The sequence below is a fragment of the Lathamus discolor genome, chromosome 6 (assembly GCF_037157495.1).
Source record: "Lathamus discolor isolate bLatDis1 chromosome 6, bLatDis1.hap1, whole genome shotgun sequence".
NCBI classification, from domain to species: Eukaryota; Metazoa; Chordata; class Aves; order Psittaciformes; family Psittacidae; genus Lathamus; species Lathamus discolor.
In genome coordinates, this window is record NC_088889.1 from 3,205,298 (window position 1) to 3,485,701 (window position 280,404).

The 280,404-nt window shown below is 52.0% G+C and overlaps 12 protein-coding genes, 1 long non-coding RNA gene and 1 pseudogene across 19 annotated transcripts in view; 7 read left to right on the forward strand and 7 right to left on the reverse strand.

The window, feature by feature from the left end:
* The window catches only part of LOC136016825 (olfactory receptor 5AP2-like), a 6,130-nt gene extending 127 nt beyond the window's left edge, over window positions 1-6,003 (reverse strand). The window contains exon 1 of the mRNA XM_065684501.1: window positions 5,105-6,003. Coding sequence (XP_065540573.1) covers window positions 5,105-6,003 — 899 coding nt within the window. The remainder of the gene's footprint in view (window positions 1-5,104) is intronic.
* Window positions 248-1,465, forward strand: LOC136016537 (olfactory receptor 8U9-like). Its single transcript, XM_065683875.1, has 2 exons — window positions 248-370; window positions 629-1,465. The coding sequence occupies exons 1-2, from the start codon at window positions 248-250 to the stop codon at window positions 1,463-1,465; spliced, it is 960 nt and encodes a 319-aa protein (XP_065539947.1).
* A 3,081-nt stretch (window positions 6,004-9,084) lies between the features above and the next one.
* On the reverse strand, window positions 9,085-10,056 carry LOC136016826 (olfactory receptor 5AP2-like). Its single transcript, XM_065684502.1, has one exon. The coding sequence runs from the start codon at window positions 10,054-10,056 to the stop codon at window positions 9,085-9,087; it is 972 nt and encodes a 323-aa protein (XP_065540574.1).
* A 4,054-nt stretch (window positions 10,057-14,110) lies between these two features.
* LOC136016828 (olfactory receptor 5AP2-like) lies at window positions 14,111-15,565 on the reverse strand. Its single transcript, XM_065684504.1, has 3 exons — window positions 15,303-15,565; window positions 14,497-15,131; window positions 14,111-14,184 (listed from the first exon to the last, which is right to left on the reverse strand). The coding sequence occupies exons 1-3, from the start codon at window positions 15,563-15,565 to the stop codon at window positions 14,111-14,113; spliced, it is 972 nt and encodes a 323-aa protein (XP_065540576.1).
* A 6,441-nt stretch (window positions 15,566-22,006) lies between these two features.
* LOC136016474 (olfactory receptor 5AP2-like) lies at window positions 22,007-23,020 on the forward strand. Its single transcript, XM_065683712.1, has one exon. The coding sequence runs from the start codon at window positions 22,097-22,099 to the stop codon at window positions 23,018-23,020; it is 924 nt and encodes a 307-aa protein (XP_065539784.1). The 5' UTR covers window positions 22,007-22,096.
* Window positions 23,021-42,336: 19,316 nt separating this feature from the next.
* On the forward strand, window positions 42,337-43,447 carry LOC136016475 (olfactory receptor 5A1-like; annotated as a pseudogene).
* A 3,174-nt stretch (window positions 43,448-46,621) lies between these two features.
* On the forward strand, window positions 46,622-50,002 carry LOC136016476 (uncharacterized). Its single transcript, XR_010613604.1, has 3 exons — window positions 46,622-46,700; window positions 46,840-46,885; window positions 49,427-50,002. It is a non-coding gene; the product is annotated as an uncharacterized LOC136016476 (long non-coding RNA).
* Window positions 50,003-55,136: 5,134 nt separating this feature from the next.
* On the forward strand, window positions 55,137-56,087 carry LOC136016829 (olfactory receptor 8I2-like). Its single transcript, XM_065684505.1, has one exon. The coding sequence runs from the start codon at window positions 55,137-55,139 to the stop codon at window positions 56,085-56,087; it is 951 nt and encodes a 316-aa protein (XP_065540577.1).
* A 4,402-nt stretch (window positions 56,088-60,489) lies between these two features.
* Window positions 60,490-66,113, reverse strand: LOC136016538 (olfactory receptor-like protein COR8). Its single transcript, XM_065683876.1, has 2 exons — window positions 66,098-66,113; window positions 60,490-61,436 (listed from the first exon to the last, which is right to left on the reverse strand). Exon 2 carries the CDS (start codon window positions 61,363-61,365, stop codon window positions 60,490-60,492), a length of 876 nt encoding a protein of 291 aa, XP_065539948.1. The 5' UTR covers window positions 61,366-61,436; window positions 66,098-66,113.
* A 41-nt stretch (window positions 66,114-66,154) lies between these two features.
* FEN1 (flap structure-specific endonuclease 1) lies at window positions 66,155-69,548 on the reverse strand. The gene is made up of 2 exons (XM_065683711.1): window positions 69,466-69,548; window positions 66,155-68,203 (listed from the first exon to the last, which is right to left on the reverse strand). The coding sequence occupies exon 2, from the start codon at window positions 68,200-68,202 to the stop codon at window positions 67,054-67,056; it is 1,149 nt and encodes a 382-aa protein (XP_065539783.1). The 5' UTR covers window position 68,203; window positions 69,466-69,548; the 3' UTR covers window positions 66,155-67,053.
* Window positions 69,549-69,574: 26 nt separating this feature from the next.
* On the forward strand, window positions 69,575-71,174 carry TMEM258 (transmembrane protein 258). Its single transcript, XM_065683717.1, has 4 exons — window positions 69,575-69,663; window positions 70,410-70,519; window positions 70,629-70,802; window positions 71,022-71,174. Exons 1-3 carry the CDS (start codon window positions 69,661-69,663, stop codon window positions 70,753-70,755), a joined length of 240 nt encoding a protein of 79 aa, XP_065539789.1. The 5' UTR covers window positions 69,575-69,660; the 3' UTR covers window positions 70,756-70,802; window positions 71,022-71,174.
* Window positions 71,175-71,678: 504 nt separating this feature from the next.
* Window positions 71,679-132,050, reverse strand: MYRF (myelin regulatory factor). 3 transcript variants are annotated; one of them, XM_065683714.1, is made up of 26 exons: window positions 131,828-132,050; window positions 109,117-109,204; window positions 107,955-108,281; window positions 104,508-104,569; window positions 100,631-100,943; window positions 99,832-100,004; window positions 99,620-99,743; window positions 90,958-91,153; window positions 90,427-90,503; window positions 89,213-89,323; window positions 88,796-88,886; window positions 87,631-87,831; window positions 87,008-87,116; window positions 86,569-86,678; window positions 85,298-85,458; window positions 84,227-84,299; window positions 83,854-83,942; window positions 83,644-83,712; window positions 80,556-80,641; window positions 79,569-79,730; window positions 78,632-78,898; window positions 77,722-77,809; window positions 77,513-77,587; window positions 77,304-77,406; window positions 76,737-76,811; window positions 71,679-75,516 (listed from the first exon to the last, which is right to left on the reverse strand). In XM_065683714.1, the coding sequence occupies exons 1-26, from the start codon at window positions 131,871-131,873 to the stop codon at window positions 75,430-75,432; spliced, it is 3,363 nt and encodes a 1,120-aa protein (XP_065539786.1). In that variant the 5' UTR covers window positions 131,874-132,050; the 3' UTR covers window positions 71,679-75,429. The 3 variants fall into 3 exon arrangements, with proteins under 3 accessions (XP_065539786.1, XP_065539787.1, XP_065539788.1); XM_065683715.1 differs by lacking the exons at window positions 104,508-104,569; window positions 107,955-108,281; window positions 109,117-109,204; window positions 131,828-132,050 and adding an exon at window positions 104,108-104,334; XM_065683716.1 differs by lacking the exons at window positions 104,508-104,569; window positions 107,955-108,281; window positions 109,117-109,204; window positions 131,828-132,050 and adding an exon at window positions 102,515-102,711.
* Window positions 132,051-144,340: 12,290 nt separating this feature from the next.
* DAGLA (diacylglycerol lipase alpha) lies at window positions 144,341-221,932 on the reverse strand. Of its 5 annotated transcripts, none has more exons than XM_065685168.1 (22): window positions 221,828-221,932; window positions 195,467-195,606; window positions 189,021-189,174; window positions 185,961-186,099; window positions 185,281-185,492; window positions 182,802-182,903; window positions 182,080-182,218; window positions 177,624-177,711; window positions 172,972-173,106; window positions 172,251-172,328; window positions 170,696-170,820; window positions 169,350-169,506; window positions 168,962-169,045; window positions 168,775-168,852; window positions 163,637-163,717; window positions 161,386-161,528; window positions 159,703-159,771; window positions 158,629-158,701; window positions 156,718-156,914; window positions 156,109-156,238; window positions 155,443-155,624; window positions 144,341-153,290 (listed from the first exon to the last, which is right to left on the reverse strand). In XM_065685168.1, the coding sequence occupies exons 4-22, from the start codon at window positions 186,053-186,055 to the stop codon at window positions 152,363-152,365; spliced, it is 3,096 nt and encodes a 1,031-aa protein (XP_065541240.1). In that variant the 5' UTR covers window positions 186,056-186,099; window positions 189,021-189,174; window positions 195,467-195,606; window positions 221,828-221,932; the 3' UTR covers window positions 144,341-152,362. The 5 variants fall into 5 exon arrangements, with proteins under 5 accessions (XP_065541240.1, XP_065541241.1, XP_065541244.1 ...); XM_065685169.1 differs by lacking the exon at window positions 221,828-221,932 and adding an exon at window positions 208,022-208,107; XM_065685172.1 differs by lacking the exon at window positions 189,021-189,174.
* A 27,049-nt stretch (window positions 221,933-248,981) lies between these two features.
* On the forward strand, window positions 248,982-279,679 carry SYT7 (synaptotagmin 7). Its single transcript, XM_065684040.1, has 13 exons — window positions 248,982-249,057; window positions 260,662-260,765; window positions 263,923-264,002; window positions 266,086-266,217; window positions 266,771-266,986; window positions 270,121-270,513; window positions 272,514-272,639; window positions 275,107-275,242; window positions 275,690-275,960; window positions 276,342-276,511; window positions 277,192-277,306; window positions 277,398-277,597; window positions 278,798-279,679. Exons 1-13 carry the CDS (start codon window positions 249,027-249,029, stop codon window positions 278,900-278,902), a joined length of 2,079 nt encoding a protein of 692 aa, XP_065540112.1. The 5' UTR covers window positions 248,982-249,026; the 3' UTR covers window positions 278,903-279,679.
* The last annotated feature ends 725 nt before the right edge of the window (window positions 279,680-280,404 follow it).

Consider the following 280,404-nt stretch of genomic DNA (forward strand, 5'->3'; position numbering starts at 1 on the left):
AAGGTTTCTAAGCATAGAAAAACAAAACTGCCATTTGTTGCTTCAACACGCTCCCTGTTAAAAGTACCTCAACTAACAAAATATAATCTGTATATAATTTGGGTTGCAATATACATTAGAATATATGAATTCCATCAAAATATGACAGTTGCTTGATTGATTGCAGTTAGATATGGTCCAAAACTGAATCAATTTTTAATCACTGTGATGTTTCTCTTCCTTTTGCCTCAGCAGGGAACACCAGGTCATGGGGGGAAATCAAACACAGATTGAATTCATCCTCTTGGGAATTACAGACAGCCCACATGTGCAGACCCCTCTATTCATGTTGTTTCTGATGATTTACATTGTCACTTTGGTGGGGAACTTATAGAATCATAGAATAGTTAGGGTTGGAAAGGACCTCAAGATCATCCAGTTACAACCCCCCTGCCATGGCCAGGGACACCTCACACTAAACCATCCCACACAAGGCTTCATCCAACCAGGCCTTGAACACCGCCAGGGATGGAGCACTCACAACCTCCCTGGGCAACCCATTCCAGTGCCTCACCACCCTAAGAGGAAAGAATTTCCTCCTTATATACAATTTAAACTTCCCCTGTTTAAGTTTTAACCCGTTACCTTTGGCATTATCATCTTGGTTCGGGTGTCTCCCAGTCTCCGCACCCCCACGTACTTCTTCCTCACCCATTGTGCCTTCATTGACATCTGCTGTTCCACAGACATCTCCCCCAGGATGCTGGCAGACCTGTTATCAGAGGACAAAACCATTTCTTTCACTGGCTGCATGGTGCAATTCCTCACCTTTGTTTTCTTTGCTACTATTGAGTGTCACCTGCTGGCCATGATGGCCTACGACCGGCACGTTGCTATCTGCCAGCCCCTGCTTTATGTGATCATCATCTCCAGCCATGTCTGCCGGCAGCTGGTAGCAGCATCCTACCTATTCGCCTTCCTCAGTGCCATCATCTGCACATGGTGTGTGTTTGGAGGTTCCTTCTGTGATCCCAACCACATTGACCACTTCTTTTGTGATGAAGTTCCTGTGCTAAAGCTCGTGTGCTCTGACACCCACAGCAGTGAGATGGTCATCTTTACCTTCGTCACCATCAGCGTGGTGGGCACGAGCATGATCATTTTGCTCTCCTACATCTCTATCATCGGCACGGTGCTGAGGATGTGCTCAGCACAGAGCAGGGCCAGAGGCTTCCAAACCTGCATCTCCCATTTGATGTCTGTTTCCATGTACTTTGGGTCAGCATTCTTCATGTACCTGCAACCTCCATCTAGCCACAGGAGCCTGGATAAGGTGGCCTCCATCTTCTATGCTCTGCTCATCCCCATGCTCAATCCATTCATCTACAGCCTGAGGAACAAGGAAGTGAAAGGGGCTCTGCTGAAGTGTGGGAGAAGGCTTTTCAGCCACTGGCAACATAGAAGAGTTGTATCATCCCAGACATGAACATTTCATGTCAAGTGAGAAAGCCTATAAGACATTAAATAAAAGGGATTTTTCCACTAACCCTCATGATTTTATGTAGGTTCTACAACAGTTCCTGAACAAAAGTCAGTGTAAGTATTAAATAAGAAATGGACCCAGCCATCACATCTTCCCTAGAGGAAATCAAAAGGAGAAGGAACCTCAAACTTCAATTTACTTCACAGTCACCTGTCTGTAGTAAGAAATTACCTGAATTATCCCAGGCCTCTTTCACTCACAGAAAACACCAATCACCTTTATTCAGTCGTAACTTTTGTCACTGACAAAGATGTCTTTTTCTTGAAAGATTTTTGACCTTGTCCCTCAGCTCCAATAAAATTCCTCACTCTTACCTCCGAGTTCTTTATTAAAGCTGCTGGGGTGAGAGGGAAGAGGAAGTGCAGTTTTATATTTGCTTGCTCAAAAAGAGTCAAAGAAAAGGTTTCAGAAGATTCATTGCATTTGTTTGTGCCTTTCAAAGAGCAGAAGCTGGTGGGAATCAAGATCTCAAGATGCACCTTTGAATATGAGGGGGAATCCCTCCCCAGGCTGCAGCTTCACAAGAGATTTCACTTCAAAGAAGGGAATTTTAGACAATATAATTCGTAATACAGGACGACGAACTGAGCTGAGACCACCCAGTGGTAAGGACAATTTAGGCACATGAAGGGATACTCCCATTCATTCTAAGTGTTATTTTTCATTCATCTTATGTCCTGTTTACTTAAATGGTGAGATAAAGAGATATAAGCTGGAGATCACTACCCACATCCCATGTCCATACCCAGCTCACACTAAAGTACACTAGGAAAAACAGATGGTGTATTTCACTGACAAACGAAGCCTGTGGCTCGTTTCCATAGATGAAAAGCAATCTTGAGCACAGAACTGATGGTAAAGGAGCGTGACCAACAGGTCGAAGGAGGTGATCCTGCCCCTCTACACTGCTCTTGTGAGACCTCACCTGGACCATTGTGTGCAGTTCTGGTGTCCTCAGCATAAAAAGGACATGGAACTGCTGGAACAAGTCCAGAGGAGGCCACGAGGATGGTCAGGGGACTGGAGGGCCTCCCGTATGAAGACAGGCTGAGGAAGTTGGGGCTGTTCAGCCTGGAGAAGAGAAGGCTGCGTGGGGACCTCATAGGAGCCTTCCAGTATCTGATGGGGGCCTATAGGGATTCTGGGGAGGGATTCTTCATCAGGGACTGTAGTGACAGGACAAGGGGTAACAGGTTAAAACTTAAACAGGGGAAGTTTAAATTGGATATAAGGAGGAAATTCTTTCCTGTTAGGGTGGTGAGGCACTGGAATGGGTTGCCCAGGAAGGTTGTGAGTGCTCCGTCCCCAGAGGTGCTAAAGCCAGGTTGGACAGAGCCTTGGGTGACTTGGTTTAGTGTGAGGTGTCTCTGCCCATGGCGGAGGGGTTGGAACTGGATGCTCTTAAGGTGCTTTCCTACCCTAAACTATTTTATGTTTCTATGATTCTACGATTTTAAGAGAAAAAATTGCATTAAACTCACCTATGTTAGGCACTGCTCTGAGACCTTTACCCTCTCTGTTATCTATGGATAAAGCTAGATATGGTATCTAAAGATGAGATTGCTAACTATTTGTTAGGTTGATAAGGCTGTCATATGAATACTATCTTAAATGCTCATACAGGCCAGGTTTTGAATCATCTCCAGAGAATCCAATATTCTCCTCCAAAATATTCAGGCTGATCTAACAGCACCTGAAGCACAGGGCAAAGAGACCCCTGTCCAGCTCTTCCTGACAGAAACGTGCTTGCTTTTTGAGGTGTCAGAACCATTTATGGAGACAACCTCTGTCGTGTATTTGATGTGAAAAGTTTGTGTCTACAGACAGGGCTTTCTGCTTTTTGTAGAGCCTTTCTCTGCAAAGATTGAAGCAGAATCATGCAATGATGCTCAGTATGAAATGGATTTCCAAAACCTCAAGCCTGTTTCTTGTATTGCTGGAATTCACAATTCTGCCTCCCCTGCATGTTAAACTGAGGTTGCTATTGCCAGTTCACTGAGTTGGATCCACCACACATGACTATGGCAATGGAAAGCTCTCTTAGGAGCCTAACATCAAGTGTGGGTAAACCTTTGAGCATTTCAGTTGTCTCTGCTTTGGAAACTTTCTCAAACCCAAGAAGAAATCAGGACACCAGAGTGGGGTAATTCATCAAGCAGCAATGAGCCCTACCCGTGACACTGCTCATCTAAACTCCTGTTTCCACAAAACCTCAGATCGGATGATGTTTTGAGGTCCAGCCTGGGCTTTCTGTGGTTCTGTGATTCTATATGTTTAGTCTCGGCCAAAATATCCAACAAAATGGAAGAAAACAAGGTATGGTGAAGGTATTGAAAAGGTCTCTCTGATATCAAAGGTGTCTATTCTGCCTAGCTCTTTAGCATTTAATGATATAGATTCTGGCTCCTTCATTGAACGCAGGTGGAAGCCACATTGCCCCCACACCTATGACAGCATATGCTTTCATACTGTTGTTTTTCTGAGCACATAAAAATTCTGTTCACCATCCACATACTTTCCAAATATAAGTTAATTCTCACTCACAACAGGTAAGGGAAAGATACTTCCTCCCATCAGTGTGTTTTGGCTTCTCTGAGACCCAGACAGCTCTCAATTACCATCAATTCTGTGTTTAGGTTTGTCTTTCATCTATGGAAGTTTCCTACAATCTTAAATCTTATGTGAAATAAACAATTTGGTTTCCTGGCGTGCTTTAGCATGAGCTGGGGATGGACATGGGATGTGGGTGCTGATCTCCAGCTGGAATTCCATTTCTCTCACCATTTAGATAAATGTTATTTCAGATGAATGTAAAATGGCACTTAAAATGAGTAGGAGAAGATCTTGATGTGCCCGAATTGTCCCTAACACTGGGTGGTCTCAGCACAGTTCATCATCCTCTATTATGAATTTTATTGTCTACAATTTTTTCCTTGAAGTGAAATCTCTTGTGAAGGTGCAGCCTGGGGAGGGATTCCCCTTGACATTCAAAGGCTTATCTTGAGAGGTGGATTCCCACCAGCTTCTTCTCTTTGAAAGGCACGAACAAATGCAATGAATATTTTGAAACCTTTTCTCTGACTCTTTTTCAGCCAGCAAATGTAAAACTGCACTTCCTCTTCCCTCCCACCCCAGCAGCTTTAATAAAGAACTCACAGGTAAGAGTGGGGACTTTTACTGAAGCTGAGGGACAAGGTCAAGAATCTTGCAAGAAAAAGATGTCTTTGTCATTGAAAAAAGTGATAAATCAATAGAGCTGATTGTTTCCTGTGAGGAAAAGAGTGCTGGGATAAATGAGGGTAATTTCTTCCTCCAGGCTGGGGAATCTCAACTGAAATGAAGTTTGAGGTTCCTTCTCCTCTTGTTTTCCTTCCCAGGGAGATGTGATTTGGGGTGTGTATTTCTCATTCAATACTGTCATTGCCTTTAGTACAGGAATTGTGGAAAAGCCTACATCAAATCATCAGGATTAGGAGAAAATCCCATTGTTTTATTGCCCTATAGACTTCCTCACTTGAAGTTCATGTCCTGGATGATACAAATTTCTTATGTTGCCAGTGGTTGAAGAACCTGTTCCAGCACTTCAGCAGAGCCCCCTTCACCTCCTTATTCCTCAGGCTGTAGATGAATGGGTTGAGCATGGGGGTGACCACGGTGTAGAAGAGGGAGGCCACCTTATCCAGGCTCTTGTGGCTAGATGGAGGTTGTAAGTACATGAAGAATCCTGTCCCAAAGAATATGATAATGGCCATCAAATGGGAGGCGCAGGTGTGGAAGGCTCTGGCCCTGCTCTGTGCTGAGCACATCCTCAGCACGGTGCAGAGGATAGAGATGTAGGAGAGCAAAATGACCACGCTCGTGCCCACCACATTGATGGTGAGAAAGGCAAAGATGACCATCTCGCTGCTGTGGTTATCAGGGCAAACAAGGTTTAGCACAGGGACGACATCGCAGAAGAAGTGGTTGATGTGGCTGGGACCACAGAAGGAACATCCAAATGTGTACCATGTGCAGAGGATGGCACTGAGGAATGCAAATAGGTAGGATGATGCTACCAGCTGCCAGCAGACATGGTTGGAGATGATGGTCACATAAAGCATTGGATGGCAGATAGCAATGTGTCTATCGTAGGCCATCACGGCCAAGAGGTAACACTCGGCACTGCCAAAGAAAACAAAGGTGAGGAACTGCATCATGCAGCCAGTGAAAGAAATGGTTTTGTCCTCTGATAACAGGTCTGCCAGCATCCTGGGGGAGATGGCTGTGGAATAGCAGATGTCAATGAGGGCAAAATGGGTGAGGAAGAAGTACATGGGGGTGTGGAGGCTGGGAGACATCCTCACCAAGCTGATAATGCCAACGTTCCCCACCAAAGTGACAATGTAAATCAATAGAAACAAGACAAAAAGAGGAGTCTGTGCAAATGGGCTGTCTGCAATTCCCAACAGGACGAATTTAGTCTGTGTGTGGTTTCCTGCCATGATCTGCTGAGAAAAAAGGAATAGAAACATCTTACTAGTTATAAATAACGATTCACTTTTGGACCTTATTTCACACTAATTACTCAGCATTTTAACTGCCACTTTTTTTGTGGAATTAATATATTCTACTATATTTTCTCACACAAAATTATGTGGGGTTTTTTTTCAGTTGAGGTATGTAGAAGAGAACAGGGAGCACACTGAAGAAACAAAAGGCATTTATGTTTTTCTCTCTTGGACACTTAAAGCTATGGATTTATTCAATCACATGTTTTCAGGCTTGAGAAAAGAATCAGATCTTTATTCACTTCCAGTTTGGAGGCAATTTGTGTCAGAAGACGTCTTAGAAGAACCTGATAAGAGCGCACATAATCCTAGAGCAAATGAAAGTCCCAGTCCCAGTGAAATCCCCATCCCATGAATGACCTCCATACATTTTCTCTTGGCTTTTGGTAGTCATTCCAGTCACCAAATCACGTTTATCAAGCTATTTGAGATCATTCACAACAGATAACATTTGCAGGGTTAAATTCATGATTTGTATATTTCTGAGCTTACTTGAAAGCTAAGTTTATGTTCAAACGTGCTGATTCTAAAAGCTGATTTTTATAGAATATATTCTTCTAACAATAGGAAATGTTGCATTTCTTTACAACAAAATTAGATTCATCCTCATTTAACTCTTGAATAAATCAGTGCATCCTTCTTCAGCTGCTTATTTAAAAGAAAAGCAACCTGCATCAGACATTGCTACCTGTTCTTACATTGGTAAGGCTGTTTTCTGACACAGCTTTCCTAAAGGGGAAACGAGGACATGCAGAAGCAAGCCCACTGCCTAAGTGCAGCTGAGGCTCTCCTTTGTGCTGGTGTTACCTTCTGTGCCTTCCTTCTGCAACCGAGCGATGTGAGTCAAGGGTTTATTCCCAATGCAGCAGAGAACACCTACGTGTCGGCATCACCTCTGTGAAGCACCTGATGTGAAGAGAGGTGAGCTCCTGCCAGACTCCAAGAGCCCAGCCTGTGGTGCTGGAGCTGTAAATACAGTTGCATGTGCTCTCCTGGGAGGAAGCCTCCAGGGCTGCTCATGCTTTCCCAGAGGAAAACAAAGAGAAGAAACAGCAAAGGATATGAAATCACCTCTGAAAGTCATTGTGGTGTTTGGAAATCTGAGAGATATGGTGTGAGCGAGCCATTCCTGAGCACAGCTGCACAGCAGCAGTGATGAGCAGCCCATAGGATGTTCCTGACATACTTGTGAACTATGCAAAAAATTTAGTCTGACCTTGGCAACAGAATGAGAATGGGTTTAGAGACATATCTCATCTTGCAGAGGGTCCCCAAATGGGACATGAAGCACAAGTGACTCCATCTCTGGAGCTGCTGCTGTCCCTCTATACACACTTGAGAGCCCAGTTTTCCATCCCCAGTGGGGTTATCCACATTCAGTGCCTGGATGTCCAACACCTGAGCTGGTGACTCTGGGCTGTATTCAAGGATGAGAAATGGGCATTTCCAGGCAATTATGAGTTGTGCCAGGCTGAACTAATAGGCCTTTATCCCCCTGAACAGCCTCAGCTGGGGCTCCATCCGCGCCCTCTGCCCAATTGCCCCCCATCTCTATTTAAGCTCACTCCAGGGAGGTTGAGTTTTCTTGGAGGCACTGTGGTTTCCTGTTTAGCAGGAGTCGTGCACACTTATGAAATCCTTTGATGGTGACCTAGGCTTGCGGATGGATTTACCTAGCCATTGCTGAACATGATCCTGCCCAGGGGGTTTATTTCATCTGGATTGACATGTTTTGGTCTTGGACCTGCCTCCTCATCACCAGATTTCCTGATGCTCTGGAGTCTTGGCTGAACTTGGCCCAGGTCTCTGTTCCTGCCATATTTCTGTAGTTCAGGTACTGCGGGATGGTCCCTGCACACCATGATGTCCCCTTTGACTTTGTTTAAAGAAATGAATGATACAAACCCCTGTGGCAATTCCCAGGCTCCTGCAGAGAAGAACCCATCATCCTCTGCACCCAACAGTGCTCACAGCTCTGACTGTCTCCATCCAGACCATGTCCCTGCATGGGCAAAATAGGAGAGAGTGTTCTCAGTGAGGGAAATAGAGTAATGAATTGAACGTTATATACAAGTGTCATTCTCTGGTCTGTATTTCCTCCTCCTTTACCAAGTAAAATATTAGACTTTGATTGAGAGGAAATCTGGTATGGATTTGGTGTGGGCATTTTGTGTCTACAGCCAGGAGTTTCTGCATTGTGTAGACCCTTTCCTCTGCAACGATTGAAGCAGAATCATGCACTGACGCTCTCAGTATAAAATGTATTCTAAAACCTCAAGACTGTTTCTTACACTGCTGGAATTGACAATTGTGCCTCCCCTGTACTGCTCCCTGAGTTGGATCCACCACACACAAAACTATGGCAATCCAGGCCTCCTTAACACTGGGTTATCTCTGTACAGTTCATAATCCTGTATTACGAATTATATTATAGGCAATTTCTTCCTTAAAGTGAAATCCCTTGTGAAGCTGCAGCCTGGGGAGGGATTCCCCCTCATATTCAAAGGTCCAGCTTGAAACAGCTTCTGCTCTTTGAAAGGCACAAACAAATGCAATGAATCTTTTGAAACCTTTTCTCTGACTCTTTTTTTAGCAAGCAAATGTAAAACTGCACTTCCTCTTCCCTTCCACCCCAGCAGCTTTAATAAAGAGTTCGCAGGTAAGAGTGGGGAATTTTATTGGAGCTGAGGGACAAGGTCAAGAATCTTGCAAGAGAAAGACATGTTTATGAATGACAAAAGTTGTAAAGGAATAAGTGCGATTGGTGTTTCCTGTGCATAAAAGAGGCCTGGGATAACTGAGGGTAATTTCTTCCTACAGGCTGGGGACTGTGAGGTGGAATGAAGTATGAGGTTCCTTTCCTCTTGGTTTCCTTCCAAGGAAGATGTGATTTGGGGTGTGTATTTCTCATTCAATACTCTCATTGCCTCGTGCAGGAATTGTGGATGAACCTATATAAAATGATGAGGATTAGTGGAAAATCCCATTGTTTTAAGTGCCCCAAGGCTTTCTCACTTAAGATAAACCGCGTGTCCTAGGTGATACAACTCTTTTATGTTGCCATCTGCTGAGCAATCTCCTCCCACATTTGAGCAGAGCTGCCTTCACCTCCTTGTTCCTCAGGCTGTAGATGAATGGGTTGAGCATGGGGATGAGCAGAGCATAGAAGATGGAGGCCACCTTATCCAGGCTCTTGTGGCTAGATGGAGGTTGTAAGTACATGAAGAATGCTGTCCCATATAACAAGGCAACAGCCATGAAATGGGAGGTGCAGGTGTGAAAGGCTCTGGCCCTGCTCTGTGCTGAGCACATCCTCAGCACTGTGCAGAGGATAGATATATAGGAGAGTAAAATGACCATGCTCATGCCCACTACATTGATGGTGAGAAAGGCAAAGACGACCATCTCGCTCCTATATTTATTAGGGCAGAGGAGTTTAAGCACAGGTACGATGTCGCAGAAGAAGTGGTCAATGTGTTTGGGTCCACAGAAAGAACCTCCAAACATGCACCATGTGCAGATGGCAGCAGTGAGGAAGGCAAATAGGTAGGATGATGCTATCAGCTGCCAGCAGACATGGCTGGAGATGATGGTCACATAAAGCATTGGATGGCAGATAGCAATGTGTCTATCGTAGGCCATCACGGCCAAGAGGTGACACTCAGCACTGCCAAAGAAAACAAAGGTGAGGAACTGCATCATGCAGCCAGTGAAAGAAATGGTTTTGTCCTCTGATAACAGGTCTGCCAGCATCCTGGGGGAGATGGCTGTGGGATAGCAGATGTCAATGAGGGCAAAATGGGTGAGGAAGAAGTACATGGGGGTGTGGAGGCTGGGAGACATCCTCACCAAGCTGATAATGCCAACGTTCCCCACCAAAGTGACAATGTAAATCAATAGAAACAAGACAAAAAGAGGGGTCTGTGAACATGGGCTGTCTGTAATTCCCAACAGGATGAATTCAGTCTGGGTGTAATTTCCTCCCATGACCACGTGTTACCTGCTGAGGCAAAAGGAAGAAAGGCATCACACTGGTTAAAAATGGAGGTTCACTTTTGGACCATATATAACCTCATTCAATGACCATTGTAACTGCTACATTTTAGAATATTCTCCTGTGTTTTCTAACCCAAATTATATATACTTCATGTTTTTCAGTTGGCGTATTTAGAAATGCAAGAGCATTGAAGCAACAAATGGCATTTTCGCTTTTCTAAGATGTGACACTTCAAAATATGGATTTAATTTAATGCTTGTCTTTCGTTTGATTTAAAAGAACAGTCAAATCGTTATTAACTTTCAGTTTGGGGGCAATTTGTTTCAGAAGACAGCTATGAGAAAACTCATGGTGAGTCCATGCAAGCTTGGAGCAAGATAAAGTCCCAGTCCCAGGGAAACCCCAAGTTACAAGGGATATTTTCCCTTGGTTTTCGATCATCATTCCAATCCTCAAATCACAGTTATCAAACTATTTGAGATCATTTGCAAAGGAAAAAATAAACATTGGTAAAATCATGATTTATACCTTTGTGATCTCCAGCAGGCTGAAGCATCATAAACCCATGGGCATTAAGTTGCTTGTTTGAAAGCTGAGTTGATGTTAAGATGTGCTAATCCCAAAGGCTGATTTCTTAGCGACTTTATTCTGCTAACAGTTGAATCTGTTGCATTTCTTTATAACACAGTAAGATTCATCCTCATTTAACTCTTGAGTAAATCGGTGCATCTTGCTTTAGCTGCCTATGTAAAAGAAACACAATCTACATCAGTCATAGCTCCCCATTTCATAAAGAAAACCCACGTTGGTAAGGCTGTTTCTGACACAGCATTGCTAAAGAGGACACTAGAACATGCAGAAGCAAGCCCACTGCCTCAGTGCAGGTGAGGCTCTCCTTTGTCTTGATGTTACCTCCTGTTCCTTCCCTCTGCCACCGAGTGATGGGAGCCAAGGGTTTATCCCCAACGCAGCAGAGAACATCTACGTGTCGGCATCACCTCTGTGAAGCACCTGATGTGAAGAGAGGTGAGCTCCTGCCAGACTCCAAGAGCCCAGCTTGTGGTGCTGGGGCTGTAAATACAGCTGCATGTGCTCTCCTGGGAGGAAGCCTCCAGGGCTGATCATGCTTTCCCAGAGGAAAACAAAGAGAAGAAACAGCCAAGGGTGTGAAATCACCTCTGAAAGGCACTGTGGTGCTTTTGCATCTGAGAGACATGGAGTGGATGAGCCATGCCTGTGCACAGCTGCACAGCAGCAGTGATGAGCAGCTCATAAGATGCTTCTGACATACTTGTGAGGAAAGCAAAGGGTTTTGTCTGTTGTTGCCAACAGAATGAGAATGGGTTTAGAGCCATTTCAGATCTTGCAGAGGGTCCCCAAATGGGACATGAAGCACAAGTGACTCCATCTCTGGAGCTGCTGATGTCCATCTGTGGACACTTGAGAGAACAGTTTTCCATCCCCAGTGTGGTTATCCACATGATAAGTCCAGAGGAGGGCCACGAGGATGATCAGGGACTGGAGCACCTCCTGTATGAAGACAGGCTGAGGAAGCTGGGGCTGCTCAGCCTGGAGAAGAGGAGACTGTTCGAAGACCTCATAGCAGCCTTCCAGTACTTGAAGGGGGCCTATAAGAATTCTGGGGAGGGACTAGTCATTAGGGACTGTAGTGATAGGACAAGGGGTAACAGGTTAAAACTTAAACAGGGGAAGTTTAGATTGGATCTAAGGAGGAAATTCTTTCCTGTAAGGGTGGTGAGGCACTGGAATGGGTTGCCCAGGGAAGTTGTGAATGCTCCATCCCTGGCGGTGTTCAAGGACGGAGCCTTGGGTGACATGGTTTAGTTTGAGGTGTCCCTGCCCATGGCAGGGGGATTTGAACTTGATGGTCTTAAGGTCCTTTCCAACCCTGACTATTCTATGATGCTATGAAGTGCCTGGATGTCCAACACCTGAGCTGGTGACTGTGGGCTTCCACTGTATTCAAGGGTGAGAAATGGGCATTTTGAGGCCGTGATGAATTGTCCCAGGCTGAACTAATAGGCCTTTATCCCCCTGAGCAGCCTCAGCTGGGGTCTCCATTCCCACACCTGGAGCTGCTGGTATCCCTCTGTGGACAGATGTAGCGCCTGGATGTCCAAAGTTGAGCCTGGTGACTCTGGGCTTCCACTGTATTCCAGGGTGAGAAGTGGTCATTTTCAAACAGTGACAAATTGTCACAGGGTAAACTAATTGGCCTTTATCCACCTGAGCAGCCTCAACTGTGGCTCTATACCCACCCTCTGCATATTTGACCTCCACCTCTATATAAGCTCAGCCCAGGCAGCTTGAGTTTTATTAGAGGCACTGTGGTTTCCAGTTTAGCAGGTGTTGTGCACATCTATGGAATCTTTTCATGGTGACCTAGGCTTGCTGATGGATCTCCCTAGCCATTGCTGAACCTGATCCTGAGCAGGTTGTTTACTTCTTCTGGATTGACCTGTTTTGTTCTTGGACCTGCCTCCTCATCACCAACTTGCCTGATGCTCTGGAGTCTTGGCTGAACTTGGCCCGGGTCTTTGTTCTGCCCTGCTTTTCTTGCTCAGATACTGTGGGATGGTCCCTGCACACCAGGGTGTTCCCCTTTGCCTCTCTTCAAACAACCCTGTGGCAGTCCCCAGGCTCCTGCAGAGTAGAACCCATCACCCTCTGCACCCAACAGTGCTCACAGCTCTGACTGTCTCCATCCAGACCATGTCCCTGCATGGGCAAAATAGGAGAGAGTGTTCTCAGTGAGGGAAATAGAGTAATGAATTGAACGTTATATACAAGTGTCATTCTCTGGTCTGTATTTCCTCCTCCTTTACCAAGTAAAATATTAGACTTTGATCGAGAGGAAATCTGGTATGGATTTGGTGTGGGCATTTTGTGTCTACAGCCAGGAGTTTCTGCATTGTGTAGAACCTTTCTCTGCAAAGATTGAAGCAGAATCATGCACTGATGCCCTCAGTATAAAATGGATTTCCAAAACCTCAAGACTGTTTCTTGTATTGCTGGAATTCACAATTGTGTCTCTCCAGTATCAATATTTTGAGGCCAAACTCGGGCTTTTTGTGGCTCTAAGGTTCCATACCTATAGTCTAAGCAGAAATATCCAATGAAATAGATTGGAAGAAAACAAGGTTTGGTGAAGTTTTTAAAGCAAGTTCTCTGATATCAAAGGTCACTGTCCTGCAAACTCTATAGCATTTAATGATATAGGGTCTGGCTCCTTCATTGACTGCAGGTAGAAGCCACGTTCCCCCAGCACCTAAGACAATGTCTCCTTTCATACTGTTGATTTCAGAGCACATAAACAGTGTGATCATCGTAAACATACTTTCCAAATATAAGTTAATTCTCACTCACAACAGCTAAAGGAAAGATATTTTCCCCCATCAGTGTGTTTTGGCTTCTTTCAGACCCAGACAGCTCCCAGTTACCATCAATTCTTTGTTCAGGTTTGTCTTTCATCTATGGAAGCTTCCTACAAACTGAATTCTTATATGAAATAGACAATTTCATTTCCTGGTGTGCTTGAGCATGAGCTGGGCATGGGCATGGGCATGGCATGTGGGTGCTGATCTCCAGCTGGAATTCCCTTTCTCTCACCATTGAAGTAAACAGCACTGCAAATGAATGTGAAACTCCACCTAAAATGCATGGGAGAGCCCTTGATGTGCGCAAATTGTCCTTCACACTGGCAGGTATCAGCACAGTTCATCATCCTGTATTATGAATTACATTGACTACAATTTCTTCCTTTATCTGAAATCTCTTGTGAAGCTGCAGCCTGGGGAGGGATTCCCCATGATATTCAAAGGTGCAGCTTGAGATCTTGATTCCCACCAGCTTCTGCTCTTTGAAAGGCACAAACAAATGCAATGAATATTTTGAAACCTTTTCTCTGACTCTTCTTCAGCAAGCAAATGTAAAACTGCACTTCCTCTTCCCTCCCACCCCAGCAGCTTTAATAAAGAGCTTGCAGGTAAGAGTGAGGAATTTTATTGGAACTGAGGGACAAGGTCAAGAATCTTGCAAGAAAAACACATCTTTATCAGTGACAAAAGTTGTAAATGAATAAAGGTGATGCTTGTTTCCTGTGAGGAAAAGAGGCCTGGGATAATTGAGGGTAATTTCTTCCTCCAGGCTGGGGATTGCGAAGTTAAATGAACTTTGAGGATCAGTCTCCTCTTGTTTTCTTCCAAGAATGGTGTGATTTTGGGGTCTGTTTCTCATTCAATACTGTCATAGACTTTTATGCAGAAACTGTGGAAGAACTTCTATAAGGTCATGAGTATCAGTGGAAAAACTCAATATTTCAGTGCCCCATAGGCTTTCACACTGGACATGAACTGTTCATGTCCCGAATGACAGAACTCTTCTATGTTGCCAGCAGCTGAAGAACCTACTCGTGCACTTGATCAGAGCCCCCTTCACCTCCTTGTTCTTGAGGCTGTAGTTGAATGGGTTAAGCATGGGGGTGACCATTGTGTAGATGATGGAGGCCACTTTATCCAGGCTCCTGTGGCTAGATGGAGGTTGTAGGTACATGAAGAATGCTGTCCCGAAGAACAAGGCAACAGCCATCAAATGGGAGGTGCAGGTGTGGAAGGCTCTGGCCCTGCTCTGTGCTGAGCACATCCTCAGCACAGCGCGGATGATAGAGATGTAGGAGAGCAAAATGACCACGCTCGTGCCCACCACGTTGGTGGTGACGAAGGCAAAGATGACCATCTCACTGCTGTGGGTGTCAGAGCACACGAGCTTTAGAACAGGGACGTCACAGAAGAAGTGGTAAATGGAGTTGGGACCACAGAAGGAACCTCCAAACACGCACCATGTGTAGACGATGGCACTGAGGAAGGCGAATAGGTAGGATGATGCTACCAGCTGCCAGCAGACACGGCTGGAGATGGTGGTCACATAAAGCAGAGGGTGGCAGATAGCAACGTGTCGGTCGTAGGCCATCATGGCCAGCAGGTGACAATCGGCACTGCCAAAGAAAGCAAAGGTGAGGAACTGCATCATGCAGCCAGTGAAAGAATCATAGAATCATAGAATAGTTAGGGTTGGAAGGACCTCAAGATCATCTAGTTCCAACCCCCCTGTCATGGACAGGGACATCTCACACTAAACCATCCCACCCAAGGCTTCATCCAACTTGGCCTTGAACACCGCCAGGGATGGAGCACTCACAACCTCCCTGGGCAAAGAAATGGTTTTGTCCTCTGATAACAGGTCTGCCAGCATCCTGGGGGAGATGACTGTGGAATAGCAGATGTCAGGCAAATGGGTGAGGAAGAAGTACATGGGGGTGTGGAGGCTGGGAGACACCTGCACCACTGTGACAATGCCAAAGTTCCCCACCAAAGTGACAATGTAAATCAATAGAAATGAGTGAAAAAGAGGGGCCTGTGCGCATGGGCTTTCTATAATTCCCAACAGGATGAATTTAGCCTGCGTGTGATTTCGTCTCATAGAATCACAGAATCACAGAATCCCAAGGGTTGGAAGGGACCTAAAAAGATCATCTAGTCCAACCCCCCTGCAAGAGCAGGGTAACCTACAGTACATCACACAGGAACTTGTCCAGGCGGGCCTTGAATATCTCCAGTGTAGGAGACTCCATGACCAGGTGTTCCCTGCTGAGGCAAAAGGAAGAGAAACATCAAACTGATCAAAAATAAAGATTCATATTTGGACCATATCTAACTCCAATCAGTGACCATTTTAGCTGCCACATTTTAGAATTTTCCAGTGTATCTTCTAACCAAAATTATATCTATTTTATGTTTTTCAGGTAAGGTGTTTAGAAAAGAACAGGGAGTTTCTTGAAGGAAAAAAAGACATTTTTGTTTTTCTGTGGTGGAATAGTTACAACTGGAGTTATTCAAGCACGTGTGTTTTCAGGTTTGAGCAAAGATTCAGATCTATATTCACTTTCAGTCTGAAGGAAATTTGTATCAGAAGGCACCTCAGAGGAACCTCATAGGATAACACATAAACTTGGAGCAAGAGAATTTCTCAGTCCCAGTGAAAGCCCAGCTTACATGTGCATGACTTCCAGAAATTTTCATTTGGCTTTTGATTATCATTCCAGTCACCAAATCACATTTAACAAACTATTTGAGGTCATTTACATCAAATAACGTTGACATTGATAAATTCATGATTTATACCCTTCTGAGTTACAGTAGGCTATAGCATCCTAAACCTATGGGCATTCAGTTTCTTGCTTTAAAAAGGAATTTATGTTCTAATATGCTGATTCCAAAGGCTCATTTGTTAGTGCTTATATTCTGCTGACAATCTGGAATGTTGAATTTCTTTATAACAAAATAAGATTCATCCTCATTTACCTCTTGAATAGATCAGTGCATCTTGCTTTAGCTGCCTATGTAAAAGAAACACAACCTGCATCAGACATTGCTCCCTCTTCTCATAAGAAAACCCATGTTGGTAAGGCTGTTTTCTGACACATCTTTACTGAAAAGGGCACTAGAACACGAAGACAAAAGCCGACTGCCTCAATGCAGGTGAGGCTCTGCCTTTTGTTGTTACCTCCTGTGCCTTCCCTCTGTCACTGAGTGATGGGAGCCAAGGATTTATCCCCAGTGCAGCAGAGAACATCTACGTGCCAGCATCACGTCTGTGAAGCACCTTATGTGAAGAGAGGTGAGCTCCTGCCAGACTCCAAGAGCCCAGCCTGTGGTGCTGGGGCTGTAAATACAGTTGCATGTGCTCTCCTGGGAGGAAGCCTCCAGGGCTGCTCATGATTTACGAAAGGGAAAGAAAGAGAAGGAAAAGCAAAGGGCATGAAATCACCTCTGAAAGGCATTGTGGTGCTTGGGCATCTGGGAAAAATGGAGTGGACGAGCCATCCCTGAGCACAGCTACACAACAGCAGTTATGGGCAGCTTGTATCATGCTTCTGACATACTTGCGGACCATAGAATCATAGAATAGTTAGGGTTGGAAAGGACCTCAAGATCATCCAGTTCCAACCCCCCTGCCATGGGCAGGGACACCTCACACTAAACCATCCCACCCAAGGCTTCATCCAGCCTGGCCTTGAACACCGCCAGGAATGGAGCACTCACAACCTCCCTGGGCAACCCATTCCAGTGCCTCACCACTCTCACAGGAAAGAATTTCCTCCTTAGATCCAATCTAAACTTCCCCTGTTTAAGTTTGAACCCGTTACCCCTTGTCCTGTCACTACAGTCCCTGATGAAGAGTCCCTCCCCAGCATCCCTATAGGCCCCCTTCAGGAATGGGAAGGCTGCTATGAGGTCTCAACGCAGCCTTCACTTCTCCAGGCTGAACAGCCCCAACTTCCTCAGCCTGTCTTCACACGGGAGGTGCTCCTGCCCCTGATCATCCTCGTGGCCTCCTCTGGACTTGTTCCAGCAGTTCCATGTCCTTTTTATGTTGAGGACACCAGAACTGCACACAATGCTCCAGGTGAGGTCTCAGGAGAGCAGAGTAGAGGGGCAGGATCACCTCCTTCGGCCTGCTGGTCACGCTCCTTTGGATGCAGCTCTGAACATACTGACACAATGAAAATGGGTTTAGAGACATTCCAGATCCTGCACACAGTCCTCAAAAGGGACATGAAGCACAAGTGACTCCATCTCTGGAGCTGCTGATGTCCCTCTGTGGAGGGTGAACCCAGTTTTCCAGCCCCAGTGGGGATATCCACATGTAGCACCTGGATGTCCAGCAGCTGAGCTGGTGCTTTAGGGCTTCCATTGTAATCAAGGGTGAAAACCAGACATTTTGTGGCAGGGAGGAATTGGCCCAGGCTGAACTAATAGGCCTTTATCCCCCGTGAGCAGCCTCAGCTGGAGCTCCATCCCCACCCTCTTCCTATTTTTCCCCCATCTCTAGTTAAGCTCAGAACAGGTAGATTGAGCTTTACTAGAGGAGTTCTGGTTTCCAGTTTAGTAGGAGTTCAGCACACCTGTGGAATCTTTTGGTGATGATTTTGGCTTTCTCATTTATCTTTCTAGCATTTTTTTCACCTGATTCTTCACAAGGGATTGACTTGACCTGACTTGGCTTGGTCTTCAATCTGTCTCCTCATCACCAGCTTTCCTGATGCTCTGGAGGCTGGCTGAACTTGGCCCAGGTCTCTGTTCCTGCTCTGCTTCTCTTGCTCAGGTACTGTGGGATGCTCCCTGCACACCAGGGTGCTCTCCTTTGGCTCTGTTTATTGAGATTCAAGAGACAAACCCCTGTGCACTCTCCAGGCTCCTGCAGAGCAGAACCCATCACCCTCTGCACACATCAGCCCATCCAGTGCTCACTGCTCTGGCAGTCCCTCTCCATCCAGAACATGTTCCTACATGGGCAAATTAGGAGGTAGTTTTTAAGTGATGGAAGTAAAGTAATAAATTGATCCTTACATTCAAGCGTTGTTATCTTTCCCTTCTTCTTTACCAAGTACAACATTAGACCATCATTCTTCAGCAGATTGGCAACACTTTGTTTTAGAAGTAGCTTTGGCCCAATGTTTATCTGCTGGTTTTGTGACAGAGGACACCAGAACTTCACTGACAGCAAGGGCTTTGGTTATCCCAGCCTCTTCTTTAGGCTTCCAGGCTTGGTCTGGAACCATTTCTAGGTCTTACTTTCTCCCTACAACTGGTTTGTGCAACAAGACCACAGACAATCTGATTTATTTACGCTCTTTCATTGCCCTTAGTGTTGGTTTTTTTTTTCCCCTGTTATCTTCATCTTTTCCAATCTACACTTGACATTAGGACCAGGCTCCTTGCTAGCCCTGTCAAAAACAATTTCCAAAGCTGCCAGCATCTCCAGGCGATAGCTTAAAACCTGCATTATGACTTCCTTCAACCTGCAAACTCCACCACCTCACTGCACACCATGGGGCAGGATGAAGGATGCTGTGGCTCTGCAGGAAACAGGGGACATTCTCATGGGGATGTTGATGGCTTCTGCCAGTGGTGGTACCCTGGTGATGGAGGCACTGGACATGGGCTGATATCCCTCCCTGCTCTGCATAGAGGTGGCTCAAAACTGGGACTCAGCTTTCACTTCTTTGGGATCAGTGCTTAAATCCTTCCTATGGCCATCATAGCAGACAGGAGACCCTCTGCCCGCCATGTGCTGCAGGGTGACCACAGGGGCTGTGAGCAGTGCAAGGATTTGGGACCAGGACTCATGCAAAGAAAGGAGGGACCATAGCCATGCACACCTCCCTATGTCCATCACATCCATACACATCCATACACATATCCCATGCCCTGTGGAGCCAGCTCAGCCCCACCCATCTCCTGCTGTCAGCCGGGCTGTGGCTGCAGGGCTGGTATTGAGCAGGGAGATGAGGAGGTGCAAGAGGCAGAGCTGACAGCAGGAGCAGGATGGAGGGGGTTAATCCACAACATTGCACCGTGTCCTGCAGCTCCTGTGAATGGTTTTACTGCTGGAGGGAGAAGGAAAGGGGAGGATGTGGCTCTGGGAGGGGTTGGAACCCCAAATGATGCTCAGATTGTAGAGGTTGCTCCCAGTGTGCACTGCCAGGGGATCTGGCTGATCTCTGGTGGGAATCCGTGTGACATGCACTTTCCTTTCATGTTTGGCTGTAGAAGGAGGTTCCCCATAACCCCCAAGAAGGCTTGAACCTGCCAGAGGGGAGACTGAGATGAGCTCTTAGGCAGAAGCTCTTCCCTGGGAGGGTGCTGAGGCGCTGGCACAGGGTGCCCAGAGAAGCTGTGGCTGCCCCATCCCTGGCAGTGCTCAAGGCCAGGTTGGACACAGGGGCTTGGAGCAAGCTGCTCCAGTGGAAGGGGTCCCTGCCCGTGGCAGGGGTTGGAGCTGGAGGAGCTTTAAGGTCCCTTCCAACACAAACCTCTCTGGGATTCTGTGATGGGCTTGGGCGCATCCATCAGAGCCACCAGCGACAGGGGCAACCCTAAAGCGTCCCTTCAGAAGGGCCCTTTTCCCCTGTTGCTGCCCACTTCACTCCTTTAACACACTCCTCATCTCTTCCTTCACATCTCCTTCCTTCTACATTTGGGCACCTCTCCCTCAGGCTCTCCTTTGTCTCTTGTGCTTCCAGCACGATGGGTGGAAGAAGGTGAATGTCATCATCCAGGAGAGGACAAGGACTGGGGCTGCCTCGGTCCCCATGGGATTAAGAACCAAATTCCCCAGGAAGCCGTCTCCAGACAGAGGAAGGACAGGAGAGTGACCATGAGCAGCCAGCACAGATGTACCAAGGCCAAGTCATGCCTGACCAACCTGAGTGCCTTGGGTGATGTGAGCATTGATGTTTGCTTGGACAGGAAGTAGTGGCCAGCATTTACCTCACCAATAGCCAGGTCACCACGATCTTCTGTTGGCTCTTTGCAGCCAAACTTGTGAGCTATGCTTTGAGTACAAGGAATTGAAGGCAGGTGGAAAGCTGGTTCATTGCACATAGTGCCTGACATTGCTGATGGACCCTGGTACCAGCTCCCACTGGCAAGGTCCCCCCTCACCTCCCTGCCATGATAATGTCAACCATGGCCCCTGTGCAGCTGTAACTGCCTCAGAAATGCTTCAAAAGTGGATATGAAAGGTGGGGTTGTTCTGTGGTTTGCTCTAAGGGAGCCCAAACCCCTGTTGCTCGCTCAAGCTGAGGTCATCTCCTCTGGGTACACTTCTCCAATCCAAGCAGCACAGAGAAGAGATAATGACCTGCTGTGGGCTTTGTCACCTCCTGGGGCCCAAAGACATTCACAGTCCCACATCCCCACATCACATGAAATAGGAAGGGAGTTGCTGATGCTGGTTCATTCCCAGGCTACCTGCACAGCTCCAGGCACGTTCATCTTCATATCCATCTCTGAGAGCATCAGGAGGGCAGCAGAGACAGAGCTGAGAGGTAAGTGAGGGGCAGCATCTTTCAGCCCATCATTCTGCTGTGGTTCTCTCTTGCCAACAAGCAGCAGCTCCTGTCTCCATCTCCTGCCCTACTGCAGGGTCCTGGGCTTCTGGATGATGCTCTGGGCTTCCCAGGGAGCTGCTTGTGCTGTGTCCTCCCCACACTGCTGCTGAGAAGGCAGCTTTGGAGATTACCCTGGTGGGGAACACTCTCACAAAGCTTCCTCTCCTCTGAGCACAGAAGTTTCCTGGATGAGCACCAGAAGCTTTCCTGTACAGGACATTCAGGGTGCTCCCCATTGCTGAGATGAGGCAGATCCAAAAGATTACTTTTTTCCCCCAAAACATGTGACTGGGGAGCTCAGCGGTTTGTCCATTTCTATTGGAGACTAAAGGAACAGGTTGAAGAACCATGAAAAGGTTTTAGATCTGAAAGAGTGTGTCAGGAGGGAGGGGAAACCAATATTAACCATTGTGTAAGGTTGCATAGGATCATAGTATGGCTTGTGTTGGAAGGGAGCTTAAGTCTCACTCAGATCCAACCACCTGTGATGGACAGGGACACCTTCCACCAAAGCAGGTTGCCCTGTCCAACTTTCCATAGGTCAGGAATTCATTCCAGTTCAGAAGAAACCCAAGCAGAGAGGGAAGGAGTGGGTGGTTGGGAAATAGCCATGAGAGGATGAAGGATGATCTCTGCACTATGAAAGCACCACATTTCCCTGTGTTCCAGGTTGAGCTGGATGAACTCCAAGCCCCAGACTGAGCACTAACACAGGCGATGAAGTGCAGCACTAAGGTAAAGCTACTCGGGTGTGCAGCCTCCCCATTGGTTTCCACAGAGGTCATTGCTCAACATCTCAAGGAGAGCCAGAGCAGCAGGCACCACGTTGTGCCATGGTGTTTAACTGCTTGAGCACCCCTTTGTTCTGCCTGTGCTGGGACAGGACTTTCACCAAGCTCTTCCTCATTGGTCTGTGCCTGAACTCTCCCTTTACATCCTGCAGGGCTCTCTCTGAGCAGCTCCCACCACACAGAGGCTTTTCCACCTGGGACATCCCTGCCTGTTGGAGAAGAAACCTGCAGGCAGGAGCTCACACAGAAAGCACCATCCAGCCCATGGCACAAAGCAATTGCACCCAAGTGACCGAGTTCAGCCTGGCGGGCTTCACAGAGGACCCGGTGATTCAGGGCAACTTGTTCCTGCTCTTCCTGCTCACCTACCTTGTCACCATTGTGGGCAACCTGGGCATCATCATCTTAATCAGGGCCAGCCCCCACCTCCACTCCCCCATGTATTATTTCCTGGCCAACCTGGCCTTTGTAGACCTCTGTTCTTCCAACATCGTCACCCCCAAGATGTTGGTTGACTTGATGTCAGAGAAGAAGATCATTGCTTATGCTGGGTGCGTGGCTCAGGTCTTCCTCTTTGATCTCTTTGGGATAACAGAATGCTTCCTGCTGGCTTCGATGGCCTATGACCGTTACGTGGCCATTTGCCATCCCCTGCTCTACCCCCTTGTCATGGCCCCAAAGTGCTGTTTCCAGCTGGTGTCTGGCTCGTACCTCATGGGGCTGACCAATGGCGTGGGACAGACCATCAGCATGTCCACCCTGTCCTTCTGCAGCTCCAGCGCCATCGACCTCTTCTTCTGTGACATTTCCCCTCTCATCTCGCTCTCCACCTCCAACACCACCCTCAGCCGCATCATCCTGACCACTGCAGCATCTCTCTTTGGTGTGTCCTGCAGCCTGGTTGTCCTGCTCTCCTACGTGGCCATCATCCCCACCATCCTGAGCATCAATTCAACTGAGGGCAAGCACAAAGCCTTCTCCACCTGCACCTCCCACCTCACCACTGTCAGCATCTTCTATGGAGCATCATTTTTTATGTATTTATTCCCCAGCTCAGACAGTTCAAGAAGAGCAGATAAATGGGCTGTGGTGCTTTACACCGTGGTGACTCCCATGCTGAACCCCTTGATCTACAGCCTGAGGAATAAGGAGGTGAAGGAGGCATTGAGGAGACTCTTGAAAATATAATTATCTTGAATAATGCGAGCTTAGGGCCAGATAGAATGGAGATGTGGGGGAGATGCTCAGGTTTTTGTTAAGCATGGACAACATGTTGGTGGTCTTCTGCCCCCAGACTTACATGATTCACTGGTTGATGTGATTGAGAATGCAAATAATTTCACTCTCCAAACTTTGATAATTGTATTTAGGAGTTAATTTCACATAATTGGTTAATTAGTAGGTTATTTTACCTAATGAATAAACAGGCAAAGAACTACAAACATGCACTTCTCTTCATCTGAGGATGAGGGGGGACGTTATCACTCCCTACAACTGCCTGACAGGAGGATGGAGCCAGGAGGGGCTGGGCTTTGCTCCCTAGGAACAAGGGATGGGACAAGAGGAACCAGGCTCAAGCTGCCCCAGGGCAGGTTTAGATGGAGCTGAGGAACAATTCCTGCCCCAGAGGGTGCTCAGGCATTGGAACAGGCTGCCCAGGGCAGGGCTGCAGGCACCGTTCCTGCAAGTGCTCACACACCGTGGAGACGAGGCCTCAGTGCCATGGGTTAGGGGTGGCCTTGGAAGTGCTGGGTCAAGGGTTAGACTTGGTGAGCTTGAAGAGCTTTGTCTTTTTGCTCTCCATTTTGCATGGCAAATGAGAATAAACAGAGAGTGCATTCTACTGTTCCACTAAATCAAACTCCGTTTCTAGACAGTGTTGTTAAATAGATTAAGGGCCTTAAGAAAAGGACAAAAACACCTTTAGCAAGAGAAATAGAGATGACAGCAAATAAGTGTGATGCCATGCAGGATGTATTTTTAGGTTTTGATGTACAAACCTCATTCAATGATTTCCAGCACCATTCACCTCATTTCATTTCAGACAGCAAAGAAATTAAGTGAAATATGTTAATTGTGTGACCTCTCTTATGAATGAAGGTGCTTTGAAAGAGTTTTAAGACATGGTAGTGATGAATCGCAGCCAAAATGCAGATACTATCAAGGAACACACGTCCTCCGCTCCACACCTTTGCTTTCTATACACCTATTGAAAGCAATAGAAGCCATGATCTCCATGGCAGCCTGACCGCAGCCGATCACAGGAGCTGTGGTGCTGTTCTGCAGCCTTCAGACGTCGTCCATGGCAGCCCATGGCAGCCTGGAGCAATGGCATTGCCTGCCCTCAGTTCTCTCCTGCTGCCTTCCTGCGCAGAGAGGTGATGGGCAAACATTGCATACATAAAAAACCCCAAAATACTCCAATGTGTGCATTACCTGAGCCCAGAGAGCTGCAGCCTCTGCCAAGACCATGGTGAAACCTGGAGCCATGGCTGAGCCTGAGGGCTCTCCTAGAGACATGAAATAACCTGGGCTGGAGGGAGAAGCTCCATGATTGAATTGAATCAAGCCAGGATCAAAGTGATTGCTGACTTCTTAACAGCACACAACTAACAGGCACCCAGGGTCAATCAGCTGAACCCTGCTTTGTTCCCAAAGCCTCCTGATAATTCCCTGGTTATTATTTAAGCCAGCCAATGGTTGCTTTCCTGCTGAGCCTTGGGGACAAACAAGGACAGAGGTTTCACACCCTCCCTGGCCCCTATGTCAGTGTTTGACTGCTCTTACAGTGGGGTTTTCCCCCTCCCTCTGTTTCTAACTGGCATTTTCCCTGCTGCAAATTCCCAACAGCAAATCTCAGATTTACCCTCAGCTGCAATATGAAAGACACAGAGCACTTGTTGGTGGCATCAAGTCAGAAAGAATGTGACACCATTAATTCTTTCATGCATCCTTTTTCTGTCCCTGAAATCATGGAATCATGGAATCGTTGGGGATGAAGGGACCTTAAAGCTCCTCCAGCTCCAACCCCTGCCACGGGCAGGGACCCCTTCCACTGGAGCAGCTTGCTCCAAGCCCCTGTGTCCAACCTGGCCTTGAGCACTGCCAGGGATGGGGCAGCCACAGCTTCTCTGGGCACCCTGTGCCAGTGCCTCAGCACCCTCCCAGGGAAGAGCTTCTGCCTAAGAGCTCATCTCAGTCTCCCCTCGGGCAGGTTCAAGCCATTCCCCTTGGCCTGTCCCTACAGGCCCTTGTCCTAAGCCCCTCTCCAGGTTTCCTGGAGCCCCTCTTAAGGTATTGAAAGGCCACAATAAACTTTCTCTGGAGCCTTCCACAACAACAGTCAATGACTTTATGTCCAGCTGGTCTCTCCTTCACCATCACCAACTGTTTAAACAGGAACTTGAGCCCTTAATGTCTTGAAAAGTCTGTGGCTACAGCTCCATCGTTCTGCTCATTGTGGCTTCACTTTGGAGCTGCTGCTCTCAAAACCAAAAGCTTTTTGCTCCTTGCTGTGTGTGTTTAAGGAAACCAGTGGTTTGCTGTGTCTAAGGGCTGCCACTGCCTTCAGTGGGGTTATCATCTGACCATGAGAGCAAACACCAGGTGAGGTTCTAAGAAGCAGAAGCAGCAGCCAGCATTGCAATGCACCTTCCTGGTGGGTCATGATGAGCAGGCAATGAGGGGGCTGGCTTCTGGCATTCCTGCTGATGAGCTCCTAATGGCTTTAGCTCCTCACTTCCAGGTGGAGCTGCTTTCATTGTAGTTAAATCTGGTTTAAAGGCAGCTGAGCAAATGCTGGGTAGGAGCTACCTCCCCTTCTTTGGGTACTTTGTGACTGGGTTTAGAATCACCTCAAATGTCTTTAGGGAAGCATTTATCTCCTTACATTTGAATGCACCAGGTCACCTCTATGTGTTTACTGGGCCTATCAGCTCCCTTTATTGCTGAGGGAGATTTGGTGGGGTTCCTGCATCTCAATGCAAGGGGACACCTTCATTGCTCCAGCTGAAGAGATCTGAATGAAGTCTGCTGACTGCATTGGCCTGCGTCTCATCAGCTGTAATGAGACCTTGGCTCATAAATAGGTGAGGAGAGGCATTCAGGCTTGTTTTTTAATTTGAGCTGTATGTGAATGAGTGTGAATGAAGTCCTGTTAGGAGGTTTCTGGTATGTTTCCTTCAGCTGGTGAGTTAGAAAAGACCCAGAAGCAAGGGAAATGTGGTTTTTCTCCCTTTTGATTGGAAAGGATGTGAAGGTTTGGGCTTCAAACATGTAGGTCTTGCACTGTGGTGGGGACTCCTTTCCGCTGTGTGAAAGCTATATGTATGTGAATCACAGAATCACAGAAACCCAAGGGTTGGAAGGGACCTAAAAAGATCATCTAGTCCAACCCCCCTGCAAGAGCAGGGTAACCTACAGTACATCACACAGGAACTTGTCCAGGCGGGCCTTGAATATCTCCAGTGTAGGAGACTCCACAACCCCCCTGGGCAACCTGTTCCAGTGCTCTGTCACTCTTACAGTAAAGAAGTTCTTCCTGATGTTAACGTGGAACTTCCTATGTTCCAGTTTACACCCATTGCCCCTTGTCCTATCACTGGATATCACTGAAAAAAGCCTAGCTCCATCATCCTGACACCTACCCTTCACATATTTGTAAACATTGATGAGGTCACCCCTCAGTCTCCTCTTTTGCAAGCTAAAGAGACTTCTCTAGGCTATCTGGAAACCAAGCTACCTTAGTTTCCCTTAGTGCAGAAAGGAAAGGCAGAGTCTCAGTTTGGTCTTGTTCCTTTTATAGGTCTTGGCCAAGGTATCTCTCTCTTGCTTTTCAAAGAGAATTGGGAGATATTAGAATGCCTTCTTTTAGACACCATTGCTACCGTGGAGCAAAAAACCTTCCTGAGGTGCTGGTGGAAGAAGCAAGGAGATCTTCTTCAGACACTGTTGAGTTCATCTCTGTGTCTGCCTTTACCACTGCTCATGGCTTGGAAAGACATGGCGGTGGATTGAGATGAGCTCTTAGGCAGAAGCTGTTCCCTGGGAGGGTGCTGAGGCGCTGGCACAGGGTGCCCAGGGAAGCTGTGGCTGCCCCATCCCTGGCAGTGCTCAAGGCCAGGTTGGACACAGGGGCTTGGAGCAAGCTGCTCCAGTGGAAGGGGTCCCTGCCCGTGGCAGGAGTTGGAGCTGGATGAACTTTAAGCTCCCTCCCAATCCAAACCAGTTTGGGATTCTATTTTATGATTTTTGAACCCAAGAAAGAGCAATTTGCATTTCCTGTATCTTGAGAAATTGGCAAAGTGAGAAAGGGAAGCTTTGGTTATTAAGGACAGGCAGACCCTTGGGCAGGACTGGTCTCAGCTGGCTTTAGACACCAGCAATGTCTTAACTAGATGATCTTAAGGTCTCTTCCAACCCCAACTATTCTATGATTCTATAAAGCAGGCACTATGTAGAAAGGGATGCTTGTGTGTGTGATAAGATGTGGGTATTTGATGTGGGATGGGTGATACTTTGACCTGTTTAGATAAGCAGTGGTATTGAGAATGGTTGGTTTGGGTGTTGCTAGATGCAACGTGTTTGTTTGAGATGACTACGCTTGGTTATATAAATACTGCCCAAGGTGAAGAAGCAAATGAATGAGGATGAGGAGATGACCACTGTGTGTGTTAGCTGTTAGCAATGGGAAATAGCAGTTATCTTCTTCTCCCTGGCCAAGGTGGGTGTGGAGGACAACATCTGCATCTCTTGAACCCATTTAAAGGTGTTAAAGATTTATCATAACCCTGTCTGCATTCAGCTGCTCTTCAAGGAAAAATTCCCTGTCTTGGTTTTGTTTCCTCCTTTTGCAAGCAGGAAAGAGCTGTCCTGAGGTTGTTTAAATTTGGAGGCATATGATGCAAAATGGCTTTTCAAAGGCAAAATTTGGGTACAAAATGGGCAGATGGAATCACACAGACTGCAAAAAGGGGAAATGCTGAGTCCTGCCCATGGGGAAGAGTTACTCTGAGCACCAAGTCAGGCTGGGGGCAGCTTAGCAGATAGGGACACGGTGCTTGTGGTGTGCACTGAGTTGAAATGAGCCATCAATGTGTCCTTGGAGCAAAGGCACCCACTAGCATCCTGGGAAGAGCATTGGTGGTGAGTAAAAGGACTTTGTGTAATGAACATCTGACCGCAGGCTGTGGAATGGGGAGCTAAAAGCTGCTTTGGGAAGGGTGGAGGGAGAAGGTGAATTGTGCTGCAGAAATGGTCATCTTGCTTGAAAAGGGGCTGATGGAAAGAGGGAAGTGGGAGGGGAAGCAGGAGTAATGCCCATTTCTCAACAGCCGACACGCATGTCTTAAGGTCATGTCCTCATTTTAAGGTCAATGCGTATTTAAGAATAACATGAGCGTGTATATAGATTTATATACACACATGTTCTTTAAATATAAGAACAGAGGAAGAAATATATGCAAGTATAATTCAGATGTGAAGGGGCTGTTTGTTTCCTTGAAGCTACAAGTACATGGAATTGCAGCCAGGGTTTCTTGTCTCTCTTTAATTGACCCAAACATCACTACAGAGTCAGAAAATCACTCCAATGTGACCTCTTATCTATTTAATGCAACACTAACTCATGTGGCAAATTAAGGTATGATATTATTGTATTTACTTGTCCTTAAATAAGAACAACCCCCACAAACAGGAAAGAAATCATCCCAAACAAGGCTACTTCTCAAAAAGAATTTGGATGCTCATGAGAAGATGGCTGTCTTTTGCGGGACCAATTCTTTCCATAACAGGCCAGCCAAAGCTTTAGGATTTAAGCATTATTTTTTCCAAATAGGAACTATTGACTATTATTTGATCAAGGTATTGTTTTTCAGTATATTATTTAGGACCTTCAGTCATCATGGTTTTATCTCCAAGTAATTGGGTGCACTCATAGAGGAAACCCCAAATCCTGCATTACCCTCATGCACTGTGTGTTCCTGTGATCTGGGAGAAGTGATTTAACCTCTTGCCATGTTTCTTTGTCTCCTGCTGCCAAGAGAGTGGCTGGAGGAAACCACTGGAGTGTGGCCACGTTTGTCCTCTTGGGCTTCACCAGCCTGTAGAAGCTGCTCTTTGTGAATGTTTTGCTCATCTCCATCACCATGGTGGTGGGGAACCTTATCAAGACCAGCTCTCAGCTTCATGTGCCCATCTACTTATATCCTCATAGGAAATGTACTTATTTCCTCCATAGGATGTATCTGGGCATCTTGCTTTCCTGGATGGGCCTGCCCCATGGAAAGCTACCACCATGCTGACCTAGGAACAGGGTGGAATGTCATCCCCTGTGATAAGCAGTCACCCAACTTGGTTCAGGAGCAGCCTTTCCAGACCCTGTGTGAGCAGTGTTGGCTTTTCCTTGGATGCCATCTGGTGCTGACGACACAGATGCTCCATGCTTCTGGCCATGTGTTGTATCCAGACATGCCCAAATTGTTTCATGGCTCAAAGGCTCTCAGTGTTGTCCAGAACTCCCCCATCACCTCCTTTTCTTCTTATGTCTCTCCATCGAGGCAAAGCTTATTTTCCATCCCAGCTGCAGCTTCCTCATGATTTCTCATTCCATGGTTTGGGGGTTGGGTCACATCAGCCCAAGGAATCAGCCTATCTAATTGCAGATTTCCACATCTGAATCAGTCACTGAAGGTTCCTCTTATGGAGACAAGGATGCATTTGGGGGTTTTGATTCAGCTTGGATCTTTTTTAAAAATCCATACCAGGGGTTTCTTCTGGAAAAAGTGGATGGTTCTCTGCACTTGCAGTGAAGGGTGATGGGCAGACACAGCTACAGTGTGAGTTGTGTTCAGAGCAGACACAGCCTGAAGAGTCAGTTTAAGTCTAATGGGAAATATCAGCTCACCGTGCTGAAGGTTTGAGGACCTTCAGAAACAGCACTCAGAAGTGAGGGGTGAAAGCAGCTTTCCATAGAACCATGGAATGGTTTGGGTTGGAAAAGAGCTTAAAGCTCACCCAGTTGCAGGCCTCTGCCGCAGGCAAGGACACCTTCCCCTAAAGCAGCTTGCTCCAAGCCCCTGTGTCCAGCCTGTCCTCGATCAGTTCTACTGATCAATAATTCCTAATGCAGCAGAGCCTCAATGCTCAGCATCCATAAAGCACTTCCTGGACAGAATAGGAAAGCAAAATGGATGTAGGCAGCGTCCTGGCTGTGTGTTTGCTTTCATAAAGGTTCCTAATAGCAGATATGAACTTCCTGATGAGGGGTTTATATTCTGCAGAGATGGGTAGGAAATTATTCCTTGGAAAATACTAGTGTTGGTTTGCTCTTTGAAGAGCAATAAGAGAGAAACTTTTCTCCATAAACCTGTCTATGCCTAAAGGGGTTAAAAGGAAGCAGGAGAGGGGCTTTGGAGAAGGGCCTGTAGGGACAGGCCAAGGGGAATGGCTTGAACCTGCCCGAGGGGAGACTGAGATGAGCTCTCAGGCAGAAGCTCTTCCCTGGGAGGGTGCTGAGGCGCTGGCACAGGGTGCCCAGAGAAGCTGTGGCTGCCCCATCCCTGGCAGTGCTCAAGGCCAGGTTGGACACAGGGGCTTGGAGCAAGCTGCTCCAGTGGAAGGGGTCCCTGCCCGTGGCAGGGGTTGGAGCTGGAGGAGCTTTAAGCTCCCTTCAACCCAAACCAGGCTGGGATTCTATGATCCAGGCCCATGAAATTGTCCTTAATACACAAACATGCCAACACACTGACCCTCCAACTCACTGGCTTTGGGCATGAGCCATCTCTGTCAAGCAAGGCAGCTGTAGGAGTGAACTTTGTTCACAAAGAAGAAAGTTTCTTTCTTGTTATCCCCAGCTAATGAATCTCTGATGGCTTGTTATGAACAATGAGGTAAGTCACATCCAAGTCTTCTGAGAAGCTTTCGTGGTGATGAGGAAACTTCCTTGGTAAACCCCAGAAGGTCTTGTTAAAGCTGATGACTCCTGGAAGGGCGGTTGGTCCCCAAGGACCACTTCTTGCTTTGGCAAATTGAGCAGCATCACTTGTGATGGAAATAGCTGTGACTGCTTGCATTGTGAAGGGCTGGATCTCGGGCCTGCTGGAGGGCTTGCTGTGCCCATACAAGCTTGGTCATGCTCTCTCTTTAAAGACACATCCTTGTCTTCATGACATGTGCAGATAAAGTGGTTCTTGCTAATGGGGTGCTTTGTCCCTTCCAGCTTTTGACCCTCTAGTAAATGGAACTGGGGAAGCTCATTGCATCTCCCCTCACCTTTGGACGTCCTCAAGGACACCTCATACTTTAAATTTCTTGTCATTATTTGCCTTGGGATGGATTTGCTTGTGTCTCTTAGGCTCTGAGGCAAGTTGAAGTCCACTACATCCATCCTCCATGCTTCACTTGCTTTTATAAATTGTGGTTTTCCTACCATTATGAATTTGGGATTGGAGAATAAGCATGGGAATGGGATCACCTGACTCAACATCTAGAATTCATTGTTTAGTTATGAGGTAGTCAGGTCCCTTCTAGAATGGATGGGAATAAGAGGATGTTTTATCACATCCTAGGGCAGTTGGTGAGGATGGATGTGGTCCAGAGCAGGTCTGAACATGAGAAGGACTTGTACCATGCACCCTCTGCCCATGGTATATGCATCTCAGAACAGCTTTCTCTGGATTAAACTAATTCCAGTCAGGATCTGAAGGCCTCCTGGAGGTCAAACTGGATCAGCTGCCCCCCTCAAACCTAATTCCAGTTTGTGTTAGTCCAAAAGACAGGACAAGAGGAACCGGCCTCAAGCTGCACCAGGGCAGGTTTAGATGGAGCTGAGGAACAATTCCTGCCCCAGAGGGTGCTCAGGCATTGGAACAGGCTGCCCAGGGCAGGGCTGCAGGCACCGTTCCTGCAAGTGCTCACACACCGTGGAGACGAGGCCTCAGTGCCATGGGTTAGGGGTGGCCTTGGCAGTGCTGGGAACGGTTGGACTGGATGAGCTTAAAGGGCTTTACCAACCTGGTTGATTCTAGGAGCCTGAAAGGAGCCCAGTTCATGCAGCCTGAGCCCAGCCTATGATGGGGATGGGAACACAGGGAGGGGAGAAAGCTCTGTGTGTGTGTGTGTGTGTGTGTGTGTGTGTGTTCAGCCTTGAACTCTTGAAACTGCTCTCTTTATCTGAACAAATCCTAGAGATACAGAAACACACCCTCACTGAGCACAGATGGAGACACAAAACTGATTTAATGACTCAAGTTTTATATATATGTGAATTTGAAGGGGATGAAACTACTTCAGATCTCCTAATCCCTCCTCCCAACAGTCTTATAAGCTTTATTTTAGTTTTCCTTTCACTTGGACTATAACTTCATAAAGGAAAATAAAAAAGATACTTTAAGAACAAAGAAATCACTTTTTTGCATGTTTTCTTATAGGTGGTTGTAAAAACTACAAGTTAAGTTGCAGGGAAGGAGACAGATGCAGTGAAATGCCCCAGGTCAGGTTTGGTCGCACTCATATAGAAATGTGGTGCCATTTGCTCTGTCCTGAAGGGCCAAGGACATTGCCATGCAGTTGACATGTACATCATGCAGCCTTCAGAAGGGTTGGGTCATTCTGGAGTAACATCTGAAAGCTCAGAGGGAGACCCAGGGGCCTCTCCAGTGTGTTAATAGTCAATGTTCAGGCAACTGAACTCAGTCCAGATGCCTTTATGCTTCCTGACATGGGTTCATCCAATCTGACCCACTCTACCCATGCTCATGTGAATGTTTCATTGGGATAATGGTCTAGGACTATGGAATTATGCCTATGAGGTTCAGGACAGCATCATGAAGAAATGTCTGGGACAGCTCAGGAACAGACACATGTTACTTCATGACTTCTGGTTGCCCAAAGCAGTGGTAAGTGCTCCATCCCTGGCAGTGTTCAAGGCCAGGTTGGACAGGGCTTGAACCAGCCTTCTCTAGTGGAAGGTGTCCCTGCCCATACCAGGCAGTTGGGACTGGAAGAGCTTTAAGGTACCTTCCAACGCAGAACATTTTATGACACATGGAGCTCCAGCTGAGCTACTGCTTTGGGCATAAGTAATGAATGTTTAATGCAGATAAAGCACACTGTGGAGGTGATGTGCAGCAAGCCCACACACTGCTAACATCCCATTTTATAGCAAATATAAATTGCATATGGGGAGAGGTGGGAAGGAGAGGAGGTCTGTCCTTTGGCTCTTTTTCAGCACGCAAATGTAAAACTGCACTGCCTCTTCCCTCCCATCCCAGCAGCTTCAATAAAGAACTTGCAGGTAAGAGTGAGGAATTTTATTGGAGCTGAGGGATGAGGTCAAGAACCTTGCAATAAAAATAGGTATTTATCAGTGACAGAAGTTGTAACTGAGTAAAGCTGATCGGTGTTTTCTGTAAGGAAAAGAGGTCTGGGATAACTGAGGGAAACTTGTTCCTACAGGCTGGTGACAGTAAGGTAAAATGAAGTTCAAGTCTCCACTACCCTTGGTTTCCTTCAGAGGAAGGGCAATTTGATTTGGGGAGTCTATTTCTCATTCAATACTGTCACTGAATTTTGTTCAGGATCTGTAAAAGAAGCTACATCAAATCATGGTGATGATTGGGAAAATGGAATTGTTTCAGTGCCCCATAGGCTTTCTCATTTGAGGTGAATTGTTCATGTCCTCAATGACAGAACTGTTTTATGTTGCCAGTTGCTTAAGAACCTTCTCCCACACCTCACCAGAGCCCCCTTCACCTCCTTGTTCCTCAGGCTGTAGATGAATGGGTTGAGCAGGGGGGTGACCATTGTGTAGATGATGGAGGCCACCTTATCCAGGCTCCTGTGACTAGATGGAGGTTTTAGGTACATGAAGAATCCTGTCCCATATAACAAGGCAACAGACATTAAATGGGAGGTGCAGGTGTGGAAGGCTCTGGCCCTGCTCTGTGCTGAGCACATCCTCAACACAGTGCAGATGATAGAGATGTAGGAGAGCAAAATGACCACGCTCGTGCCCACAATATTGATGGTGAAGAAGGAAAAGAAGACCATCTTTTTGGTCTTTTGGTCTTTTCAAGATTGACTTGACCTGACTTGGCTTGGTCTTGAATCTGCCTCCTCATTACCAGCTTTCCTGATGCTCTGGAGCTGTGGTTGAACTAGGCCCAGGTCTCTGTTCCTGCCCTGCTTTTCTTGCTCAGGTACTGTGGGATGCTCCTTGCGCACTGTTGTGGTTTAAACCGATCCACACAGGTCGTCCACTCACTGCGCCCCCCGACCCTCCCTGCTCACGGAGGGATGGGGAGGAGAATCAAGAGAATGTAACTCCCATGGGTTGAGATAAGAACAGCCCAGTAACTAAGGTATAACACAAATCACTGCTGCTACCACCAATGGTAATATTGATAAGAGAAAATAACAAGAGAATATGTCACTAACAAACAGCTGCATGAAGGAGGAAGAGCCCAGAAACCTGCTGAGCGCAGGGAGTGCTTGTTTGAGGCTTCACATCTATTGATGCCAACATCTGCCGGCCTTCAGCAAACTGCTGCAGCCCCACATGTGCCAGAGGAACAGACAAGGTAGCACCAATTGCAGGCAGTGCAGGGGCATTAAGTGACATTTATCCTGCTCTGCTGTTAACACTGGTGTAGGTTTTTCCTGTGACTGAGTCCAGGAGAAATATTTGCCCTGCAAATATGACTGAACACCTGAAAAATAACCAGGTTCTGTCAGGTATTACTGCAAAGTGAGACACTGATTTCAAGCTAATATTCAGATGGGAGGATTTAAATAAATACATTTCAATTGAAGGCTACAGCGGCACATGAAAAATCAACAAGCGCTTACTGTGTATTAGCCTGATACCAAATCAAACTCATTTCCCCCAATCATAAAAGTTTATGCTACACCTGCACCAAAAAGAGCTGCAAAACCCCAGCTTTTTGCAATTTAGCACACAGAGAAATACAGCAGGTGCCTCAGGGTGATGGGAAGAGTACATGCTTTGCTCCAGTGTACAAAGCAGTCATGCAGGTATGTGTTAACATGTCTTAGAGGCCTTCTTCTTTAAATGTGTTTAGTATGTTCTAACTAAAGAGCTGCTGCTTTAGACCATCTACAAACTGCAGGTATCCACAGAAAGAAAAAAGCCGCAGCAACCTTATTTCACCAGTAGCAAAGTTAAGAAGCACCCAAGGAGGTCACCTGGGAAGACTATTATGAGAACAGTAAAGAGTTTCTTGGTCCTTTGGAAGAGTATTCCCCATTCCCACCCAGTAAGTATGTGCCATGATTTTCATTTCGTATAGAAAGAAGTTTGATCCTGTGCCTTTTCACTTTGCTGGATAATAAGCTTGGTTTAAATAACACACTTCTTTAAACAGATGGAACACTAAAATACTGAGTGGTTTGGTCACTGCTGACGTGGTAAAAAGGGGCATCTCGCCCAGAAGCTGCTGAATCCCAGACAGGCACTTCCAAAAGACATTCACAGAAGGGCACTGCACTCCTGGGACATCAGGTTCCCAGTTAAGTACTACCTTTTCTTTAAGGGCTCCCCAACCACAACCCTACATCTGCAGGTAGTCAGTAGCTGTGACCCAGCTCTAGAACCAGGTCATGCTTGAAGATTCTAGATGAACATAAGTTTTTAATCAAGGGCCCTGTAGATGCGAGAGCAACAGGCAAGAAGGAAACCCAAAGACGAGCCCTGACATGGGGAGGTGATCAATACTGAAGATGAAAAGCAGCAACCTCCATTCCATGCCAATCCATTCCCCCCCATCCCATGCCATTCCATTCCATACACCCACCCCGACCTGAATAACAATGGCACTGCTATTCCCCTGCAATGCCAGGGCTTTTCAGCTCCAAAACCACTTTCAAGGACACGAAACACAAAGCTTACAGTGCAAAAAAGGTTTTATTTTAGGATTCCGTTTGATTTTAGTTTGGTTTCATATCTTTTGCCGTACGTTATCTTCTTTTTGCCGAATTTTCCATGATGTCATGGGGTCTTGTTTTGGGTTGGTTTCAGAGCCGATGCTCACGAGCATCAAGCCCTTCAAGCACAGGCTGCTGTGCAGAAGCCAGAGCCCCTGGGGACATGGAACCGAGGGAAGAGCAGAAGTGGCTCCCTCTGCGAGCTTGAGCAGCGGGCAAGAAGCGAGCCCAAAGGGGAGCCCTGTCAAGGGGCTGTGCTCAGTGCTACAGAGGACAAGCAGCAACGTCCAGGGGCTACCCCGGGAGTCGTGAGAGCTTCCTCCCCCCGCATGGGGGCATGAGGGGCCACCTGCGTGGAGCAGGAGCAGCAGCCTTTGGGCCACAAGAGCCCAAAGGAGCCCTGTCAAGGGGCTGGCTCACCGCTGCAGAGGAAGGCAAAAAACCTGCGGGGACACTGGCAGGCCCTCCATGGGGGAAAAAAGGCCTTCCCCCCCCAGCTGCAGGACACCAGGGGCCACCTTCATGGTGCATGAGCAGCAGGCAGTACCGCAGCCAGAATGGAGCAGAGGAGCCCTGGCAAGTGGTCCTGCTCCATGCTCAGAGGAAGGCAAAAAACCCCCGGCACCAGTGCCAATGTGGCCCGGGGGAAAATTCCTTCCTGACCCCAGCACTGGCGATCGGCTGTCCCTGAGCATGGCAGCAGGACCTGCTCCTGGTCCACAGGCTGCTCGCGCCTCCCCGCAGATGCCCAAGCCGTATTCTCCCTCAATCTGGAGCCACCTCAGGGGCTGTTGAGAGTGGCCAAAGGCCCCCGGCCCCATCCAGCCTGGGGGCGAGAATCCATCCTTCCTACACGTGGCAGGGCATCAGTGGCTGCTCCAAAGCGCTGGCATCTCTGGAAGCACCTCTGCATCCCATTGCTTATGGCTGCTGCCCCCGGCTCCGTGGGGGATGAGAATGGGGAGCTCTGCGGTGCTCCTCAAAAAGCCATTCCCAGCATCTAGCCCTGCCTATCCAGCTGAAAAGGACTGCTATCCCTGCCGCCAGCTAAGAAGCTGGCCCTGCCAGGAGCTGGCCTTGCAGCGCACAACTCTGAAGCTCTTCTCTGCCCAGCCTCTAGCTCTGCCTGCATTTCAGGGCCGTCTGCCTGCGATATCTGTCACCCTGTTGATCGCTGGGCTTGATTCAGCTCATCTGGCGGGCTACGCACGTGTCCCCTTCCTCCCTTGCCACTCCACATGCGTCCCTCCCCAGACTGCACGCTCGGCAAGAGGACAACCTTCCCCGACACAGGCGCTCCCCTTCCTCACTCACGGCTATACAGTAGCTGCGCTCCCCTGCCTCACTCACGGCTATACAGTAGCTGCACTCCCCTTCCTCACTCACGGCTATACAGTAGCTGCACTCCCCTTCCTCACTCACGGCTATACAGTAGCTGCGCTCTCCTGCTAGAACCTCCAAACAAGGAACTGCAGCAGCTCCTCAAGGACTTCCTGTAGGAACTCCTCGGCTTCCCTGACCCAGTAGGGCACAGGAGGCCAGAGGACACAGGAGCCTGCTCCCTTTTATACTGTCCCGGGACATTGTGACTGCTGCGTTGCCAGGTGACGGCATGGAATGGAATGGAATGGAATGGAATGGAATGGAATGGAGCGGAATATGTCTGAGCTTGCGTTAAAAAAGCTGTGGGAGCTCTTCACAGCATTCCAGTCCTTAAAGGGTAGCTACAAGGAGGGCAGAGGCTCTCTCTTCAGCAGGTTCTAGTCCCCCTGGCAGGGGCAGGCACACCTCTCACTAGAGCAGCTTGCTCCAAGCCCCATCCAACCTGGCCATGAGCACAGCCAGGGATGGTGCAGCCACAACATCTCTGGGCAACCCGTGCCAGAGCCTCACAGGGAACAATGTCTGCCTAATGTCTAATCTAAATCTCTCCAGAGGCAGGCCCCAGAGGAGAAAAAGACATGTGTGGCATCATGGAAGTCTTCTGTGTTCATCCAGTTGAGCAGGGTTCCCACACGTCTCGCACTAGCCAGGCTGTTAGCCTCAGACTGAAGCAGGACATGCTCCTCAAGCAAATGGTTGCAGCTCTTTTGGAGGCGAGCAATAGCTGTTCAGATCCCCATGGATTTGCTTTTACTGCCTTGTCCTCATTTTGAGAAATGCCTGAGTTGTTTCCCTTGGGAAAACGTTCTGAGGCACAAGAGCCTAAGAAGAACGGGGGTGCATCGGAGAGAAAGTGCGTATGTCCACTCCTTGGTGTCCAAAGAGGCCAAGCGTCAATGTCTAAAGCAGAGCCTATGAGCAGAGCAGGGCTACTTCTGCCAGGGTACTGGGGGTACTGAAAGGCCTCAGTAGCTGGGAGCCATCTCTGCTGGGACCCCCACCCCGCTGCCTCCCGCCGAGGGCCCAGGAGCCGTGTCTCAGCTCAGCCTGGGGCCTTCAGTCCCTGCCTGAGCTGTGCTGTAGCTCAGCCTGCCCCTTTCTCCTGGATGGCCCTGGGACCTGCACTGCAGAGGCTGCAGTGCAACTGCTGCTCTCCTGGCTGGACCCCTTAGACCTCGGGCTCCACTTGTCAGGCAGACTTGGAGGCATCACACAGCGTAACCCATTCCATTCCAAACCTCGTCTAGTGCAGTACATTCCCTTCCATTCCTTTCCATTCTAGGACTCTCCATTCCATGCCAACCCATTCCCTCCCATCCCATCCCATGCCATTCCATTCCCTACACCCACCCCGACCTGAATAACAGTGGCACTGCTATTCCCCTGCAATGCCAGGGCTTTTCAGCTTCAAGGACACAAAGCTTACAGTGCAAAAAAGGTTTTATTTTAGGATTCCGTTTGATTTTAGTTTGGTTTCTTATCTTTTGCCTTACGTTATCTTCTTTTTACCGAATTTCCCATGATGTCATGGGGTTTTGTTTTGGGTTGGTTTCAGAGCCGATGCTCACGAGCATCAAGCCCTTCAAGCACAGGCTGCTGTGCAGAAGCCAGAGCCCCTGGGGACATGGAGCCGAGGGAAGAGCAGAAGTGGCTCCCTCTGCGAGCTTGAGCAGCGGGCAAGAAGCGAGCCCAAAGGGGAGCCCTGTCAAGGGGCTGTGCTCAGTGCTACAGAGGACAAGCAGCAACGTCCAGGGGCTACCCCGGGAGTCGTGAGAGCTTCCTCCCCCCGCATGGGGGCATGAGGGGCCACCTGCGTGGAGCATGTGAAATAGGAGCACTGGTATTGTTTCCTGAAGAAGGCAAACTGTTGTTTGGAAAGATGAAGTCACGTCAATATTTTTATGGGTATTATTCTTTTTATATGCATGAACATTATAATGCTAGCTGCTTTATTAAGGCTTTCATTGGTTCAATAGGAGAAAACATGGCTGTCCAGGTTCCCAGACTATAAATAAACAAGCCATTGAGTAGGAAGTGAGGTCCCTTGTCAATATGATATGTTTACGTCCAGGTTCATAAATATTTGCTGAACAGCATAAGGAATTCAATCTGAAGCAGCTTGCTCACATGTGTTCCTTCTGGCATTGTGATTATCATGTTTATTTACTACTGCTTTGTTTTGGTTTGTTTTTTTCATTGTAACTATAATATTCCCCTATGAATCAAAATGGTTAAATACTATTTTCTGTGCAGAAAAAAAATAAAGCATCAAGAAAAGATTTTCACAGCACTGCTAAGGACAGAAGTCATGAAAGTAAAAAATGTGAGTATTTTTCATCCCTGCAGAAAAATGTTGTGCTCCTCTTCTAACCAGAGACTGATACATGACAACTTAATTCAATCACTGTAACTTTAGACAAACAGTGTTGTCATCAAAAGGTGCTGACCTAGAATGCCCATTGCTTTTTGTTGTCTATTTTATCTGTGAGTGAAGTATCAACACCAGTCGTCTACAGGCTTGGTTCTTATCTGACCATTCTCACCCTGTTGTTGCTGTGTCTTCTAAGAACCAGTAAACCTTACTCCAAAACAACCGTCCTAAATAGCTTTATTGAGTACCACCCAGAAATTCCCACTTCTCAGTGTTGACTGCAGAGCCCAAGTTATTCTCTGCACCAGGACAAAAGGGTGTCATAGAATTATGGAATGGTTTGGGTTGGAAAAGACCTGAAAGCCCAACCCCCTGCCATGGGCAGGGGTGCCTCACACTAGGCCAAGTCACCCAAGACTCTGTCCAACCTGGTGCCTGTTGACTTCACCCTGATAATCCCCGTGTTAATCACCCAGATCCACATCTTGAGAAGCACAGAGCTGAAGGATGCTCTGGGGAAGACTCCTAGGAAGAGTTCTTGTTTCCTCCCACATTCACGCTAGTAAAAACATAGAATCAGCTCGTTGTAAAGAGCATTGGATGTTGTGCAGCTACAGAGATGGAAACAGTGAGCACGTAACATGGAGAGCTATGAAAGCTCTGAAATTGTCTTTCTGGGTGCAGGGAGTAACTGAGGGCATCTCTGGGGTATGCACAACCGTGCAGCAACACTTCACTGGGTGCAAAGGCCACACTGGGTATCTGCTTCAGGGACCTGCTCCTTAAGGAAACACAGAATGAAGCAGTGGATAAATATCCCCAACCACACACCACAGGCAATGCTGGGACAGGAGAGGACGAACCTGCTTGCTCTGCCCTGGGAGATGAGGTGGTGTGGGGCTCTCACACAGAGGTCTTCATCGTGCTTTTGTTCTTGTGGTCTCTAAACTTGTGATCCCATGCTGGACCCTCATGGTGGTGACATGCTCTAGCTCACGGCTCCATGGGACACATGGGATCTTGATGGACAAGACCATGAGTGAGAATTCCTGGGTTTAAAGGGTCAGCAAAGGGATACAGCACCACAGTAGCCAAGAAGGTAAATCTTCAAGGGGAGTCATCTTTCTTTTCTTTGTCTCCTCATCTCTCTGCCCATCCCTTGTGGTACCTGATGACAAACATTAGAATGAACATATGAGGCCAGACAAGAAAATCATCAGGACCATTGAGGAGCATCCAGCACAAGAGGCAATTGAGAGAGTCCTGCAAACCTGACTGGAGCATAGAGGAAGCTGCAAGGAAGCAGCAAGGCACAGCTCATCTTCTGGTCTTCCTATGGAAGAGTCTATCACTTCTATTGGCTATGGAAGAACTGAAGTAATTCATTTTTAGGCTGGCAATGTCAGGTGAGATGAATTCCAGCTTCTGTGCCTGTACTCAGCTGTGCAAACACACTAGCAATGAATAACTGCTGCTTTCAATAATGTGCCTAAACCCAGAGGATCTAACATACACACACTTGTAATTAAGGCTTTTAGGTGCACATCCAACCCTTCAGTGCTTGCACATGCAAAAAGGAAAGCTCAATGAGACAATGCTTTTACTGGTGGGACCGATGACAATGAATCTAATCAAACTGTGTTGGGATGTAGCAGATGGTGACTCTAACATGCATTTGTCTTCAGCCTCTATCTCCAGTTTCTCCATGTGAAATTCAAATTGAGGAGTCTTAATGTATGAGCAATTTAATGTGACACCAAGATTGAGATTTCCCATTCATAGAAGTCAGGGAACGCAAGGAAGTGTTCAAGGCCAAGTTGGATGGGGCTTGGAGCAACCTACTCTAATAGAAGGTGTCCCTGCCTTGGACATGGGGTTGGAACTGGATGAGCTTTAGGGTCCTTTCCAAACCGTTACATGCTTCTATGATAAAATAGCACAACCAAAATCAGCACAGCATCTCTTCTCAATACAAAATTTACTCTGCTTTTCTCTTTTGTGTGTGCAGCTGTGTTTCGGTACAGAGAACAATGGCAGCACCATGGAAGCCTTTCTCTTAGCCCATGATCAAGACCCCACACTGCAGCTATGAAACAGCCACTGTGATCCATGTCTCCAGAATGGTTTGGGATGAAGGGACCTTTAAAGCTCATTCAGTTTTAGCACCCTGCCACGGGCAGGGACCCCTTCCACTGGAGCACCTTGCTCCAAGCCCCTGTGTCCAACCTGGCCTTGAGCACTGCCAGGGATGGGGCAGCCACAGCTTCTCTGGGCACCCTATGCCAGCGCCTCAGCACCCTCACAGGGAAGAGCTTCTGCCTAAGAGCTCATCTCAGTCTCCCCTCGGGCAGGTTCAAGCCATTCCCCTTGGCCTGTCCCTACAGGCCCTTGCCCAAAGCCCCTCTCCATCTTTCTTGTAGCCCATTTAGACACTGGTCAGATATCATGGTGCTTTTGGTATGTTTAAGGAGCCTTGGAGAAGAAGAGAGGAGAAAACTCCCAAGGAAAGATTGACCCAGCCACTGACCCTGAAATAGTGATATTCACTTTAAAATGTGAAGAATATTTCTACAAAGAAATATTCTGCTGATGGAGAACGGAACTTCACTGAGGCTTCTGGTCCTGACACTCATCTAGTGGGGTAAGATTTTTATTCTCATCTTTAATCCTGTAAAGATTTAGTTGTTTTATTCTGAACCTCCATGTTATCAGGGACAGAAACCTGTAATTCACACTTTCATGAGGGTGAGCATCTTAACTTAGTGCCTAACTTACACAGAGTTGAGTGAGTTTGGTTTAATATAGCTCAATGGTCTCCGTCCGAGGTCACCCACAGCTCCACACATCCATGTACTTCTTCCTGGGCAGCCTCTCCATTGTTAATATCTGCTTCTCCTCTGTGGTAGCCCCCAGGACTTTGGTGAACTTTGTATTGGAGAAGAAGACCATTTCCTTTGCTGGCTGTATGAGTCAAGCTTTCTTCTACATTGTGTTTGTGACAACTGAGTGTTTCCTGCTGGCTGTCATGGCCTATGACCGGTACGTGGCCATCTGCAACCCCCTGCTCTACTTGTCTGTCATGACTCGGAGGTTATGTGTGGGGCTGGTGGCAGGGTGCTACATTGGGGGTGTCCCGAACTCCATCATTCAGATGACCTTCATCATCAGGCTGCCCTTCTGCAGCTCCAATATCATCAACCACTTCTTCTGTGATGTTCCTCCTCTCCTGGCTCTGTCCTGTGCCAGCACGTACATCAAGGAGATGATCCTCTTCTCCTTGGCTGGTGTCATTGAGCTCAGCACCATCTCTGCCATTCTGGTCTCCTACGTCTTCATCTTCTTTGCCATCCTGAGGATCCATTCTGCTGAGGGCAGGCAAAAAGCTTGCTCCACCTGCGTGTCCCACCTGATCGTGGTGACCATGTTGTACGAACAACCATCTTCATGTATTTACGCCCTAGCTCTAGTTACTCCCTGAACACTGACAAAGTGGTCTCCGTCTTCTACACGGTGGTGATCCCCATGCTCAACCCCCCCATCTACAGCTTGAGGAACAAAGAGATGAAGGATGCTCTGAGGAGAACAGCAGAAAGAATCACAGTCAGGCTTTGAAAACCCTGATCCAGGGATGTGGGTAACATGAGGATTTGTCCCAGAGGCTGTGGAGCCTCCACCCATGGACATGTTCAGAAGTTGCCTGAATGAGGCCATGAGCAACCTGATGTGACCATGAAGTCAGCAGGACATAGTTGTTGTTCAGAAAGGACATCTAGGAGGTCTCTGTTCCTATGACTCGCAAATTATACACATAAACACATAGATATGTGTGTATATATATAAAAACACAATATTAAATGCATCCTAAACTACATATTTATATATAACACAATATATTCTTGTGCTAAATGTGAACACCAACACACACGATACTGACTTTCTTTGCCTCAGTTTAGTTGGGGTCTCAGTGATTTATGGGCTGGGTGGGGGAGGCAGCTCCTACGAAAAGCTTTTCCCAGAAAGGATGGAATCCCATGATCTAAACAGATGAACTGATGTTTTAATGCAGTTATGGAGCAGTGGGATATTGTGCGTGAGCCAGGTGAGTGAAATGCAAATTCTTCAACAGGTCTGTGTTTGGAACCAGGCTGCTGAGTTAAATCACAGTCAAAATGGGCTTTGCCACCTCTTTTCAGGCAGCTGTAGAACTTCGGCCTTTCATTTTTCCTCCTCAAGTTCTGCCTTTCTCAAAGCCTTTAAGTGAAGCTCTAAGGAGTTTTCTAATTTATACCCTCAGCGGTTTGTTAAAAACAAAGGCAAGAATGTTATCAGTGGAGTTGGCCGCAGGAGAGTTGCACTTTGGTTTGAGGCAATGAGGATTAAAGAAACCCAAAGCAAACATGGAAACGCACAAGCAGCCTGAAACAACAGGAACATTGAAGGGAATGAAAAAAACCCAACCAAAAGTCTTTCTTTCCCATTCTAGAAGTAATTCCTGGCACAAATTGCAGCTCCCCCATATCCTGGTTGCTATAAAATCGCGATGCCACCAGGGGGAACAGTACCACAGGGTTTCCCCACGCACCCAAAACTTCCCTACTTCTTTAGCAGCTCATCACTCAAAGGTGAGAGATGTCCCTGATCCAATTGTGTTATCAAGCTCCTCCGGGAGGGGATTTGGAGACGATGGGCTGACAGGAAGGAGAAGGCTTGGCTAGGTCCTGGATGGGGATTTTCCACCTGTGGTCACTTGAGCTGTGGCATCGCCAGGGGGAAAAACACTCTTTAATACAGGGGAAAATAACCCAAACAGGGATGTGACCCTGGCCAGCACTAAGTCTTTATTCTTTATTTATACTTTATTCTTTATTTATACTTTATTCTTTATTTATACTTTATTCTTTATCATTTATCTTTTATTCTTTATTTATAGTTTATTCCTATTCTTTATTCTTACTCTTTACTAAAGTTACCATCCTGAAGCTGACTCTTACTGTTGCCAGCTGGACATGACAGTATCCACATATGCCTGCTCTTTAGATGCCCCTTTCCCCTTCAAAGCTGCATTTCATCTACTTCTGAACAAAATCCATTCCTTTTCCTATGTGACTTTTGTTCCTTCTTCGTACCATTGCTCTCTGTGGTCACCTCCAAGAGGTGCAAAATGGTCATAGGAGTCCCTCTAGGTATCAAAAGGCAGAAGATTTGAAATAAGTGACTAGGAAATCATGGATCAGGATTTCTTATACATCACCACCACCTACTGGACATTGCTGGGAATAGCCACTCCTTTTTATTTCAGATAAAACCACCTTTTTCTTACTCGCTGGGAAGCTTTGAGTAGCCAAGTGGCTTGTTCTTGCCCAGGAAGCTGAGAAATAATAGATAAATAAACTAAGGCCATCATGTTGCCTCTACTCTTGGCTGATCCTGTGTAGACAGTTTATTTTCTGACCCTGTTAAAGCAATGTCAGATGGTTTAACAGCTTCAAAGTCCCCTCACATTTAGAAATGATGCTTTAAACCCCACTTTTCCTAATGCAATTCTTGGCTGAGGCTTCAGGTTGTATGACATGTAGATTATTGTAGATTCATAGAGTGGTTTGGGTTGGAAAGGACCTTGGTTCCAACCCCCTGCCATGGTCAGGGACACTACACACTAGACCAGGTCACCCAAGACTCTGTCCAACCTGGCCTTGAACACTGCCAGGGATGGGGCAGCCACAGCTTCTCTGGGCACCCGGTGCCAGCGCCTCAGCACCCTCACAGGGAAGAGCTTCTGCTTTACATCCAACCTGAACTGCCCCTGTTTCAGTATGAACCCATCACTCCTTGTCCTATCACTTCAGTCCCTGATGAAGAGTCACTCTCCAGCATCCTTGTAGCCCCCTTCAGACACTGGGAGCTGCTCTGAGGTCTCCACGCAGCTTCTCTTCTCCAGGCTGAACAGCCCCCATGTTCTCAGCCTGGCTGCATACAGGAGGTGCTGCAGCCCCTGATCACCCTCGTGGCCTCCTCTGGACTTGATCCATGTCCTTCTGATGTTGAGGATAGCAAATTCACTCTGCCTTTTAAATGGTTTTCTCTTAAATAGTCTGGGCTATCCATACACACTTTGAAGTGCTAATTCATGGTGTTTTAAATGATTCCCTTCTCCATCAGTTGTTTCCTGTAGATCCACAGATCCCTCTCAGAAAGTATCCCCATTGCACATCTTTACTCCTGACAAAGCCATCCCAGATTTTATAATGAAAGCAGACGAAAACACATCAGATCTCAAAGCAGGTAAGGTCTCAACCTTTATCCCATGTAGGTGAAGGATTTAATTCCTTGTTGTTGATGTATGCAAATGACACCCATCACCACCTAAATAATCCCAGGCGAGCAGCTGGGATTATTTAGGCGCTCTCTGATGCTGAATTAAATGGGTGAGGATGCCTATACAGTAACCAAGTTCCTGGGTTACTGGTGGATCTATCCTGGTAACCGGCATGGGGTAGGAAACCCACCTTTTGTTACGGAACATTGAGTGCTAGGCAGGACAAAACAGGGTCATTCTCTACTAGGGCTTTTGGGGAGTGACGAGGTGACTTCTGTCCTTTCCTGGAAGGCCCTGCAGCCCCCTCTCATCTTTGGGAGCACAGTAACGGAAGCATTTCTGATTGAAAAGTAAATGCAGCTGCACCAAGATGAAAAGGAAGTTGTGCTTTTGTATTTTCATTCTAAGTAGCAGCATAAACTGAGATAAAGGAGAGCTGGGTTTCTCCTCCACTGAGGGAGGGACACTTCTAAGAGTCCTTCCCAAGAGGTAATCTGGTTTTTTAATACAGATACGACACACTACATACCAATATGTACTAAACCACCTTTGGGGATTTTTGAAGGCTGTATAAAACACTTAAAGGCAACAATTTTAGGCTGGTATTGTTCAAATAACACCTTCTGGTGCGGTTAATTTAAAACCTGTTGGGTGTTTCCTGGCCTGGCTCTTGGGAGCCCTTTGGGCTGACCCTTGCCTGGTCTGACAGCTCCCTGGCGGTTAATGTGTAATCCCCTGACTTGTTTTACCCCTGGCTCTGTGAATACCACAAAGGACAACGCTCTGGAAGGATGGGTAGATGCTGCGTGGGAGAAGACAGAGCAGCATTACCCTTCTAGCTGCAGCCTGGAGAAGCTGTGAGTATTAAAACCCATTTCAACTGGATCTGAGAGCAAAGAGGAGGAAATCCCCGATATGCAAACCCTGCTTTGTCCTGTGGCATCCACAGGATCCACAGGCCTTGTAGCAGACCTTACCTCCTCTGCTTTATTTCAGGGCAGCAGAAACCATCACCTTGAGGAATCAGAGGGATGCTGGTGGTGTGAGCATGGGGCTTTTTTGCTTCATATTTTAAACAATCCTTTTCTTCACTCATTTGATAGTTTGTGCTGTAAGACTCTCAGAAGAGCAGCTAGCCAAACAGTGTGTTGTAGCTCTATAGAGCTGGCATCTTCCACTTGTTCCTATACTGAGATCTTGAGGATAACATCCGCTGTGATGGCTTTGGACTGCCAGAGTGGAGATTGAGATGAGCTCTTAGGCAGAAGCTCTTCCCTGGGAGGGTGCTGAGGCACTGGCACAGGGTGCCCAGAGAAGCTGTGACTGCCCCATCCCTGGCAGTGTTCAAGGCCAGGTTGGACACAGGGGCTTGGAGCAAGCTGCTCCAGTGGAATGGGTCCCTGAATGATGGACATTGGAACTGGATGAGCTTTAAGGTCTCTTCCAACACAAATCACGCTGGGATTCTATGCTTCTGTGAGAGCAAGCTAACTGCTACATAACCGGGAGGTTGTGCTGCGAGGTTTTGCTCGGCTGTAGGGTCTCAACAGCAGCTGGATGTTCTCCTATCCATAATGTCAAGAGCTACATCTTGGATAACACTAGCAACAGTCTGCTTGGTGAGTCCTAGGGCAGCTTGTTGAAAGCTTGGCCACAAAGCGAGATCTTGCCAAATCGGAGTAGGAAAGCCACAAATGGAGGTCCTTTCCCCAGGAAGACAGGGACAAATATTCAGTTAACTCTTCAGCAGAGTGTGGACCCTCAGCCTGCATGGGTAATATCTAAACGAGGGCGGCAAGGTATGGGTTTTTAGTTTATCTCCATTCCAGTGAGTGTGCTCAAGCTGCAGGGAGATTTGATTGCTGGGGGGAAGCTCTGGTGTATAGCACAAGCTGCAGCCTTAGAAACATCCCAGGCTTCATATCTGCACCTTGGATCACTTCATACCAAGCAGTTGGTTTGTCAAGCAAGAAAAAGTGAGGGTGAGCCTTTGTTAATTGTGAGCTTCAGGTCACAGAATCACAGAATCACAGAATCCCAAGGGTTGGAAGGGACCTCAAAAGATCATCTAGTCCAACCCCCCTGCAAGAGCAGGGTAACCTACAGTACATCACACAGGAACTTGTCCAGGCGGGCCTTGAATATCTCCAGTGTAGGAGACTCCACAACCCCCCTGGGCAACCTGTTCCAGTGCTCTGTCACTCTTACAGTAAAGAAGTTCTTCCTGATGTTAACGTGGAACTTCCTATGCTCCAGTTTACACCCATTGCCCCTTGTCCTATCACTGGATATCACTGAAAAAAGCCTAGCTCCATCATCCTGACACCTACCCTTTACATATTTGTAAACATTGATGAGGTCACCCCTCAGTCTCCTCTTCTCCAAGCTAAAGAGACCCAGCTCCCTCAGCCTCTCCTCATAAGGGAGATGTTCCACTCCCTTAATCATCTTCGTGGCTCTGCGCTGGACTCCTTCAAGCAATTCCCTGTCCTTCTTGAACAGAGGGGCCCAGAACTGGACGCAATATTCCAGATGCGGCCTCACCAAGGCTGAGTAGAGGGGGAGGAGAACCTCTCTTGACCTACTAACCACTCCCTTTCTAATGCACCCTAAGATGCCATTTGCCTTCTTGGCCGCAAGAGCACATTGCTGGCTCATGGTCATCCTCCTATCCACCAGGACCCCCAGCTCCCTTTCCCCTTCGCTACTTTCCAGCAGGTCAACCCCCAACCTGTACTGGTCCATGGGGTTGTTCTTCCCCAGATGCAAGACTCTACACTTGCCCTTGTTAAATTTCATCAAGTTTCTCCCCGCCCAACTCTCCAGCCTGTCCAGGTCTCGCTGAATGGCAGCACAGTCCTCTGGTGTGTCAGCCACTCCTCCCAGTTTTGTGTCATCAGCAAACTTGCTGAGGGTGCACTCAGTTCCCTCATCCAGGTCATTGATGAAAATATTAAACAGCACCGGTCCCAGCACCGACCCCTGAGGAACTCCACTAGTCACAGACCTCCAGCTAGATTCTGCGCCATTGACCACAACTCTCTGCCTTCTTCCTTTCAACCAGTTCTCAATTCTCCTCTGGCAGGAGATGTGTGTGTCTGGGCAGGTGGATGCTGCCTCAGGGGGAGGATTGAGCCCCAGACCCAAAGAGTTTGATTTTCATTACTTGGGTCACATCTTCCAGCTCTGTGGTGATGTCTCGGGAGCTGCTTTGCCTCTGGCATCTCTATGTGAGCAGTGAAAAGCAGCTCTAAAGCCCCATTAATAACACTGGGAGACCACACGATTTGCTCACAGGACATCTGAAATGAGGAGTCTGGCTCTGGAGGTGGACCTTATCCCTTCAGCAAAGGGTCATCAAATAATGATGACTCTTAAGTACGGCTCTGCTTGTCAGATACCAGGCAGCGCGCACTCCTGCTTTGCTCTCTGGTGTAACTCTGTCAAACGATGATTAATGCTAGGCAGGAAAAATCAATGAGGATTTATTCTACCTGTCGTAAGCTGTGATTTTAGGAGCTGCTGATTTCTGCCAGGGATAATTTATCTTTGATCAAGCCTGAATGTATCTTTTGTCTCCAAGTTAGGCATCGTGTCTAAAGCAAAGTGAGGAGAGAAATCCTGGCTCTGCACCATCCTACCCTAAGGAAAGCCACATTTGCCCTCAAAGAGCTCCTCCTGGGACACAGAGAACACCCATTTATTTCTCATGTACTCACACTGGACTGGCAGCACCCAAAAGATAAGAAATAATTCCCTTTTCCCAGCAGTTACTCAGGAATTCAAGGACTTCCATGTGTCAATGGCTTGAGAGGAACTATGAGGAACCCTGCAGTTTATTCATTCTGGTGTTGCCCTCCCTCCTTGCCTTAAAATATCTACTTGCTTCCAAGTGTGTTGGTGGTGGTTGTGGTGTTCAGCCGAGACTGGCCTTGGGAACTTGGTGTTTTCCTCTCCCAAAGAGAATTTACCTTATGTTGACATATATATACGTATGTGTGTGTATATATGTATATATACACACTTTCTATTGACTTTAAGTGGTGTAACTGATTGATAGACAAAACCTGACATTCTTAACATTATTGAGGGATTTGGGCCTATTCAGCATTTCAATTTAAAGACATAAAGCAGGCAAACTGCTTACAGGGTCACTATGGTTGAAGATAATTATACGTCCCCCTCTGAGTTTATTCTCCTGGGCTTCACAAACAGGGAAGACCTGCGGGTGATGTGCTTTGTCTTGTTCCTTGCCATCTATGTGGTTACCTTCATAGGAAACCTGGGACTAATTGCATTAATCAGAATGGATTCCTGCCTACACACCCCCATGTACTTCTTCCTCAGCCACTTGTCTCTCCTGGATGTCTGACGAGGTGGTTTCCATGCTGTACTCTGTGGCTGTCCCCATGCTGAACCCGCTCATCTACAGCCTAAGAAACAAGGATATGAAGAACGCCATGAGGAAAGCAAAAAGTAGAGTCCTCTCCTCTTTGTTCATTCATGGTTCCCTGCCCTGGTGAGGAGAAGAAGCAGGCTGGATATTGTACCTTCAAGGATGGCTGGATATTGCAGCTTCAAGGATGGTAGGATATTTCACCTTCAAGGATGGTAGGATATTGCACCTTCAAGAAGGATGGTTCGATAAAAATAATCTTGGAGCACATTCTCCTGGACAGCATGCTAAGGCACATGAAAAACAACAAGGTGCTTGGTGACAGCCAGCATGGCTTCACTAAGGGGAAATCCTGCCTGACCAATTTGGTGGCCTTCTATGATGGGGCTACAGAATTGATGGATAAGGGTAAAGCAGTTGACGTCATTTACCTGGACTTGTGCAAAGCGTTTGACACTGTCCCACACCACATCCTTCTCTCTAAATTGGAGAGACATCAATTTGATGGATGGACCACTCGGTGGATAAAGAACTGGCTGGACAGCCTCACACAAAGAGTTGTGGTCAATGGCTCGATGTCCGGCTGCAGACCGGTAACAAGTGGTGTCCCTCAGGGATCGGTGTTGGGACCGGTCTTGTTTAACATCTTTGTCGCTGACATGGACAGTGGGATTGAGTGCACCCTCAGCAAGTTTGCTGATGACACCAAGCTGTGTGGTCCGGTTGATACGCTGGAGGGAAGGGATGCCATCCAGAGGGACCTTGACACGCTTGTGAGGTGGGCTGATGCCAACCTTATGAAGTTCAACCACGACAAGTGCAAGGTCCTACAACTGGGTCGGAGCAATCCCAGGCACAGCTACAGATTGGGCAGAGAAGAGATTCAGAGCGGCCCTGCGGAGAAGGACTTGGGGGTGCTGGTCGATGAGAAATTGAACATGAGCCGGCTTCAGTGTGCTCTTGCAGCCCAGAAAGCCAACCGTATCCTGGGCTGCATCAAAAGGAGCGTGACCAGCAGGTCGAAGGAGGTGAACCTGCCCCTCTGCTCTGTTCTTGTGAGACCTCACCTGGAGCATTGTGTGCAGTTCTGGTGTCCTCAACATAAAAAGGACATGGAACTGCTGGAACAAGTCCAGAGGAGGCCACGAGGATGATCAGGGACTGGAGCACCTCCCGTATGAAGACAGGCTGAGGAAGTTGGGGCTGTTCAGCCTGGAGAAGAGAAGGCTGAGTGGAGACCTCAGAGCAGCCTTCCAGTACCTGAAGGGGGCCTATAGGGATGCTGGGGAGGGACTCTTTGTCAGGGACTGTAGTGACAGGACAAGGGGTAATGGGTTAAAACTGAAATAGGGGAAGTTTAAATTGGATCTAAGGAGGAAATTCTTTCCTGTTAGTGTGGTGAGACACTGGAATGGGTTGCCCAGGGAGGCTGTGAGTGCTCCATCCCTGGCGGTGTTCAAGGCCAGGTTGGATGAAGCCTTGTGTTGGATGGTTTAGTGTGAGGTGTCCCTGTCCATGGCAGGGGGGTTGGAACTAGATGATCTTGAGGTCCTTTCCAACCCTAACTATTCTATGATTCTATGATTCTATATTGCACCTTGAAGAGGATGGTTGGATACGGCACCTTCAAGGATGGGTGGATATAGCACCTTCAAAAAGCTGGGACTGAATATACCTGGAAGCATGACACCTGGAACACATGGTTCTCCTTAAACCAAGGCTACATGCTGTGCTGGGATGGACAGGACTTTCTCTGGCTGCAGCCCAAGACCTGACAGTGACTGTGTATTGGAAAGAAAGTTGTTGTCCAAAGCGATTGTTACTTAAATATTACTTGAAATTAATATCTTTTCTTATTTAAATGCTATTAAACATAACAATAAACTATATTTCAGGCTTCAGAGAGCAAAAGGGAGAAGACAGGTGGTGGCTTTGCCCTGCGGGCATCAAACCAACTGGTATCCGAGCTCATGTTTTATATTAGCAAATATTTTCTGGTGTTATTTCTGGTTTTAAGGAAATATTAACTGATATTTGCAGGTATTTCAAGTCCAGACCACAAGCTGGGTCACGTGAAATGACACAGGGGAGACTGAGATGAGCTCTTCGGCAGAAGCTCTTCCCTGGGAGGGTGCTGAGGCGCTGGCACAGGGTGCCCAGAGAAGCTGTGGCTGCCCCATCCCTGGCAGTGCTCAAGGCCAGGTTGGACACAGGGGCTTGGAGCAAGCTGCTCCAGTGGAAGGGGTCCCTGCCCGTGGCAGGGGTTGGAGCTGGAGGAGCTTTAAGCTCCCTTCCAACACAAACCAGTCTGGGATTCTGTGAAATAAAGCTGTGACAGTGTGTTGGTCAACAAAGCCCTTGTGGGAAATGGGGACAAGTCATATCTGAGCCTCTGCTCTGCTGTGAATTTCAGTAGGGGTGCAAAGAGCCTGAGTGCTGGTGAGAGGGAGGATTTGGGGTCCTTCTCCAGCCTGAGCAGCCAAGGTGCTGCTGGCCTGCCTCCCTGATGAAGCTGATGGAGCAAGTGCAGTACCCAGCTGTCTGCATCTGGGACCTCAAGCTGCATTGTTTACCCTGCACAAGCGCACCCAGGTATTCTTAGTGGCTCTTTTGGTCTTCATGTAGTTCTTTTAAATAACTTTTGTGTTACACATTTCTCTTCTTTCCGATATTTGATTGAGGGTTATTTCTCCCACTGTTATATTGATTTTCCCACTTCACAAACTTTGGGTTTCACCCAGTACCCAATGGGGAAGAAAAACATTCCAAACCACTCAGAAATCTTTTTCTACTTTTGTCCAGTGCATCTCCTGAACAGTCAGTGGTGCCTTCCAGCAGAAAACAAGGTTTACATTGAAAATATCTAAACCCACCTGTATACTTCTACTTCTTCCTTCCCCACACCTTCATAGTTCAGTTTTCTCCCCTGTTTGCTCTATCATTTGGGTTTTCTAAATGTCTGGAGCAAGGTTATAATTTAATATTTCTCCCAAGGGTTTTATAATGTCTCCCCCTCTAGGAGAAGCATTCAGGACACGCCAGCACTCACGATTCTTCAGAGGAAGACTGGGAAATCTGACTTCATCCTGTTATATCCTCAAAGCAGCCATGTTTTGAGCCAATGTTGTTGACCAGACTGTTGTACAATCGCTAGTAAAGTATATGGAAATAAATGCATCTGATAGAAAGGACTCCCTAAGACCACCTCAAACCACCCACACAGAGGATGCTTTGTTGTGCTTGTTTTCAGCTCCCTTCAATGCAATATTAGATGATCTCTGTGGATGTAAAGGGCTTCCTCAGGGAAACACTGAAAGGAAGAGGTATGTGATAGATGGGGAAATACAGAGCAAACTGTCCTGGGCCTCTCTTCCTGGGTAGGTCTCTGCAGAAGAACTGGTCTTGGAGGTGTTGATGCAGCCAGAAAGACTTTGGGGAGAGAGGAACTGAGAGGTTGTTCTGCTGATCAAGTCAAACTAATTATCCGATGGAGGAGGGTCCTTTGGGAGAACAGTTTGCACAACACAAGCCTCTGAGGTAATGCCTCCTGTGAGATAAAACCCCTCCACCAGCCAGCCAGGAGCATCCTGCTCCCAAGCATCTCTCCTTCAACCCATCGCATGGGCTCCAGAAGGAGCTGCAGGCACTGCATCCACCACCACCGTCCTCTTTAACCAAGCAGGTACAAAAGGGTTTGATGGGTGATGGGTCCAGTTTGACCCTGGTCGTGCTGCCTCTCACGTGCTTGATGGCATGCTGAATTTCACTCTTCTTCACTGTGGCAATAGGGCAAGGGGTGATGGGTTTAGACTGGAACGGGATGTTCAGGTTGGAGATACGGAAGGAGTTCTTTCCTGTGATGGTGCTGAGGCGCTGGCACAGGGTGCCCAGAGAAGCTGTGGCTGCCCCATCCCTGGCAGTGCTCAAGGCCAGGTTGGACACAGGGGCTTGGAGCAAGCTGCTCCAGTGGAAGGGGTCCCTGCCCGTGGCAAGCAGGTGGGACTGGGTGAGATTTAATTTCCCTTCAAGCCAAACCGTTCTATGGTAGCCCATGGTGTGAATAAAAGTGCCCTAGTATGGGGTAGCTTTGCTTCAAAACCCCCCACATTCCTGACCCCATGCACAAGTGATTTAGGGTTATTTGAGTAGCTGTGTAGCCTTTCAAAGATAGGCATTCCATCAGATAACTCATATGCAGAGGTATTGAATGGCAGAGATGAGAATATCCAAGCTAAAGCCTTAAAATTTTGGTTTATATATCATATACTCAACACCTTTAGGTGGATATTTGGGTTGGTCATAGGATAATCTCTGCAATCACAGCAAAGCTCTGCTGGAGCCAAGACCACTGCTTTCCCTTAACCTTATGCAGCGTGAGGGTTCTTCAGAAGCAAATAAGCTTAGAACTTACAGCAAATTTCAAGTACATGGCTTTGTGTTCTGATGAAAAGGATGCACCACAACTAAGGAGGGTACAGAAGAGCATTGATTCATTCTGAAAAATACAAAAAAGAGAGAAAAAATCTAAAAAATTTCCCAGAAACCAGAGAAGAAAACATAAAATCTTTTTTGTTTTCCAAATTTGGGGATGTGTTTATATGATTTTATTGTCTTACTCTTGGGTGGACAGGATGTTTCTCTGTGTATCATTAGTGCAGTGTGTATCAATCATGGTAGAATTATTCTCTTCTAATTTCAGGCTGTGTAATGACTTCCTAGACCTCTTTGACTTCAGATTTGGGGCTACAGAGAGAAATGCACCACTAAAAAGACAATGTTTTCTATTGCATTTACTTTATGGTTTAAAATCCAACTAAACTTCCACATTATTTCTCTCTTAGGGGTGTGTTTCACTGATTCTTTCATTGCAATCCAAATCCATCAACTTGTTGAAATGATGGATGCAGGAAACCTCACTGTTCTCTCCAGCTTCATCCTCTTGGGTTTCTCTGATGCCCCAGAGCTACAAACCACCATCTTCACTATCTTCTTATCCCTGTATGTTTTAATGGTGCTGGGGAACCTGACGATGATCCTGCTGATCAACACTGACCCCCACCTCCGCATCCCCATGTACTTCTTCCTGAGCCACTTATCTTGCATGGATTTTTGCCTTTCCTCTGCTATCATCCCAAAAGCTCTGGAGACTTTCCTGCTGGGGAGAAGCCACATCTCCTTTTGGGGTTGCTTTGCCCAGATGTATATTTTCCTGGCTCTAGCTATCTGTGAGACCTTCCTCCTTGGGGTAATGGCTTACGACCGATACACGGCCGTGTGCAAACCCCTGCTCTACACCACTACCATGACCAGGGCACGTTACTATGGCATGGTGGTGCTGGTGTACACCATCGGGTTCCTCACCTCCCTAGTGCACATCACGCTGGCGGGGAGGTTGTCCTTCTGTCAGGCCAGGAGCATCAACCACTTCTTCTGTGAGCTGCCCACGCTCCTGCAGCTCTCCTGCTCAGATACAAGCACAAATGAGCTCTTGCTTTTTTACAACACTGTGTTTAATGCCATGGTCTCTCTCCTGATGATCCTGGTGTCCTACACCTACATCCTCCACACCGTCCTGCAGATCCCTTTGGCCACGAGGAGGCTGAAGGTCTTCTCTACCTGCACCTCCCACTTGGCTGCCATCATCATCTTCTATGCACCAGGGATCCTCACCTATGTCCAGCCTCATGAGGCATCCTCATGGGATCAGGCAAAGCTGGTGTCAGTGTGTTACTCCATCCTCACCCCAACCCTCAACCCCCTCATCTACAGCCTGAGGAACAAGGAGGTGAAGGGGGCTCTGAGGAGGCTGTGGGAGAGAAAGCTGGTGCCACATCTATCCAGGTTTTGAAAGCACATTTGGAACTATTTGTTACTGTTGAGGTAAGGAAGGAATAAGTGGAATATGTGATTATGGAACTGATCATTACTGGCCATTACTGGTCATTATTGCTCACTATTGGTCATTCTTACAGATAAGGAGATCACACAGCAAGTGCAGGGTATGGAGAACCAGCACAACGGATGGTTCTCTACAAACAGCGTCAGGTGGTTTTAAGCGTGGCCTGAGCCTTCAATAATTCATCCGAATAAGAATCATCTGTTCAACAGCAGGACTGAGACAGCACCATGGTGTTTTTTGTCTAAATTGTGCTAAATGAAAGTAGTGCCCAAAAAAGTAGGCTCAGCCTTGAAGTAATGCTCTGACCACTACCTCCATTGGCTGTTTGAATACCTGAGGGAAGGACCAAAGGATCGATACATCTCTGGCATCCCCAGCAGTTCTGATACAGTTCTGGTGTCTATAGAATCATAGAATCATAGAATAGTTAGGGTTGGAAAAGACCTTAAGATTATCCAGTCCCAACCCCCTGCCATGGGCAGGGAACCTCACACTAGACCATGGCACCCAAGGATCTGTCCAGCCTGGCCTTGAACACTGCCAGGAATGGAGCACTCACAACCTCCCTGGGCAACCCATTCCAGTGCCTTAGATCCAATCTAAACTTCCCCTGTTTAAGTTTGAACCCGTTACCCCTTGTCCTGTCACTACAGTCCCTGATGAAGAGTCCCTCCCCAGCATCCCTATAGGCCCCCTTCAGGTACTGGAAGGCTGCTCTGAGGTCTCCACTCAGCCTTCTCTTCTCCAGGCTGAACAGCCCCAACTTCCTCAGCCTGTCTTCATACGGGAGGTGCTCCAGTCCCTTGATCATCCTCGTGGCCTCCTCTGGACTTGTTCCAGCAGTTCCATGTCCTTTTTATGTTGAGGACACCAGAACTGCACACAATGCTCCAGGTGAGGTCTCACAAGAGCAGAGTAGAGGGGCAGGATCACCTCTTTCGACCTGCTGGTCACGCTCCTTTTGATGCAGCCCAGGATACGGTTGGTTTCTGGGCTGCGAGCACACACTGAAGCCAGCTCATGTTCAGTTTCGTATCAACTAACACCCCCAAGTCCTTCTCTGCAGGGAAGATCAGAAGGACATGGAGCTGTTGGAGCAAGTCCAGAGGAGGCCACATGGATACTCAAGGGCTGGAGCAGCTCCCGTATGGAGCCAGACTGAGAACACTGGGGCTGTTCAGCCTGGAGAAGAGAAGCTGCGTGGAGACCTCAGAGCAAATTCCAGTGTCTGAAGGGGGCTACAAGGGTGCTGGAAAGGGACTCTTCATCAGGGACTGTAGCGACAGGACAAGGGGTGATGGGTTCAAAGTAAAACAGGGGAAGTTCAGGTTAGACCTAATGCAGAAGCTCTTCCCTGTGAGGGTGCTGAAGCGCTGGCACAGGGTGCCCAGAGTAGCCGTAGCTGCCCCATCCCTGGCAGTGTTCAAGGCCAGGTTGAACACAGGGGCTTGGAGCAACCTGCTCCAGTGCAAGGTGTCCCTGCCCATGGCAGGGGTTGGAGCTGGAGAGCTTTTAGGTCGTTTCCAACATAAACCAGTCTGGGAGTCTATGATACCTGATATGCGCATCCAGTACATTTATCCCATGTAAGTGAGCTGGAGCAGAGCTAAGGACTTGTTATAGGCACACATAGGTTAGCACGTGGCCAGAAGTGTGTCCCAACTAAAATCTTCCTGGGATGTGTGGTCTTACATCTTTTCCTTTTTGGATGCTCAGTACCAGGTCTGTGCTTTGTGGATTTGACCATGTCACATCCCTTCTCTATGTCATCACATTATTGAGGTGGATGACGCTCTAAATGAAACAGTAAATGGAGGGATTTTAACATTAAATCGAAACACACCATTTCTGTTTAATGAACTGTACAATTGCTGGAAGAACACGTATTTGTATAATGACAAACTGAATAAATTTATGGTTTAAAATAAGCATCTTTGGAAACCTTGGTCTTCTGCAAGAAACTGTGATGAATAATGAATGAATGCAATGGCAGCCAGTCAAACTCTGATTTAAGTTGGTGTGAAGTGAAATGCTCACTTTGTAAGCTTTTAATCAAAGTTTCTGATGAAGTTTTCATGAAAAATAAAGACATCTGGACAGTTTCCTCAAGAAAAGAGAACACAACATGTGAAGCAACTTATTCAGGTAGAATAAGAAGAGAGGGACTCTTCATCAGAGCCTGTAGGGACAGGCCAGAGGGGAGACTGAGATGAGCTCTTAGGCAGAAACTCTTCCCTGGGAGGGTGCTGAGGCGCTGGCACAGGGTGCCCAGAGAAGCTGTGGCTGCCCCATCCCTGGCAGTGCTCAAGGCCAGGTTGGACACAGGGGCTTGGAGCACCCTGCTTTAGTGGAAGGGGTCCCTGCCCGTGGCAGGGGCTGGAGCTGGATGAGCTTTAAGCTCCCTTCCAACTCAAACCATTCCATGATTTCATGATTTTGCATAACTGAGGAGGGATGAGAATCATTAATATAATAAAGGAGCTCTTTGCTCCTTTCTGCTCCATTCTTTCATCCTCTGCGCACAGGAATACATCAGAGGAGGCTGGATGCAGAGCTGCCGCTGTGTTTAGGGCATTGGGTGATGGAAAACCCAGTTCCCCTCTCCCTGAGACATCAGGGAGTGCAGCGACAGTGATTGCCATGGTCAGCATCAGCTGGGTCCTTCACACACACCCTCTGCCATAGCCTCAGGCTCTATTTAAGCTCAGCCCTGGAGCTGGGACCACTTCCAGGGCTGTGCTGTAACTGTGCTTGCTCCTGGTCTGTAGCAATCATGATCTGAACTTGACTCTTGGTTTCCCCTGGGCTATCAGTGGAAGCTGCTGCTGTGTGCAGGCACAGGGGGACCATGCTCCGCTTTGTGGCCACTTTCAGCTCCCAGCTCACCTCCCCATTGGGAATAACTGAACCTGGCTACTCCCTTGAGCCACCTTGAGTCATGCAAACAGCACAAAATGAGAGGCAAGACCCTCTAGTGTCCAAGCTAGGGGTAATGAAAGCTGTGATGGAAGGTAAGAGTTATAAACATTTCCCCTTCCTTGTCTGTATCTGTCTCTTAGGGAAAATGACCCCTGCTCAACTGTGTGCTCCAGATAGATTTTGTTTTACTCTACATCAGGCATCCAAATGCAAACTGCTACATCTGAGTGGGGGGAAAAAGAGGTTAGAATTCTAGGTATACCATACAGTGGGCATGCTTAGTCATGATTTCCATGTCCAACTAACAGAAATGATGCTGGGAGTCTTTATCTTTTATTTTTAGCTCTTAAAAACACATCAGGACTGACTTGGGTGCAGCCATGTGCAAAGTAACAGGAAGTAACAGATGATCCCCCCCTCTCCTGTAATGCATCCAGGTCTCTATCTGCTACATAAAGAGCTTATTGCTAAAGGTCTCTAACAGGTTGCAGTTGGTTATTTCTGCTTTGTAGAGCATGAAGTTCTGCAGCGTTCCTCTGTGGTACCTTCTCAGTTAACAGGTTGTGTTGGGGAAGAGCTGGGTGGGAGGAAATATCACCTACAGCAGCCCCACGACAAGAAAACAGGGGAAGAAACATACTTCTCCCTAAAGTCATTACATTCAATCATACTAAAATCCTTGGCAATAGGGAAAAATCCTACTCTCAGCTGCTACTTCTCCTAAACCAGATGTAAGATGAAGCCCACAGCAAGGAGGTTAGAAATAGATGGCCTTTAAGGTCCCTCCAACCCACACCACGCTGTGAAACCTCTTCGGCTGAGCTGGATGTTTGCAGTGGTTGGAAGGAAGGTGCAGGAAGACAGACGCAGCTCTGCTGCGTCCAGGCTGGGATGTTCTGGTCACACAATGATTTAGCATCTTCCCAATGCTCAATCACAGCATGTACCATGCTCATTCTCTGGCAGCTCAGTGGCTCTGCTTCTCCTTTCTTTTCCTTACTTTGCACTGCACATCCTTCTGGAAGCAAATGGGATTTTACGTATTTCCTTGCATTAACCCAAAGTAAAGTGATGTTTTACAGATGCACTTCCTCAGAATCCTTCATCCCTCCTTGAACTTGCCTCTGGATGAATCACTGCTTGAATCAGTGTAATTTCTAAAGCTAAACTGAAGAGGGAAATTCCCCATGGGCTTTTTTTTTTGCCACCTCCTATGATATCACATCATTTTTTCCCCCCAGAAAAAACCCAGGAGATGACAAGAGAATATTTATCAAGGACCTATATTGAGGGGATGCTTAACATCATTGAGTCTCTGCAGAGTTTAAAGCATGGTTAGAATGTGCTGTACCTGCTCCTGTAAATACATTCAGTTCCTTCCTCCTCCAGACAGCTGACAGAAAATGAGTTAAAAAGGGAAAGAGTAGGAGTTCTATGAACCAATTGGGACCGGCTTGGTCAATGAGCAGCTCGCAATGAGGTTATTTGCTGTTGCTTTTCTAAGGGCATCTTTAACATCCTTGTTCCTCAAGCTGTAGATCAGAGGGTTGAGCATAGGGACAATGAGGGTGTAAAACACGGCGGTGACTTTCTCTGTCTCCAGCGAGTACTTGGAAGCTGATTGCATGTGGCTGAGCCCAGCAGGGACATAGAACAAGGTAACGGTCAGGAGGTGGGAGGCACAGGTAGAGAAGGCTTTGTGCCTTCCTTCAGCAGACCTAATCCTCAGGATGGACAAGAGGATGTATACATAGGAGGTGATGATGAGGATGAGCACAGACATGGAAATGCTCCCATTAAGAATGACAAGCAAAAGCTCATTGAGGTGGCTGTTGGAGCAGGAGAGCTTCAGCAAAGGGTTAGTGTCACATAAGTAATGGTTGATGGTGTTTGGACCACAGAAAGGCAACAGCAGCAAGCACCAAGTTTGGATTAGGGAGTTCAAAATCCCCCCCATGTATGATGCAGCCACCAGCTGAACACAGACCCCCTTGGGCATGGAAACTGTGTAGAGCAGTGGGTTGCAGATGGCTACATAGCGGTCATAAGCCATCACAGCCAGCAAGAACACCTCTGTGGTCACAAACATGAGGAAGAAGAAATGCTGCAGGAAGCAGGCAGGGCAAGAGATGGTTTTGTTTTCCACCAAGAAGCCAAGAAGCAGCTTTGGAGCAAAGACAGAGGAGTAGCAAAGATCGACAACAGAGAGATTGCAGAGGAAGAAGTACATGGGGGTGTGCAGCCAGGGGCTTGTCTTGATCAGTGCCATCAGCCCAAGGTTGCCCGTGACAGTGATGAGATAAATCATGAAGAAGATTACAAAGAGAGGGGTTTGCAGCTTGGGCTCGCTTGTCAGGCCGAGGAGGATGAAGTGGGTCACTGCGGTGTGGTTGCCTTCAGCCCTGTTACTGTATTGCATGGCAGCATCCCTGTGGGAAGGAGGAAAGATGGAGTGAAATAGGGAAGAGGAACGCCATGTGGCTTGCATGTACTGTGTTAGGCTGGACATTAAAACAATGGAGATTTGATAGTTGAGGCAACATCTAACTGTGGTCCTTGGTAACAGGAAAGAACTTCCTCCCTATATCCAATCTAAACTTCCCCTGTTTAAGTTTTAACCCATTACCCCTTGTCCTATCCCTACTAGTAGTTTTGGTCAGGTTCCAGCACAGAGGGAAATATTCTCCTCAGTGTGACAAATGAGTCTAACAGAGAGTCAGTGCACTTGACTTCTGTTATCTGCTCCAGCTCAGGTATTATTTCTATGGTTTTCCATGGTTTCAAGGTGAGGAAGGCATTGGCAGGCTGCTCCTCACAACTCCAAGACTAAGAAATAAACTGGACATCATGTTCTATATGGAATAGAAGGCTGTTAGCTCTATTTGAGGGAATTCATAGAATCACAGACTGGTTTGGGTTGGAAGGGACCTTAAAGCTCATCCAATTCCAACCCCAACACCTTCCACTGAAGCAGCTTGCTCCAAGCCCCTGTGTCCAACCTGGCCTTGAGCACTGCCAGGGATGGGGCAGCCACAGCTTCTCTGGGCACCCTGTGCCAGCGCCTCAGCACCCTCACAGGGAAGAGCTTCTGCCTAAGAGCTCATCTCAGTCTCCCCTCGGGCAGGTTCAAGCCATTCCCCTTGGCCTGTCCCTACAGGCCCTTGTCCAAAGCCCCTTTCCAGGTTCCCTGCAGCCCCTTTTCCAAAGCCCCTTTCCAGGTTCCCTGCAGCCCCTTTAGGCACTGGAGCTGCTCTCAGGTCTCCCCTTCAGGAGCCTTCTCTTGTCCAGGCTGCCCCAGCCCAGCTCTCTCAGCCTGGCTCCAGAGCAGAGCTGCTCCAGCCCTCGCAGCATCTCCGTGGCCTCCTTTGGCCTTTTTCCAACAGCTCCAGGTCCCTCTTGTGCTGCTGCCCCAGAGCTGGATCAGGACTGCAGGGGGGCGGGGGGGGGGGGGGGGGGGGGGTGTCTCCCCAGAGCAAGGTAGAGGGAGGAAAAGAGGTGAGGAGGCAAATGCCCAAATAAATGATCTTTGGATGGTCCCAGCACTTCAGGTTTAGGTTTAGTGCTTCCCACTGGGGTGGCTGCTCTCCACTTTCCTGGTGCAACCCCACATTGTTCCTTACATCTCTGTGAGAGTTTGCACTTTTTACGTATTTATGAGCTTCCAACATACCAGAAATAGCCAGAAATGTTGTATATAGATTTCTAGGTTCTATTTCTAGCTGCTTTTACCTTCCCTTAAATGAGCATCTTTTGAGAACACTCTTAACATCCTTATCCCCAGAAACCCAGAACAGACCACCCAACCCTACGGCTGAGACAAAGCATCAACCTTCTGCCATTGAGGAATAACCTTTCAGAAGGTTGCTTGAGGTTCTGCAGCGAGTTTTTAGTCTTCTAAGAGGAAAAACCTGGAAGGTTTTGTCATGGAATGTGCCCTGTGTGACATTCCCAGGTCTTTCTGTGCCACTGCATGGTGTGGTGCAGCTCTTGTCCTCTTCAATTTAGGGTTGGGGCAGAAAAGCAGCTTTTCTAAACGCTTTCCCTAAGGTTTTATCACCATCAGATGGTGACACACACTTAGGGTGTGAAGATAATGCCTAGAAACTCAGACCTATGGGAAATACACAGCTCAGGTATATTCTTGTTGAGCTTTTTGCCCCAAATCAGTAAACTTACAAGCTTGAAAGCTGTGGGGTTTAATCTAGATCTACATTTGAAGCCTATGATCCTGCTTGCCTGCCAGATCCTTATATACCGCATCCTTACCTAGCATCCTTATGCAGCTTTCTGGGATTTACACACACTGTGTGTGCATTGTCCTAAGGCAGAAGATCCATGATCCATTTTCCTTCATTCTTCAGGTGGCTCTAATGCTATAGGAGGGGGAAGTGGCAGCTCACGGATGAAGTGAACCCAGAGCAAGTAATGCAGCAGCTCCGTCAGCAAGAAGCTTTTTGCCCAGAGCGGGTGATGACACTGTCCCAGAGGGGGACGGCATCTGGGTTTATTTACTCCTTTGGTCCTGATGGATAAAATCCCTGAAGTAAAGCTTAGCTGAGCAAAGAGGGGATCATTAGAGACTCCCAGCAGAGCCTGGAAGAGGTTTGGACCTGGGTCCCGCACCCCAGCTAATGGTGCAAGGCTCATTAACCTCAGTGCTGATGGGGGGGGGGGCTCATCTCTGCTGAGGCAGAAGTGGGAACGAAGCCATAGGAGTGTGTTTAATGGGATGCCAGGGGTTGGAATTTATTGTGCTGTTTGAACTGTGCAAGTCTACAGCTTCACTTAAACCACAGTTTAAGGTAGCTGGAATTACCAAGTGCTGTAACCAAAGTCAAATGTGCATGTGAATCACTTTATCTCCCTGGATATGGCAATTGTTTTTATAGCTTGAACTTAAACCCCCTGATCTCTCCCACCGATCACTCTGTGCCTGGAGATCACCACTGCAACTGCACCCAGAGAGCCATGGAGGCAGAGGAGATGCACTTCCGACCCAAAGGTATGAAGCACAACATGTACTTCAGCACAAGCCAAGTGTACAAACACCAAACCTGGGTTCTGTGGTCATACCTACGATTCTACTTGAGGTTCATTGAGAGTTTTGTGTGCATCAATTGACACAATGGCAGCAAACTTTAATGTTCCTTTATGCCAACTAAAGGTACATGAAAGGGCAGTTCAACTTTGTTAGAAATGTTTTGTCATTTCTGCCTCGTTCCTCGAGCTATTTGTGGCATTGCGACAGTGATACATCACAATGTACTAGTGCTACTACTACAATGATACTCAGGCCTGCAAAAATGGGCAGGGTTGAAGACCGTTTGCAGCAGCTTCTTTTTCCTTCTGCTGACTTATTTTACTTCCCTGCTATAAGCATTTTCCCACCTCCTGCTTCCACCTATGGTTACTTCTTTAATCTTTCATCCCATCACCAAAACCCCATTTCACTGTTACCTTTCCACGTAGTCACAACAGAAGTGTTCAGAAATAAACCAGGAATACTGAATTAAAAACCTCCTGTTAGGGCAAAGTATGGATTGAAACACTTAAAGGAATACAGACCAGGAAGAAAACAATCCTAGTTTTTTGTCTTTAGTGCATCTTGAAATGATGTAATTAAGTAATGAAATCTGAGTAGATAAAATGCCTGAACCACTGTGACTACCAGGTAAGTATCAGTGAAGGATGACAGATCATGGCAACATCATAGGAAAATGTCTTTACATCAAGTTTCACTGATAGCTTAATACACGTAATAAACATGTTTCAAAAGACAAGTATCTTCATCATTTGAAACTCAGAGTTTATAACAGTGTTTAGCCTACTATATAACATATAATATTGCCTACTATGTATCATACCATATCAGTAGTACAGTCTACTATTGTTATAATAGTGTAGGGATAACTTACCCTGGTGACCAAGTGAATCAGGAGGCAAGGAACTGGGTGCACGGAGGGGGAAGGTGGGAAAAGGAGAGGAAGGGTAGGAGCAGGATGTGGTAGACACTAAAACACCCCAGAAAAGCCAGGCTTTCACCCTAAAACCTCCTGGGAAAAGTGCATCAAAGACTTAGTCCAGGCTCCACTTCTCCATTAGAAAAGCAAACCAAGACAAGCAGAAATTGCACACACGTTTTTCCAACTGAAGGAAAAAAGCTTGTGGTTGGAGGACAAGGATCCAGGGCTGAAAACACACTCACAGGCAGAAGCTTTGTTAAAAACATAAATACACAGAACAAATGATGAAACAACACCCCTCATGTTACTTTTAAGATCTGATCTTCCCCCCAGTGCCTTCCTGACCATAGATTCCACACGTAATATGCTGGGATAACACACCACACCAGTTACCTGCAATTGTGTGAAGCATTGAGGCTTCCTCTTGCCAAAATATCCCCATTTTAAGGTTTGGGATTAAGGTTATGCCAAGACCCTGTGAAAACTCACCAGATGAGAGAAGCAGATTTGTTATGTTTTGGGTGCTCTGCTACAGATGCCTCTTCTTAAGCAGGATCCAGCTCTAGAGCTCCATGTACAGTGCCTGTTGCTACACTTCATTTTACATCTAAGAAAAGCTCTGAGGTGGTTTAAAATCCATATTATTATAGCAGTGTTGATGGAATTCCCCTGTGAAACAACCTCATCTTATAGAACCACAGAACAGTTCAGACTGGAAAGGACCTTAAGACCATCTAGTTCCCATCCTCCTGCCATAAGCAGGGACACCTCACCCTAGACCATGTCACACTGTCCAGCCTGGCCTTGAACACTGCCAGGGATGGAGCATTTACGACTTCTTTCAGCAACCTGTAAAGAACTTATCTCCAACCTGAACTTCCCATTTCAGTTTGAACCCATCACCCCTTGTCCTACCACTACAATCCCTGAGCTTTTTACTTTACAACTTGGCAGCTGCCCCACAGACTTTTGACAGCTACACAGCATCCAAAAGCCTAAAAGTTGGGATTTCCTGTATTCAGGCCTGTACTTTACATTTGCTCTTCGTTTCCCTCTAAAAGCGGGATTTTATTTTACCTGTAGAACCTTCAGCAAGGATGTTAAAGCCACATCCCCAGAGAACAAGAAACATGGTGTTTGTGTATAGGTTTTATTCTGAAAACAAACCCCAAGGACAAGGAACTATGCAAAACAGAGAATAAAATAAAAAAAGACAAGAAAGCAGCACTATCTTTTTCTTAGCCCGGGACCGTCTCTGTGCTCACATCGTGGAAGGATGCCTCATAGAATCAGGGAATGAGCAGGTTTCTATTCTAGATTAATTGACATTTTTCTTTCTAAACATAAATCAGAACCTGGCAGCAGAATTCAGGCTGGGAGAGCTGCAGCCTCAGCTTGTCCTCAGTTTAGACACTAAGAGGGCAACAGAATGTTGCTGGAACTGGGATTCCAGTCTTATATTAAACAAAGAAGGGAACCTGTACCCAAACCTCATTAAAGAGAGAAGTTTACTCTGTTATTTCAGGTCTCCTTCCCAACCCCAGCCTGCCTTCAGTTCACACCTAAGGTTTCTTCTTCAGCCTCTGCTGCTTGCACCTACCTCCTTCTGATGCATTGTGTCACAAAACCTCCATCATTTGGACCCAGTCTGCTCTCTAAGTGTTTAACTCTTTATTTCTTAAATCATAAATAATGCTTATCACCAGCACCTCCCTTTATCTCTTACAGCCTGGGTATCACCTCCAGTCCTGGTGGCTTTATCGGAAATTCCAAAATGCTGAATGCTGTTACTTCAGCAACAATTCCTCCTCTCCAGCTCCCCCACTGTGGTTGTTTCAGCTCTCGTGCATTACTGCTGCTACAGTGTCTGATTCACTAACCTAGCCTTGTTAGGAAGTGCTTTGCCAGCATCCTTAGCTCTAACACACAGCACAGAGAAATTACAGTTTGCTATTAGCCTACAATTCCTGGTTGAACATAAAAACCAATCTCAGTCAGCTCCATATCCTGCAGAATGTGATGAGCCACTCTGGCTATTTCCCCTTTTTGGTCTTTGAGGCTGTGGCGTTGTTGGTCTTGGCTTTCTTCTTTGCTCCCCCCTTGGTCTCTGGCTCTTTGCGTTTGGCTGATGTGATGGAGCCTGTCACCTTGAAGAAGTCATCCAGCCTGCCCTGTGTGCTGCCCTGACGGCTCTTGCTCAGCCTCTTCACCCCGTTACGGATCCGCTCCTCATTGAACTGCTTCTCCCCACACATGAACTGGACGATCTGCTCCTCATCCGGCTCGGTCCACTTCAGCTCAATAGTGTCAGGGTTGACCACATCAGGCTCTAGGAAGAGCTTCTGAGCCTCTTTGTGCAACCAGTTCTCAGGCAGAGGGTACTTCTTGGTGTCTATCTGCTGAATGATCTTCTCAATGGTTTTATGCTCCTTGATGAGCTCAACAGCACGCTTGGGCCCGATGCCGCGGATGCTTGCACAGTAGTCACAGCCCAGGAGAATGCAGAGATCCACAAACTGCTCCCAGGTCAGCTGCATATCCTGCAGAATACGATTCAGGTGGAACTCCTGGATGGGCAACTTCTTTGTCTCGCTGGCAGTGAGATGCCTCATCAGCACAGGACTGCCAAAGGTCAGACAATCCATATCTTCTGTAGCAGCCGCATAGACCTTCCCAGCCTTCACCAAGGTAGCACAACTGGCTTCGGCCTCCCCTGGTGCCTCCACATAGGGGATTCCCATCAGGGTTAGCAACTTCTTGCACTCATCATTGTGCTGCTGGGTCACCTTGACCAACCTCTTGCTGTATTTCTCAATGTTGTTCTCCTCTCCAGCCTCCTGAGCCTCCTGAAGGTGTTTCTCAGCCTCAGCCCGGCGCTCGGTTCTCTTTGCCAGCTCCCCTGACTTCAGCTGAGGGGGTTTGCCATCAAAGACATAAACTGGCTTGATGCCATTCTCCACCATGCGGATGGTCCTGTAGAACATGCCCATCAGGTGGCTCGTGGTCTCACCTTCCTCGTTCTGAAGGACATCAGCTCCTTGCCGCACGGCAATCAGGAACTGGTAGATGCTCATGGAGGCATCTATAGCCACCTTCCGGCCAAAGTAAGACTTGATGTCATTCTCCCGGATGGCAGCAGGTGCCACATCCGCAATAAGCTTGGCCAGGCCATGGATTCCCATCCTAAGGAACAGAAAAGGAGATGCTGGGGTCAGCCTCTGCACACACATGGTGCTTGGGGTTAGGAGCTGGGCTAGGAGGTGGTGTATCACCCAATCAGGGAGGACCAAAGGGCTGTGATGCTTCCCCTGTGATACTGTAACCTCCAGCCTCAGTGTCATTCCCTACCCACCATTACACCCCACCTCAGCCTTCCCAGCATGCCATTAACCCCCTGCCTAAGCTCATTGTTACCCCACTTCCTATCTTAGCTTCTCCCAGTTCAGCCCCTCTATCACACCTCCCGCAGCCCCACCATTATAACAGTCTAGGCCCTATTACCCCCATTCCCAGCTCCCCAGTTCCCGACTCCACCATCATAGCATAGTTAGGGTAGGAAAAGACCTCAAGATCATCCAGTTCCAACCCCCTGCCATGGGCAGGGACACCTCACACTAAACTATCCCACCCAAGGCTTCATCCAGCCTGGCCTTGATCACCACCAGGGATGGAGCACTCACAACCTCCCTGGGCAACCCATTCCAGTGGCTCACCACCCTAACTTATATCCAATCTAAACTTCCCCTGTTTAAGTTTTAACCCATTACCCCTTGTCCTATCACTACAGTCCCTAGCAAAGAGTCCCTCCCCATCAACCCCTTACCTACCATTACTTCTCCTGGCTGCTGCTGTTAACCCCGTTCCCCCTCCTTCAGCACGCCCTTACCTGCCCCCCTTCCATTATCCGCCTCTTCCTGCCTTATCCTCTCCCAGCCCATCGGTCCCACACCCCACGTGTCACCCCGCTTTCCATGCGGCCTCCCCAGCCCCCAGGTACCCCTCGCCCCAGCTCCCACAGCCACCATTACCCCATTCCCTCCTCAGCCTGCCCCAGCCACCATTACATACACACACCCCACGAAGTTCCCTCCTCACCCTGCCCCAACCACCATCATCCCCTCCTCATTCTGCTCCAACCACCATCATCCCCTCCTCATTCTGCCCCAACCACCATCATCCCCTCCTCAGTCTGCCCCAGCCGCCATTAGCTCCCCTCGGGGCCCACCTCAGCCTGTCCCAGACATTATTATCCAACCCCCCCCTTGCCTTACCCTGTCCCGGCCGCCATTATCCCCTCCCCGTCCCCTCTTCAGCCCCCCTCAGGCACCATTACCCCCTCCCCGCTCCCTCCTCAGCCCGCCCCAGCACCATCGCCCGCCCCGTGTCCCCCTCAGCCCACCCCAGACTCCATTGTCCCCTCCACGCTCCCCCTCAGCCACCATTACCCCGCAGTTCTCTCCCGCCGCTACTCCCGCGCTCCGCCGCAGCGCCCGCTGGGAGCCGGCGGAGCCAATAGCGAGCGGCTCCCGCTGGCCCCGCCCCCTGTCCCGGCATGCCTCGCTCCCCCTTCCGCTTCCCCTGGGTAGCGGCGGGGCTGGCGGCGACGTGTTCGTAACGGAGCGGGGACCGGGCCGGAGACCATGGTGAGGGCCGGGGTCGCGTTGAAGGGCCGGGAGCCACCTTCGTTACCCCCGTTCCTAGAGCCGTTACCACTGTCCTTCTCCCGCAGCTTCTCCCAGCTCAGCCCCTCTCCCTGTCATGTCTCACTCCCGCTATTAGAACCATTTAGACCCCTTTAGGCCCATTCTCTGGTAGCCATTTGCCGTGGTTTTAAGCCCGGATGATAATTCACTCCCCTCCTTCTTCCCCCTGTGCTCCCGGAGGGATGGGGAGGAGAACGGAAGGAATGTAACTCCCACGGGTTGAGATAACAGCCCAGTAACTAAGGTATAACACAAACCGCTGCTGCTACCACCAATAATGATAAGGGGAATAACAAGGGGAGAGAATACAATTGCTCAGCACCCACCGATACCAGCCCGATCTGGGCCTTCTGGGTGACTCCCCCCAGTTTCCATACTGGGCATGACGTGCTGTGGGATGGAATATCCCTTTGGTTAGTTTGGGTCAGGGGTCCTGTCTCTGCTTCCTCCCGGTCTCTCATGCTCCTCCTCACTGGTAGAGCATGAGACTGAAAAGTCCTTGATTGGAGTAAGCATTACTGAGCAACAATGACAACATCAGTGTTATCAGCATTGCTCTCAGACTAAAGTCAAAAACCCAGCTACTAAGGAGCAAAATAACTGCTCCAGCTGAACCCAGCACACCATTTCCATCATTGCCCCCAGCCGGTTACTTCTCCCCGCTCACTTTTGCTTTGTCCCCGCAGGAGCTGGAGGCGATGAGCAGATACACCAGCCCGGTGAACCCCGCTGTGTTCCCGCACCTCACCGTGGTGCTGCTGGCCATTGGCATGTTCTTCACCGCCTGGTTCTTTGTGTATCCCTGGGCTGGGGGTGTGAGGAATGGGTTGGGGGGGGCTGTCAGGGAGTGGACAGGGGAGTCCTCTCACCCCACCTCTGTTATCACCTTAACCCCGGGCCTGCAGCTATGAGGTGACTTCTACCAAGTACACACGGGACATCTACAAGGAGCTGTTGATCTCGCTGGTGGCCTCGCTCTTCATGGGCTTTGGGGTTCTCTTCCTGCTGCTGTGGGTCGGTATCTACGTCTGAGGCACAGACAGCAGAGCACTGGGACCACCTTGTGAACCCCTGCAGCTGTAAGCTCCTGAGGGCTTGGGGGGTGGGGGGAGTGTCCGGAAACGTGGCTGATCTCTGTAAAAGCCACCTTTCCTGAAATAGAGCTGGGATGTGCAAAGGGCTGTGCCTCTTTGAAGCAGCAGCCCCTGGGCTGCGTGTTGCTGGGGCTCTGTGGCCTCAGAGCCTGGCCTAGGGGAGCATGGTCCCACCAACCTCCTTTATCTTCTCTTTGGTTCTAGGTGGGATGCCCTACAGAAGCTCCTTTTGTATTTCTTTTCTACTTCAACACCACATCCCATAGCAGACGTGGGCTGTGCTCCCTCAAGTGACTTCTACCAACCCGACAAACCAACCCTGAATAAAACTGGCTCTGTGATGCCTCTGCCTTTGCACTCATGGTTTGTCTTTTAAATGATTTTGTGGTTTTCCAAACCACTTTGATTCTGGCACAAGATCCGCTTACCTTGGGCTGGGATGGTTAGTTACGGATTTTCAAAGCTGTTGGTGCCCAGACATGTTTCAGTGCAGCGAGACTCCAGAAAATTAGTGTTTCCAGCTTCATCCTAAGCCTGTTTTAATAGCCTTCAACCTTCCCACCATCGTGTCCCCTCACCTTTTCACCTGATAGCCATACTCCTTGTCCTGAGGCAGTGGCTTTGTGGCCCCCACTCTTTGGCCACTCAGAAGAGTTTATTTATGGGCTATAACTATATTTTAATATGTAGTTTTCAATTTATAACCCAGTTTTCAAAGCATTTAGGTCTGGCAAATCCCACTGATGAATGACATGGGGGGGTTCCTTCATCTTGTGGGAAGCAGTTTTATAGCTACTGAACCAAAACCCAGTTATTTCCCAGCAAGGGAGGATGTGCCAAGAGCCATCCTTGGATACAAAGCAGTATTTATATATTTATTTATATGGGTATTTTTACCTCCAGCGTAAAACAAAGTCTAAATAAGCCAAACAACAACAACAAAAAAAGTGGGGAATCCAGAGATTCAGCACTCAAATTCAGCAAAATATAAATACAAATCAGAAAGAAAGGAGGGAAACCACCTTTGTTCCCCACAAATAAAAACTGAGCATGATAATACCTGCTAAAGAATGCAACTCTACAAACTTGCTGGCAATATACAGTGATTAAAGCTGTGACAGCAACTTTTAAAACCAAACAAATTAGTGCTTTACTTGTTTTCTTCCTTAATTCGTGCAGTGGTGGCGGAGTCTCTTATTTACAGGCTTTTAAGCTCCATCAGTAGGACAGAATGTTTGTGAATTTGCTTTTGAAACAAACTCTGAAACAGCCAAACTTTGGCAAGTGGCCTCATTTCCGCCTTGTTTTCCTTCCTGCTGAGGATGTCTGGAGGGATGAAGTGTTGCCAGCGGGAACAGGGGGGTTTTCCCTATGCTGGAGGGCTGGAGGCAGCAGCTCAGAGCTCCTTCCTCTTGTGCAGGGCAAGACCTGATTGTTAACTCTCTTGTTACTGATTGGGGATGGGGAACACATCTTCTGTTAGGGCACAGACACTTTGGGGGTGGAGTCTACATAGTTGTTTCCTTGGGCTTTGAAGCAATCCTGTGAACTTCAGTAATTACAAACCCCTTTGGAGCTCATTTCTGCTTTGCTCTGCAGCTGCTGCCACTTTGTGATACACTTGAAGACAAGATACTAGATACAAGGCACTGAACCCTGCATTCTGGATCCCTCTCCTGACACTATGGATTGCTTCTGCTGTGACACAGCTGTATGTAGGTAGGACCAGCCTCGGCACTTCAGGTGTTGCCTTAGTCTCAGTTTTGAAGCTATTTACCCCTGGTTTTGAGGCACTCAGTGGTTTATGTACATGTGGGGAACCTCTGTTCCCTTGTGCTATCCTGGCATCAGAAAAAAAGGCACTAGAGATGTTTCCATAGCCCTTAGGCACTTGGGTTGCTGGGAGCCCTCATGAACCCCATGGTTCAGTATCACAGGGGTACCTGAGAGACTCCATCTTCTCTTGGGCCACTGCTGGTAGCACTTATGTAGTGATTGATTCCTTCCCTTCAGGAGTGGCTTTGGAGCTGCACACATGGCTCTTCCTCGGCCAGGAACACCAGTAGGGGTGATTACAGGCAGTGCTTTCCACCCTGGCCCTCACAACACCCCCCCATCACCTCTTCAGGGACTGAATGAGCACATGGGCATCTAACTCAGCTTGACAATACAAGGGGAAACAGCAGGTCTGAAATGGTAGCCTCTAACATTGGCAGAATTCAAAGAGCACGTGGTGTCACCCACCACTAAGGACATGTCAGACTGGGCCACTGATTGCCAAGCGGAGAATAAAAGCTGCCAAGAAAGTAGCTTCCCAGTTTAAGGCCAAGCAGAAGAAGGGTGGATGGAGGGAAGGGTTCTGTGTGGCTTCTCCAGAGCTACACCATGGGGTGCCCTTCCTGCTCATTGGGAGAAACACAGAATCCTGCTGAGCATGGCACAGGGTGCCCAGAGAAGCTGTGGCTGCCCCATCCCTGGCAGTGCTCAAGGCCAGGTTGGATGGGGCTTGGAGCAAGCTGCTCCAGTGGAAGGTGTCCCTGCCCATGGCAGGGGGTTGGAACTGGATGAGCTTTAAGGTCCCTTCCAATACAAACCACTCTGGGATTCCCTGGAGCTGAGCTGCTTGTGCGTAGGTGCTCCCACCCTTGGGGTCTCTTGTGTTCCCACTGAGCTTCCCAAAATCAGGTAGTCCCTTAGCTCTGCTCCTGCTTGGCTGCCCAGCATTCCCTGCTCAACCACTGGATCCAGCCTGCTCAGTTTTCCATGGATTTTAGTAACTGGAGAGCATAACCAGTGTGCTTGGTGCCCGTGGGAATGCAGCCCTGAGCTGCAAATAAAGAGCCTATGGTGGCAGAGACACCTACTGCTGGAGATGTCGCATGGAATTGCAGGGCTATGGCTGCTTTCCTGGAACATGCTTGGAAAGAAGCTCCAAGATGTGTGACAGGAGATGAAAACTGCTCCTGGACTGGGAAGAGGAGGATGTGCAGAGTCTTTGCAGCTTGTTTCTCCAGAGCAGCAGAGTCATCCATGTACTCCTCAGTGCTGGTGAAGGGAAGGAGGGATTGCTGTGTCCATCTCCACTGAAGGCAACAAAATGCAGCAGCCAGAGCCTGATGGTGATTCCCAAAACCAGTTTGGTTCAAGTGATGTCCAGTGGCAGGGCTGCAAGGGGGAGGATATGCTCTTCTCTGAAGCCAGCTTAGAGTGAGCTTCAGGATGGGTGAGTGACGTTCCCCCCTCACTGCCTGTCCCCAGCAGTGGCTGAGTTTTCCTTTTGGGAAATAGCTCATCCTCCAGGAGCTCAGATGTCTCCTTAGCAAGAGGTGCTGGAGCAGGACAAGGGGAGGACACAGGCACTGGCTGGTTGGTCTGATGCATCCCAGCACTGCTGTAGCTTTAACATGGAGCTTTCCAGTGGCCTCCTTTGGTTTTCTATGCAGGACACACATAGCTCAACAGGAACAGAAGTAAAAGACCCATTTTTATACAGTTTAAACCCAAACTAATTCAGTAGTTTAGCAAGTTAAGAACTTGTAACAGTAAAATACCCAAAATACACTTGTCTGCTTTCAGCCAGCAGTGACAGTGAGGACACACAGTCACTGCCATTGCCCCTTTGGGGGTGACAGTCAGCCTCTTCAGTGCCTGGCAAGGAGCTGGTAGCCAGTGAAGCCACCTCACACATCCCCAGGGACTCACCCTTGCTCTGCATGGTGCTACCAGGCTTTGCCAGGGGTCTCCAATGCACATCACCTGGGTGGCTGGGTCGACCTGGCAGCTCCACACACAGCAAGAGGCCACACAACTGCTGCTAAATGACAATAAGAAGGGGTCCCACCACATTTAATGCAGGTGACTCAGGGTCATTGATGGGAAGTGTCCTCACGCATGGTTTGGCCTGGGCACAGCCTCAGCAGCAGCTTTAGTGGGGTTCATCCAGCCAGACCTGGGTAGGGTGAAAGAGTCCAGCAAGGAGGGGGACAGAAGGGGCTAAAGATGAAGCTGCACCTTCTCTCATTGTCCATAGAGAGTCCATTCCAAGTCCAGGGGTCAGGGGGCTATGGAGGGGTGGCCCTGGGCCAACCAGAAGGAACAGCAACTCCAGTGTATGACTTCCAGTAAGTCCAGGCACAGCCTGCCTTTCCAAGCCAAACTCCAGCTTTGTGCTCTTGGAAAGGGCTCCAGTGTTGAGCAATTCCAGTGTTGTGAAAAAGTGATGTGGTACATCAGGGCCAGCACAGGATGGAGCTCCCATCCATGGGCAGACCTGTCCAGTGTAATGCTTTCAAATCCAGTGTTGCAAGGGGAAGAAGTGATGGAGGACACAAGCATCCCAGTAAGGGATGGAGACACAGGTTTGGGATGGTGGAAGTCAGGGTGAGGTGAGCCCAGGAGATACCAAGGGGCTGGTTGTGTTTCTGCGGCTTAGGTCCCATGTTCTGCATGTGCTTCAGTGCCTGTGGCACCAGCCACAGCCAAACCAGCCCCTCTCAGGAGCTGGGGGTGATGTGGGGCCGGGGGCTAGCAGAGGAGGGCATACGGGAGTCTTCCCCAGTGTCACCAGTCCCCCTTCCTCTCTCCAAGCAGAGGGCACTGGTGCTGCCAGGACTCACTCACAGAGCCAGTAAAACTGAAGGTAATAGTCAGTGAAAAGGTGGCCCATCTGCTCAGGAGCTGTGCTGCAGTTGGCTTGGCCCTGTGAGAGAGCAAGAGAAAGAGCTGGTAAAGGTAGGATACATGATCCAAGGGGGAATTGTGCCTGAATTGTGTGGTAGGTAAAGAAAAGTCATCCCCCAACCACCCAGATAACTGTAGAAGGCAACAGCCATGATGGAGAGGGCTGTGGAAGTGCTAAACCTGATTGAAAGAGGGTAATCAGGTACTGGAATAGGCTTCCCAGTAAAGTGCTGGAGTCACCATCCCTGGAAGTGTTCCCAAACTGTGTAGACAAGGCCCTCAGTGCCATGGGTTAGTGGTGGCCGTGGCAGTGCTGGGGCAATAGAATCATAGAATAGTTTGGGTTGGAAAGGACCTCAAGATCATCCAGTTCCAACCCCCCTGCCATGGGCAGGGACACCTCACACTAAACCATCCCACACAAGGCTCTCTCTAAACCAGCCTTGAACACCGCCAGGGATGGAGCATTCACAACCTCCCTGGGCAACCCATTCCAGTGCCCCACCACCCTCACAGGAAAGAATTTCCTCCTTAGATCCAATCTAAACTTCCCCTGTTTAAGTTTTAACCCATTACCCCTTGTCCTGTCACTACAGTCCCTGATGAAGAGTCCCTCCCCAGCATCCCTATAGGCCCCCTTCAGGTACTGGAAGGCTGCTCTGAGGTCCCCACGCAGCCTTCTCTTCTCCAGGCTGAACAGCCCCAACCTCCTCAGCCTGTCTTCCCACGGGAGGTGCTCCAGTCCCTGATCATCCTCGTGGCCTCCTCTGGACTTGTTCCAGCAGTTCCATGTCCTTTTTATGTTGAGGACACCAGAACTGCACACAATGCTCCAGGTGAGGTCTCACAAGAGCAGAGCAGAGGGGCAGGATCACCTCCTTCGACCTGCTGGTCACGCTCCTGTTGATGCAGCCCAGGATACGGTTGGTTTCTGGGCTGCGAGCGCACACTGAAGCCGGCTCATGTTCATTTTCTCATCAACCAGCACCCCCAAGTCCTTCTCCGCAGGGCCGCTCTGAATCTCTTCTCTGCCCAACCTGTAGCTGTGCCTGGGATTGCTCCGACCCAGGTGTAGGACCTTGCACTTGGCATGGTTGGACCTGATGATTTTAAAGGTCTTTTCCAACCTGGTTGATTCTATGGTTCTAAGGCTCTCAGTGCAATGTAGCTGCTACACCCGCCATGGCCCCGTTGCGCTCCTCCTGCTCAGCCCTGGGCAAGGCAGCTCCTAGTACTCACAGGCTGTGCTACCCTGAAGTGGTAGGTGAACTCCCGGAAAGACATCATCACAAGAGGCCAACGGTGCGTGGTTTCCTGGGGAAGAAAGGAGCATAGGTGGGATGAGATTGGGGCTGAGCATCTGGGAATGCCCTCCTGGGCCAGACTAGCAAGGAAACACAACCTGTGCTGTCAAGTGCTGCCTCTGGAGGAGCAATGTCTCCAGGGCCAGCAGTTGAGCTGGACTCAGAGGGACAAGGAAGGTATGAAGGGTTTGCTGCAGCGCTGCACACCCAGACCTTGAAATCCCCCTGGAGGGATTTCATTAGGATGTGGTACACCCTGGACTCTTCGCACATTCCTGGGGCTCATGCAGAGGGGTTGGATGTGATGATTCCATGAGTGAGCACATGTATCAGGTATACACACACCTCTGGTTTAAGCCTGATGTTAACCAGTGCAGAGTCCAGCTTTATTTGAGCATGAATTCCCTCTTGTGCTGCCCTAGCCAGGCTGCTGGCATCCCTCTGCAGAGATCAGTGGTGTGCTGGGGTGACCTGTATGGATTTTGGGCTGCTCCCTCCCTACCTGTGTGTCTGTGGCATCGGTGGAGCTGTTCCTGCTGACAGCATCCTGGCAGGGTTCACTGGAGACAAGGCCACAAAGGGAGATGGACACAGCAGAGGAGGAGCTGAAATGACAAGACTTAGTAAGCCCCTGAAAGGAGCAGCCTCTGCCACCTCTCCCCCAACTTCAGGGGGACCAAAACACCAAAGAGATGAGCCCTGTGCACTCACTTCATCTCCAGGGTTAGGTTGGTGTTCACGGCTGTGAGCTGGCTGACGGGGATGCGGTAGGTGAAGTTTCCAGTCCTAGGGGCACAGAAAGCGCATTAGATCTCACCATGGTGGCTGTGGGGTGGCCAGGACAGGACTCAAAGTCTCTGTTGGGTGAAGCTTTAGAGGGGAGCTCCCAAAAGTGATGCCACCAGCCTGACCTCACTCACCTGCACGTGTCAGCAGCTGCACAGTGCTGGGACTCGATGGCCATGTTGATCTCTAGGATCCGGATGGAGAGCAGCATTGGGCTTGATCCTGTGGGATGGAGAACATGCTATTGAGGAACAGCAAAGGGATGGTGCTGGGGTACCCCAAGGGATGCCTGGCACCCAGACCACCTTATCACTGTGTAATCAGAGAGGGGGTCAGACTGCTGCAAGGCTGTGCTAACAGCACATCCAGCCATGGAGAGCCAGCAGAAGGGATGTTCCAGATTATACCAATGGCTGGTCATCAACACTCCTTTCTCTTTGCTGCCAGCATCACTGAATCTGCATGCTTCTTCCTCTAGATCTGATTTACCCATAGCACACCCAGATGGGGTTATGAATGGAGATGCTGCTATGGCAGCCTCAGAAGGGAGCTAACAACAGGATAACAGGGCCAGAAAGCATAGGGCAGCACAGGGGAGGAAGGGCTCCATCCAGGGCTGGAAGTTGAATCTGGCTGCACTGAGGGGCAAACAAGCTGCAAGATGGAGAAACACAGGGAGACCTGTGCAGGAGAATCATAGAATCATTTAGGTTGGAGAGGACCTTTAAGATCATCAAGTCCAACCATTAACCCAACTCAATAGTTTCCATTCCACAGCAGGCTAGATACCCTTTGTTTTGCTTATCAAGATGTATAAATGTTATGTATAAACATTAAATTAAACAAAATTAAATAAATACATACATTTCAATTCAATTTGTTAATTTAATTAAATAAATTTAAATAAAAAACATTAAAAACATTAAATAATGTATGTATCAAACATTAACATCTAAAAGATGAGACCCAGTTGCTTGAGGATACCCCAAGAGGGAGCCCAGGACCACGGTGTCAATGCAGGGGGAGATGACAGAATCCACCTACCACCCGTGCTGGGCTCCTCCGCACGGGGCCACTGGCTCAGCGGCTGCTTGATGCTGCGCTGCTGCCGGGGCTGCCCCAGCGAGAGGTTGGAGATGTCCTTGGCTTTGCTGTGGGTGAAGGGGGAAGAGGGGCTGGCATTGGGGCTGCCAAAGCTCTGAGACCTGTCTGGTGTCTTCGGCCACTTGGCATAGGAAGTCGCTTTCCCTGGGATGCCCCTGGATTTGCCTTTGATGTTTGTCACGGGCAGGAGGGAGGGTTGGCTTTGGTCTATAAAGGAAAGGGAGAGAAAAGGTGCGGTGAGAGGCAGTGGGAGGCTGGGAGACTCTTCCCGGTGAGATCCTTGCAGCAAAGGGAAGCTAGAGAGGGACAAAGCAGGGACACAGCCCTGGGCTCGGTAGGGCATGGTGCTTAAGGCAAGGTCTCCGGGGGTCTTTTGGCTCTGCGGTGACTGCCCAAGGCGCTGTTTCTCCTGCGACAGTGAGGATGATGGAGCAAATGAACCTGCAAAAGCCCTGCTTGGGCAGCCAAGAGGCATCACAGCCCTGGAATGCCAGACCCCTGCTTGAAGCCAACAGAGGAATGAGGTCAGATTCGAGGTATGGCTGCTCTGGCACGCTGGACTCCTGGTATAGCCTCTCATGGCTCGGTGCTGGCAAAGCATCAGCTCCAAAGACCTTCCAGCCCTCACTTACCCCGGCCACACAACCATGGATGTCTGAACCATGCCCCATGGGTTCAGGCTGGCAGTGCTGCTTTGCCCCATTGCTGCCTGCCAGGACTCAGTGGGTCCTGGCAGGTCCCAACCCAGGCAGGGCTGTGATGGGAACCAGGCACATCCTTTTCACACAAGGTGAGACAGGGCTGGGGCTGTGATGCAATGGGGAGGCAGACCTTGGTGTTGTCCCAGCTCCTCCTGGGTGCCTGGCTTGGTTCTTACCTGTTCGGTTGGTAGCATGAGTGGGGCTGGTCTCAGAGAGGGTAACAGAGGAGGCATTGGTGGGAGCAGCAGAGCAGCACATGGAGAAACAGGGTGGGCTGAAGCAGGCTGACACTCTGGGAGCCGGTGAGCCGAGGAGCAGGTCATGTGTGTCCTCTGTGGCTGCAGGGCAAACAGCAGGGACATGAGGATGAAGTCAAACGGAGAGGCAGCCAAAACAAACAGCATCAAGTGCCTCCAGCATCCCTTCCACAGAACCAGAGCCCCAGGACCCTGCAGCCCAGAACCCCACCTTGTGCTGGGCTGCACAACCAGAGCATGAGCAGCAGCTCAGGGAGGGGATCCTGCCCCTCTGCTGTGCTATTAGGACCCCCCCCACCCTCCTGCAGTCCTGATCCAGCTCTGGGGCAGCAGCACAAAAGGGACGTGGAGCTGATGGAGTGAGGGCAGAGGAGGCCATGGAGCAGCTCTGCTCTGGAGCCAGGCTGAGAGAGCTGGGCTGGGGCAGCCTGGACAAGAGAAGGCTCCTGAAGGGGAGACCTTAGAGCAGCTCCAGTGCCTAAAGGGGCTGCAGGGAACCTGGAGAGGGGCTTGGGACAAGGGCCTGTAGGGACAGGCCAAGGGGAATGGCTTGAACCTGCCCGAGGGGAGACTGAGATGAAGCTCTTAGGCAGAAGCTCTTCCCTGTGAGGGTGCTGAGGCGCTGGCACAGGGTGCCCAGAGAAGCTGTGGCTGCCCCATCCCTGGCAGTGCTCAAGGCCAGGTTGGACACAGGGGCTTGGAGCACCCTGCTCCAGTGGAAGGGGTCCCTGCCCGTGGCTGGGGTTTAATCTGGATGAGCTTTAAGGTCCCTTCTAACCCAAACCAGTCTGAGATTCTATGACCTCCCAGTGCCAGCAAGCCCCTGCATGGTGGACCAGCCACATCCATCACCCTGCACCACAACCCATCATCAGGTACCAGACCCTCTGCCCCGTTGTGACCTACCATGGTGTGTGGGGATCCTGCTGCCGGCTCCACCCGATGTAGCCGTGGATCTCACTGTCTGTGTTTTATCAAGGTTCTGGCTTGACCTGAAATGGGCAAAACGTGGTGAAGACATCGACCACAGGGACAACAGTGTCACCGTATGTGAAGAGAGAAGCAGCTGTAGCAGTGAGTGGGGTGATGGGACCAGGTACACGGAGCAAGAGCCGATGCGGAGAGCGCAAGGGTGAGGAGAAGCACAGACTGGAGCTATCTGGGAAAGGAGAGGCAGGAGAGAAGTATGCAAGCCATGAAGGCAGCAAGCAGAGCATGGAAAAGCCACAGCAGATTCAATGGCAATCCCATGACTGCCAAGGCCAAATCCCAGCTGGTTCAGAGGACAACAGTGATGCTCCTTTGAGGCTCACTGTGCAACCGGGTGTACTCAGCGGACTTGGTTTCCAGCAGTGTTCTCCTAGGTGGATTTATGTGCTCAGGTCTCAACACACTAGGCCATAACAGGCTCCAAGCTCTCACCATTCCTTAAGGGAATTGCCCCGTATCTCCTGCAGACAGACTGTTCCTCCCCTTGGTTGTTACAAACACACACAATCCCACCTACATTCACCCCAGGTAAATTCAGGTGTTCCACTGAAGCTACCAAGACCTGAGCTGAGGACACCACAGCCACCTCCTGGGAGTAAGGCAGATGTGAAAGGGGAGGAACCGCTGCCTCATGCTATACAAGGAGCCCAGAGCAACACCATTACATGGGCACGTCACACATGGAGATATGGCATAACCCAAGCTCTTGCCTTCACACGCTGTAGCTGTCCACTAAGCAGGAAATTTACCGAGCTCCTAACAAAGATACTCAAGATTTTACCTGTCCAGACCCTGCCCAGGAGCAGTTCAGTTCTACCTGTCCCACACTGTACCCACATCTTGCCTGTCCCTTTTGCATTGCTCAAGGCTTCTCAAAGACAAACGGAGCTTTCACTCATTAGAGACATCAAAACACCATATTGTCACTGCAGGACTTAGCTTATTACATGTATTTCTTTTCCTGGTGAAGGGAGATGCAGTGATGTTCTCCTGGAGGGAATATGGGCACAAGCCAAAGATGCATCACTCATCTTCATCCCCCGCCTCATCGACACTTCCCATGCTTGGCTTTATCTTGCATCCCAAAAGCAGATGCTTTTTTAACAGCTTCCTATGAAACACCCAGATACGGAGCTCTTAAAGAACAAGTAACTGTGCCTTCCACTGCTCTTCATACAGTGCTTTGCTCAAAGGAACCTGATGGACAGATAGGTCCTAAATTCCATTTAACCAAAGTGTTTTCCAGCAGATCCCATAAACCGAAGTGCTTTACAGGGTCTAATGAGTAATTCAGCACCTTTCCATCTATCAGCGCCTTTCCAAACACTCCTAGAGGTGATGGCTCATAAAAAGAAACCATTTAGGGTTTGTTTCTATCCTTTCACCCAGTGAAATGGGTTGTACTTGAGAGTGAACCTCCATAATAAAGCTACTCCCATATGAAGAGAAGGTCGGAACAGCTTTTGGGCTAATCCTGCCAAGTCTTCATCCTTCCTACATACTCCCTTTACCCCTTTCAAATGGCTCCTGCTCTACCTGTAGTATGTAATGTCTTTATTTAGCCTTTGATGAATTGGTTCTTCAATCTCCTACTCATTCCCTTCCTCACAGGATCCATAATCCTTCCTTTTGGACTTGCTGATGTATACTCATCTCCCTTCCTTTGCTTTCAATGTTTCTTGGTCTTCTGTGGTACAGACGGAAGAAAGAAGAGGAATTGAGGGATGCAGCAATTCAATAGGGGTTATAATGAAAGAGTAACATACCGTGGACACAGAGCGACCGGGACCACAGGACCCCTGTACCGAAAGAGGGCCAGGAGACAGGCAGTGGGCACAGCAAAGGAGCTACAGGACAGTGAGGGGAGATGGGAAAGGAAAGATGAGGAGGATACGGAACAGGACATGGATGATAATGGAAATGAAAAGACAACGGGAAAATGAAAGACAAAGTGGAAAGAAAATGGATGGGATGAGATGGAAACAGAACAGGAGGGAGAGGAACAGGATATGGAGGAGAAAGAGAGAAAAAGAGACTCATTATCTGCAAATGCGAGGTCCCAAAGGAGGGAAGTGAGATAAAACACTGCCCAGCACAGGCTACTTGTGCTTGCAGGGCTCTGGCTGTTCCCTTGATCCTCTCTCAACAGTAAGGACACTGTTTGCAGAGAAACAGCTCTGGGGCAGCAGCACAAGAGGGACTTGGAGCTGTTGGAGCGAGGCCAGAGGAGGCCATGGAGATGCTGCAAGGGCTGGAGCAGCTCTGCTCTGGAGCCAGGCTGAGAGAGCTGGGCTGGGGCAGCCTGGACAAGAGAAGGCTCCTGAAGTGGAGACCTCAGAGCAGCTCCAGTGCCTAAAGGGGCTGCAGGAAACCTGGAGAGGGGCTTGGGACAAGGGCCTGTAGGGACAGGCCAAGGGGAATGGCTTGAACCTGCCCGAGGGGAGACTGAGATGAGCTCTTAGGCAGAAGCTCTTCCCTGGGAGGGTGCTGAGGCGCTGGCACAGGGTGCCCAGAGAAGCTGTGGCTGCCCCATCCCTGGCAGTGCTCAAGGCCAGGCTGGACACAGGGGCTTGGAGCAAGCTGCTCCAGTGGAAGGGGTCCCTGGCCGTGGCAGGGGCTGGGACTGGATGAGCTTTAAGGTCCCTTCCAACACAAACCATTCTATGGTTCTGTGATACTATCAACACTCCTGCTTGGTTCAGCCCCACTGCAATAAGTGGGATGACGCTGGTTTAGTACAGCTGAAGAGGCACCCAATGAACATTCAGACCAGCCACAAGTAGATATAGGAACAACCAAACAGGGTATTTCCTTTCCTCTTCTCTGTTCCTCACTTCTCGCTCCAGATAATTTAACTGACACCAGCCTGGGATGTGTGGATGTGTGTGGTTGGCTTTACACACTGACTCACTGGAACTGTGCTCAGTAGCCCCACAGTGGCTAGGTTTTGTGCTTCAGACTCCCCTGGTCACCACATCCCTCCCACTGAGCCAGAAGAACCTACCCATCAATATCCACCAGGTCCTCTTCGCTGCGCAAGCTCAGCACGTAGAGCGTGGACATGGACACCACACTGGAAAGAAAGAGGACAAGCATGGGGCAAGGGACACATCACGGTGCTGATTTCCCTCCAATGGATTCCAGCCCATGGCAGAAGCCATAGGTCCACAGCCCCTTGCTGATGACCTGGAGATGGTGGAGAAGTGGATCTCACCTGAATGCCATGATGATGACCAGGGCGATGATGGTGCCCTGCAGGAAGCGCTGGCTGATGCATGCCTGCTCTGGGACAACTGATGGTGACTGCAAGAGACAGATCCCAAGATGAGCTCAGGACTCCTTATTGCTCTGGTCCTCACTCAGATCTCATCCTGACCATCCCAAGTTTTCTTCCTGTTCCTCTGCAAGCCCCAAACCACCTCAGTACAGAAGCTAAATAACATCTTCATAAGGCATGGACAAAACAAGGGGAGATCATGGAAATGGGAATATTTCATGGGACACAAGGTCTCTCCTTCTGCAGCATGTGTGAGGACACATGAGGACCATGCAGGTGACTGTTCTTAGAGAGGCCACCTTCTCCTTACCTTGCTGGCTACTTTGTGGGGCCTCTTTTTGTGGGGCACGCTTCCCGCACGGCTGAACTGGCTTCCAGTTTGGCTGCAAGGAGAAAGGAGGAACAGAGCTGAGCTGTGTGAGGACAGCACCCAGAGGTGAAAATGTGATTCTCATGTGTGGCATGAGTGGGGCAGGAGCACAAGAGGGACCTGGAGCTGTTGGACTGAGGGCAGAGGAGGCCATGGAGATGCTGCAAGGGCTGGAGCAGCTCTGCTCTGGAGCCAGGCTGAGAGAGCTGGGCTGGGGCAGCCTGGACAAGAGAAGGCTCCTGAAGGGGAGACCTGAGAGCAGCTCCAGTGCCTAAAGGGGCTGCAGGGAACCTGGAGAGGGGCTTGGGACAAGGGCCTGTAGGGACAGGCCAAGGGGAATGGCTTGAACCTGCCCGAGGGGAGACTGAGATGAGCTCTTAGGCAGAAGCTCTTCCCTGGGATGGTGCTGAGGCACTGGCACAGGGTGCCCAGAGAAGCTGTGGCTGCCCCATCCCTGGCAGTGTTCAAGGCCAGGTTGGACACAGGGGCTTGGAGCAAGCTGCTCCAGTGGAAGGGGTCCCTGCCCATGGCAGGGGTTGGAGCTGGAGGAGCTTTAAGGTCCCTTTCAACCCAAACCAGGCTGGGATTCTGTGATGATTCTATGACAGTCACAAGCCCTTGTCACTTCATCTGCTCAGCGGTGGGTGCTGTCCCATTGCCCAGAGCACCTGAATTCTGCCCCAAACCTGGATAAGCTCACCAGGGTCAATAGGATGGTTTTGGAAGCATGAGAAACTCTTTGCCCTGAGGAAGCCACTCACTTACTCTAAGGCAATGTGGAGACAATGCCACACCATGGTTTTGGGGCTGGTCTAAGAGCAGGTTGTTAGTATGTGTTTGCTGAACCTGTCGGATCAATCTCAACACCTTCATTCTACCCCAGGCCAACTGACAAACACCACCACTCCTCCCCATCTCCCCTGTCCCAAAGCAAGCTGTCACTCAGGGTTGCCTGGGCTCAAAAGGAGCCATCCCTCCTAGCTCCTGTGCCTAAGCTCAGGATGTCCATACCTGAATGCCCCAGAGCTCACGGTTGACTTCATGCTGTCCAAGCGCTTCAGCTTGGCCAGCTTGTGGCTCCACCTCTCCAGCTCATCGATGCGGGTCTCCAGGTTGTCTGTCAGCTTGCACAGCTCCTTCACAGCTCCCACGTTCTCCATGAAGATGCGCTCCTGCAGGCAACAGGTCACAGTGTGAGTGGCCTGGAACAGGAAGACACTCCCACTCCGATGGATCTGGCAGCCCTGGCTGCTCTGCCATGCCCTGTCCCAAGGGAAAGGCTACACAACACCATCATATCTAGATCTCTACAGCCCTTGGATGCAAGAAGTGGTAAATGCTCCATCCCTGGCAGTGTTCAAGGCCAGGCTGGATGGGGCTTGGAGCATCCTGCTCTAGTGGAAGGTGTCCCTGCCCGTGGCAGGGGGTTTGAACTGGATGATCTTCAGGTCCTTTCCAACCCAAACCATTCTACAACTCTGTATTCTCTTTGAACCCAACCAAAACAATGAATGTAAGTGCAGGATGCCTGAGAACTCTCCTACTGGTGCTAATTCAGAGTCCTTCTCACTCACAGAAAACATCCAAGGAGCCCTTGATCAAACCAAGTGAGCAACACTCCCCATCTACCCCTTCTCTGCCCCTCTCCAGCCTTCTTAGTCTGTCTCTTGCTCTACATCACAAGCTGTTGGAGTCATTCTGCAGCATTATCCAACATAGTTAGTCCACATCAATGGAGAGCCCAAATCAAGAAGCTTCTGGAGAGCATCCTTCCCCCTCACATGCGGACAGGACATAAAAGGTCAGGTTCACATCTGCTAGCTGGTGATATAACTGCAGGGATTTAGGCTTCCACCAAGGGAAAACAAGGCACTAAGGTCACTCCTGACCATTCCCACTCTGGACAGTGACGCAGGAGAGAGCTGGCAGCTTTGGGAAGCTGTCCCCTTGCTGCCCTTTGCAGCAAACAGGTTACAGAGAGGTCAGGCAGCCAGGTGCTCTGGGTTATCTTGACATAAGCACCTTATCTTATCTAGAAAGGAGAGATTATGACTAAGAGCCTCCCTACAGGAGCCTGCCAACAGGGAGATGCTCCCTTCCCGAGGGAGATGCTGCCAACTTTCACCAATATCAGGCTAATTCCTCCTTGTTGATGTCTGCTGTCCATCACCTTGAAAGACCAGCCAGGTCTCAAACTCATCTGGCTTAGAAGCACTTCCCAGCCATCAGTTTCCCTCTTCCATTTCCAGCCCCACAGGTTCAACAGCCTCCCTGTCACCAACCTTGTTCACCACCAAGAAGTTCTCAAGGGTCTTCCCATTGGAAAAGACCAGGTCCCCGGTGTCCTTCACAGCTTCAGGGAGGATCTCCTTCACCTCCTGAGCAATGACACCTGCATGGAAACAGCACAGTGGAGGGTCCAGGTGGGCTGGACAAGGTTCCTCTTGGCACAGCTCTTTCTCTGGCCTAAGCAGTCGCTATCATAGAAGCCCTATAAGCCACTGTGGGAAGTGACATCCTCTTTCCCACTCATTAAAGAGGGAATTCCATTAGATGACCAAAGATCAGGTGGTGAGAAGCCCCCTCTTACCTATCCCATGCTTGGGTAGAGCTGCAGGGAAACGCAGGGCTTGGCACCACGAACAAAATGTGGGTTATGGAACATGAAGTCCAGCACTAGACACACAAGCAGGTCACTGTGGTGTGACATAGGGCCCATACCTGTCTCAGAGGTGTTCTCAATGCCCACTGTGGCTGCAAACTCAGGCTTGTAGTTGTAATGCACCAGCCGCATCCGGGAGATCCTTTTCAGCTGCTCTGTGGTGTCCACCTGGATGAGACAGACACATGCAACTCCTAAATGGGATGTTGCTCCTTCAGTTCCCATCATTCTGGCTCCAAGCAGCAAAACCCACTGCAGCTCATGGTAATACCTCTGGGAGACAGCTCTGGACCTGCTCAGACCAGCATCAGGACAAAGAGCATCTGCACTGGGGTTCAAGGACTGTGTCAAAACCTAGTCAATAGGAGCTCAGGTAGCCCATAAGGACTATGTCAAAACCTGATCAACAGGAGCTCAGGTCGCCTATAAGGACTATGTCAAAACCTGATCAGCAGGAGCTCAGGTCGCCCATAAGGACTATGTCAAAACCTAGTCAACACGAGCTCAGGTAGCCCATAAGGACTATGTCAAAACCTAGTCAATAGGAACTCAGGTCGCCCACAAGGACCCATGCCAAATGTCCATAAGGACCATGTCAAATGAGCAGCTGAAACAGGCTCACAAGGACACTCACAACTTCTGTGGTCCCTCAGGTCCCTGATCTGCTCTACCGGGCTCTTACCTCCTGGATGTCCTCCTTCACTCGGGCATCTGAAGGGTGCATCAGCGAGCCCATGACCTTCACATTGCCATGGACCACGAGGGCTTCATCGGGGCGGTCCGTGTTGATGCCAACCCGGCCGTGGTGGAACACGGTGTCAGGGAGCTGTGCCCGCTGCCAGAGCACATCGCTGTCACTCTCAAACTGGCCAGGGTTGGAGGCCTGTGGAGAGACAGGGAAGTGGGGACTGAGAAGCAGCAGATCCAGGGGGAACGAAGCAGTGGTGCTGGGCAGAGGCACTCAGAGGTGGAGACAGAGTGAGGAGGTCAGGAGAGCCCCACAGACACATCCCTCCATGTATGTTGTGGGACCATATAGCAGCAGAGGCTGAGGGCAACAGATGGGATGAACATCTCTAGGTCACGAGATCCTGGCACGCGTGCCCTCTCCAGCCTGCAGCACACTGAATTACAGCCCTAGGAAGCCTTGAGATTGAGCTGAGGCAGTCCCAGCCTTGCAGGGACAGCAAGGAGCTGGACAGCCAGGACAGAGCCAGCAGAGGACAAGCAAGGCTGAGGAGGTCTGAGACAGAGCTTTGCAGCAGCACAAGGCAAAGTGGCAGGGACAGGGATCTGCTGCCACCCCTGGGAACAGATCCCAGCCTGCCCTGACAGCAGAGGCAGCCTCTGTCTAAGCTTGCAGAAACCAAGGCTATGCCTGCTCTGCTCCTCTCCCTAAAGGAATACCCCTGCTTTCTTGAGCTGTTATCTCAGCTATCAAGAGCTGTTCCAACAACCCCAACCAGATCCATGCAGGACAATAGGAGACCAAACGACATGGCTGCTGCTCCTAGGTCCCAGATCCTGGGGTTCTGCCCTGCTGCTGTGGTTCTGTGACCCACAAGGGATGGGCAGTCCAGGCTGTCTGCAATTCCCTGTGATGGGCAACAAGGAGGCTGCAAGTTCTTACATGTCCTGAGGCTACTCTGATGCAGGATGTGTGGAAAGGATGGAGCCAGAAGGCAGGCATGGACAGAGAGAAGGAAAGCTAAGAGTTTGGAGAAGGTGGGAAAGGGAAGGGTGGGGAAAGCACTGAAAAGCCAGAGGAAGGAAGGAGGATCACCCAGGACATCCAGCAATGGACTATCGGGTACCTGCAGAGGATGAGGGAGGAGAAAGAGACTTACCCTGACAATGATGCGTTCTGAAATGTGGGCAGCCAGCGTGTAGTTCTGGTTCTGTGCGTGTGCCTGCAAGGCTACCACGAGCATAAAGTACCTGCCAAGAGGAAAAACAGGTCAGGGTGCCATCCTGCACTGGGTACTGCTGAGCCTGCTCCCCCTCTGGAGGCTGAGGTGGGCTTGGAACATCCCCTCTCCATGTGCTGTGGGGCACAAGCACTGTCCCCAGTGCCTCACAGAGTAGAAGACCCTTCTTGTGGCCGTAGCAGACACCTCCTCTCCTGCACACAGACAAGGGGGGGTCAATCCAGGACCATCTCCCATGTCTCCCTCCATCCAGTCACATTGCAGAAGCCAAGGACTGGCACATCCATAAGCCTTGAGTGCTCAGAATGGCTTGGAGGAGGCATCCGTGCTCCTCACCTCTGGTCTGGATTGGGTTTGCCTTTCTTCCTCATGTTGTTGGCTGTGGTCTCGCTGAAGTGCAGCCGCCCCACGGTGACTTTGGTGACCTGCTCTGGAGGCAGGGTGACCCTGAGGAGGGAAAAGAAATAAAAAGGACATGGAACTGTTGGAACAAGTCCAGAGGAGGCCACGAGGATGATCAGGGGACTGGAGCACCTCCCGTATGAAGACAGGCTGAGGAAGTTGGGGCTGTTCAGCCTGGAGAAGAGAAGGCTGCGTGGGGACCTCAGAGCAGCTTCCAGTACCTGAAGGGGGCCTATAGGGATGCTGGGGAGGGACTCTTCATTAGGGACTGTAGTGACAGGACAAGGGGTAACGGGTTAAAACTTAAACAGGGGAAGTTTAGATTGGATATAAGGAGGAAATTCTTTCCTGTTAGGGTGGTGAGGCACTGGAATGGGTTTCCCAGGGAGGTTGTGAATGCTCCATCCCTGGCGGTGTTCAGGGCCAGGTTGGATGAAGCCTTGGGTGGGATGGTTTAGTGTGAGGTGTCCCTGCCTATGGCAGGGGGGCTGGAACTGGATGATCTTGAGGTCCTTTCCAACCCTAACTACTCTATGATTCTATGATGACACTGCTGGAGAGGAGGTGATTGGGGAAAGGCTGCGTGGGGACCTCAGAGCAGCTTCCAGTGTCTGAAGGGGGCTACAAGGATGCTGCAGAGGGACTCTTCATCAGGGACTGTAGTGACAGGACAAGGGGTGATGGGTTCAAACTGAACCAGGGGAAGTTTAGATTGGATATAAGGAGGAAGTTCTTTACTTGTAAGGGTGCTGAGGCACTGGAATGGGTTGCCCAGGGAAGTTGTGAATGCTCCATCTCTGGCAGTGTTCAAGGCCAGGTTGGACAGAGCCTTGGGTGAGATGGTTTAGTGTGAGATGTCCCTGCCCATGGCAGGGGGGTTGGAATTGGATGATCTTAATGTCCTTTCCAACCCTAACTATTCTATGATTCTACAGCCATCTCCTGGCCTGCTCTATCAAGGCATGGCTATGAACTGGGCATGTAAATGGTATGTAAAGAGAGGAAAATTTTGCTGTGGGAAGCACTGGAGCAAACTGGAGAGCATGACACTCACAGCGTGATCCTGAGACCTACAGCTCAGCCCCTTTCACCCTCTTTTGCTGTTGCTGAAGCCCCAGCATCACTTCTCCTACACAAACAATACTCACGTCACAGGGTTGAAGGGCCGTTTGCTGCGGTCAGACTGCGACTGCTCTATGTTGATCGACTGGTTCAAGGCCTCTAGCTGAAGACAAAGATTGGGGCATGTGACAAAGAGCAGAAAGTGAGACCTTCCCCATCCCACCTCCTTCAGCCCAGCACAGGGTAGCTGTCTGCCCAGCCCTCCTATCACTCAGTACAACTGACTTGCAACACCCAACTTGAAGGTAGTCATTGGCCAAGCACGGCTTGGACAATGGGGTGTCTGAGGGTGAAAGGATCTTCCCAAATTTCCTATATACCTCCAGAATCAAAGGTGAGTGAAAGGCAGCCCTGAAGACACCCAGGCATGGTGTGTCCATGGAGCTGAGCCCATCTTAGCACTCATTAATCAAGATCTGCCTTGTTCTGGCCATCAGCACTCTCCTACACACTCCTCTATGACTTAGCTCATGAAGATGAGGTGTTGCTTGATCACAGCTTGCTAAGAACCCCCTTCTCCCTGCTGGATTTGCTGCTGGCCCTTAGCTCCCGCTTGCCTTCACTCCGTGCAGCTTCAGGTAGAAGCACTCTAAGGGTTTCAGGCCCTCGGGGGTCTTCACATACTTCGGATCTCCAAGCATGCCGATGTAGACCGTGACCTGGAAGTGATTCTTCTTCTGGCACACAAAGGCATCGTCACCCACAGAGAAGTTGAACCCTTTGTCAGCATCTACACGGTACGTGAGCATCGGGCTGTGGAGAAGGCAACGAGAGTTAGAGCTGTGCACCCCACAGAGGGTAATGCTGGTGGGGGGAAGGATGAGCCACACACCCACAGCAGAGGCAAGGAGGGGTGCATGGGGCATGGTACATGGCCATGTTCTGGGGTATGGATGCGCATGGGAAGGGCTGGGCAGACAGCTCACCACTGTGTCCCACCAGACACGAACAGTCCCACCACCACAGGTGGGGAAGACCACATCACACATACAGCCACAAAGCAATCCTGAGGCACAGCAGGCACATGGGAGGGGAAGGAGGGTTGTGTTGGGGCAAAAGAGATGGCCTCTGATACCATCCCTCCTGTCTTGCACTGATGCTGCTCTTGGGGCTCATAGGCACAGGCAGACCCTGCCCAACATGAGCCCAACACTTAGCTTGAGCCCAACACTTAGCTTAAGCCCACGCAGCAACCCGCCCTACTGTGCAGGGGTGAGAGCTCAGAGGTCCATAGCTCCTTGAAGCTGCAGGATTTGCTTTAGGTGGGTCCTCAGCTGGAAGGGAATATGGTTCCTGTGCTGTGGCAGTGTGAGCCTGCAGCCAGAACCCCCCCCATGCGCTGGGCTGCACCCCCAGAGCGTGAGCAGCAGCTCAGGGAGGGGATTGTCCCCCTTTGCTGTGCTCTGGGGAGAACCCCCTGCAGTCCTGATCCAGCTCTGGGGTCAGGTAGGGACAGGCCACAGGGAATGGCTTGAACCTGCCAGAGGGGAGACTGAGATGAGCTCTTAGGCAGAAGCTCTTCCCTGGGAGGGTGCTGAGGCGCTGGCACAGGGTGCCCAGAGAAGCTGTGGCTGCCCCATCCCTGGCAGTGCTCAAGGCCAGGCTGGACACAGGGGCTTGGAGCAAGCTGCTCCAGTGGAAGGGGTCCCTGCCCGTGGCAGGGGTTGGAGCTGGATGGGCTTTAAGCTTCCTTCCAACCCAAACCAGGCTGGGATTCTACGACTAGTGTTTGACAAGGATGCTGGGGCACCACCCCTCCATATGCCGCACTATAGCACTAATACTATAAACATAGCACAATAGGAACCACTACATGTTACCATTGCCTTTCTGAGTGCTGCTCAGCCCTGGCTCAACCTCCACAGCCTGCCCAAGGCCTGGAGCAGACCCTTTAGTGCTGCTCACTGGGAGAAGCAGCTCAGGCTCACCTGAAGGGCTGTCCCACACCTCTGCTTGCTTCCCCCATCACATTCCCAGTGTTGCCTGCCCTAACCCCTGCCACCGCCTGCATGCTGGATTCCCAAACTCACACCCCCTTGCTCCGGCTGCTGCTCCAGCTCCGGCAGGTCCAGAGGAGGAGGAGGGAGAGGGGGCCCTGGCTACCCTACCAGCTGGAGAGGTTTAATCTACATCTCTTTAATGGGCTGGTTCCTATGGGAACAAGGGAAATACGTGGCCTCTGCAGCAAGTCCTTTTCTCCCACCATTCAAAAACCCACCCCTGGGCTGCTGGGCCCCTGGGGCACAGCTTGCCCTTGGTGGTAGGGCAGAAGATGCCTCTTCTCCCACCTCCCCATCAAGCAGCTCTAGCAGCACATCCCAAACCCACTGTAACTGAAGAGCTATGGATGAGGCAAAGGGGAGCTCAGCCTTGACATAGAATCATAGAATCATAGAATAGTTAGGGTTGGAAAGGACCTCAAGATCATTCAGTTCCAACCCCCCTGCCATGGGCAGGGACACCTTACACTAAACCATCCCACCCAAGGCTTCATCCAACCTGGCCTTGAACACCGCCAGGGATGGAGCACTCACAACCCCCCTGGGCAACCCATTCCAGTGCCTCACCACCCTCACAGGGAAGAATTTCCTCCTTATATCCAATCTAAACTTCCCCTGTTTAAGTTTTAACCTGTTACCCCTTGTCCTGTCACTACAGTCCCTGACGAAGAGTCCCTCCCCAGCATCCCTATAGGCCCCCTTCAGATACTGGAAGGCTGCTATGAGGTCTCCACGCAGCCTTCTCTTCTCCAGGCTGAACAGCCCCAACTTCCTCAGCCTGTCTTCATACGGGAGGTGCTCCAGTCCCCTGATCATCCTCGTGGGCTTAAAGCCTCTGGAATGCTCTTCCACAAAAGCAGACCTTTTGTGGCTTCCACCTTATTACAGACAGACACAGCCCAGAGCAATGGGAGGGGACCGGGAAGCAGGAGATTGGGAAAGGTCACTCTCGCTCCCCTGTTATCCCTTCCTTTCTTCTGGGAATAAAGGCATCCTCCCCCAGACATGCTTGAGGGGTTAATGTGCATGAAACCTGCAATAACGCTGGGATGACCACGAGCAACTACTCATTACTTGCACCCCAGGGACCCGAGGCTGTCGTGCCCTGTCCCAAACACAAACCAGACGGTGGGAGCAGAGCACTACCTTAGCCCAGAAGCACGAGAGGAATTCCCCTCTGTGCTCTCACCCTCCTCCTAACCTCGGCCCTCAATTCTCTGTCTGGCTCTTCCTGATGGCAAGCAGTGGCTGGGACTGGCCCAAGCACCCCCTGTGCTCCCTCCAAGGATGGTGGGGCCATTCCCAACTGCTTTCTCTGCCTCTGCCTGTGTCTTTCCAGCACCCTGAGTGTTCACCACTTGCCCCATTGTATTTTAACAGAGAAAGATGAGGAGAGGGAGGGTCTGACTGAAATTCCAAACCATCGATGCTTCCAAAACATGCTCTGGTTCACATCAAACTGATGGCTGCAAAACATGTGCCAACAGAGGGGAGAGTCAGGCTCCCCCTCCTCTGTCTTCTAGAAACGCCTAAATCCTCATCTCACAGGTTCCTTTCCTCTGAGTTTTCCTTATGGCTGGGGCTGGGGCATTCCCCAAAGTGGGATCCTGCACTGGGATAGATGGGAGGCAAGAAGCTGCTTTCCAGGTGTCAAAGAGCCCAGGGATCCCCCCAGCCTTCTGGCCATCACTATGCCAAGGAGCTGCTCCCAGCTCACCCCCACTGCAGGATGGGGTATCCCTTGGATCTCCTGTTCCAGTGGTTTTCCACTCTCACACTGTAAATCCCACCTGGAAGCAGCAAATCCACTCCCTCACCACCATGTGCTGCCTGTGGCACTGTCAGGACTCTGGTGACCCTTATAAAACCCATCCTCCCCTTCCTGTTAACCCAAAGGGATCTCAGTGACTATCACCCTGCCCTGGACCCACTCCTCGGGCAGCAGTGCCCCTCTCTGATGGGTGGCTGCAGTAAATGGGGTGATAGGAGAAGAAAGGGCAGGCGACCCCGAGGCAGGAGTGGTTCCTGGATATAGGGATGACACCAGCTGCTGACAAGGCAACATCCCAGGGGCAGCCAAAGCCATGCTGGCTTTTCCCAGGGAGAGTCAGAGGGCAAAGTGTCAGGAATCAAGGGCTGGGGTCAAATGGATTGTTTTAGCCAAAATGCCCCCACTGACAGAAGCAGATTAAGGCCAGGAGCAGAGGAGAGGAGGTTTTTCCTAATCCAAGTGAAGGTGAGAGGTTGCAAACTCCTCACAGCCATGGCTGGCATCACACTTAGTGGAGCAGGGCACAACCTCGTCCTCCACATTGAAGTGCAAAGGAAAAGACACTGCAAGGAGAGATGTCTCTAAAGGGATCTGTACTGGGATCCGTGAGCGAGAGCAGGATCCCAGAGGGATGCTCGCATGCCTCAACTGTTTACTCTCTGGAAGAAAAACCTCCCCCATTTCCCTCCTCCTTCCTTCCAGGTTCCCCAACACCTCAACCACTCCTACAATGTAATGGCTGGAGACTCCCCAACTCAAGGAGCACTCACTAATTCCATGCACTGATAGAATCGGTCTGGTTTATGTTGGAAGGGAGCTTAAAGCTCACCCAGTTCCAAGCCCTGCCACAGGCAGGGACCCCTTCCACTGGAGCAGCTTGCTCCAAGCCCCTGTGTCCAACCTGGCCTTGAGCACTGCCAGGGATGGGGCAGCCACAGCTTCTCTGGGCACCCTGTGCCAGCGCCTCAGCACCCTCACAGGGAAGAGCTTCTGCCTAAGAGCTCATCTCAGTCTCTGCTCTGGCAGGTTCAAGCCATTCCCCTTGGCCTGTCCCTCCAGGCCCTTGCCCAAAGCCCCTCTCCATGTTTCCTGCAGCCCCTTTAGGCACTGGAGCTGCTCTCAGGTCTCCCCAGAGCCTTCCCTTCTCCAGGCTCAGCACCCTCCATGGTCCCTTCAGCTACCTCAGGTACACTCACATCATGAGACCTCAGCAATCCATCACCACAGGACTAACCAAGGTGGCCAAGAGGGCCAACAGACCATGTCACTAACCCAAAACACATCCAGCAGGACTGGACCACATCACACCGGTGCCCATCCCCTTGGTGAGATCAGGATCTGCAGTGAGGTTTGGTGTTTATAAGGACACTACTTCCAAGCAAGGAGCGCAAGCTCGCGTTTAGCCTGAACATGGAGAGCACCAGTTTGCTTGATGGGAAGAGGACAGCACCAGTTCCCAGGCTGAGTGCAGAGCAGAGGAGCTCTGGGCTCAGCATGGAACGTTTCTGTTGAGGGCTGCTCTACCCTTCCCCAGCTGCCTTCCCTCAAACTAAACAAAGGTGGGGAGGGAGGAGGGAGCCTGCTGGCATTTATCAGAGCACGCTGTCAGGGAGATGAATTACCCCTGCTCCCAGGAGGGAATTACTCAGCTGCCTGCTTCCAGACCTCTTCGGCACCGCTGCTGGAAACCAGTGAACCCTTCTGATGGTTCGGCGAGCCTCAAACCACAAAACCAGTGCAAAAGACAAGGAGAACTAAATTATCCATAACATTCATCCACAGACTTGGGGCTCCTTCATCCAACACTCAGAATCCTCAGCCAAACATAAGCAAAAGGCTGAGACACAAGCCCAGCAAGCCAAGGCACAGATTTCCAGGCACCTCCAATTGAATCCATGTAGAATCATAGAATCATAGAATAGTTAGGGTTGGAAAGGACCTCAAGATCATCTAGTTCCAACCCCCCTGCCATGGGCAGGGACACCTCACACTAAACCATCCCACCCAAGGCTTCATCCAACCTGGCCTTGAACACCGCCAGGGATGGAGCATTCACAACCTCCCTGGGCAACCCATTCTAGTGCCTCACCACTCTCACAGGAAAGAATTTCCTCCTTATATCCAATCTAAACTTCCCCTGTTTCAGTTTGAGCCTGTTACCCCTTGTAACAACCCTTCTTTCCTTCCCTCCATTTCCTTAATCCAGCTTCATTCTAAGTCTGTGTTAAGCCTAAATCCAGGTAATTCATATGATTCCCTCTTCTCCTGGTAGAAGGCTGCTGCAGGGCTGCTCCATGGGGATTCCTAGGGGCAGGGAATCAGTTGTCATTCACACAACTGTACGCACATTCACTGCACAGGTCTCTTAGAAGGTAAGAAAAGCTACTTAGGAACTGCAGAATTAGTTCAGATCCCCCCATGCCGTCCCCATCTTGCTGAGCCATGGCAATAGGTGAGAAAACAGAGCTCCAAGGTACCCAGCCCAGAACAGCAGGAAAAGAGTAGTGGTTGATGGGCCACTTCTCTGCAGCTTTCTGCCAGGAAGATGACTGAACAGAGATGAAATTGTCCACTCATTCACAGGCACAAGATACAGATGTGATCTGATGTGACAGCTACACTCACTGCATAAGAGAGAGCTCTTCGATGGGCTCAAATGGTGCTGAGACAAGCTGGAAGGAGCTCTCACAGGGCAACTGATCATTGCAAACCCTAGAGGAGACTCTTCCAAGGAACAAACAACATGCAGTGATGGTTACCAGTGAACTCGATGATCTGAAGGGTCTTTTCCAACCTAAATGGTTCTATACACAAGGACCTAATTTTGTGTGAGCAAGAGGAGAACAGGATCCCGCAAGGGCTGGAGCAGCTCTGTTCTGGAGCCAGGCTGAGAGAGCTGGGCTGGGGCAGCCTGGACAAGAGAAGGCTCCTGAAGGGGAGACCTGAGAGCAGCTCCAGTGCCTAAAGGGGCTGCAGGAAACCTGGAGAGGGGCTTGGGACAAGGGCCTGCAGGGACAGGCCAAGGGGAATGGCTCGAACCTGCCCGAGGGGAGACTGAGATGAGCTCTTGGGCAGAAGCTCTTCCCTGTGAGGGTGCTGAGGCACTGGCACAGGGTGCCCAGAGAAGCTGTGGCTGCCCCATCCCTGGCAGTGCTCAAGGCCAGGTTGGACACAGGGGCTTGGAGCAAGCTGCTCCAGTGGAAGGTGTTGGGGTTGGAGCTGGATGGGCTTTAAGGTCCCTTCCAGCCCAAACCATTCCATGATATATTCTGGTGCAGCGCCCTACCAGGAGAACAAAGAGATCTTCCACGTAGAAGCAGATGTAGGTTCAGCTTGCAGAGGCTCTCTTAGAGCTACCTGGCCTCAAACCCATCACAAAGGAGCGAAAGTCCACTGAGGCAGTGTGTAAACTGAAAATTACCAATCAACCTTGACCTTAACCCTTAATTCTGGTCAAATCCAGCACCACAACAGAGTGCACGTGGGTTCCTCAAATCTACATGAAGTCAGGTAAAAGGAATTTACTCATTACACAAGGGGACAATGACCTAAATGCCACTGAAGTGGGTTTGCCCTGGCTAAATCCTAAAAGCAGGTATTAAGGAGGTGAGCCCAAGTGGTCCAAAGAACATGGGCTGGGTTTGCAGAAGTTAAATGCTGGGGTTTGCAGCACTTCAGCAGCTTCTCTGTTGCCAATGCAGTGTAGTTTGCTTTGTCAGTCTGCCTGTATGATGCTGGAGTCCATGGATAATCTCTGGAACAAGGAACATAACAGGGACTGGAACACTTGCAGATGGTCTGTGACAAACTGAAAGGGTTGTGACGTGGTTCAGATGAGAAACCATGTACCCAGCGCAGGTATATAGTGAGATGGAAGGAAAAGGGGACTCATTATGCCCAAGACAAAAGCAAGGCTGTGCAAAAGGTCTGCTCCAGGATGCACAGAGCTCTTTGGACACTGCTGACTGCACAAGGTGCTTCTGTAGTATTGAAAGCCCTACGGAGACTGAAAGTATGGCCCAAGTCAGAGAAGCACCTGGACACAAGGCAAAGGTAGTGAGGCTCAAGGCTAGAGGCATTATTGGCACAAAAAGAGAGTCTGGGAGAAGCAGGAACAGCAGCAATAGGCAAAGGTGGCTTTGGCAGGGAGGAAATCAGTGTCACAACTGCCCAGAAGCAGCTGATATTCCTCCTGAAGGTGGGAGATGCTTCCTTTATGGAAACAGGTTAGTAAAGCACAAGTAACCCCCCTCTGCAAATCAACCCTCTCCTGCTGTGGTGGGGAAAACAGCCACAAACACAGCGTCTGCCAATGACTGGGTGTCCCCAGTGAAGTAACCAACTCCAACAGCCCGTTCTCATAGGGAACAACCCCCGGCATTGCCCAGTCACCTCAGGTCTGTGTTACAGACTGGTGCAAGGACCGAGGCTGGGGATGCACAAGGGCTTACAGCAGCACACCCCTGCACATCCCAGGTCCTGCTCTGCCCCCATGACCTGGGTCCTGGCTCCCATCCTGATCCAGGCAAAGTGGGATAAGAGTCTTGGGTCATTCGGTGTCACAGACAACAGAGCACCCCCTCCTCCATGTCCCCCAAGAGGACCCCTTCCAGCCCCTGGCTGAGCATAAAGAGGAGGAGGGGAAACAGGGGGAGGTTCGTTTGCTCCCAGAGAGGTTCCTGGAAGCCAGCCTGCTGCTTGCCAGCTCTCTGTCACCTCCAAGGAATGCAGGGAGGATCCAGAGTGGTTTCCTCCTGAGCACTCCTCTTTCCCTGTGCAGCTGGTCCTTGCGCTGCCTCCACCCTTCACAACCTTCCAGCTCCCAGCCCCTCACTGCTCCCTGCTCCCCACCTACCTCTGCCACCCCTTTCCTCTCCACCCTCTCCCTTTGCCCCTCTGCCACCCCTCCTGGCTTCCCAGCTTTCCTCAACCCCCTCTCTCTTCCTTCCCTTCTCTCCTCTGCCCATCAACCATTCCCGCTCCTCCTCCTCAGGCTCCTCTCCATGCTGCCCTCAAGCTGTGCTGAAGTGGCTCTAGATTACCTCCAGCCATCCTTGCTATGCATTGTCTAGGAAATCCTAACACTTCAACTCCAGGTCCCTGGGCAGGAGGAAAAGGAGCTGCTGGTCCCAACCACGCTCAGAGCAAGGTTTGCATAGCCAATACAACCCTCCATGGAAGACCAAGGTCTGAGTAGCTGCTGAACTATCACCTCCAGCACCAACCCGTGTCTTAAATCCTCCATCAGCCCTGTGGAAGTACAGAGGAGTAACTTGCCCAATAGCAAAGGTACTGTGGGGAGAGCATCTCCACCACAACGCAGGCAAGCAGAGATCAGGAGGTGATAGGAGAGGACTATGGGGTGTCCAGGTTGATCTTTGTCCCATCTTGTGAGTATGATGCCCCCAGCTTCACTCCCTTGCCTCCTAAGGTGGACAAATTACTCACAGTTCCTTGTAGTTGGCGTCATACAGAGTTGCCCACTTGTTCTGTTGATGTGGCTGCCACTTTATAGACTGGTAGTTGGGATCCAAGTAGGAGCCGTTCAAGCTGTCGTTATCTTGGATCAGGCCTGGAATGAGGGGAAAACACTTATTCCTATCCCTCTGAGACAGCGTCCAGCTGGGAAGAGCACAAGGAAGCCCTTGGCACTCACATACCTGGTGAGAGCGCTCCTGGCTGGTGCCAGGGAGGTGTTTGGACTCTATCAGGGTTCAGTGGCACCGACCCCATCCCTGGCTCCTGCTTTATCAGCCCGTTGAGCATCTGGGCATTGAGGGTGTTGGGGGGAGACTCAGAGTGTTTCCTCTTCTTGGCAGGATGCACCGGGAGGCTGCAGGGACCATGGGAAAGCAAAGGCTGAGCAGAGAAGCAAGAGGTGGGCAGAAAACAGCCCCTGACCAGGCACAAGGCTGGGATCTCCCATAGAAACCTGCATGCAGGGAGCCCACAGGCTCGTTCATCTCTATCAGCATCTTCTACCATTGCCTAGGAAATCCAAACACTTAATTCAAACTCCAGGTCCTTGCTAAGCCTGGGCAGCAGGAAAGGGACCTGCTGGTCCAAACCATGCTCAGGACATGTATTTGCCTATACAACCCTCCATCACAGACCAAGGTCTGAGTCGCATCTCAACTACAACCAAAGCTGCTCTTACAGCCCTAGTCCCAAGCTCAGTGGCTCTGCCAACCCCCGAGCTCAGTGCCAGCCATGCACTGAACCACATCTTTGCTTTCCTCTTGTCCCCACCACCCACCTCCAAGCCATGCCCATGCCCCACACTTCAGGTCATCTCCACCTCAGTGGCACCCCATCTTGCTCCCATAGAACCAGGGCAAGCTCCTTAACTTGGAGTTAAACCCAGTCATTCTGCTCATGCATCTTCAAGCCTCCCTCATCCTCCCCGTTCCCCAAACCCCACCAATAGCTCTGCAAAGCCCCAGTGCCCCGAGTCCTTACTCTGCTCCGTGTTGCTGGAGAAGCTGGTGCAGCATCTGCGACTGCTGAGCATGGTGGAGGTCAGCAGGGGCCATCCCCTGCCCGATGCCATATGGTGGCAGCAGGGGCTCAGCCTTCATGTACATGTCCCGCTGCAGGCTGGGGTAGTGCGGGGTGTGCTGCTGCTGGTGCGGGTGAGGAGGAGGAGGAGGAGGACCTGGGAGATGGGGTGGTGGTGGTGGAGGAGGAGGAGGAGGAGGAGGATGCTCCAGGCGAGAAGGGGGAGTCATGTGGCACATGTTCTCGGGGGTCATGGTCCGGAGGAGGTGAGGATCTTGAAGAGAGAAAGAGTCAGAGGTGTTAGAGCAGCAGGTAGGGACGTGCACTGGGTCCTAAAGCCAGGTCCAGCACTGATGCAGCACTCCTCTGCCCCTGAACCATCCTAGTTATCTTCAGGGCCGGGTTGGATGGGGCTTGGAGCAACCTGCTCTAGTGGAAGGTGTCCCTGCCTGGAGCCTGGGGGAGGAATTGGGTGAGCTTTAAGGTCCCTTGAACCCAAACCATCCCGTGACGTTCATGAATCCGTATCTCACTGCTCTTCCAACCTAGTCTCAGCACGGCTGTCTCCTTACCTACCCCATCTGCCCTTCAGGGATTCCCTTCTCATGTCAGCAGCCTTGGCTGCCAACTGCAGGCACAGGCCGTGTCCAAGTGGTATCTACAGAGCAAGGACACAGCAGGGTCCTGGCCGGCTGATAAAGGGACATCACCGCTACGAAACCTGTTGTGCTATGCATCTTCTGAGGAGAGGGGAGACTGGAGGGGTCAGCACAAGGAAGCAGGCAGGGCCCAGTATCTTGAAGCCCAAAGGCCCAGAACTCAAAGTGCAATCAGGTCCTCAGGATGAAGGAGAGGGAAGATGCCCACAAACACTCCTGGTGTTTGTTAAACCCAGGTATCATATGGATGCAGTGGAAGCATGTCTTTAGGAATCCCCAGGGAGCTTTTGTGTTACCTTTGTATTTCCCTTCAAACAAAAAAGCCATCAACCATGATATTCCTGTAGCACCAAGGAACTACATGGACCATTGGACCACATTGCCCACAATGGGGGCAAATGATCCAAGAGTCAGGAACAGCATCTGAAGCCTGTGCCTGGAAATGCAGAGCTGCAGAGAAAGCACCTGAACTTGGCCTGATTTTACTGCTTCTGGGCATCGCAAAGATAACCCATTTCATGATGCCAGAGCTCCTTGTAGCTGTGGACCACAGCACCCTGCCAAGAAACCAGACCATCACCCACTGATAGAGCCTTGAGAAGCCAAAGGTGGGCTTCATCCCACTCAGCACTGCTCAGCTCAGAGCTTGGGGTCCCAGCTTGGTGTGTTGCCTAGTCTCTATAGTCATAGAATCATGGAACAGAATCCAAGTGGTTTGTGTTGGAAGGGAGCTTAAAGCTCACCCAGCTCCAACCCCAACCCCTTCCACTGGAGCAGCTTGCTCCAAGCCCCTGTGTCCAACCTGGCCTTGAGCACTGCCAGGGATGGGGCAGCCACAGCTTCTCAGCACCCTCACAGGGAAGATTTCAACACCACTCCCAAAGCTTGAGCTTGATAAGGAGTCCATGACAGCACGGGCCCTTTAAAACAGCACAAAGGACAGGTAAACTCAGATACCCTCCTGAGACCTCCCCAGAACCCAGTGTACCACATCTGTGCTGCAGAACACATTCAGGTTGGGTCAAAACCTGGTGGAAGCCCATCACCTAAGAGGAACTGGGACTAAAAGACCCAGGGAGTGACAAAAGTACAGCCCCAGGCTCTGACCAGGAGCTCTCTGCTCGGTTTTCTGCTGTGGGAAACACACAACCTGGTCCCCAGCCCCACAGAGCAAACTTTCACCCACCTTCTCTTCAGCAGGACAAAGCCCATCTGTTTCCACAGCCTTTACCTAAGGGCTGGAGGACCAGCACATCCAGGGACCTGCCATAGCTGTTACAAAGACATGGAGGGCGATAACATAGAAGATATCCACTGGGTCTTTGCCAGGCTGCATCCCTAAGGAGGTGCCACCAACCAGCCCTGAGCCAGACACTGGTCTGGATGGACTTTGTCCTCAGAGCAACCAGTGACTGGTTGACTAATGAGGCCAAAGCACTTGACCAGGAACCAGTATAAACTCCTCCTGTTGCAAGGGCTGGAGAAGTGACCTGTATTTATGTCACTGAGCCCTCCTACTGCTGGGACAGGGCTGCTTCCACCCGTTCTGCTCCCTGCCAAACTCTCTCAGAGCCCTTCTCCAGCACACATGGAATGGATTCCTCTGCCTTGTGGAGCTGTCCCAGGGACCAGCACTGGGGCTCCAAGGAGAAGGGGATGTCTCCATCCTGAGGAGGTTGAAGATGAGGACCAAGGCTGAGAGGTAACATTCCTGGGATAGAGTATTCCTCTGCTTTCCAGCTGGTGAGAAGTGATGGGGAACAACATCCCCCTTCCCCAGCTCCGCTCCTGCCATCCTGACACTCAACTTCCACCTTGGAGCAAAGACTAGCACCACTCAACAACACAGCCAGCCAGGCAGCTTTGGCACTGCTCATCCCAATGATGGATACAGATCCAACAGCCCCACAGCAACCCTTGGAGGCCCAGCCTGCATAGAAGGACAGTGGCATCAGGGCTGGGAGAGGAGCCTCGTGTCCTCCCCTGAGGAACACTGCAAGAAATGCATCTTTACAGCATCTTAAGTGAACGTTCTGACCCTGAGCATAGTCAGGAGAGTAAATTGGTGGCCCAGGTACAAGCTGCAGCTCCCAAAGGACAACCCATGCATGAGTGTCCGAGAACACGCATATCCTCACAGCAGACACTGCATCTTCACAGTGTCCATCTCCACACCACCGCAGCACATCGTCATTTCACATCAGCATTTCCACAGGCTCCCAACCAAGACAGGGATGCATTTACCAAATGCAGGACCCATGCTCTGTGCTTCCCAGCTCCAGGGAGAAAGCAGGTCTGGGAAACCAGCCCTTCCCTCCTGAGGAAGAAGCTGCTTTGTGGGTGCTCTCCGGAGCCTCCTCTCCTCCCCATCAGAGCCGCTCTCCCTGTGGAGAGCAACCCGGCCTCTTTGTTATATTTAAGGAAGGGCCAGGAGGAATTCCAGGGATTTTTTTTAGCAAGATAAACAGAACTCTTGACCTCTTCCATCAAAAACCAGGAGAGCAGGCGCTGTTCCTGCTGGGGAACGGGGAAGAGGGTGCTGCTGCCGAGGGGGAAGGGAGACCAAAGCAACCTTCCTTCCATCACAGAGTACTGAAGGTCACCACAGGAACCAAACAGCACTCGGTGGCTTCCCCAAGGAGAGCCTGGCAATGACCCTGCCTCTGACACCAGCTCCCTGTGCCCTTTGCATTGGGAGCAGAAGACATATTCCCCCCGCCCCGGCCCCGGATCAAGCTGGTCCCATTGGAGGGGAGGGAAAGGCTGCAAAGGAACTTACTGCTCAACGGCGGGTTCATTCCTGCCTCCTGGAGCCAGGCTCCATGTCAGGGACGCGCTCACATTCCTTCCCTTTGGCTCACCCGAGGTGCAGGGATAAGGTAGGACAAGGAGGTCTGTGGGCTCCACATCCCACCCTGCCCAGGACCAAGCTGTTCCCACCTTGCCTCCTGCTCTCCCGTTCCTTCCCTTGTTCCCTGGCAAAGCCCAGGAGCAGAACAATAGGGAAAGTGGAGGGATATTTACTAACTGATAATCTCCCCACGTACTGCAGCCGCCTGTTTTCTCCCGTCTGATAAAGGTTGCAGAGCCAACCACTTTCCCAGAACAAAGAGGGGGAGGATGTTGGGATTGGGGTTTGGATTTCCCCCCTCCCTTTACTCTCTCTTTGAAGCACTTACCATTCACCTGCTGAGGGGAGTAAGCTTCTGATCCAGAATCCGGGGGAGAGTCAGGCAAAGTGCTGCAGAGCAATGGGGAAAGAGAAGGGAAAGTCATTTGAAAGCAGCTTCCAGCACAACTGAGAGGGCCACTTCTACCAAAGCACCCTCCAGGCTCCGGGTGGAATTCCCAGCAGATTCCCATCACCCCAAGTGTGTCCCGGTGGCAGTCGCTGCCACCCCACAGTGACTCCCTGGCCCTCAGGAGCAGGGATAGACACATTGACCTGCCAATGAGACCTCCAGTAGAAGAAGCCAAACAGGAATCTATCCATTCCCAAGAGAAAGATGGGGGGGGGTGGGGGGGAAGGGGGCTGGGGGAGGAGCTGGGAGCTGGGATCTGATGCTGGGAAACCCATGGGATGGATTCTGCCTTGTGACCTGTACGAACCTGAGCACCACCACAGCTGCTGGCTTAACACTCCGGCTCTACTGCATTATCACCAGGAGCAGGATTGGGCTCTGATGCCCCAGTCCTCCTCCAGCACAAACCCATGGCTAGGGGGTTGAGGACCAGCCCCATTGTACAGAATCATAGAACAGGTTGGAAGGGACCTTCAGAGCTCATCTAGTCCAATCCCCCTGCAACAAGCAGGGACATCTTGAACTACATCAGGTTGCCCAGAAGCACATCCAGCCTGGCCTTGGATATCTCCAGGGATGGAGCATCCACCACTTCCCAAGGCAACCTGTTTGTGATGGCAGCACCGATGCACTGCAGGGAGCTGGTTAGCTCCTGCATCCTTCCTTATTCCACCTCAAGCCAGCACAGATTCCACGTACCTGGGCTCTTCAGCCACTTCCAAAGCAATTTTTCCTTGGAAATTCATTTGAATCAATGTCTCTTTTCCCTTTTCGCAACTCCTCCTCAACACACATCCACTGCAGCAGAAGCTTGGGCCTCACTCATCTTCAGGCCAGGGTAACATTTCCACCTCCCTGTCTCAGACGCTGCTTCTTCTCTAGCAACAGTTTGGAGATGAAGTGGATGGAAAGAGCTGAGGTCCTACTCCCAGCTAGACCAAGCCATGGTCATTGAAGCCGAACTGCAGCAGAGATGGGCAGGGAGATGGTGGCTCTGGTGGAGCCGTGATCCATGCTTTAGAGGAAGGACCTTAGCATTCACCATATGGTGGAGATCTCTGTCAGGGAACTCTCTTCTCAGCCCATTCACACCCTCTCCATCACCTCAGCAAAGCCCCAGCAGATTCCAGCAGCCCAGAACCTCAAGCCAAAGCTGCTCCATCTAAAACAAACACTGTTTTCCTCCCCATCTCCTGACTCTTCCTCATCACAACTGGATTTTCAATGGGGATCCTTTTACTGTCTTAAACATCATCTTTGTGGCTGCAGAATAACCCCAGACAAACCAGTGCTTTTTGGATGGAAGCTGGCCAAAAGCAAGGAGGTGCTTGGGGCTATGGGGAAGGAATGGGCAGAGCATCACACACACCTCAAACTCTGCTCCCACCAGGACCTTCCTGCACCAGAGGAGCCCAAGACACAGTAAATAGGCTCACGGTAAGTGATAGTTGGGGTTGGCCTCCAACCCCAGTAGTAGTTGGAGAGGGATGAGGCAGGGTAACCCCAAAAAACCCTCACCATAGTACCCTCATCCTCCACCTTCACTTACAGCACCTTCCCACCACTCCCCTCTTACACTTGGTCTGGAGCATCTATCTCCAGCCTTATCTCCAGGCTCCTTGCTGTGCTGGCCATGACTTCGGACTGTATTTCCTATGGATTTATCAGGATTTGTGCCCTGCAAAGCCAAGTTCTAGCCAATAACAAAAGGGTTTGGGACAATTCAGGGAGTTCTGGGGGCTGGAAAAGGTCTTGCAGAAGAAAGGTGGACACTGCAGGGTTCACACACGGAGGTAGTGTGGATGTGCTCAGTCCAAGGGAAGGGTTTGCTGGTATCCAACATGTGAGACATCATTCCTCCAGGAAAAGACTAATGTAACAGGGAAGAGTCATTCTGAGATGCTGAAGAAATGTTGCCATTAGAGCTGATCCAGTTCATCTACATCCAAACCAAGGTTTCCACCTCTAATAGCAAGCTATGGTCTCCACATAGTGAAGAATGCCAGATACACGCAGAAGAAAGAGACATGACATGGGCATGGTTTACCCTGAGCTGCCGCTGGGAACACAGCAAGGGAGAATTCCCCAGTTTGGGAATAAAATAAGAGCAGGTTTTGTTGAGCTTGTCTCTTTCTGGAAGATCCATCCGTGTTCATCCAAGGGGCCAAAGTCATCCCAACGGAGCTGCTGAATCCTTGGTGCGCCGGATGGAGGCTTCCAAACCTGGGAATCACCACGTTGTACTTGCTGGGAACACTAGAGGGCACAAGGCAGAGCGAGAAGAGCCAGGCAGGGGCTTGCAGGGATGAGCAGTCCTTGGTCCTTACATCCACCATCTCCACTGGAGAAGGCACAGAGATGGGCTGTGCGGAGAGCACATCGGGGCCACCCATCACCCGTGCTACAGAGGCAGCTTGGACCATGGCACAGCTCCTCATGGTATGACCAAGGCCTCCTGCTGATGAACATGCTGATGAACACTTGGATTTTCATCTGTCCAGCTTCAACCAGCTTCACACCCCTTTGCTGGAAGAGAACAGCATGGACCACGGGTCCCTTTATGTTTCCAAGCTTTATGCATGCCAGCTCCTATCCCAGACGCCACTGCAGGACCGTACCCTTTCACCACGCCATGCCTGCCTGACCTGTCTCTACTGACATGGTCTCCGTCTGGCCCCTTTGGCCACTCCAGATGATGCTGGGCCACGATGCCGGGCTTTCCCAGCCTCCCAGGGTCATTCCCTTCCTGCCTGTTCCACGCAAGGCCATTCCAGAGAGCAGGAAGCACATGTTTTCTCCCAGACTGATTGTCCAGCAATGCTAAATCCCAGTCATCCTCTTCCCCTCCACCAGGTCTGCGTTCAGAACTCATTGCAAAGGAGTACAAATCCAGCTCAGATGCCACCTTTTTCTTCTCTTGAGTGGAGTATCGACAATATCAGGCCATGAGAGGCACATCTCTCTTCCCATTTCAGTTCACATCTTCCCTATGGATGGTCATGACAACATCCTGGAGACTGAATTTTGTCTTGTCCCATGTCTCTTCCTTCTTAAAACCCCCACAACATTAAAACATTCTCCTATCACATGCTTGTAGATGTGCAGCACTGACATCACCACTGATGCTCTCTAACTCAATGCGTACAGACAAGATCCACCAAACAACCTTTCAGGACCTACCCTTGCCCTAAAACATCAACCTGTGAAGCCAGGACTGATGCTGTAGCAATGGGACCAACCACCACCAACCCTCCAGGCCCCACCAGCCTGGAGTAGCACTTGTCCCACCAATTGCCCTTGTTCTACCACCCCAACCCCACTTACCCAGGTGCGTAGGAAGCCTTGGGCTCTGATTTGATTGGAGGGACCACGTTGTTTAGGCAGTGGCCACCAAGGTAACCCTTGGGTACCACCATGCCATTGTTGTTATTGCAGTTGAGGTGAGCACCGTAGCCCGGTCCACAAGGGTTGGCCAGAAGAGGACCATGCCGCATTGGGATCTGGCTGCCCGGGGGTGGAAGGTGGAGGGAACCACTGGAAGTGGGGTTGGTCACATTGGCGATGGAGCTGGGAAGAGGCGCGTTGATGGTGGTTGAGCTGGAGGGCTGGGGGTGTGCATAGCTGGCTGAAGCAGGGATGTCAGGGAAGCAGCTGAGGGAGAGAAGGGGACAACCTCAGGAGGGGGACAGGTAGATGGCACTTGCTGCTCAGCCCACCCCTGCCCAGCCGTGCAGCAATGGGGATGGAGCTTCTCATGGTGCTGCGGGACACCTAAAAGCAGGCAGCGCTGTGGTGGCACCAGCAGGAGCGTACAGGGAGGCAGGTCAGTCACCTGGATTAGGGGGACTGATGCTACCCAGGGAGGTGTTAAAGGCCAGAGACAGTGGGAGACAGCAGGACCTGCTCACCGTGCTGCAGCTTACCCAGGGAAGGTGCTTTGTCACATGAGCCCCAAAGATCCTGCTCCCCCCTCTGCAGCCCAGGTCTCCTTGGTGGCCATCCAGATGCGTTCCCATCTTTTTGCCAATCATAGAATGGTTTGGGTTGGAAGGGACCTTAAAGCTCATCCAGTTCCAACCCCCTGCCACAGGCAGGGACACCTTCCACTAGAGCAGCTTGCTCCAAGCCCCATCCAACCTGGCCCTGATGTTGGCACGCATCCCTGCTCCACAGTCATGGAGCTCCACACTTCCCACTGAGCTCCTAGTTCTTGCTTTCCCATTGCTCAGACTAAGGAAAAGCCTTTTGTGATGCCCTCAAGGAAGGGAAGGAGAAGGAGCAGAAGAGACTGAGGACATTCAAAGGCAAGAAGCCAGGAAGAGACAAGAGGAAGTGGAAATAAGAGCAAAGAACAATAAAGGAGGATTCCAGGAGGGACAGAGCTGCTCAGTGATTCCTTGAATTGCAGGGCTGGACATTGCCCAACATCTCACACAGAAAACAACAGAGAACAGAGTTCCTGCTCTGGAACAAGTGAAGAACTTACATATCTGGTGAGTCCTCCTTGCTGATGTACTCTTCCAGGATGCTGGTGTCGATGTTCGATGGTTCCAGAGCTCCATTAATGTCGTGGCCTGCGAAGGGAGAGGAGGTGGAAGCATGAGCCATGAGAAGGACACAGAAGATCCTTGCTTCAGAAACAGCACCAGACCTTTGCAGAGTCAAGAAACTCATGTGAGAACATCAGTTGGAGGGCTGTCATCTGTCCTTACCCATCTGCATCCCAGTGTCAAACCAGACAGGGAATGGAGTGCTTGGGACAAGCCAAGGTGGTGACACTACCTGGGATGCTGGTCACAAGTGGGGCTTTTCTACAGCCATTTGCAAGCATTGCTCTGGCTGAGGGACACACAGGCTTCCCAGGACCAGGCTCAGGACAAGGGGGAGAAGGGAGATCTTGGGGTCAGGGCTCAGCTATGCAAGACACATGGCTCCACAGAGCACGAGAGCCAGGTCTTGCCCAACCACCACAACAGCTTTGTCAGCGAAGCCGCAAGACCCGCTGGCCTCACTGGGATTGATGGAAGGGTTCCCTGTAGCAGGCCACGAGAGAGCACAATCCCTGCAGAGGCTCTGGGGGTGCAGGGAAAGCTGGTTTCCATCCCTTTGGACCTTTGGGCTGGAATTTCTCCGCCGCTGCTGCCATAGCAGCTCTGGATGAGGTCCCGACTCCACAGGACCCTTCCTTTCCATCCTCTCCTCTCCTCCATGGGCAAGCAATGGCCTTCCCTCTCCTTTCTCCTGCAGGATTCCTCCTCCCTCCCCTGTTCTGGGCAAGCTGGGCTGGGGTTTGTTGACAGAAAGTGCTTTCTTTATCTGTGGCTCTCAAGTGGGAGGCTGCAGCCCTCTGGGGCCAGTGCCAAAACCACTGCCAAGAGAGTGGAAGAGAAGGTCCAGCTCCCCCCACCGCAGATAACAGAGACGGCCCCTTCCTCAAAGACCCCACAGCACCACGTTAAAGCACATCCCTTGAACAGGAGAAGACCCTGACCCCCACCTCCCCCCCATGGACCATGCATTGGGAAAGGTCAGGCGCTGAACCACAAAGCCCCGGCTGGGGGGTTTCATCCCAGTCCTGGCCAATGGCAGCTTTCCCCTCTGCAAATCCCTTTCATACCAAGACAAGCAAATGGGCAGAAATAAATCCAGCTAGGAATTCTGCCAACGGACAGGGTGTGTGTGTGGATGGAGGGATCTCTGCCTTAGAAACCCTGGCTAGAGGGGGGAAAACCTGGGTAGCTGTTTGCTTGTGAGGCACCTAACCCTTTGTGCACCACATGCCTCCACAGCAGAGCCCAGGGACATGGAGAAGGTGGGAATGCTCTCCAATGTAAGCTCTTGCTATGGAAGGATGTATAGTGGAAGGTGTCCCTGCCCACGGCACGGGGTTAGAACTGGATGATTGTAAGGTCCTTTCCAAACCAAACCATTCTATGACCCAGAGCAGGGATATGTGATGCTGCTGCTAGGGTAGCACTGTGGTGAGAAGAGGACAAGGGAGGCAAAGCCTATGAGGTCCCAAGCTGTGCCAGCACCACAGGCCAGCACAGGGGTACTCCTTTGTGACAGCCACATCCTCTCCTGAAGTTGCAGTGATGTGGTAGCAACTATTCCTGTTGTCCTGCTCCATAGAGTCATGGAATGGTTTGTGATGGAAGGGACCTTAAAGCTCATCCAACTCCAACCCCTTACATCCAATCGGGATCCCCCCTGTTCCAGTTTGAACCCATCACCCCTTGTCCTATCACCCCAGTCCCTGATGGGGAATCCCTCCCCAGCATCCTTGTAGCCCCCAAAAGCTATACAAAAACTTGTCTTCCACGTTCCAGGGTTGGGACCCAGGTTCAGAGAAGCAAAAGGCAGCACTTTACCAATTCTCCTGCCTTTCCACAAGCTACTGAACCTGTGCAAGAAAAGCCGGACCTCAGTTTCCTTCACACCTTCAAACTCCAGGAGCTCCTCAATGGTAGAAGAGGAGCCCAGGACCTATCCTGAAAGGAGACAGACAGTGCTGTGTTGGGCTCTCCTATTTCTTTGCTACCTTGTCTTAGAAGTCACCTTCAGGAGCCCTCAGGTGAGACCCAGACGAAGGGTGAGATAAGCACCATGACGTGAGCGGCGGGTCAGTTGTGCTGCTGCAGAGCTGAGATGTGATAACAACCATGGTGGGGTCCGGCTGCACATACGGGATAGGATAGGGGTTTCCCATTAGAAAGAACGGACATTCCATGTGCCAGATGGGGTGAAAGAGGGGTGTGAGGGCAGTGGGACCTGCTGCATGAGGAATGTCCCACCACCCATAGCTCCCATGCAAGCCGGGCTCTTACCTAAAGCCAGCTTTAGGTGATTAATTACAGGCTAATACTTCTCCATAGAGTCACGAGCTCCCAATGGCAGGAACGACACTCCCTCCCCCTCCAAAGCAGGGATTAGGAGGGAGCAGGAAGCCACCCTGGGGAGTTCAACACCCACAGTCAGACCCCACATCTCACCCCAGCGAGAGATGGAGGAGCCCAGTGCTGCCGGTCTTAGTCCTCTTACTGTGGGAAGAACAGCAGCGACCCACACACAGCATCTCATTTCCAGCCTTACCTATGCACCAGTGCCTGCTCCAAAGAGGACACAAAGACAATTGTCACCCCCAACCTCTTTGCTGTCCCTAAAGCTCAGCAGGAGGCATTCTGCCTTCCATCCCACAGCAGCAAGCTGCGAGAGATGCTGTGGGTACCCATAGAGCTGCCCAAATGTTCTTGTGCACAATGAACATTCCAAGGCAGGGACCGAGTAATCCAGCCCCTTCTCACACACTGACATCCCAGTACTGACATGGACCCTTCCAGGTGAACCTTCTACTTCCCAGCTCCGTCAGCCAATGCTGCTGCAAAGCATCTCCCAAACCTCCCATGTCCCTATGCCCCGTCCTCCTCTTGGCCACCTCGCTCTGCCTGCTCCACTTTCCAACCCCTCCATTGCAAAAGGATGGAGGGGATCCACAAACAGCCTGAAGAACACGCTCTTAACTCCACCGCAGCCTCCTGGCGAGCAGAGGCCCCCGTACGTGTGAGAATGTCAGGAATCCCAATGTTTGGACTGGTTTTCTCTGCCTTCCCCAAAGCTCCAAACACATCCAAACAGAGGTGCTTCCCCCTGGCTCCTCCCTGCTCTGCTGGCAGCCGGTGACATCCTCTTGGCTCCCTGTTTTCAGGTGCTTCAGCGCATCCTGCATCCCATCAGAGATGGGCTCTGGAAGAGTTAATGGTGTCTGGCCCCCGCGAGTTGTCATATTTACAGGTCTGAGAGATTAAACCCAGAATGTACGTCGAGTGATAGGCTGAGAAGTTTATGGTATTTCTATTTATAACAGGCCCTCCCCCCTCTATTCCTGCTCTGTTGCTTGTCTTCTAATCATTCCTAATCCTGCCTGGGTCACCTGGGGGTGGGAGGAAGGGAGAGGGCTAAGGAACTTCATCCTGGGATCTGCTAACACGAACCAGATGTGGGAACCTGGAGATGACAATGAGGGCAACTGGGGAGCATCAGCAAAGGGTGGGGGAACACCAGTGATGAGGTGGAAGAGAAGAGGATGTGTCAAGCCTGGAGCCTCCCCATAGCACTGAAGCCATATAAGAGAAGGGGTGGGGGGGGGTTACTTCTGGGTTTCAGGTACCTATTGAGGGTATTAAAGCATCATTCTCTGACCTGAGTGCTTGAAAGACAGCAAGAAGAGGACATCTCCATTGCCAGCAATGCCCAAAGTGCAGCAGAGCCAGGAGAGGGAGTAACCTGCAGGTGAGAGCAGCACCAGAGCTTTGCTTTGAAGTCCTTGACCTCCAGACGGGACAGGTCCATTATCTGCTGCAGGCAAACCTTCACCTGAAACCTGGTGCAAAGGGCAGGGAGCTCATTCATGTCTACAGCAGGATCAGAGGCATCAGTCACAGCAGAGAGGAGGGTTGTGGATGCGGTGCTGGTGGTACAGAGGGTGGCTGGAGCATGATGGAGAGCCTGTAGCTTTGGGAATGGTTCATGGAATGGTTTGTGTTGGAAGGGACCTGAAAGCTCCTCCAGCTCCAACCCCTCCCATGGGCAGGGACCCCTTCCACTGGAGCAGCTTGCTCCAAGCCCCTGTGTCCAACCTGGCCTTGAATACTGCCAGGGATGGGGCAGCCACAGCTTCCAGCAAAGCACATCTCTAAGCCCAAGGACCTCCCTACACAAAGCACATTAAGGCAGGATGCTCATGGGGAAACTGAGGCACAGAGCACCCTGGTGACAAAATCATCACTGTACAGGGAGGCAATAACAAAATACCCAGTGGATGTACAGTGGAGCAGGACCTGGCTGCTGTTTCCACATGGGAAGATGCGGCATTCCCTCTCCTGATGGCTCTCCAGCACTCCAGAGCGGGTGCTGGTCCCACAGCGAGGGGCAGAGCCCTGACACACAGGCCTGAGCACGTTCCTGTGGCCGTGAGTGAGGAGTTGTGCAACCATGGGGCTGGGCTGCCGCATCGGCACATTCCCGGGGCCTCCTGCTGCTCAGCACCCCCCTTTTCCTTCCTTCCCTGTTTATCCTTTGGTCCTGGCAGATTGGCTGCTGGCCTGGCCGCGAGCAGGAGGAATCTGTGCTGGGGCTGGTTAACCAAACACTGCCTAAGCTCAGGGTGCTGCAGGGCCAACGCTTGGCTTCAGACCTCCTTCCCCGTCAGCAGGACCCCATCTGCATGCAGGGTGATGCTTGAACATCCAGTGCGACATCCCTGCTCTGCTTAGGTGGGGATTGCATCCTTCCATTCCCATGCATGGAGTGGGATACAGTGAGGAATCCCAGCAATACCCTGCCTGGAGACCTGGGCTACACATGTGCCACCAGCAGCTGGGATACGCTGCTTGCGTAAGGGACAGTGGGATGATGTCCCCATCCCTCCATGCACCCAACCCTGGGCTGTCCAGAGGGTACGGAGGGATGGAAAGATTCCCTCTGGATGCAGCCCCTGCCTCCCCCTGGCTACCAGCCCAGCATTCCTCCTTAATTAATGCTCTTTATTACCTGACCGTAACAATAACCAGTCGCTTCCAGCAAAGGGGCTGCTGTAACCAGAGTGGGACATCACCCACTGCCCCAGCTCCCCCTGAGCGCTCTCAGGACCACCCCAGAGTGAAACCCTGATTGTCCAAGGCACCCAAAGGGGCCCCCAGGCCCCCTCTCTGAACCACAGCATGGTTCCTCCATGGGGTGAGAAAGGGCTCACTCCGTCTATCATCTTCCTTCATCCTCTTCAGGATAGCCTGCTGGTGGGGAAACTTCTGCATAGGGTCAATACATGCAACTTCAAGGACCTTGGCTTGATCTGATGCTGACGGAGCTATGCTGAGCTACACCAGCCGGTTACTCACTGCTAACTCCTATCCCTGAGTAGCTTCAGTTACGTTAGCACAACCTGCTCCCACTCACACACAAACACAGCACGTTTCCCATCACAAAAGGTAGGTCTGCCCCAGTCGATGCCGAGCTACAGCCCCCACCCTGTGTCCCACCCCTGTCCCATCACCAAGGACATCTCTGCCACTCCAAAGCAATGGAACAGCTTGTGCATCCTTCATTCCTGCTGGAGCAGAAACCCAAGGACCAAAGTCACACCAGAAACACAGCCAAGGTTGAGCCCTTGGCATCCATGGGACAAGATCCTGGGAGAACACCACACAGGGCTAAGGAAATTCATGAGGACCTGAGTTAAAACCATTCCAGGGTCTCCAGGGCCAGGAAAACCCTGGAACAACAACCTGGCTGAGCAGTGAGTGGCAAAACAGAGTCATGAACCACACCAGAACCAGGTACAACCAAACCATCCCCACCCCGCAGCCCAGTGCCCACACCGGGTACCACCATCCACAGCAGCATCTCCCTATCTCCTGCAAGGCTCCTTCCTGCTCTCATACAGGCCCACAACTCCTCAGCTTATGTGCACAGGAGAATATATGTAACCAAATGCCTTTGGATAACCTGGGAAGTGTCTTTAACCATGTAACACATCCTGGCTCCAGCCCACAGCCACCCTCACCACTGTACCTGTGTGCAGTGTTGCTGTCCTTCACATACTAGCAGCAGGGGATATGAATCAATATATATACCCTTTTTAGGTGTAAATATGGAGAAATAATGCCCTCTCTCTCCATCTCCCAGACCTCAGGGAGGATAAGGTGTGTGATGGAGACATCCCAAGACAGAAGAGGCATGAGGAGCAACAGGAAATCATCCCACTGTGCCACAGTGGGGCATGGACATAACCCCCAGGGAGCCCTGCAGGAGAAGGCAGGCAGCTCCATGCAGAAGAGGTGAGTGAGCATCATTCTCCCTCCCAAACCTTCCTGAGCTCTTCTTACTCCCTTCTCCTTCCTGTCCTCTCCTTCCTCCCTTCTCCTTCCTGTCCTATCCACCAGCCACCTCCCAGCATCTTCTCCCCTGTCCCATCTCTCCATCTCCCCTCATCCCTTCCCTCCCTGAGCCGTTATCCCTCCAGACCCTCCTGTGCCCCTTCTCCATCCAGCTCTCCACCCTTGTCCTGCCCTTTCCTCCGCCCTTGCCAGCTGTGAACCTTGGCATGGATAGAGCCATTGTCCTCGGGGCACTGGGGCCGAGGAGGAGGAGGGGAAGGTGTGAGAGGGGACACAGTGGAGCGTTTGTGCCTGTCCCCACAGCCGTCAATGCCCTGCTTGTCCATTCATGCACTAGGATGGCAGGAACAGCAGCACCCACACAAGCCTCGCCATTTGGCGGGGTCCAAGGTGCCTGCCCAGGGGGGCACATTGCCCTGTTTGTTTGGAGACCCACAGAGGCAGAAGACAACGCCTTTATCTGCCTCTCTGGAGGGTGCTGGAGGGGATAACGGCACCAGAGAAGGTCACTTCAGCTAGCATCTCCCATGCTGGAGGTATCACCAGCTCTGTGACCCTCGCACCTCCATTCCCCAGTGCGGGAGGAAGACTGAATCATGGAACGGTTTGTGTTGGAAGGAAGCTTAAAGCTCCTCCAGCTCCAACTCCTGCCACTGGCAGGGACCCCTTCCACTGGAGCAGCTTGCTCCAAGCCCCTGTGTCCAGCCTGGCCTTGAGCACTGCCAGGGATGAGGCAGCCACAGCTTCTCTGGGCACCTTGTGCCAGCGCCTCAGCACCCTCACAGGGAAGAGCTTCTGCCTTATCTCCAACCTGAACTTCCCTGTTTCAGTTTGAACCCATCACCCCTTGTCCTGTCACTCCTGTCCCCGATGAAGAGTCCCTCTCCAGCACCCTTGTAGCCCCCTTGAGATACAGGGATGCTGCTATGAAGAAAGGGGAAAGGCTTTTCAGCACAGCCTCACCTGATCACAGCACATCAGCCACCCCATTTCACCGGGCTTTAGTGGGCTGCACTTAAAGGACTAGACAGTAAATAAGGAGACCTAATCCTGCTCTTGTGTACTCCTCTCTGCAGGCCACTAACTGGACCTAGACTGAAGGTTTTGGGGGACAGCAGCCACCCTTTCTATTGGGGAACAATGAAGACTCAGAGAGGCACAGGGATGTGACAAGGCTCAAGGTAGATGCCTGACCAGTGGCACTGCTGTTCTGCTCCTGCCAAGGAAAGAGCCCAGGGACACAGTCCCCAAACACTGACCTCGCTGCGGGGCCACTGACACCATTGGATTGTGCTCCTGGAATGGCTCTTGGGATATCTGGGGATCCAGGAGCCGCTCCAGAGACCACTTTCATCCCGGTTCTGAAGACGTGGCCTCAATACACACATAGAGGGGAATCGGGACTCGGAGCTGAGCTGCCCCTCCTGGAACTCCTCAGCACAAAACAATCCTTAGGCAGGAAGATTGATAATCAAACAGCACCAGAACACAAGCCCAAGCAGCCAAGCATCGCCTGGAACACCACGTCCAGGTCGGGTGCTCCATTCCTCCCTTCTAACTGGGAGGTAACAGAGTCCCTCCTGTCCAGCCTGGATGGCCTCCAGAGGAGACTGAGTGGAAGAAAGCAGAGGGATTTATCGAGATGGGGCCTGTGCCAGCACTTGGGCAGGGCCAGCCCCACGTTTGTGCAACCAAAACTGAGCTTTTACAAGCAGAAGGGTCAGGTCACGGGGCTTTTCCTTCTCACACAGCTGGGATGTGCATCCGCACAGCGCTCACTCTCAGTGCTGCACTGCAATAGAGCTTGCTCCAGAATTAGCTCCTTAGAAGATCATAAAGGGAACCAAAAGCTCCTTACATCATTGGGTTTCCTCTACCATCGCTGCAGTAAGTCCTCACCTACCTCTAATGGCACAAACCTCCCAAGACCCAGGGCCACTTCCAAGGATCTAAGAGCAGAACACAACCAAGAAGTGGTCCAGCCAGGGACACGGGTACAGGGCAGTCACAGGATGGTTTGGGTTGGAAGGGACCTTAAAGCTCATCCAGCCCCAACCCCAACACTTTCCACTGGAGCAGCTTGCTCCAAGCCCCTGTGTCCAACCTGGCCTTGAGCACTGCCAGGGATGGGGCAGCCACAGCTTCTCTGGGCACCCTGTGCCAGCGCCTCAGCACCCTCCCAGGGAAGAGCTTCTGCCTAAGAGCTCAGCTCAGTCTCCCCTCTGGCAGGTTCAAGCCATTCCCCTTGGCCTGTCCCTACAGGCCCTTGTCCCAAGCCCCTCTCCAGGTTTCCTGCAGCCCCTTTAGGCACTGGAGCTGCTCTCAGGTCTCCCCTTCAGGAGCCTTCTCTTGTCCAGGCTGCCCCAGCCCAGCTCTCTCAGCCTGGCTCCAGAGCAGAGCTGCTCCAGCCCTTGCAGCAGCTCTGTGGCCTCCTCTGGCTCCCTCCAGCAGCTCCAGGTCCCTCTTGTGTTGTTGGCCCAGAGCTGGACCCTGGTCTCCATCTTAAGTCAACACCAACAATCGCATCACCAAATAACACCAACCACCGAATTTTACCCAGGGCGTCCCCCACCAAACCATCCTTTGGACAGATGCAATTGGGATTAGGCTTCAGCCTGACTCCTGGGGAAGGGACGCACTAATCCATTCCCACCCTTTAGAGTTCCTCACCTTGCTCTGCACCATGTATCTCCATACCCTTCACAACCAGACTATAGAGCCCTCTGCTGCAAATAAGCTCCTTTTCAACAAGGTGTTTATGGACCTGCTCCATCACCTTCATGCTCTGCTTTTCCCAAGCTAAGCAAAGCTTCTCCAGCCCCCACAAGTACTGATGCCATTAAAATAAGCATTAAAATAAATTATCCCACGGGATTACTGCCATCCTGGCTATTCCCATCCAGGTTTCAGACTGAAACTGAGCTTTGTTTCATAATGACAACCCAGCTGTTTGCATTGTCTAAGTGTGAGCCGCCTCCTGCCCTGGAACATAGCTCCTGCACCAGGGATTTAGCAAACACTCACCAGACAATACAAATCAGATACCAACCGTGCTGCTTGGATCCCATCCACGCCGTGAGCTCTCTGTGTGTTCTGGGTCTCACTTCAAAGCAGTGAGCACAAACCAAGGGGGAAGGAGCTTGGCACGATGCTCGAGGATGGTGGTGGGGAGGGAAGCACACGGAGGAGAGGATGAGGAGGTCACAGGGTGGTGGGAGGCACTGGCTGCACACATTCCTGCAGGGAGAGCAGCTCCTCCTGATGAGCAGAATGAGGTGTCTCCACGTGTATCACAACCAGAGGCAAATGGGACTCAAATAAGGGTGAGATGGGTCCAAAGGGAGATGAAGCTCATGGCAGCACTGCCTGAGCTGTGGGTGCAGAAGCACAAGGGATGCAGGAGGATGGTAACACCTTTATAAAAGACTGTGAAGAGAAAGCTCTTTAAGGGGAGACCTTAGAGCAGCTCCAGTGCCTAAAGGGGCTGCAGGAAACCTGGAGAGGGGCTTGGGACAAGGGCCTGTAGGGACAGGCCAAGGGGAATGACTTGAACCTGCCTGAGGGGAGACTGAGATGAGCTCTTAGGCAGAAGCTCTGCCCTGGGAGGGTGCTGAGGCGCTGGCACAGGGTGCCCAGAGAAGCTGTGGCTGCCCCATCCCTGGCAGTGCTCAAGGCCAGGTTGGACACAGGGGCTTGGAGCAAGCTGCTCCAGTGGAAGGGGTCCCTGCCTGTGGCAGGGGTTGGGACTGGGTGAGCTTTGAGGTCCCTTCCAACCCAAACCAGGCTGGGATTCTACGACTGAGCTCAAAAGAGATGCAGGAGGGTCAAGACCGAGAGCCCTCTCCTGGTCCCTGGCTGGGCAGAGCTCTGGTACCCATCCCTCCTGCACTCCCTTCATCACAGAGGACCACAGGCTGCAGCTGCTGCTGCTTCCCAACACTTCTCACCCAGCTTCTTCCACCAGCTCACACGCTGCTGCTGCTATTGTAAAGCACCTGCTGGGAGAGCAGCGTGTATGTCCTGGGGGAACAGCCCTGTCCTGCTGCCAGCCAGCACTGTGACAAAGAGCCGAGTGATGAGGGAAGAGTGGAAATCACCCCAATTGCATGAGTCATTAGATCAATAGATTAAAAGACCTCTTAGAGCCTTCTGTCCAGGCCAGCATAAGGTCATTCATTCCCAGCTCACTCCTTGGGGCTCTGCCTTGTGTCTGGACTTCCAGCACTTCCCTTTGGGAGATGATGCTGCAGCCCCACACTCCTCCGAGCCCAACGTGAATGCTGCCTTTCTTGTCTCCACTTACCACCAGTCCCTATGTGCTAAAGAGCAAACATTTCACAGCTGGGCCATTCACCATCTTCTAACCACAGGCAAACTCCTCCAGCCCTGGCTACCATCAGCCTGGCATTAACTGTCTCCTGTGACTGCTCTGGACGTAGCAATCCTTATACTCTTCCTTCCCATTGCTACCCCAGCATCCATCACAGCCGGGAGGATGTCTCTCTCCCTTTGGATATCTATGTATCTTCTTGCATCACTTTTCATCCTCTCAGTGCTTGGAGCATATTTAGGTTGATAAATCCACTCATTGAGGTGCCTCTGTCACAACTCACCCTGAGGTCTCTGCAGCACTGGTTGGTGTCAATTCAGACACCAACCAGGCAGCCCAAGTCCTGCAGCATTTACAGCCTTGAAGTCCTTCAATGCCAAATGCCATCCTGATTAGAAACCTCCCCTGCAGGGAGAACATGCGAGAGATCAAACACAGCGTCACCAATGGAGCTGACATACAGATGTCAATATAGAGACATCAAAGAGGGGTTACACAGGGACTGGTACCTGGAGTAAAGCCATGCAGGGGTTTTTATTCCTCTTCTCCACTGCTTGTCTGGAAGAGGGCATGGAAATACTGGAAAGACCATGGAAAAGGTCAAAATAACACTGCTTGGGGGGCACAAGAAGCTCTACAGAAGTCCCTGTCTGGCCTGTTTGTTACCCGGAGGCTGAGCAGGGTTTGAATCCTCATGTATATGAACTCACATTGGAATAAGCAGCCTGCTGAGAGGCAGTTTCAGCCTTGTGAAGGGGATATGGCAGCTGGAGTAGAAGATTCAACAGCACCAGCATGAGATAAGACATTGCTCCCATCAGGGAGCAACAGCTTTCCCATGGAGATGAACCATGCAGGTCATGGAGGTCCATCTGCTTCTTGTGTTTGCAAAGCACAGCTCCAGCAGGCCCATGGCCCTCCTGTCTGACAGCAATAAGTATGAATATTAATATTCATATTAATGAATATTAATTATTCAGCTCTATTAATTATTCTCTATTAATTATTATAGTCTGGTCACCAGCTTTTGGAAGCTATATAAAGATAGAACTCTCAGAGATGCTGCAAGAGCAGTTCCACCTCTTGGGTATCTTGAGGGCTCCTCTTAGCTGTAGAGCCCACTGTGCTCTGAGACAACACTGAGGCAGCAAACAGGCTCTCAACAGATACAAGAAGCTCAGGGAGATAAACCAATCGTTCTCGGCACAGAAAACCACAACCACAGTCCCACCATGCTTCAGGTTCCCCACATCACCAGTTATGGGCAGAGGTTTCAGAGGTAATTTAGGGATTAAAAGCTGGTTCGGGATTTTCAATAGCTCAGGAACACTTCGGACAATATATTCCTATTTCCTTGTCCCCACCAATCCTCCCAAGAGGGTTCTATTGGCAAAATTCATCCATAGCACATGTTACTGCAGCTCCATGAGTCATGAGCTGACCATAGACAGGGAGCAAGAAAGCCCTGACCAAGTCCCACTCCCACCAGACCAGCACAGCACATTGGGTTCATCCCTTGTCCCAAGTCTTCCAGCCAGTCCCCGGCTCTGAAGGGAGCTTCCCTGGACACACAAGTGATAAACCATTACTTAACCTCAGCAGAGAAGTGCTAACATCTGTTCCGGAGATAATCACCCTCCAAAGGCTGTAGGACAATGCCTCGCTACCTATGAGCAACAGTGGGAGCTATGAATGAAAGGTCACCAGAAAGGCTGTGGTGGTGACTCGGACCAGTTTTGGTTGGGAAAGCTGAGCCAAGAAGACGCACAAGAGCTGCAGCCACCCAAAGCTCCCCCCAGACAGCACAGTTCATATGCTGAGGGTGCTGAGGCGCTGGCACAGGGTGCCCAGGGAAGCTGTGGCTGCCCCATCCCTGGCAGTGCTCAAGGCCAGGTTGGACACAGGGGCTTGGAGCAAGCTGCTCCAGTGGAAGGGGTCCCTGCCCGTGGCAGGGGTTGGAGCTGGAGGAGCTTTAAGCTCCCGTCTAACCCAACCCATTCCATGATTCATTCATCGCTCAGTGAACTTTCTGAAGCTCTTCCACCCAAGCTGCATCTACAAATGGCAAAGAGGCTGCAACTGCCATCCTGCCAAAGCTGACCATCCTCCCATCCTCACATCCCGGGGCATTCTCCATGGGGCTGGAGCTGACCTCCTGGCAGGACAGCACTGCTGTCCAAGGTACCACCACACCACTGCATCCATCACCTCTTCCCATCAGCGCACACCTCACCAACACACATCCAATGGAATTGCTGAGCAGTCTCTTTCCCAGAGGGAAACTCCACACTTACTGAATGACCACAGCAGCCTCTATCAGTTAGTTGTCCAGTGTCTGCTCCTACAGCTCCAATCCCTGGGACATCTCTGCCAATGTGGGACAAAAGAAGTTCCCAACATTACTGGCCTCTTGTTTCCATGTAGTTGCTTGTGCAAGGATACAAGGAAGGAAAAGATGGATCTTGGCCTTCAGGAAAGAGCACACAGATCTGCTGCAAGAGACTGGTGGACCTCAGCTCTGCCTCTGCCAGGACCTTTTTCTTTATAGAGACCTGCATTGAGCCCAGCCAGTGAGTCAGCCCCATGACCTGTGCACTGCACTCCAGCTGGAAACCCACACTGTTCTATTTCATAGAATCCCAGACTGGTTTGAGCTGGAAGGGACCTTAAATCTCATCCAGTTCCAACCCCTCCCATGGGCAGGGACACCTTCCACTGGAGCAGCTTGCTCCAAGCTCCATCAATTTGCTTCTTTGGAAGTAAATGAATCGCTGACAATTCCTGATGCTCTGTACCAAGCCTCTTTGACTTCTCCAGTCCCTAGGAGAAGTCCTCAACCCTTAAGGGCTCTCAGGGCTAATCCAAAGGCAAAGACTGACCCGTTTCTCACAGTTCAGGACCTATTCATCCCTATCGGAGCCCCAGACCAGAGCTATGGGGTCTGGGTTGATTAGTTGGTTGGGTTTTGTGTTGGTTTGGTTTGGGCTTTTTAGAGATGAAACACAAACCTACAACATGATGAGAAGCCCCACAGTTGTTCCTGCAAGCACGGATGTTAACCTCAATCTCAGAGACAGATTCTCTGTGGCAGTAAAAATCTCACCAACCATACTGTTCTTCCGTACTTTCAGGCTGAGGTTGCATTGCTCAAAGCTGTTCTATGGCTCAGGTTAGAAGATCCAATAGTTCCTTCTAACCTGAAACTCAGTTCAGCATCCTTACTGCCACTCCCTGGGCCTTATGAGCAAGCAAGGGAAGAGGTGCAGGCAGGGGTGAGAACAGACCGGAGAGGTCACTTTGTCCCAGCTGGTCCTCAGCTGCCTCTGTAAGGTTCATCCCTCCACTCTTCCACCCTTCACCTGAACCATAAAGACTTCAGGGCAAGACCTCTACCAGTCCAAGATCAGTCCAAAGAGGTTTGGACCTCCTACTTGCTGCGATGCAACCAGTGATGAGGATGAGCACCTTAACTATGTGTTAACTATGTGAGACTGCCCAACCACCCACTGGGACAAAGCTTCTGGGTTTATTGAGTGCTCTCCAGTTTGGGAAACACCAAAAAAGGTTTAACATGGTTCTCCTGTACCAACAAAGGCCTAAAGCCAACAACCACCACCCTGAGCCATTCAAACACCAGGCTGAGCTAAGAAGAAACGGCTTGGGTTTAGTTCTGCCTAACCAGAGACCTCCGTAAGGCTCCTTCAGGCAGTGCCTATCCCCAGGGAGGAAAACACATTTCAAGCATGGAACGAGGACACATCACACCAACTTTCTGCATCCCATTCCCAATGTTGAGTCCTCATAGCTTACTCTCAGTGTGGTTTGGTTTCTAAAACTGCAGAGAGGAGGGTTTAAGCAATAAAGCCCAGTAAATCCCACTACTTCCCTCCACTGACGAGCCAATGGAAAGTGTTCCAACTTACACGTGATGTCTGGTATCAGCTTTACCGCGCATCACAGCTCACTGTCCTTGGTACCATTCTCATCTCCTCCAAAGCCAAACCTGGCCCCATGTCAGGATCACCACTGATTTGTGCCTTCACTGAGTCAAGAAAGTTGTGCTGAAAATCCATGGTAAGAATTCTGTAAGAATCTCTCCTGGTGATCATCCAGAGGAGGCCACGGAGCTGCTGCAGGGGCTGGAGCAGCTCTGCTCTGGAGCCAGGCTGAGAGAGCTGGGCTGGGGCAGCCTGGACAAGAGAAGGCTCCTGAAGGGGAGACCTGAGAGCAGCTCCAGTGCCTAAAGGGGCTGCAGGAAACCTGGAGAGGGGCTTGGGACAAGGGCCTGTAGGGACAGGCCAAGGGGAATGGCTTGAACCTGCCAGAGGGGAGACTGAGATGAGCTCTCAGGCAGAAACTCTTCCCTGGGAGGGTGCTGAGGCGCTGGCACAGCGTGCCCAGAGAAGCTGTGGCTGCCCCATCCCTGGCAGTGCTCAAGGCCAGGTTGGACACAGGGGCTTGGAGCAAGCTGCTCCAGTGGAAGGGGTCCCTGCCCGTGGCAGGGGTTGGAGCTGGAGGAGCTTTAAGGTCCCTTCAACCCAAACCACTCTTTGATGCTATAAAACCATAACTGGAGCCACCACACAGCCAAATGTGGTGTTCAATTCAACCCACCCTCAGCTTCTAATAGCACCCATTTCCCTTACACAGCAGCAAACCCTCTTTCGGACTCTGCACCTCCACTGCAGACCTAACACAGCCTCATCCCTCTCTGTTCATCCCCAGTTGTGCCTGGAAAGCACCAAGGAGTCCATGGCATGGGTTCTCCCTCCCACATGATGCTGCCCCATAGGAGGAGCATCCAGCAAGCACCAGCTCAGGCCCAAAGCCACAAGGCTGTAGCTGTTTGCGGCTCCAGTCCCAGCTGCTCCCCTGTCCTCTGGCAAGGCACATGCTGGTTAATGATTCCTCAGACACATTCAGCTTGGTGAGGTCCTTATCAGAGGGTGCAAAGTCCAAGTCCAACCTGCAGCACTACTGGAAGGAGGCGAAGGGGTTCCCAGCAAGCTCTGCCAGAGCAACGCCATCCCCAGGCAGGGAATTCCCCATGGAGAGAGGCACTGGAGGGATGCAAGCCACGGTCTGGGACCCCATCTGGGCAGCACAGAGGAAGGGCAGACACCTGAAGCACTGCTGTGGGAGAGGGGTTTGCTGGCCATAGGATGGTACCCTCCTAGCACAGCTCCCAGCTCCACATCACTTGGGTCTGGTCCCAGGAGGAGGAATCCATGAGGTCCCTAAACCAAAGTGGTCCAGGACAGCAGGGCCCCATCCCTTTGAAAGGCCTCTTCTGGTTCTCACTAAGTGACCATGCAGAGAACAAGAGTAGTAAGAAGAAGAAGAGAACAAGAGGGGTAAAGCAGGAAGCAGACCACAGAACTATGATAGGAAGTAGGAAGTCCATGGGGAGAACTTCCCTGCACAGCACCCATGTAGGGGCCTGGCACAGGGAAGCTGTGGCTGCCCCATCCCTGGCAGTGTTCAAGACCAGGTTGGACACAGGGGCTTGGAGCAAGCTGCTCCAGTGGAAGGTGTTGGGGTTGGAGCTGGATGAGCTTTAAGGTCCCTTCCAACACAAGCCAGTCTGGGATTCTTCAGGCAATGCTGGATCCTCCCAGGATCCGTTCTATTCCATGTTTATGCAGCCAGTGACATGCAGCTGGGATGACTTCGGCTCCAAAAGCCATTCCTGGTGAATGCTAGACAAGGGTGAGGGTGCGGAGGGGAATCCTGCCTGCCCAGCACCCCTGTAAGGCTCCTCCTTGCTCAGCATCTCCTTCCCATGCCCTGGCACGCAGCAGCCCTTGCGCAAGCCCTGCGCAGGGAGCAGCGGGGGTCACCCGGATCTCTGAGTCACCGCCATGCCCGTCTCCATCAGCCTGGTCACACCTCCAGCACCATTCCCTTCCCAGCCACCCCGACAGCCACCTCTTCCTGCTGCCTCCTCCCAGAGCCCGTCCTGCTCCGCATCCAGGACATCAACCTGTTGAAGATACATTAACCAGAACACGGGCAAAGTACCTCCATCGACCCGCGGAGCCTCTGTGGGTGTTGTGCTCACCGTTGCTCCCTCTGAATCACAACCTACCCCTTATCAGATGCCTTGAGGATCCACCCTCCTATGAGCAGCTCTCTGGCCTCACTCCATCTGGATGGGTCCTGTGCATTTCCCAGCCAGGAAAAAGGAGTTTGGTGGAGAACAGGGAGAAAGGGAAGACTTCAGAGAAGTGCCAGCACTGTCACACCATCATACTGGCAGCAGCAGATTGTTCTGCACTGGCATTGTCCTGAGCAGCGGATGAGGACCCGCACTTCGGATGAAGACTTTAGGACCCTCCTGCTGGTGGTCCTGTCGGGATGGAGGTGGCAGCTTCCCCCCATAGCCTCAGACCACTGGTGATGAGCTCAAAGTCACATCTTCCTCTCCTCCCTGCTCTCCTTATGCCCTAGGATGTAGTGGGCTCAGCAGCATCCTCACATTACCTGCTGTGTTTGACGGCCTGTGCTGCACCGAGGCACACACCGCATGGAGTGGGCAGGGGAAGCTTGAAATAGAAGGGGAAGAGAACGGGACCAGGACGCAGTCTCATTGGAAAAGAGAGATGGAGAAGGGAAAGCAAGGGTGGGAAGATCCGTGCTGTTACCTGCCCGGATCCAGCGCATCCTGAGCATGGTGAGAGCAGACGTCAGGATCCTGCTGTGTCCCTGCTCTCCCCCTCTGTCACCATGCTGCTTAGCTCAGCGTGTCCAGGTCCCAGCACTGCTGCCTGTGGGTTTCCCTATTCCCTTAGGGAATAGTGGGAGGGCCCGGGAGGAGGCTGCTGCTGCGCGCTGGGATTTGGCTCTGCAGGGGGATTACCAGGAGGGATGGTCATGTGTTTGTGCTGTACCAGGTTCCCCAGGACCATTCTGTCACGGGCTGGCTCCGTGCAAAGCACAGCACACAAAGCCTCTTACCTTGCCCACTGCGCCAGCAGGGCCATGGAGATGCTGTCACCCTGCAAAGCCACCTCCCCAGAGTGGGGTCTAGGTAGGGAGCACCCAGTGATGTGCAGCAGGGATAACGCTGGGCTTCTCACATCAACCCCATGGTTCTCCACAGGGTTTCCCTGCTGCTTTCCATCTGATCTTACTCAAACAGCTCCATGCAGGTGGTGCAGCAAAGCCTCTCTCCATCACAGCATCAGCACTTGGAAGATGCAGTTAGGGGATGTAAAGGGCTAAGGGGCAGCCAGGCACTGACCAGGCAGGGGCTTTGTTCAGCCTGGACAAGAGAAGGCTCCTGAAGGGGAGACCTGAGAGCAGCTCCAGTGCCTAAAGGGGCTGCAGGAAACCTGGAGAGGGGCTTGGGACAAGGGCCTGTAGGGACAGGCCAAGGGGAATGGCTTGAACCTGCCCGAGGGGAGACTGAGATGAGCTCTTAGGCAGAAGCTCTTCCCTGTGAGGGTGCTGAGGCGCTGGCACAGGGTGCCCAGAGAAGCTGTGGCTGCCCCATCCCTGGCAGTGCTCAAGGCCAGGTTGGACACAGGGGCTTGGAGCAAGCTGCTCCAGTGGAAGGTGTTGGGGCTGGAATTGGATGAGCTTTAAGCTCCCTTCCAGCACAAACCAGGCTGCGGTTCTAGGATTCTCCTTCCAATGTCTTCAGCCTCAAGAAACCACCGCCCCCTCCCTCCACACTCCAAAGCAGGGAAATCCTTCTCTGCTCATTCCCATCCACCTCCAAACCTCCCTGCAGACACACAGCACACAGGAACCCATCCCATACAACGCAGCACAGTGCGCAGGGTGCAGCCCTGGGTTTAGTTCTTTACTTCAGCCCCATCCTTTTATACTTCTTCATAAAGGAACATGGGGCAATGGCCCAGCCCTCTCCCTGCAGGGCTGCAAGGCAGCATTTCCCCCTCATACAGAAAGCACTGCACGATACACAATAAAACCCACCAAGAAAGTAACTCCTACCATTAACACACACAGTGCTACGGGCAAACCCAGGCTGCAACACAAACTGGCTGCCTTGCTGCTGATAAACGGCCTGATGCTTCCTCCCAGCTCCCGCGACCCCTCCAGCATCACACACAGACCCATGGGCACCCCATAAACGTGCTTCTGAATGCTCCAGCCACTTGTGCTCAGTGAAACCCTGCAAAGAGCTGCTTCGTTCCACAGGGTTCCCATTCCCCCACTGGAATCCAGCCCTTCCTATGCACCCAACTGCCCTTCCTCACCTACAATTCACCCCCAAACTCTTCACATTCGCCATTCCTTCTCCGTCTCTTGCCCTAACCCCGCTCAGCCATCTGCCAACCCCCCCTCCCTGCTCCCCCAGCGCTGCTCTGCACATCCTGCCCCATAGACATTCTTTACCAACCTCTTATCTCATAAATTAGCCATGAGAGCGAGCGGGATCCCAAATAGCTGAGCTCTGGCGTAACCGTTTCCCTGACGCGAGGGGCAGGCGGGGAGGAAGGTGAGGTTTCTAGCAGGGTGCCAGCCAAGGGTCAGACGCTTTCAACTCCCTTCTTTGCCTTTGATACAGAATACGAATGCTCTGGGTAAGCACTCCCAATGCTATGGAAGAGACCAAACTCCTTTCGCTTCGCTGCCAGAACCATCAGCATCCCACGCTCTCCGCCTCCGAGCTCTCCTTGGCAGGATGGTCCTGGGCATCATCAAGTACATTTAACAGCGATCCTAATGGAAACCAGACAGTGATGGTCTTCCCAATGCAGGCAAACCCACCTTAAGGATGCTCAGAGGCCGTGCTGCCAATCAGACCCACACTCACAGCATCTTCATTCCAGGAGGGCGTGAAGTGATGCTCAATCCATCTCTTTCCCAGCCCCTTCCCAAATCAGCCAGGTTGGAAAAGAGCTTTAAGCTCATCCAGTCCAACCATTCCCCAGCACTGCCAAGGCCACCACTAACCCATGGCCCTGAGGCCTCAGTGTGTGTGAACACTCGCAGGGCCGGTGCCTGCAGCCCTGCCCTGGGCAGCCTGTTCCAACGCCTGAGCACCCTCTGGGGCAGGAATTGTTCCTCAGCTCCATCTAAACCTGCCCTGGGGCAGCTTGAGGCCGGTTCCTCTTGTCCCATCCCTTGTTCCTTGGGAGCAGAGCCCAGCCCCTCCTGGCTCCATCCTCCTGTCAGGCGGTTGCAGAGAGCAGTAAGATCACATCAAAGCTTCGGCCTTTTCACATCATTTTGCAGCTCCATCCTTGCACATCCCAGATCCCGCTCTCTAGGAGCAGAAGGATACACTCCAGGGCAGTAAGGTCTGAGAGCTCTCATGATGAAACTGGACACAGGGAATTGGACCTGAGATCATGGGAACATTCACTGCCCCGGACAAGGCTTGTGCTGCAGATGGGACCTGCGGCTGGAGCCAGGCAAATGCCAGGCTTTGGAATGAGCACAGCCCCCAGCCCTCTTCCACACCTCATCCAGCACAGCCCCCACTCCCAAAAAGCCTGCCAGGAGAGCCCAGTTAATCCTCGCCTGACACTGAAATACCGAGTGCTACCCGAGCACTAAAGGATTGCTCTTATACACGGCGGGATTGCTCCCCGCAGGCTCGGATCCTGGGCAAAGGCAAGCAAAGGAAAGGAAATTCCCAAATTAACCGATTCTGCAGGAAGAGATCCCTTTAGTGTAAAACCTCTGCTTGGAGAGGACATGATCTGTGAGGAGGAAAACCGCTTCGCTATAGGAGAAAAGGTGGTTTGAAGATGTTCCCCATAGGAAGGGCATTGGACACCTAAAGAAGCGATGGGCAGCGAGGGCTTGGTTCTACTCATGGATTGATACCTGTAAATGAATAAACTCTGACAGAGCTTGTTCCCCATTAGATGACACATCCGGAAGCCATTAATCCTGCAGGACAGCGAGATTCCAGGGCAAATCCCGCTCCGTGCTGCACTTTAAGGCACTGACCTTCCCTTCCAAATCACAGCGGCTCAGTCTGGCCACGTGCTCCTTCCGAGTACCGCGATCAGAGCGTGCACAAAAGGGAAGAACCTGGCTCCTTCTTGTGCTGCACGAACTGAACTGAGCAGGAATCCCCCCTGCAAAGCCTTCTCCTCTTCCCCCGTCACCCTCAAACGCTGTGTTGTAATAGATGCTCCTTAATAACACCACCAAAGGGATCTACTGCCCAAACACAACCATCAGCCACAATGGGCTCCAGGAGAAAACTGGGCTTTAGGACGTTCTAAACTGGGAGTTATACAAGTGAGCAACCAGAAACATCTTTCCGGTTCCCTCGCTTGCAGGGATGAGGTGGTTTTAATTCAAAAGAGAGAAAAAGGCAGGCAGGCAGGCAGGCAGGCAGGCAGGCAGACAGAAAGAAAGAAAGAAAGAAAGAAAAAGAGGCAAAAAGATAAAGTGAGAAAGAAGGAAAGGGAAAGAAGGGGAAAGAGAGAAAGAATCCAGGATGGTTGAGGTTGGCAGGGACCTCTTGAGGTCATCTCCACATCTCCAGCAGGGTCACCCACAGCATGCAGAAAGCAAGAACAAGGCAGGAGAAGAAAGAACCCTTCCACCTGTCAAATGATGCTCTGGGGAGGGAGAGAGGAATTCCACTTCTACGAAGGAAAGGAAGAGACAGGCAGTGAGGAACTGGCGCTGAGCAAGGGCTGTGCAGGCGCTCGGGGGGTGCTCAGCGCCCAGTGGACAGGAGGTAGGAGATGGGTCCAAGTGGAACCCTAAAAGCAAAACAAAGGCTCTGAAGGCTGAAGACAGGCTGGGAACATGAGAAGAGCCCTTGCGGAAAGGCTTCCCATCCCTGGTGCTCCTCAGAACCCCAAACCATGGCTGGGAGAAGCCAGGATTCCCATCCCTGGTGCTCCTGGGAATCCCAAACCATGGCTGGGACAAACAGGGAATGCTTTTGCCCTTGAAGAAGAGGAGGTGCATTACTGATGCATCACATGGATGCCAGAAGTGAGGAAAGTGAGCAGTGAGCAGCATGAGCCTCTGCCTGCTCCCAAGAGCATCTCCTGCTTGTGGTGCATCTTCACCTTCCTCCCCAGGGCAAATCCTTCCCCCAGCCAAAGAAACAGAAGGAACACAAAGCACAGCACGAGGACGCCGGAGGGGATCCATCTCCAGAGCTGCCCCGTGCGCACAACCTGCTCTCCATGGACCGGGATCCCCCCCAGCAGACTCCATCAGCAGCAGGCCCTGTTGACACAACGCAGCCTCGCTAGGATGGGTGCGTTGTCCCCCACTCAACCGGTTGGGTACCAGGGGCTCAACCCAAGGTGCACAACGCACAGCAACCAAAACCTCTGCCTGGCAAACGTCCCACGGCAGAACAAGGGGCACACGGTGCGGGCACAGCACCAGGGAGGAGAAACAAAGACAACAGCACAAGGGAGACGCAACAACACAGTCAACAAGGAAGAGCGGAGCCAACAAAGCCAGACCGGGGAGACGAAAACACGGACCAAGGGAAGCGTAACAAAGGGAATCGAGGTCCCAAAGGCACACGGTGCAGCCCCACCAACCCCTCAGGTGCCAGGAGCAACCACGTTTCGCTCCTGCTTGAGAGAGGGCAAACTCTCTTTACAAGCACTTTTCCACCGTTGGTTTAGGTGCAAGCTGCTGTCGGTTTGCACTGATGGGAAAGAGACTGATCTGCAGAGATGCCCAAAGGGGTTTGGGCTGCGGTTGGACACTGATGGTGTGGGGTTTGCTGCTGGAGGCCCTATCTTCTCCATCGGAGTGAGCTCCCCAGGGAACACACAGTGGGGAACCTGCTTCCAGCACCCTGAAACCCAGCCCATGGCTCAGGGGACCTGAGCCTGAGCCAAGGGGAGAGAGCAGCAGGAGTCTGACCCCACGGTGATGCCCACACCCTATGGGGACCGGTGAGGGCCACTCCGACGTCCTCAACGAGGAGGTGGTGGGCACCTAACGCCCACCACACCGCACCCGGAGCGCCCCGTGCACCGGCACCGAGGCTCAGCCCTTACCTTCGAAGAAGCGCTGCAGAGCCTCAGTCTCGTCCACCACCTCCATGGCTGTGCCATGCACCGGGGCGGCAGCCTCAGTGTCCGCGCCCGCAGCGGGGCATCCCCCGGCTCCCTGCGCTCCGCCGCCGTCCTCAGCCCCCGCGGCGGGGTCCCGGTGCCGCTGCCGGCGCCGAGCGCGGCCGCCCGCAGCCCATCGGCCTCCGCCGCTGCCCGCCCAGCGCTGCCCCCAAACTTGGGCTGCCGCGGCCGCTCCTCCCCTCCGCTCCTCCTCCTCTTCCTCCTCCTTCTCTTCCTCCTCCCGCCGGCAGGGAGAGCCCGTCCGGAACCGGGGCTCCCCCCGAAACCGGGTCCCTGCGGCCCCTTAAAGTGCCTTTTCCCTCTATAAAAGCCTCAAACCCAAACCCGGGTCTCTTCCCCCCAAAAACTGCCTTTTCCCACCCAGTTCTCAAACCAGAAACCAGCTCCTTGTCCCCCCCAAAAGTGCCTTTTCCCACTAGAAAAGCTCCAAATCTCAAAGCCAAAATTGAGTCCTTGTGCCCCCCAAAATGTGCATTTTCCTATTATAAAATCCCCAGTTCTCAAGCCCGAAACCAGGTCCTTGTCCCCCACAAAATGTGCCTTTTCCTACTATAAAAGCCCCAGTTCTCAAGCCCGAAACCGGGTCCTTGTCCCCCCATAAAGTGTTTTCTCCCCACTATAGAAGCCTCAATTCTCATACCTGAAACCAGGCCCCCCAATGCCTTTTCCTACCCAGTTCTCAAGCCCAAAACCAGGTCCTTGTCCCCCGCAAAAATGCCTTTTCCCACTATAAAAGCTCCAAATCTCAAAGCCAAAACCGTGTCCTTGTCCCCCAAAAAGTGCCTTTTCTCATCCAGTTCTCAAGCCGAAAACCAGGTCCTTGTCCCCCCAAAAAATGCCTTTTCCCACTATAAAAGCCCCAGTTCTCAAAGCCAAAACTGGGTCCTTGTCCCCCCCAAAAAGTGCTTTTCCCCACTGTAAAATCTTCAGTTCTCAAACCTAAACCCGGGTCCTCTTCCCCCCAAAAATTGCCTTTCCCCACTATAAATGTCGTAGTTCTCAAAGCCAAAACCGGGTCTTTGTCCCCCCTAAAACGGGCCTTTTCCCACCCAGTTCTCAAGCCCGAAACCAGGTCCTTGTCCCCCACAAAATGTGCCTTTTCCTACTATAAAATCCCCAGTTCTCAAGCCCCAAACCGGGTCCTTGTCCCCCCATAAAGTGCTTTCTCCCCACTATAAAAGCCTCAGTTCTCAAACCTGAAACCAGGTCCTTGTCCCCCCAAAAGTGCCTTTTCCCACTCTAAAAGCCCCAGCGCTCAAACCCAACCACAAACCACCCCCGAACCCCCTCTATCCCCACACCCCAGCACTGGGGGAAGGGCCTCTTGTGTTTTCCTGCCCAGATGTGGCCACAATCACTCCCCATACCCCCCGAAATCAGCTAAATAACAGTGCAGTATCTAAATGAAGTTACAGTGATGTGACCACAGTTCACCAAACGCGGAGCCCCTGCCAGGCCAGCACTGTGGGGCCATTCTCTCCGGGGCAGATAAAGCACACAATGAGGTTTTGTCCGGCCCCACAACCCAATTCAGAAGGGCAGATTCTCTTAGATATATAAATATATTTTCCCAGCTCTCACAGCTGTGCAGTGACCAATTCTTCTCTAGGGAGGGGAGAGGGACCGAGGTTTGGGGACAGTAATAGGTCTATTATGTCGGGGATGGAGAGAAAGAGCTCAACAGCCCTTTTTTCTTCTCTTTCTCCCCATCGCTTTCCATTAAGACAATTGTTATTCTCTGGTGCCCCACGCCCCTTGTTCCTGGGCACACAAACCCACCTCCCCCAGCTCTGGGGACAAGCTGTGTGGGAAGGAAGTGGATTTGCTCTTGCTGGCCCCAAATCCAGTCAGTACCAAGTCAGGCTTTAGGCCTGGGATCAGATAGGACCCCGGAACTAAATGTTCCTGCTACAGTTCAAGCCCTGACCCTTGGTCCCCCATCCTCCCAACACCCCCATTATGCCTGCTTAGCAAGAGCATCCTGCGTGAAGATGCTGGGAACAGAGAACCCAGCCACCCACAGCCCCGGACACCCACATTACACCTGAGGATGCAACAGAAGATGCTCACAGGGGATCCTCCCCCCTTACTCCATTCTGGGAACACCCCCCTGCAGTCCTGATCCAGCTCTGGGGCAGCAGCACAAGAGGGACCTGGAGCTGATGGAGCGAGGGCAGAGGAGGCCATGGGGATGCTGCGAGGGCTGGAGCAGCTCTGCTCTGGAGCCAGGCTGAGAGAGCTGGGCTGGGGCAGCCTGGACAAGAGAAGGCTCCTGAAGGGGAGACCTGAGAGCAGCTCCAGTGCCTAAAGGGGCTGCAGGGAACCTGGAGAGGGGCTTGGGACAAGGGCCTGTAGGGACAGGCCAAGGGGAATGGCTTGAACCTGCCCGAGGGGAGACTGAGATGAGCTCTTAGGCAGAAGCTCTTCCCTGTGAGGGTGCTGAGGCACTGGCACAGGGTGCCCAGAGAAGCTGTGGCTGCCCCATCCCTGGCAGTGCTCAAGGCCAGGTTGGACACAGGGGCTTGGAGCAAGCTGCTCCGGTGGAAGGGGTCCCTGCCCATGGCAGGGGTTGGAGCTGGAGGAGCTTTAAGCTCCCTTCCAACCCGAAGCACTCTGAGTCTGTGTTTCCATGTAGGACTCGAGCTCCATGCTACTGGCACGCAGAAAAGGTCCCCCCCGCACTTGCTCCTGGCCAGGTCTTGCTTACACAACCTCCTCTGCCCTCCCCGCTGGGTCACTGCAGCGTTACCCACCCATAAGCGCTGCTGTTGTGACACCAGGCCTCCAAGTGCATCCCCTCCGCATCTCCCAAGAGGCAGCTGATAAATCACAGCGGCGGCAGGCAGGAGCTCAAGCACAATAAAACAACAAGGGAAGGCCAAGGCTATTCTGGGTCACTTCACTGTGCTCAGCAGAGGCAGCAAAAGGACCTGTGAACAGGCCAGGCTGGCAGAAGAACAAGTTCCTGCCTGTTATGGTCCCGAAATCTGGGGCCAAAGATGATAGAATCATAGAACCATAGAATGGTTCAGGTTGGAAAGGACCTCAAGTTCATACATTTCCAACCCCCCTGCCATGGGCAGGGACACCTCACACTAGACCAGGTCAAAGGATTTGAAAGGCAAATAACCCTGGGAGCGATTTGCTTCCGATGTGGAGCCGTCTGAACCGACCACATCACTCTCTGCTTGGGATCCCCAACATCCGAGGTGTGAATTCACCCTTCCCACATCACGGCATGGACCAGGCAGTCCTCCCGGTCACTCACCCCACTAAGCAGACATGAAAACCCCTTTGAGAGCCCCCCACTAGAATAAAACCCCAGCAAAGCAGAGAAACACCCTAAGAACAGAGCAGGACGAACACAACTCTCATCTCTGTTGTCCAAAGGGAGCACAGGATCAGGCAGGGCAATGGCCCAGAAATGATCTCTGGAATAACACAGTGCCTTTGGGCAACAGCATGAAGGTGTCTGTAGCCAAAACAGAGCTGTGGTATCCCAGGCTCAACACCCTTCCACCTGCATGGGACCATTAGCACAGTCCCATGTACTAAGTTACTGGATGAGTAAGATCCATCAGTGATGAATAAATCCCATTCCCACTTTGCATGGGGAAGGCAGAGGTCGGAGTGGCCACTCTCATCCCAACCAAAGCAAGCAGGGTGTGAAACACAAGCTGTGGCTCCTAACGATATCCGAAGGGGGCTACAAGGATGCTGAGAGTGACTCTTCATCAGGGACTGGGGTGATGGGACAAGGGGTGATGGGTTCAGGCTGAAACAGGGGAAGTTCAGGCTGGAGATAAGGAAAAAGTTCTGCACCCAACATTCACCCCTTCCCGAAAGGGGAAAGAGCTGGTCCCTTACTGCAATGAGCTCAGAAACCAGCACTTCAGAGCTACGCTGTGCAACCCCCAGAGATCCCACAGTAATACATACATTGTATTAGTGATACACAGAGAGATCTGAACCCAGAAAAGTTATCATATCACTTCGAACTCCTATTGCTGCACAGAAGGCAATGCATGGAAATCCAGCCCCCATCACCATGTGCTGTTTGCTTTCCTTTCTGCCATCCCTGCTGCTGTCCCTCCCTACCACTCCACGTCCTCCCCATTTCCCACATCTCTTCCCTTTGGATAGAATCATAGAATGGAATCATGGAATGGTTTGGAAGGGAGCTTAAAGCTCATCCAGCTCCAACCCCTGCCACGGGCAGGGACCCCTTCCACTGGAGCAGCTTGCTCCAAGCCCCTGTGTCCAACCTGGCCTTGAAGGCTGCCAGGGATGGGGCAGCCACAGCTTCTCTGGGCACCCTGTGCCAGCGCCTCAGCACCCTCACAGGGAAGAGCTTCTGCCTTATCTCCAACCTGCACTTCCCCTGCTTCAGTCTGAACGCATCACCCCTTGTCCCATCCCCGATGAAGAGCCCCTCTCAGCATCCTTATAGCCCCCTTCAGACACTGAAGCTGCTCTGAGCTCTCCACGCAGTCCCAGTGTTCTCAGCCTGGCTCCATACGGGAGCTGCTCCAGCCCCTGAGCATCCTTGTGGCCTCCTCTGGATACACACAAAGGTCCTCATTTCCTCTCTGCCAACTGCCCTCTCCCCATCCCCTGTGCGGGGCAGGAATGGGAGGCAGGGATGTTACTCAGGGGAGGTGGGGCTGTTGCTCCCTCCAGCGCTGCATTTCAAAGCCCAGCCTCAAACCACCACAGACAGAAGGCATTCAGCAGTTGTTGTCCCTCACCCCATCCCTCCCCGCACCCAGGCTGCTCAGGCGCAGCAGGAAGGCCTCTTACTTCTATCTTCCCTCCTCAGCACCAAGCATGGATGCAACCTTGATCCCTCTGCCATGGAACCATCTAATGTGAGGCTCATCTGAGCAGGGCACTTAGGTCAAGAGATGTCTGATGGCTCCTTCTTCACCATGAGGGTGCTGAGGCGCTGGCACAGGGTGCCCAGAGAAGCTGTGGCTGCCCCATCCCTGGCAGTGTTCAAGGCCAGGCTGGACACAGGGGCTTGGAGCAAGCTGCTCCAGTGGAAGGGGTCCCTGCCTGTGGCAGGGGACTGGAACCGGGTGAGCTTTAAGCTCCCTTCATCCCAGACCGTTCCATGACCCCATGGAAAAGCAGAGGAACCATAACACCAATCTACTGTCACTCTTGAAGGCTGCAGAAAGCAGGCACTATGGGGGTAAATCGTAGTTGCTGCCCACAACACAGAGCTTTGCTCTTCACAGATGCCAGTGTTGAAAGAGCCTCATTCCAGCAGGTCCCTCCCTCCACTCCCACCATTCCCTTCCATGAGCTGGCAAGTTTGGAGTCACCCCTGGGTGCTGGTCCCTCCGGTATGTGCCACACTGCAGTGAGGGGCTTTGGAATTCCCTTAGGGTTAATGCAAGGGGAAAACCTGGCAGCCACCCTGTGGCACCATCCTGGCTTCCTGACCTGGGGCAGTGTGTGATTGCCTAGGTGACAGGGGCAACGACCCAGCTGCTATAGGAGCTGCCAAGGCTTCCATACACATTACCTTGTACTCTACAAGGGTTACTGGGGTTTGGGGTGAGAAAGGGTCTGATGTGTAAAGACTTTATTTGGGGACGGGTCCATGCAGCGTTGTCCATGCTCTACACAGCGCTTGAGCCTGTACAGAACTTGTATTCCCCATGGAGAAACTCCTCTCCTTGACCTCACCTGACTTCCCTTAGGAAGAGCCATTGCTCTCATCTGGTGTGACAACGCTGCTTTGAGCCAGGCAGTGAACCCAGCAGGACCACAGGAAGATCAAAACCTTCACAAGAAGGCTATGGCTTCAATGAGTAACTCCGTCGGAATGCAGACAATGACAGGAGGCAGCAAGCTGGCAAGGAATCATGGAATGGTTTGGATGGGAAGGGACCTTAAAATGATCCAGGGCAAACCTTCCACTGGAGCAGCTTGCTCCAAGCCCCTGTGTCCAACCTGGCCTTGAGCACTGCCAGGGATGGGGCAGCCACAGCTTCTCTGGGCACCTTGTGCCAGCGCCTCAGCACCCTCACAGGGAAGAGCTTCTGCCTTATCTCCAACCTGAACTGCCCCTGTTCCACTTTGAACCCATCACCCCTTGTCCTATCACTCCAGTCCCTGATGAAGAGTCCCTCCCCAGCATCCTTGTACTCCCGTTCAGATACTGTTAGGAGACACAGCTTGTGTTTCACACCCTGCTTGCTTTGGTTGGGATGAGAGTGGCCACCCTGATCTCTGCCTTCCCCATGCAAAGTGGGAGTGTGATGTCTTAATCAGTGACAGATCCCACTCGTATAGTAACTTAGCACATGGGTGATGAACACACCACGCAGTGTGTACACTGATGAAGAGTCCTTCTCCAGCATCCTTGCAGCCCCCTTCAGACACTGGCAGCTGCTCTGAGGTCTCAACGCAGATTCTCTTCTCCAGGCTAAATGAAGGGTGATGGAAACCTTAGTGCTGCTCTGCTTCTTGTTCCTACGCTCTACCAAACCTCCTCTGTTGGAGCTCAGCACCTTCCTCCTGTTCCTGTAATTGGGCTTTGCCTGAGGACACAGAGGCAAACACAAAGAGGCTGCTAAGAGGTAACATTAGCGCAGTAAAACGAGTGTCATTTGCTCCAGGGTCATTGGCCTCATGGCCTCAGCATCACCAACACTGTCATCATGGATGTGCGAGCACACCTTGACTGCTCCACTGCTCTGCCAAGACAGCCTGAACATGGAGATGACTCCGCTCCCCGCACAGCCTCAGGAGGGCACCCAGAGGGGCTTTGTTCTCCCTCTCTTCCAAGGTGCCCCCTCCATTCCACCAGCACTTCCTTGTGCACACACTGGATCACAGAATCATAGAACCATAGAATGGTTTGGGTTGGAAAGGACCTCAAGATCATCCAGTTCCAACCCCCCTGCCATGGGCAGGGACACCTCACACTAAACCATCCCACATAAGGCTTCATCCAACCTGGCCTTGAACACTGCCAGGGATGGAGCACTCACAACCTCCCTGGGCAACCCATTCCAGTGCCTCACCACCCTCACAGGAAAGAATTTCCTCCTTAGATCCAATCTAAACTTCCCCTGTTTCAGTTTGAACCCATTACCCCTTGTCCTGTCACTACAGTCCCTGATGAAGAGTCCCTCCCCAGCATCCCTATAGCCCCCCTTCAGGTACTGGAAGGCTGCTCTGAGGTCCCCACGCAGCCTTCTCTTCTCCAGGCTGAACAGCCCCAACTTCCTCAGCCTGTCTTCATACGGGAGGTGCTCCAGTCCCCTGATCATCCTCGTGGCCTCCTCTGGACTTGTTCCAGCAGTTCCATGTCCTTTTCATGTTGAGGACACCAGAACTGCACACAATGCTCCAGGTGAGGTCTCACAAGAGCAGAGCAGAGGGGCAGGATCACCTCCTTCGCCCTGCTGGTCACGCTCCTTTTGATGCAGCCCAGGATACGCTTGGCTTTCTGGGCTGCGAGCGCTCACTGCAGCCGGCTCATGTTCAATTTCTCATCGACCAGCACCCCAAGTCCTTCTCTGCAGGGCCGCTCTGAATCTCTTCTCTGCCCAACCTGTAGCTGTGCCTGGGATTGCTCCGACCCAGGTGTAGGACCTTGCACTTGTCGTGGTTGAACTTCATGAGGTTGGCATCAGCCCATCTCACAAGCGTGTTGAGGTCCTTCTGGATGGCATCCCTTCCCTCCAGCGTATCAACTGAATGCTGTCAACTCTCCGTAATTCCCAACTCTTCCAACTCGTTCTCCCTTGAATTCCTTGTGTGACTGGATTGAGGGAGCCTAACCACAGCCCAGCTGAAGAGCCAGGGCTCATACAAGTCCAGCCACCTTATTTCTTCCCTTGATTTTGCCCTTAGACAAATATCCCCACCTTAAACACCCTTTCTCCTTACCCTCCATCCTCCTACGGCCTTACACAGGAACATCCTTCCCTCCAGTGCTCCATGGGGCAGCCAGCACAGCAACGTGTGAAACCATGGCAGGCTTCATTCTCCCCACCATGTCCCTGTGGGCCTCTCTTCCAAGCTGCCCCAAAGCTTTCACCTTTGTGCTACAGCATCTCCATGCCCCAAACACCGCTGTGATTGCTCCCTCATCACCAGGTGTGGTTGTTCTGGGAGCCACCAGGTGTGCAGCACTCAGGAGGCTCAGCATGGAAGCGGTGCAGGCTCCTAAACACGGCACTGTTTGCTTGGGCTGCCTCCAACTCGGGATTCAGGGAATTCTTGCCCCTCTCCCTTAGGCACTGGAGCTGCTCTAAGGTCTCCCCTTAAGGAGCCTTCTCTTGTCCGGGCTGACGCAGCCCAGCTCTCTCACACAACACATCCCACACCTGGATCTTCCAACCACACCACCCAATACAGAGAGATGAGGCAGGCAGAGCTTCATCAGCCCAAGACCTGTCCTCAACAGAGCCTCTCTCGGCTGTGAGTGTCCTTCATCATGAGACTATGGAGAGGGAGAAGAGCAGAGGATGCAATCCTGCCCTTCTCCAATGCCCTGTACACACCCCAGGGAGCTCCCACGCTGTGGAGACGGAAGCAGACTGTTGTGGGCTCAGGCCGTTATCTCCTCTTGGCAAGAGACCTGCACTGGTAAATCTCTCTCTGGTTATTCATTAACTCCAAGAGGTTCGTTCCCAAGATGGAGAGAATACCACCATTGACTGAGAAACTCAACAAAGGATGGCCCTTGGCAAGGGGCACCAATACTGGGGATCCTCTCCATCACTGGAGGGCAGAGGAGTCAGAAGCACAAAGGCTCAGACCAGCACCACTGCGATTCAGAACAACAGGGGCAGAGAGGGAGCACTGCCACAGAAAGATTGGTCCAAACCTTTTGGGGTTGGAAAAGTCATAGTAAATAGAATCATGGAACGGTTTGGGTTGGAAGGGAGCTTAAAGCTCATCCAGCTCCAACCCCTGCCACGGGCAGGGACCCCTTCCACTGGAGCAGCTTGCTCCAAGCCCCTGTGTCCAACCTGGCCTTGAGCACTGCCAGGGATGGGGCAGCCACAGCTTCTCTGGGCACCCTGTGCCAGCACCTCAGCACCCTCACAAGGAAGAGCTTCTGCCTAAGAGCTCATCTCAGTCTCCCCTCGGGCAGGTTCAAGCCATTCCCCTTGGCCTGTCCCTACAGGCCCTTGTCCCAAGCCCCTCTCCAGGTTCCCTGCAGCCCCTTTAGGCACTGGAGCTGCTCTAAGGTCTCCCCTTCAGGAGCCTTCTCTTGTCCAGGCTGACATAGCCCAGCTCTCTCAGCCTGGCTCCAGAGCAGAGCTGCTCCAGCCCTCGCAGCATCCCCATGGCCTCCTCTGTCCTCGCTCCAGCAGCTCCAGGTCCCTCTTGTGCTGCTGCCCCAGAGCTGGATCAGGGCTGCAGGGGGGTCTCCCCAGAGCGCAGCAGAGGGGCAGGATCCCCTCCCTGACCTGCTGCTCACACCCTGGGGATGCAGCCCAGCACATGGAGGGGTTCTAGGTTGCAAGGGCACAGATGAACCCTTCCAGCAGTGAGATCCCCCCCTCTCCAATGGCCATTCCCTCACATCTATTATCGTTATCCCCCAGGCCTGCAGTTCCCAGCTGAAGAGAAGCAGGCAGCAACACTTCAGTCCCAGGATGCTCAGCTGAGCACTGGGAACTCCACTGATGGAAGCACCCACAGCAGGCAGTGCTGCCAGCACGGGCACAGCACCCTCTGCTGAAGTGTCCTGTGTCTGCTATTGCATCTCCCCACAAGGACATCCCAGCTTCACTGAGCTCCTCTGCTGACTCTGAGAGGAACAGAAGCCCACAAAGCTGATACTGCCTTCAAGGAAGTTCTGTTAATGGAAGAGCAGCAGCGAAACTTGAGATTGCTGAACAGGGAGGGAAATCCAAGGGCTGTCAGAAGAGCCCATGGATCTCATGTGTGGTTTCACAATACACACAGTACTAATACATGGACTTGCCCTGCACAAGTTGCATCCTTATAGACACTCCAGCTCTGCCATGGTGATCAGTCATAAGCTCTGACCCACACTCTCCCTCTTCTTTGTCACTACATGCCACTCTTCCACCAGTTTTCCAAGTTCTTCCTTACACTGGGGCAGCCTGAGATCGCTCCTATCTCTTTGCACTAATCTGACCTTCTTAAACAAGTGAGCATCACCCTGTATTTGCAAGCAGCACCTCTGAATTCTCTAGTGCACTATTAACTGAAAGCACCAAGTTAACCTCCATCGAGGCACTAAGAGAGCCACCACCCAGCCGCAAATCCCAGCCTGGTTTGGGTTGGAAAGGACCTCAAAGCTCACCCAGTCCCAACCCTGGCCACGGGCAGGGACCCCTTCCACTGGAGCAGCTTGCTCCAAGCCCCTGTGTCCAACCTGGCCTTGAGCACTGCCAGGGATGGGGCAGCCACAGCTTCTCTGGGCACCCTGTGCCAGCGCCTCAGCACCCTCACAGGGAAGAGCTTCTGCCTAAGAGCTCAGCTCAGTCTCCCCTCGGGCAGGTTCAAGCCATTCCCCTTGGCCTGTCCCTACAGGCCCTTGTCCAAAGCCCCTCTCCAGGTTTCCTGCAGCCCCTTTAGGCACTGGAGCTGCTCTAAGGTCTCCCCTTCAGGAGCCTTCTCTTGTCCAGGCTGACCCAGCCCAGCACTCTCAGCCTGGCTCCAGAGCAGGGATTACATGCATACTGCTTTCATTTCCCTTCATCATAGCACTGTTTCCAAGAAGAATCACTTTAAGTAAGGTTTTGGGATGTACCTGACCAGAACATTGCCTCTTCTGAAAAGTACAAGCTAACCAAATACCCTCTCATAGCATGATTTTCAGATATGCCTCTGTACAATCACCTTCAGGTCACTGTTTCTCATCCTTCATCTCTTTTCTAACTGAAGTCCAACCTAACATCCCTGAAAAACAACCAAATATGAGCTGGTTTGTGCAATGCTCGCTTCTATTTACAATGAATGAACTATTAAATCACAGCTGTACTTACATATTTCCATTAGTTTCCACTCCTTTCCTTTGCTCCCTTGGGAATGTATCACTCCAGAGCTTAGAAATCACTGGAAACCTTGTTTTCTGGATGCTTTATGGTCAATGGGTTGATCCCACTTTCCTCAGTAAGCCAGAAATTCCTCCTATGGCCACCAACATACCAAACAGCTGGAGAGTTGTCTTGGAAATAGCAACTCCATCCCTAGCTATGTTCAATAGTGAAGGCTTTCAATAGTAAAACAGGGTTTAAAGCAACATCCTCCATGCCTGCTGGGTACACATTCTCCTTAGTAACTGTATTAAAGCAGTCACTCCTAAGCATGGATTACTTCATGTTTATACAAGGGTTGTATCCAGACTCTTATGCTTTGCTTTCCCCATGAGAGGAAGTGTTTAAAGAAGAGGCAATAGCCTTTTATGAGGCTGATGTAGTTATAGGTAGGGTAAAAAGCCACAAACCACAACCAAGAGGCAGCACTTACACATACCAGCCCTTTTTATAGGCATTTTTATGGGAACTCGGTAGTTCTGCCGCCTTTAAGCTCTTAATTCCTTGATAGTACTTCATCTCTTCAGGAGCAACCATAAAAACTACTCCATGCAGCCATTAATAGGATTAACTTTCTTCCAGGCATTCCTTTTCCTGCCCGTGTTGCTCATGGCTGGGCAGAAAGCTCTTGTTCCTCTCCCGACTCTCCTCTGACCCTGTAAAGCACAAGTACTGCTTCCCCTTCCCAGAATGAGTCACTACAGCCTTACTCTGCTGTAAATAGCACCTACAACTACTTGTAAAGCAGGATCTCGGTCCTGCTCTGCAGGGTGTGAAGCTCTTCCTCCCCAGTTTGAACTCACCTTCTTTGCCAAAGGATCCCAGCACCTCGCTGGTTTTCCACAGGGCAAACCCTCTTACACTCTTCTTGCTTCACTCCATCCTCTCCCTGCCACTTACTCGTATCCTTCCAAAGATCCCCTTGTAATCCAGTGCCTTTGTCTGCACTGATGTTGGTCTTTTTTGTATGGCCGTTGAACTCAATACTTGGTAACTCAATGCCTTGAGTTTCTTCCTTAACTCTCCACTGAAGAAGAAAGATGCTAGAAGAGTCTCCTGCAGTTCCACCCTTGGCTGCACAGGGCATAGAAGTGTCAAGCTCATCCCAAGGAAGAGATATATCCCCTATATCTCCATCAAAGGCCAAGATCCAGAACAAGCAGAGGTAGTAAGGTGACGATCAGCCCCAGCAGCACCTAAACTGTCCCCAAGAGCCTTCCAGAAGCTGTGGTGATGCACCAACACCATAGTCCTCATCCCTCTGCAACGAGGGAGCCCAGTGCAGCTCCTTCCACCTCTCAAACTCACACTCAATCCTTGAAGGCATAACCTCAAGCAAATCACAGCGAGCATTCTCCAGGTCAGACGTGGGAACAGTCACATACACCAGTCATGCTTCTACATCCATTTTATACACAGTGCCATATAATATACAGAAACTTTTATATACATATATCTTTATAGAATATGCTATATTAATCTGTCTCTTTCTTTACAGCAATATTAGTTTGGATCTTTCATACATAGGTACAAAAAGTCAGTCACATGAGAATGGCACGTGAGGACTGCTTTAGTTTCCTTGTAGTCTTCATGCTGGGGCAGCTCGGAGCAGGGATTCGGAGGGCAGCATTCCCAGGACAGGCAGTAACCTCTTGGATGAGCGTGGGGACACAGGACCCTGTGCTGTCTCCCCCCTTGATTGCATATGCAAGCGCTCTAAGCCCTGCAAGAGGCAGTCGGAGCAGCTCTGAGCTCCCTAGGACTGTTTCTCCCATTAATGCAAAAGGCTTTAGCTAGGAAGAGGCAATTGGGGTTAATTCACAGCTACCCTGAGTTGCCCCAGTGCATGACGTGAGAGGTGACAGAAGCAGGCAGAAGGGCTTTGCCAGAGGCACTGGTGTCCACTGACAGGGAGAGAAGTGGGAGGTGAGTTTCTGAGTGCCAGTGCTGCTCCTTTTGCATAAGGCCACCCAGGTGGGCTCTACCCAATGCAGCCAGCACTGAAATGCCCCAAAAAGAGGAGAAAATGAAGTTTCCACCAGTTCCTCTGGTCTTGCTGTCTCTGCTTGTTCACAGCTACAAGGGAGGACAGGCCAGACCAGTGGCTGTCCCAGCAGGACACTGCAGCAGAGCATGGAGCCAAAGGAAAAGGTTGTACAGGGCAGAGTGCTCCTCTCCTGCTGCCCCATGGACACAGGCAGGGAGCCCATCACAATAACCCCTGTGCTGACATGAGTAAGTTTATTTACTACAATAGGAGTTTGAGACTATTCACTGGCCATCACCTCTTCAGTCTGCTGTAGCATGCGTGGAAAGCTGGGAAGCCATAGCCTCCGTAGCCACTTTGCCACCAGACAGGGACCATCAGCAAGTGCTGTGATACAGGAGTTAAGACCCAAAAAGGTGTGTGGCACTAGGAAACACCCAATGGTGTGATCGCCTTGCACTAGCAGCATCCCCAAAGCAGTGCATCAAGAGGACAAGACTGCACAGGTACCACCAAGCCAGGCTGAGGGATGGATGCGCTGCTTTCGGTTGCTCCTGGCACTGCCATGTGCATCAGGTATCTCCAACTCTGAGCCATCAGAACTGCATAAAGCCCGGGATGGAAAGCAGGGAAGTGAAATCCCAATAAAACCCAAGGCTTGTTCCTGTGCTGTGTTCAATGAGCTTTGTAGAAGTATGTAAGTAAGTAGACAGATAGAGGTTCCCCTCATACAGGTTGGCTGGGCAGGTAGAGAACTTCAGCACATGAAAAACAGAGCACAGGATGATGTGGTGAGGTCCAAGGTGTCCAACACAGCAATGAAAGCAGCAAAAAAAGCCCAAATCTCTAAGAGATATAAATAAAACTGCAGTGGACAGAGCATGGTAAGTTCAGAACTAAGTCCCTTTCAGCATAAGTTCTGGCAAAACCAGAAGCAGATCTTGAAGAGCAGAAAGGATTCTACCCATGAATAGAAGTAAGAGGAAGCTTTACTCATGAACAGACCTGTAAAACACTGACTGAGGTCACACACACCAAAGGTAAGAAGTGGTAGGAAGTCTTCCCTTCCTTCCACGTGGAAAACACTCACTTTGCACAAGGTTCTAGATTGGAGGGGCTGACCCAATGGTGCTGTGGGCTTGAAGATAGAGCCTGCCTCAGATCAAGCTTTGCCATTGGCACCTGGATATGACCTAAGGCAGGAATGTGAGGCAGAAAGGGAGAACGTGGCAGCAAAGGCAACTCTGAACTAGTCCTTGGCCACGCTGCATTCCCTTTCACACATCAGGAGAAGAAACAAGATGCAGAAGAAAGGATGCTGGCAGATGTCCTATCCCAAGTCAAAGGAAAGCAAAGGCACAACAGGAAACTCAAGAAAACAAGCAAAGAAACCAATAATAGGAACAGAGACAGCAAAGTGCTTGCAGACAAATGATGCTTTTCAAGACAGCAAGTCCCTATGGCAAAGGGAGGAATTGCTCTCTCCTGGATTGCTATGAATTTCCATATCCTTAAGCAGATGAAGTTTAAGCTACCAACATCCTCCTGTGCAGAGGGTAACAGCTCTCAGGGAGGTGGTGGATGCAGCTACAGGACAGCAGAAGTGTGGCTGTTTGCATAAGTCCTGCCACACGTGGAATACGCTGCCCTCCACACAGCAGGAACCTCCTTCCTCAAGTGTTTCTCCACTCTAACAACACAGAGCTCACAGACTAACAGGGTTTATGTGAAACACTCACCCATCTTAGCAGTGAAGGCCCTGAGTCTCAGAGCTGGAATATAAACCCTGATCCAAGCAAACCCCAGGTCCCCAAGTTTGTCCCTGCCACATCTCACTCCAAGGGGCAGTGGCTCCTCCCTTGAAGGGACCAGAGCAGACACGGTCCTCAGCCAGGAGCTGGCAAGAGCGAAGAACATCACTGTATGCAATACACTATTTCACACATCTCTCACACTTCACCCTAACACCAGTATGAGCATCTCACTGTGGAGCAAGGAATTCCCAGCTCAAGTCCCACCACTCAGCTGCAATCTTTATGTCCCTTTCTGCCCTCAAGTGCCAGGGAAGTTTGCCTCCAGGAGAATGAACTCTGCCTGCGACACGGAGCATCGCCTCCTCCACACAGGAGCGCCATGAGAGGGAGCTTTGGCACCAGAGATGCAGCTCTTCCCTAAATCCCAGCTCAGCACTGCACAGGCTCCGAGGAGAATGTGCCAAAAGCCTGATTCGGCCAGTGCTTCTGAGCCAGATATTCCTTCACTCAGGGCATCAGCGCAGCCTGTGCTAAAGCACTGTAGGATTTCCAAACCTCCCTTTCCCCAGGCAGGCTGAAGAGGCATGAGGTTCACTGCAAGCATCTTCTCACTACAGCAGTCTGGTCTAGTGTGAGGTGTCCCTGTTCCATAGCAGGGGTTGGAACTGGAGGATTCTTTCCAACCCCAACCATTCTATGATTTCACAGCTAAGAAACAACCATCCATGTTCAATGTCTTGGTTGTTACACTGAGCTTTCACATTCAGTGTGTTGGATGTTCAAGCCATTTCCCTTTTATGTTACTTCTGGAACTCATTATTTCTGTTGCTACAGAACTCTAATGAGGGAGCACTTATCCAACAAGAACCACAGAGTGGTTTGTGTTGGAAAAGACCTTAAAGCTCATCCAGTCCCAACCCCTGCCATGGGCAGGGACACCTTCCACTGGAGCAGCTTGCTCCAAGCCCCTGTGTCCAACCTGGCTTTGAACACTGCCAGGGATGGGGCAGCCACAGCTTCTCTGGGCACCCTATGCCAGCGCCTCAGCACCCTCACAGGGCAGAAAAACCTACTCACCCAAAGCTATTCCAACTAGAAAGAGGATGTCAGAGATTGTCTATAAGTTTCCTAAAGTGCAGAGCAGCTCTGAGAGAGTCTGTTTGCAGCAGCACAATGAAATAACAGCACTCCACAAAAATCCTGCTTTAGTGGAGTGAATTCAAAGAGAAGGAATGATGAACACTGACAGCATGGAAGGATTGTCAGCAAAAGCCATCTCAGACTTCAGTTATCTGAGCAGAAAGGAACAAATGTGATGCTATAGATAGGAGGGAAGCTGAAGGAGCTTTTCAGCACACAGCAAAGCTGCTAGGTTGAGAGCTAAAGGTTATTTTAAGTGTCTGCCAGTATTTCTGCTACATTTAATAAGTTATAAACCACTTTACAAGCAAATGACTGACCTGTGCGGCTTAACATGCTCTGCAGAGGGTAGCTGCAACCACTACACCTAAGATAATGGTAATCAAATGCGACTCTACCCTTCCTACAAAGCCAGACTCCTCCAAAGGAAGAGAATATCCCAGCAATGGGCACACATGAGGACAAAGTGAACCCAGCCCTAAGCATTGCTCCAGCCCAGCCGATTCAAAGGGAAACACAGAAAGACTCCTGTCAACCATGGAAATCATAGAATCCAGACTGATTTGAGTTGGAAAGGACCTTAATGTTCATCCAGTTCTAACTCCATGCCATGGGCAGGGACACCTTCCACTAGAGCAGGTTGCTCCTAGCCCTGTCCAACCTGGCATTTGAACACAAGGATTGCCTCTGACCCTGCTAAATTGCGGGACTGAGCTCAACACACACTTATTCAAGGGCCTCCCATGTTGCCCTTGAACTCTTCAAGGCTTCAGGATTACATTTCACTACAGTCTGCTGAGAGCATCATGAAGAAGGATGCAGCAGCAAGTGCCAGGTACCCACTTGAATGTAATCTGCTACACCAGGAGATCATGGAGGGACAGAGAACCCTGCTGGACTCCAGCAAAGCTGTGTTGGTGAAGCAGGCTGCACTTACTTCACTTTAAGGTGCATAAAGTCCACTCTCTGCTCTCCAGGAATGCTGTGGCCTCAAATATACCACAAAGCTCTTGGAGGGCATTTTAAGGATGCACCATAGAGCTGATGAGCTGCTGCTGCTTAGCTGGGGTGTCAGGCATGATGAAGAGCACTTCCAGCACTGCTGGCTGGAACATCCCATTGAAATTTCATGGCAACACCTAAAGATTCAAAGGCACAAAGCTGAAGAGTAGGAACCAGAAGACAAGAGATTAAGAAACGTGAGGATACTTCATGTTTCCAAGGACATCAGAGAGGAGCAAGGACAGAGAAAGCAGCCAACCATGTGCAGTGCAAAGGAGGTAGCTACAGGCTTCATGCTTAGCTCTCCAGACACACTCTTCCAGGATGAAACAAGAGATCAGCCTGTCCAAATACTCTCTGAGGAAAGGACTGATAAGAATGAAGACACAGAAAGCCATTTAAAGCAGAAATAACGCCAAGAACATGGATTTACTTGTGATTGGGAACAGATCTGTTTGTCAAGAGAGAAAAAAGAAAGCCAGGAGTTACACATAATGTGATACAAGACCTTTAACTAAGGCCCTTTTGCACCTTTACTGCCTTAATCTATGGCAAGGCCAGGTCACAAGCATTAGGTGTTTCCAGGCTTTTCAGTAGGAGCCTAATAACCACAGAGCACAAAGCCAAATAATGCAGCATGCCAGCGTGTTTCCTGCTACAGCTGGTCAGGGCAAGGTAAACCCATTCCCTTGGGACACAGTTCCAATGGCACAGAGAAGGAAAGAGTCACACACAAGGACTATGTCTTCCAGGACGTAGTGGATGTATGCCCCAGCTCAGAAGTGACCTTCTAGTGCAATATTATAACCCATTAACCATCCTCAGGTCATCACTGAAACACCAGAGGGAGATAATCCACCTTCCTCACCTTGAGGCATCTCCCCACCATCCTTGGTAGGGCACCAGTAGTTCCACCTAGTCTCAGAGATACCCATCTCCTACCACCTCACTGCTAGGGCCAGAGATGATTCTTTCCTTAGCGTTTGTAAAGTGCTTTGCAGATATAAAGCTCTGCCTAAGTGCTAAGTGATTCCTACCCATCTTCTGCCAATGATTAAAGGCAGAGATTAACTCCTTTCCCCTACTCTTAGCAACATGGGTGAGCAGTCTCCATCAGGAGGAGAGCCAGCCTGCTAGCTTCAGCCTCCCGATGCTACAACATCCCCTTTCCCCCATCAAAACCACCCCAGTTTATTGTGTGTCTTCCTGGACACCACCTTTTTAGTGTGCCTTGGGTGTGGGCAGCAAGTCAGCCTTTACCCTGTGCTCTGCAAGAGTGGGTGATGTGATGGCACTTACACAACTGCTCTAGGGGAGCTCCTGAACAAGCTCTCAGCAAAGGGAACAACACTGCTCTTTCCTGAAGGATCTACAAGGAGGAAAAGTAACTTCTTTTTGCTTTCGAAAGCATTTTACTCTTAGAAATTACTTGAAATTCAAAGGGGTTTCTTACTTCTAATTCCAGACAGTAGAGAAAAGGTCACCTTTGGGACCTAAACCCCAGGGACAGTATTTTACTGCCCACTGAACAAAGCCCCTGTGCTTCTGAAGACCCTGTAATGTGTGATGGTCAGGAACGCAGTATCCCAGGCTAAACTGTGGGATTTGGACACAAAGTCCAGTTCATTTCCATGCACTTGAGGTTATAACCAGTGTGCACTGATGGAAATAAAGTGCTCCAGTCCTGACACGATGGCATTTGATGCCACTCGGTTTGTGTGGTGTCCAGGACAGAACAGCCCTGACCCACGTCTGGGGCTTCAAGAGACTACTCAGTGACCACAGCTAAAGGCTGTGAGATACCAGGATAGGGACAACAGGAGCCCAGAGGCTTTCCATGAGCCTGGGAAGCACAGTATCCTCCCAGAGTGGAAAGACCACAACTAAGGAGGGGGAAGGAGAGCAATGAACATCTCTGTGATTACAAGGAAGTTAAAAAGGGAATTTCTCTTCCAGTGAGGGAGGACAGAGCTCCAGTGAGATTGATTGATGACTGCAGAGCTTGAATATGAAGGTTTTGTGTCAATGAAAGGCCTTTTTACAGTCACAGTACATTTAAACTCTCTCAATAGGTAGTTTCTCTCCTGCTCCCATCATTGGCAAGTCCCTGCCTGGAAAGGTCTTGGAGGCTCCTCCAGGCCCTGAGGCTCTGCACAGCAGCGCTCAAGGGAGTTCTCCTGGTACCTTGGTCAAGCTTTGCAATGTGGCGGTGTGCAATGGAGGGCCAGCCAAGGAAGGGTGGGTGAGGGATGCACAATGCTTCCCCCCAGGCTCTGAGCCACTTGAAAAGCAGAGGACTTGCAATCATACCTGCCCATCCTCTATCCCCTTGGATCCCAGAGGCAACAGCACAGGAAAGGAGAGGATGAACACGCTTTTAGCTGAGGGAAAGCCTCCCTGTTTGCTTAATAAATACCTTCCAAGAAGCTTAGCAGCTCTGTAAACATACAAGAGATTTCAATACTCTTGTAATTTTTGTACTGAAAAAGAGTATTTTTGCAATACTCTTGTAATTTTCAATACTCTTGTAAAAGTCCATCTTTCCCCTGAACTCCCAATGACAGAGGCTGGCACTGATCTGTGATTATGGCATATGGGTGGTGCGAGGACCCAGCAGAGGCTCCCAGGCTCCACAAGGGCCTGGCACATAACACTGGGTGTTGAGAAGCCTGTTGTTGTTTGAAGTTGATCCATCCAAGCAGCTCCAAGATGAGGATCCTGTCAGGCCTGCAGGAATGTGGCCAGCTCAGAGTGGTCCAGGGAGCTGAGAAGTGATGGTGGTGACATCCAGAACTCTTTCTGGCAAAGGAGGGACATGCAGAGGGCTTTGGCTCTTCAGAACAGTGTCCTTCCCTCGCAGCAGCAGCCTGATGGTCACTGAACACAGGACTCAGGGGAGAGAAAGCACAGTGCCAGCCCTGTTCTTGCTGTGCCTGGCCAGGAGAGGGGAGACTGCATCTGGGGAGAATATAGCCCCAATGGCTTTAGAACAGGAGAGCGTCCTACAAAAGCAATGCCTACGGAAGTGGGATGGATTGGATCTTGGGCCAGATCCAACCTGGTAGTGCAATAGGGCCCAAAGTCTCAATCCATTCATTTCCAAACCCACTGACATGGTACCAAGGCGGGGATCTGGCCTGGCTCCCTCAATCTATTCAACCCTTGAGCTTCAGAGAATCCACCCCTTCAGCCCAGAGGAGTCCCTGAAGCAGGATATGTCACTCCCAAACTCAGCAGGTGCCCTGAGGCAAGGAATCTGCCTCAGAAATGCCATGAGACAGGCTGAGGTAGGGAACTTCCATCTACCTTTAGAGACTCAAACCCTGCAGCAGGCCCTGTGAGGCAATGCTGCTTCTCCCAGCCCATCCTCCAGACACCAACATGCCACCACTGTGTCACCCCCAGAAGGAACATTTCCAGCTGTCTCCTCTGATCTGAACTGCCCCATGACCACCTCCTCCTCCTCCAAGTACTATCCCAGCACTCAGCCTATGGGATCAGCTCTCAGAGCTGCACCCCTTTTACCCTGCAACTAGAGGGCTGAAATCATGAGGTCGTCCTGCTTGGCAGGGCTGGTTACATGCCCAGAGGGGGTGGAAGTCCGGATTTTCTCAGTGGCCAGGCACTCCTGGCTGCTCACACCTGTAGGAGTGATGTCCATGAGTTCTCCAGATGAACTAAGGGGGAAAGAGGGGGACACAGAGATGCCCGACGAAGGATCTGTTGAGCCTGCAAACAACCTCGGGGGCTTAGGGACTAAGTTGGGTTCATATTGTGCCCTCAACAGGATCTCTTGATCACTGACAGATTTGGGCATCTCTGCAAAGTCACTGGAGCTGTCTGACACCATCATGCAGTAGATGTCCTGGAAGGAGCTGCTTTTGCTATCCAAATTAAAGAGGCTGTCTATGAACTCAGCAAATTCCAACACTTGGGGACTGGGAACATCAGTGAGACGTCCATTCTGGAGGGACAACTCCTCACGAGGGGGTAAGGAAACACGGTCCCCCTCACTGCTGGCTCCCTCCTCACTGCAGCGTCGTTGTGGGGTAGTGCCACCACTGTTGAGCACGTTGTCAGGGGGCTGAGTCTCTTGGGAGTGCTTGGAGAGGCTGTCAGCAGCCAGCAGCTCTGTCCGGGAGCTGAGGGAAGGGTTTTCCTCAGGGATAACAGGGTCTATATAAAAGCAGTGTGTTTCATCTTTCTCCATGACAGCATGGAGGCTGGGAGAGCCCCGGATGCTCCGGAAACCAGAGGAGCGCCTGGAATCAAAGCTGTAGAGGGATTCATTGTCTGAGAGGCTCTCCATGGTGGCAAGAGGGGCTCGGCGGTCCTGCAGCTCCACAGACAGACGTTCCTTTGTGTCCAGGAGAAGCAGCTCCACGGGGTCTTTCTGCACAGGGGAAAGTGGCTTTGTCTCATAGAAGCCTTCCAAGCTGATCTCAGAATGGGATTTGCTCCTGCAATGAGAAACAGACAAGATGAGGTTGCATCACACCATAGAACCAACCACAAGTTGCCACAACAGCCACAGGAACCAAGCAGACAGGTCCTCGTACACCCTGGTTGCTCTAACCAGAGCCCTCCACAACTGCAAGAAACCCCCTTATGTCTCCATCCTCCCACCTGGAAGCGTTAGGTACAGTTTCTCCCTTCAGCACACTCGGGTTCTTGCCCTTCTCCCTTCTCTCCTGGTTAAATATGTTTCCTCTCAAGCACCATTTTCACTTAGGACCATGGTTCTGCTCCCAGTGAAACTTGCGGTGCTCCCAGCTGAAGTTTCCACACATGCAAACCCCTCTCTCTGTATTAAGAGAAGACTGGGGCACACGAGGTTGAATTAAGGCCTACAATTAACTTTTTACTCTTTCTTCACACTCTGGAACCATTCCAGTCTCATGCCTTCCCCTCCTGCTCCATGCTGGCAGTCCCTGCTTTGCTACCACCAATGCCAGGAGGCTGTTAGAGCATTGCCCATGCCCAATTCAGCTATCGTTTCAGGTGGCAGACTTTAAGACAGGTAAAAAAGCAATTTATTCAGCTTAAGCCAAGTGAAGATCTTTAGAAAGACACCAGTTACACTAAGACTTCAAAGGATCAGGCAGGGCTCCTCCAGAAAGACACCATGTCAAAGACACAGGGAAGGAGCTCCCCACACCAGGCACACACAAAGCTTGAGATACGCTGCAGCCAAAGCAACAGTCCTAAAGACTATTTCCTTAAGGAAATATCATAGAATTACAGCATAATTTGGGTTGGGAAGGACCTTAAAGCTCATCCAGTTCCAACCTGCTGCCATGGGCAGGGACACCTTCCACTAGAGCAGCTTGCTCCAAACTTCCTGGGAAAAGGAAGGAATACCTGGGAAAAGAGCCTGAGCTTGGCAGAGGACTGCTGCACCTGCCAGGAGGAGCTTTTAAGTTAGGCCAACATTTGATCCCTTTAGCTTCAATAGTCATCTAAGAACAGGTTTCCAGAACCCCAGAGAAGGGAGTGTGATGCAGTAAACCGGTTCTAACCTTGGATCAAGCACAGCCAGCCTACATTTCCACTCTGGCACCTCCCTGAAGCCTCTCTGCCCTCTCCCTCATCCCTTTCAGATCTCAGAATTTCCCTTCTGTTTTCACTCACCTCAAAGGGAAGCAGCTCTTTGGGTGTGCACAGAAACCACTGCTCCTCTCCCTGCTGCTTGACCTACTTCATTTTCTCAGGCTTATTGTAGCCTTCACAACACGGGCTGATCCCTTCTCCTACTGTTTCATCTCAGCTGCAGTTCTGCTTCTAAGCTCTCCTTCACTGTTTCTGGCCATTATCACTCTCTCTGAGACAAGAGCCTCACCATTTTCATATTAGTTGCTTTCTTTTGTTTCTTCTAAGCTTAAACTTCACTCATGTTATCTCAAGGATGCTCAGTACAGGCCATCTCACCCTGCCTCTGCCCACACACACACAGCTTCTTGTTGGGTCTCTACCTGTAATCTCCATAGAAGCGCTTCCCTTGCAAAGAACTAGTCTTCTCCCATCCACAATACTGTCTTTGTTTCCCCTCACAACCATCATTTGCTGTCTGTGACTATGAATGATCTTTCTTCCCTCATCTCCCTTGTTTTGTCTGCAAATTTGCAATTCTGTGATGGAAATTGTATTGCAACTTTGAAATAAGCCTTTGCCCACATTTTTACACTTATTTTTTTTGCTTCTTGCAAATTTGGGGTCCTTCAATGCCTCAAACATCATCTGAAAGTCTGCAAAGAGTCTCCCTGCCATTGGCTCCTAGAGGAAAGCTGTTCACACACACCACCAAGAACAAGCTCTTCCCCCTGTCACTCCATGACATACCCTCTAGATGTTCCTCCACCTCTAATTTGCCACGACAAGGATGGAGAAGGAGTTTCTTCCACTTCCTCGCACTACCAGGTTCTCCTCACCTCGCAGCACACAAAGGATTTCCTTCCCTCCCAACATGACATAGGACATAATGAAGCTAAGCAAAGTCCCCCAAAAGGCAGCCCTTGGATCCACCCTTCCCACAAGCATCAGTCACAACATCCCAAGAGAAAGAAGGCCCACAAAGAGCCAACAACCATTCCAAAAAAGCAAAGAGATCTTTACTTAGTACTGCTGTTCCTTCTGTCCGCTGTTATGGCTCCAGTTCCAATCTGCACTGAAGGGCCACTGGGCAAGGGCTGACTCTGGAAGATCAGTTCTGGGGTGAGATCCACTTCTGTAGGACTCACCATCACTTTGGCTGCAGAAAGTAAAGCTGTTTTTCCCTTGTTGTAATTCTCCAGGACCTATTCAAGGGAAGCAGAGGAACAGAAGGGAAGCAGAGGAACAGTTAGTGCTTTAGTGGAGACTGTTCTCAGCTCAGCGCTTTCAAACAGCTGGGTTTGCCTCTGTTTCTTACCAGTGCCTGCAAGGTAAAGGCCTATTTCTTCCCCTACAAGCACAGGGTAAGATCTTGAGACAAAGGGTTAGATCAATACATTCTGATATTCTTTATCCTGCCCAAATGCCCTGCTGGGAATTCAGTGCTGGGGAGGCACCTTCACATCAGCAGGGCAGAGGAGACGTGGCTAAACCTCCATGGCAGAGCTGCATGGCTGGGAACTGTAGAGCTTAGGGACAGAAACCCACTCTACAACCATCATACATCAGCTCAGTCACCCATCAGGCCCTTAGTGACATGGGTCAGTGGTGGCCTTGGCAGTGCTGGGGAACACTTGGACTTGATCTTTTCCAACCTGTTGATTCTATGATCCCAATTCTTTGCATTACCTTGTTGAGCCCTTCCATGACCACGTATGGGAGGTGTTCGTGCAACATCGCCGGAGAGATGATCACTTCATTGAATGCCTTATTGTCACCCCAGATGGCAAAGTAAGTGGGATCCTCTTGCTCACAGCAACTGGAAGAAGAGTTGGGATCCAAAGAGAGGGAAAAGCAGAGAGCAGCGGATGAAAGAACAGGCCAATATTTTGGCATGCAAAAGAAACAGCAGGTTGCAGAGACGAAAGCAACAGGAGGGGAAACAGAGGGAAAAGATGTTAAAGTACACATGGTACAGCCATTGTTCCAAACTGCACTAGCCAACAGTGACATGACCATCTTTAGTTGGATGGGGCTTGGAACAACCTGCTCCAGTGGAAGCTGCCCCTGCCCGTGACAGTGGGTCGGAATTGGATGAGCTTTAAGGTCCTTTCCAACCCAAACCATTCTATGATCTTTTTATTCTCACAGCACAATCACTGTCACTATAAGATGGGGGGGGGGGGGGGGGGTGCAAAAAATCACCTTCATAGATGGGCTCCTGTCTTGGGAAGTCTTTTCCTAAGGGCAAATTCCACCCCAACTGTGGGCTGGTTGTGCTGCTCTGCAGATACTCACCAGCACTGCTCTGCAGGGTGATTGTGCACCACGTGGATGATGCGGCCTGGCGGGTACAGGGGTGTGCTTGCAGACAGGGCAATAGTCAGGTCACTGGGGTGGGTCCAGAGGCGGTTACTCGTGACTGAGTTGTCTTCTGTCTCTTCAGGGAGCTCTGTCTTGGGGATGCACTTCGTGGCACCCACAATGATGCGCCACTGTCCAACAAGAGAAACAAGGGAGAGTGTTGAGGTGAGAAAAGCAACACAGAAAAGCAGAGTCATCTCAAGACACTACTGGGAGGTTTAAACTGAATACCTGATACCAGAAAAGCCAGGTCTTGCACCCAATTGCTTAAATAACAGACCTAGAGAGAGAGAGAATCATGCCTGGAAGAGCTGTTTCTTCCTTTCCCAATTTTAGAAATGGCAACATCTCAGCCTTTCAGTACCTAAAGGGGCAAGAAGAAACCTGGAGAGGGGCCTTGGACAAGGGCCTGTAGGGACAGGCCAAGGGGAATGGCTTGAACCTGCCAGAGGGGAGACTGAGATGAGCTCTTAGGCAGAAGCTCTTCCCTGTGAGGGTGCTGAGGTGCTGGCACAGGGTGCCCAGAGAAGCTGTGGCTGCCCCATCCCTGGCAGTGTTCAAGGCCAGGTTGGACACAGGGGCTTGGAGCAAGCTGCTCTAGGGGAAGGTGTCCCTGCCCATTGCAGGGGGCTGGAACTGGAGGAGCTTTAAGCTCCCTTCCATGATTCTGTAATTCCTTGTTTTTGATGGATGATTTTGCAGAGTTAAAGATCTAGAGCAGGCACCAACTTATCCCCCAACTGATAACTTGGTATCTTCCAGGCTAAACAAGGTAGATGGAATCTGAAGGTTTACTGTACAAACATAAGCAACAGATTATACAACACAGGCAAAACAATCTGTTTAGGCCTTTATGCACTAAAAGAAATCCTAAAATCCCCCAAAATTCACCATGACCCCCAAAGCCAAAACACAAACCCCACAGAACACTAACAAGAAAAATAAATGTACTCAGTTTTCTCCCTCTACAGGTCATTTCTAGAATATTTTACCCTTCGTAATCTTAATGCCTTATGGTTTTTTTCCACCTCATCCTAATGATAAAGAAGCCTGGGGAGGAACAACTTCCCACATATCCTATCTTCAAAACATGAACAGACCGCTTATCCTAGAACAGCACCAGCAGTGTCTACACACAGACAACTGTTGTACTCCCTAGCCTGTTACCATTTGTTACTGGCCAAGAACAGCTACAGTTGGAACACAGACTTCAAAACAGGCTTAGAGGAGAAAATATCCTGCTCAGTGTAGACCTGTGATGGTGAACTTGAGGTATCTGGAGCAATCATCATGCAGCCTGCAAATGAAGCACAGCCCTTTGCCCTGACCCTTCCAGCTGTCTTCAAGTTATCATCACTCCTCTGGTCATGCAAGCAGTGGTCACGGTGGGCTTTTGGAGAAGAGAAGGCTCAAGGGGACCTTATTGCTCCCTACAACTGCCTGACAGGAGGATGGAGCCAGGAGGGGGCTGGGCTCTGCTCCCAAGGAACAAGGGATGGGACAAGAGGGAACGGCCTCAAGCTGCACCAGGGCAGGTTTAGATGGAGCTGAGGAACAATTCCTGCCCCAGAGGGTGCTCAGATATTGGAACAGGCTGCCCAGGGCAGGGCTGCAGGCACTGGCCCTGCAAGTGTTCACACACTGGGTTAGTGGTGGCCTTGGCAGGGCTGGGGAACGGTTGGACTGGATGAGCTTAAATGTCTTTTCCAACCTGGTTGATTCAGTGATTCTATGACTTAAGGAGAGCTGGAGGGAAGGGGCAGCGTGCAGTATTGCTGTGTGACACTACGAGCTCACTATCACTGCCCAGAGACACTTCGGGTCTTTGCTGATCTTTACTCTCACCTTCGGTTTGTTACTTCTCTGAAGAACATCCAGAAGCTGCCGGCGAAATCCCTCCAGCTGAGAGAGTCCAATTCTGCAAAAGAGGAAGATGTGTCAGGGAGCAGGACTATAGGAACACACAGCACAGAACAACAAGAAACTGCTACAAAAGCTACTACAAGAATACAACACAGATCATTTCAGAGGAGGGTTGTGGCATCAGCCAGGACCAGTAACCACAGTTAAGAGGCTGCAGGAAACCATCATGACAATAAAGAAGTACAAAATGGAACAGAGTGAGATCAGTGAACACAGATATGAGAAAGGTCAATGAACAGATAAGGGAGATGATGCAATCACAGGAACAAGTGAGCAAGGACAAGTATAGGATGACACAGAGCAGGTAAATGAAGGTGCCACAGAGTTATGTGGCACCACTAGATTATAGGATGGAAAAGACTTTGTCATACAGGTTACCCAAAGGCATATTCAATACTGTGGAGTACTTTTCCTCCACTGAATTCTGTATGTGTACAGACAAATGTCACCATTTATCCAAGGTCACAGAACAAGGGCAGAAGCAAAAAGAAAACTCAGCTGGTCTGGCTCCTAATCCAATGCCCCATTCAGCAGAACATGTCCCAGGAGGAGAGGTGAGAGATGCCAAGACACAAGAAATGAGGGAGCTGATTCAGAGATGTGAAGTGATATGGAATAAGTATTCAGGGACAGACAGTACAAAATGAGATGACAGGACATTTAGTTCAGAGCGGAGTGTAAAGAAGTCCAAGATAACAAAGGCAAGATGGCATTGACATGTCAGATACTGCAATTAAGAGGCAGGATATTCACCCTTTTCTTTCACACAGGCAGCTGAGAGATGGCCAGGGATATGCCTATAAAAAAGCTGTGTGAAACACCAATATAGATGTCCAGGTGAAAGATGCAGCAATACAAGAAGACAAGGAAGGAGTAACAAGGACAGGTGAATGAGTAAAGTGGAGACAGATATGATTGAGGTGTTTGTGATAGGAAGGAGGTGACTTGCGTGTAGAACAGATACTCATCAAGACATTGAGACACTTCTCCACTTGCCTGGGCACTAGATCTTTGCCAAGCACGACTGCAGTCACAAACTCTTTTGAATACTCCATGGCATCCTCACTGGAAGAGAAACAGGACCAAGAAGCAAAGAGTGTTTCACTAGCAGCAAACTGCACTTCATCCCCAAATTTGGCACTGGTGTCAGATGAGTTACCAAACAGCCATAAACCCCAAACCCCAAGATGCTCAAGGTTTTGGGGACTTGCATCTTGGTAAAGAAAAGCTTGAATTATTCACATCTCATGTCCCAACTAACATTACTCCGCAAATGGCTCTGAATATACTTGGAAAAATACTTCAATTTGATGCTTCATAGTCATTTTCCAAGTTTGGGAATGGCCAGGACAGCAGAAAGTAAGAAGGTATCCCATCCTCCTGAGACTACTTTACAAAGATGCTGTAGAACTAAGGTGGCCACTTCCTGTAGCAACCTGAGAACTAAGATAAGAGGGAATTAAGGCTTCCATTCTATAAGCTGGTTCTGCAATCAGCCACCTTCTTAGAGATGTTCCAAACCAGTTTCCACAGGCAGAGGCTGCATCACTGACCTACAGGTGATCCTAGGCATGAACCACAGCACAGCAGAAGTGTGGCAGTTAAAGGCACCCCTGAACCAGTTGAAGTAACACAGCACAGCTTGACCTGAGGGATGTTAGGAGTGGAAACTGAGCAAAAAGCTATCAACCGTCAAGAAACATCCTACAGAGTAACTCCTCTGCAGCTGAAGACCAGGGATAACTATCACAGCAAGGCCAGTATCCAGATTCATTAGCAGGATGGCACAAACCCCTTTGCCTTCTCCTGGAACATGATGCAGTAACTATTACAAGAAGCTTCTGATAATCCATAGCTGCTTTTAAGAGCCCCCATGAGGTCTGCCACAACTAGAAAGACTTTATGTCACTTCACAGCAACCAAGTGCGATAGTTTGGCTTGGCTGCCACATAAATAACATGATCAGCAGGTCTGTCCCAGTCTACAGTGGGAGGAATTCACCACACTTCTCTTTAAAGATGTCCATGGCAGCTACCCTAGATCCCTCCTACAGCAAAGGGAGAGAAACAGGCACCCAAGAAACACATGAATCTGACCTATTCTAGGCACTCACTTTGGAATGGCAGAAATCACCCTCCAGAAGTGCCAAATTCTTTGTCAGCTGCAAAAGGAATCCAAACAACTACATCAACTGATGTAGAAATCAGGTATCTCTGTTATTGTACATCTACTCACAGCAGATGGGGAGAGGAGACACTGGCACTGTACAGAGAATAAGGAAAACTGAACAACCTGGTGTAGCAGAAGGTGTCCCTTCACACAGCAAAGGTTGGAACTGGATGAGCTTTAAGGTCCCTTCCAACACAAACCAGTCTGTGAGTCTATGAAAGTGCACCTTGCCCACTCAGTGAGCATTTTCCACTAGTCAGGGTGAAATCAGAGCTATAGCCACAGACAGCAAAGTCATAAATCAGGATATTTGGGAACCTGGCCATATGCAGTCACAACCTAAACTATATCACAGAGCTAAAGTTGAAAGAGCTTTCAGCCTTTCTATTTTCCTGCAAGCTTCTCAGAGCAGAGACTTGTCTTCTACTGCTCCTCAGAGCCTCACAAACAGGATCTGATCCAGCTACAACTACAGCCCCCCCACTCTCACCAGTCCATCCCAACACCTACCTCAGCAGCCCACCTGGGGGAGAATAGGCAAAGCACTTGAGTGATGGGTACTGCGGACGCAAGAGGAAGGACAGGATGGCAGCTGTGCCAGCCCCTAGGGAATGACCAACCACGATCAGGCCATAGTGTTTTGTTCCTCTCCCCTGGAAACAAAAGCCATAAAACAAGAAATTGAGCCCAGAGCAAAACGTAAGTTCACAGTCCCCAAATCTGTCCCTTTTCCCCTGCTCTAATTCTTTCCTATACATGAGTACCCCAGATCACCAGCTCCTCCATCAACAGGAACTAGTGCAGGTATGTTAGATGTGAAATGGAAGCAGAGCTCTGATTTACACTGCCTAGGCTAAGTCACAGTGGCACACTCCTGCCCTGCAGTGCTGCTGAAGGGATGCTAGATTTCATTCTCTTGTTATTCTCTCCTACATCTCTATATCAGGCAGTGTTTGACCTACTGGGTCTTCCCTAAAACACAAAAGGGAAGAAGAAAAGGGGAATGTACGCAAGTTATTTAGGATTTGATATGAGCCTTCTGATAATATCTGACTCCGTACACTGAGGTCTCCCAGGTTCTAGAAATTACTTGCTTTCAGGAATTCCAACACTGAACAGCAGTAATCCAAGTAGCAGTTTGATAGTAGTCTTCTAAGTCTAGATGCTCTCAACAGCAGGACACTGCTCAAGTAATAGAGATGGAAGTATTCCCTAATATTTTATACTGTTCTTGTTATAAAGCACCTGGGGATACACTGGGACTTCTTCCATTAAATTACAAAGCACAGACAGAACGTAAGACCAACCCACAAGAAGAATCTATCTTTGTGTCATTTTCCTTCTCAAGGCCACCTCCAAGCCACCACCCTGCCTGTTACAGTCAGTAAGGCAAATGCTGGGGAGATTTAAAAGACTTTATACACCTCACTTACACTTTATCCCTGAAGATCTGCTGCTGGTAACTGAAAATGCTGGTTTATTGCTAAGAAACAGTGCACTGGGGTAGATGAACCTTTGGTAGGACCTGGGATGGCATTAATGTTCTGGCCACAGCACTTTGTCAGGTATTGATCACAGTTCAGGTTCAGACACCTCTTAATTTTCCACACACAAGGTTGCTCCATATTAATCAAACTCCCTCCATCTTTGTGGGTCAGCTCCAGCTCATTCTGCTATATTTCCTCAGTTAGAGGCTGAACCCGACATACATAAAGCCAGTTTCAAACTGAACAGAATGTGATTGGGCCTGTTCAGCCTAGAGAAGGCTCCAGGGAGACCTCAGAGCAGCTCCAGTGCCTAAAGGGGCTGCAGGAAACCTGGAGAGGGGCTTGGGACAAGGGCCTGTAGAGACAGGCCAAGGGGAATGGCTTGAACCTGCCAGAGGGGAGACTGAGATGAGCTCTTAGGCAGAAGCTCTTCCCTGGGAGGGTGCTGAGGCACTGGCACAGGGTGCCCAGAGAAGCTGTGGCTGCCCCATCCCTGGCAGTGTTCAAGGCCAGGTTGGACACAGGGGCTTGGAGCAAGCTGCTCTAGGGGAAGGTGTCCCTGCCCATTGCAGGGGGTTGGAACTGGAGGAGCTTTAAGGTCCCTTCCAACCCAAACTAGTCTGGGATTCTACGATTCTGACTCAGGTTTAGGGGAACCATTGAGGCTTTTATCCCTCTCTTCATTCTTCCTTTAGCTACTGCTATTTTCCCCATGGGAACTGCTCAGGCCAAGCACTCTTTGGGCATGGGAAGAAGAAAGCTGTCTGACAGCAGGGAATCAGGCAGTTCAGAAGTTCCCTCCCAAAGAGGGACATGCTGTGCTATTACTGACATATAAGCTAAGGTATGCTGCTCCCTAACACCTCTCTTGGGTCCTCTGATAGATGTCTATCCCAAGAAATGTGCACACAGAGGCAGTCAGCGTGGCATCCCGTTGCTGCCTCCAAAGAGAATCTCCATAGAAATGAGATTTTAGTTCCTGTCGATTTGGTTTTAGTGTTCCCTGTCCTGCATTGCCACCAAATGGGATTTCCTACCTTAGCCTTGCCTGAGAAAAACAAAAACCATCATCAGGAGCTTTGTAGTGTTGGTGTTATCACAATAAAAAAGCCTTGGGGGAATAATGAATGAGTTCCCTGTGTGGCAATCCAGAGGGATGGAAAGATTTGGGAAATCAGAACAACATTCAGGGACACTGAGGTTTCCCTAAAACCAGTGTTTTAGGGAAATCACTTCTGTATAGCCCACGAGGATAAGGGAAAACTAATACTCACTAAGTCTCTTCCAAAAGCTTGAGAAAGCACCATCTCTTGTTCCAATTTCTTCTTGATGTACTCAGCAGATAGCACCATTCCCTGAGGAAACATGAAGGCAGAACAGGATGTAAATGGTCACATATCAGCTCCCAATCTGAACATTTAGCAGACACTACACTGCCCCAAAGGCTGGATCAGCTCCAGAGTGCCACACAGCATGTGTCAGGCTTGAGGAAGAAGACTGACTCCACTCCACAATGAGGAATAGACTTCATTAGGCAGATGTCCTCCCTCACTGATTACCAGAGCCACAAACTGCTTACAAGTAATGACAGCTCTTAAGCTAAGGTAATACTCAAAGGCTTAGCCCTGGGCTCACAATGCGAAGTCCAGGAAGAAAATGAAACAACCACAACAAAACAACGCACTGCTTAAACACAAGGTTGTGGCAGTGGGTTGGAACCGGAGGAACTTTGAGGTCCCTTCCAACCCAAGCCATTCCATGGTGCTATGATTTTATGATTATCATGTATTATTAAAGGTTTTTTATTCACTAGAATCTAAGCACTGCTGGAAGATGTGAAACGAGCCAACAGTCTGGGTCTAAACATTTATCCTCCCCGCTGATGGCTGCAGCTGAAGAGTGTTTCTCACTCTGTAATAATTACAGATGCAGCTGATCTGTTACAAACAAGCAAGTATCATTCAGTCCATTGCATAAATAGAACCACAGAATGGTTTGGGTTGGAAGGGACCTTTAAAGCTCACCCAGTTCCAGCCCCTGCCACAGGCAGGGACCCCTTCCACTGGAGCAGCTTGCTCCAAGCCCCTGTGTCCAGCCTGGCCTTGAACACTGCCAGGGATGGGGCAGCCACAGCTTCTCTGGGCACCCTGTGCCAGCGCCTCAGCACCCTCCCAGGGAAGAGCTTCTGCCTAAGAGCTCATCTCAGTTTCCCCTCTGGCAGGTTAAAGCCATTGCTTATAACCAGTTCTTGGTTATGCCTTTACTAGAGTTTAATTCAGTACTAGGCAAACCTGAAGTCCAAGGGCTGAAAACCAGTCCTGTAGTCCAGGGTGAACATGGGTTAACAAAAATGATCTGCTTGAATATGGTGATTACAGACTTCAAAGAATTCACATTGCCTGGGCTGGTCTAAACCCAGGAAGATCATCTCTATTTTGCATTACATCCCTACCTGAAAACAGCTGAAGCACAAAGTGAATGTTACTGAGCACTGATGAATCTCTGTGACATAGAATCATGGAATGGTTTGGGTTGGAAGGGACCTTAAGATCATCCAGTTCCAACCCCCTGCTTTGGGCATAAAGGAACTGATGCCCCTCTCAAAAAGCAAAGCAATGTGAAGCATTCAAAGCCTTCAGTATCAAATACATCATCAAACCCAATATGAGTCCTGAAGAGAAAGAGCAGACCATGGCAATTGTGCTGAGCCTGCAAATGGGACACCTGTAAGAGCACCAGCATCATCAAAAGCAGATGCCACCATATTCCATGCCTGTGTTCCCATCTCTGCAGCACTCAGAGGAGTCTCCGGTTCCTTCTCTAATGAGAAGTGAATGACAAAACTACTTACATAAAGTCCTAACATGAATTTAGGATGCTATTTTTGAACAGCATGACCTAAATCTATGGTGATATTAATAATGGGCTGTTAGGCTGATAGCGATAGGTTTGATAATGATATTCTAATATAGACAGTGATTTTAATAGTATGGAATGAGCCTTTCATCACTGCATTGTTAAACGTAGACTTGCCATTTAAATGGACCCCATTTCCTAAGTTTTCAAGGAATAAATCTATTAGGGTTAGTTATGGAAGCTCATATGTAAATAACCACAGTGGAGATGGAAGGAAACAGTAATAGTCTATTGTTTTGCAGTCTGAAGGCATGAAACTGTTCAGGGATATTTGAATTGGGGGTAAAAACCCATAAAAGGGGGTGTATTGGGTAGAACAAAGAGCTTGATGGGAAGTTCTTGCTATTACTGAGTGTTCTATGGAAGGGGGAAGAGCTGTCATCATGGCTGAACTTCCTTCTGGCAGTTTCTTGTCATCCCAGCTGGCTCAGCACCACAAATCAGCCTCCATAACATCATCATTTTAGTAGTTTTGTTCTATGTAAGCTCACCAGAGTTAAGTGTTCATTGATGTTCTCGCCTTATGATTACATTAAAATGAATTTTGTTATAAAATCAGTGGGTTTTATTTCAAATACTGTGAAGCTGGATTGGTTTTTGTGGTTCATTCCCCTTCAAATTCTAAAAATCCCTCTCTTTTCTGGCATGCTAAGCCCTAAATGTTAGTTACAGCTGTGAGTTTTGATGCAAAATAGCTCAGAGAGCTCTACAAGAAACCTGGAGAGGGGCTTTGGACAAGGGCCTGCAGGGACAGGCCAAGGGGAATGGCTTTAACCTGCCAGAGGGGAGACTGAGATTCAGGCCAGGTTGGACACAGGGCCTTGGAGCAAGCTGCTCTAGTGGAAGGTATCCCTGCCCGTGGCAGGGGGTTGGAGCTGGATGAGCTTTAAGCTCCCTTCCAACACAAACCAATCTGTTTCTATGCTGTATTAACTGTGGCATTCACAGCAACCCAAGCAGTGAAACACTTTGAGCTGTGGTAGCAGCACAACGGTAAGGTGGCTCATGTGAACTTCAAGAGGTTTAACTTGTGCGATGTCTGATCGGCACCATGTGAAGCCCAGCACCAGGAGGGCTCTGCAGGTGGAGATAAGAGGCCTGTTGGATGTGCAGGACAGAACCAGCAAGAACAAGAACAGACATCAAACAACTTACAGGAAGCTCCCGGACAGCCGAGTCCTTTGCTCCAAATTAAATGTGTTTGCAAAGCACTTCATTTATTTGTGTATTCAAGTTGACTTCTGGACATTAAAAATGCATTAGGATGGAGGATTTAAATTCTATTATCTCCATTAGTTTCCCCTCGGGAATGAGCAGTACATTATAGTATGAAGATTCATACTGATAATAATTTGAGATAAAGCTATAGCTCTGTATTAGCAACAGTCAAAACAAGAAATAACATAAAGGCCAAATAAAACCTCAATATAGAACCAAGGGAATGAGCTGATAATGTTTCATGTAAGTCACTGGCACCTGAACGTTTTCGCATGGAGATCAAAAGAAAACCAACTTCTGCAAGGATCCATTAAGACTTTTTCTGTAGATTAGAACAAATTCCCCCTCACCGCCCTTTGGTTTCCTTTCACCTTCCTTTGCATGAGCTGTTGATCACATTGATGTGCAAAGTCACTTTGAGCTAAATGAATTAGCACAAAGCAAAGCAACATCATCAGCAACAGCAGAGACAACACTCCAGCACTGTTAGATCAACAGTAAAGATTCCCATAGCTAAATAGCAGTTATGTGACAAAATACTACCTCTTTTCCCTACTTCCATAACATGCCCCGTGTAATTGCTAGGTTAATTTCCTCATTTTCTAATCCATTTTCTCCTGGATGCTTGTAGCCCAGAACCCTCCTGTGTGCTGGGCTGATCCCCAGAGCATGAGCAGCAGTCAAGGGAGGGGATTCTCCCCCTTTGCTGTGCTGTGGGGAGACACACCCCCCCCCAGTCCTGATCCAGAGGGACATGGAGCTGTTGGAGCGAGGCCAGAGGAGGCCACAGAGATGCTGCGAGGGCTGGAGCAGCTCTGCTCTGGAGCCAGGCTGAGAGAGCTGGGCTGGGGCAGCCTGAACAAGAGAAGGCTCCTGAAGGGGAGACCTCAGAGCAGCTCCAGTGCCTAAAGGGGCTGCAGGAAACCTGGAGAGGGGCTTGGGACAAGGGCCTGTAGGGACAGGCCAAGGGGAATGGCTTGAACCTGCCCGAGGGGAGATGGAGATGAGCTCTTAGGCAGAAGCTCTTCCCTGCGAGGGTGCTGAGGTGCTGGCACAGGGTGCCCAGAGAAGCTGTGGCTGCCCCATCCCTGGCAGTGCTCAAGGCCAGGTTGGACACAGGGGCTTGGAGCAAGCTGCTCCAGTGGAAGGTGTCCCTGCCCAAGGCAGGGGTTGGAACTGGGTGAGCTTTAAAGGTCCCTTACAACACAAACCAGGCTGGGATTCTAGGATTTTATGAAACAAAAAAGACACCCATTAGCCAAATGGAAGCACACAACACTCTTCAAGACTACCTACTCTGGGAGACTTGGAGCCTGCAGAGTCCAAACAAGACTTTCTTAGGTGAGCATTTCTTTATCAGACCCATACCCAACTGAGCATTTGAGTATGTAGTTCTTTATCAGCTACTACCCTCTACTTCCCAAAGCCGAGCATCAGAGCACACAGAAAAGGTTCATCTTTCAAGCAGAATATGGTGAAGGAAGCAGGAGCTCCCACCTCCCCACTCCCATGGAGTTACACCCTCAATGTCCTGCCCAAAGGGACCCCAAGCAGATGATCAGCAACGTCTCATCTCCTTGAGCAGCAGCAGCATTTCCAGCAACCTCCACATTCCCTCCAACACACACAACCTCCAGCTGGGATTTTTCCTTCCCAATCTGGCCCTGCACCTTGAGAGGCTGCCAAATCCCTGATAATCTTAAAACTCAGTGTGCACGTCACTATTTTGCTGGACTGGGGCAAAGATCAGCTCTAGAATCAATGGATTTAATCAGCCCAGACCTGATCACTAACACAGACCCATAGCATCAGTCTCATTACACAGGCGCAAGTCCTGCCAGTTCCCTTGGATGAGGTTCAGTGCCCATCTCATTGCCAGAGAATTCTAAACACATCCTCAGGGTTTGACTGCAAGTTCTGAAAAGGTCATTGGAAGAAGAAGTCCTCTCAATGAATCCAATAATTCTGTTCTAGATCTCCACAGATGCCTTTTTCTGCTTGGTTTTCACTAATTATATGGGAGGTTTTAATTACACACATAGTGGGTTTAACAGTTACAATTAAGGATTTTGTATTAACAGCTCCAAGCCATTTCCCTGCAATCATGTAACTCCCTTAGAAGTACCTCAAGCAATTCAGACCACTTGTTTTCTCAAGTCAAAACATGAGAAAAGTGGGGGTTTGGGGGCTGGGTTGGTTATTTGGGGGGGGGGGATTTTGTTTGTTTGGGGTTTTGGGGGGCTGTTTGTTTGGTTTGGGGTTTTCTTCTTTTACACACCTTGTGGCCCAGCCATGTCCCATGGTGACCCTCAACTGGAAGGCGCTCTGCATCCCCAGTTAGGTCTGTCAGGGCATCCTGGAAGAAAAGCCATTGTTGTCCTTCAGGTAACTCAAGCATGAGTCAGGAAGGCCTGAGACCCTCCTGAAAGTCTGCCAGGGGAGCAAAGGAGATGTGAGGCACTTACTTTTGGAGACAGAGTTCCTCGGATACTAATGACTACCTTCTTCTTATCATGGTCCACAGCCACATAGAAAGGTGTTTCATAAACCTGGAAAATATCCAGGACTAACAATCAGGTGAGACATTCCTGTTTAACTGTTCTCAGGGAAAAGGAGGCAATGGTGTGACAGATTATGCCTTATCTGTAAGCACTCCTTTCAGTGATGATTTTTGCCTTTAGCAAATATTTCTGTCCAAATGACAGAATTCCTTGATGGAGAGATAGGATGGGAAGCTCTAAGGTCAGAAAAAAAGGCTTCAAGTTTCCTCCTTTGTACCACTACACCTGGAATCCCATAAATCCTATTAGGAAGTGCCTTAGGAGCATGGCCCAAAGGGTTGCAGGTTCTTACCGCATCATGGCACGATGTGTAGACAATATCCACCGAGGTCATGTTCTCATCCAAGAAGTGGCGGCGGATGGCAATGGCGTTGCAGCCACAGCAATTGTCCTCCTCAATGGTGACACTAGGTGCATAGCGGGGACGTGAAGGACACAGACAGCAACATCTGCAGAAGAGCAATAGCTTTGAGGAAAAGAGGAATGTGGAAGAGATTGGCTTTAGAGCAGAATTCCTAGAGATAAGGGAAAGACAGACCCTGCAGTGATGCCCTCCCCTGGTAGGAGCTCTTGCACCAAGGAGTGCACAACTGATGCTGCAGCATCAAAAAGGGGCACTGAGAGCAGATGTAGTTTCCCTTCTGAGCACCAGAGAGAGCTGCAGTGCCACCGGTCCCCAAGGACTCGATGCATGGTGAGGCTGGGATCTCTCCTCAAGGGATACTATGCCTCACAGTGCAGTCCTACATTACTTCAACGCACCAAGCAGCTAGCATGTACTGAGCTCTAGATCTATTTATAACAAGGAGCAGGTCTAGAATCATACTGAGCTCAAGGTCTATTTATAACAAAAACAGAAAACAGGTCTAGAATCATCATCCCAGGCCAAAAACAGAAGCACAGATTTATTTCTCCTTCTTTCCCTTATGAAACACTTCCCAAATAAAAGGAAGGAGATTCCTCCTCATAGGTTCAGCATAGCAGTCACCTGCTTAAGTGCAAAAAGCTCAACCCCAAAGAGAAGCTGATGCCAGCATTATGGCAGCTGAAAGCAAACCTTTAAACCCAACATATCCTGCACTGAACTACAGCCTTGCTACCATGAGGTGAGCACCACAGAGCACGGCAGGAAGAAAACAATTAGTCACAGAGAACACAGCAAAAACTGGCCAAGTCTTGCCAAGGCTTTAATAGAGACCCAAATGTCAACTCCCTGCTTATCTAGGCTTGCTGATACATTTGATTTCAGAGCTCCCAGACAGCTGTTTTGACTCAATGTGAAAGCAGCCTTATGCCAGATGAGTTCTCTCCACTGGCTGTTCATACTGCACAGGACTGGCATGATCCTTAGTGCACCAGAGAGGACAGAGCATAGGACAGTCTCGTTTATTTAACAAGGTAAGCAGATAAGCAACTGTAAAGGAAGAGGTTAAGGGGAAAGACATTGGAGTATGAAGGGACAGAGTTAGAGATGGAAAGAAAAAGCATGAGAAGGGAAAGGAAGAAAAGAGACAAGGAAGAGGAAGAAATAGAGGGGTGATGGAGAATAAACTGATGAAGGAAAGGATATATCTAAATCTGGGGAAAACAGAAGGGAAAAGGGGAAAAGGCAGAGTGATAGACAGGATGGCCACTCACGAGCAGGATCTGGCCAGGCGACAGAGTCCACATGTGGGCTTCCTCATCAGGTATATGGGCCAGCCATAGGCAGCCAGGGCAAACAGCATGTAGTAACACACCTCTTTGTACCGCTGCATCTCTTGCTGAAAGAGACAAGAGACTTGCTAAAGGCCATATCCCCTTTTAGACAGTGAGTTCTCCTACTGCTTCCCTTCTTCCATCACAATTAGACACGTGCACGCTTCTTTCTGAGCACCAACCTGCTCTCTCAGCACCATCAGAGCAGCATTGTCAGCATTTGCAGCTGACTGCAGGAGAGCACAAACTGGTGGTGCTGGGTGAGATCCAACCCCTCCCAAGGACAGCTCAGTGCAGCCACTCCTGCCATCCTGCATGGAGGAGCCCCCACAGCTCTTTAACAAAAGTAGCAGTTAGTCCTAGAGAAATCTTCCTCTGTGTATCCAACACCTTGCTCAAAGGAAAGCCATCCCCTGGGGTTCTCATAGTTGAGGAGATAAACTAGTTTAATCAGAGGACTGGAGCAGAGGACTGGGCTTGGAGCAACCTGCTCTAGTGGAAGGTGTTCCTGCCCATGGTAGAGGGTTGGAACTGGATGAGCTTTAAGCTCCCTTCTAGCCCAAGCCAGGCTGGGATTCTGTGAAGTTTCAAGAAGTTGAGCTCTCTAAATATACTTCTTCCCCATAGTCACAGGCCATAGGATGCACAGAGAGGGCCATAAAGCCAGTTTGGGGGTTCATACCTCAGCAGGGTCCCCTATAAGCTCTGCTTCCACCTCTCCCCCCACTCTCCTATTCAGGAGAGGCAGGCTGAGCACAAGCAGGGTGTGAGTGTTGAACACAGCAGAGCCACAAGCAGGTTAATCACAGAAGCACTCAATCAGAGATGCTGGGATTGGATCTCTCTTGCAGCAATATCATCTAATCAAGGGGGTGAATACAGTTTGCCCCATGAAGGGCTGCAATAGCAGCGTGCCAGAAGAAAACCAAGCTTAATCCACACAGAACAGACAGCTGGCATTCCCATCCTGAGAGCTGCTGACAAGCAGCCCCAGGGAGGAAGGCTCCACCCTCACTCCAGGCAGCTCCCTGCCCTTTCCAAGATAGGGCCCCGCCTGGTGGTACTTCCATATGGAGCTCTGCACGATGCTCCTGGGGGCAGCACTCAACTCATACCTCTGGTGTTGGACAAACCTCACGCTGCCTTCCCCCATGTAAGTGAGAATCCTACCACCTCCCACCACACAGAGGGCAGAGAGAATGCTTTACAGGAGATGCTTTAAAAGCCGCCAAAGAGCAAGTGTTGTTATTACATTGGATGGGGCTTAGAGCATCCTGCTCCAGTGGAAGGTGTCCCTGCCTATGGCAGGGGGTTGAACTGGATGAGCTTTAAGGTCCCGTCCAACCCAAACCAGTCTGTTTCTGCTGTACTAATCTTTCATTTCTTTGATTATTCCAGAAAGGGCAGAAAGGAGTGAGAGAAGCCACTGAGAAAGAGAAAACAGGCAACACAGGGAAGCAGGATGGGTTTGCAAGTTGACAATGCAGCCACTTACCGCGTTTTTCAGATCCAGGTACTTTGTGTTCCTGGTCACTGGCATCCCAGACAGAAAAGCTAAAATGTCGTTGTTTGCCTGTAAGTCACAAACACACAAGAAAGATTCTTCCCTGTGACACCAAGACAAAGCTACACCTGAGAAACAGAGAGTACTGTGCATCCTGGAATAAGATGCTCTCAAGTATCCCAACCGGTCTCCTCTAACTAGGTCCAATTCTACTGTTCTTGCTCATTGCTGTCTGAACGCAACCTCTGAGAAAAGCTAGCCCCATTTTCTACTGGGTTGACAATCCATGAATCTCAATGCCAATAACGGCTTGGAATTTAGGAATTTTGCCCTTAAAAGTTCCTCCTGCAGCTTTTCCCAGATGCTGGAATCTTCTCCACATTACTGTGTAGAGGAGGAGTAATCATCCCATTCACTCCCAATCACCTACCACCTCCTTCAAGCCCTCTTGGGGTTAGACTATAGACTCAATCTTTATCATCTACCTAGAAAAGATGACGGATTTCCCAAGCTTGACTCAGCGTCAGCTGGGCCTTTTGGGAGCCTTGGGAAAAGCTGCTCAAGCAGTTAATACCTTTATTTTCCAGCTCAGTCACGGGCAATAGCCCATCACACACACCAGGAAGGAGGTGGGCAGAGTCACGCAGTCTCAGAGAGTGAGTCAAATGCAGCAGGTAAGTCAGAGGCCAAGAGGGATGCCCTCTCCACCCACCTCATCCAGCACAGCATTGCGCTTTGCCCGCTGCCGTTGGCGCAGAAGAACCAGGCCTGCAATGATGTCAGATGGGACGATGTCAAGGTCTCGGAAGAACTCAGCAAAAAGGTAGGCAATTTCTGAATAGGCATCCTGCAAAATCCAAGGAGAGAAGAGTTTAGGAGAAGAAGGAGGAGTTTGGGTATGAGGAGCTTCAAAACAGGCCACGGAATGAGAACCATTGCGGCAGCAATGGCCTCATTTCTATAGCTCACGCACCAAAACATCCACGAGATTCCTTTAGGGAACACCATATCTGGTCTGATCAGATGAGGATCCTGTTTATTTTTACATAGTCACACTGAGAGGCTTCAGCTGAGGCTGAGTTTGTACTACACTTGGTGCTGATGTGTGGGCAAGCAGAGCACCTCACCATCAAAACAGAGCAGGCAGAAAGGGAGAGAATCGGTCTCATCTCTACACTGTAAATTAAGACAGAGGAAGTATGAGGAGAACCAAGCAAATCCCAACCCAGCATCATCGCAGAGTCATCCTTGCTCCTCAAAAGCAATTTTATTTGAGTAAAGGCTCCTCAGGATGAAAACCCCACTGATTTTGTCCATATTTAACCCAGACCTCACCACTGCAAGCAGACAAAAGGTGACAACTTTTGAATCCTGCCACTCCGTAGCTGCTCATTGCTCACCATCATCCTCTTTGCTATGTGATTTCAAAGAGTTCATTGCAACAAGCGTTACCAATGGCAGCCCTTGGTGCTGGAGGAGCTGACCAAGTTATGAGGCTTTTCCAGGTTTATCTTGGGCTGCATCCAAGCAAAAGGGCCTGAAAGGGAAAACCTGGATAAAGATCTGAGTCATTAAATGCAGAGTTCCCAGAAGAGAAGGTGGCCAAAAAAGGAAGACACCACAAAAGGGACAGAAGTGGAAGTGACCTGAGAGGGTCAAGCAAAGGCTCTAAAGCAGAGTGACAAAGGTGCTATGAGGAAAAAAGTCTTATTTTCCCTTTTGCTCTGTACTACAAAGACAAAAGATGTTAAGTGAGAACGGCTTGGGAGCTGGAGATGGGCTGGACTGTGAGGCAATGTTGATGTGGCCATCTCTAAGACCAGCAGGCTCAAAGGCAAGGGTGATCCTGAGGCTGGATCCCTGAGCAAGTGCTGTACTACACCAATGGTACTGGTATTTTGACTCCTGCCATCAGTAACCTTTCCTACCAAGGTCTGTCACAGCCTTACCCTGAACTTTCAGCCTGTGTTTTCAGAGCATCCTTTACACAGCACCAGCTGCAGTCTTGTCTGTATAAAACCTGAGCTGTGCACTAACAGAAAGGCTGAATTTCAGGCCAGGATCTCTCTATGTCTCTTCTTTGACTGGGAAGAAAGTAAATCCCTTCTCTCCCAAGCAGTCCTGCAGGGAATGACCTATATTCTTTCATCTCTGATAAACTCCTGGAGTGCCAGATTACTTTCTTTCATTTTTCACTTTCGCCTACAAAAGCAAGTTAAATCACCATTAAGAACAGGGCTTCAGGTGCCAATTGTGCAGGTTTCCACACCAGCTGTGCCTTTTGAAGAGCAAATGGACTGGCAGTAACCTCTGTGACATTACAACTGCAGCAGCCTTCAAAAGTACTGACCCCATAAAGCTTAGAAGAGCTCTTATAAGCACATATGAAATGCAGCCTCAAAGTAAAACCACTTATTAACCCAAAGGGGCAGCAACACCCCCTCTACTCTGCTCTTATGAGACCCCACTTGGAGCCCTGTGTGAAGTTCTGCTGTCCTCAACGTAAGAAAGCCGTGGAGTTGTTGGAGCAAGTCCGGAAGAGGCCATGAGGATGCTCAAGGCTGGAGCAGCTCCCATATGGAGCCAGGCTGGGAACACTGGGGCTGTTCAGCCTGGAGGAGAGAAGCTGCGTGGAGATCTCAGAGCAGCTTCCAGTGTCTGAAGGCAGCTACAAGGATGCTGGAGAGGGACTCTTCATCAGGGACTGGAGTGACAGGACAAGAGGTGATGGGTTCAGACTGAACTAGGGGAAGTTCAGGTTGGAGATAAGGAAGAGAATGGTGAGGCGCTGGAACAGGTTTGCCCAGAGAAGCTGTGGCTGCCCCATCCCTGGCAGTGTTCAAGGCCAGGCTGATCACAGGGGCTTGGAGCAAGCTGCTCTAGTGGAAGGTGTCCCTGCCCATGGCAGGGGGTTGGAACTGGACAATCTTAAAGTCCTTTCCAAGCCAAGCCATTCCACGATTCTATGATTGCTTCCAAAAGATGAGATTTTGCTGGAGCATCTCATATTCTATTGTACGATTTATTGCAGCCCCAGCGATTTGCTCCAGGGCTGGAGACCTCACACTTCACTCCAGACCCACGTTCATGTCTCAACCACTATGTCCACTCCACAGAACTATTTTCCAGCCCAGAGGATGATGAAGATTCTGTGTTAGAACATTTTTTTCCATGAAGACTGGGAGAGACAGCAATGGATTAATTTCTCATCCATTACACATGCATTCATTCCACACGCTGTCATGCCAGGACACACAAAGTCAGAGCTTGTTTCTGTAAAGAAAAGAGCCTGGGAAATGCTCAAGCTGAATGCAAAATGGGAACTCAATAGCACAAAGAATTTGAAGATTGTGGTATCTGCTCACATCCTGAACTACAGAAAAACATCTGAAGTAGAAACAGTCACCGCAGAATGAGAAGCTTGTTTAAAACAGCTTGATACAGGGAAATATTTCATGTTCCTGAATAAAATAGAGTTGTTCAGAAACCAGGACATTCAGAGCTCTGGAGCCAGCCTGCAGCATCCATGGGACACACACCTCTGGGTGTGTGGTGGGTAAGGTGATCTGGTTGTGCTCCCAGGGGGAAATGGAAAGTGCCTGTGCCGTGGTAACACAGGAGGAGCAGCAAAGAACCCCCAAGGAAATGCTGCTGTTGTTGCTGCCCTGACACAAAAGCTCATTTTGTTTCAGTTTTCCAGATGGATTTTCCTCAGCAGCTCCAGCAGATGAGCTGTGAGCGCTTCCAGGCCTGGCCTCTGACTTTTCAGCAGGTTGGGAACATGGTGGCATTGCATCCAGTGCCGCTGGGAGAATCCATGTGCCAGGACACACTGCTGGATTTCTGCACGAGGGTTATGACAATTCCTGCAGCCATCCACACTTTGGGAATGCACCCTGTGGGTAACTCCACAGCACTTCCTCACACACTCTTTTAATCTAATTCATACTGGTTGCCATCTGTGATGAACAAATGTTCAGGTAGCCTTCACCTGACTCCGTTATTCTTATACAGCTCTTCATCTTATTCCATCTTCCTTTTTGAGGTTAAAATCCCAATCCCATTTGTCTTCCAAGTCCATATCCCCTCCAATATGCTCCTTTCTCTGCTGCACCTTTGAGGAGACCCAACTCTGGGCTATATTTAGTGAGGACATCGCTGATGTGGTCGGTCCCTTGGTGGTTTCCCTGTCATTTTCAATGCCCTTCTACTGATGCTAAATGTTCTTGTGATTTTTTGGCCACTGCTGTGCAGTGATGTCTTTGACAAAGTGTCCTTGATAACTCCTAGCTCTTCTCCTGAGAGGCTGGAACTAAGTCAGAGCCAGGGTACATATGCATTCATCACTTGGTCTTTCTTTACAACTATCTCTGATAACAACACCCTGGTTCTGTTTGGTCTTTCAGGAGTTCCCAAATACTCCTAATTCTGACCCATTTAAATAGTAGGAGTCTTAATCAGCAAAGTTTTCCATGTTCCTGCTGACATCTCCAGCAGGTCCTCAGGAATCCTGTTGAATACAACCCCAAGACATAAACCTGCTCCTACTGCTTCCAGGACTGTTAACTTCTGCAGAAGCAATAGCAAGTCCCTTACCCTTCCCTGCTGAATAAGAAGGGGAAATCCCAACTGTAGCACATGAAAACTTCAAAAAAACAATCTCCATGTGAATCTAGGGATTAAGTAGTGGGGTTTGGCTGTTAGGAAATCCAGAAGGAGTCTTCAGCTGCTTGACAGGTTTACATTTTCCTGTTTTCAGAGATGTCTCTCTCCTCCTCAAGTGTATGAGACTGATGCAAACACCAGGAGAAACTGCCTGGGCAAACTGAAACTGATCACAAAGTCAAATGTTGAGCCCAAACATAGTGAAAATAGGTATTTCTTCCACTGCTATCTTCACTTTCACATTATTACCCCAGTTCACTGCAACAGTGAGGTACAGATCAACTACAGGAGCAGAGTTTAGTACTGACATTGCTTTTCAGTGCTGGCTTTACCTTTAGAGTTCTCTAATACTCAAAACCAGAGGGTTAAGACTAGTCATTTTGATAGCTGCCCTACTCAGTGCTGTTACATCTGCGTTTGTTGTTACATCAGCTTCTACACGAAATACCAGGTCCCCCCTGCAGAAATGCAAGGGCTCCTTCAGGCTACTTGGGCTGTAAGGACAGAAAAGGAATCAGCATGCAGCAAAGCTCCAAGCCTGGTGATCCTGAGGGAATGCTTCTTGGAAGGGATTTCCAGTCCCTGCATGTACACAAGGCTCCCTGGACTCCTAGTACCTCCACATCTCACTGTAATGAGACACACCTCATGCAAGTAGGATGCTATCTCCTGCTCTGACAAGAGCTATTTGGTACCTACCGACTGAGAGTCTTTTGTCCTTGTGCAGCAAAGGAAAACCTTGAGCCTGCGTGTCCAGCTGCTGGCTTGTCCTTCTTCCAGGCGGTGTCTGTGAATGAAGGGTAGAGTATGAGCATGAGGACAGGCAGGAGAACATGTCTGCAAACACATAGTAAGATGCAAAGTCATCCAGTCTACACTATCACTGCTAAAACACATGCTAAACCATATTCTTCTATGAATCCTGGTCTAGCAGAGGCAAGGAGAGCAAGATTAACAACTCAGGTCCTTTTATAAGCTAAGGAAGTTGGGCTTGTTCAGCCTGGAGAAGAGAAGCTGCCCGGAGACCTCAGAGCAGCTTCCAGTATCCCAAGGAGGTTACAAAGATGCTGGAGAGGGACTCTTCATCAGGGACTTAAGTAATAGGACAAGGGGTGATGGGTTCAAACTGAAACAGCAGAAGTTCAAGTTAGAGATAAGGCAGAAGCTCTTCCCTGTGAGGATGCTGAGGCGCTGGCACAGGGTGCCCAGAGAAGCTGTGGCTGCCCCATCCCTGGCAGCCTTCAAGGCCAGGTTGGACACAGGGGCTTGGAGCAAGCTGCTCTGGTAGAAGGGGTCCCTGCCTGTGGCAGGGGATTGGAACTGGATGAGCTTAACGTCCTTTCCAACACAAAACAGTCTATGATGGGAAGGTCAAAAAATCGAACTGTCCTCTGTATTTATATATACGGTGTCCCACCTGAATTAGATGGGCATAATGAAGCTCCTGTTGTTCTATACATCTGCTGGAAGCAAGATGGTCACGAGCACCCAGTGCTGTGGATGGAAGGAGGATCCACTGGCAACTTGGCAGCTGCATCACCTGCCAGCACATCCCACCACTCAGGAGGAAAACTCTACCTCAGTGCAAGCGGGTGCGAATGGTACAAAAGACCCCAAGCACGTAGCATGAGAGGAGCTGGGCCATTTTTCTCCCCACTAAATTGCTTATTTGGGAAAAACGTATTTATAAAACATAATAGAGGCTCAGAACTGAAGAAATTTACACTCTTTATTCAAGTATAGTGCTTAGCTTTCAGCAGAAAGAAAAGTTAGCTCAAGGGTCTCTTTCCATTTAGACAAGGTTAAAACAGGCTGAATAAAGCAGGTTTAGCTCAACCCACATTTGGTTTCTGTGACATTTCAATCCCAGCTTCAAAACGAGCTAATTGGACAACCCTGTTTCAATGAAGCAGAGCTGAGTTGCCTCCACTGTTGTCAGCTTGTCCCAGTTACTACACTCTGCGGGGTGACAGTCCCTTCTTTTTGACTGGCATACCTGCTAACAGCCCTGAGCTTAGTGGTGTTGAAGTGGGTGTCTGTGCGAGTCTGTGCCAGAGTGCAATGCTACCAACAAAGGCCACAGCTCCCCTGAAGCGGGGTTTTTAATGTGGACACAGACTAAGCCAAAACAGGTCAGAGCAATCAAGAGAAAAGACCACTTCTGTTTTTCTGGCAGGCTCTTACATGAGCAAAAGCCCAAGCACAGGAAGTGGGTTGTACCTGGAAGAAAAAGATGCTGATAAAGGAGTATTTGCCAGCATAGGAGGAGCTGATCCCACAGGGCAATCCATCAACTCACAGCTGGGCATTTGAAAACAACTATGATACAACAACTATCATACAATCCCAGCCTGGTTTGTGCTGGAAGGAAGCTTAAAGCTCCTCCAGTTCCAACCCCTGCCTTGGGCAGGGACACCTTCCACTAGAGCAGCTTGCTCCAAGCCCCTGTGTCCAACCTGGCCTTAAGCACTGCCAGGGACGGGGCAGCCACAGCTTCTCTGGGCACCCTGTGCCAGCACCTCAGCACCCTCACAGGGAAGAGCTTCTGCCTAAGAGCTCATCTCAGTCTCCCCTCGGGCAGGTTCAAGCCATTTCCCTTGGCCTGTCCCTACAGGCCCTTGTCCAAAGACCTTCTCCAGGTTTCCTGCAGCTCCTTTAGGCACTGGAGCTGCTCTCAGGTCTCCCCTTCAGGAGCCTTCTCTTGTCCAGGCTGCCCCAGCCCAGCTCTCTCAGCCTGGCTCCAGAGCAGAGCTGCTCCAGCCCCTGGGAATCTTCAACTATCCACAACGTCCAAGGAAGACTCTAGAAGAGGAACTGGAATACGATCATCCCAAGGCAGAGCTGGCAGCACTCTGCTCCACCAAATGCCAAAGTACTTGGGCAGCAATGCAAAGAACTTCACAACTTCACCGCGGGGGCTGAACAAGCCAAGTGTGCTCTGAGCTATTTTCACTCCAACTTTTCCCAAATTCTTTCTTCCTAACACTGAACTTCCACATGTTTAGTGGGCTCTGAAGCAAGTAAAGCCTCAGCACAATCAGCTGAGCCTTTTGTTTTGTTGCTTTATTTTCTTAGCTCTGCAAGAACAGAAGTGCCCACACACATCACGATGCCACTGGTGAAGGAAAACCTCTGTGTAAGAGTCCAACACCTACATCAAATCACCACCAAAGGGAAGGCAGAAGTTAGACATCTCCCTAATGCAACAAATCACGCTTATTCATGAGTTAAGACAGAGGAAATACAGCTCAGGATAAACATAATGCAAAGGTCAAGTTCCTGCTGTACAGCAGAGGCACGTACTGCTGCAACCTAAGGGGTTTCAGTAGCAATTCCTGGCCCTCAACATCTTTTCTGGATCATGATCCACAAACAGGCAGAGAATTTCACAATGTGCTCTTTGGGAACAATTGCTTTAGTAGTAACATCTTCTGTTTGCCTTTCACATCAGAGCCCAGAGCCTTTTGCTTGTTCACATCTGTTCACACTCCCTTTGCAGAGTGGGAAGCTGCAAACAGCAGGCAGAAGCTGTCCAAAACTGGTACAGGCAAGGAGGGAAAACCTGGCCACGGCCCAAGGGACAAATACCTTCACTTATAGAACATAGAATCAGCCAGGTTGGAAAAGACCTTGAAGAACACCAAGTCCAACTGTTTCTCAGCCCTGCCAAGGTCACCACTAACCCATGGTGCTGAGGCCTCGTCTCCACGCTGTGTGAACACTTGCAGGGCCGGTGCCTGCAGCCCTGCCCTGGGCAGCCTGTTCCAATGCCTGAGCACCCTCTGGGGCAGGAATTGTTCCTCAACTCCATCTAAACCTGCCCTGGTGCAGCTTGAGGCCGGTTCCTCTTGTCCCATCCCTTGTTCCTTGGGAGCAGAGCCCAGCCCCTCCTGGATCCATCCTCCTGTCAGGCACTTGTAGGGAAGGCTCAGGGGGGACCTGATGGCTCTCTTCTCCATCTGAACCCCCCAGGTTCCTCAGCCGTTCCCCATCACACCTGGGCTCCAGGCCCTGCACCAGCTCCATTGCCCTTCTCTGGCCCTGCTCCAGCACCTCAATGTCCCTCTTGTAGTGAGGGCCAAAAAACCTTTGCCATCATTGGCATTCAGTTTCCCTTTGGAAAAATAACACCCTGAGCCACACAACTTTGAGGGATACTAGATCCATAGTATCATCAAAGCTTCTTATCCCAATCCCCCTGGGAATGTCCTGATCACACTGCAGCAGTCACACATTAGGCTAACAGGGAACTAACTCCAAATAACCAAGTCTAGTGTCACGTATTGGAGCGGTCAGGAAGAATGTCTTGCATTCCACAATGAAATCCAGGCTCCTTCAAACAAAACTTGCTTGCACAGTCCTTGGAAAAAGGCTTTTTCCCCCCTCAAAAAGACAACTTGAAGGATCCCATTTCAAGCCAGTGGAAAAGCACATATTCAAAATGCCCTCTTGGATATACATCCCTCATGAGAAATGCAAGATTTGCAGAGTATTGTTTCAAAGCCTCAGTTTCTAGTGTTCAAAACCCAGTGCCCTCGAGTTCTACAAAGCCACATTCCTTGCTGACAGTTGCATATGTCAAGAGTGCATAAGAAAACAAAGGCTATTTGTGTTGTCCCCCTTCTGAAAAATGCTTTGCTTGGTGAAATAAAGCTTTCCTATCCCCATCTGGGCAGCTCCAAGATGTAATCAATTCCTAATTAGAAGATCTGCCTGCCAACATAAAAGAAATTGCTTCTTGGCCACAAGGATAGACAAGAAACCTCAGGGCAAGGGGTTGTATTCTGAAGGCAACACTAAAGGATGAAAGGGGCTTTGGAAGAAGATGCTCTCTCAATCTAAGCAGTATCTAAGCACTGCCTCACTGTTACCAGGCAAAAGGCTGCTACAGGATGGACAAAAGAAGCTGTTGTGGTCAGCACTGGCTCAAGAGGCTCGTAAGGCTTCACAGATGCAGTGACTAACACACAATGCAGGCAGCTACCGCATCACTTAGCCTCCTTTGGATGCAGATGCCCACACACAGCACCTGACAGTCTGAGCTGCATTTTTCCCCTCACCAAAGGGAAGCAATGCCTGAAGCTGGATGCTTCCGTGAAGGAGGGATGTTAAGCATGGAGAAAAGCAGGTTATCCTTCCAGGAATGCTGCTTTACCTCAAGTTGTACGTCCTCAGGTTGCGCTGCCTCCGCTTCGTGGCACGTAGTTTGACAAAGGTCCGGCCTGTGGGGTCGAAGACGCACAGGACAGTGATGCAGACACTCAGGATGACAACCCAGTTGCACACCACCATTCCTGCAAGGAAAGAAGAGGAATCAGGTGCTCTGCCCCCAAGTCATGGCAGCAACACTTCCTGCTGTTCATCACACACATCAGACCCACCTCTCCATTGCTGCAGGGCAGAGAAAGTCACCCCAATGTTACCCCAGCTGCAGCAAGAGAAATCCTCCGGAAAAGCTTCCAAGTTTCCAGCTGGTCTAGGACATTGCCCATGTAAAAGACCATTAAGTACTCACTGAGTAGCTAGAGGGACTGCAACACTAGTATCACCCCTGCCAAGGGACTGCCTGAGACTGAAAAGGAGTTCCAGGAAAACAGCAAAGCCATTTGGAACTGAAGAAGGAGAACCAGGCCCTCCAGACTCCCCAGCCAGACCCTTCCATGGGAACATGGATTCTTGCCTCAGCACAGACAGCACAAACAACTGAATAGAACAACTGTTCGAGCACTAATGTCTCAGGAAAACAAGCACCACATTTACAGCCACAATCCACTTCCAACAGTCAATCCCCACATGCAGGAATGAATTAGCTCTCTGAGGCGAGAGGATGTCTGCTCATCCACAGGGATGCACCCAAACCACATTCCAAATACATACCCAAAGTGACACTCTTTGCTGTGATATCATTGCAGGAAGTGTAGTACTGCGTTAGCCAAACGATGCCCACGATAGCATACACAAACTCAATCAGCAGGATAGCTGCAACAAAAGGAACACAATAGAGAGTAGCAGCATCTCCCTAAGGATTAACCACTGCTTCTCTGCATCTTCTGAAAAGGAAACACAAAGAGGGGCTCTTTAGCAGGACGGCTGCACAGAATTAGTGACTGCAGGATTGGGCCCCACACTCTGGAAGGTGATATTCCAAAGATATGAACCAAAAGTGTAATATGGCCTTAAAACTACTCCTAAATGATACAAGGACCACATGAGTACAGAGTAATCACCATGTAGCAGCACCCAGGACTTAACCACCCTGGCCAGCTGGTCTGATTCAAAGATGGAAAATAAACAGTAGTGAGTATCCTGGATTAATTCTGCTTTCTACATTTCGTAAATGTTCCCAACACCTCTGCCCTTTGCAGTCTTTCCAGTAAGAGTTCCCAGGACACAGTCCTTAAGGAGTCATTTACTAGCTCCTCAGTTTTGCATGTTACCCTCTGAGCAACCTGGCCTAGTGGAAGTTGTCCCTGCCAATGCAGGGGGTTGGAACTGGATTAAGCTTTAAGGTGCTTTCCAATTCAAACCAGTCTATGAATAAACAAGGAACTGGGGATTCAGGATGGTTCCCCAGAACAAAAAAGTTGGGAAACACTACTCTGAAGTGCCCATCCCCACACTTTCTCTCCACATTACAAGCCCAAAGTACAGGTGAGCAATCAGATATGGACAGAGTAAATAGCTTGCTTAGTAATACCTAGCAAGGCTTTGGTGGAGCTGGGACTAAACCCACATTCCAGACTAGCTAACTAACCATCCACCCTCCTTATCTATGTGTTGGCTTGGTGTCTTTCCACAAGTGGCTTACTACAGGCTCTCACCAGCCTGGAAAACCCAGTTCAAAGAGACACAAGGACTTTACAACAGCAGTGGGCAAGGAACCAGGGCTGGACCTGGTTGCTGCTCAGCACAAACTATGTGCTTAATCTTAGCTAAGGCTTTGCCTACAACGGCTTGTCTGCCCTCCGAGATGACCTGCTGCAGGACAGGAGCATGCATGAGACTTTCCTGGGTTCATACTGGAGCTCTTTCCCAGATTCCTATGTAATAAACAGCACATGCTTCAACTGGGACAGTCACATGGACCTTGCCCACATGCTGGTCACACCCCCTAATCTATCATCAGAACTCATGAAGCCATTAAGAGTAAAAAGCCCCATGAAACAACCACAAACAAGACTCAAAACACAGTGTAAATGCTGATCCATGTAGAGTTTAAGGCAGACAAGGAAGAAAAGTGGGTGTTTCTTGGGCAGGAAAATGGCTTTTTGGATCTTTCTCTATCTCCCTTGCCCCATTTAGTTTGGTTTTAACACAGTGTAACTCAGTGTCAGGCTCCACGTGCTTCCCTAGGGAGACTGCAGTGTGTCTGGGAAAGCAAAGAGAAGGATTTGTTTGCTCTTTGTGTTAATGACTTGCACTTAGCACTCAAAAGGTGGAAATGTCTCCCAGAGCTTTCAAGCAAGGCTAGCCCTCTTTCCCTCTGCAGGGAAAGAATCCAGCAAAAACAGAGATGCAAACCCATGAGGTGTTTTGTTTGGAATGGGGTTGACTCTGCAGCTCCAAAAGGATTTTTTTCCTCTTAAAATCTTCACACAGCACAGAAAAAACCTGCTCAAGTTTCTGTACCTGGAAGACAACAGAGCAGAGGAGGGAAAACAAGCTAAAAGGGAAGCCTTGAGTAAGAGATCAAGGAACAATTTCTCTTTTCTGATCTACTTTTTGGTGGGTGAGAGAGACAGGAAACGTTTTTAGGAAGACAAATACGCACTCAGAGGATGCAACCAGTGAGCAGGTGGTAAACCTATTTATCTCACTGTGCCTGGAGGGGGAGAATCTAAGGCACTGGATGAAGATGCATCTCCTGTGAGTCAAGAGGTCCAGTATACGTCTCAAGGTAGGTGGGTGTAGATGTGTCTTGTATGACAGGCAAGGACATACGCATGCCTCGGGGTCAGACCCACCATGATTTACACAGACACATGCCTGCATCCTAGGAAAACATGTGGAAAAAAGATGGGGGAAGAGGTGTAGATGCATCTCACTGTGGCAGATCTGCCTTGTGAGACAGAAGGGGAGCACATTTCATTCGAGGGAAAGGATGTACCTGCATTGCAATGAGGATGGCAAGTTAAAAGGTTTGCTAGAAAGATTTGGGGCATTGCATGAGAGTCTTACAGCAATGACAGGGTGCAGTCTATGTGATGTATTCAGATGCATAGCACATACAAGTGGCCATCTGGATGTCTTTCAGAAGCTGTGTGTTTGTCAGGGTGTGGGGAGAGAAGTCTTCTGTGCTAGCAGATGGCAGTGTGGAGACTGAGTCATTAGGAGGCCTCAGGCCTCTGCCTCTTACCCAATCTGACATAGAGCACATACTGCATGGAGTCCCGGGGCTCTGTGTACAGGATACTGCCTCTCATGCTGAGCCAGATGATTGCCACCTCTGCGATCATGCAGCTGAGCAGGATGCCCAGGTAGCCTCTGCCGTGGTCCACCAGGTTGAGCGAGCAGGCCTCGTTGGGGTTGTACACCAGCCCAAAGAGCACCACAGAGAGGATCACAAACCTGCCAGTCACAAACCAGCTTGTTAGCAGCAGGAAGCTAAAGAAAGCTGCATGTAATAACGACACCAAGCTCCTGAGGCTCCTCAGTCACCCACAGCTACTCTAATTTGGTCTGGAAAACTCCTCCCCACAAGCCATCCAGAGTCCTGGATGACCTGTGTCAAGTCCCATTATCCCACTGGGATCTGCTACTCCAATTGTTTAACCTGAGCCCTTGGAAGAAACAGCCCCAAGCTCCAGTGGACAACCTTGGGTAGTGCAGGAAGATGAAAGGAGCTGGTCAGGCTCCCTCTTTGGAACTAGAGCTTAGAAGAGAACTTATCCAAAGAAGCTGGGAATATGTTGGTGTCTATGAGAAATGCCCCAAACAAGCCTTCCAGCCACATGGATAAGAACGGGAAGAATTACAGCTGCAAGGAATAGGAACAACAAAAAGAACTGATGGGAGACTTCTGCCCTTCTCACTTACCAGGTGGTGTGCAGGAGGAAGAGGAAGACTGCTGGCAAAACCAGGTCATCGCTGCCTACAGACCAGCGGCGGCGGAACACGACAATCCCTGGCATGGCTAGTGGGTCTGAGGGGGTTCAGCAGGCACAACACTCACCTCCTGGAAGAGAACAGAGACAAAACATGCTGCTGATCATCCTCAAGAGAACCCCACACCAGCAGAAGGATGGCACCTGAGCCCTGTTTTCCACCAAAGATGGCAGAGGTTCTTCCTTCCAGCACCAGGGGGCATGGCACGCTCGGGAAGGAGATGTACAGGAGAGCGGAGTTGAAGGAGTGGGAAGTATTAGGTGAAGCCGGTGTGTAACTCACTGAACATAATCACCGCTCCCCCAGTTCCAGTTCATAAGATTACCTGGAATCCTGTTAGGGTTGTGTGTTGGGCAGCAGTGGCTGTGGGGTGCTTTGAGCAGGTTATACTGGCCTCAGCTCTGAAGAAAGCCCTGTTCCATGTTCTTCCAGAGGCACCCCTGCTGCCAGGCTCTTCTGTTGTTGTCCAACACTTCTCTTCCTCCCTCAGCAAGCCAAAATACCCATTAGCAGTTAGCAGCAGTGTCTGGGGAAGCTATTGACCTGCTCTCAACAGCAAGCACTTAGAGCTGAGGGAGCAAGCTCCTAGGAGATCTCTCCCTCCATCATCAGAAGCACCCTGCCAGCTCCATGTCTTTGTGTTCACACTGATGGGCACTAACAATTAAAAGGTCAAAGACTGAGGAGCTGGCTGCTCTTCCCCACATTTTGTTTGTGCTCCTATTTTTAAAGCTTCATAAACCCTTTAAGAACAGCAACAGCAGTGGTGTAAGTCACGAGACTCCACAGGGCTCCCCAACCACCTCCTCCCAGCACAGCTCTCCCACACCATTCCAGCTCTGCTGTACACACTCCAGTCCGCTCCAGTCCAAGTCCACTGCATCAGACTGCCTCAGTCCTTTCCTATGTTGTACAACATGCTTCAACTGTGACCCCTGTTTGGTTTGGTCAACCTTTGGTTTCTACGACTGTGTCTATGCGGTCTGCCCACTGCCAGCAGTGATCTGCTGCCTGCAGTGGTCAGTCCTGTCCCTCTTTGCTGTGCCCTAACCTCTGTCACATGAATTAACTGTACCCTCCTGTGCTACCAGACCAGGGGACACCACACACTGGCCTGTGCCCCTCTGCTCCAAGACACCATCTCACCAGTATGAAGTTCTGCCAGGTTGGATGGGGCTTGGAGCAACCTGGTCTCATGGAAGGTGTCCCTGCCCATGGCAGAGGGTTGGAACTGGATGATCTTAAGGTCCCTTCCAACCCAAACCATTCTGTGATTCCACAGTTCTCCCAAGTGATGCGTCCCAGCTCAAAAATCACAGCACTTCCCATATTCTAACCCCACCAACCTCCCAGTCTTCATGTTCATGCGCTGCTGCTGGAGTGCTCCATTCCTGACCTGCAGTGACCACAGTGATCCAAACCTGCATCTCCAAAGTAATAAAAGCTCTTTGTACTGATCTGGCAACACACTATTGTGCTCAGAGGCAAAAATCAAAGCGTTCCCATTTGTTACTTACAATATACTCAGGATTTCCAATAGCATTTCGGAGGGAACATCATCTGCCACACCTCATGCACAGGACAAAACCCAATCAAACTTGTATGTGACATATCTCATTTAGTGCTCTAGGCAAAAGAGGGCAGGGAGGAGCAACACCATCACATTTAAACTCATCTGAACCTTCAAAGTAGCACAAGTGTTGGGTTTGTGACAGACCACTAAGTTACAGCACTCACTGCTGCAGTTAACAGTACTCAAACCTATTCCCTGGTCAGATGTGGTTACCCAATCACTTACCTACTGTGCAGCTCACCTCAAACCAGAGGAGGGACCACTCCTGAAACACCACCCACAGCCACTGGACTAAACCTACCCACCCATTTCAGCCACTAAGTATTGAAAACCTCCACAAACCTTCCACGCTATCCGGGAGATTCCATGGTTAACAGGCTGACACACTCCCAGTGCATGGAGGGAATGCTCTATTCCACAAACAAAGCAAATGTGAAATTCCATCACCAGTTGGATTCACACTTCCTCAGCACATTACAATCAGAGCACTCAGTACACTGCAGCTTCAAACTGCTCACTCCTCTGGCCATCTGGTGACTTCTTCTAGCCCTGCCCTGAATAACCCACCCACATGAAGCATTTATACCTGGAATATCAGTATCCCTGCCCGGGATTTAGGGATGCACTTTCCATCATGCTCATTCACTCTGCCTCTGGCCAGCACAGCACCTCCCAGCCAAGCTCAGACCTTGATTCCCATCATCCCTCAGCTTACGGCTGCATCCCACCAACGCATTTCCCACTTTCCCAACAACTCTTCCACCTCTCCATGCACAAGTGGCTGTGCTCTCCCTGCTTTTCCCTGCCAGCTGAAGAGGCAGGGAATGGGCAAAAGCAGCAACCATCCAACATGAATTCCTTTACCCACAGCAACAGATGGGGCTGGAGCAGAGCAGCCTGTCACTCACTGAGGCTGTCACTCCTGGCTCCATGCTCATCATGCTCCCAGTGCACTGCAGAAAGAATCACAGCTCCCAAAGCCCATCTATTGAAAACCCACCCCATGAGGGATGGGGCCAGTTTGGAAAGAAGGGAAATGACAGAAGGCCTGAGAATAAAGCCCACAAAGGATAAAAAAGCAAAGCTCTCAGTGTAAGGAATCCTGGCTTCAGCCCAGCACATCCCAGGAGTTGCTTCAGATGAAGATGCGATTTAGCAGAAGAACTAGGAGGAAAGTGCACAACAGCCCTGAGACCACTGACCCAAGTTTTGCAACAGCAAAATTCCCTTTGCACCACCCCTAAAATTGCTGGAAAGAGTGGGAAAAATTCCCAGGACCTTGAAGCCTGAATCTCAGTACAAGCAGCACTGAGCTCCCAATACCGGAATGAGGGGAAGCACATGCAGGCACCAGCTTTGTGCACAAGTCCAAAGCCCTTGACCCTCAGCTCAAAGATCTACGGAAGCAGGAATCTTACCCAGCTGCTGCACATTCTTCTCTCCCATGAGGGTATTGCAGGAATAGTGCATATCCACGGAGACAGGCATCACGAGTGAAGGAAGGAACAGCAAACTCTTCTTGCAGCCATTGAAAATCCCACTCGGCACAGGGAAGGGCGGCGTGGTGCCTGCCTGCTGACAGAGCTGGGCATCATCTTCAGAGCAACTCCCTCTTCCCAGGCAGGCAGCAACCTCAGCTCTTCCTCAGGGCTGCCAGGGGTCGTGACTCCCCCCTTCCACACCCCCGGCACCCTCTGGAAGGAAGTGACATCATCCCTATTCTGAGGAGCTTGTATGTGGATTGTGGGAAGGAGGACCGGGAGTGATGCTGTCAGAGCCACACGGAGATGGGAGAGAAGAAAAACCCTCCAGCAGCAGCAAGTGCAGCAGCACAAACCTCCTCCCTTCTTGCTGCTGGACCAGGAGCACTGCGGCAGCGGTTTGGGATCACGCTGGACTCTGAGCCATACATCCCATCGGCTGCAGTCCTGGAAGCAGGGCTGGGAAAGGCTCAGGACTGCTGCTCTCTGCTCTGGCATGGACTGAATGGGCAGGGGGAGGGGAACTGGATGGGACACAAAAGGGACACACAGAGGGGGCCACCCTGGTCATAGAAAGGAGAGACTGTTCCAAGAGGAGCAGCCTCTCCCAGGCCTTTCAGCCCCTAATTCCTTGTGACATGCGCTGGGGTATGACAGGATGTGGGGGAAGGGGAGAATTAGCTGTCTGGAAGGGGAAGGCTTAGAGAAAAGAGCAAAGGAGAAAAATGCTCCAGCGAGACAACATTCCAGCTAAACCAAGGAGATTTAGGCTAATCCAGCATCCCATCCCATCTGACATTAGCCCTGGGAGAAGGGATACAAGTAAATACAAGCTGGACACAGCCAGAGCTGGAGGAGAAGGGCTGTGCATGGATCTTGCACCACAGGAGACCACCCACACCATGCCAACAGCAAGGGAGAGCATCAGCTACCCCCCACCACCCAAAAACCCACGAGCAGCGTTAAGCTCACCCATCACCCAGGCACCTGAAGCACAGTCGCACCCACACAGCCCAACACACTAACCCCCTACAAACCCTCATCCCTCCTGGGGATCTACAAGGGCTTGAACACTCACTCAGCATCCTCCAAACACTCCTCCTGGCCCACGCAACCTCCTGGAGTTCAGAACATGCCTTGTTATTGCCCTTAAGCAAATGATGGGGGACCAAGAAGACACTGAAATTGGATGTGCCAGTACCAAGCTTCTTCCCACTTTGCCAGACCACTGGAGGCACCAGCAGGAGAAAGCTCTGCCAGAACTGATCCATCACCCACCTTTCCCCTCAGCCTCAGCTGGTGACCTGCTTCCAACTCCACATGCCCCAGGTATGGCAGAGCGATCCCAACTCATCTGCAGTTCCTATCTGGAAGCACACTTTGAGCCAGTCTCCCCAGATTCTGCCTTGAGGCCTACTGTATGATTTGGCCAAGAGAAACTCCCTTAAAGTAAGTGCTCAAAGCCCAGAGACCAGACCTTCATCTTCACTGCCTACAGGAAGCCCCATAGAGATGGGATGCCTAGGTCTTAGCACTGTAAATGGTTGTGGGAGTCACTGCAGGAGAAAGCCACAGGAATCCAGCAACACACTGCTGTGGTACTGGAGGAAATGCCACGATGTTCCAAGGGAACATCCCAGCTCCAACCTGCTGTCCCACTGAGAAGTCACAGCCTCAGAGCTCATCTGTTGGAGCTGATGAAGAAAAATTATGGAGATGGAGAAAAATCCATCTGGAAACAAGCTTGTGTCAGGGCAGCTCCAACAGCAGCATCTCCTTTAGGGATCTTCTCTGCTCCTCCTGTGCTACCACAGCAGAGGTACCTTTCCTTCTCCCTGAGGTCACTCAGCCCAGGTACACAGAGATGCTGGTCCTACAGGCACAGCACTGGTGCTGTAGACTGGCTCCAGAGCCCCAGTAGGAGAACAGAAAGCCCCAAGAGTCACCCAAGTAGCCCAGGCAGACCCTGTACAATGTCTGAACATCACCAGATCAACTCCATCCTGTTAGCTCCCCTGGAACTGCCTTCTGCTCCCTACCACACAGGATGGCACCTGCAAGTACTCATGCACAGCACAACCCTCCTCATCTCCATCAACAGAAACAGGTTCTGTGCCTTGCTGGTACATCTGCATTTCCACTTTATCATAGAATCATGGAATGGTTTGTGTTGGAAGGGACATTAAAGCTCATCCAACTCCAACCCCTGCCACGGGCAGGGACCCCTTCCACTGGAGCAGCTTGCTCCAAGCCCCTGTGTCCAACCTGGCCTTGAGCACTGCCAGGGATGGGGCAGCCACAGCTTCTCTGGGCACCCTGTGCCAGCGCCTCAGCACCCTCCCAGGGAAGAGCTTCTGCCTAAGAGCTCATCTCAGTCTCCGCTCTGGCAGGTTAAAGCCATTCCCCTTGGCCAGTCCCTGCTTGCTCTTATAGTAAGTCTCCCTCCGGCCAGTGTTGGGCCAACAGTCTGTTCTTGTCACTATCAGTATTCTTGTGACCATCACCATGTTCTTCAAGACTGTATTTCTGCCAGCGTGTACAATTTAAGCTGGTGGGACCCATGGGGAAGTTCTTGTCCCCTGGGTTTTGAAGGTCAGCTTCTACTCCCGAGATGTATTTTGGGTATGTGTGTCAATGGGCAGTATTATAACTCCAGATCTAATCATATAGCTCTGTGATGAGGACACTGTAGTGAGAAGATTGTGGGGCAGTGGCCTTATCCTGAGGGAGCTGCATCTGAAATGTGCCAAGTCACAAGAGGCTTTTTGAACCTTTTCTTTCTTGAACCTGATGCCTCGGTCCCCAGGCTCTGGCACTGACTCATTTTATCTCTTTCTCCTTGGAAAACGGGATAAATAAAGGAGAATCTTAAAAGCAGGTGTGAAACTGATATTTCAGCATTAAAGACCCCATTGATTTTTGCCATCATCCCCTCCCCATGCTGAGCCACCTTTGGCTTAGTTGTAAGTAGATGTTACACTAACACAGACAGTATTCTTTGAAGTACAGATCTGTTCCCTTAATCATAGTCATGCTAGAACTATCCTCACATCCTTCTGGCTGCTGCTGTACCACCTTCCCCCAGGGAAGGAGCTTTCCCTGCAATTCCTGCGGGCATTGCTTGCAGCAGATATCCTCTGCCTTGGAAGAGCTCATCTTTCTCTGGGGCTGTTTCATTTGGCCCCACCTTATGTTATGAGCCTCTGGTCCACATTGTGTTGAGTATTCTGGGGTCCTGCAAGAGGTGCTGGAGGAGAGCTGGGTTTGCATGTGGGCAGACACAGGGAAGCAAGTGCCTCCTCTCAGCTTCAGGACACTTTGCATGGATGTAATGACATCCTCCCTTCTCCCCGCGAGGAAGAACAATTCCCAGATTGTGAGCAACCAGGCTCAAGCAGAAAGAGCTCCATTTAAAGCTCTTAAAAATAGCTGGATGAGGACCGATGAAGTTGGATCCAAGTTCTAATTGAGGATTTCCGTCAAGGACAGTGCTTATAGAAAGGCTTATTTAATGGGAATAGCGAGGTTCTGTAAGCTGCAGAGACAATGACCCAACAGGGGTAGAAAGCCCATGTGGAACATTCTTGTGAGGGGAGGAAAGATGGGGGGCTCAGGTAAGGGGTGACTTGATGGGGCTAGAACCCCACCTGTTAGTGAAGTGCTATTTGCACTCCCATCCCTGGCAGTGTTCAAGGACGGATGGGGCTTCGAGCGACCTGCTCTAGTGGAAGGTGTCCCTGCCCGTGGCAGGGGGCTGCAACTGGATGAGCTTTAAGGTCCCTTCCAACCCATTCCATGATCTCCATTTCAGCTTATTCCTCCCTGTATTCTTCACACAGCCCCATTGCCTCAGGCAGCATAAACACATCGAGATGTTTTCTATGCATATGTGCTCCTTGCTTAAATCCGTCCCCTTTGTGCCTTACTCCAAACACCTTTTGCCTTGGCTAGAAATAGGTCCCATGAGTCCCACACTATCTTCAAACACAGACAACGTCTCCTACTTGTTCCCTTCTTTAACCTTTCAGCCTTACAACTTACACCCTTGAATTTCAAAAGCCTCTTATCAGGTTTTCCTTAAATGGTCCCTTTTCTCTCCTGAAACAGGAAAAAAACATTCAGCTCTCAAAAACCTTCCTACTAACACAGAAGATTTAGTATCACATTTGCTATTCACTCCAAACTGGTTATTTCCCTGCAGAACAATGCTGTGAACACCACAAAGGGCCCAACGCTGACATACTGCCTGCTCCTGAGCAATAGTATTGGTAATCCCAGGCAGTCTAAGGCATTAATTGAGATGTCAAAATCCACAAGTATTTTTACAATGAGATGCTCCCACTGAAATATTTAAATCAGGGGTTTAGGCTCTGCACACAAAGGGTTCAGGTTTTCAACCGTTTTTCTGCAATTCTAAGGATTAATACATTTCCCCTGTCTAAAAACCACATGAAAGCGATCATTTCAGAGGAAAACAACAAATACGCTGCAAGTTGGCAACATCCCTTTGCCTCTATTCAGTGGAGACACACACAAGCATAAAATATGCAAAGGGAAACAGCACAAGAGGGACATGGAGCTGTTGGAGCAAGGCCAGAGGAGGCCACAGAGATGCTGCGAGGGCTGGAGCAGCTCTGCTCTGGAGCCAGGCTGAGAGAGCTGGGCTGAGGCAGCCTGGACAAGAGAAGGCTCCTAAAGGGGAGACCTGAGAGCAGCTCCAGTGCCTAAAGGGGCTGCAGGAAACCTGGAGAGGGGCTTGGGACAAGGGCCTGTAGGGACAGGCCAAGGGGAATGGCTTGAACCTGCCAGAGGGGAGACTGAGATGAGCTCTTGGGCAGAAGCTCTTCCCTGTGAGGGTGCTGAGGTGCTGGCACAGGGTGCCCAGAGAAGTTGTGGCTGCCCCATCCCTGGCAGTGCTCAAGGCCAGGTTGGACACAGGGGCTTGGAGCAAGCTGTTCCAGTGGAAGGGGTCCCTGCCCGTGGCAGGGGTTGGAGCCGGATGAGCTTTAAGCTCCCTTCCAACACAAACCAATCTGTGATTCTGTAAGATTCTCACCTTCAGCCTGTGACAGCTCTTTGCAAAGCTGAAAGCCATTTCCTGAGTGATTACTTTCTGTTAGAGAGACACCAGAACAACCACTGTATCTGCTTGGCATGGACTTGTCCACAGTGATGAAATCTTTTCTTTCAGGAAAGAAAGCATCATCTTGCAAATCTCCTTGGTTTTAGTGTAAGAGTTAACTGAGAGCCAACCGCTACTATTCACAGCACTTGTTCACAACTTCACAGCCACCAGTGTAAAAACAGGAGAAGGGAGCCACTGAATTAAAAAGAAACTCCCTAGTATGGGATATACCTCCTCTAATCAGTTGGTATCAGTTCAGAGCTTCCTGGGTTTTTTCCAGCTGGAATACCCCACAGGCCAGGATTTTTCCATTGGCAAAAAGCAGCTTGTAAGGATAAGCACAGCCCTCTTAAGACCACTATCAATTGAGGACATCATGACCATGAACACTGTGAGACATTTCAAGTGCCCAAACTAAAGGAAGAATGATGTTGTGAGGGAGGTGAAGGAGACCCCTCGCCCTCCAGCTCCAAGCTTACTAGCATTTTACTCCATGACGTCAACAGGAGCACAACTGAACTCCAAGCTTCGTACTTGTCAGACTAGAGAAAATCCAAATCCTTCCTGAATAACTGGATGAGAAACAAGAGGAGTTGAGAGATGAACTTACCTTCAAATGAGCCCCTGGACTGCAAACCTGGGAGGGGAGCAGGAGCACCCCCCAAGTCTACTGACAGTTAAAACCACCCCCCAGTCATGGTATCAGCGCAGACATATCTGCAACCACCTACAGCTTGTGCTAGTGAAGCCCACAAGCTGAGCTTTGCTGAAGCCTCCAAGCTTGAGCAAAAAATACATGGCCAAGTTGCTAAGGGGAAAAAAGAATGGATTCAAAAGTGAAACTAATTCTGGATTTTAAATAGAACTTGCTGTTCTACTGGGTAATAAGATCTGCTAATGTTTAATAGGCAGTGACAAGGAAAGCTGGGTTTGAATGGGACAGGGGAAGGATGTAGAAAGAGAACATTTGGATGAGTTGAATTAAGATACAAAAAGCACCTTGCTTTAAAAATGCACCCTCAGTCTGGCATCAGCACAAACAACCCTGCTCAATCCACACTTACATATGCGGTACACTAGGTAATTCCTCCTGGATGCACCCCAGTGCTTTGGTTTTGTTGTAATATCCCATGGCAATATTTCAGATTAGTTAATTCCTAGTTGGAAAGCACACAACCATTCATTTGTCTTAAGTCAAAAGAACAAAAGGCTGGATTAAAGTCAGCCAGGGCAGAATGAAATGGTAAATGGTACTTACGAAAGGAGTATTGCAGCTGTAGCTGAGTGGTGCCAATCTGACAGCCTCATCTCTTTAGGCAAGCTATTTTTCACTATAATCCTGGCAAAGTCAAACCTGTCACTTTTTCTCCACCCTGGAATGCTTATCAGATCAGCCACCTTGAAAGGAAAAGAGGAAAACCATCAGGAGGAGCATATTGCAAGGTGAAAATCCATCTATTCACTACTGTATCCCTGCTATAGCTCATCTGGAAGGGACCTGCCTTTACCAAGAGAGAGGACAACCAGTCACAGTGAAAAGTAATCCCCTCTGCAACACCTCAGGCAGGCTCCCTGGCTTCTTCATTTACACTAGTGGGCAAACAGTTTTCCCAATAACTTGACTCACTGCTTCAGGAATTCCCTAGAGGATGAGTCACAGAGAGGGAAAGCCACCAGTCATTCTCCGGGAGCTAAAGGGACCACCGCTGCCAATACGAGAGGAGCGAAACAAGTGGGAGAACAGCAAGATCAGTGCCAAACTGGAGAAAATTGTGTGGTCAACACCATTCCTTGGCAGAACTTCCCTGCTTCCCTCCCCAAAAACCAGCAGCAGCACACCCGTGCAGGCAGTGCATAGGCAGCCCCAGGCTCCTGAGCAAAGGGAATCGATGCAGAGTGGTTTCCTCCACATGCAACTGTCAGGAGAGAAAGAGGAAATGTGGTAGACTTGCTCACATCCAAGGAGTGTTTGATACAGGAAGGAGTCTCTGGAACAGAAAAATGCCCTGGAATTAAAAGCAGCGCCTCTCCTCCCTCCCCTGCTTGGGGATATCACAGAATCACAGCCTGGTTTAGGTTGGAAAGGACCTTAAAGCTGATCCAGTTCCAACCCCTGCCACAGGCAGGAACACCTTCCACTACAGCAGGTTGCTCCAAGCCTCATCCAACCTGGCCTTGAACACTAAACCCTAATGTACTTTTTACTCACTAAACCCGGCTGCAAACTCCATGAAGCTTCCAGGCTTAACCACATTGGAAATGGGCTTCAAACAGTCTAAACCTTACCTGAAGATGATCTATCCTCATCTTACTGGTGCTGCCTGCTTATTTCAGGGCTTTCCCTCAATCATGGCCCTGATGATGGAGCCCTGGACCAACAGCTTTGTTTCTAATCAAACATCTGGCTCCCACCTCTTTCCTCTGGTCTCTGATTTCTCCATGTGCACTAAACCCATCTGTTGGTCTTTCTGAACAGCTTGTACCTCCCACTTGGGTTCAAAGTGCCACTTCTGCTTTGTATTCTTGACTTTAGGCAAGGCCATGCCTGTATCTTCTACTCCTAGAAACCTTAACTGAAAAGATTGGGTTGTTGAGGTCATACACCCCAAAGACATGCATGTTCCATCATGTCCTCAAGTCACCCAGCATGAGAGCTGAAAGTAAAAGCTCTCTCTGGGTTACTGCGAATGACTTAATTCAGTTCTCACTGTTCTACCATGTCATTTACCACTAAGGATTGCTTCCTAGAAGTTCAAATTATCCATTTCTGAACATTCTGCCCTCCCACAAACAGCCCCATAAATGCAGGCAACATATTTCCCAACTATCTTTCAACAGGTCACTCCAAAACCATGAAGTCATGGAGCCAGTCTCCCACAATCCCCAACCTGTTTTCTTCCGATGTGCACATGAAACTCCCAGTAGACAGACACCAAAACACTATTCCAGGGGCCCATATCATCCTGCAGTAGTATTTCAAGTGCTGGGCTGGGTCAGCCTGGACAAGAGAAGGCTCCTTAAGGGGAGACCTTAGAGCAGCTCCAGTGCCTAAAGGGGCTGCAGGAAACCTGGAAAGGGGCTTTGGGCATGGGCCTGTAGGGACAGGCCAAGGGGAATGGCTTGAACCTGCCTGAGGGGAGATTGAGATGAGCTCTTGGGCAGAAGCTCTTCTCTATGAGGGTGCTGAGGCACTGGCACAGGGTGCCCAGAGAAGCTGTGGCTGCCCCATCCCTGGCAGTGCTCAAGGCCAGGTTGGACACAGGGGCTTGGAGCAAGCTGCTCCAGTGGAAGGTGTCCCTGCCCATGGCAGGAGTTGGAGCTGGATGAGCTTTAAGCTCCCTTCAACCCAAACCATTCCATGGTTCTATGAATTCCCTGAAAATACCAAGTCTGTATTTCATCCTGAGTGCACATCTGCCTTCTCCCATTAACCCCCCCCCAAAACCTTCCCAGTTTCCTACTTTCCCTTAGCTTATCCCTCCTGAGAGTATCAGCCTTGCCCCTTATCAAGTGGAATCTCTCCTGTTCCTTGCCCACCACTCTGGATTTCTTGGTGCCTTCATGAAAGTCAAGTTAACAGCAGGATCTACTGCAACAGGAATACCAGTATTTAATGAAAGAGAACCTAAAGCAATATTTATGGCATCCTGTTTAGAAACCTAACTCTATATTGCCATCACTCACTCTACGTGCTATAACCCTGACTACACAGAAAGAATGTCAAAGAAAACCCCTGAATCCTTTTCTTCACAACAAGATCTGTATCTAATAACCTCCTAACATTCACAGGGCTACTGCTTCCAGAGGAGGGCTTCTCCAGGCTCCAATCCAGGCCACGTGTCCGTACCATGGAACAGATCCACTTTCACTTCAAAGTCTCCCCTGGGGCATGAACAAAGCAGAGATCAAACACCAAAGTAATGAGCTCTGGTTACTGGGTGTACATGTGTCGCTCAGCACACGTGAACACACACATGTTGTCACCAAGCCAAGTGTCACCGTAGCAGTAACTTAACTTACACCCCACACACCATAAACACTACTGAGACCTTGCAGCACTGTGGATTTTAGCTTGGAAGTTTCCTTAACTAGGATAATACCACATATGTTATCAAGGAGATCCTGCCCCTCTGCTCTGCTCTCATGAGGCCCCACTTGCAGCACTGGGTGCAGTTCTGGTGTCCTCAGCATCAGAAGGATGTGGAGCTGTTGGAGTAAGTCCAGAGGAGGCCATGAGGATGATCATGGGATGAAGCACCTCCTGTATGGAGCCAGGCTGAGAACAGTGGGGCTGTTCAGCCTGGAGAAGAGAAGCTGCGTGGAGACCTCAGAGCAGCTTCCAGTGCCTGAAGACGGCTACAAGGGTGCTGGAGAGGGACTCTGCATCAGGGACTGGAGTAATAGGACAAGGGGTGATGGGCTCAAGCTGAAACAAGGGAAGTTCAGGTTGGATATAAGGAAGAAGTTGTTCCCTGTGAGGATGGTGAGGTACTGGAACAGGTTGCCCAAAGAAGTGGGGAAAATGCCCCATCCCTGGCAGCGCTCAGGGCCAGGCTGGACAGAGCCTTGGGCAGTATGATCTAGTGTAAGGCATCCCTGCCATAGGCAGGGAATTGGAATTGGATATCTTAAGGTCCTTTCCAACCCAAGCCATTCCATGATTCTACGATAAACACTGCACAAGGCCTTACAGCATGTGACAGCAGAGCATTGTCACCACCTGTCACAGAGACACAGCTATTACCCCACTGGAACTGCAAATGACCCAATGGTCCCAAATCCATCCCTCTGACTACTCAAAAAGCAGCTTTTCCCATTTGAAAGGAAACAGCTTTTGAAGGTATGCGGCAGGAGAACAGCTTTGTATTGACTAACATGCTTTTCTCATCTTGGACAAACCCAAATTAGTACAGATTATAATCTGCAGTTGGAGTTTTCTATCCCTCCTAAACTCAAAGGGAACATTTCAACTCTGCAGTTTCAGATGGTGGCTTCTGGCTGCTGCAACTTCAGAAGCAGTGTGGTTCGGTCCCTCCCATCTCGTGGCTTCTACCTCAGCGCACGAGAACAGCCCTCAAAATAACACAAACGATCAGGGTAAGTATTCCCAGAAGACAAAAAAATCCTGCCTGATTCCTGCCTGGAGAACACAATCTTCTAAAGAAAGCTGCTTGCTCTGACCCTGCTCATGTAAAGCTTGGTAATTACAGTGAAAATGTGAACAAGCAAGAGCAGGAGGGAGGAGGGAGAGTGAGATTCCAGCTCTCTGGCTCACACAAATGACAGCTTGAGCAAACTTTTCCTGCCTCAGTGGTTGCTGCTATAAATAACCCCCCTCCAGGGCCGAGTGCTGCAGGAACCCAAATCTTCATCACCTCATTTACCTGAGGGTGCTTATTGACAGAGCTGAACATGAGCAGCTTATGCCCAGGCAGCCAAGAAGCCCCCAGCATCCCGGCCTGCACCAGCACCAGTGCAGCAGCAGGACCAGGGCAGGGACTGGGCCCCTGTGCTGGGCACTGGGGGGGCCGCACCTCAAATCCTGTGTTCAGCTCTGGGCCCCTCACTGCAAGAGAGACCTTGAGGGGCTGGAGCGGGGCCAGAGCAGGGAATGGAGCTGGTGCAGGGCCTGGAGCCCAGGCGTGATGGGGAACTCTTGAGGGACCTGGGGGGTTCAGATGGAGCAGAGAAGGCTCAGGGGGGACCTTATTGCCCCCTACAAGTGCCTGACAGGAGGATGGAGCCAGGAGGGGCTGGGCTCTGCTCCCAAGGAACAAGGGATTGGACAAGAGGAACCGGCCTCAAGCTGCCCCAGGGCAGGTTTAGATGGAGCTGAGGAACAATTCCTGCCCCAGAGGGTGCTCAGCATTGGAACAGGCTGCCCAGGGCAGGGCTGCAGTCACCGGCCCTGCAAGTGTTCACACACCGTGGAGACAAGGCCTCAGCACCATGGGTTAGTGGTGGCCCTGGCAGTGCTGGGGTGTGGTTGGACTTCTCCAACCCAGCTGATTCTATGGTTCACTGAGACCCTCTCTGTAGCCCATGCTGCTCCGTACACAGCTCTGCACACACCAGTGTGCTTCTCCTACTCATAGCTCCCTCATATCTCACCCCAGACCTGTTGTAACAGCACTGTCCTGCACTGACAACTTGTCTCCTCACCCAATCCCTTCCCTTTTACACGTTTTCTCTCTCCTCTACAACCCACTCCCCCATTATTCTGTCACTCTCTTCTTCCCTTTTCTTTTTCTCCACATTTTTTGTGCTTTGCAGCTCTCCATCTATTCCTCCACTTTTTGTTGCTAAGAGGCCCTGGAGTATCTTGAGAAAATCAAAGCTCCTCCTTCCAGCTGATGACAGCTGTTCTATAGCCCAAAAGGCTTGTCCATTAGTATCCCAGAGGAGATCACTAAGAAAGAGCACAGCAAGAAGTAGGAATCACCCAACTGCTTGGTGCGTGCAGCAAAAGCTCCCTCCTGGCTTAGGAAATTAAGTCCCAAATTCAGCCTCAGTGGAAATGAAATCCAGGCAGTTCCCCTGTGACTGATCACTTTGCTTTCCCTTGAGCCATGCTCACCAGCTGGTGCTTCTGATAAAGATGCTGTAACCCCACACATACAACACTGCTGCGAGAGGCACAAGCAAACAAACAGAACAGGTCCCATACCTCTGTGTACAGATCACAGGGACAAGCAGACCACATGCTTCTTCCTCTTCCCAGGAATTCTTGACTGGCTGGTGTTTCCCTATGACACAGCAAGAGGAGACTGAAATCCCAGGCTGATCTCACCAAGCTGAAGGAGCTGGACTCTTCCTGCATTTCAGATTTGGATGCATATGATAACAGGCTGGAATCCTATTTTCATTTTGCTTATGTAAGCAAGGATGAATCAAGCCCAGGTTTCTCCGCTCTTGTGTCAGATTTAAGCCCTATGTATATGTATCTTCCTATAACCCAGAGCTAAAAAGCCCTTCCCTTCAGACAGAGCCTCTATTAGCTGCACTCGTCAACACCAGCACACACATCCCTCCTCTGCAACACCCACACACAGCACCTTCTGCACACACAGACAGCAAATATTATGCATCTCTACTCTGCTGAAACCACCCTGCATCCTGCAAACAGCTCTGGAGCAACAGCACAAAAGGGACATGGAGCTGTTGGAGCGAGGCCAGAGGAGGCCACAGAGATGCTGCGAGGGCTGGAGCAGCTCTGCTCTGGAGCCAGGCTGAGAGAGCTGGGCTGGGGCAGCCTGGACAAGAGAAGGCTCCTGAAGGGGAGACCTTAGAGCAGCTCCAGTGCCTAAAGGGGCTCCTGGAAACCTGGACAGGGGCTTGGGACAAGGGCCTGTAGGGACAGGCCAAGGGGAATGGCTTGAACCTGCCCGAGGGGAGACCGAGATGAGCTCTGAGGCAGAAGCTCTTCCCTGTGGGGGTGCTGAGGCGCTCGCACAGGGTGCCCAGAGAAGCTGTGGCTGCCCCATCCCTGGCAGTGTTCAAGGCCAGGTTGGACACAGGGGCTTGAAGAGCAAGCTGCTCTAGTGGAAGGGGTCCCTGCTCATGGCAGGGGTTGGAACTGGGTAAGCTCTAAGGTCCCTTCAACCCAAACCAGTCTGGGATCCTATGATTACTACATACGCCTTCATACAACCACACATGTGTTATAGCTTGTAGCTGATTGTATTAAAACTCAATGCAAGCAAAGTGTTTCCAGCCTCTCTCAAGCGTTGTCTTGCTATTTTCATGAAGACACATGTATTCATCTCCCTGTTGCCACCATCCTCTTTATCCCCATATACTCCTCCCTTTCTCCCATTAGCTGCTGGCAGGAGCTACAAGAGCCTGTCACTGCAGGGACAGCATCTCCCTCCTGCTACCCATCCAGCTCTGCACCTGGAATGACTGGAGTAAAGATGGACAAAACTGAGGTGAAAGGAGGTGAGACAGAAGCAAACATTCCACGTGACTATGTAGAAATACCCTGGATAAAACATTCCTTGGCTTTAAGCAGCTGTAGAGACATGAACCAAAAAGCACAGCCTGCAACTGTCTGTTTCTCTGGCCAACAACTGGGTGTACTGTCAAAAATGAGGAGCAATTCTTCCAAGCTCATGGTGTGCAGGAAGCATGAGCTGGCCACACACAGGAGGCCACCAACTCCAGTGCTGCAGACTGCTAGGACTATGGCTGGAAGTACAAGAAAGCAGCAGGAGACTGTTCAGAACATAAATCACAACCATGGTTACTGGAAAGCAAGAAAAGAATCATGCAGAGGAAAGGGATCAGAAAGCACAAAAGAAGGAAGAAGGGTTGGGAAAGGAGCTAGGTATCCTCTCCCTGCCAAAGGGAAGTGGGCAAAACCTATGTACAAGGTAACACCACCTTGGTGCCAGTGAGCTGCAAAGGAGCAAGGAAAGAGAGTGGAATGGCCTAACTTGCTCCTGGAACTGTCACTGGAGTCTGAATGAACAAGGAAAAGGTCGTCTTTCCTGAGTATCATCAGCAGGGTCATCCTCAGAGCCATATACAGCCTTGATACCTGCTCCCAAGTCTCATACAAAAGCTCTAGGACAGACCTGGTTGCCAAACACCCAGGACAAAAGCCAGATTAGATCCCTTGTGAATTCCTTTCCATTGGCAAATTAAGACATCAAGAAGTTAGTAGTGTTTGTAAAAGAAAAGAAAGCACCTTCACTGCTCCATCAAGAAGATAAGAACAGAAGTTGACCCCAAATCTCATGCAGAGAACCTATTAACAGAGGCAGGCTCCTGCTCACCCAGTGGATGGGTCGCTGCTCCTTGGAAAAGAATGGATTTTAAACTGATCTCTGTAAGAGAAGTCGCTTTTTCTCTAGCCTAGCAGGAGCCAATTTCAAATGCTGAGTCTTCACACTTGAATTTACAATCTAAACAGGATTATAAAAAGAAGCTGTTTATTCACATATACTCCAGGACAAGAAATTGGCTCTGGGCAGACACACTTTTAAGACTATTAGAAGAGAAAGTACTTTTCCTTTTATGCTGTAGGCAATGCATCATTATATCCCTGTAATTAAATGTAGTGCCTTTGCAGCAATGTATTCTGCAGGATTTGACCTGCTGGAGACTATTTTCCCTTTCCTTTAATTAAATTACAATTAACCATGAGGCGTCCATTCCTTTCAGGCTTTCCAACTGGGCTTCAGAAGAAACAGTCCTTGGTAAGAATGGTATAATGACAGAATCATAGAATGGTTTAGGTTGGAAAGGACCTTAAGATCACCCATTCAACCCCCTGCAGGGGGCACCTTCCATTTGAGCAGCTTGCTCCAAGTCCAATCCAACCTGGCCTTGAACAGTGCCAGGGATGGGGCAGCCACAGCTTCTCTGGGCACCCTGTGCCAGCGCCTCAGCACCCTCACAGGGAAGAACTTCCTCATCTCCAACCTCAACTTCCCCTGTTTCACTTTGAACCCATCACCCCTCATCCTATCGCTCCAGTCCCTGATGCAGAGTCCCTCTCCAGCATCCTTGTAGGTCCCCTCCAGATACTGGAAGCTGCTCTGAGGTCTCCATGCAGTCTTCTCTTCTGCAGGCTGAATAGCCCCAACTTTCTTACCCTGTCTTCATATAGGAGATGCTCCAGCCCCTGATCATCTTGGAAGAGATCCCAAGCACAGGATCTGAGGGCTGGTAACCCATTGCACTGTTGTTGCAAATGAACTTTCACAGCCTGCAAAACACCTTCAGTTCGTCTTTTTCACTTCTAGTCCTTGATTCAGAGCCTCATCCTTGATTAGAGCTCAAAGGCCTCAGAGCAATATTATGTTGCAATTAATCCATCTGATTAAAGCATAATCAAGCACCCAAGTACGAGACATAAGCCCAGCCCAGGTCTGAGCTCTTCTGCATCCCAGTCCTGGGCTACTTCTTTCACCCCTGCTCCTCAATTTCTTCCCTCAGTCACCTGAATTCTGAACACAGGCACAAACACTGGAGTTGAGGTTTCCTGCACTCACCTACAGGCAAGATGGGAAGACGTTCCCAGCCCTTTGAAAAAGGAATTCTAGGAGTGATCCCTGCATTCTGGCAGAAAGGTTTAGATTAGACTGCAAGGACCTTGCAGACCACCCAGCACAGCATGCAGAACCAGCAAAGTTACCTTCAAATCATAGCCTGAGATCTGGGTGCACAACAGTTTGCAAGGCCAAAAGCTACAGAAGAGTTGTCAGATGGCTCCAAGTCCTTTCCAAACCATGACTAATCTCCTGGAGAAGGGGATTTCCTTGAGTACTCAATAACAGATCACCAGACAACTGCATTTAAATGCCAGGTAGCTTCGCACATACCTTCACGGCAATCCTGCCGACAGCATCTCTCACACTCCACCTTCTCCAGTGAGAAAAATCCATGCTTCTAACATTGGACAGTCAAATTTCGGTGACCTCAAGAATCCATGCTTAGCCAAGCACACGCCTCCTCCCTCCAGCCTTTCCCCATGCAGGTGCCCACCATTCAGTTCAGTTTTCTCTGTTCATTCATAGAATCCCAGACTGGTTTGGGTTGGAAAGGACCTTAAAATCACCCAGTTCCAATCCCCTGCCATGGGCAGGGACACCTTCCACCACAGCAGCTTGCTCCAAGCCCCTGTGTCCAACCTGGCCTTGAACACTGCCAGCGATGGGGCAGCCACAGCTTCTCTGGGCACCCTGTGCCAGCGCCTCAGCACCCTCACAGGGAAGAGCTTCTTCCTTATATCCAGCCTGAGCTTCCCCTGTTTCACTTTGAACCCATCACCCCTTCCCTGATGAAGAGTCCCTCTTCAGCACCCTTGTAGCCGTCTTCAGACACTGGAAGCTGCTCTGAGGTCTCCACGCAGCTTCTCTTCTCCAGGCTGAACAGCCCCAATGTTCTCAGCCTGGCTCCATACGAGAGCTGCTCCAGCCCCTGAGCATCCTCGTGGCCTCCTCTGTACTTGCTCTGACAGCTCTGTGTGCTGATGTTGAGGACATCAGAACTACTCTCAGTACTTGCAGCACTGGGGTGTTTGAAGAGCTGCACAACAGAAAGGTGCCTGATGAAAGTCCTGCAGCATTTGCACTGCCCAGGGAATTCATGATGAGAACCAGTCAGTGATTAGGTTGCTGCTGGAAGCAAGATAATGAAGAACTCTTATTTATTCCTATTAGTGTTGCTATTATTCACATGAACAACTCATCTTTCTGTGTATCTCCAGCTGCCCAGCAGCCAATACATCATGTGGCAGAAACCACACAGATAATTTATGATCTTCTTTCCACTGTAAAGAGGAGAACAGCAGAGCAGACAAACCCAGAAAGCAGAGTCTACTGCAGCATCCCACCTGAGTAATGACTTGCCCAGCACATGATGAATTCCAGCATTCCTTAAACTGGAAAATATTAATGTCCACAGGCTTCTTCCTTCCTCCTCTGCACTCCTCAGTCACACAAGAATGAATGTCCAGCAAACAGCATCCAACTTCAACTGAATGAATGATACCAAGAGGTCAAAGTGATCACTGTGGAGTAAAGAAATACTAATACTGGTGGAATGATACTATGAATAATTCACCAGCAGTTCAATGATCTCTCCTGGCACCACTGAAACATTAAAGGTGTTCCAGTTGACAGAGTCAAGTTCATCTGGCAAAGGGAAAAGTATCTACAGGACACAAGAACGACCCTACAAGTACATTTTGAATTGCAAAACCAGCAGCCTCCTTCCCTCTCTCCCTCCTCCTCCTCCTCTCTCTATGCAGTTCCAAGAAGTCAGGAAGCAGAAAAATACAGCAAAATGGAAAAACTATGTGTTTCCATCAGGGATAGGCTGGGCATGAAAGGAGAGAGGATCTGGTCTCTGAAATGCCTTAGGTTATGAGATAAAAAGCTCACCTACACACATAGGAGCACAGAGGCACTATATCAAGCAGAAGAACCCCATTAATCTAGATGGGCAAGCAGAGCCTCTGCTTTGGCTCCTCTCTGGGCTGTCACAGGGGAAAGTGTATCACAGAATAGTTTGTGTTGGAAGGGAGCTTAAAGCTCATCCAGCTTCAACCCCAACACCTTCCACTAGAGCAGGTTGATACAAGCCCCTGTGTCCAACCTGGCCTTGAGCACTGCCAGGGATGGGGCAGCCACGGCCTCTCTGGGCACCCTGTGCCAGTGCCTCAGCACCCTCATAGGGAAGAGCTTCTGCCCAAGAGCTCATCTCAGTCTCTCCTCGGGCAGGTTCAAGCCATTCCCCTTGGCCTGTCCCTACAGGCCCTTGTCCAAAGCCCTTCTCCAGCTTTCCTGCAGCCCCTTTAGGCACTGGAGCTGCTCTAAGGTCTCCCCTTCAAGGAGCCTTCTCTTGTCCAGGCTGCCCCAGCCCAGCTCTCTCAGCCTGGCTCCAGAGCCGAGATGCTCCAGCCCTTGCAGCATCTCCACAGCCTCCTCCTCTGGACTCACTGAACAGCTTCACATCCCTCTTGCGTTCGTGCTCCAGAGCTGGATCAAGACTGCAGGGGGGGTCTTCCCAAGAGCGCAGCAAAGGGAATCCCTTCCCTCAACCTGCTGCTCATTCTCCTTTTGATACATACATACATTATTGTATGAGTTGAGTAGATATGTGTGGGCCTAGAGGACTTAACATGCTCAGCCTCACTTTTGGCTGGATCTGGGCCACAGCTCTCAAGTGGCCTCACCTCTATTTGCCTACCAGGGCTGGCAACAAAATGTACAACTTTCTAACTGAGTCAGTTGGAAATGGTTTCTATAACAAAAGCATCACCAGGATTAGAGTCAAAGAATCCAGCAGCAAAGCATCAAGCAGACAACCAGGAGGGAAGGTGTTAACGACACTGAAGCAGAACAAGCAGAGCCTGGCACTTCAACACCCCTCAGCAGCTGACAGCAGTCAGGCATCCTGTTCCTCCTCCAGGCTGCCAACCAGGGCTGCAGTGACCTTTGTGATCTCCATCTCTGGAGGACACAGAACCACAGACCACAACACACAGCTAACAGGCAGTTTACCTTCAAGCACCTACCTACAGCTTTGCTACATACCCATTTTAGGGAAATCACATAAAATGTTGGGGTTTTTGCAGTAAAGAACAGCAGTTCAACCCCCCACCCCATTCCTAAGGTATGTTCCCCCCTTCTTTATGAGGAAGCTGAAATCATGTCCTTTAAATAGTTGCAGGTCTTCAGTAAGCGCCTCAGTGTACAGGCAAGGAAGGCAAGGAAGGCAAAGCTGTTCTTCAACTGAAGCACTTGCTTTCCTGCACACCTAATAATCTTAATTCAAATTGCACTCTACAATGTAGGTAACACATGAGTACTACAAAGAAACAGTATTATTCATCCTAAGCACAGTGAAGTTTAAGTAGCAGGTATCAGATTTAATGGCCAGCTAGGAATTAATTGAAAACCCACTGATTTGGGACATATAACTGACAGTTATCCCCCTTATAATACAGTAAGAGACTGTAACCTCCACGCAGGACACCCCAGATGTGCTGGGCCACAACCCAGGGCAGAAGCAGCCCTGGAAGCTCACAAAGGGATAAGCTCCACCATGCACAGCTGCTTCAGTCAGGACCCTAACACCAAAACAGTACTTACCACAGCACTGCCACAGCATCCCTGAAGTCAAACACCACACCAACTGCTCAGATGATTAGCAGATGCTGGTTTTACTCACTGGCTGCATTGGGTTGACCTTGCAACAGTCAAAGAACCAGGATGTGCAGCTAAAATATTATGTATATAGAAGAACATTAAAGAATATTAAAAGGAGCTTTTTCTAAGAGGTAAGTGCAACTTGTACTCACCAACAAGGTCCATTTTCAGCCCAACACTCCTTTGTTCCCTGAGCCTTAGCTACTGTGACAAGCTGCCAAAGCCACTAGCTTTCTTCTCTTCTCTTTAACAGAACAAAAGCTCTTGCTGGTGACCAGGAAGTGCACCCATCCAAGCACCACCCCTGGGCAGGTGCTTGCTTTCCATTGAATTTAGCTGGAAACAAGACACTCACTGTTAAAATCCTCAGCTTCTTCATTCATCAAGCTCCTTTTTGCCATTTCCTTTTTCAGTTTTCAGATGGAGCAACCTAACTTTGGGACTGAAATTCCTCTTGGATCATATCATGCTGCTGTTTTCCTTCCTATACCAGGAATCTTATACCATACAACCTTTCTGAACAGGGAGAACCTACTTAGTCTGTTAGCTGATCTTCCCAGGAAGAGCTTAAGCAGGGCTGGGCAAAGTCCCACCTTTGCTAGGAACTGCTTTAACAACAGGCTGCAGCTCAAGGTGGTAGAAACAAACCCGGATGTCACTGCCCTCAAAATCTTATCTGCTTTAAATGGGGTGGTAAAAGTGGATTCAGAAGTAGTTTAGTCTGGAGCATTCACTCAGACTGGGTTACTAACCCCGCTCCACAAGCACCACTGCTCAGTGGGACGGAGCTGTGTTTGCATTCTCATCCAGCATGACATGAAGCTGTTGGAGAGTGTCCAGGGGAGGCCACGAGGACGATCAGGGGACTGGAGCACCTCCCATATGGAGCCAGGCTGAGAACACTGGGGCTGTTGAGCCTGGAGAAGAGAAACTGCGTGAAGACCTCAGAGCAGCTCCCAGCGCCTGAAGGGGGATACAAGGATGCTGGAGAGGGACTCTGCAGCAGGGACTGTAGCAATAAGACAAGCAGTGAGGGGTTCAAACTGAAACAGGTTGGATATAAGGAGTTCTTTACTGTGATGGTGGTGAGGTGCTAGCAGAGGGTGCCCAAAGAAGTTGTATTTGCACTCCCCTCCCTGGCAATGTTCAAGGCCAGGCTGGACACAGGGGCTTGGAGCAAGCTGCTCTAGTGGAAGGTGTCCCTGCCCATGGCAGGGGCTGGAACTGGATGAGCTTTAAGCTCCCTTCCAACCCAAACCACTCCATGATTCTGTATATACAGTCTTTGCTGCCCCTCCCCACACAAACAGCTGAGTCAGCAAACCAGCAGCAGGGTGGACCTATGCATCTCATTGTCCAACTTGGAATTAAGCCTGTGACCAGGCTCAGTGAAGCAGCCTCAAAGATGCTGCACAAGTTTCTGCCTCCTCTTCAGCATCCTTGAAGATGCTGCACAAAACTCTTGTCTCCTCTTCAGCAGAAAAAGAACTTGCAGCCAGGAGCCAATCAAAGGAAAAATGAATATTAGTTTCCCACTCAAATCAGAAATTAAATCCTTTTCCCACCTTTCTTGACAAATTCCCTGAGAGTTGAGAATTCAAGGCCTTGCAGCTCCTATCTGTTCCCATAGGAACGTAAGAGCCACAACTGCTTCCAACCCCATTGCCTTTTCCAATAGCAGAAATCTCTGCTGAAGCCTTGGTAGCCTTGCTCCTGTGCAGGAGGAACACTCTGCATATTTGAAGAGAAGATAAAGATAACGCTTTCTCATCTCCCTACTCCTGCTCCCTACAAAGAGGCAGCAGCAGCCACACAGTCCCGAGGGCCACCAAGCTTTGGATAATCCTACTTTCCTCCCTTTTTCTCTCCCCTCATTGGCATCTGTCGCTTTTTCCTCTTCAAAAACCTCGAGTTTAAACAAAAACTCCATTATGAAACACAAACTCCTGGAGAACTCCTACACAGAGGCAACAGTGAGGTGCAAAGCTGTTGAGCAAACACCAACATGTTCAGCTAAAGTACAAGGAAACAAACGGACCTGCATTTCTGGAATCAGGATCTCCTGCTTCTCCAGGCTTGGACAACCAGGAGTTCTGGTATCCTACCCTTTGGCACTGGTACAGTGAGAGGTTTGTGCCTCCAGATGCAAAGGCAGAAGAACAACCTATAGTTCATAGTGTCAACGCAAAAGCTGCAAGCCCACTGGAATGATCAAAGTAGCCCAGAACAGTAAGAGAAAAGGGGGTTCACACACCTCAAGCCAAAGGACTTAGTCAAATATTCACATTAAATGAAGTGTGCTACTGCTGAAAGAACTGAAAGTTCAACTTACTCCTTCTTCAGAAGCCTTTAGCCCTCGTGGTCTAGACCAGTGGCTCAAGAGCTGTATGTTCACATGCTTGTCAAGAGGGAGTGGTCTGGCATAGCACCAGGTACCTTCCAGTCCAATGGTTTGCAAAACAAATCTATGTTAACACTGAGATTTGCATTTCATAAATCAGGTAATGTGAAGTGAAAAGGTTCTGATGGCTTTAACCGCACCCTTTCATGCTTTTGCACTCAAAAGGATTTCATTCCATGGCCATGATTATGCAGAGCAGTGACACCAAATGCCAAACACCTGCAGCTACAGCAACAGGAACCAGTACAATTCTTTCCTTCCAGCCCAGAACCCCAACCCATGGGCTGGGCTGCACCCACAGAGCATGAGCAGCAGGTCAGGGAGGGGATCCTGCCCCTCTGCTGTGCTCTGGGAGATGCCCCCTGCAGCCCTGATCCACCTCTGGGGCAACAGCACAAAAGGGACCTGGAGCTGCTGGAACAAGGCCAGAGGAGGCCACAGAGATGCTGCAAGGACTGGAGCAGCTCTGCTCTGGAGCCAGGCTGAGAGAGCTGGGCTGGGGCAGCCTGGACAAGAGAAGGCTCCTGAAGGGGAGACCTTAGAGCAGCTCCAGTGCCTAAAGGGGCTGCAGGGAACCTGGAGAGGGGCTTGGGACAAGGGCCTGTAGGGACAGGCCAAGGGGAATGGCTTGAACCTGCCCGAGGGGAGACTGAGATGAGCTCTTAGGCAGAAGCTCTTCGTTGTGAGGGTGCTGAGGCACTGGCACAGGGTGCCCAGAGAAGCTGTGGCTGCCCCATCCCTGGCAGTGTTCAAGGCCAGGTTGGACATAGGGGCTTGGAGCAAGGTGCTCCAGTGGAAGGTGTCCCTGTCTGTGGCAGGGGTTGGAGCTGGAGGAGCTTTAAGGTCTCTTCCAACTCACACCAGCCCGGGATTCTACGATTCCCTTCTAGTTTAACGTTATTACTTTCCAAAAACCATTCCTCCTCATCCAGTGCTGTGATCACAGGAACAAAAGGTCTTGTTTCTTACGAACACATTTCTGAGGGAAGCAAGACTAGAGCTTTGTTTCTTGCTGTCCTCTGTTCAATCAAAGGCATTTTACCACTTTCAAGTCTTTTTATAACAAATTAGAAGTTCACTAGAACAGAAAGATGAGCAGAGCAGTTGGTAAACCGGTTCTTCACAGGGTAAACACAACAGCACTGGGGACATGAAGGATACTGACTGGTCCATTGCACAAAATTGCAATGTTTAAAGAGAATCATCAACTCGGGTGGCTCAGAGAGGGACAATCCAGGATAATCAGTGCTGGAGAGACTTTCACATTCCCTTGAGCAACTCCATCCTCTTCCTCAGCCTCCCCAGGCTGCTCAAAGGGGGTAACAAAAACACCCTATATACCCAGTAGTAGCTGTCACATCAGCTTAAAAAGTAACCCAGCACTTCATATTAGCATGCATGCTCACTTGAGAGAGTGAACACCAGGCACTTCCTTCCACTCTCATGGCTCAAGAAGTATTTGTGAGAGTTTGGAGGCAGTAAAAGCAACCTCCACATAGATCTGCTTCAACCTCCCCAGCTTCTACAGCTCAGCCTCAAATGGCAGAACAGCAGCAAGACCTTACTGGCTTTTCAATTCACATTGTGCCACAAGAACAACTCCAGCAAAGGCTCATTTCCTTTTCTTGTGCTTGATACTGGACACTTCCTTCATCATGTCTCTGTTAACGCCTCCAGTCTTGAAAGCTCTTTCTATAGCCTCACCCAGCCACCCCCAGCTCCTCCATCAGCAGGCCCAGACACACACAGGAGGAAAACACGGATGTGTTCTGGGCAAAGAACAGCACAGAGCAGTGGGCTGAGTTCCTCTGCTCTTTACCACTCCCAGAAGAAAATCACTATTTCTGTGGTGATATCATCTCCATGAGGAGCTGGTGATGGCAACTCATCACAAAATAAGCATTAGATGCCTCAAAGAATGAATGCTGAGTTCAATGTATCTTGGAGTTCCCAAGCAGAGGGTTTCAAGCCATTCCAGGGAACAATTCATAGAACTATAGAATAGTTAGGGTTGGAAAGAACCTTAAGATTATCCAGTTCCAACCCCCCCTGCCATGGGCAGCGACACCTCACACTAGACCAGGTCACCCAAGGCTCTGCCCAATCTGGCCTTGAACACTGCCAGGGATGGAGCATTCACAACTTCCCTGGGCAACCCATTCCAGTGCCTCACCACCCTAACAGGAAAGAATTTCCTCCTTACATCCAATCTAAACTTCCCCTGTTTAAGTTTGAACCCATTACCCCTTGTCCTATCACTACAGTCCCTAATGATGAATCCCTCCCCAGGGATTCCCTACCCCCTTCAGGTACTGGAAGGCTGCTATGAGGTCTAAATACACAAGGAGCCAGCAAAAAGTAAGGCTAAAAGTAGATTTCTCATGCTGTGAATGGCACTGGTGGAGCTGTTCTCTGTGTGTGTCTCATCACTCAAAAGCATGTGGCCTGGACATAGATAAATAGGTGTCCTCCCAACTTGCACACCAGGTTATAAAGTAATTTCATCTCTCTTTCTTCTCCCCAAATCCCTACTCTCCACCTCACAGTGGATTTTCAGGCTTTGTACCCACTCCTCCCTGAACAAACTTACACACACAAACCCCCCTTCACCGGGGCAAATCAAACACTCTTGATGCTTCTGGGCTTGCATCATACAAAACTCATGCACTGCATACACCAAATTCACACACTCTGTAAATATTAGCAGCAGGCTCCCATGAGGCACTGAGATGGATGCACCACACTTACTCAGCTACCCATTTACAGCAGAACAACATTTTCTGCAGCATCCTACGTGGCTCCCACCTCCAGACCCGCCTGTACTAATCCCACCACCCTCAGGCAAAAGAAAGACAAAGTCAGACCAAGGCCTTGGAGAATGGATAAATTGTCTTTTGTAGAATAGTTTGGGTTGGAAGGAAGCTTAAAGCTCATCCAGTCCCAACCCCTGCCATGGGCAGGGACACCTTCCACTGGAGCAGCTTGCTCCAAGCCCCTGTGTCCAACCTGGCCTTAAGCACTGCCAGGGATGGGGCAGCCACAGCTTCTCTGGGCACCCTGTGCCAGCGCCTCAGCACCCTCCCAGGGAACAGCTTCTGCCTAAGAGCTCATCTCAGTCTCCCCTCGGGCAGGTTCAAGCCATTCCCCTTGGCCTGTCCCTACAGGCCCTTGTCCCAAGCCCCTCTCCAGGTTCCCTGCAGCCCCTTTAGGCACTGGAGCTGCTCTCAGGTCTCCCCTTCAAGGAGCCTTCTCTTGTCCAGGCTGCCCCAGCCCAGCTCTCTCAGCCTGGCTCCAGAGCAGAGCTGGGCTCCTATTAAAGAAGGTAAATAATAGCTACATGCACCTGAAGTTCTTTATCTCAGTCTCTTCCAGGCCAGTAACATTCAGAACAATCCAGGACAACATTTCATTTGTGGATGTCCCCATTCCCTATCAAGTTAAATTCAATGATGGCCCCAGATGCGCTCAAAAGGTCTGGAGGAAAACATAGTCCTTTTTTGCTCAGAAAAGAATCAATGAGGATAAAAGATTTGTTTTCTAAAAGCAAGATGTTGAACCAGGAATAGGCTTGAAACTTAGAGGGGAAAGGGCTCCTGGAGAAAAGTGGCTTCCTGAAGAATGAAGCTGAACACAATTCTACATTTTGTCTTCTCCTGTCACTTTAGCTCAAGGAAAGCTTCTACTCCTTCCAGTTTTAGAACACACACGTAACATCTCAGGAAAGGCATCTCTGGCTTCCTGTGTGCTTCATTATTCATGCACCAAATCATTTTAGCCCCTTATTAACCTCGGAAGAAAGACTTGAAAAGAAAGAGCAGCCTCTTTCTCTGCTGGAAAATCAGTGGAAATGACAAAGGTGAAGGGAAGAGCAATGCCACAGCACACAGTCTCTCAAAGAAATGTGTTATTACTCTCCATTCTATTCAGGGAAGAAAGAGAGCATCCACTGCAACAGGAACTTAAGAGACAAGCTGCAAATTGCTGCTGCTTCTTTTCCTTTAAGGATGTAACTTATCCACCATTCAGCAGAGCAAAAGGGAACAGTTTTGCTTCCTCTGACAGAATCACAGGCACATGTTTCCCCTCCAAGCAAATACATAGAGGTTCCTATCTGAATACTCTCATTTAGTGAAGTGGTTGTCCTTGGGTACCATGGAGATGGTGACAAACAACTGAATCAGACACAAAGCCAGTCATAGAAAGAGCACTGTGGTTTAAAAGGTTAAATCTGGCTGAGAGGTGAAGCACTCACACAGGACTCTTGAAAGGGAAGGACACAGCCTCTTCACAGGGATATTCTGGAACAAAAGAGAGGCCACTGGGCTGGAAAACCTGACAGTTCCAGAGGGTCTGAAGCTGAAGTTCTTGAAGACTGGCTGGTGCCCTTTCAAAAGGGGGCTTGTCTGGAGTTCAATAGCAAAGAAGCAGCAAAATGGTCCAGAAACATTTAGCAATAGAGATCCGCACCGAGTTCATTCCATTTACTACTTCTCACAGCTGAATTTCCAAACACTGAAATCTGAGTTGTGCTCCCAAAGGAAAACACATTTCGGACAAAGCCAAGCCGTACAAAAAGGGAAGTTACAGACAGCGCTAGGTTTAATTTCCATGAAGAACGCTTTTAAGGGATCCTGATATGACCAAGAACTATTGTATGTGCAAGACAGCATAAGAGGGTTGGACTCCCTTTATTCAGGGCAGTCTTAGGCTGGCTGAGATGCTGCAAACTCACAAGCAGCTTCTGACTTATCTTTATTTCCTGGGAGCTGAAATGGTTAATTCCCTGTGAGAGAAACCAGGATCATTTGGCAGATCCCATGGGGAACAGTCAAACCTCCAGAAGCTCAGACTTTTGAGCTGGAATCTATATTCCAAAAATACATCAAGGCTTTATCTACGGCTGTAAACACCAGCAAGCACATCACACAGCTCTGTGCTGAGAAGACAAGCCATGACATAACATTCAATTTCACTCTTCTTTCCAAAAGGTGCAAAGCTGTTTAAATTGCAACTTCTAACAAGGAGCAACACAACAGATCCGAATGGCAACCTTTCAGGGGAGAAAGGAACCAGAGGGGTTTTTGTCCTACCATTTCTATTGTACTTACTGCAATGAAACTATAATAGCAGGGCCTGAATTTCCTTGTTTCTTTCTATTATCCAGTTCAGTTTTATTTAAGGTGGTCTGAGGAATTCACCATATTATTTGCATATTTGCTTCAGAATAGAATAAGGACTTAATCTAGAAGCCTGCCTGGATCTAAGCGCAGGATCTTTCGGGTCTGTGCTGATAATCGTATCTCTGTACCAACAAATCACAAAGAAACATGTTACGGAGGAAAACAGACATGCAAAGCAAAGGCTGAGAGGACCTATTCATTTAAGGCAGCCTTCTCATATTTATCCATTAGCTAATTACTCACAGTAACCATAAATGCTATTTAAAATTATCTTAACCATGCCTTGACAAGAGAAGAACCTCGCACAGTTTCAGTACCAGCAAGTCTCTGCTCTCATTCAGCACAAAGCTACAAGCTCTTCACATCATCTAGATGCTACAAGCAAATCTTCCCATCTCCTATGTCACAGAGCACCAACTACACCAAAGAAGCTATCCCACAGATCCTGAAGAGGATCTTCAGTGCTTACTCACCCCTAAAGATGCCAGTGCCTGGCAGAAAGGAACATGGTGATGAAGACAGACTGACCCAGACACCCTCCTGGACAGCTTTCTCAGCGAGTTACCCCTCAGGGCACAAGGACATTCTCACCCCGAGGAAGACCCAGAGAAAATGGGAGTGGAGCAGCACAAACCTCTCTGTGGATGAAGGAGCTCACAAAACTTCTTATGAAACAGCAGGCATTTAGAAAACATACATAACACATTAGGCACAAACTCCACCCCAACAGTCTTCTCTAGGATTCCCATAATAACCACACACCAGCAGGCCTCTGGTAGGAGAGGGCTCTTCAGCACCAGGTTCCTGCCAATGCAGCCATGTAGATCTGCACATAAGGTCATGGAAATGAGATCAAACAACCAAGAGAGAATTTAGCATATTACGAGCTTCCTAGAAATCAGTTCCACTGGGTTTTGTATCATTGCCTGCTGAACAGCAGGTTTGCATGATGAAAAGGCAAGTGAAAAAACAAGGAAACTTAGAATTTTAAAGACTCTAGAGTGTATCTTGTATCTTGTTCTCAGGGAGAAATTTTTATTAAGGTCAAAGACATCACTGAGGAATCCTCTGGTTGTTTTAATTTCACACAAAGGGAATGTACAGAAACCAAAAGCAGGCTGGCTGCTGATGTACTTGAATAGAACTGACAGGGCTGGAGCAGCCCAGCTCTGGAGACAGGCTGAGAGAGTTGGGCTGATTCAGCCTGGAGAAGGCTCCTGAAGGGGAGACCTTAGAGCAGCTCCAGTGCCTAAAGGGGTTCCAGGAAACCTGGAGAGGGCTTTGGGCAAGGGCCTGTAGGGACAGGGCAAGGGGAATGGCTTGAACCTGCCCGAGGGGAGACTGAGATGAGCTCTTAGGCAGAAGCTCATCCCTGGGAGGGTGCTGAGGCGCTGGCACAGGGTGCCCAGAGAAGCTGTGGCTGCCCCATCCCTGGCAGTGCTCAAGGCCAGGTTGGACACAGGGGCTTGGAGCAAGCTGCTCCAGTGGAAGGGGTCCCTGCCCATGGCAGAGGTTGGAGCTGGATAAGCTTTAAGGTCTCTTCCAACTCAAATCATTCCATGATTCTATGATTCTAAGAGCCACAAATTCACAGTTCCAGACATCTGTAGTCAGCCTGAAGGAGACCATAAGGCCAGGTCTCCTGCAAGAGACAGAAGCTCCAGTGGAGGGGGTAGGAGTGGGAATTCCAGGGGCTTGCACAAGTCTGCAGGAGCATGAGCCCAGTTAAAGCAGCATCAATGTAAAAGCACAGATCGGAAGCTTAGGGGTTAAGAGCCCATGACAAAACTATTCCTTGCCCAAGCAGGCTCTGCTTGCAGTGCAGATTTTTCTACTCTTGCTGCAAGGAGGAGTAAAATAATCAACCTTTTTATTTCATCTTTAACTTGACACCTTTTCAAAGAAATCCAGAGTATGAGGTAAGGGACCCACAGCCCCTTCACTGGGAGGAGACAAAAAGGTAAAAAGGAGGAAGGATAAGAACAGAAATAATAAAGGACTGAAGACAGAGAGCACATTTTTCCTCAAGCTCAGTAGGAATTCTACTTTGTATTTGAAACCATGACCAAGCTACAGCAGCATTATGCTTTGCATTGAAACCCCAAATTTTGGATCATTTTGTAGCAGAATATTCCCCTTTATGTTGCTTCTAATAAATAAACCCAGCAATTTTCACATTATCATTTGTTAAGGCTTGTTGTGATGCTTCAAAGAGTTCATATTCCACAGTAATTTAGACTTTAACAGATCAGTTCGGTATGTTCTTATAGACAGTTTGATAATGAACTTAGGATCAACATGCTAAGTACCACGACTTAAACCCATGCACCCAAGCAAGCAGACTAAGAGCCTTAGCATCTTGCACTGTAGAATTATAAGTAGAGGCATTGCTGCTGTAGGGGACAAACAATATACTGCATTATTGGCAAGCAGAGGGAGATCTAGTGAGCAGGATCAACATAACATGGTTGCGCAAAGGGAGCAGACTCTAGAGTCTTATTTCTGTGCCCTGTGAGTAACTATCAACCCCCAGCTAGTCGTGCTCTTAAAATACACAGTAATTTTAAGGTTTCAGTAGGCAAAATTTTCCATTTCTTATCAAAAGCAGAGAGATCATTTCAGTTTCTTCTCTCATAGAAGTTCAAAGCTGCACAGATAATGCACCCACCACATTTGCAAGATGTTTTTCCTCTGATTTCTCTTCAGAAATACACAAAATGAAGTGTTGGCTTGAAACGGAAGCAATGTAGTTCTAAGTAGAAGCATCACAAGGATTCCCACCACCGTTAACTCCCTAAGTTAACTGTGAACCATGTGTGTTTGTTCTGGCAGATATACACTTAAATTAACAGTATCATGTGCGTACACTGCAGATAAAGAAGATATCAGAACAAACGAACATCAAGTAAAGTCTGATTGACTCCAAAGAATGTATTCCAGTAAGAATAATCATCCCAAAGCTAACCCCAGATCCCCAGAGTCCATTTGTCACGCTCCTGATAGCACAAAGGCCACTTTCATAAATTCCTTTCCCCCAGCTCTCTCAAAACTCCAGCCCTGAAGCTCTCTCAAAGCAGCTGAAAAGAGTTTGCACTCATCCAAACATCTCAATAGCTGTCTCTTTAAATGGAACTTCCTCAAACTCCAAGGCTGAATCCGGCTCAGGATGTACTTATTCATCTGCTGGATCACTGTCAGAATCAGCTAGCTTTAAATCAGTATTATTTGCTGCTACCTAGGTGGCAAGCTGAGAAAGGGAGCATGCTGCTTTCTCAGAGGAAAAGCGGAGTGGAAGCAGGCTCCCCAGAGTAAAAGCCTCTTGTTCTAGGGTAAACACATTTTGCTGCCCAAGGAAGAGTCTCAAACATCCTTTCCCTGTCTGAAGACAACAGAATGATTGCTGTTTAATGCAAGCAAGCTTAATAAATTGTAGGCAGTCCTCTAAATCATAGAATTAGGGAATGGTTTGGGTTGGAAGGGCCCTTAAAGCTCATCCAGTTCAACCCCCTGCCATGGGCAGGGACACCTTCCACTAGAACACATTGCTCCAAGCCCCATCCTTTAACACTGCCAGGGATGGAGCAAATGACAACTCAAAGTCCCACAGCCTCCTGGCTGCCCAAAGCTGAGCAGTGTCCCAAGCCTGTATTTCCTAGAAGCCTCCAGCTTAGGGGTTCTTGCCTGGAAGAGACGCACAAACCCAAGAAGATTGGTATCTATGTTGCTTTAAGGAGAGTTTTCAAAGTCACAGAGGCTTAGAAGCAGCATATCAATCTATTTTTTGCAAATGCATACAATTATATCCCAGCTCAGAAACCAAAGTGACCTATTTTGAGGAGCTAACTCAAAATTAATGAATTTCTAAGAAGAGGCTGCACTGGAAACATCCATCTGCCTGGTTTTAGTCTTGGCACCTTTAAACACCTGTACCTTCAGGGCCCCGGGGTTAAAGGTCACCTCACAGATAGAGCCACAACTTGACCTTCACATGAGTTACAGTGACAATTCACAGCTCCTGCACTCAGATCCATGGGGAATGTCAAAACTTTGGGGTTTTTTTTCCCACAAAAGGAACGCACAGACAGGTGGGACTGATAAAAACATGGAAATCAAACGGATTTTCCAAAGGGCAACCAAGGGGTTTGCAAGTTTATGCCTCCAGTTCCTAGTCAGATGCACACAGTGTTTAAGGGGTACATAAAAGTCTCTTCGTAGAGCAAACAGAGGCAGACCCAGCACAAGCAACGTGATTTCTATCCCCATACGAAGTCCAAAAGCACGTCCATACAAAGCAGATATGTTTGGTCATAACTATGTTGTCCATAGGAATTTTTACAGTTTCCTGAGAAGTTAAACTCTGCCAAAGTTTAGTAGAAGACAAACACAGAGCTGCTGCTGAAGGAAAGTCTTAACCCTTCTAAACAGTCTGATAGCGACATTCTTTTCTCCTTTTTTCTGAAAGGTATTTTGCTTTACCCCATTTCTCTATTTTTTTAATGTAACTTTTTGGTATTGGAGGATTTTCATCCTTCCCACTTTTTCTCCTGGAGCAGCATATTTCTCAATTTCAGCCACTCAGACCATACCTTGCTGCACAACTGCTCCTTTCTAGGTCTCTAGAAGAGGAACAGGGGACACAGCACAGTGAAGTCTGACTTTCTCAGCACCCATATCCCAACAGCAACTGAGCTGTCAGGGGCTTAAAGCAACCCCTGTTTCTGTGTGAATTCTGATTTTGCAGGTAGCAGGCAAAGGACCTAAGCCCAGCGCCTTACATTAAAATGGAATTCGGATCATATCTGTTTTTTACAGGTCAGTGCTACCAAAATCTATACATAATTCATACCCTCAAGTCATTTTGACTCTTAGCATGTTATAGAAGGAGTAAAATTTGTGTAAACCAGATGGTAACTCCCAAATCTCTTCTTTAAATACAGATTTAAAGAGGAATATTTCTCCTACTCCTTTCTGAAGAGCTTTAGTTACAGAAGTTCCAGGCGACATACATTATTTACCACGTAGCAGATGCTGCTCAAGTTTCTCGTCCCCATTAGCTGTTCCTGGCCTGCCTGTCCACTGCAGCCTGAGACATACATTGAGGGCTGAGCAGTAACTTCAGCAGCACCTTTAAGAACCCCACGTAACTTTCATGACACAGAAAGCTAACACCTCAGCCAACAAATAACTTCACCCTGATAACGTTTCCTATTTAGAAAGCTCTCCACTTGCGCCCACTGGAGACACATATTTCAACGTAACAAACCCAAGCCATTAAAGACTTTGCCTTTCCAAAAGCCACTTCCTGCAATTTCATTATCTCCCAACCACGACTGTTTGAAAAACACTCCGCCTGACCGCACCAAGCTCAGCCTCTTCCCCCTGTCCATCCAGAACACAGCAGAGGCTGGAAGAACAGCCGGTAGCACGGAGCTTTACTCTGGCAGGCAAGGATCAAGCCTTCCCACCTTGGCAGAGGTTGTATTCACCCTCAGAACCTTTCCTTTAACGCACCGTTTAACCCACCCCACCGAGATGTGCTGCTTACAGCACACAGCGCTGCCACCCTCCAGCATCCCAGGAGCTGTACAGAGCACCTCTGGCAATCATGCTGCTGTTTTCCCACCTGGAGCTGGGGCTGTAAGCACCATCGGGACCTGCAGACTCAGCAACCACCATTCCCAAGCGGCCACTGAAGCCCGTCCCAAACACAGCGGCGGGTACTGATGCCCAGAACGGGCACATGGCAGAGCAGCCTGGCAACATCCCAGCTATACGATCTCAGGGGGATAGATCCTTTACTTTTATAAGCGTGCGGGTCCACTGTGACCCTAAATGAGGACTGCCACAGCCAGGGCTCACCTCCCACCGTGGTAAATCCACATCCCCGGAGTACTTGTAGCCCCAGCTACCTGTGAGAGACCCCGGGCCCTACGGACAAGCAACGAACACTGAACGAGCGCATGTGTCACACCCACCCTCCACACACCAGCAGCTGCTCCCGGTACCGTCAGCCCGCAACACCCATCCCATCTCCCGCACCAGGCTGCCGGGCACAGCCAAAGCCCAGCTTGGGCCTCCCTTCGGAGCCCCCACATGGCCCTGGGGGTGCTCGCCCCCTCCACCGGGCGCAGGCCACACTGCGAGGGGGAGGAAGCGAAGGGAAGCCTGCGGCTGCCGCCCGCGCCGGCCCTGCGCTGCTCCGCCCGGGATGGAGAGAGGCGCCCCGCAGGCACGGCTCCCGCAGCCCCTCAAGGGCCGGGGCTGGCTGAAGCGGGGCACCCCCGCCCCTCGGCACCTGCCGCGGCGGCCTCGGCCCCTCACGGCCCGCGGGGCCCTGCCCTCCCGCCGCCGCCATCCCGCCTCTCCCCTCGCCTCACCTCAGCCGCCGCCGCCGCCGCCGCCCGCGACGCAGGCCCAAGGCCGCCGCCGCCTCCATCCCGGGGGCCTCGCGGCCCCCCGATTCTCTAACACCGCCTCCGCCCGTGCAGGGGCCGCCCCCGCCCGTGCCGGGCCGCCCACTGCGTCAGCTTCGTAAGGACCGCTACGCACCCAGCGGTCACCATGGCGACGGCTGGGGAGGTTGGGGGGGGGGGGAAGAAAGCGCGCGTGGGTAAGGGAGGCTGCGGCGCCCCCTGGCGGGCCGGCGGCGGCGGTGCGGGCGGGGTGCGGGGAGCGGCGGCCGGTACCGGAGATCGAGCCCTGGTCCGGCCGCTGGACCCCGCACCCAGCCCGGGGCCCCTACACCAGCAGCATCCGCCTGCCCCTGCTCGGCACCACGGCCACAACCCCCTCAAGGGCGCCGGTTCCCTCCCCACTGCCAGCCCAGCTCTACAGGCAGAGCTCCACTTAACCCCACTCCAAGCATGAAGCAGCTTCATGCCCCCAACACATCACTGATGGACAGAAGCCAGACGCACCTGGATCTCCCAGCATCCCTTCCCCGATTAAAGCCCTCCAGAACACCATGGCAGCCTCTTCATGGACCCTCCCAGACTCACATGTTCACTTACCAACCAAACCCTCATTAGGATGGACACAACGGCCTTACCTCTCTCATGGCATTGCAGTGGTGGAAGGACAGCAGTGGCCTGGGTTGGACACAGCAAGGACTCAGCAAGTACCAAAGTATCAGCCAAGAACATCATGGAACAGTTTGGGTTGGAAGGGAGCTTAAAGCTCATCCAATTCTAACCCCAATACCTCCCACTGGAGCAGCTTGCTCCAAGCCCCTGTGTCCAACCTGGCCTTGAGCACTGCCAGGGATGGGGCAGCCACAGCTTCTCTGGGCACCCTGTGCCAGCGCCTCAGCACCCTCCCAGGGAAGAGCTTCTGCCTAAGAGCTCATCTCAGTCTCCCCTCGGGCAGGTTCAAGCCATTCCCCTTGGCCTGTCCCTACAGGCCCTTGTCCCAAGCCCCTCTCCAGGTTCCCTGCAGCCCCTTCAGGCACTGGAGCTGCTCTCAGGTCTCCCCTTCAGGAGCCTTCTCTTGTCCAGGCTGCCCCAGCCCAGCTCTCTCAGCCTGGCTTCAGAGCAGGGATGCTCCAGCCCTCGCAGCCTCTCCATGGCCTCCTCTGGCCTCACTCAACAGCTCCACATCCAGAGCTGCCCAAGGCTGAACTCAATCCTCCAGGTCATGTTTTAGATGCTGCTATCGCACAAGACCAGAAAAGCAGCAAAAAGAGCCTCCTGTGGGCAGAAATGCGTGTCCCAGAAACCAGTTCAGCTCATCCAGCAGGGAATAGCAGCGCATACCCATCTGTCCATTCCTCCTTAAAGCAAGTAGAACAGCCTTCAAACGGTCTGCTCGGTGAAATCACCGTACCTTGAAAATAAAATAGCCTGACAGTGCTATAGGTGGTAGAAAAACATCCAGCAAAGGCTTTGAAGCCCCAGGATTCATTTTTCCTGAGGTCTTTGTGTACTGTTCAGGCATCAAAATCACACTCACGCTCATTTTGAGCCCCTTTATCTCTCCAGACAGGTGCAAAGTGGCTCAGGTTTAGATGAAAAGCTGGTGCCAAATATAGTATTTAGCCAAAACCATTTTATCCTTCCAAGGTCTTCCCCTCCAGCGTGAACCATTGTCAGCAGAGCCAGTGCCATCCTGGTGGGCAGACATTCCTGGAACCTGGAGCAGACAGGAGCAGGAATGTCAGGAAAACCATAAGCAACTGCTTAACTAGTGAAAACACAATCAGTAAGTGCTTTATTCCCAGTGCTTCCCAATATATTCCAGCCTGGATGCTGCCAATTGATGTATTCAAGTTATTAGACTCATACACCTCAGGCTTTCTGCTTGTGATGCTCAGATGTCCGTATCTAACTCAGCTCCATGAGAGCTGCTGCTTATCAAAGGCCAGCCTGTATTTATAGCACAGCCCTATTCATGGAGCACATCCCAGCGAGGAGCAGTTCTTCATTCCAGACTCCTCTATCCAGGGACACAATTTGCACACCAATGTGGGCTTTGCTTTGCGTTAACCTGTTTCCTTAACATTCCCTCAGGTGTTAATGGAAGGACTTCACACCCCTCATATCCTCTCTCAACGAAGGGCATTGCCCTCTCATTGCATGCAATGGGAGAAGGTGGCAGAGCCCTCACAGTAATAACTCCTCACCAGTACCAAAGCTACTTAAAGCATTCATTTGAGTGCATCACAAGAGAGGTGGGATGTTCGCTAAGCCCCAGTGAACCTGGTCCCCACCTACACCCTCTGCAGCACGAACATCAACTCAGGAGCATCCCAACCTGAGGAAAACTAAAGACTTGGGGTTTGAGTGCCCAGGGCAACGGCACAGAGGTGTCAGTGACAACTCCTACACTTTAAGAGGGACCTAGGAGAGCAGAGACATCCATCAGCTGGGTTATCACAGTGGCTAGCTTGGATACATGCCTATTACGGTGCACTTACCCAGCTTGCTTTATTGCCTCTCCATCAGGACATCACCTCCGCTGACACCCCACCATCAGTTTCACAATAAAACCTTCAGCACCAGCACTGCCTTAATAAATTGCTGGCCCTCATCATCCCTACTGGCTCTTCGATTGCTCTGCAGCCAAGCTGGGCAGAAGGATAAGCCAGGAACGTGAAGGAAAGGGACATTCTGTGTTGTTCTTTAAGCTGGAGTACACCATACTTCAACCCAACAGACAGGTACAGAGCTGCTGTCACCACAGCCTTGGAATTGCTGATATCAGCTCTCCAGGACAAGAACCTGGATCACTGCAGGCAGCCTTGGCAAAGCTCCGGGGTTCTTTAACATCCCAGCAATGCACAGGGAGGATGCGATCAGCAGCGAACGCATCCAGCTCTGCCCTGTGATGAAAGGCAGTGGGATTCCAGGATCAAGGATCACATTCTCCTAAACCTAAAAACAAAACCATAGGAAATTTGGGAAAGTAACAAGGCTCCCAAAGGCACAGACCCCGGAGCTGTCAGCTGCCCAAAATTGCTGTGGACATGGGGAGCTTTATAGTGTTGGCATCATTCAGCTTGGTTTAATTCCTGCCACCCCCAAGCACAGCACATCCAGTCCCACTGCTCTTCCATCCCTCTCCTGCTCGCTTCCCAGTTGGAACCAGACAGTTCATTCCTGGTATTGTAACGAGCCCTGCTCCTCCTCGAGCTCAATGCTGCCAGATTCCCCAAACTGCTCCATGAGGATTACAATCAAATCATATAGAAATACATTAACAAGCCTCTATGAGATCACCTGGGAGCACTGCAGCCTCCTTGAGACAGTGTTCAAACATCAGGGGTACCCAACCACCTTCTGTCTCCTGTTCAAGCCCTGCAAAACACCAGACCACAGTGGTCCCCATCACCTCTACAGCCACTGCAGGTGTTGTGGCAGCTTCATTTCTACTTCCTTGCAGGCTAAAACTGCCTTGAGATCCCTTTTTGTATAGCACAAACTCTCATCATCAAGAGATCATCCCACATCTTCCTCCACTGCACACAGAGGGAAACAGGACAAGGGAAATACGGGGTGCTTTTAAACTGAAAGACAGGAGACTGAGATGAGCTCTTAGGCAGAAGCTCTTCCCTGTGAGGGTGCTGAGGCACTGGCATAGGGTGCCCAGAGAAGCTGTGGCTGCCCCAGCCCTGGCAGTGTTCAAGGCCAGGTTGGACACAGGGGCTTGGAGCAAGCTGCTCCAGTGGAAGGGGTCCCTGCCCATGGCAGGGGTTGGAACTGGGTGAGCTTTGAGGTCCCTTCCAACCCAAACCATCCCATGATTAAGCTCCCCATCCACACCATCTCTCCAGGTCTTTCATTACCCGCTATCGCATCTCCCCAGCAGCCTGCTCTGCCTCAACACCCACAGAAGCAGCTGTAATCCCAACACACAAAGCTACCACCACCTCCCGCACCAGCTCCTCTGCCTCTTCCTCTTCCCTTCCCTCTCCCCTGGCACCGGAGCCCAGTGTTAATGCCCCGCAGCAGGACCAGCTGCTGCAGCGCTGCAGATAAACTGCATTACTCAGATCCTGACTAAAAGGCACTGTCCTGACAAAGGTGTTTCTCCTGCACTCAGCATGTCTTATGCTAAAATGTTCCCCAAGATGAGTCAGGGCCTTCTCCAGGCACCAGGACATGCTTTGGAGGACACAGCATGCATCACGCTATGTCCCCACATCACGTTCAGGGCTCTGCATCCAGCCTCCCCTCCTGTTAAACTGATGCTCAGTAGCATTTGACAACCAGGTAACCAGCTGTGGTACCCAAGTGAAGCCCAGGCAGCTGCACAAGGCAAAGCAGGGATGCTGTCAAGTCAAACTCCACAGGGCACCCCTGGAGAGGCGTTTGATTCCTGCTGAGGGCAAACACAAGCTCCTACTTGATGCAAGCTGGGTGCCTTGTCCCCTTTTGTGCCTTTCAAAAGGCAAGAGGCTGGTTTAACCTGGAGCAGCCCAGGGGGCTGGATCTGCTCCTGTGTGCATGGACACCTAAACCAAGTTAATCCCTGCTGTAAGCTAAGGCTCATTTCAGAGATGAAATGACCCAGGGAGAGATGCTCTGGAGATGAGCTGAAGCGGTTGCTCCATCCCTGGAAGTATCTAAGGCCAGGCTGGATGGGGCTTGGGGCAAGCTGCTACAGTGCAAGGTGTCCCTGCCCATGGCAGGAGTTGGAGCAGAATGAGCTTTAAGGTCCCTTCCAACACAACCCATTCCATGATCCTATATAGGTGACACATGAAAAGACCATTACAGAGCTGTGGGCATCACTCAATTCCCACTACAGGTAAGCAGGGCAGAGCATTGCTGGCCCATTCCCAGCTCCTTCCCTTGGGCACAGCCCTTTCACCCCAGCAGACACCACACTGCTCAGCTGCCCCTTTTGCCCAGCCATGAGGCTTCCCAGCTCTGCCCTGGAGGTGAAGCCACCTTCCCAGCCACAAAGCTGCTTTCTTGAGCTTGCTTTGCATGATCCCTGCTTCCTACAGCTCATCTCCCTGCAGGGCATCTCCCAGCAGGGCCCTCCATGCCTTTACACTGCTGTGAGTTTGCCTTTGCCATGTAGCAGACGCATACACGTGCACCATGTATTTGCTTTACCAGCTTTAACAGAGAGCCTAGAAACCATTCCCCTCCCCCCCCCCCAGGTTGCATTCAGTAACTCAGCACAGCCCTTGCTGCTAATGATTCCAAGCACAAGCTCATCCTCCAGCTGCTTTGCTATATTTGTGCCAGATCTAACTATGGAAGCCAAGCCTCAAAGACTTGCTCTACATCCCGCCAGCACTTTCCCCCCTCCCCTCTCTTCCCAAGGACATTATCCAGCATTAGCCAAGCTGTGACTCTTCAAGCCCAAAGGTTTCTCACTGGTAAATGGCCATCTCCGCTGAAGAGGAACATTAAATAACCTTCCATTGGGCTTCTCACCACTGTCGAGGCTGCTCAGCAAAGCCCAGGGCCTTTTTCCTGCCCAGCAGCTGCAGGTGGCCTCTCCATCACAAAGCAGCAGCACTCAGGGCTCTTGGTGCTTTTGCCATCATCCTCCAGCTCTCACACATTCCCGCTTGGATGAACCCCTCGTTTCTCATGAGCCATGGGCTGGAGTTTGCTTTTCCAGCCTCGTGGCTTTGCAGAGAGAGGAAAACCAAGGAGAGAAACGCGCTCTAAAGGCTCAGAGGGGACTAAAATACAAACCCACAAGCTCCTGATCCCGAGGACCTGACTCATGGTGTTGTGTTTGCAGTGCTGGCAGCTCAGCAGAGCATCCGGAGCATCCCAGCTGCATCACAGCATCGGTGCAGGTGCGATAACATGTCATATTCCTTATCTGCTTGAACCCCCCCACACCCCCAAATTCCTACATGCTCTTATTCCTCCTCACCACCCACCTCTCAAATGCCCTTGGCTCCATCCTCCTTGCTAAAGCCTCATTTGGAAGGAGAGCTCCAGCCCAGAAATGAATCAGGAGTTTTAACAGGAGCTTTAGGGATGTGGGATGCATTCACCCCCACAAGCAGGAGAGCTGGCCTTATCCCAGGGCTCAGGTGGCATTAACACAGCTTCCCTGCGGAGGGATGCTGCCCGAGATAGCAAACCAGGAGACTTTACCCTAAGGGCTGACCAGGCTGCTTCCTGGTTGTCAGACACTTGCTAACCTCCTGTGACAGGAATGGCTGCAGCAGGATAGGGAAGTTTATGGTTCAGCTGTGTTGTGCCTGTCAGTGCTGGAGAGAAGCACTTGTAAGAGAGCACCAAGTCTGCCTCTTCCTCACCAAGCAGCACCTGCAGCCTCCCAGGCTCTCTAGGAAGCAAGAGGGGCCAGGAATACCGCTGTTGGATGTGGGCAGAGCACAGAGGATGTGGATGATGCAAGGAGGATGCCGTCCCTCCCTACTTGCCATGGACATCAGACAGATGCAATTAGAAGCAGCAGCTGGAGCCAGAGCACTTGGATAACTTCATTAGGCCAAATCCCTCCTCCACTCACTCAGGAACCGGTGCTTGCTTCCAAGGGTGATTCTTAGCAGGGCTGAAGCATCGGGACCAAACCAGGAGGGTTCACATTAAGGATTCCTCTCTGCAGCTCTGCTCCTGGCTCCTTTCCCACTGCTCACACCTCCTGCAGAGCCATCCCTCAGTTCTCCAGGACCTCAAAGACCTTTCTAACCCACTTGGCTTTAGCCCAGCTCGGAACTGCCCAAGAGGGAGGGCTCTGCTCTTGCCTGGGGATGGAGCATCCCATTGCGATCCTAATCCTCCTCGCAGCACATAGCTCCTCCAGCAAGAAGTGCACAGAGGTGTTGGGATCTCAGCCCATCAGGCAGGTGGGAGAGAGACCTGGGAGCAAAGCAGAGGCTGCAATGAAGACCAATATTCCTGGAATAATTATCCTATGAAGAATTCCCAGTTTTCCCTTGCAGAGCATCGCATCCTCCCTCCCTTGAATGCAGCTTGTTCAATACTTACAGCATCAACTGAGGTGTTACCACAGGGCTCGAGTCTCCATGATGGTCTTGGTTTGGCAGAGGGCATCCTTCATCCCAGTGGGTTTCTCCTCCAGGACCTTTCTGGCAGAGCCCTGCTGTGGCACAGTGAGGGATGCATGGCAGGATTTGGGATGCACCAACACCCTTATCCTTGCCCCAGGAGCACAAAATGAGCCCAGCTGAGGTACTGCATCCAGGTGGCCTCTTGGAGCTGCCCTCACCAGCCAGAACCTGTTTATGATGGGAAAAGAGCAGCAAACCCCAGGCTGATTCTTCGTGGTGCACACCTTTGGGTCAAACAACAGCATGGGGAAAGAACAGGAAGAGCTAAAGCGGCAAAGGTGAAGCAGCAAGGCTGCATCTCCAGGGGTGCTGGATCCCTCTGTGAGGAGCAGAAAGAGCACAAGGAAGGTTGGATCTGAGCAGGCAACGCAACTGCTCAGCTCTGTTGGCCATGCCCAGAGATGACGGGTAGGCAAGTGTTGAGAGATGGGTTGGGGGGACCAACCCCGAGCCTCAGCTGTGAGCATTCCCCTCAGTTGAAATCACAGCAGCTCTCTTATTGTGGCAGTCGGTGGTTCAGTACCTCCGTCACCAAATGAACACATGCCACAGCTCCGGATCCGAAGGATCTTCCCAAGTAATTACTGGTTAATTGCAGCCCTGCATCCCAACGAGTCAGAGCCCAGATGTGCCACGGAAATAGCGCCAGTTCCTGCTCCGTCCTCAAAAGCACGACACGAGCTGAGGAGGCAGCACATGGATCAGGATGAGGTGAAGGAACTGGATAAGATCAGGCCGGAAAGAAATAGCCAGCAGGGAAGCCAGAGCCTGCCCAGAACGTGAGCAAACAGACCCCATCCGAACATGCCTACAGCTGTGTCCCCTGCGTGGGAAGGCATCGTGTTCCCAGGGAAAGAGCCTGTGACACAGTGACAGGCAAGAGGGATGATCCAGAGAGGCAAAAAGGGAAACAAGAGAGGGACTGACAGTCGGGATCTGCTTCAGATAGTTACTGAAGGAGAAAAGGACGGATGGTTGCTAAGGGAAAAGGGACAGATGGCTGGCACGGGGAACTTGCTGACTCCTAAAACTCTTTGTGGGGGGGGGCTTTGACAGAGGGGAGCAGGCGCGCACACAGCGGTGAAGCTGAGATGATGACCACGTCCTCCTTCCCCTCCACCTCCGAGTGTCAGTGCGGATCATCTCAGAATGGAAAAGGTCACGCTGGCAGCAGGAGACAAGAGGCATTTGCGCGTCTGCTCATCCAGAGCTCTCCCCGCTGCCAGCCCTTCATCCCTCTCCTCTTCACCACAGGCCACGGCCACCAGCATCATCCCCACGCTGGGTGCTCCACAGGCAAGCCAAAGCATTGCCAAGCAGCAGCACCCAGGCGAAGTCACAGCTCCGAGAGAGGGGAAAGCCATAGGGATGCTGGCTCTGGAGATCAGGCTGTCTGTAAAATACCATCGCTCCTGGACATGCTGTCTCTGAGATGCATTTACACCTCTCCCTGACATTTAAAACCATCTGAGCCTTTTGGCTTCTGCTGCTGTCATCCCTGTGCCAGGTCTTTTCTGGCTCTGGAAGTCTCCAACTTGATTTCCCTGCAAAGACAAGGCTCCGAACAGGTCTCAAACCGCAGCGGCAGGGCAAGGGGAAAGCAGGCGGGAGCTGCCGCTACCATGGCATTTGCTGGGCTGGGAGGGTGCCAAGAGCCTGTCAAATCCTGACGGCCATAAACAAGTCTCTGAAGGAAAGAGCTGGAAAGAAAACCCCGTCCCAAAGCTTGGCAGCCAAGGCAGCAGAGCTTGGAATGAGGCACGCATGGAACAGAGCAGCTCTGTGCTGGGGTTTGAGGGATGCGAGTCCAATAGGGAATGCTGTTGGTCTGAGGAACCTCTGCACCCCTCAGGCTGGACCAGGCTGCTTCCAGTCACAACCTCTAAAGCAGCCACAGGGTGTAAAGAGGGACCTGTTCCCCATCCAAACTCCCATCACAGGCACCTCCTGGACTTGAAATCACCCCAGAAGGTCCATGAGGAGCTGCAGATCTCAGTAAGCACCCACGTGGGACCTGCACCAAGCACTTGTTCCCAATGAGCCCACATCTGTGCACATGGACTAGACAGACACACACAATCTGTGCACATAGAACAGACATAGACACACACGGCCTCAAGGAGGATCAAGCAGCAGGGACAGGATCAGCCACTTCATAGGGCCAAGCAAAGGAGGAAGACTTTGGGTTGAAAAGGACCTTAAAGCTCATCCAATTCCATGGGCAGGGACACCTTCCATTAGAGCAGGCTGCTCCAAGCCCAGTCCAACCTGGCTTTGAACGCTACCAGGGATGGGGCAGCCCCGAGCACCCAGTCTCCCACCACCCTCCTATTGAAGATGAATTGGGAAGATCAGACATTAGTGACATGGATCTTCCTAATATCCATGGCAGGAGGCACACAGATATGCCCATTCCAGGAGCAACAGCAGCCAGTGCTATGGAAAACATCCTTGGATAGCTCAAGGCAGCAGAGCGGGGATGCGCCACGCGCAGGGCAGGACACAGGACATGCCACCATCACCTTCTACCTTTGCTATGAGCTAGCTTTGGGCCCCCATAGACTCTGAGGGGAGGGAAGAAGCTGAGGCATGATGCGAGTGCCAGCTCCGAGCTGCTCACCCAGGCCCGTTCAGCTGGCTGTGTAGGCAGCTCCATCTCGGAGCTCTGATCAAAGAAGCTGCAGAGAGCAGCAGCAGCTCCCATCCTGGTGCCAAGCTGCCAGGGCTGCTGTTGAGATAAACCCACACAAACAAACAGATGCTCGGGCAAGCCGGGAGGATGCGCGAGCAGCACAGCTCGCACGGCACCGGGCTCGCTGCTCTGCACCTTGTCCCCTGCTGCGGTCCTGGTGGGGAGGAAAAGCCATCAGCACCCCTTGTCCATGGGCATCCAAGTGGGGTTGCCAAGGGCAAACACAGCCCCCTCATTGCCAGCCCCTTGTGCCAGCAGCTTCGATTAAAGCTGGGAGTGGGAATGGTGGGGTGATGGAGCTCAGAGAGGAACAGCCAGGCCAGGGGGATCAGTGTTGGCAGTCAAAGCAGCCTCACCCTGGGACACTGACACAGCATCTCCCAATGGAAGTAAATGGCCTTAAAAGCAAGTAAATGCTTCAGGAGAGCCTGGAAGAGCCCATGCACAGGCTCTGCATTCAGGCACATCTGGAGTTCACTTGAGTACAGACTCAAGTGTTTTCTTCCTAAATCCTCCCTCCTCACCCTACAACAGCTGGATGTAGGGTGATGATACCCTACATTGGATGTAGGGTGATGTAGGATGTAGATACCAAAGGACATGGAAAAATGTAAATGCAGAGGGTAAATTAAAGGATGCTGGCTGAAGCCTTCTTGCACCTGAGAGCCATCCTCCCCTGCATCTACAAGGACTCCGATGTCATAGAATGGTTTGTGTTGGAAGGGAGCTTAAAGCTGCTCCAGCTCCAACCGCTGCCACAGGCAGGGACCCCTTCCACTGGAGCACCTTGCTCCAAGCCCCTGTGTCCAGCCTGGCCTTGAGCACTGCCAGGGATGGGGCAGCCACAGCTTCTCTGGGCACCCTGTGCCAGCGCCTCAGCACCCTCCCAGGGAAGAGCTTCTGCCCAAGAGCTCATCTCAGTCTCCCCTCGGGCAGGTTCAAGCCATTCCCCTTGGCCTGTCCCTACAGGCCCTTGTCCATCCCTTCTTCCTGGGTGCTAATGGGAGCACAGCTTCCCCTTTCCACCCTTCCCCAGGCAGCAAACCCTCCTCTTTCAGGGCAGAGGGATGTGCAGCCCTGCTCTGTCCACCTCTGGCAGGCACAGGGCCAGGGATGCGCGGGTACCACGCTGCCTGGATGCTGTCCCAGCAGCTCCTGCCTGTCCTGCAGATGAGCTTGGCACCACATGAAGAACCTGATTGTCACAATTAGGCTGATGTAATTACTCATCCTCAAAGCACCGGCCTCAGCTGCTCACACTGACACCAATTACACACCCAGCACTGCACGGTTGCTGCCTGCTGTTGCTCACCCGAGGATGCTGGTACTACAGCCATTCACGAGGCATGGAGCACAACATCGCCTTATAGCACAGCGCTGGTGCTTCCCAAAGGCCCCTCAGCAAAGCCTTAATGCCACCATCAAGAGCCAGCAACTCCTCCTCAACAGAGGCCAGTGTCCCCTTCACAGTCACAAGCACCTGGAGTTCTCCCAGAGCCAGGAATTGGATCCCGCTGATAGGAAGGACACAAGTTGTGCACCACAGTGATGTGACAGCAGGGCTCAATGAACCCAGCCACGATTTGGGGTTCAGCCACTAAAAAGCAGCAGCAAATGAGAGCAAGCAAATGTTTTATGGCCTCACAGCCAGGTTTAACCCCCAGCAGCCAGGTTATAGCTTATGCTGTTGTCAGAGCAGCCTTCGAGCATCTAAAGAGGGCTACAAGGCTGCCGGGAGGGACTCTTCATCAGGGACTGGAGCAACAGGCCAAGGGGTGATGGGTTCAAGCTGGAACAGGAGAAGTTCAGGTTAGATAAAGGCAGAAGCTCTTCCCTGTGAGGGTGCTGAGGCGCTGGCACAGGGTGCCCAGAGAAGCTGTGGCTGCCCCATCCCTGGCAGTGCTCAAGGCCAGGTTGGACACAGGGGCTTGGAGCAAGCTGCTCCAGTGGAAGGGGTCCCTGCCCGTGACAGGGGTTGGAGCTGGATGAGCTTTAAGCTCCCTTCCAACCCATTCCATTCCATTCTATGACTCTAAAGCAGCTCAAGCAGAAAGGGCAGAGCAAATCACAGCTGGGCAGTGCTAAAGGAGAAGGAGCCATTTGGAAGGAAGGTGGAGGAAAGCTCCTGGTCCACGTGCTCTGTACAGGCTTCGGGTCCTAACTCACCTTCCTCTGATGCAGTACCACCAGCACGCCTCATCTCAGTGCTCCCTGCAGGCACAGCACGGAGCCCCAGCCCACGCTGCCCTCTTCCCAAGGAGCTCCTGCCTCCTTCATTGCCCTTTTATCCCTCATCTGCTGCAGGTGTGATGCTGATGGACAGCCCTTGGGATAACTGGGAAGGCAGCTGGGGCCCAGTCTTACCTCTAGTGCTGTGCTGCAAGCAGGAAAAGCATTCCCAGGGCAGGGAAGCCCTAAGCCAAGGATTATATGAGGATGCTGGCACCACACTCCTCTGGCTGCCCATCCATCCATCCCTGTCAATGCCATGCCTTCCTCCTCCTCAACCTGGCACCCTGATATTAGCTTCTCGCCTTTCATCTTGCTCCAGTCTCCCTGGAGAATGGGTGCTTCCGCCTTTCCCTCCCACTCAGGGCTTCCCAAATCCCCTCCTTGTCAGGGCAGAGCCCGATTTGCACATCCCGGCCCCGTGTAGGTGCAATGCAGAGACAGAGGGAATTAATGAGGGAGCTCATTTGGCTGCTCGCATCAGTGACCTAGATATGCCAGTGTGCTCGGCTCCCCTACCCTGGCACCTCTGTAATCCAGGGGGAAAAGTGGGATATCTTCAGCGGGAAAGGAAAGGAGCAGCCCCTCTCCATCCTGGGCTGGACCTGCAGCATCCGCCATCCCTATCCCTGCTTGCCATGGGGCTGCTCCTGCTCCCTGTGGTACTCTCTGCCATCCCCGATCCCACAGCAGCCCATGGGAAGGGGTATCCAGGCTCTGCTCCTGCCCACATCCATTTTTCCCTCTGGGAAAGGATGCCAGGGGACATGGAATAGTTTGGGATGGAAGGGACCTTCAAAGGCAGTCTGCTCCAACCCCCTGTACACCTTCCATTATATCAGGTTGCCCAGAACCAAATCCAGCCTATAGGGTAGCCTATAGGCTATCCTAAATAGGGGTTGGGACTGCTGGAAACCACCTTATCCCACTACCCAGTCCAGTTTGGGAAGGGGACAGGATCATTGGGGACCAGCTTAACATCCCTGTGGGGAACAGGGGTTTGGGGCAACAAGGAGCAAAGAAAGGGGTGGTTGGGGTGGAATATTCCAGCACGGCCAACGTCATCTCCTTGTCTTTGGCTGCTGCTTTTCCAAGCCCATTTCCCTTGGGATAACACAGCTAATTTAGCCGCAGGTCGCTGTCCCTGGGTCAGCACGGAGGAAGGATGCAAATGGGACAGCTTGCTATAAAAAGCAGCTCGCAGCTGCCTCCTTTTTGCAGCCAGGTATTGATTTTTCCTTGTGTTCTCTATAACTGGAGGGTACAGAGTAAGGGGGAGCAGCTCTGCCCGTGCGGGAACCGGCCACCAAATCCCATGGGAGCTGGCGGCAGAGCCGGGTGTGAGCCCATCCTCTTTGTGTCAGCTGGGAAGGGGGAAGAGCAAAGTCCCAGCACCCAAAATGACTCCAAGTCCTATCAGTTCCCCTCTGCATGCTGCCAGGCCCTGCTCTCTCCATGGGGGATTGGCAGAGGGGGATTCCTGCAGCTGATGCTGGCAATGTGATATTTAAGTGCATGGAGAGGCAGCAACCTGCTGGGATGGGGACACGAAGTCCATACAGGCAGGGAAAGGGGCACAGAGCTCTGGAATTCATAGAATCCCAGCCTGGTTTGGGTTGGAAGGGAGCTTAAAGCTCCTCCACTTCCAACCCCAACACCTTCCACTGGAGCAGCTTGCTCCAAGCCCCTGTGTCCAACCTGGCCTTGAGCACTGCCAGGGATGGGGCAGCCACAGCTTCTCTGGGCACCCTGTGCCAGCGCCTCAGCACCCTCCCAGGGAAGAGCTTCTGCCTAAGAGCTCATCTCAGTCTTCCCTCTGGCAGGTTCAGGCTGCTCCCCTTGGCCTGTCCCTACAGGCCCTTGTCCTAAGCCCTTCTCCAGGTTTCCTGCAGCCCCTTTAGGCACTGGAGCTGCTCTCAGGTCTCCCCTTCAGGAGCCTTCTCTTGTCCAGGCTGCCCCAGCCCAGCTCTCTCAGCCTGGCTCCAGAGCAGAGCTGCTCCAGCCCTCACAGCATCTCCACAGCCTCCTGTGGCCTCACTCCAACTGCTCCAGGTCCCTCTAGTTCTGCTGCCCCAGAGATGGATGCAGGATGCAGGGGGATTCTCCCCAAAGCACTGCCCTGCAGATCCTGGTTGTTCCCATTCCTCTTTTCTCCCTCTTATTTAAATACCTTTGCCAGCAAGGGGAAAAGCAGAAACTGCTGCTGGCAGCAGAAGTGATTTTCCACCTGCAGCATCCCCACGCTCATACCCAGCCTGAAATCCTGTTTCATGGATTAACTTAATGCTTCCTGGGAGCCAGCAGAAAACCTGCACTGGACCCACACTAGTGGGGTGCCCATGGGAAGCAAGCCAGGGCACTCATCCCATTCCAGCATCCCCAGGGACATCCCTGCCCCATCCCCGCATCCCCATCACCCGCCTTTGCCCGGGATGTGGCTGTGACCCCATGGGATGGGAGGGATGCACCGGGCTGTGCCCCACGTCCCGGCTCGCTCCTCGGCCTGCGGCCGTGCCCCGGGGCTCTCCCGCCGGCTCTGCCGGTGCCCGGTAATTCTCCGCGGGAGCCACGAGGAGGAGCTTTCAGACCGCACCGACACCCGGTGCGTCCCGGGGCTCCCGCTGTGCACAGGGCTCCTGCTGCGCCCGGAGCATCCCTGTGCTCGCAGGGACCCCGGTGCTCCCACTGCATCCCTGTGCTCTCAGAGCATCCTTGTGCTCTCAGAGCATCCTTGTGCTTGCAGGGACTCCGATGCTCCCACTGCATCCCAGTGCTCCCAGTTCATCCCTGTGCTCTCAGAGCATCCCTGTGCTCACAGGGATCCCGATGCTCCCAGGGCATCCCTGTGCTCTCGGAGCATCCCTCTGCTCGCAGAGATCTCAGTGCTCCCACTGCATCCCTGTGCTCTCAGAGCACCCCTGTGCTCGCAGGGACCCCGATGCTCCCACTGCATCCCAGTGCTCCCAGTGCACCCCTGTGCTCTCAGAGCATCCCTGTGCTCACAGGGATCCCGATGCTCCCAGGGCATCCCTGTGCTCTCAGAGTATCCCTGTGCTCACAGGGATCCCGATGCTCCCAGTGCTCTTGGTGCTTCCTCTGTTCCCAGTGCATCCCGGTGCTCCAAGAGTATCCCTGTGCTCCCTCTGTGTCAGGGCTCCCAGAGCTTACAGAGCATCCCGGTTCTCCTGTTGCTTCCAGTGCATCCTAGGTTTCCTCTGGTGTTCCACATGTGCCCATCACATCCTAGTGCTTCTGGTGCATCCCACTGAATCCCAGTGCTCCCTCGGTTCCCAGGGCTCCCAATGCTCCCAGAGCATCACAGTGCTCCCAGCGATCCCGATGCTCCCTGCACATCCCAGTGCACCCCAGTGCTCCCAGGGATCCCAATGCTCCTTGCACATCCCAGTGCACCCCAGTGCTCCTCATGCTCCCTCTGTTCCCAAGGCTCCCAGTGCTCCTGGCACATCCCTGTGCTCCCAGGGGTCCCAATGCCCTCAGTACACCATAGGATTCCTCCTGGTGTTCCTCGTGCTCCCATCACATCCCAGTGCTCCCAGTTCACCTCAGCCCTTCACACTGGTCCCCAGGGCTGTACCCAGAGATGCTGGAACAGGGTCCAGGCTGCAGCAACCCAGGGCTGCCAGGAGCCGAGCTCTGTCCTCGTGTCCCACATGTCCCCCCTTGCAACCCCGCAGGAAAGGCTGGATCCAGGCTGGATCCAGGCTGGATCCAGGTTGGGGCTTTCCCAAAGTCCCTGGGAGCTGCTCAGGCTCCTGCATCCCTCCTGCACAGTGGGACAGTGGTGAGACATGGGACATCACTGCTGAGAGGGCATGAGGGATGCAGGAGCAGGATCCACACTCACATCCTGCTCCGCCATCTGTGTCCTCCCTGGGTGCTGGGAATTGAAGTCCAATATTGTTCCACTGGGAAAGGGCTGTGTGGAGGTTTGGAAGTTCAATGCTGGATGAGCTTTTCCCTACTATTGGAATTACAGCAGCTTCCCACCCTCTTTGCTGCAGTTTTTCCCAGTAAGGAGGCCAGAGGAGCTCGGAACACCGCATCCCAGGGCTCAATGACTTCCTGCATCCCTATGGATGGGGGGGATGTCCTCCCCACGGCACCCCACGCATAGGGATTCACCCTTCCGTGTGGAATACGACGGCAGCTCCCACATGGGGGTGTCTGATTCCTGCCTGGAAACCCCTTGGAAACCTTTCCAAATGTGGCTCCTGGTGCTGGGGGTGGCAGGATTTGCGTCACTGGGTGACACTCAGCTGTGGAGCGGGATTCCAGCAGGGAAGCAGTGGCTGAGTCAGAAGTTCCCCATCCAAGGGGTGGGAGACACCCGGGAGACTCCCCCCCCCCCTCCCCGGCCATGCATCCCATCCCGATACATGTGGGAGACACCCCCCCTCCATGCGTCCCGGTGTGTGTGGAGAGGAGGAGGATGGAAGGAAGAAGAAGAGGAGCCCTCCCCTGCCCAGGGCTGGAGAGATCCCAGGATCCCAGGAGGGATGAGGTGTTCCCCCCTCCACTTCCCAGTGGGAATAGCCCATCCCAGGGGTGTTTATGCTGCCATAAGGGAGCAGGGGCAGCACCCTGAAACATTGGTGATGGATGGAGGCACCCTGCTTGGATGCTGCCTGAGGGGCATTTTAGCCACCCCATCCCGTATCATCCCCATCCCATCCTTTCCTATCCCATACCATCCCCATTCCTTCCCATCCCACCCCACTCCATCCCATTCAACTCTTCCCATCTGACCCCGCTTTCCATCCCAATCCTTCCCATCACATCCCACCTATTCCATCCCAATCTTTCCTTCCCTTCTTATCCTTTCCCTGCTCAACCCATATCATCCTCATCCTCATTCCATCCCTTCCCTTCATATCTCATATCGTCATCCTCATCCCTTCCCTTCTCTTCCCATTCCATATCATCCTCATCCCTTATCTTCCCATCCCATTTTATCCTCATCCTCGTCCCTTGCCTTCCTATCCTATATCATCCTCATCTTCATCCCTTCCTACTCTTCCCATCCCTTATCATCCTCATCCTCATGCTCATCCCTTCCCTTCCCAGGACCCCCCCAGCTCCTTCCCAGCACTCAGAGAGGAGCCAGGAAGAGCAGCAGATGCTGCTCAAACACTGCAAATCCCTGTTCAGACAATCGAATGCTCCCAAGCATCCCGGCGGAGGCAGCACGTGCTCATCCTCTTTGGGAATTGCGGCACCTGTGCCATGGAACAGATCCTGAACCATCCAAGTGGGAATAACAGGCCTGATCAACCATGAAGGGCCAGGAGGTGCCAGGAGCGGGTTCATCCTCCCATTGCTCCCTGCTTCACTGGGAATTGCTTCCCTGTGCTGGAGCTCACTGGTTGCCCATCTGGTGCTCTCCACACCGGCTAAGCCCTGGGGTAAGGGAGCACACGGTGTATTCCAAAGGGATCCAGTGCTGGCCATCTGCTGCCAGCCTCGGGGACCACGGAGGCAGGAGGGGATGGTGCCAGGCAGCGGTGAGTGCTGCTGGAACCTGCAGGATGCTGGAGGCATGCAGGGTGTTAACAGCCACAGCATCTGCCAGAGCAGGCATGGATGCTGGCACGGCACTGGAGCTGCTGTGAGCATTCCATACCCACACCCTCATATTCCTGGGATGGCTTTGGATGAGGGCCGAACACCAGGAACTGGTGCACAACGGAACCAGCCTGTGTTAAGGACGCCCCTCCAGCATCCCACGTACAGGACACAAATCCTCCCCCTCCACAAAATCAGGTGCCAGAGGATGGTGTCAGGGAGGAATCAGATGGGATCAGAGATGCTCTCCTGCTCTCTGCTGCTGTAACCCATAGGGAGATGATGGGGGGAAGCCTCTGTCTCCTGCTAAGTTGGGGAACAGCTAAGGATGGAGAGCAGTGGTCCAGGGATGCAGGGAGCTGGAGACCTTAGGGGGATGTGGGACACTGGTACAGCAACCTGGGGTCTGACACAGGCAGGACAGAGTCATCCCAAGCCAGCTCTGCAAGGCTGATGGATGCTCTGGGCCTCAGAGGGATGAGTGAGGCTCAAGGTGCTGCAAAGGCTCCCATGGGTCTCTGGGTATGGAACCACCAGCTCCTTGCCTGGACACTGTTCCAGTGGCCCCATGGCCAGTGGCACAGCTGGGACAAGAAGTTTCTGCTTCCCCGCATTGCCCTGAGCATGGCCGTTGCCTTTAATAGCTGATAAAGATCCCACTCTGGGCTGCTGGCATCCCCATGGCCTCTGGATCCTGCTGGCTGATGCCTGTGGTGGCATCTTCAGCTGCCTGGGAAGGAGTCAGGTCTTAATCATAGAATCAGAATCCCAGCCTGGTTTGGGATGAAGGGAGCTTAAAGCTCATCCAATTCCAAGCCCAGCACTGGAGCAGCTTGCTCCAAGCCCCTGTGTCCAACCTGGCCTTGAGCACTGCCAGGGATGGGGCAGCCACAGCTTCTCTGGGCACCCTGTGCCAGCGCCTCAGCACCCTCACAGGGAAGAGCTTCTGCCTCAGAGCTCATCTCAGTCTCCCCTCTGGCAGGTTCAAGCCATTCCCCTTGGCCTGTCCCTACAGGCCCTTGTCCCAAGCCCCTCTCCAGGTTCCCTGCAGCCCCTTTAGGCACTGGAGCTGCTCTGAGGTCTCCCCAGAGCGCAGCTGAGGGGCAGGATCCCCTCCCTGAGCTGCTGCTCATGCTCTGGGGGTGCAGCCCAGCCCATGGCGGGGGGTCTGGTCTGCAAGTGCACCCTGATGGGTCATGGAGAGCTTCTCATCCAGCAGCCCCTCACCAGCCTTCTCCTTGGGGCTGCTTTCACATCCACAGCAGCCCCTTCCCCTTACTGTGAGCACTGTGGCCCTGCAGTGAGCCGGCGGGGAGGTGCAGAGCTGCTCCTGCATCTCCATCACTGACTACACTGAAGGAGGCTGATGGAGGGGTTTGGCACAACCTGTCCTCAATAACCCCATCTTGCTCCCGGGCTATTAAAACCCTTCCTCCTAAAAGCCTGCATTAGTGAGCACGCTCCTGCGCTGCTCCCTGCCAGGATGGGATGGACAAATTCAGCTCCCACCTTTGCTCTTCCCGCAGCTGGGACCACCCCTTCCCCATTCCCTGCTCCTCCCTGGCACTTGTTTCCTGGATCCATCCTGGGGGTTTTCCTGCTGGATCTGCGCCAGCCCTCACGGGGATACGAACCCTCCTGGACTTTGCTCCGACGCCTGCAGTGGAGCAGAGATGTTTGGATTAGAGGCGGATGTGGCAGCGCTCAGCCATGCATCACCACCCTGCCCCGCACCATCACCTTTCCACCCTCCTCCACATCATTTCCCACACGCTTCCCCCACTGCATCCCTGAGTCCTTATGAGCTTTTCTTTTGGGATCTGCCCACCCCATCCCGCCCCTGTGGCTCTGGTCTTTTCAGAGCACTCTTCTCCAGTCTGCTTCTGCCCCACTACTGCTGCATTGCGGGGAGGTTTCTTTAATGCCAGGGCCAAACAAGGGTTCATGGGTGCTGCTGGAGCATCTCATGGGGCTTTGGAGGGAGATCTCACCCCAAAGCTTGGCCTGGACAAGAGAAGGCTCCTGAAGGGGAGACCTGAGAGCAGCTCCAGTGCCTAAAGGGGCTGCAGGGAACCTGGAGAGGGGCTTGGGACAAGGGCCTGTAGGGACAGGCCAAGGGGAATGGCTTGAACCTGCCCGAGGGGAGACTGAGCTGAGCTCTTAGGCAGAAGCTCTTCCCTGGGAGGGTGCTGAGGCGCTGGCACAGGGTGCCCAGAGAAGCTGTGGCTGCCCCATCCCTGGCAGTGCTCAAGGCCAGGTTGGACACAGGGGCTTGGAGCAAGCTGCTCCAGTGGAAGGGGTCCCTGCCCGTGGCAGGGGTTGGAGCTGGATGAGCTTTAAGCTCCCTTCCAACCCAAACCATTCCATGACTCCATGAGGGGGAGGCAGCAAGTCCATAGTGGCTGCACAGGGATGCCCATATGTGCGATAGAGCGAGGGGTCTGCTGCCAGTCCAGGTACTGAGTGTAACAGCAGTTTCTCCCTCTGTCCCCTTGTATATCCCTCCTGACCTACAGGCACATCTTTCCTTTTCCATCTCTATCCAACTTTTCCATCACAGACGCCATTCCCACATGACCTCGCTCCTGCCCTCGCATCCCTGCCATCCCACAGCATCCCCAGCCCTCCCCATGGCTCCCATCCATCAGCAGCTGCAGTCTCAGGCCTGATTTATCCCTAATTGTACAGTTACTCGGCAGAACCTCGCTGCAACGTCCTTTAGGAACCCCTGATGAGACTAATAGCATGACTAATAGAGGTCACTGCTCGCGATGGAGCCGGGTACCGCAAATGATCCAAGCATCAGGACACGGAGAGCTTTTGTTTCGGATGCAGGGCGAGCTCTCAGGCCCACGTCGGCATCTCAGGAGCACTTTAGGAAGGGCAGTGGTTGCAGAGCAGCCCCAGCCAGCCTGCCCAAGGGCAGCATCTTCTTCCAGCACTGCCTTTCCCAGGCATCGACCGCCAACGCCTTCCAGCACTCATGAAATAAAGATGACCCGAGGCCAGTGCTGAAGGGCTCTGAAAGCAACGGGAGGGAGGATGGGGCTTCAGCAGGCTTTGAATGGGGGATAGAGGGAAGAGCAGGGCCTGATGCGCCTGCAAACTGGTCCCAGTGTCTGTACCCTGTAAGCTTCTCCCCTGGAAGTGCCTGGCAAAGCAGAGCAGGGCCCCTGTGGCCACCCCTGTGGTGCTGCGCTGCCACCATTCCCAGCTGCTTGGGGACAGCATCCCAGACACTGGGAGCACATCCCGATCCCAAACCCTTTGCAGGGGTCCCAGCAAGTCAGCACCCAAAGGCACAGTGCCCATCCCTGGGGAGTCGGGGCATGACCACGATGCCCAGCACTGCCGGGCAATGGGGACCTGCTGAGTCAGGGCAGCGGGGCTGGAGCAGGCGCTTCTTCATCGATCGAAACCTGATTCCAAAGGCAGGGATGAGGAGATGAAAACTCTCCTCAGGGAATGGCTGCTGATGGCCGCCGCATTGCTCCTTGTGCCCCAGGCCCTGCGTGGATGCTGGCATCGTTGCTCCTTGTGTCCTAGGACCCCGGTGGATGCTGGCATCAGGCAGGATCTCACGGCAGCCTGGATACAGGGATAAGAGGTGATGGGTGACCACATGTCCTTCACTTCAGGCTGAGTGCTCCAGCACTTGTCTATCCCTTTATTTAATGACATATCAAATGAGAGGAGACACAGGGTACAGGGAGGAAGGGAAATGGTCCATCTATAGAGAAGGACCCTGGCACAACCCCACTTTTGGCTCTGTGCTGCCAGAAAGGACAAACATCAACCTAAGGTGGCTGCTCTGAACCAGCCACCTCCTCTACATGGTGTTGGAGGGCAGGACTCTGCCCAAACCCCACTGCAGCACCTCCTGGAGCATCACTGCCTCTGTAGGCTCTCCCTGCATCCCATGGCTCAGGGTGGATGGGGAGGAACCAGCCCCTGGTGCAGCCTCAGCACCCATCTCACCTGCAGAGCAGCTGCTCCCGGTGCCACGGGCAAAGTCCGAGCTGTGACCTTCAGCCTCCATCTGCTGCCTTTCCCTGCCTTACCCTGGGCTTTAATCCATCCTGGTGATGCCGATGGGCTGAGAACCCTCCTGCCTGCGCCAGCAGCAGCCAGGGTGGCCATCGCCGTGGTGTCAAGCACCATTCCAGCTCCCTACATCACCACACTGGGGTTCTGGAGTAGCCCCACATAACCAGATACCCCAGCATGCGGCATGGGAAAACCTCATGTTTCAATCCCACCTGAGCCCCTCTGTCTTGGTTTTGGATACCCCAGCTAGCACCAGGAAGGCAGTGATCCATGGGGAAAGGAGAGCTTAGCCAGGAGAATTCCTCGCCAGAATTGCTCCCAAAGGAACAAGAAGTGTTGGATGCCTGGAAAAAACGAGGTATTAAACACCTTGAATGGGACCATGTGGGAGCAAAGAGTGGGAATGGGGTGGCAGGAGGAAAGGGGGAGATGTGACATCCCCCAAGCAGCACATGAAGCCCCCTCACCAAGAAGGGAGCTGGCACCAAGGGACGCTCAGGATAAGTGCAGGAGGGAGATCAGCAGGGATTCAGGAGCCAAAGGGGCTTCAGGGAAGGGCATTGGGGATAGTCTGGGGTGGGGAACTGGAGGGGGGCTCAGGGTCTGTGAGGCTGCAGGGAATGGTACCATGGACCCCCTGGCTTGGCTCCAGCCATGCCACCACCTCCCTGCAGTCCTGATCCAGCTCTGGGGCAGCAGCACAAGAGGGACCTGGAGCTGTTGGAGCAAGGCCAGAGGAGGCCATGGGGATGCTGCGAGGGCTGGAGCAGCTCTGCTCTGGAGCCAGGCTGAGAGAGCTGGGCTGGGGCAGCCTGGACAAGAGAAGGCTCCTGAAGGGGAGACCTGAGAGCAGCTCCAGTGCCTAAAGGGGCTGCAGGGAACCTGGAGAGGGGCTTGGGACAAGGGCCTGTAGGGACAGGCCAAGGGGAATGGCTTGAACCTGCCCGAGGGGAGACTGAGGTGAGCTCTTAGGCAGAAGCTCTTCCCTGTGAGGGTGCTGAGGCGCTGGCACAGGGTGCCCAGAGAAGCTGTGGCTGCCCCATCCCTGGCAGTGCTCAAGGCCAGGTTGGACACAGGGGCTTGGAGCAAGCTGCTCCAGTGGAAGGGGTTGGGGTTGGAGCTGGGTGAGCTTTAAGCTCCCTTCCAACCCAAACCAGGCTGGGAGTCTGAAATCCCCCTCCGAGCCCCAAGCAAACAGCACTGAGCAGCTGCTCTATGGCAGCAGCACAAAGGATGCTCTCCCTGTAATTAAAACGCACACCAAGGGATTCACTCACCACCGAGCCCATTATCCCCATGTAGCCTCCCACTATGGCTTGTCACCGAGGGGACACTGGCCCTGGAACAGGATAAGCAGGTCTGCTGTGGTCCCTATGGATGGGTTTCCGGCTGTCTTCCCTGTGGAGCCACAGCCCGTGTTCAAGGGGCTTGAACAGACTCTCAAGCTTGTCAATCAGCACCATTTACACACTGCAAGAACTCACCAAAGGGATGAGCATCCTCTTGGATCAACCCCGTCACTTGCGCGAGCTCAGCCCCTGCTCCCGCTTCCACCCCATCCAGAGGACCAGGATGAGCAGAGAGAAGGAAGAAGGAGCAATGGCAGAGCCCCTTTGCTGCTGCTGCTTCATTAACATCTTTATTAGCTGGAACAAGTGCTGGGTCACAGCCTGCTCGTGTTCGAGCTGTGAAGGAGTTTGCTTTCTAACCCCCTGTAATTACTGCTGTTAGGCTCTGGGAAAAGTCATCATTGGAGATGAAATTTCCCCAGGCTTGGCCTCAGCCCCGACATTAATTTGTATAAAAGGCTCGTGTGAGGAGGGAAGAAAAGCTTCCCCGCTTTGGTGGGAGGGGAGAATGAGAAATGCCCATTTTCTCCCCATCCACAGAAGCAAAGAGGAAAGAAAGGAGCGTAATGACTGCTTTCGGAGCAGCGGGGAAGCCAAAGCGCCCGCGAACTGAACACTGCAATTTGGCAGCAGAACCTGCCCTTGCCCAGGAGCCCCGTGTTGAACCTCTACAGAGAGCAACGTGGGTTGAGGTGGTGGGGCTCTGGCCATGGGGGAGATGTGGCTCAGAACCAAGGAGCTCCCTGTGCTGCAGGAAGGATGCTCCAGGTCGGAGCTGTGGTTTCCCCAGTGAGGTTGGGAGCCAATGTTGGGAGATGGAGCCAAGCCCTGAGCCAAGCCTTGGGGACACCCATGGTGCCCATGGTGCTGCTCCGGTACAGCCCAGCACCATGCTGGAGACATGGGAGCATCCCCCTGCCTTGTGGTCAGGATGGAGGGGGTCACTCTGGGCTGTGCTTGGGGTGCCCAGCGCTTTGGGGTACCCAGAGGGTTGGGGTGGTAGATGCTGCAGTTACCCAGGGGTTCAGGATACCCAGGGGTTTGGGATCCAAGGACTCCAGTTACCCAGGCGGTTGGGATAGTAGGGGCTGAGGTTGCCCAGAGCTTCAGGATGGCAAGGATCCAGTTGCCCAGGGCTTTGGGATACCCAGACGGTTGGGGTGGTAGGTGCTGCAGTACCCAGCGGTTCAGGATACACAGCAGTTTGGGATGGCAAGGGCTGAGGTTGTCCATGGGGTTGGAACGGCGGGGACCCAGTTGCCCAGGGATTTGGGATACCCAGAGGACTGGAATAAGCAGGAGATGAGGTTGTCCAGGGCGTTGGGATGGCAAGGAGCTGGGCTGCCCAGAGGTTTTAAGGGTAGAGGTTTGGGGGTGCAAAGATTTGCAGGGTCAGGTGTGGGGAGAACAATAGGACAGGACTGGGGCCAGCTCCTATCTCCACCATAGGGAGACAGGGAGCGATGGGTGACAGCAGGGCGAGTGTGAGTTGGGTCTCACCTCCCGCACACCCACCCCACCAACCCCTGCTGGGCTGGGGCCGACTCCCTCCCTCCACAAGGACCTGGCAAGGCCGGGAAGAGCATCCCTGGGTGCCGATGCCAAGGCAGGAGCCCGTCTGGTGTCAGAGGCTCACGTGTGGCACCCGTTGAGGCACCGGAGCCGGCTCTGCCGTGAGTCAGCAGCGATTCACACCCACTTGGCCCCCGGTGGAAGCGAGCGGCTGTGTGGGAGCGGGAGGTTACGGTGCTGCTGCTGCCGGGATGCCTGAGCGTGCGGGGACCGGGAGCTTGGAGCTCGCTGAAGAGTGTGTGGGAAGCAAGCGGAGAGAAGCGGAGTGAAAGCAAGGGTTTGTGCCAAGGGTTTAATGAGAAGGTTGCCACCAAAGGCGAGGTGGGGGGGAAAGAACAGGGAAAATCAAAGTAAAGCTCTGCCAGCCCTGGAGAAGAGAAGGGCAGAGGGATGCTGCCTCCTTCCCAGCCCATCCGCAGCCTCCCGGTGCTGGGAGCAGGCTGGTGGCTGGTCCCACTCCCTGGAAGAGCTTCTCCCGGGTGGATGTGCAGAAGTTTGCCTGGCACATGGCTCCCCAGCGAGCCACATCGGCTGCCAGCACCCGCTTTCCTGGCACCAGCCCCAAGATGGGTTGTGGCTGGCCCAGCTCCGAGGGGCTGGGAGAAGTCCCCGGTCCCCCGTGGTGGGTGACGTGCCAGAACAGGCTATGAGGAGCCTGCAGAGTGAGTCAGGCGCACGAGACTGGGTCCCTTATCACCCACGCGGCCTCGCTGCAACAGGCAGCAGCCAGTGCTGGCACCCCACTGACAAGGGAGCCAATGGTGCCCGGTCACACTCCCCTCCAGCTCAGCCCCATGCCTCAAACCAGTCCCTGATGATTCAGGTTTGCCTCTGCAGGCTTTAAACATCATTATAAGGAGATATTCCCTGCTTAGTTCCCTGCTCAAAACACAGCCTGGGGGCATAGAAAGTCGAGGTTTAGTCCCAAGAGCCACCATGGAGGTGGTTTTCTGGCTCTTCCCAGCCCAGTATTGCTCCAGAGAGCTTCCACCTGATCCCTTCCATCCTGCAAGGCCATTCTGGGTTCTGCTCCTTGAGATTCGCACAAGACCTGGACCACCCGTGCAAGTGTCCCAGCCCCATTGCCCTGTGTTGGGGTGGGTCTCTAACTCCCTCACCCCAGCAGAAGGGGTAAAGCGGGTGCAGCCCCCAGTCCTCACCCACCAGCATCCTCCCCTGCCCCGCTGCATCCCTCCAGGGGCACCTCCTGTACCAGGTCTCGGGGTCTCCCTTGCACCCGGGAAGCCCCAGGCCAGCAGGGCTGGAAGTGGAGGTGCACACCCCTGAGCAGCTCTCCCGTTCGTTTGCCTCTCTAACAGCAAACGTTAAACAAGCAACAAACGCCCGGGCACAAATCGCCTTTGCGTGCTGGGAGGGGGAGATAACGGGAGCCAGCGCACGGCTCGCACCCGCTCCAGGACTCCAGGCCGTGTTTTCCGCCGCCCGCAGCGCCCGCCGCGCCCGCAGTGCCCCAGCAGCGGCCGCCGCTCCCCGGCACCGGAAAGACCCGGCCTGGATCCAAGAGGAGCGGAGCAACGGAGAGCCCGCGGGGGTGGCTCGGGACTCGGTGGCAGCGCGGGGCCGGGGGGGGGACACGGGACGCTCTGCTTGGACCTCCCTGGGAGTGCCACCGTGTGCGCGCACACGCGTGTGCCAAGCTCCGTGCTACCGTGTGCGTGTGCAAGACCGCGTGTGGCCGCTGCCGTGCATGTGCGAGGTGTGGGAGTCCGTGTCCGGGTGTGCGTGAGTGGCACCCATCTGTGCTCACGGGTGCGTGTGTGCGGGGCTGCGGGTGTGTCCCCGCGGGTGGCACTCCCTCCGTGGCCGTGCAGGGCTCCGTGAGTGCGTGTCCACACTCCGTGGCCAGTGGCCACGCACGGGGCCGTACCGGGGCCGTGTTTCCCTTTCTCCGTGAGCTGTACCGACATCTCCCTCCATCCATCCATCCATCCATCTATCTATCCATTCATCCATCCATCCATCCATCCACCCCTCCATCCATCCATCCACCCATCCATCCATCCACCCATCCTTCTATACATCCATCCATCCATCCATCCACCCATCCTTCTATACATCCATCCATCCATCCACCCACCCCTCCATCCATCCATCCATCCTTCTATACATCCATCCATCCATCTACCCCTCCACATCCCCCTCCATCCATCCCTCCATCTCTCTCCTTCCCTCCATCCCTCCCTCTCTCCATCCATCCCTCCATCCCTCCCTCTCCTCATTCCCCCATCCCTCCCTCCCTCCCTCCCTCCCCGGCGGCTGCAGTTTCCTCTCCCGCCAGCAGCGAGCAGCAAGTGGATGCGCGATCGGGGCGCACACACACACACACACCCGCACACACACGCACACCCCGCAGGCAGGCAGGCAGGCAGCGGGCGGGCAGCACGGGCTTCGCGGGGCTACCGGGCCCCCCCCCCCGCCGCATGCGGGTCCCCGCCGCCCCGCCGCCGCCTCCCGCGGCCCCCGCGCCCGCCCCGCTGCCGCCGCCCGCCGCCGCCGCCGCCGTCTGATGAGCCGCGGCCCCGCCGAACCGGGCAGCCGCCGCCCCGCCGCCCCGCCGCGCCCCGCCGCCCGCCGCCATGTACCTGCACCCGGAGGCTGCACCCGCAGGTGAGCCCGTGGTGCGCAGCGCCCAGCACCGCGCAACGGGAGAAGGGGATGGGGACGCGCACGCACGCACCGGGGCTCGCCTCCCGCTGCCTCCCTGCCCGGCTCCGCCGCTGGGACCGGTCCCCGCTGCCCCGCTCCCCCCCCCCCCCCCCCCCCCCCCGCCTCCCCGGTTGCGGCTTTGCCGGAGTGACCGGTCGGGAGTTACGGTAGTTTAGGGACAAAGTCGCTGTCGGATGAATCACCGCCCTGCAGAGCCGGTGGAGACCCGGCGGCACCGGACACCCCCCCCCCCCCGCCACGCATCCCGGGGACACCCCCCACCGGGGTCACCCCATCCCCGGGGCCAGCTCCCGCCTTTACAGGGCAGCCCCCAGCCCTGGGGCAAGCCCCGGGTGAGCCCCCAGCACCCGGACAAGCATCCAGTGGTCACCCCGCTCCTCCTCATTCACCCCCTGCATCCTTGTGGGGGGCCCCCAGCCCCATCCCTCTGCATCTCCTCCGCTTGCCCGGGTGGGCAACTGGGGAAGGGGCTTTGGCCGGTGCGGTTTTGCTGAGCTCATGCTCCGAAGGCATCAGTCGGCCCCGTACCGGGGAATCTGGGACGCTACCGGGAAGGTTTTGGGGCTGCCGGCGCTGGCGGCAGCCGGTGCGGCGGGGAAGGGATGCTGCTACCGGCGCGGTGCGGCTCGGCGGGGCCTGGCAGCCCTCACCTGCGGTGTCCCGGGGCCCGAGGAGCAGAAGGACACGGTGTCCTGCGGTGGCGTGGGGACGTGCCGGCGCGGAAGCGGGCGAGCACGGATGCAGGGAGAGCGGCTGGAGCGAGCTGCAGGTGCTCGGCAGAGCCAGGCCTGCGGGAGATGCCACGTTTGGGCAGCGTCGGGCACAGCCACACGTTGTCACCCGTGGCCGGTGGCGGTGCTGCCCCGGGACCCGGCGGCTCCACACGAGCTGCCTTCGAGGGGAAGTTTCCTGCTGCCCGCAGGCTGAGCATCCCTGCCCATCCCTCCCCATCGCGGCTCGGTCCTGGGATACCCCATCCCTGGGAGCCCGCAGGGATGCCCAGCGAGCCGGGCACGGCTTGGCCCAAGGTCACCGGGTGGGTTGGTGGCACAGTGGGGACGCCAGCTTATTCCCACCAGCGGCATTGTGGCAGAGCTGCCCTTCCCTCCCAGGGCTGAGGCTCGCACTGGTGTTATTCCCCCTCCAAACTTATCTGCCCCCTTGTCCCTGCCCCACGTCCCTTGGTGTTCTGTGAGCACCACCTGGCCTGTGCCACTGCTGCCCTTAAGGTTAAAAGGCAGAGCCTGAGCTGCTGGGGCTTTTGGGGGTGCAGACCCCTTGTCCCCCATTCCCAATCCCCCCCATTCCCGGCTGCCGGGTCTCCCATCACGTGGGAGTTTTCCCACGTCAGCGCCCGCGGCTGTGCCGTGGTGCCTGCAGCCGTGGGGTGCTGTGGTGGGGCCCGGCTGGTGCTGGGACACCATCTGCTCCATTCCCTATTTCCCTCCTTGCTCCTGCTTTTCCTCCTGTGCCACTGCTCGGCCACGGTGCTGTGTGGGTGCCGGGTCTGTCTCCCAGTGATGGAGATGGGGGGGGGGGGTGTTGGGGGCTCACCCCCCCCCCCCACTGGGTATAGCAAGAGGCACGGTGCAGCCTTGAGTGAAGCAACGCCTGTGCCCCCAACACAGCTCCTTCAGCTGGAGGTGACACCAGCCTCGTCCCCTGCTCTGTGTCACTGTGGTCCCCAGCCCTGGATGCTTTTCATGGGGGGAGAAGATGCCATAGGGGGGAATTTGGCGCTCTTTGATGCCATCTGCACTGGGCTTTGTGAAGGGGGTTCAGGGCTGAGGTAGAGCTCGGAGGTGGTGCCGGTGACGGCAGGTCCAGTTCTGGGGTGGGAGATGCCTGAGGGAGCCTTGGTTAGGGAGAGGTGCTGGCAATTGGGATGGAGCTGAGGTGCTTCCCAAAGCAGCTCCCTCCAGCTGGGGGCTGTGCTGCCGATGGGGCCATCATCCCATGATGGGCCGAGTGCAGAGCAGAGATTGGGTGTGAAGACAAAGGTGCCCTCTGTGCCACAGGCACAATGTCCCCCACACCAGCTCCGGGGACGCCAGGCAGCACTCTCCTCCCTTCTTCAATGAAAGACACCCCCCCCCCCATCCATGTCCCTCTCCATGGAGGTGGTTGCCCCCCAACTGCTTCAGAGTGGTTCTGGGGGGCCCTGGCTTCCCGCTGCCCCACATCCCCATGTCCCAGGCTCCATTCCTGCCGGAGCAGAGCCGTGCTGCTGCCGGTGGTGAATCAATAACCAGGCTGCTGCCGGTTTTCCCCCCCGCTCCGTCTCGGGGTGAGCGATGGAGAGGGCTGTGCCATGGGAGCACGTCCCCAGGGCTGGGACAGGAGCCGAGAGCAGGGTTGGAAATGAGCTGGAATGCCCTGAGGAGCGAGGTCGGGGGGCCGGGATGTGCGGGGAGACGTTGGGAGCATGGGGGGAAGCGCGGCAGCAGCGGAGGCAGACAAAGAGCCGAGGGCTGGGAGCCAGGCACCTGCTGCAGCCACACGTCCCGAACGGTGCAGGCTCAGCGCTGCTGGCTCCAGTTCCCCCCCTTGGCACCCGCATCCTGCATGGGGTTGGGGTTCTCCTCCCTTCCAGCCTCTCCGCAGCACCTCAAGCCTGAGGGATGCTCCTGCCTGCATCCCAGAGCATCCCCACGGCCTCACCGTGTCCCTTTGTCCCCCAGCGCTCACATCCCCCCCCCGTGACAGCTCCATCACATCCTGCACGGCAGTGGGGTGTCCATATAGAACCCCCCTTTTGGGTCTTCTTCCCCGTCTCCCTCCCAGGGGTCCTGCCTTGTGTCCCCCCCTAATCCATTCATTAGGGGGGGGTGACCCACAAGCAGACGTGTGTCACGCGTGGGGCGGCTGATGCACAACGCGTGTCCCATAGCCCCATGTATGACTTGGGGACTGCAGGGACAAGGATGGGGGGTCCACAACCAGGCAGGGGGTCTGCTTCATCCCCCCCCATCACACCAAAGAGCAGGATTGGAGCTGGAGGCGGCTTCCCACCGCCACATCTCGCGGCTTTTCGGGCTGGCAGGGAAGGGCGGGGGAGCAGGGAATGAAGACAGATGCAGATAATATCACTGCCACCCCCCCCAGCCCCTGGGGGCTCAGCTACAATATCTATTATAGATGCATTCAGCAGGGGAAGGGCTTCGGAGAGCAGCCGCCAGCCACCGTGCGTGTGCGAAGGCAAAGCAGCACCCAAAGCATGGAGCAGGGGCCGGGCTCCCTGCGTTACAACTTGGGGGGCTCGGGGAGGTGGGGGGGGTGTAGGGCCAGGGGTGGGCGCAGGGAGCAGTGGGGCAGGCTGGGCTGGAGCAGCACATCCCGCTGTGGGTGTGAGCGTGGTGGTGGTGGTACAGGGGTGCTGTGTGCCCGCCTTGGGGTGCGCGCTGAGCACCCCATCCCTTCCTGTCCTCTGCTGCTGCAGGAGGGAGAGGGGTCACCTTGGGGGGAGTTAATGAGGTTTGAAAGGGAAGCGGGCGCTGGTGGTGACGGGGATGGAGCCAGGGTGGTGGCAGAGGGACAGGAGCCTTCTCCCTGCCCTCCCGAGGCGGGGGGGGGGGACACAGCCCTTTTGGGGGGGGCGGCTGTGGGCCCCTTGTAATGAGGTGCACTCAGTCTGTGGGATGCTGGTGGCATTGGTGATGGGTGACTGTCCCCACACCTCCATGTGTGTCCATCCCCGCTGCCCCGGGGGCTCAGTGTGTGTCACTGAAGGATGCAGCCCCAGGAGCAGGGTCTGCAGGAGGGTTTCCACCAGCCCCGTGTCCCCCAGGCACCTGCCCACACCTCTGTGTCCATCTGGAGCCTTCCTCTGCCCTTTATTCCCCTCCTCTGCCTCCTCTCTCCTCCCCTCCGAGCTGCATTTCTCCATCTTCCCATGTGCTCTGCTCCCTCCCACCCTCCTCTTCCTCCCTCATCACCACCACCCCCTTATTTTGGGTGCTGCGGCCGGTCCTGAGCTCCCTATGGGGCTCTTCTCCCCCTCATGGTGACCTTCTTGGCCGCAGCATCAAGTGGGGACACTTACCCAGGGGAAGCAAACAGGGACCAAAGGGGCTGGGTATGGCCGTGCGGAGCCTGCTCATTCCCCTCCCTTGGGAGCCTCTGGCTTTGTGCTTCCCTCTCTCCCGCTGTCACCCGAAGTGGCCGGGAATGATGGAGGGCCCTGGGGCGAGAGGCTAAGTGGTGGTGGCGGCGCGGCGGCGCTGGGGCTGGCAGCGCTGCTGCCTGCGGGAGCCCAGCCCGCTCCTCCGAGCCTGGCGGCGGTTCCCTGCCTGCAGGAGGTGAGGCTCAGGGCTCCCGGTTTAGGGCAGAGATGACCCGGAGCAAGGCTGAGCAGGAGCCGAAGGGGTGCGGAGCACCGTGGGGCGGATGGGTTTGAAACAGGGAGGGTGCTGGATGCCAATCCGGTGGGGTTTGGACATGAGGGCAGGAAGCCCGGGGGGGGGGGGGTGAGGAAGGAGGGATGCGGTGGGGACCACGGAGCGGAGAAAGCAGCCACACGTCTCTCCGGAAATCCTCAGCCAAAAATAGCTCGGCACCGGGGGAAGGAGCTGCCTTCGCTTGCCAAATCCTCCCTCCACCGCCAGCTCCTGCTTGTGGCTGCCGTGGGGTCTGCTGTGCCGTGGGGCCGTGTGCCGGGAGCTGCTGGAAGGCCGGGACAGCGCAGGGAATGGGGATGCTGGCGGGCAGCACTGGGGCTTGGTGATGGACGTGGCCTCAGCATCCTCTCCCTGTGACCAGGTGGTGATGAGAACACACACGGGATGCTGGGCGCTCTGGATTGGCTCTCCATAGGGAATCATGGGCTGAGCCCATTCTGGTGGGCATGTCCCATTGGCAAGAGGGTGAACCACGTTGCATTGGTGCCTGCCGGCCTTGGGGAGGCTGATGCACAGCCCTGCATCATATCCAAACCATAACTGGGGGCTTGCTCCGTGAGCACAGTGTGAAATGAAACCTGACTACATGAGGGACCTGATGGCTTTAGTGGCAAAACACCCATCCCATCCTCCATCATAGACCACGGAATGGTTTGGGATGAGGGACCTTAAAGCTCATCCAGTTCCAATGTCCATCATCCAGGGACCCCTTCCACTGGAGCAGCTTGCTCCAAGCCCCTGTGTCCAACCTGGCCTTGAGCACTGCCAGGGATGGGGCAGCCACAGCTTCTCTGGGCACCCTGTGCCAGCGCCTCGGCACCCTCACATGGAAGAGCTTCTGTCTTATATCAAACCTGGTTTCTCACTCTGCCCCTCACCGTGGTGCCAGGGCCATGTCCATGCATGGCAACAGGTTGGATAGGAACTATGTGGTGTTTGGGAGATGTCCTCCCTGGCAGCCCACATGGTGCCCATGGGCCCGGTCACCTTGTCCCCACCACGATGCTTCTGCTGGGTCCTGGTGTCTTGGCATCACCACAGCACCAGGCACGGGGAGAGGTGCTGGGGATGCCCACACAGGGTGGCACCATCTGGCCCATCCGTGGTGTCCCCAGTAAAGGAGGCAGCACCACACCGGGGGTCCGGAGGCAAAGCCCCCCAGGGCAGGCGGCATTGCATGGAGGAGGCAGAGACAGACAGATTGACAGCTCCGGGGGATGGACAGATGGCTGGATGGAGAAGCAGATGTGTACGAGGGATGGATGGATGGAGAGATTGATGGATGTGTTGGAGAGGAGGACGCATGGATAGACAGACAGAGGCACAGATGGAGAACAGGCGCCTGCTCCCCCTTCACCCTGGACACGCCTGGGATGCTGAGCTGCATCACAGTGCTGGGCCTCTCCTCTGAGGCTTGTCCAACAACGGGACACTGGCCAGGACCCTGGGACAACCAACATCCTTCACTGAGCATCTCATGGCCACACAGCCCCTGGCATCGCCACAGCCACCTCATCCCTCCAGCCCTGTGGCCACCAGCTCTGCCTCGTGGCACATCCAAAGCCAGCTCCAAAACGCCCATCATGGTGTTTCCATGGATGCTGGTGAGGCCTCAGCCCCTCTCTCGAAGCTTTTGCATCCTGGCAGCACCTCCATGCCTGGTCCTTGCCCCTCTGCCTGTGCTGAGGACCTGGGTCTCTCCTGCCCCACCGTGGTCCTGCCCGGCTCCCACCCGCATTGCGCCCGGGCTCCTGCACCGGAGCGAAAGCTGCAAATTCACAGCTTTTCAGCTGCAACCTAAAAATAAGAGGTTTGGGAAATATCGAGCAAATGAGTGGGAGGAGGAGAAGAGGAGGAATTAATGGCCTGGCGCCAAGCAAACAGCATCTGGGAAGCCCCGGAGTGGCAACGTGGTCGCCTCGCTCCCCGCCCCGCGGCCATCCACCACAGCAGCACATGGAGATGTGCTGATGCCATGCAGGGCGCGATCAGCCCCGTTCCATAGAAGTGTGGAATGGGTTGGGATGAAGGGACCTTAAAGCTCACCCAGCTCCAACCCCTGCCACGGGCAGGGACCCCTTCCACTGGAGCAGCTTGCTCCAAGCCCCTGTGTCCAACCTGGCCTTGAGCACTGCCAGGGATGGGGCAGCCACAGCTTCTCTGGGCACCCTGTGCCAGCGCCTCAGCACCCTCCCAGGGAAGAGCTTCTGCCTTAGCTCCAACCCAAGCTTCCCCTGTTTCAGTCTGTACCCATCACCCCTTGTCCTATCACTTCAGTCCCTGATGAAGAGTCCCTCTCCAGCATCCTTGTAGCCCCCTTCAGGCACTAGAGCTGCTCTGAGGTCCCCACACAGCTTCTCTTCTCCAGGCTCAACAGCCCCAATGTTCTCAGCCTGGCTCCATACAGGAGCTGCTCCAGCCCCGCTCCATCCCTTCCTCAGCACCATCATCCCAACTTGTGCTCCACGTCACATCCCACCCCAGCTCCACGGCTCGCAGCATGACGATGTGCCGGTGGTGCTGGTGGTGGTGGGATTGCACCGCTCCCTTGGCACCTTCTCCCATTCCCTCTCCAGGCACACGTGTTTCCGCCGCCGGCACGGGCTGGCACGCTCGGCGGTGGCGGTGGCAGGCGGGCTGGCACATGGTGCCGTGTCTCTGCATGGGGCTCTGCCGTGCCGGCTGTGGGGATGAGCTTTGATCAGCACTTCCAAAGAGTGGCTGGGGCTGGAGGGGGGTCCGTCTGCTTTGATTCCTCCCCCAGGGTACTGGGTATTGATGGGGTTTTGATGGAGATGGAAAGAGGATGGGAGGATGCTCGGGGAGATGGGAATACTGAGCGGCAGCAGGGGAGATGCCATGCTCAACACAAGCTGGGTATTTTGGGCTCTGCACCCAACAATATGGCCCTGAGAGCATGGCTAGCACCATCCTCACTATGGAGAAGTCATCCCCAGTGCTGGCGCTGGTAGATGCCCACCACTCATCCAAAGCCTTTGGCCATTTGCCACTCCTTGGAAGAGATTTCCAGCCTCTTTATCCCATCCAAGAGCCTTTTGATTGGGAGAGCAGACAGGAGCTGGATGCCCCTCACAAGCGCTTTGCCCTCCCAGTGCTGCCACACGCCATGGTGGGAAGTGCTGCTCCAGGACCATGGCCTTTGGTGCAGGTCCATGGTGAGGAACTAGGAGTGATGGGGGAGCTGTTGATTGAGTCTGAGCGCAGGGATGGACACAAGGATATGGCATCCATGCCATGGGGAAGGAAATCAGGGGGAACTGAGCACCACCATCTCACTGTGCTGGACTTGAGCGATGTCCATCCCTGAGAGCTCAGTGTGCATAGGGCTACTGAGATGCTCAAAACCACTGAGATGCAAAGCCAGTGGGATGCACAAAGCCAGCAGGATGCACAAAGCCACTGGGATGTCCAAAACCCCACAAGGACATGCAAATCCCTCTCGGATTTCTGCACCTCTCCCTTGTGTTGAGGTCAGGTTTTGAAGTGTTTCCTCCTCAGCCACAAAGGCCACAGCTCGGTCGTGCTCCGGAGGCAGCTAATTCCACGCCTGCAGGAGCAGCGGCTTAGTGGAGATAAGCACCGGTGGCACGGTGCCACCAATGCCACCACCAGCCTCATCTCCCAACGCACTCCTATGGGTGCTGGGGGGTGTCCTGCTCGGCCAAGGGCATGGGTCCTCCATGCTGAGGGGCACTTTGTCCATGGAGACCCTGTCTTTGTGTGCAGGGATGCTCTTTCCCAGTACAGGAGCCCTGTTCCCTGCTCTTGCGGCACCACCACACACACCCCACGCTGCGGAGCTGTGGATCTAACGGGGCAGGTAATCCCCTCATCAATAACCGGCTGTAAAAGTGGAATTATAGCCCGTCAAGTGGCATTGAATACTGATGACAGAGCTGCAGGGCTGTGCTGGCTCCTTCCCCAGCCTCCGCTGCCAGCCTGGGGAGACCTTCATGTCCTCCAAGGGGGGGATGTGGGGTGTCCGGCTCATGGAGCAGCTCCTCTTTTGGGATGGGGCAGGACCAGTGAAGGGGGGGTGTGATGGGAGGGGGGGGAATGTGGCTGCAGGGACCCCAGAACAGGGCTGTGGACCCTCCAATGCACAGAGCTGAGGTCCCACAGCCACCCGCCCCACGGCATCCCTATGCCAAGCATCCCAGGCACAGAGCTGCTGATGCTATCATGGGGACCCCATGCAGCGTTCCAGGCCAGCACCCAAGGCTGGGCCTAAACCAGGAGCTCTGCTCCACTCAGCTTCCCTAATTAAGCAGCGTTAATTGCTTGGAAAATGAGTCCTTTCAGTGGTGCTGAGGGCAGCAGAGCCTGGGGATCAGCATCTCTCTCCCAGCCCTGGGGACAGGGCCACCACAGGGACCTGTTTCCCTGCTGGGGAGGGTTAGGAGCTGTCTGTACATAGGGACCAGTGTGGATGAACCTGGACGTCACTGGGGGCATGGAGCCCACCGGGCAGGTCCCCGTCATCAGGTTCACTGGGTGATGCCAGGCTTGGGGCTGTGGTGACAGCTCAGTTTGGCCAGGGGCAGGTACCAGCGTAGGAACCAGCACCAACATCCATCTCCAAGCCCCTCGGTGCTGGATTTCTCCCTCCTAAGCAGGGTAATCCCTCCTTTGTGCCACAGCAGCACCTCTGTCCTTTCCTCTTTGATGTAAGGCAGAAGCTCTTCCCTGGGAGGGTGCTGAGGCGCTGGCACAGGGTGCCCAGAGAAGCTGTGGCTGCCCCATCCCTGGCAGTGCTCAAGGCCAGGTTGGACTCAGGGGCTTGGAGCAAGCTGCTCCAGTGGAAGGTGTTGGGGTTGGAATTGGATGAGCTTTAAGCTCCCTTCATCCCAACCCATTCCATGGTTCTATGATTCCATGATTTCCCTCGTGCCTGATTAAATTGAGGATGAACTTGACCCTGCATCTCTCAAAGCCACTCTCACCTCTTGCGCAGCAGCCAAGCAGGTCACCCTGCTCTCCACATACCACAGTGTCCCCAAGCAGGCATCAGGGCTGTGGGGAGACACATTTGGGGGGGGGGTCAGAGGAGGGCTCACCCCAATTCCTAACCACACCAGGCTGCCCATTTAGCCCATGTGCCGCACTGGTTGGGTTCTCTCACCACCAAGACCCAAGTATCCCGGGGGGGGGGGACACTTTACCTCAATGGCTGCTTTGCACACACCACCAACACCCCCCCACCAAGCAGCCGATGTAGCTGGGCTTTATAAATGTTTGAAATTAAGGGCTGGTCCCAAATTCCCTCCTAGGCAACAGTTGCTAAGTGAGCTTTATACACAGGCTCCTCGTGACCCAGGAGGGATGGAGGGGCCCCGCGTCGGGTTTGGATGCAGGGAGCACGTGTACCAGTGATGGAGCGCTGGAGTGGTCCAGGACCCCCAACCCCCTTCACCACCCTCTAACCCCTTCACCCCGCTCAGCACCCATGTGGCTGCTCAAGGTGCTGTTATAAAGCTCCATCCCCTTTATTGCCTCCATCCCCTTTGATCCCTATGGAATAGAACCAGGACCTTGCCATGTGCCCAGGGGATGCCTGAGCCCTGATCGGGTCTGCTCTGACTCACGGCAGCCTCTGAGCCGTTGGCAAATTTCATTACAATAACAAGGGCTGCGGGTGAATTAATTATTAACAATTAGTGTTTAATATTTAGAGTGCAGCACCGCTCCGGGCACGCTGCTCCAGCCCCGCTGCTTCCCACCGCTCCAGCGATGGGCATCCCCATCCCGGGATGCTGAGCTGCATGCGCGGATGCCATACAGGGGGTCCTGCATGGGGAAAGGGCTGGGGTGGGATGCAGGATGTGCTGGACCCCCCCTAAGCCACCTTGGGTCCGTGTTCATCCTCTTATGGTGCCAGGGCCACCCCGCTTGCTGGCAGCATGATGATGGGGACACCCAGTATTGGGGCTGGTAGGGGGTGGTTGGGTGCAGGACAGGAGCAGGGTGGGTGGGAGATACCTGCATTAACCCGTAACTATCCTCAGCACCCAAAGGGGGTGATGCTGGAGCAGCAGAAGGATCCATCTCCACTTTTGGGATCTTCAGGGTTGTCCCCAAGGCCAGGCTGGGTGAGGCAGCAGCTCCTGCCCTTGCCAAGTGTCCACAGTGCACAGTTTGGGGTGAATCTATGGGGTTTGGTTGATCCAAAGAGGGAACCCCCATGGTGGGGTGGCTGCGGGGCTCTGATGGAAAAGGAATGGGTGCTGCAAGGGAAGTGGGGATGGCTTGTCTGAAGGGGATGGGAAAGGGGAAGAGGTGAGGAATGGGAAGGAAAAGGGGAAGAGGATGAAGAAGGTAAAAGGATGGGGATTTGGATGGGGAAGGGATGAGCATTAGGAAGGCAAAGAGAAAGGGAAAGAGGAAAAGGGAAAGGGGTGGGCAAGGGGAAGCGTTCATCATGAGGAAGTGGAAGGAGCAGAGAAAAGGAAAGAATAAAGGGAAAAGGGGAGGGGAAGGGTGGGGAAGAGGATTGAGAAGGTGAAAGGATGGGGATGGGGAAGGGATGGACATGAGGAATGCAAAGGGGAAATAGAATAGGGGAGGGATGGGCAAGCTGAAGAGTTGGTGATTACGAAGGAGAAGGGGGTGGGAAAGGGGAAAAGGAAGAAGAAGAGGTGGGGAAAAGGAAGGAAAATGGGAAAAAGATGGAGGTGAAAGGCTGGGGAAGGGATGAGCATTAGGAAGAGAAAGAGGAAAGGGAAAGAGGGGGGCAAGAAGAGACGGTGATTATGAAGGGGAAGAGGAATCAACACAAGAGCCACGGTGCTGCGGGAGGCACGTGTGATGCTGTGACCTTTACTGGACATGCCGGTGCTCCCGGGGGGGCCAGCAGGGATTAAAGCCTTTGCTGTGCTCCAACCTGAGCTCCTGGAGCTCTGCCCCACTGCACGCGCCCCACTGGGAACCTGGAGCCCATGGAGGGGGCCACGGTGCCGGTGTCTCCTGATGGGGCTGGAGCCTGTGGACCACATTCCCTGTGTTCACGCTCCCTGCTCTTGTGCAGCTCCCTTTGGGTGCCGTGTGCCCACACTGGGGACGCCCTTGGGTGCCCACCCCCATCCCCTATCCCCTCACTAAGCACTGGCTCTGCTTTGCTTCCCCATAGGGGCTCCCTCCCGCGACGTCCTCCTCGTCTCAGCCATCATCACCGTCAGCCTTAGCGTCACCATCGTCCTCTGCGGGATCTGCCAGTGGTGCCAGCGCAAACTGGTGAGCGTCCCGTGATGGATGGGTGGGGGGACCCCTTCTCCTCGCCCTGGGTATGGGGGTCCCGCTGGATGGGGGGGCAATGCCCACTGATGCCAGCAGATAAAGACAAGACGCCGAGAGCGCTTTGTGTCAGGCGCTGGCTGCAGCTTCCCTTCTGCTCTTTAGGGGATGTGATAATTTAATGTTTGGGCAAAACTGTTTGTGCAGCATAAAGGGAAGTTTCCAAATACATAGATAGAGATATAGATATATTTGTGATGAGCAGGAAGCTGGCCCTTGTCCTGCTGGGCACGCTCCTGCCTGGAAGAGCCCCATGGGAAGGTGGCCAGCCCGTGTCTGGCAGTGCTGGGTGCCATAAGGCAGCTCTGCCATTGCTGTGCCCCACACATCAGCTCTACAGCACTCACAGGGCACCCCACTTTGAGCCCCACTGTGGCTAAAGGGGGTTTTGGCTTGAGCCGGAGCTTCCTCCTGCTCTGCATCCTTCCTGCTCCTCTCCATCCTTCTTCCTCCTCTCCACGGACCAGGATCTGGTTTGTGGCCATGTTTCCTTCACCATCAGATTCAAATCTGGGTCAAGTGCTGTGGTGGTGGCATCCTCTGAGGTGTCCACCCTGGCAATGCCATACTGAGTGGGAAGGCAGAGATCCCTTGGGAATGGGAGATGGGGTTTGGCTGTGGATGTGCGAGCAGTGGGGAGTGGATGGGAAGGAGCTTGTGAGTCTGGCTGGTACCACCCAGAGGTGGATGTGATGGAGGGTTGAGGAGCAGGAGGAGAAGGGCCGGTTGTACCGAAGGATGAAGCTGGCAGAGGAACAAAGAAGGATAAATTGGCCGGGAAGACGTTCAGGCTGGGAATGGAGAGGCCCTCGACGGAGCTGGAATGGCTGCTTGGGAACCACAGCCAAACCCGCTGAGTGACTGGCCCCAGTTGGCTTGTGCTGGGAGAGCAGGGGCCAGCAGCTGTGTCCCCATGAGCCCTGGGCTGTGCCCGGCTGGGGACAATGCTCAGCGCAGTGCTGGCTCTGTCTGAGATGGTCCATGGGCATCCAAGGTGGTCCCGCATCCCTGCTGATCCCACCAGGATTCACCCATGGGCAACCAAAGAGATTGTGTATCCCTGATGATCCAGGCGGGATTAGCCCATAGGCATCCAAAGAGGTCCAATATCCCTGCAGCTCCTGGCAGGATTAGCCCATAGGCATCCAAGAAAGTTGGGTAACCCTGAAGATCCAGGCAGGATTAGCCCATGGGCATCCAAGGAGATCCCACAGCCCTGCAGATCCAGGCAGGATTAGCTCATAGTCATCCAAGGAGGTCCAAGATCCCTGTAGATCCCAGCAGAAATAGCCATGGTCATCGAAGGAGGTTGGGTATCCATGCAGATCCCAACAGAATTAGCTCATGGGTATCTAAGGAGCTCCAATAACCCTGCAGATCCAAGCAGGACAGGCCCATAGGCATCCAAGGAGATCCAACATCCCTGCAGCTCCGTGCACTGGCTCCTGCAGGAAGGATACTCCCAGGCCACAAACCCCTCCTGCTCCAGCAGCTGCTCCCATCCCACTCCTCATTGTCTCCTAACTGGCATTAACTGTGCTCCTGCCCTCCCTGGATGGGAGCTTGTGCTCAACCTGCATTGGAAACCACAGCAAAGTGCCCTGATTTCAAGCCCCAGTTAGGAGGAAGCTCCAGCTCCATTATCACGTTTCAGCTCTTCCCTAGTGCTGGAGAAGGTGGAACTCAATTAACTGAGGTTCATTAAGCCTAAAATTGCCAGCTCCTACCTTGGTGAGGCCATGGAAGGGTCCTCAGGAGGTGGCTGCTGCTCTCCTGTACCCTTAGGGACAGTGACCAGGAGACAGGGGATTGTGGTTTAGACCCAGCCGGCAACTCAGCATCACACTGGGATGGGGAGGAGAATCAAAGGATGAATCAAATCAAACCTAGGGTTCAGATAAGAAGAGATTAATAACTAAAGTATAATATAATGCATATATAACTAATAACAATGATAAGGGAAATAACATTAAAACTAAAAGGGAAAAGGAAAGAAACCAATAAACACAAGTGATGTCCAATACAATTGATCAGTACCCATTGATTGATACCCAGCCTGACCCAAGCAGTGACCAGTCCCTTCTGGGTGACTCTCCCCAGTTTCTATTCAGAGCATGATGTATGGAATGGTGTGGAATACCCCTTTGGATATAGGTCAGGGGTGCTGTCTCTGCTCCACCCTGGCTTCTCGTGCCCTTCCTCACTGGCAGAACACGAGACTGAGCAGTCCTTGGTCAGGGTAAGTGCTACTGAGCAACAGCTAAAGCATCAGTGCCGTTATCAGCATCATTCTCACACTAAAGCCCAAGCCCAGCACTGCACCAGATACTAGGAATAAGAATAAATAAGTGTTACAGCTGAAACCAGGCCACCAGGTCAGCATCTCCCTGGCGCCTTTGCTGGCTCCTATGGACCAAGGGACGCAGCTATCAGGAGTTTTCCTGCCTGGATCGATGGGATGGAGCCCAGCGACTGGGGAGCTGTAAGGGGAAAGGGCAAAATCAAACTCACCCCAACACAGGAGGGACACGGAGCTGTTGGAGTGAGGCCAGAGGAGGCCATGGGAATGCTGCGAGGGCTGGAGCAGCTCTGCTCTGGAGCCAGGCTGAGAGAGCTGGGCTGGGGCAGCCTGGAGAAGAGAAGGCTCCTGAAGGGGAGACCTCAGAGCAGCTCCAGTGCCTAAAGGGGCTGCAGGGAACCTGGAGAGGGGCTTGGGACAAGGGCCTGTAGGGACAGGCCAAGGGGAATGGCTTGAACCTGCCCGAGGGGAGACTGAGCTGAGCTCTTAGGCAGAAGCTCTTCCCTGTGAGGGTGCTGAGGCGCTGGCACAGGGTGCCCAGAGAAGCTGTGGCTGCCCCATCCCTGGCAGTGCCCAAGGCCAGGTTGGACACAGGGGCTTGGAGCAAGCTGCTCCAGTGGAAGGGGTCCCTGCCCGTGGCAGGGGTTGGAGGTGGATGAGCTTTAAGCTCCTTTCACCTTCTGTGATTCAACCCCTCCAGGTGATGGAGCTGCAGCCCTGGTCACTCCCATCCCCATCCTCTGCTGCGGGGGGGTCTCGCTGCCACCCCTGACCCCCCCAATCCTCTCCTGTCCGCAGGGTAAGCGTTACAAGACTTCCCTGGAGACTGTGGGAACTCCGGACTCCAGCCGAGGCCGCAGTGAGAAGAAAACCATCAAGTAGGTTCCAGGGGCAGGGGTGAAGAGGGGCCCCTGTGCCCATGGGTCTGGCACAGCAGCAGCGCATGCCAGCCCCCCATCATCCCGTGCCGGATCGATGCCATCCCCATTGGAAGCAGGGAAGTCCCTCTTTGGGGTCAGAGGTGGCCGTCCCTCTGCTCCCAGAAAGGATGGTCCATGCCCAGCTCTTTGGCAGAGTGAGGGATGCCAGCGAGACTGAGCCATGGGTGATGCCCATGGTGCTGCCAAAGCATCACTGGTCCCTGCTCCTCCGGCAGCTGCTGCAGGATGGGATCATCCCCCTGGATGGGGCAAGGGTGTTCCCGTATCTCCCAGTCTTAATGGAAGAAGGGGTCTGGGAGAGCTGATGGGTGTCTCCAGCACCCTCAGGAACCCCTTTTGGTTCACCCACCAAGCTATGGGCATGACCAGATGGAGCCATGGGGACCTCAGTATGGGTGTCCCTAAGGATGCTCCAGGTCACACTGATGGAGCCCTCCCTGTGTGCATGGTTGGCACAGCTCTGCAGACCACAGGCAACAGGGATGTGGCTGGGATAGGTGGTGGGAGATGAGGCATCTCATAGCACTGCGTACGGAGTGAGGCAGGGTGTTGGCAGCCAAGGGGGGCTCTCCCAGGCACCCCAGCTCCGGCTCTGCCCCCTGAACCCCTCTGGCATCCCACAGGGCTCTTGGGAAGAGCCAGGGATGGACAACCAGGAGGAAATAGCCTGTGACTGGAGCAAGACTGCTGCAACCCCCTCCCTTGCTGGCCTGGTCTGCCCAGGGTGTTATTGGGGTGCAAGCATCTGGGGCTACCTTGGCCACCTCTCCATTGGGCACAGTCTGGTCAGTGGCTCCTGGCCACAGTGGGGACTGGAGGAGGAGGCACATCCCCTCCTGATGCCATGGCTCATGGGGCTCTCCATCCCCAGCTCCAATGGGTTCCATCAACCCAGAGCCACTGTTGGACATCAACGGGGACTGGGCAAGACCCCAGCATCAGTGAGGAGCTGCTGGGCTCCACAGCCCCCAGCACACAGCTATAGTGGGATGCTGTGGGTCGCTTGCTGGAGCCAGGAGGTTCAGGCTTGGTGCTGGCAATGGTCTGGTTTGGAAGGAGGGGACCCGGAGGGGTCTCCAACATGCAGCAGCAGCATGGTTAACCAAGCAATGTGCGCTTCCAGGACCTGGCTGCTGAGGAGGCGAGGACACACAGACATGTGTGATGGGGACACACAGACACGTGTGATGGGGACACACAGACACATGCGATGGGGACACACAGACACACATGTGATGGGAACACACGTGATGAGAACACATAGACATGCATGATGAGGACACATAGACACGCATGACAAGGACACACAGGCACATGTACCACGGACACACAGACGTGTGATGGATGAACACAGACACACACGATGAGGACACACAGACACGTGTGATGAGGACATACAGACACATGTGCTGGGGGCACACAGACACGTGTGATGGGGACACACGTGATGAGAACACATAGATATGCATTATGAGGGCACATAGCCACATGTACCAAGGACACACAGACACATGTACCAAGCACAAATAGACACACGTGATGGAGACACACAGACACACATGACGAGGACACAGACACATGTACCAGGGACACACAGACATATGTGATGGAGACACACAGACACGTGTGATGAGAACAAAGACACACATGATAAGGACCCATAGACACACGTACCAAGGACCCATAGACACATGTACCAAGGACACACAGACACGTGCTCATCACACCGCGCTCACCAGCACCTCTCTAACCCCGCACCATCCTTCTCTCCTCCCCAGCCAATGGAGCCGCCCGCTCCTGTCTCTCCACAGCTCTTCCCTGCTCCATGCCTCCATCCATCCATCTCTCCTCCTGTGTGTGTGTGCGTGTTGACGGCCGAGGGGTGGGCAGCCCCGTGTCTCTCCGCAGGATCCCGGCGCTCCGGGGCTTGAGGGCTGCTTTTCCTTCCCTCTCACAGGAATTCAGCTTCTTTCTCTTGTATTTCCCTTTTTCTCTCCGCCCTGGTCTCCGGCCGCTGTAGCGATCTAGACAGAGACTTTTGGAATAACAATGACAACACAGTGCAGCAGAAATGGAGCTCCTACCCTCCCAAGGAGTTTATACTAAACATTTCACCTTACGCCCCGTACGGTGACCCGCGCCTTTCCCTCAAGTGAGTCTCTCCTTACCTGGTTTGCTCCGTGTAGTGAGTATATGGGCAGCACCCACTCGCCTTCCTCCTCCTCCTCCTCTTCCTCCTTCCTTCCTCCTTCTCCCGGGCTCCCCGCACGCCACCCATGGGCAGCCCCATGGAGACGAGCAACCCCTCCTTCCCGCTGGGTCCCCCCATCATCCTCTCCGCCGCGGCACAGGATGGGGTTGCGCGTTGGGGGCACCCCCTCGGTGGCGGGGACGGGTCCCCCCCGGGGCTGGGCTGCCGGCGAGCGGGACCCTCCCCCCGAGCCCTCCCCCTGCCCCTTTACGTTGGATGGTTCTGCCGAGGCCCCCGCGCACCCCCCAGCCAGGACCCCTTTTCTTTTGCAGTGCTGATGTCTCTCTTTCTCTCTCTGTCTGTCTGTCCGTCTCTTGTCCGTCTGTCCCCCCTTTCCGGCTCTCTCCCTTGTAACCCCTTGATCCCTATCAAACGGCTCCTTCTTTCTTATGTCCATCCGTCTGGCTTCCTTCCTTGTCTGTCCTGGGGGGGTCTGGCCGCCGGCCCGGCCCAGTGGCTCTCTGTTATCAGGGGCCAAGCTGACGGCATCGGCCGCGGCGGGGTTGGCGGGGGACCGCGACGGCCGCCCTGGGGACAAGCAGCGGCTCGGCGAGGACGGCCTGAGGAGCAGCATCTCTGCCCACAGCGAGCCCGGCGCGGGGAAGGCAGCGCGAGGCCGCTGGCACACGGTGCAGAGCCACTTGGCCGCAGGGAAGCTCAGCCTGTCCAAGTGAGTGAGCACGCACCCGGCACGGAGCCCCCCCACACACACACCTCCACCGACAGCGTGCTTGGATGGGGGTCACCGGGAGTCACCGCAGTTGAGGAGCTGCCCGTGCCCCTGCCTGGGGTTTGGCACGGTTTTGGCTGCAGAGAAGCGCCTTTGGGTGCTGTTCCCGGTGTGTTTCCAGCGCCGAGGGTGGCTTTGTTCAGTGCCGCTCCGTGTCCCCAGTGAGGTTCCCTTGGAGCGTCATCGTGGTGATGGCCCAAAGGCAGGAGCTGCAATCCCATCTCCCCATCCCTAGGATGTGGCCGTCACCAGCCTCTTCCCTGACCCATGAGACCCGGCGCCGGCATCTCATTTGCGGCTCCACAGCCCGATACTGGCAGATAGGTTGGGAATATGGTGGTTTATCAGATTTAGGGGAAAACCAGAGCTTTGGCAGTGGCAAACCTGGGTGAGGGTCTTGGTGAGACCCTCCATTGCTGGCAGTGACCATGGGTGATTGATCTGGCTGTGGGCTCCATCCTGCATTCTGTCTCTGCTCTGGTTCCCTGGTTCCGATGCTCCTGGTGGGTCCCGGCACCCTCAGAGAGCTCAGTGATGATGGCAAAGGCGCTGCTGTTCCTCATTCCCAATGGCTTCTTCCAGCCTTGTTGGTAGGGAGAAAACCTTTTCAAAGGGGAAAGGCCGCTCCTGATGTCTTGGTCAAACCCCAACTGCCTCCTGGAGCCCCAGAGGTTGGTGTCCCCCCTGTTGGGAGCTGCAGTACCTGTTTGGAGTGATGCTGGTGTGGGGATGGGCTCTGTTCTCCTGGCTCCAGAGCCTGGAGGGGTTGGGAGCTGGACAGGCGGATGCTGGATGGACGAGGCTGTACCTCATAGGCAGCAAGGGCAGAGTTAACGGGAAATGGAAGCCACCAGAGGAGCATCCTCCTGCCTTTCAGTGTCTCTTTTGTACAGAGCTTTTGGGTTTACGGGTGTTCACGGGGGGTCAGCTGCTGTGACCCTCCTCTGGTACCGGGGACACCCAGATGGGTGCAGGAGGGTGTGCAGGCAGAGTGCAGGAGGGTGCAGGATGGGTGCAGGATGGGTGCAGGAGGGTGTGCAGGCAGAGTAGAGGCAGGGCGTGCAGGGGATGTGGGCAGGGGGTACAGGCAGAGGGTACAGGCAAGGTACACAGGCAGGGTATGAAGGATGCAGGCAGGGTATGAAGGGTACAGGCAGGGTAGGCAGGGTACAGGCAGGGTGCAGGCAGGTTGTACAGACACGATGTGCAGGGTACACAGGCAGGGTGTACAGAATACAGGCAGGGTGTGAAGGGTGAAGGCAGGTTGTACAGACAGGGTGTGCAGGGTACAGGCGGGGTGTACAGAATACAGGCTGGGTGTGAAGGGTACAGGCAGGATGCAGGCAGGTTGTACAGGTAGGGTGTGCAAGGTGCAGGCATGCTAAAGGCAGGGTAAAGGCAGGTTGCACAGGGTGCAGGCAGGTTGTACAGGTAGGGTGTGCAAGGTGCAGGCATGCTAAAGGCAGGGTAAAGGCAGGTTGCACAGGGTGCAGGCAGGATGTACAGCACGCAAGAAAGGTATACAGAGTACAAGCAGGGTGCAGGCAGGTTGTGCGGTGTGCAGGCAAGGTTTTACAGGGTGCAGGCAGGGTGTGCAGCGTGCAGGCAGAATGTGCAGCGTGCAGGCAGGATGTGCAGCATGCAGGCAGGGTATGAAGGGTACAAGCAGGGTGCGCAGGGTACCTGCGGGGTGTGCAGGGTGCAGGCAGGATGTGCAGCATGTAGGCAGGGGACGCAGGGTACGAGCAGGGTGTGCAGGGTACCTACAGTGTGTGCAGGGTGCAGGCAGGGTGCAGGCAGGGTGTGCTGCCGCCTGGCACAGTGCTGGCAGGAGCTCGCGCCTCCGGCTGGCTCGGGGCCGAGAGGAGCCAGATTTAGTTTCCTGTGAGTGAGAGGTTGTAAATGGAACTAATTTGGGATTTGGGAGGAAAGCAAAAGGAGGTCGGCGGCAGGCGCAGTGGGGGGACGCACGGAGCAGCGCCCGGGCAGTGCCCCGCTGCCTTCAGCCCTTCCATGGGGCTGGATCCATCCCAGCTCTCAGCTCCTCTCACTCCCCCTCCCTCCTCTCTCCCTTTCTCTCCCCTTTCGCTCTTTCTTCCCCTCTATTTTTTATGTTGTAAGCTCTTTATCCTGCCCCCCCCCCCCCCCCGCCGGCCCCCCGCTGCTGGCAATGCGCGACCGCACAGCTTCACCACCATGCAGGGGACTGCGGTTTGCTCCGTGGCTGTTGCTGGAGGTGGGGCCAGGCCTGGTGTGGTCCTGAGAGCTTTGGCCAGGCTGGATGGACCCTCCTTGGTCTCACAGCCACGAGCTTTGCAGGCTGCTGTGGGCATCAGCACCTTGCCTGGCTGCATGGGCCACGCCACGCATGTGCTGCATGGCCAGCGATGGGCACCGCCGCTTCCCGTGCCTGCTATTCCCTTTCCAACAACCAGATGAACCCGTTCCACGCAGGGCTGGGCATCCCTGCTCTCCCAGTCCCACTGGGGCCGCGTCTGCATCACCCCCATCCCACCGTTGGAGCACTGGGAGCGTGGCTGGACCCTAACGGGGTCCCTCACCGCTGGGGAGCTGGCTGATTCGTCCCCACCACGGGTGGCTCGACCCTCTCCATCACTGTGGAACCCCATTTGGCACAGTCCCATGGGATGGGTGATGCTGAGACCCAGCGGGTGCTGGGCTGGGAGGGATGGAGATGGGGATGGGGATGGCAGCACGTGAGCGGGCGCCACGGGACTCGCCTTCCACGCAGCAGCCTAATTACTCAGCTGGCAGATGAGGTCGCCCGGCGCGCTGGGAAGGTGCCTGCTGCTGCACGGCAGGCACGGGAGAGGGAGGGCACCCAGCACCATCACCCCCATCACCAGCGACATGGCAGCGGTGCGACAGCGCCGGGCCAGCGGCGAGCCGGGGCGCAGGGGCAGAGGAACCGGTGGCTGCATCCGCTGGGCGCTGCCGGAGCGCTCCCTGCGCTGGGGCATCTTCTCTCTAACTCTCTTCTTTTCCTTCCTCCAATTCTACCCCTTCACCTTCTTCTCCTTTCTCTCCTCTCCTCTGCCCTTCCTCTCCCTAAGTTTCGAGGACTCCACCTTGTCCACAGCCACTACCCTTGAGTATATCCCCACCTCAGCAGGCGACCCCAAATGCCAGAGGCCCCGCACGCTCATGCGCCAGCAAAGTCTGCAGCAGCCCCTCAGCCAGCACCAGCGCTCCAACCACAGCCAGCCCACCACCAGCCAGAGCCTGGGCCACCTCCAGGCTCACAGCGGCTCCTCGGCCGGCACCGGCACCGGCACCGGCACCGGCACCGGCACCGCCCGGGGCTCCCGCGGGGGCCAGGCGCGCCCCGGCATCGCCGCCGGCTCCAAGCACCAGACGGCCGGCGGCCGGAGCCGCTCCAATCCCGGCAGCTGGGACCATGTGGTGGGGCAGATCCGCAACCGCGGCTTGGACATGAAGTCCTTCCTGTAAGTGTGCGCTCTTCTGCTCTCCCCTTGGCTGGCTCCTTTGCTCTTGGCTTTGCTCTCTCCATTGCTCTGTCCTTTGCTTTCTCTTTCGCTCTCTCATTTGCCCTCTCCATGGCTCTCTCCCTGGCATTCTCCTCTGCTCCCTGTTCTGCTCCCCTTCACATTCTTCTCTCTCCTCTGCTCTCCCCATTGCTCTCCCTTCTCATCACCCCTCTCCACTTCCTTCTCTTCCTCTCCTCTTCTCTCTCTTCTTCCTTCTCTTCCTTTGCCTCTCCTTCTCCTCCTTTTCCTCCTCCTTTCCTTCTCCTCCTTCTCCTTCTCCTTCTCTTTCTCCTCCTTCTCCTTCTCCTTCTCCTTCTCCTTCTCTTTCTCCTCCTTCTCCTTCTCTTCTTCTCTTTCTCTTCTCCTTCTCTCCTTCTCTTTCTCTTCTCCTTCTCCTTCTCTTTCTCTTCTCCTCCTTCTCCTTCTCTTCTCCTTCTCCTCCTTCTCCTTCTCCTCTCTGCTGCATTCTCCTCTGCTCTCTCCTCTGCTCAGCCAGCTCCTCCTCAGGGAACCACTACCCACAGCCATCGAGAAGAGCCAGCTCCCACCATCCCCATCCCAGCTCACCCACCCTGGGGGCTCAGGGATAGACCCCTCACCCTCCCCAGCTTCCTTTGCCCTCTGGCTTTGCTGCCCATCACTCTCCATGTAGATGCTCAGATCTCCTTTGGTCCCCAGGGAGTGCAGGGGTGTTCCAGCCCATGGGACAACCTCTGGTGTGGTCCCCAAGGAGTGACATTGCCCCAGGGAGGAATGGGGGGGGTCAGCCATAGTGGTGGTGACCCCCATGCAGGGGTGAGCATCTGTTCAGCCCCGATATCGAGCTGCCGCAGTCGTGTGGTCTTTAATCTGGCTTAACCCTATCTCCTGTATCAGCGCTGCCTCTCAGCCCTCAAGCACTGAGGGCTAATCTGAGTCCCGTGCTGTGACCATATCCCAGCACATGACACTGTCACTCCTCCATGGAGACACCACCCCCCCCCCCCCCCCAGCCTCCATCCTCCCCAAGGTCCTCCTGCTCCCCCTTGGCCTCTGTTTGCCACCCAGAGCTCCAGGAAGGGCAATGCTGAGGTGCTGGATGCACTTCCCACAGGCTCGTAGTGCTCAGGGTAGGGGACACAGGTCTGATCCTGCTCAGTGCAGCACCTTCTGCATCAGGGTTAGGTGGGAAATGCCCTAAGAGACACGAATTTGGCTGCCTACCCCACTCCTGCCTTCACAGGCAGCAATGGAGAGGCTGAACCCCCCCATCCATCCTCACCACCAGCCAGCCAGTGCCCCCCAACTCTTCCCAATGCCAGCTCTGCCCTCTCCCACAAGAGGCCCCATTTGCCAGCTTCCCAATGTGATGTGGCTCATTCGCCATCCCAAGGGCCGCATTCCCCCTGTTTCCTGGTGCTGGATCCCAGCCTTTATTGCTGGGATGGGAGGAAGAGCCGCAGAGCTGCAATGTACCAACCCAGCGTGCCACTTCCCAGTGGAGGAGCTGCTTCCATTCACCAGAGCTGCTTCCCAAAGCTTTCACTTTGCTTTTGCTCTTTATCCTGCTATCACCATGGCATAAACGTGGTTACAGGCCCGGGGAGGCTGTGCCAGCAGTGCCAGAGACGGGCAAAGAGCCTCAGCCATGGCACTGCCATCTCCTCCTCCCTGGAAGGATGCTGGCACCTCGCTCCTGTTGCTCTACCCCTTAGCCCCAGCCCCTCTGGACATCATCTTCCCCCCCTCGGCTTGGACCAGTGGAGGAGAAGGGTGGTGGTGGTACCCAAGTGTCCCAGGAGCTGGCACCTTTCTCCCCACAGCCCTCTGTGCCCATCACCTCCAGCGGGCAGAGCCGGGGTCCCTTTGCCATCGGGGGACCTCGGTGCTCCAGCGGCTCCTGCCTGTTCTCTGCCTGATGCTGTGTTCTCCTCTTTCTCTTTCTCTCTCTCCCGCTGCCTGCGGGGATGCCTGGGCAGGGAAGGCCGGATGGTGGTGTTATCCCTGGTTTTGGGACTCTCAGAGCAAGATGACTTTGCCAATATCCCCGACCTGCAACCCGCTGGGACGCAGCCGAACCAGCCGAACGCTCAGGGGGACAAGAGGTATGAGCGAGGACGAGGGCAGTCCCGCAGGAGGAGACCAGGGCCTCACGCAGGGTGGAGGAGGAGGAGGAGGAGGAGGCTGGCCTCGTGGAGCGCCAAGGTTGGAGCGGCACAGGGTGGCCCCAGCGGGCACCGCCACGTCTGCAGCTCTCGCCCGCCGGCACCCGCGGTTCTGCCTTTGGAGCAGCGGCACCGAGAGGAACCCCCCCCCCCCCACCCCAATCCCTTCCTCCTCTCTCCCTGCCCTTCCCCTCCTGCCGTCCCCACCTCCAGCCCTCCCATCCCGGCTGCATGCTGGGGGGGGGCACACCTCGGGAGCAGGGACGCACGGATGGGATGCCCCCGCTGGTGCCGCATCCCATCCTCACGCATGGCTGGTCCATCGCGCCGTTTGCAGCCCGGTGTGGGGCTGGCAGCACCGTGAGGGATGTGCGGACATCCCTGCAGTGGCTTGTGCTCATCCCTTAGAGCCCCAGTGCTCAACCAAGGGCAGAGCAAGCGCAACAGGCTGGGGGGGGGGGGGACGGACACGCGTTACCCCCCTTTTTCCTCCAAGCAAGCTGCGCCTCCGCCTGCTCCTGCCTTCTCGGGGTGCCAAAGGCTCAGCACCACATCTGGCACCGGCACCGGCAGGAGCAGAGGGGCCCTGCGCTGCCGGGAGCGGGTGTTAATCCCCTCTCGGGAGCGGGGAGGAGGTGTGAAGCCGGCGGGTTCTGCCTCCCCGTGTGCTCGCCGTGGTGATGAACTGGCACCGTTCTCGCCCAGCGCCTATTTTTAACCCTGCACCCGCTTGGTTTCGCTCCATCTTTTAGCACTTCCCTTTACCGGCGCCGCGCTGCGCAGACGGGCCCGTGCTGGCTGCCCTGTGCTGGGTGATGGGGATGGGGGACCCTGCGTGGCAGTGGGGGCCGCAGCAAGACCCTGCTCCCTGCTTCCACCAGCTCGCTGAACCCAAAGCCCCATCCCGGCGCATGCATGGCCTCCACATCCATCCCCTGCTCCCTATTCCCCTGGATCCCATGGGACATGGGGGGCTCAGCCAGCATTGGCTTCATCCTCTGCTCCTTCCTGCCCACCCGGCGCTGCCGACCCCCGGCTCTTCCACCCCAAAACGTCTCCTCCATCCCTAGTTCTCAGCTTCTTCCTTCCAGCCCATTCCCGGCGGCTCCAGCCCGGCTCCAGCGCGGCTCCTGTCCCGGAGACCAACCAGCCTCTCTCTGTCCGTCCACCTCCCCGCTCCTCTCTCCCCATTCCCTCCCTGCAGGCCAGCAGCGGATGATGCTTCTCCTCCTTCTCTTGCTCTTTCCTTGCTCTTTCTCTCTTGCTGTCCTCGACCTCCGCTGGCACATGGTGCCCTCACCCCGGCACCCACCGCTCCACCGGCGCCTCTCGCCCAGCGGCTCCCACCACCAGCTCCTCTGCTTCCATTTTCCCTCTGGTTTTAACCTGGTTTTACCTCCCCAGCTGCCTCGGGCTCTCCGGTCCTCCCTTGGTGCCGTCCCAGCGGCGCGGCTGAACCGCGTGCGTGTGTGAGAGGGCGGCCACCCCTTTGCTGCCATCCCCATCACCCCCAGGGCCCCCTTCTGCATCTCCATCAGTGTGTGTGTGTGTGTGTGTGTGTCTGCGTGTGCTTGGCATGTCCCAGTGGCATGATGGTGGCTTTGTGACCCTGTGGGGCCGTGCTGGGGCTGTGTATATCCCAGCATCATGCCTCGGCTCGGGATGGTGCGGTGTGGGGTGCTGTCCGTGTGCACGTACCCCCCCCTCTGCATCGTGGGGCCGCTCAGTGCTGCCCATCCCTGTTGTCCCTGCGCAGCGTGGCCTTGGTGGGTGCCTCCGTTGCTGCTCTGTCTGTGTGCTCCTGGCTCTCCACCTTCCCTCTGGGATGTTCCCTCCCTGGCACCGTGTCCATCATCCCGCACCCAGCCAGGAGCCGCTGCCACGGCCCCTCCAGACCTGGTCTCTAGAGCCAGGGCAGTGGTCCTGGCTGTGGGGCACAGGGGGGCTCTATGGCAGAGGGACAAGGGGTGGTTGGCACCGGGTGCTGAGCGCACAGCACAGCATGAAGCACCCATGTGTCAGCTACACTGGACCTCACCAGGGTGGAAATGGGCCGTGTGAAGTGCAGACAGGGACTGGGGGGCCACATGGCTGAGCGGCTGCCCCAGTATCACCATGGGTTCTGCTGATGCTGGGGGAGACACGGGCACCGTGGGACCTTCTGTTGTGCTCTGAGGTGATGTGTGTAGGTCTTAGGGCACGAGCTGGCAGCAGCACAGGCAGAACCAGCTGCCTGCACCATCCAGGATGTGGGGATGCTGGTGGCACGCAGCCGCCGGTGCCGGGTATCCCTGCATCCCAGCCCTGCATCCCAGCCCGGGCGCAGCACCTGCTGGGAGACGGATCTCGCTGTCTCACCCTCGGCTCTCGGCCCCTCTCCTCTGAGCCCCTGCCTCTCTTTCCCCAGGTTACCGGCCGGTGGCAAGGCGGTGACCACGGCACCGGTGCCAGGGCAGCCACCACATGATGAGTCCGACCGCAAGACGGAGCCTCGCTCCTCCGTCTCCGACCTGGTCAACTCCCTGACCAGCGAGATGCTCATGGTGGGTGATGGGGAGTGATGGGGACAGGCTCCCCATGGCTGGTAGCCCTGGCTGGGTACCATATGGGTGTCTCCTTGCGTCCCTCTGGCTCTTCCCTGTGCCCACCCGATGCCATAAGCAGTGGCACGTCCCTGTCACAACCGAGGTGTGATGCAGCCATCCCCCCCCGGGCCAGGCATGATGAAGCAGTGATGGAGATGTGAGGGATGGCTGTCAGGAGGAATTTGGCTAATTGGCACTTCCCATCCTTGGGATGTGTGGCACGGAGCCAGGAGTCATCCAAAGTGATGCTGGTGACAGGGAGCTGGTTGAGAAGCTGATGCCCAGTGACAGCTCGCAGGGTTGGAGCTTGGGGGCTGGTGTAGAGGGGCAGAAATGGGGGGACAAAGATGTGCAAACCCCACTGGTGCTCCCCAGGAGCTCATCGCCCTTCTCCCCTTGCCACAGCTCTCTCCGGGCTCCGAGGACGACGAGGCCCACGATGGCATCAGCCGGGAGAACCTGGGCCGCATCCAGTTCAGCGTCGGCTACAACTTCCAGGAGTCCACCCTGACCGTGAAGATCATGAAGGCGCAGGAGCTGCCGGCCAAGGACTTCAGCGGCACCAGCGACCCCTTTGTCAAGATCTACCTGCTCCCCGACAAGAAGCACAAGCTGGAGACCAAGGTGAAGCGGAAGAACCTCAACCCGCATTGGAATGAGACCTTCCTCTTCGAAGGTAGGGGTTGGGATGGGCTGGAGTGGACTAGGATGGGAGCAGGGCGGTGGTGGAACCCTATTCCCTCCCTCCTTGGCTGGATCCACTCAGCTTGAGCCACCAACATGATGGCTATCATTGATGAGTTGGGTTGGCCAAGCTGTCAAGGCCACATTGGAGGTGTTTGCTCTGCATAGAAGGGACGTGTGGGGGGGCTCCTTCTTCTCCCACCAAGCACCCATGGGTGGGTGCGTGCATGGTAATTAATCCACCACCGCTCATGCCATGGTCTGCTCCCTCGTGTCAACATCTCCCCATCAACACAAAGAAGAGCAGCGCCCGCATCGGGTGCTCATTGGCATGACCATGATGGCTCTTCCTCCTCTTCCATCTCTGGCCCAGGGTTCCCCTACGAGAAGGTGGTGCAGCGGGTGCTGTACCTCCAGGTCCTGGACTACGACCGCTTCAGCCGCAACGACCCCATAGGGGAGGTGTCCATCCCCCTCAACAAGGTGGATCTCACCCAGATGCAGACCTTCTGGAAGGACCTGAAGCCCTGCAGTGATGGCAGTGTAAGGCCCTGCTCCCCCTCCAAAACATGGGGACAGTCCTCAAGGGGAGGCTCCCTCCTGTTCCTGGGGTGTCCCAATGGGACCAGCACCCTCACGCTACCCCAATGGGGACTTTTTGGCCTCCTGAGGAGGTTCGGTGTCCATTGAAGAGGTTTCTCATCCCACATCGTTATTTTAAGTTGCCAGAGCATCTCATTTTGGGTCAAACCAAACTATTTTGGCTAGATCTAGAACAGTCCAGAGCATCTCATTTTGGGTCAAATCAAGCCATTTTGGCTAGATCCAAAATAGGCCAGAGCGTCACATTTTGGGTCAAACCAAGCCTTTTTGGCTAGATCTAGAATAGTCCAGAGCGTATCATTTTGGGTCAAAACCAGCCATTTAGGCTAGATCTAGAATAGTCCAGAGCGTCTCATTTTGGGTCAAAATCAGCTGTTTTGAGTAGATCTAAACCGAAAGTTGCCTCCAGCAAGACCACAAAATGTCCCAGTGGGAATGGCCCCGTTTCCTCCTGCCCTGACTTTCTCTGTGGCCCCAAAGCCCCCACCTTGGGACAGCTCCGGAAGGGGGAGCACCCTGCTCCTACAGTGGGACATGGGGGCTTTGGGTGCCCTCTCAAGGCTCGGGCCGGGTGCTGCGGTGAGGAGCACCCAACCTAAGGGCCTCTGTGGGTCCCACAGGGGAGCCGTGGGGAGCTGCTTCTGTCGCTGTGCTACAACCCCTCCGCCAACTCCATCGTGGTGAACATCATCAAAGCACGGAACCTCAAAGCCATGGACATCGGGGGCACGTCAGGTACGAGCTGCCCCCCTCCTCGTGTTGGGTACCATTGCCTCGTGCCAGGCCAGGGCTGAGAGCATCTCCTGTTGTGTCCCCCCCTCTCCAGACCCCTACGTGAAGGTGTGGCTGATGTACAAGGACAAGCGGGTGGAGAAGAAGAAGACGGTGGTGATGAAACGGTGCCTGAACCCCGTCTTCAACGAGTCCTTCGCCTTCGACATCCCCACGGAGCGGCTGCGCGAGACCACCATCGTCATCACCGTCATGGACAAGGACAGGCTGAGCCGCAACGATGTCATTGGCAAGGTGGGTCCCACGGCACCGGCGTGGGGTGGAGGGTCCTGTACAAGGGTGGCAGATGGGGGACAACTGGGTCCCTGCTTGGTGGTGTCAACTCAAGCTGAAGAAGAAGGTGGAGTGTGGTGGGGTTCCCTTGTGTTGGTTTTGCATGGCCATGGTGTGTGGTGGCAAGGACTCATCTGGCATGAAGGGGGTCGGAACTGGATGATCTGAGGGTCCTTTCCAACCCAAACCATTCCATGGTTCTAGGAGCATTGAGATGATGGGGATCCATCCAACATGGATGGAGTTCCATGCCCATAGCATGTGCCTCCATCCAACATAGGTGGAACCCCATGCCCATAACCTGTGCCTCCATCCCACATAGGTGGAACCCCATGCCCATAGCCTGTGCCACGGTGAGCTTCAACCTGCTTAAGTCTACTTATAGCAAGGCACAAATTAAAGCCTCCTATGGCTCCTGTGTGCTATGGTAGGTCCACCACCAGACAGACCCCAACCTCCATCCACACACCGGGATTACCCACCACTTCCCAAAGACAGGAAGGGAGGAATTCCCCCCCTCCTCTGGACTTGATGTAGTTAAACTCATTTTGCTCACTGCTCCTTGGAGTAGTGATGGCAAAAGAGAGCTGATGATCCCCCAATGCAGTGCTGTCATCAAGGAAACGTGGAGATTGGGATGAACCTAGGAAGGGCGGGGGGATGGAATGGTGGGATGCTGGAGATGGACAGGAGTGTCCCCAGTGGGAACATCACTGGTGGCATGAGCATGACTGTGCCATCAGGATGGATGGATGATGGGTGGATGGATGGATGGATGGGTAGATGGATGGATGGGTAGATGGGTGGATGGATGGATGGGTAGATGGGTGGATGGATGGATGGGTAGATGGACAGCCAGTGCCCATGATGCCACCACATTGCATTAAGCTGCTGGGAGCACTGCAGCATCAGAGCAACACAGTGATGCTGATGGTGAGGCCCATGCCCTGGCCACCCCACCATAGCCGGTAGTGGGCTGATCACACCTGATGGCACACTTAGCAGCAAATCCTTCTCCGGGGAGGCCTTGGTGCACATGGCTTTCCATGTTGCCATATGGAAAACTGATGGATAAACACAGCCACACACTCAGGGAGCAGGATGGGATTGGAGGCTCCCGTAGCGGAGCCATGGGTCCAAGTCCTTTCTGTCCCCCCCCAGATCTACCTGTCCTGGAAGAGCGGCCCCGGGGAGGTGAAGCACTGGAAGGACATGATCGCCCGTCCCCGGCAGGCAGTGGCGCAGTGGCACCAGCTGAAGGCCTGAGCACCCCCCCGCCCAGGACTACGGGGCCGGGGGTCCCCCCCCTTCCCAGCACCCATCACCCCTCCTCAGGGCTCCCAGCCGGGGGGGAGCTGAGGCACCAGCAGGACAGCACCCGGCTCGTGGGGACCCTGCGGTAGGAGGGGGATGGAGCCCACCAGCCCCTTTGCTTTCACCTCATCCCGGCACTGGGGTACCCAGGACCCCCCCTCCCCAGCCTGGAGATGGGTGCCAGACCCCCCCCCCCTCCCCATCCCCATCCCACCGCTGGGCAGGACTTCAATGAGTGCTTCCAGCCCCGCTCCCTGGGAGCCCCTCTGCCCCTTCCCAGCCTCATCCCCCCCGCCTCCCATTGCAGGGGGCCAGGCAAGAGGGGTCCCCCCCTTCCCTTCACCCTCCAGCTCAATAGAACCTCTCCGAGCCGTCAGCGTCGCCTGAGTGGGGCCATGGAGCCCTCCCCTTCCATTGCCCTTCCTCATCCCCACCGTTCTCCCCAAGCCCCCTGCTGGGGTGGGATGGGGAAGGGGTGGGGGGGGCACCCATGGGAGGGGGTATCCCCCATTGCCAGGCCAGGCGCAGGCTCCTGGGATCGGAAGCCATGACACAGTTCGATAGCCAAAGCGGGCTCGTTTGTGCACTGCCTTTAGCTGGGTTTGATGCTTTACCTCCGTCCACGGGCTCGGTGGGAGCAGGAGGTTGAGAACCCCATCCTGGGGCTCACCCCGCTGCGTGGGGACCCCCCCTCCCCACCATCCTGCCCCCAACCCAGCTTTCACCCCACGTTACCCCCACCCCAGGCTTGTCCCCATAGGGCTGGGCAGGGGACTGGCCTCAATGGATGTGGTGGTACCCACAAAGGGATGCTGAGCCCCAGAGCATCCCCTTCCAGCCGGGCTGACCCCCATGAGCCCTGTGCCCAGCACTGGGGTCCCTGGGGATAAGGGACGGAGCAAGTGCCATTGTCCCCATCCTGGGCAGGTGGCATTCCTTGGGTCAGCCAGCCTGGCAGGAGCAGTGCCAGCATCTCCCTGTCAGCTCCCATTGGGATTCATGTGCCAGATCCCTGCCAGCTCCCTGGGGCTGAGCCTATGGGACCCTCCTGGGAGCCCCGTGGGGTGCAGGGTTTGGGGGTGACAACGGTGTCACCCTGTGGTGGTGGGCTCCCCATGGTGGACATGGGTGCTGGCAGGACCCCAGCAGCACTGGGTATGATGTGACAGCACCCACAGCAGCAGGAGGGGAGAGGTGGGTGCTGTCACCTCCGCAGCCATCTCAGGTAGGGCACAGCCACCCATGGGCACCCAGAGCGAGCCCATTGTCCCAGAGCCACCTCTCCTGGACAGGGAGGACCCCAATCCTCAGTCTTCCCATGCCCCTCCAAAGGCACCCATGGGGAGGGCACTGATCTGCCCCTCCTTGGGTACCACCGAGGCCACATCTGGGGTGCTGCCAACAGCCAGGAGCCTGGTTACAGACCATGAGAGTGCTTCACCCCATCCCCATCA

What these genes read in the sequence shown, in the direction of transcription:
- FEN1 (XM_065683711.1), bottom strand. Translation starts at nt 68,202, where the DNA reads ATGGGAATCCATGGCCTGGCCAAGCTTATTGCGGATGTGGCACCTGCT.
- LOC136016538 (XM_065683876.1), bottom strand. Translation starts at nt 61,365, where the DNA reads ATGATTTATCTCATCACTGTCACGGGCAACCTTGGGCTGATGGCACTG.
- LOC136016474 (XM_065683712.1), top strand. Translation starts at nt 22,097, where the DNA reads ATGGCACAAAGCAATTGCACCCAAGTGACCGAGTTCAGCCTGGCGGGC.
- MYRF (XM_065683714.1), bottom strand. Translation starts at nt 131,873, where the DNA reads ATGGAGGTGGTGGACGAGACTGAGGCTCTGCAGCGCTTCTTCGAAG. An exon ending in AAACCCAATCCAGACCAGAG is followed by an intron (nt 88,887 to 89,212) that starts GTGAGGAGCACG and finishes TCCTCTTGGCAG; the next exon opens with GTACTTTATGCTCGTGGTAG. An exon ending in GCAGCTGCTGACACGTGCAG is followed by an intron (nt 77,588 to 77,721) that starts GTGAGTGAGGTC and finishes CTGTGCCCCTAG; the next exon opens with GACTGGAAACTTCACCTACC.
- DAGLA (XM_065685173.1), bottom strand. Translation starts at nt 186,055, where the DNA reads ATGCCAGGGATTGTCGTGTTCCGCCGCCGCTGGTCTGTAGGCAGCGAT. An exon ending in CACCCTGCAGAGCAGTGCTG is followed by an intron (nt 156,239 to 156,717) that starts GTGAGTATCTGC and finishes CTCTTCTTCCAG; the next exon opens with TTGCTGTGAGCAAGAGGATC. An exon ending in AGAAGGAACAGCAGTACTAA is followed by an intron (nt 153,291 to 155,442) that starts GTAAAGATCTCT and finishes TTCTCATTGCAG; the next exon opens with GAGCAAATCCCATTCTGAGA.
- LOC136016826 (XM_065684502.1), bottom strand. Translation starts at nt 10,056, where the DNA reads ATGGGAGGAAATTACACCCAGACTGAATTCATCCTGTTGGGAATTACA.
- LOC136016537 (XM_065683875.1), top strand. Translation starts at nt 248, where the DNA reads ATGGGGGGAAATCAAACACAGATTGAATTCATCCTCTTGGGAATTACA. An exon ending in TCACTTTGGTGGGGAACTTA is followed by an intron (nt 371 to 628) that starts TAGAATCATAGA and finishes CCCGTTACCTTT; the next exon opens with GGCATTATCATCTTGGTTCG.
- TMEM258 (XM_065683717.1), top strand. An exon ending in TTCACCGCCTGGTTCTTTGT is followed by an intron (nt 70,520 to 70,628) that starts GTATCCCTGGGC and finishes CCGGGCCTGCAG; the next exon opens with CTATGAGGTGACTTCTACCA.
- LOC136016828 (XM_065684504.1), bottom strand. Translation starts at nt 15,565, where the DNA reads ATGAGACGAAATCACACGCAGGCTAAATTCATCCTGTTGGGAATTATA. An exon ending in TTATCAGAGGACAAAACCAT is followed by an intron (nt 15,132 to 15,302) that starts TTCTTTGCCCAG and finishes ATGATTCTATGA; the next exon opens with TTCTTTCACTGGCTGCATGA. An exon ending in GGCTCTGATCAAGTGCACGA is followed by an intron (nt 14,185 to 14,496) that starts GTAGGTTCTTCA and finishes TTTTCCTCACAG; the next exon opens with GAAACAAGCATCACCTTTAT.
- LOC136016829 (XM_065684505.1), top strand. Translation starts at nt 55,137, where the DNA reads ATGGATGCAGGAAACCTCACTGTTCTCTCCAGCTTCATCCTCTTGGGT.
- SYT7 (XM_065684040.1), top strand. Translation starts at nt 249,027, where the DNA reads ATGTACCTGCACCCGGAGGCTGCACCCGCAG. An exon ending in AACGCTCAGGGGGACAAGAG is followed by an intron (nt 272,640 to 275,106) that starts GTATGAGCGAGG and finishes CTCTTTCCCCAG; the next exon opens with GTTACCGGCCGGTGGCAAGG. An exon ending in TGACCAGCGAGATGCTCATG is followed by an intron (nt 275,243 to 275,689) that starts GTGGGTGATGGG and finishes CCCTTGCCACAG; the next exon opens with CTCTCTCCGGGCTCCGAGGA.